General features: G+C 40.9%; 1 protein-coding gene across 1 annotated transcript; it reads right to left on the bottom strand.

Moving 5' to 3' along the window:
* Positions 1–60,116: 60,116 nt before the first annotated feature.
* SI (sucrase-isomaltase) lies at positions 60,117–210,328 on the bottom strand. The gene is made up of 71 exons (XM_069975257.1): positions 210,223–210,328; positions 191,377–191,503; positions 190,883–190,971; positions 190,624–190,744; positions 189,664–189,773; positions 188,378–188,532; positions 188,036–188,207; positions 185,857–185,956; positions 185,118–185,230; positions 181,565–181,690; positions 181,083–181,214; positions 180,437–180,556; positions 179,471–179,584; positions 176,468–176,552; positions 174,802–174,919; positions 173,664–173,835; positions 172,761–172,877; positions 170,988–171,142; positions 169,876–169,960; positions 168,104–168,160; positions 165,619–165,743; positions 162,106–162,194; positions 157,622–157,671; positions 157,178–157,345; positions 148,095–148,256; positions 145,575–145,778; positions 143,703–143,860; positions 138,637–138,805; positions 137,728–137,824; positions 135,203–135,315; positions 133,878–134,003; positions 133,036–133,164; positions 132,744–132,854; positions 132,014–132,076; positions 130,814–130,930; positions 129,868–129,952; positions 120,710–120,848; positions 119,870–120,003; positions 118,534–118,568; positions 116,695–116,811; positions 113,935–114,083; positions 113,078–113,162; positions 111,367–111,423; positions 110,839–110,963; positions 108,939–109,027; positions 108,000–108,049; positions 104,949–105,119; positions 104,617–104,757; positions 99,716–99,916; positions 98,340–98,494; positions 96,824–96,992; positions 88,834–88,930; positions 87,745–87,857; positions 87,535–87,660; positions 85,543–85,671; positions 83,237–83,347; positions 83,009–83,071; positions 81,542–81,658; positions 79,964–80,048; positions 78,760–78,898; positions 73,686–73,819; positions 72,990–73,024; positions 72,774–72,890; positions 71,916–72,064; positions 71,454–71,538; positions 69,715–69,771; positions 68,997–69,121; positions 63,954–64,042; positions 63,697–63,737; positions 63,419–63,583; positions 60,117–60,326 (listed from the first exon to the last, which is right to left on the bottom strand). Exons 2-71 carry the CDS (start codon positions 191,501–191,503, stop codon positions 60,258–60,260), a joined length of 8,097 nt encoding a protein of 2,698 aa, XP_069831358.1. The 5' UTR covers positions 210,223–210,328; the 3' UTR covers positions 60,117–60,257.
* Positions 210,329–288,358: the final 78,030 nt, after the last annotated feature.

The raw sequence follows: 288,358 nt of genomic DNA, 5'->3' as shown, positions 1-288,358 counted from the left end.
GGTATATAGTTACATAGTTACATAGTTAATACGGTTGAAAAAAGACACATGTCCATCAAGTTCAACCAAGAAGGGGATGGATACAGGGAAGGGGGAGGGGTGATAGGTTCTATACATATGCATCTATATTATTTTGGTCTAAGAACTTGTCTAGCCCTGTTTTGAAGCCCTCTACTGTTTTTGCTGTGACCAGATCCTGTGGTAGACTGTTCCACAGATTCACAGTTCTCATGGTAAAGAAGGCTTGTCACCTCCGGAGGTTGAACCTTTTTTTCTCCAGGCGGAGGCAGTGCCCTCTTGTCCTTTGAGGGGGTTTTACCTGGAACATCTTTTCCCCATATCTCTTGTAGGGGCCATTTATATATTTAAATAAGTTAATCATATCTCCCCTTAAACGTCTCTTCTCCAGACTAAACAAATGTAATTCTTTTAATCTCTCCTCATAACTAAGATGCTCCATTCCCCTTATTAGTTTAGTTGCCCGTCTTTGTACCCTCTCCAGCTCTAGAACATCCTTTTTATGAATCTGGTTCCAAAACTGGACGGCATACTCCAGATGAGGCCGCACCAAAGCTTTATAAAGCGGTAATATTATATCCCTGTCCCGAGAGTCCATGCCTGTTTTAATGCATGACAATATCCTGCTGGCCTTAGAAGCCACTGACTGACATTGTGTACTGTTCTGTAGTCTATTATCTACAAGTACACCCAGATCCTTCTCCATCAGTGACTCTCCCAGAGTAACTCCCCCCAGGACATATGATGCATGCGGGTTATTAGTACCCAGGTGCATAACTTTACATTTATCCACATTGAACCTCATTTGCCAAGTGGAGACCCAAACACTCAGTGTGTCTAAGTCATCCTGTAATATCTGCACATCCTCCATAGACTGTACTGTACTACAAAGCTTGGTGTCATCTGCACAGATAGAAACATTGCTGTTAATTCCATTCTCAATATCATTAATAAACGAGTTAAACAGAAGGGCCCAGTACTGACCCTTGGGGTACACCACTTATTACCGGGGACCATTCGGAGTAGGAATCATTGACCACCACTCTCTGGGTACGAATATTAAGCCAGTTTTCAATCCAGTTACACATTAAAATTTCCAAACCGATAGACTTTAACTTACCCATCAGACGTCCATGAGGAACTGTGTCAAACGCTTTTGCAAAATCCAGGTACACGATATCCACAGCCGCGCCGCCATCCAGGCTTCTACTTACCTCTTCATAGAAACATATTAGGTTGGTTTGACAGCTTCTGTCCTTAGTAAAACCATGCTGGTTATCACTTATAATACTATTGGCCACTATATATTCCTTGATGTAGTCCCTTATAAGCCCCTCAAATAGTTTCCCCACAATGGACGTTAAGCTTACGGGTCTATAGTTACCTGGGGAAGTTCGAGAGCCCTTTTTGAAGATTGGCACTACATTTGCCTTACGCCAGTCCCTCGGCACAATACCAGTAAGCAAAGAATCACGGAATATTTCATACAAGGGTAGTGAAATTACAGAACTGAGTTCCCTAAGAACTCTGTGGTGCAATCCATCAGGCCCTGGAGCTTTGGTTACATTGAGTTTGTTTAATTTATCTTGGACCATATCTATAGTAAACCAGTTCAGTACATTACATGTACATAGGTATTATCCTACCTATCACTGATACTGCTTCTCCAAAGAGGGTGCAGTCTGGTGAGGGGGTATTATCCTACCTATCACTGATATTGCTTCTCCAAAGGGGGTGCAGCCTGGTGAGGGGGTATTATCCTACCTATCACTGATACTACTGCTCCGGAGGAGGTGCAGTCAGATGAGGGGTGCATAATTTTACCTATCACTGATACTGCTGCTGCTCCGGAGGGGGTGCAGTCAGATGAGGGGTGCATAATCCTACCTATCACTGATACTGCTGCTGCTCCGGAGGGGGTGCAGTCTGGTGAGGGGGTGTTATCCTACCTATCACTGATACTGCTTCTCTGGAGGGGGTGCAGTCTGGTGAGGGGGTATTATCCTACCTATCACTGATACTACTGCTCCGGAGGAGGTGCAGTCAGATGAGGGGTGCATAATCCTACCTATCACTGATACGGCTTCTCTGGAGGGGGTGCAGTCTGGTGAGGGGGCATAATCCTACCTATCACTGATACTACTGCTCCGGAGGAGGTGCAGTCAGATGAGGGGTGCATAATCCTACCTAACACTGATACTGCTGCTCCGGAGGGGGTGCAGTCTGGTGAGGGGGTATTATCCTACCTATCACTGATACTACTGCTCCAGAGGAGGTGCAGTCAGATGAGGGGTGCATAATCCTACCTATCACTGATACTGCTGCTGCTCCGGAGGGGGTGCAGTCAGATGAGGGGTGCATAATCCTACCTATCACTGATACTGCTGCTGCTCCGGAGGGGATGCAGTCTGGTGAGGGGGTATTATCCTACTTATCACTGATACTGCTTCTCTGGAGGGGGTGCAGTCTGGTGAGGGGGTATTATCCTACCTATCACTGATACTACTGCTGCTCCGGAGGAGGTGCAGTCAGATGAGGGGTGCATAATCCTACCTATCACTGATACGGCTTCTCTGGAGGGGGTGCAGTCTGGTGAGGGGGCATAATCCTACCTATCACTGATACTACTGCTCCGGAGGAGGTGCAGTCAGATGACGGGTGCATAATCCTACCTATCACTGATACTGCTGCTCCGGAGGGGGTGCAGTCTGGTGAGGGGGTATTATCCTACCTATCACTGATACTACTGCTCCGGAGGAGGTGCAGTCAGATGAGGGGTGCATAATCCTACCTATCACTGATACTGCTGCTCCAGAGGGGGTGCAGTCTGGTGAGGGGGTATTATCCTACCTATCACTGATACTCTTGCTCCGGAGGAGGTGCAGTCAGATGAGGGGTGCATAATCCTACCTATCACTGATACTGCTGCTCCAGAGGGGGTGCAGTCTGGTGAGGGGGTATTATCCTACCTATCACTGATACTGCTGCTGCTCCGGAGGGGGTGCAGTCAGATGAGGGGTGCATAATCCTACCTATCACTGATACTGCTGCTGCTCTGGAGGGGGTGCAGTCTGGTGAGGGGGTATTATCCTACCTCTCACTTATACTGCTGCTCTGGAGGGGGTGCAGTCTGGTGAGGGGGTATTATCCTACCTATCACTGATACTACTGCTCCAGAGGAGGTGCAGTCAGATGAGGGGTGCATAATCCTACCTATCACTGATACTGCTGCTCCTGAGGGGGTGCAGTCTGGTGAGGGGGTATTATCCTGCCTATCACTGATACTACTGCTCCGGAGGAGGTGCAGTCAGATGAGGGGTGCATAATCCTACCTATCACTGATACTGCTGCTCCAGAGGGGGTGCAGTCTGGTGAGGGGGTATTATCCTACCTATCACTGATACTGCTGCTCCGGAGGGGGTGCAGGCAGATGAGGAGGGGGCATAATCCTACCTATCACTGATACCACTGCTGCTCCGGAGGGGGTGCAGCCTGGTGAGGAGGTCATAATCCTACCTGTCACTGATACTGCTGCTGCTCCGGAGGGGGTGCAGTCTGGTGAGAGGGTATTATCCTACCTATTACTGATACTACTGCTCCGGAGGAGGTGCAGTCAGATAAGGGGTGCATAATCCTACCTATCACTGATACTGCTGCTCCAGAGGGGGTGCAATCTGGTGAGGGGGTATTATCCTACCTATCACTGATACTGCTGCTCCGGAGGGGGTGCAGTCTGGTGAGGGGATATTTTCCTACCTATCACTGATACTGCTGCTCCGGAGGGGGTGCAGGCAGATGAGGAGGGGGCATAATCCTACCTATCACTGATACTACAGCTGCTCCGGAGGGGGTGCAGGCAGATGAGGAGGGGGCATAATCCTACCTATCACTGATACTACTGCTGTTCCGGAGGGGATGCAGTCAGATGAGGGGGGGCATAATCCTACCTATCACTGATACTACTGCTGCTCCGGAGGGGGTGAAGGCCGATGAGAAGGGGGCATAATCCTACCTATCACTGATACTACTGCTGCTCTGGAGGGGGTGAAGGCTGATGAGGAGGGGGCATAATCCTACCTATCACTGATACTGCTGCTGCTTCGGAGGGGGTGCAGTCTGGTGAGGGGGGCATAATCCTACCTATCACTGATACTGCTGCTCCGGAGGGGGTGCAGGCAGATGAGGAGGGGGCATAATCCTACCTATCACTGATACTACTGCTGCTCCGGAGGGGGGGAAGGCCGATGAGGAGGGGGCATAATCCTACCTATCATTGATACTAATGCTGCTCCGGAGGGGGTGCAGTCTGGTGAGGGGGCATAATCCTACCTATCACTGGTACTACAACTGCTCCGGAGGGGGTGCAGTCTGGTGAGGGGGGCATAATCCTACCTATCACTGATACTACTGCTGCTCCAGAGGGGGTGCAGTCTGGTGAGGGGGACATAATCCTACCTATCACTGATACTACTGCTGCTCCGGTGGGGGTGCAGTCTGGTGAGGGGGGCATTATCCTACTGCTGCTGCTTCAGAGGGGGTGCAGTCTGGTGAGGGGGGCATTATCCCACTTGTGTCTGTGTCTGCTTCTTATATCTTTATTTTTGAGTCGGTACAATAGTTGAGAAGAAGTTTGCACTCTGGAGGTCCCAGTTGTACAGGAGATCCGTGAGGCTTGGGCGCTGATCAGCTGAGTCAGGATTCTTACATCAAAGATGATAGGTGTCGTATTAGACGTAGGAGTAAGATTTAAATCAATGGATGAGGCATTTCTAAGGGAATCCTCAATAGATCTGATGATCTCATCTGATGAAACACGTCATCCATTGATTCAAGTCTTACTGTTATATCTACTACAACACCTATCATCTTTGATGTGAGAATCCTCAGCTGATCAGAGCCTAAGCCTCACGGATCTCCGGCACAACTGGGACCTCCAAAGTGTGAACTTCTCATCACATACATACAGTATACATATATAAACAAACAGACATACTGCAGACATACACACTGTATACATATATACTCAAATAGACATACTGCAGACATACATACTGTATACATATATCCTCAAATAGACATACTGCAGACATACATACTGTATACATATATCCTCAAATAGACATACTGCCAGACATACATACTGTATACATATATCCTCAAATAGACATACTGCAGACATACACACTGTATACATATATACGCAAATAGACATACTGCAGACATACACACTGTATACATATATACGCAAATAGACATACTGCAGACATACATACTGTATACATACACTCACCGGCCACTTTATTAGGTACACCATGCTAGTAACGGGTTGGACCCCCTTTTGCCTTCAGAACTGCCTCAATTCTTTGTGGCATAGATTCAACAAGGTGCTGGAAGCATTCCTCAGAGATTTTGGTCCATATTGACATGATGGCATCACACAGTTGCCACAGATTTGTCGGCTGCACATCCATGATGCGAATCTCCCGTTCCACCACATCCCAAAGATGCTCTATTGGATTGAGATCTGGTGACTGTGGAGGCCATTTGAGTACAGTGAACTCATTGTCATGTTCAAGAAACCAGTCTGAGATGATTCTAGCTTTATGACATGGCGCATTATCCTGCTGAAGTAGCCATCAGATGTTGGGTACATTGTGGTCATAAAGGGATGGACATGGTCAGCAACAATACTCAGGTAGGCTGTGGCGTTGCAACGATGCTCAATTGGTACCAAGGGGCCCAAAGAGTGCCAAGAAAATATTCCCCACACCATGACACCACCACCACCAGCCTGAACCGTTAATACAAGGCAGGATGGATCCATGCTTTCATGTTGTTGACGCCAAATTCTGACCCTACCATCCGAATGTCGCAGCAGAAATCGAGACTCATCAGACCAGGCAACGTTTTTCCAATCTTCTACTGTCCAATTTCGATGAGCTTGTGCAAATTGTAGCCTCAGTTTCCTGTTCTTAGCTGAAAGGAGTGGCACCCGGTGTGGTCTTCTGCTGCTGTAGCCCATCTGCCTCAAAGTTGGACGTACTGTGCGTTCAGAGATGCTCTTCTGCCTACCTTGGTTGTAACGGTTGGCTATTTGAGTCACTGTTGCCTTTCTATCAGCTGGAACCAGTCTGCCCATTCTCCTCTGACCTCTGGCATCAACAAGGCATTTCCGCCCACAGAACTGCCGCTCACTGGATGTTTTTTCTTTTTCGGACCATTCTCTGTAAATCCTAGAGATGGTTGAGCGTGAAAATCCCAGTAGATCAGCAGTTTCTGAAATACTCAGACCAGCCCTTCTGGCACCAACAACCATGCCACGTTCAAAGGCACTCAAATCACCTTTCTTCCCCATACTGATGCTAGGTTTGAACTGCAGGAGATTGTCTTGACCATGTCTACATGCCTAAATGCACTGAGTTGCCACCATGTGATTGGCTGATTAGAAATTAAGTGATAACGTGCAGTTGGACAGGTGTACCTAATAAAGTGGCCAGTGAGTGTATATACTCAAATAGACATACTGCAGACATACATACTGTATACATATATACTCAAATAGACATACTGCAGACATACATACTGTCAGGGCCAGATTAAGGTTGGTGGGGTCCCTGGGCGAAAAACCCATACAGTGCTCTATTTAGGTGGCTTCTTACTGTAGCACCTACCCCTCCTCACTCCTGTCTGTGTGGCTCAGCATCCTCCTCTGTTCTGCATATGATGGTCACTAGAGGCTGCAGTCTATAGGAAGATGCCAGGCCCTAGAGACAGGATGGGGAGGGGTGTATTCCCACTCGGGGTGTGTCCCACTTTGTGTTTATGTTAATAATGCATAATGCGAGAACACAGCACTTTAGTACTTTCTGTGCGCTCTTGCCCACAGTGTCAGCCCCCACAGCAGCATATGGAGTTGTGAATCACAGGCAGAACCTGGACTTGCAAGTTTAAGTCCCATCTGCAGTTCCCAACCATATAAACTACCTGAAGCAGTAAAGAGCAACCAGAAAGTACTTAAAGGCTATGTAGAATATATAGCGGATATGGTACATGTGAACGTACCCTAAGGATTAAAATACATAGCTGTGTGCAGCCCATGATATGGAATATACAGTATAGCCTGTGTGCAGCATATGACATATATAGGCTATATACCATACACTGCACACAGGCTATATACCATACACTGCTCTCAGGCTATATACCATATGCTGCACACAGACTATATACAGTATATACCATATGCTGCACACTGACTATATACAGTACATACCATATGCTGCACACAGGCTATATACAGTATATACCATATACTGCACACAGACTATATACAGTATGTACCATATGCTGCACACAGACTATATACAGTACATACCATATGCTGCACATAGACTATATACACTACATACCATATGCTGCACACAGAATATATACAGTATATACCATATGCTGCACACAGGCTATATACAGTATATACCATATGCTGCACACAGACTATATACAGTATATACCATATGCTGCACACAGACTATATACAGTACATACCATATGCTGCACACAGACTATATACAGTACATACCATATGCTGCACACAGGCTATATACAGTATATACCATATGCTGCACACAGGCTATATACCATATGCTGCACACAGACTATATACAGTACATACCATATGCTGCACACAGACTATATACAGTATATACCAAATGCTGCACACAGGCTATACACCATATGCTGCACACAGACTATATACAGTACTAGAAAATGTACCCGGCGCTGCCCGGGTATAATGTGTCAGTGTGTTAATTAGATTTGTTCTAAGGTGCCCAGGAGGCCAAGCTAAAGGTATTGTTTCATCTAAGTTAATCAGTGGAATTAGGATATACCTGTAGTGCATAGTTGGAGGGGTTCTGTATACCCACAATGTATAGTTTTTAGGGGTCTCGCATATCTGTAGTGCATAGTTGGGGGGGGGGCTGTATACCTGTAGTGTATAGTTGAGGGAGGTCCTGTATACCTGCAGTGTACAGTTGGTGAAGGTCCTGTATCCCTTTACTGTATAGTTCGGGGGTCCTGTATACCTGTAGTATATAGTTGGTGTTGTATACCTGTATTGTATAGTTGGTGGAGGTCTTGTATACCTGTAGTTTATAGTTTAAGGGTCCTGGATACCTGTAGTGTATGATTGGTGGAGGTCTTGTATACCTGTAGTATATAGTGCGGGGATCCTGTATACCTGTAGTGCATAGTTTGAGGGTCCTGTATAACTGTAGTATAGAGTTGGTGGAGGTCCTGTATACCTGTAGTGTATAGTTTGGTGCCCTATATACCTGTAGTATATAGTTGGGGGAGTTCATGTATACCTGTAGTATATAGCTTTGGGGTACTGTATACCTGTAGTGTATAGTTTGGGGTCCTGTATACCTGTAGTATATAGTTGGTGGAGTTCCTGTATACCTGTAGTATATAGCTTTGGGGTCCTGTATACCTGTAGTAAAGAGTTGGCGAAAGTGCTGTATACCTGTAGTATAAAGTTGGTGTAGGTCCTGTATACCTGTAGTGTATAGTTTTGAGGTCTTGTATACCTGTAGTGTATAGTTTGGGGTCCTATATACCTGTAGTATACAGTTGGTGGAGTTCCTGTATACCTGTAGTGTATAGTTTTCGGGTCCTGTATACCTGTAGTGTAAAGTTTGGGGTCCTGTATACCTGTAGTATATAGTTGGTGGAGGTCCCATGCACTTGTAGTGTATAGTTTTTGGGGTCCTGTATACCTGGAGTGTCCTGTATACCTGCAGGGTCGTATTTACCATTAGGCACCCATGGTCTGGTGCGTAGGGTAGCACCTTGCAGAGGGGCAGTACCCTCCCGTTCAGACTTGCCAGAAAATCTTTGGTCAGGTCTTGTATAGCGGTGTTATCCAGTCACAGTATGGCGGTATTGGTCAGGTCTGGTATGGCAGTGTTATTCAGTCACAGTGTGTGTCGGTATTGGTCATGTCTGGTATGGCAGTGTTATCCAGTCACAGTATGGCGGTATTGGTCAGGTCTGGTGGGGCAGTGTTCTCCAGTCACAGTGTGGTGGCATTGGTCAGGTCTGGTATAGTGGTTTTATCCAGTCACAGCATGGCGGTATTGGTCAGGTGTGGTATGGCAGTGTTATCCAGTCACAGTATTGCGGTATTGGTCAGGTCTGGTATGGCAGTGTTATCCAGTTACAGTATGGCGGTATTGGTCAGGTGTGGTATGACAGTGTTATCCAGTTACAGTATGGCGGTATTGGTCAGGTCTGGTATAGCAGTTTTTTGCAGTCATAGTATGGTGGTATTGGTCAGGTCTGATATGATGGTGTTATCCAGTCACAGTATGGCGGTATTGGTCAGGTCTGGTGTGGCGGTGTTACCCAGTCACAGTTTGGTGGTATTGGTCAGGTCTGGTATGGCAGTGTTATCCAGTCACAGTATGGTGGTATTGGTCAGGTCTGGTGTGGCAGTGTTATCCAGTCAGTATATGGCAGTATTGATCAGGTCTGGTATGGCAGTGTTATCCAGTCACAGTATGGCGGTATTGGTCAAGTCTGGTGTGGCAGTGTTATCCAGTCACAGTATGGTGGTATTCGTCAGGTCTGGTATGACAGTGTTATCCAGTCATAGTATGGCGGTATTGGTCAGGTCTGGTGTGGCAGTGTTATCCAGTCACAGTATATGGCAGTATTGATCAGGTCTGGTATGACAGTGTTATCCAGTCACAGTATGGCGGTATTGGTCAGGTTTGGTATGGCAGTGTCATCCAGTCACAGTATGGTGGTATTGGTCAGGTCTGGTATGACAGTGTTATCCAGCACAGTATGGCGGTATTGGTCAGGTCTGGTGTGGCAGTGTTATCCAGTCACAGTTTGCTATACCTGTAGTGCCCTGTATATACATGTACTGTATAGATGGAGTAGGGGGTCCTGTATATACATGTACTGTATAGATGGAGTAGGGGGTCCTGTATATACATGTACTGTATAGATGGAGTAGGGGGCCCTGTATATACATGTACTGTATAGATGGAGTAGGGGGTCCTGTATATACATGTACTGTATAGATGGAGTAAGGGGTCCTGTATATACATGTACTGTATAGATGGAGTAGGGGGTCTACCAGTTATTACTGTGGATGTTGTGAGTCAGCTTCCCTAGCAACCACAACTCCCTGTGAAAATGAAAGCAGTAATCCTATTGGTTGCTAAGGCTCCAACTGCCATGTCTGCTGCAGCTAATTATATCACCTGTGTTTGCAGTGAGGAGATTTTTCCATTCATCTCTATGGGGAGCCTCTCTTTCCCCTCCCCTCCTGTACATCTGGCGGGGACGGGACCTTCGCAATAACCTTCCCGGGCACCCAATGTATCTGTGTGCCAAATTTGGGGTCAAACGGTTTAGTCGTTTGGAAATCTATAGAGGACAGACAGACAGACAGAAGGACAGACAGACAGACAGACTTTGATTTTTATGATATAGATATACCATATGCTGCACACAGGCTATATACAGTATATACCATATGCTGCACACAGGCTATATACAGTATATACCATATGCTGCACACAGGCTATATACAGTATATACCATATGCTGCACACAGACTATATACAGTGTATACCATATGCTGCACACAGATTATATACAGTATTTACCATATGCTGCACATAGGCTATATACAGTATATACCATATGCTGCACACAGATTATATACAATATATACCATATGCGGCACACAGACTATGTACAGTATATACCATATGCGGCACACCGACTATATACAGTATATACCATATGCTGCACACAGACTATTTACAGTATAAAGCATATGCGGCACACAGGCTATATACTGTATATACCTCTGCTGTATTGTCCATCATAGTATATACCCCTGCTGTAATGTCCTCCATAGTATATATACCCCTGCTGTAATGCCCTCCATAGTATATACCCCTGCTGTAATGTCCTCCATAGTATATACCGCTGCTGTAATGTCCTCCATAGTATATATACACCTGCTGTAATGTCTCCCATAGTATATACCCCTGCTGTAATGTCCTCCATAGTATATACCCCTGCTGTAATGTCTTCCATAGTAAATACCCCTGCTCTGATGTGCCCCAACACAAAACAACACCTCCTACTCACCTGATCTGGGCGGGGGATGGCTCTTCTCTCTTCTGGCTCTTCTCCCTCCTGGCTCTTCTCTCTTCTGGCTCTGTACTGTATCTTCAGCCAGGCAGTCGCTGTGACAGATCCTCCAGCAGGCTCCATGATGTCACCTCCCTGCTGCTGCTGGAGAGATCAGGTTTCACTGTTCACTGCTCACTGGGGGGGAGGGGGAGTGAGGTCAGCGGCAGGAGACAGACATCCTGACAGGAAGAATCCACTCAGGGCCTGCCAGGGGGAAGTCTGAGTTTGCTGGGCAGAAGATATTTACACAAGATTAACCCTACACCTCCCTCCTTCCCTGGACAGCATGTAGTTTGTCCAGTGCTGTGTCCAGGTAATGTTTTCACTCCCCAGGTACTGTTTTCACTCACTTCCGGATTCCTGCTGGTGGGCCCCCCCCTTGTGGTGGAGGCCCAAGGGCAGGTGTCCTTGTTGCCCCCTCTTTAATCCGGCCCTGCATACTGTATACATATATACACAAATAGAATTACTACATATATATATAATATAATATATATAATATAATTATACTAACACACACAGACTCACCAACATGGATACACAGATACAAAAGCATGCAGATTACACATATAAACCATCTATAGAACTACATTACATAATATACACTATACACATGATAGAAAACACACACACATATATATATATATATCACTCACATGTATAAACACATGACACTTGTATAGACACACACTGATGACAGATAGACAAGTATATACACACACACTCACATGTTCAGCAGGGCAGGAGGCTTCAGTCTTCTTGTCTCCATCTTCTCTTCTCCCAGCCAGGCCGGGCAGCTTGCAGCCTCTCCCCATCTCCTGTGCACCGACTGCACACATAGCAACAGGAGACAGTCACATGATTGCAGAGGGGAGGGGGATGGAGGAGGTCCTGCTGCTGCTGCTCTCATGACAGGCAGGAAGAGGGCAGTGCTGAGGCCGAGCTGATGTAAGGGAGCCAGGTGAGCAGGGGGGAGGGGAGGGCCAATGATTATACAAAGAACGGGCCCTGATGCCGTGCTTAACTCACCCCAGCAGTGTGGGAGCCAGCAGGGGGCCCCTTGAGCTCCCGATACTAGGCAGCTTCCAAACGGGAGGCCCCTCTCTGGCTTAGGGGAAGGGCCCTGCAAGATTGAGGAGGGGGTGGGGCCCACCGGGGGATCCCCCGACTCCCCGGTGGCCCAGTCCAACGCTGCTACAGACTCTGAGAGAGACAGGTTGAGCTTGCTATATCCCATAAAAAGCCAGAATATTAGAGTAAGTACTTATCATCTGATGATATCTGTCCTTGAGGTGGCCATGGGATAAGTAGTGAGAGAGAAATACCGCTTACTTGTTGTTCTTCTGCCATGTTGATGTAACAGACAGTGAAAATGGACCCATGGTGCTACTCAACCAGTTTGGTTTTTGGCCACACCAGTATGTAGAGTCTATGTACCCTCTACATCTTAACTCTTTCACCCTCCAGGATGTTGAAGCTTGAAGTCTACAGCTAGAGGACACCAAGTTGCTCACAATTGTTGTTCTGGTGTCAGCAGCTTCTGATCCCCAGGAAAAAGATGCGTATCCTAGTCAGGCAAAGGGCTTCAGAGGCAGGTCAGACAATCCAAGTCAGAAACAGGAAAGGCAAAGGCTACAAACATGGGTCAGGTGGGTTAGGATACAATTACAGGAATTAAGCAGGAATAACAGTTGGCCATGTGTGTACCCTAGTGGTTAGCCTTGGTATTGTAAAAGGGGTTAAGAAGGAGGAAGGAGACTCTGGGAGACATGTGGATGCCAGCTCACATGAGCACTCTCAGGACCAGCATAAGAGTACAGCAAAGGAACAGACAGGGCACAAGTAGATAGCAGGGGTGGAACCCAGACAGTGTCGTTGCAAGCAAATATCGTTCAGCGATGTTACAGTTGACCTTTAAGAATAGGGGATTGTGTTCTGATCTGAGTATTGCCTTATTATAGTTGTTTATGTTATGTTCTCCTGACAAGCTTATACTACTGATACTCAGAAGAGACAGTCCTCAAAGACAATGCAGAATACCTGATGTAAACAGGTTGTCCATAAACTGTAAATTAGGGATGAGCGAACCAAACCGTTACGAATCAGATTCGTTACGAACTTTGCAAAAAATTCGGTTCGGTACCGAACCGAACTTTCAAAAAGTTTGTGACGAAGTTCGTTAAAATCGCAACGGCGTCGCAAAACTGTACTTTAATCAGAGAATAGAACAGGCTACAAGGGATTATTACTCCTATAATCCTTTGTATCCTGTTATTATGTGAATATCAAGGTGTGTGACATCACTCCAGAAACAGGAAGTGCCTGAGTGTCCATGTTCTTTCTCATTGTGTGTCTAGACTGCAGAGAGAGAGGAGGTGTACGTTAGGCAGAGAGGGAAAACACATAGATTACATATCAAAACAACTGGATAAGTACAGGGAGAGATAGAGAAGGAGTATATATTGTTTGTGACAGAAGCCGGAGAGAGGAACATTAAAAAAAAAAAAAAAAAAAAAAAATCGCAAGATACAGGGAAAGCTTGATAAGCTCATACATAGTGAAAGAGGCTGAGAAATCAAGAGTTAGGTAAAGAGAGGGAGAGATAGCCATCTAACTCAAAAATCGTGATATCTAGGGAGAGATAGGGAGATAAAAAAAAGAAATAGGGAGAGAAAAGTGAGAAGAGTCACTCAGGAGTCAGGACGCGTAGCATTGAACCAGCTACTGTTCCGCGACAGAGAGGAGACGCTAGACGTTTGTTTGTGATCAGCTGTTATAGGTGACGCTAAGTCAGCGCCTCACAAAAGCTGTCCGTTTGTGCTCTGCTGGTTGCCGTTAACCCCGGCTAGCTGCCTGCAACCAAAAAAGTTTAAAAAAACCTAAAAAAAAAAAGAAAATTGTTTTGTTTGTTATCAGCTGTTCTAGGTGACGCTGAGTCAGCGCCTCACAAAAGCTGTCCGTTTGTGCTCTACTGGTTGCCGTCAAACCCCTCTAGCCACCCGCAACCAAAAAAGTTAAAAAAAAAAAAACTTAAATTTTTTTAAAAAAAGTTGGTTTTGTTTGCTTGTTTGAGATTTTTTGGGAGTGACAAAAGCGAGGGTGGGAGGTCACTCCCATACCCCTACCCACTTTGAAAGATAAGTCCAGGCAGTCAATAACTTTCTGTACCCTTACTTGACCCAGAAACTTATTAATTGACCGGACTTATCCTTTAAGCCAGCTGGTAACAGCACTTAAAAAACACAAAAGCATACATCCATTGTATTGGACGCTACACCCGGTTAGGACATCAAACTGGTGTTAAGAAAAAAAAATATATATATGTGTATCGCCAACAGCCATAGGCCCAGATTCAATAGGTTTGACACCAGAGTAGTTGCGTCAATTTGTAAAGCAAGTGCCAGTGAGGTGTCAATTTAATGAAAATTGGACACGTATTTTTGGATAATGGAACTGGGGTAAAGCCTTCTTGAATCTGTACCTTTTTAAATGTCCTTTCTTCACCTCATGAATTCTTAGGGTGAGGTTCTCTGTCTATTTTACCGTATCCGTATCCTGCTAGAATAGGTATAATGTTAGAGGGGGTGTTTTTTAACATTGACTGTCCTGTGCTGAACTCTACATTAACATGTTGTCATGTTTACAGAATGATTTTTACACACACGCATATCCTTAGCTTCAAACTTTAGTTGTCTGTACTAGGTCCTTCTGGGTCCAAAAGAATACTACTCCTACTAATGCCCCCTCAGTCAATTGTCTATTTGGAAACATACTGGGTGGAAACTGCCTTCTCAACTTGTCTGTTTGTAACAATACTAGCCTGAGAGCCATCAACTGCTGCCTTCTGCTGGTCCTCAACTGGTCTGTTTTAAATAATACTGACATGGAATCAATCAAATGCTGCCTCCTTCTCCTCAAGTAGCCGCTCCTCAATAATACTGGCCTGGAATTGATCAACTGCTGCCTCCTCCAGCTGCTCAAGTAGTCTTTTTTTAATTATACTGGGCTGGAATAGATCAACTGCTGCCTCCTCGTCCTCAATTAGCCTCTCCTCCATAATCCTGGCCTGGAATCGATAAACTGCTGCCTCATCCTCCTCAAGTAGCCTCTCCTCGATTATACTGGCCTGGAATCAATCAACTGCTGCCTCCTCCTGCTCTTCTAGTAGTCTCTTTTTAATTATACTGGCCTGTAATCGATCAACTGCTGCCTCATCCTCCTCAAGTAGCCTCTCCTCAATAATACTGACCTGGAATCAATCAACTGCGGCCTCCTCCTGCTCTTCTAGTAGTCTCTTTTTAATTATACTGGCCTGTAATCGATAAACTGCTGCTAAATCCTCCTCAAGTAGCCTCTCCTCGATTATATAAAATAAAAAGAAAAGGAGATACAGCTCACCAGTGAATGGCTTCGGCAGCAGCAAGCAGTGATTAGGAAGGGTGCTCGATCTTCAAGGCACTGGCCAGACGCCTCATGCAAAACTTAGCTGGGAGGAAGGGGTGTGGAAGTCGGCACTCCTGGACGTAGAAATATAAAATTTAACTTTTATTCGTGCATTTAAAATCTGTTGGTGGGCATAGCAGGACCACTATGCCCACCAACAGATTTTAAATGCACGAATAAAAGTTAAATTTTATATTTCTACGTCCAGGAGTGCCGACTTCCACACCCCTTTCTCCTCGATTATACTGGTCTGGAATCAATCAACTGCTACCTCCTCCTGCTCTTCTAGTAGTCTCTTTTTAATTATACTGGCCTGTAATCGATCAACTGCTGCCTCATCCTCCTCAAGTAGCCTCTCATCGATAATACTGGCCTGGAATCAATCAACTGCTGCCTCCTCCTCATATAGCCTCTCCTCCATAACACTGGCCTGGAATCGATCAACTGCTGCCTACTCCTCAAGTAGCCTCTCCTCAATAATACTGGACTGGAATCAATCAACTGCTTCCTCCTCCTGCTGCTCAACTTGTCTCTTCTCAACAATACTGGACTGAGAGGCGAGCAATCTACTGCTGCCTCCTCCTGGTTCTCAACTTGTCTCTTCTCAACAATACTGGCCTGGGTGCAATCAACTGCTGCCTCCTCCTCCTTAATTAGCCTTTCCTCCATAATACTGGCCTTGGAATCAATCAACTGCTGCCTCATCTTCCTCAAGTAGCCTCTCCTCCATAATACTGGCCTGGAATCGATCAACTGCTGCCTCATCCTCCTCAAGTAGCCTCTCCTCAATAATACTGGCCTGGAATCGATCTACTGCTGCCTCATCCTCCTCAAGTAGCCTCTTCTCAATAAAACTGGCCTCGAATCGATCAACTGCTGCCTCCTCCTGCTCTTCTAGTAGTCTCTTTTTAATTATACTGGCCTGTAATCGATCAACTGCTGCCTCATCCTCCTCAAGTAGCCTCTCCTCAATAATACTGGCCTGGAATCGATCAACTGCTGCCTCATCCTCCTCAAGTAGCCTCTCCTCGATTATACTGGCCTGGAATCAATCAACTGCTGCCTCCTCCTCATATAGCCTCTCCTCGATAATACTAGCCAGGAATCGATCAACTGCTGCCTGCTCCTTATCAAGTAACCTCTGCTTGGTAATCCTGGCCTGGAATCGATCAACTGCTGCCTCCTGCTCCTGAAGTAGTCTGGTTTTAATAATACTGGCCTGAAATCGATCAACTGCTACCTCCTCCTCATATAGCCTCTCCTCAATAATACTGGCCTGGAATCAATCAACTGCTGCTTCATCTTCTTTAAGTAGCCTCTGCTCCATAATACTGGCCTGGAATCGATCAACTGCTGCCTCCTCCTCAAGTAGCCTCTCCTCAATAATACTGGACTGGAATCAATCAACTGCTGCCTCCTCCTGCTGCTCAACTTGTCTCTTCTCAACAATACTGGACTGAGAGGCGAGCAATCTACTGCTGCCTCCTCCTGGTTCTCGACTTGTCTTTTCAACAATACTGGCCTGGGTGCAATCAAGTGCTGCCGCATCCTCCTTGTAAACTTTTTTTTCCAATATATTTTTTTCACTATTTTGGCACTTTAAATCACTATATTTTATTAATTTTATTCCTATTATTATTTATTTTTTTTTATTTATTTTTTTTCTCATTATTTTTGGAAATTTTTTTCCCCACTTTTTTCATTGTAATATCAACTGCAATTAAACTAAACTATACCCTATCACACTCCCACTATTGTAGCTGCAATTATTCAGCCGTTAGAGCAAGGTTCGTTTTTGGTTCGGTTCGGACCGATCCAAAATTTACGAAAGTTCGCCGGATCGAACCGAACCGAACCAAACTTTTCAAAAGTTCGCTCATCCCTACTGTAAATACATTTTCCTTTATAAGGTCTGAGGGCAATGTGTGGGGAGGCCTTTTTACAATAAAAAAAGTAGAAATCCAGTTTACAATCTGTAGATACTAGTGATGAGCAAATATTCTCGTCCGAGCTTGGTACTCGTTCGAGTATTAGGGCACTCGATGGTACTCGGACAATCGGTTTGGGCGCTATTTCTCAAGCAATAAACATGCAGAAGACTCTTTGGTACATACTACGATCACGTGGGACCCATACATGTCGATAGCAGCGATTAGTTGGCCAGATCAGATGACCCTGCCATATAAAAATTGAGGCCGGTAGTGCTCGCTTCAGACGTATGCTGGAAGAGATTAGGGACAGAGCTGCTGCTGGTCAGGGAGAGCTTTAGGGAGGGAATTAGCGTTCCAGTAGGCAGGAAATACTAGCAAAACAACCAAACAGCCCTTGTAAGGGCTTTAAATTTTTAAATCGTATTTAATCGTTTTTAAATTGTATTACTACAGACTGCTGTCTGGGACTTGCAGTGCAGCTACCACCATTTTAGCAGCACACTGTGGTGATCGGCTGCTTGCAGAAAGGGGACATTAGGTGTCGCACACAGACCCCTAACAAGTGCTCAGTACTATTTTATTGGGCCGTCTACTATATTTTCTGATTTCTGTATTTCTTACACAAGGTATATCTAAGTTCACTACTGCTTGCTCAGTGTAAAGGATGTGTCACAGAGTGTATATAGGTGCAGCCACCAACAGATTGTATCCCACAGCCCCCTAAAACTAGTGGGACCTTTCGTATATTTACAGATTTCTGTCTTTCTTACTTAATCCATATTTAAGTTCACTACTGCTTGCAGAGTGTAAAGGGGGTGTCACAGAGTGTATTGCTGCAGCCACCACTAGATTGTATCTCACAGCCCCCCAAAAACTATTGGGATCACTAGTATATTTCCAAATTTCTGTCTTTCTTACTCAAGCCATATTTAAGTTCACTACTACTTGCAGAATGTAAAGGGGGTGTCACAGAGTGTATTGGTGCAGCCACCAACAGATTATATTTCACAGCCCCCCAAAAACTATTGGGACAACTAGTATATTTCCAGATTTCTGTCTTTCTTATGCAAGGCATATTTAAGTTCACTACTGCTTGCAAAGTGTAAAGGGGGTGTCACAGAGTGTATTGCTGCAGCCACCACTAGATTGTATCTCACAGCCCCCCAAAAACTATTGGGATCACTAGTATATTTCCAAATTTCTGTCTTTCTTACTCAAGCCATATTTAAGTTCACTACTACTTGCAGAATGTAAAGGGGGTGTCACAGAGTGTATTGGTGCAGCCACCAACAGATTATATTTCACAGCCCCCCAAAAACTATTGGGACAACTAGTATATTTCCAGATTTCTGTCTTTCTTATGCAAGGCATATTTAAGTTCACTACTGCTTGCAAAGTGTAAAGGGGATGTCACAGAGTGTATTGGTGCAGCCAGCCACCACCACCACCGTAGTGGGACCACTATTACATTTCCAGATTTCTGTCTTTCTTACTTTCTGACCTGAAGGTGCTGGGCTGCCCTGGTGTGTTGTCAGAGCAGGTCTTCAGTGCATCTGGTGGCATCATCAGTCACTAATAAGCGCACCCGCCTATCAACTGACAGCGCTGACAGGCTAATAATTTTTTTTATTTATTTATGTCTTATTGAAGCCATATCCAAGCTCACTGCTAATTACCCTATGTAATTAGCAGTGAGCTTGGATGTGTGTGACAAGGGGCGGAACCTGGTGGCGGCTCTGCAACTTGGCAGCCTCACACATGCACCATGCCTGACCCACTTCTTCAACCTAGTGTCGCTGCCGTTCCTTAAAACCTACCCCAATTTGGCTGACTTGCTCACTAAGGTGCACCGCATCTGTGCGCATTTTCGCAAGTCAACCAGGGAAAGTTACCCCAATTGCCACAGTCAAATTCAAAGTCGAAAAAGCAGTGGGGGGAGAAGTGGGAAGTCACATAATGCAGGGAATGTTACCCCAACATCTACAGTCAAATTCAAAGTTGAAACAGTGTGTGTGGGGGGGGAGTGGGGAGTCACATTATACAGAGAATGTTACCCCAACTGCTATAGTCAAATTCATAGTCAAATTCAATTTAGCATCCTTGTTTTGTCCATTTCGAACCATATTATCTGTGGATGTCATATTACTGGTGTCCCCTGCCGTCCTTTCACCAGTACCTTCTACCTTTTTTTGATGTTGTAGCCATTTGAAGGCAGGATTGACCAGATCTTTTTAATAGACAGGCTACCGCACTTGCCCTCTCTTAGAGACTCTTTAAAGGATTGAAATTGTATTCATTCGATCAAATGAAATTTCGGGGCCTCTTAAGAAGACTGTATTGTTATTCTTGGTCCCTACCTCCAAAGATATGCCTCTCACGCACAACTGCATGAGGGGGTGAGGCTTAATCTAGCCATAATACGGCTATTTTAGTTTTAGGCGCAGCAGCAGTGCCGTTGGTAAGCGCCTTGGATGTTTTTGCCGTTTTGAAGGCAGGATTGACCAGGCCTTTTACCAGTAGCTTCTTTCCTTCCTTGGATGTTGTAGTAGCCTTTTTGAAGGCAGGATTGACCAGGCCTTTTAACAGAAGCTTCTATTCTTTCTTGGATGTTGTATTAGCCGTTTTTAAGGGAGGATTGACCATGTCTTTTACCAGTAGCTTCTATCCTACCTTGGATGTTGTAGTAGTGTTTTTGAAGGCAGGATTGACCAGGTCTTTTTAATAGAGAGGCTACTCCACTTTCCCTCTCTTAGAGACTCTTTAAAGGCCTCTTAAGAAGACTGTATTGTTATTCTTCATCACTACCTACAAAGATATGCCTCACACACAACTGCATGAGGGGGTGAGGCTAAATCTAGCCATAATCAGGGTATTTTTATTGGATGATTGTTTTGTTCATTTTGGTCTGGGTCTGTGGTGTCAGACTAAGTTTTTGGGTGGTTCATATGCTAGCTTTGTTTTTAATGGTTCTCTGCTGTGTCTGGCCTAATTTGTGGGAGGCTCATTTGCTACCTCACTCACTTTTAATGGTTCTCTGTGTCCTCACTGCCATGCTCTGACATCACTACGTCTGCTGAAGAGCGGGACTGGTTGCTGGGGGCAACCAGCCGATCGCAAGCCTGGCAACCAGCCAGCTGTGTTATCTTTTTTTTTTTTTTTGCAGCCAGGGCTTCATCACCCCCCATCGATTGGCATCAGGTGTACCCTTGATGGTGACTGACAGCTGGCCTAGCCAGTTAGCTGTCAGCACCTAGGTTCGTGTCCAGTATAAATCCCAGCCCCTGGCCTCACTCCAATTTTTTGGGAGGCTCACTTGCTTCCTCACTCACTTTTAACGGTTTTCTGTGTTCTCACTGCCATGCTGTGTCTAGCCTAATTTTTGGGAGGGTCACTGGCTACCGCTTCTACCTTGGTCACTCTTTCCTCACCACCATGGGTCAGGCTAAATTTTTGGGTTGTTTATATGCTACCCCTGTTTTTAATGGTTCTCTCTGTATTCACAGCGATCCTGTGTCAGGCAAAGTTTTTGGGTGGTTCATGATATGCTACCTCTGTTTTAAAGTGACTCTGTACCCACAATCTGACCCCCCCAAACCACTTGTACCTTCGGATAGCTGATTTTAATCCAAGACCTGTCCTGGGGTCCGTTCGGCAGGTGATGCAGTTATTCTCCGAAAAACAACTTTTAATCAAACAGCGCTGTATCTAACGGCCGGGGCTTACATTTGTTAATGAATTAGGCTGGCATCACCTCTCCGTCCTTCCTCCCCACCCTCCTCATCATTAGGAATGATCGAGGAACATTTACTGCTGTTTGAGCTTTGCACAGGTGTCTTAACGATCCATCCCATGTTCATTATGCACACAGGTGGGGAATAGGAAGCAATCTGCCTGAAGCATTCCTAATGATGAGGAGGGTGGGGAGGAGGGACAAAGGGGTTGTGCCAGCCTAATGCATATACAAATGTAAGGCCTGGCCATTAGACACAGCGCTGTAGGATTTAAAGTAAATTTTTAGCACAATAACTGCATCACCTGCCGAATGGACCCCAGGACAGATCTTGGATTAAAAGCAGGTATCTGAAGGTACAAGTGGTTTGGGGGGTCAGATTGTGGGTACAGAGTCGCTTTAATGGTTCCCTGTGTTCTCATTGCCATGCTGTGTCAGCCTGAATTTTCGGGTGGTTCATATGCCTACCTCTCTTTTAACCAGGCTGCTGACCAGAATTTGGCATAGTGGTGCGATAAGGCAGCCTCAGAGGCATCCATACATGCTGCCCCTGCTGTTTCCTGTGCATTTCCGTTGTGTTTCCATCATTTTCTGAAGTTGAGAGGTTTTCACACGACCTTCCCTCTACCAAACTTGGGTCCCCTGCAAAAATGCTCGAGTTTCCCATTGACTTCAATGGGGTTCCTTAGTTGAAACGAGCACTCGAGTATCTGGAAATATTCGTCTTGAGTAATGAGCACCCAAGCATTTTAGTACTCGCTCATCACTAGTAGATACAAAGGAGGCAAGATATCTATCTATTAGAGATGAGCGAACTGGCTTCAGGTTCGAGTCCATCCGAACCCGAAGGTTCTGCATTTTATTAGCGGTGGCTGCTGAACTTGGATAAAGCCCTAAGGCTATGTGGAAAACATGGATATAGTCATTGGCTGTATCCATGTTTTCCAGACAACTTCAGGAGCCACTGCTAATCAAATGCCGAACGATTGGGTTCGTGTGGACTCGAACCCGAACCCGGTTCGCTCATCTCTACTATCTCTCTCTCTTTATATATATATATATATATATATATATATATATATATATATATATATATATATATTTTGTCATTTAATATCAGTTTATTTATTTACTAACTTTTAACAGTATTCTCAATACTAATCTCATATCTATTTAATATTTATAAATATTATAAATATCACTTCATGTTCCTGTGAAATATTATGTATTTTTAAATTTCTATCACTTCTAGACAATGATTGCTTCACAACTTGATGATTTACTAAAAATATTGCCTTCAATTGTAAGGGAAGGCAGATGGAAATAAATGCCACACAAATTATTCACTGCAACACATTGTGATAAATTTCTATTTCCCATCTTTTTTTTATTTCAAGTTTTAAACATGTTTCAATTTCAACATAAAGAGTTAACACTGTAAATGAGGCTAGGAATTCCTTTGAAGTTACCGATCCACTAGAGTCCCTTTGGGTCAATGTAGTATTAACATAAATATTATTCTTACTCTATTTTTCACATTACACTGTACTGTATATACACTGGTAAAAGTCAGACAAATCTTTGTTAGGCAAGTATGATTTTTTTTTTCTAATACGTTTATATCGTTTAAGTGGAGAAGTTTAATAAAGCTTGTATGGAAGATTTATTTTATTGCTAACCGCCAGTCCCTACTATTAAGTCAGTGACCTTGAGTAAATGTTTTATTCAAACATAGATGTAAAAAAGTCTAAAAATAACCTTTTTTTCCCCAATAATTGCCTCTTTTCTTGCAATTCCCTGAAGCATGACAAATACACTTGAGGATTTTGTACATCCAGAAACATTAATGATGTCATCAGCAACTGTCTGGACCTAATGTATATAATATATGCTGCATACTATTATTCCATGCTGTCATTTACCTATAGTCTTTGCTTTTAAATATGTTGATGGTTCAGTAAGTAACCCTATGTTATGCAGCCATGATGTCTTTTTGAATACTGAAATCCCCATGATGTATAGCCTAAAACAGGAGTAAAGCTGTAGCCCAAGGCTTTAACATTCCTTATTCTTGCATTTACCTTTAGTATACTGTGCTGCAGGTATCTTCATAAAACCATAAAGGAGAAAAAAACGTTATACACAAGACTAGTGGAGATTTAACGGAGTTTACTAAAACCTGACTTGGAAGTGTATACAGGTGTGCGTGTGTGTGTGTGTGTGTGTGTGAGTCTGGGGGGGCTACTACAGGGAAGGTGACAGAGATAACCAAACATCTAATGTTGTACATACTATGATATATAATTTTTATTTATTTTTTTGTAACAATCTACGGTATGAATACTTAAAGGGGTAGTGCGGCGGTAAACAATTATTCACAGAATAACACACATTACAAAGTTATACAACTTTGTAATGTATGTTATGTCTGTGAATGGCCCCCTTCCCCGTGTCCCACCACCCCCACCCGTGTACCCGGAAGTGTGGTGCGCTATACATACCTGTCACGTGCCGACTCGTCTCCAATCTTCAGTCAGCGATGTCGTCTTCGGACGAATCCCTCCGTCCGTCCTGAGTGCCGGCCCTCTGCCGCGTCATCGGCTGCTCAGCCGCGATTGGCTGAGCATAACTGTGCTCAGCCAATCGCGGCTGAGCAGCCGATGACGCGGCCGCGTCATCAGCTGATCAGCCGCGACCGGCTGAGCCAAACTGTGTTTAGCCAATCGCGGCTGAGCATCTGATGACGCTGAAGAGGGCGGCCGGCACACAGGGCGCTCGGAGGGATTCGGCCCGGCCGTCCGAAGACGGCATCGCTGACTGAAGATCGGAGACGAGTCGGCACGTTAAAGGTATGTATAGCGCACCACACTTCCGGTTACACGGGTGGGGGTTGTGGCACACGGGGAAGGGGGCCATTCACAGACATAACATACATTACAAAGTTGTATAACTTTGTAATGTGTGTTATTCTGTGAATAATTGTTTACCGCCGCACTACCCCTTTAACTGTATGGACATGTCTCTTCTTTAGTGAGACTATTTCAAAGGGTCTTACAGAATGCACGCACTAGATATGAATACCGTGTTTACTCCTCACACAGGTCATTGGTCCACTGGTGGATCATGTAGAATCAGTTGTGTCTATTTTTTTTTTTTTTTTTTGTGACCAGTTATCAAGATGATTAAGATGCCTGACTTCTCTAGGTCCATCAGTTTCCTCTTTGGTAGGTCTTTAGTAAAATGTTGCTTTTGAGTTTATATTATTATTATTATTATTATTATTATTATTATTATTATTATTATTATTATTTTTTTTTTTTTTTTTTTTTTTTTTATACTTTTATGATTCTCTGCTGCAGACTGCAGTTTGTGAGCCCTACACTTTTCCTTCTAACCTTGTGAGCTGTCCTTCAAGGTTTCTGTCCCCCTGTCCACTGTTTGAGCTTGAGTGTCATTTATTATACCTCTCTGTTGCTAACTCAGACACTGAGAGAGCAAAATGTCCATTTGACAGCAGCTAACTGGTAGCAACTGAATGAAAATTATTATCTTTAATTAAAAGTGTTTTCCAGTTAGGTAAAATATATTTTGAATAAACCCCCCTTCTGGAAACTTTTTCTGTCTCTTTCTCTCAGTTTTGAGCTGCTGTTTTCTGCTAAAGACATCAAAAATTGTATCTAAGCTGCTCAGTCCATCTTTTCTCTCAACCCCATCCTCCCCCATCCTTTCTGGCTGATGTAAACAAAAACAAGTCCCTATATGCAACTTTGTAGCAACTTTGTAATGCTAAAAGAATTAACCCCTTCAAGACTAAGCCTATTTGGGCCTTAATGACCAGGCTCATTTTTCAAAATCTGACCTGTCTCACTTTATGCGCTCATAGCTCAGTGATGCTTTAACATATGCTAGCGATTCTGAGATTATTTTTTTGTCACATATGGCACTTTATATTAGTGGCAAAATTTGGTCACTACTTTGTGTGTTTTTTGTGAAAAACATCAAAATATTGCATTTTATGAACTTTGAAAATTGCATTTTATGAACTTTGAAATTCTCTGCTTCTAAAAAAAGAAAGTCGTAGCACATAAATTAGTTACTAATTAACATTACCGATATGTCCTCTTTATTCTGGCTTCATTTCATAAACATATTTTATTTTTTTAGGGTGTTACGGGGCTTAGAAATTTATCAGCAAATTACTACATTTTCGTGAAAGTTCCCAAAGCTGATTTTTTTAGGGACCAGTTCTTTTCTTAAGTTGATTTAGGAGGCTTGTATACTGGAAACCCCAATAAGTGACCCCATTTTGAAAACTTCACACCTTAAAGAATTAATCTAGGGGTATAATGAGCATTTTAACCCTACAGGGGCTGGAGCAAAGTATTCACTATTAGGCCGTAAAAAAATGGAAAATTAAAATTTTCCAATAATATATACGTTTAGAGTAAAGTTTCTAATTTTCAAAAGGAACATGAGAGAAAAAGCACCCCAAAATTTGTAACACAGGTTCTCATGAGTACAACGGTACCCCATATGTGGGCGTAAACTTCAAAATTAGACCGTAAAAATGAAAAACTTGAATTTTTCCAATAATATGTTCGTTTAGTTTGAAATTTCTCAATTTCACGAGGAACAAGAGAAAAAAATTACCCCAAAATTTATAAAGCAGATTCTCTTGAGTACAACGGTACCCCATATGTGGGCGTAAACCACTGTATGGGCACACAGCGAGGATCAGAAGGAAGGGAGCGCCAATTAGCTTTTTCAATGCAGATTTTGCTGTAGAAATTTCTGAGCGCCAGGTGCGTTTGCAGTGCCCCTGTAGTGCCAGTGGAGTAAAATCCCGCCATAAGTCACCCCATTTTGGAAAGTGCACCCCTCAGAGAATTCATCTTGAGGTAAGATGAGCATTTTGACCCCACAGGTATTAGAGGAAAGTATTCAAAATTAGACCGTAAAAATGAAAAACTCAAATTTTTCCAATAATATGTTCGTTTAGTTTGAAATTTCTCAATTTCACGAGGAACAAGAGAAAAAAATTACCCCAAAATTTATAAAGCAGATTCTCTTGAGTACAACGGTACCCCATATGTGGGCGTAAACCACTGTATGGGCACACAGCGAGGATCAGAAGGAAGGGAGCGCCAATTAGCTTTTTCAATGCAGATTTTGCTGTAGAAGTTTCTGAGCGTCAGGTGCGTTTGCAGTGCCCCTGTAGTGCCAGCGGAGTAAAATCCCGCCATAAGTCACCCCATTTTGGAAAGTGCACCCCTCAGAGAATTCATCTTGGGGTAAGATGAGCATTTTGACCCCACAGGTATTAGAGGAAAGTATTCAAAATTAGACCGTAAAAATGAAAAACTAAAATTTTTCCAATAATATGTTCGTTTAGTTTGAAATTTCTCAATTTCATGAGGAACAAGAGAAAAAATTACCCCAAAATTTATAAGGCAGATTCTCTTGAGTACAACGGTACCCCATATGTGGGCGTAAACCACTGTATGGGCACACAGCGGGGCTCAGAAGAAAGGGAGCGCCAATTAGCATTTTCAATGCAGATTTTGCTGAAGAAGTTTCTGAGCGCCAGGTGCATTTGCAGTTCCCCTGTAGTGCCAGCGAAGTAAAAGCTCCCCATAAGTCACCCCATTTTAGAAAGTGCACCCCTTAGAGAATTCATCTTGGGGTGTGGTGACCATTTTGACCCCACAGGTATTAGAGGAAAGTATTCAAAAGTAGACAGTAAAAATGAAAAACGCGAATTTTTCCAATAATGTGTTCCTTTAGTTTGAAATTTCTAAATTTCTTGAGGAACAGTAGAGAAAGTTCACCGCAAAATCTGTAACGCAGGTTCTCCTGAGTAGAACGGTACCCCATATGTGGGTATAAACCACTGTATGGGCACACAGCAGGGCTCAGAACGGAAGGAGCGCCAATTAGCATTTTCAGTGCAGATTTTTCTGAAGAAGTTTCTGAGCACCAGGTGCGTTTGCAGAGCCCCTGTAGTGCCAGTGGAGTGAACCCACCCCATAAGTCACCCCATTTTGGAAAGTGCACCCCTTAAAGAATTCATCTTGGTGTGTGGTGAGCATTTTCACCCAACAGGTATTGGAGGAAAGTATTCAAAATTGGCTAGTAAAAATGAAAAACTCGAATTTTTCCAATAATATGTTCATTTAGTTTAAAATTTCTAAATTTCACAAGAAACAGGAGAAAAAACGTACCACAAAATCTGTAAAGCAGGTTCTCCTGAGTACAACGATACCCCATATGTTGGCGTAAACCACTGTATGGGCACACAGCAGGGCTCAGAAGGGAAGGAGCGCCAATTTGCTGGAGCAAAACCGCAGCTAGTATCGGTTATTAGAATAGCGCAGTTACTAAAATACAATAAAAAAAATAAGATTACAGGTAACGTGGGGTGGTTACGGACAGTCTGGGGTGGTTCCAGGTAATCTGGGGGTGGTTACGGGCAACCTGGGGTGCTTATGGGTAATCTGGGGTGGATACGGACAACCTGGGGTGGTTACTGGTAGTCTGGGGTGGATACGGACAACATGGGGTGGATACGGGCAACCTGCTGTGGTTACAGGCAACCTGGGGTGGTTACAGGCAACCTGGGGTGGTTACGGCAACCTGGGGTGGTTACGGGCAACGTGACATGGATATGGACAACCTGCTGTGGTTACAGGCAACCTGGGGTGGTTACAGGCAACCTGGGGTGGTTACGGGCAACCTGGGGTGGTTACGGCAACCTGGGGTGGTTACGGGCAACGTGACATGGATACGGAAAACCTGCTGTGGTTACAGGCAACCTGGGGTGGTTACGGGCAACCTGGGGTGGTTACGGCAACCTGGGGTGGTTACGGGCAACGTGACATGGATACGGACAACCTGCTGTGGTTACAGGCAACCTGGGGTGGTTACAGGCAACCTGGGGTGGTTACAGGCAACCTGCTGTGGTTACGGGCAACGTGGGGTGGTTACGGGCAACGTGGGGTGGTTACGGACAATCTGGGGTGGTTACGGGCAATCTGGGGTGGTTACGGATAAACTGAAGTGCTCATAGGTAATCTGAGGTGGGTACCTGTAATCTGGCGTGGTTACGGGCAATCTGGAGGCGGTCATTGGCAATTTGGGGTGGTTAGAGGCAAGGTGAAGTGGTCAGTGGCAACGTGCGGTGGTCAGTGGCAACGTGCGGTGGTCAGAGGCAATGTACGGTGGTCAGAGGCAATGTGCGGTGGTCAGAGGCATCCTGCGGTGTTCAGAGGCAACCTGCTGTAGTTGCGTGCAATCTGGGGGGGTTACATGTAATCTGGCATGATTACGGCAACCTGGGGTGGTCACGGGAAACCTGGGGGGGGGGGGGTTACAGACAATCTGGCATTGTTATGGATAAACTGAAGTGTTTATAGGTAATCTGGGGTGGGTACATGTAATTTGGGGTGATTATGGACAATCTGGAGGGGGTCACTGGCAACGTGCGGTAGTTACGGGCAACGTGCGGTGGTTACGGGCAACATGCGGTGGTTACGTGTAATCTGGGGGGTTACGTGCAATCTGGCGTGATTACGGACAACCTGGGGCGGTTCCGGGTAATCAGGGGGGGTTAAGGGTAATTTGGGAGTAAACTGCAATTATTACTATAATAAAAAGTGTGTGTTTTATTTTTTTGTATGTTTGTCACTTTTGTATTTTATACATTCATTTTCACTGTATTTCTATAATTACTGTGATATTTTCTATCACAGTAATCATAGTTCAGTGACAGAGACCAAATTGGTCTCTGTCACTTTAAATTTTCAGAGTTGGCTGGTTATGGAGCGCATGCGCACTTCATAACCAGCCTGGACGTCGAGGAGGAAGGAGCTCCAGGAGCAGGTGAGTATATGGGGAGGGGGGGGGGGTGACTGGGGGACGAGGGTGACAGGGGGGGTGGGGGGGCGACTTGGGGGGGGGGGGCACGGTGACACTTTTTATCCCCTGTCACCAATCATTGATGGTGACAGGGGATAAAAAGTGTCGGATTCTACATGGCACAAGCGATAAGCGGTATATAGTATATACCGCTGATCGCTTGTACCGGGACCCCACAGGGGGGGGTCCCGATGACTGCCCCATGCTCTCCGCTACCTCCGGTGGCGGAGAGCATGGGGCTTTCATTCATTTTTATTTTCTGATCACTGTGAACAGACATTAGTCTGTTCACAGTGATTGCGGCGGCCATCTTGGATCTGATGGCCGCCGCGGGGAGGGAGAGGGTTAGTGACCAGCCCACTAGGGGGGCTGATCTGGGGTCTGATTGACTTATTTCATCTCCCCCCGCCGTGGATTCACGGTGGGGGGAGATGAAATGCAGTACAGCACCGGCCCGTTAGTGACCGCCGTATCGGCGGCCACTAAGGGGTTAACTGCCAGGATCCGGGCACGGCACGGATCTCGGCAGTTGCGGCGGGTGCCCGGCTATCACTGACAGCCGGGCCCCGCCGAGGATGACAGCGGTGCAGCTCCTGCGCCCCTATCATCCCGTGGACGTACCGGCACGTCCATCTGCAGGAACTGTATGCAGATTTGGACGTGGCGGTACGTCCATATGCGGGAAAGGGTTAATCAGAAATTATTTATTATCAACTTGACCTCAGTTTAAACCTTCCAGAATCACAAAATAGCTAAGATGTTGCATTTTAAGCCTGCCATGGACCTGTTTACATCAGACATCTCGGAAGGGAGTGGGGGGCGGGGAGAGGGGCTGCTCACATACGTTTCTGTGTGTCTTCAGCAGATAGCGGCAGCTCAGGACTGGGAGGAGATTGAAATGTTAATGACATGTATGGAATGAATTGTTCGTCCCCGGGATGATTAAGCAAGTATTTTACCTAACCGGACAACCCCTTTAAGTCTGTTTAAAGTTGATTCCTCTTGCATTCAAGAGACAAATTAACAATTAAAAAAAGTCTTCATAGCCTTTAAGTGATGTAATACTATATAGATAGAACTTCATTCTTAAACCTATATTTTTATAGATATAGGTAGGTTTATACATAATAACAACAATATTATTGTTAGAATTTTTTACAAAAGTTATCTCATATACATATATATATATATATATATATATATATATATATATATATACTAGAAAATGTATCCGGGGCTGCCCGGGTATAAAGTGTCAGTGTGTTAATTAGATTTGTTCTAAGGTGCCCAGGAGGCCAAGCTAAAGGTATTATTTCATCTGAGTTAATCAGTGGAATTAGTGTATACCTGTAGTGCTTAGTTGGAGGAGTTCTGTATACCCACAGTGTATAGTTTTTAGGGGTCTCGCATATCTTTAGTGCATAGTTGGGGGGGGCTGTATACCTATAGTGTATAGTTAGGGGGTCCTGTATACCTGTAGTGTGTAGTTGGGGGTCCTGTATACCTGTAGTGTGTAGTTGGGGGGGGGGCTTTATACCTGTAGTGTATAGTTGAGGGAGGTCCTGTATACCTGCAGTGTATTGTTGGTGAAGGTCCTGTATACCTGTACTGTATAGTTCAGGGGTCCTGTATACCTGTAGTATATAGTTGGTGCTGTATACCTGTAATGTATAGTTGGTGGAGGTCTTGTATACCTGCAGTTTATAGTTTGAGGGTCCTGGATACCTGTAGTGTATAATTGGTGGAGGTCTTGTATACCTGTAGTATATAGTTCAGGGGTCCTGTATACCTGTAGTGCATAGTTTGAGGTTTCTGTATAACTGTAGTATAGAGTTGGTGGAGGTCCTGTATACCTGTAGTGTATAGTTTTGGGGTCCTATATACCTGTAGTGTATAGTTTGGGGTCATATATACCTGTAGTATATAGTTGGGGGAGTTCCTGTATAAAGGTAGTGTATAGCTTTGGGGTCCTGTATACCTGTAGTATAGAGTTGGTGGGGGTGCTGCATACCTGTATTATATAGTTGGTGGAGGTCCTGTATACCTGTAGTGTATAGTTTGGGGTTCCTGTAAACCTGTAGTGTATAGTTTGTGGTCCTGTATACCTGTAGTATATAGTTGGTGGAGGTCCTGTATACCTGTAGTGTAAAGTTTGGGGGTCCTGTATACCTGTAGTATAGAGTTGGTGAAGGTACTGTAAACCTGTAGTATAGAGTTGGTGGAGGTCCTGTATACTTGTAATGTATAGTTTTGAGGTCCTGTATACCTGTAGTGTATAGTTTGGGGTCCTATATACCTGTAATATATAGTTGGTGGAGTTCCTGTATACCTGTAGTGTATAGTTTTGGGGTCCTGTATACCTGTAGTGTATAGTTTGGGGTCCTGTATACCTGTAGTATATAGTTGGTGAAGGTCCTGTATACCTGTAGCGCATAGTTTTGGGGTCCTGTATACCTGTAGTGTAAAGTTTGGGGTCCTGTATACCTGTAGTATATAGTTGGTGGATGTCCCTTGCACCTGTAGTGTATAGTTTGGGGGTCCTCTATACCTGTAGTGTCCTGTATACCTGCAGGGTGGTATTTACCATAAGACACCCATGGTCTGGTGCATAGGGTAGCACCTTGCAGAGAGGCAGTACCCTCCCGTTCAGACTTGCCAGAAAATCTGGTGTCTTTTCGAGGGGGTTATGGCGGTATTCGTCAGTTCCTGTATAGCGGTGTTATCCAGTCACAGTATGGCGGTATTGGTCAGGTCGGTATGGCAGTGTTATTCAGTCACAGTGTGTCGGTATTGGTCAGATCTGGTATGGCGGTGTTATCCAGTCACAGTATGGTGGTATTGGTCAGGTCTGGTATGGCAGTGTTATTCAGTCTCAGTGTGTCGGTATTGGTCAGGTCTGGTATGCCGGTGTTATCCAGTCACAGTATGGCGGTATTGGTCAGGTGTGGTGTCGCGGTGTTCTCCAGGCACAGTGTGGCGGTATTGGTCAGGTCTGGTATAGTGGTGTTATCCAGTCACAGTATGGCGGTATTGGTCAGGTCTGGTATGGCAGTGTTACCCAGTCACAGTATGGCGGTATTGGTCAGGTCTGGTGTGGCAGTGTTATCCAGTCACAGTATGGCGGTATTGAACAGGTCTGGTATGGCAGTTTTATCCAGTCACAGTATGGCCATATTGGTCAGGTCTGGTATGGCAGTGTTATCCAGTGATAGTATGGCGGTATTGGTCAGGCCTGGTATGGCAGTGTTATCTAGTCACAGTATGGCGGTATTGGTCAGGTCTGGTATGACAGTGTTATCCAGTCACAGTATGGTGGTATTGGTCAGGTGTGTATAACAGTGTTATCCAGTCACAGTATGGCGGTATTGGTCAGGCTTGGTGTGGCAGTGTTAAATGTGACGTGTGGAGCTATTACCTACCTATCCTGATGCTAACTGGTGAGTGAGGATGAAGCACCTTCAGGTTTAGTGCTTAGCGCAGCAGCAGCTGGTAGTACTGTCCTGTATATATGTACTGTATAGATGGAGTAGGGGGCCCTGTATACATGTACTGTATAGATGGAGTAGGGGGTCCTGTATACATGTACTGTATTAATGAAGTAGGGTGCCCTGTATACATGTACTGTATTAATGGAGTAGGGGGTCCTGTATACATGTACTGTATTAATGGAGTAGGGGGCCCTGTATACATGTACTGTATAGATGGAGTAGGGGGCCATGTATACATGTACTGTATAGAAGGAGTAGGGGGCCCTGTATACATGTACTGTATAGATGGAGTAGGGGGCCCTGTACACATGTACTGTATAGATGGATTAGGGGGCCCTGTATACATGTACTGTATAGATGGAGTAGGGGGCCCTGTATACATGTTCTGTATAGATGGAGTAGGGTGCCCTGTATACATGTACTGTATAGATGGAGTGGGGGGCCCTGTGTACATGTGCTGTATAGATGGAGTAGGGGGCCCTATGTACATGTACTATATAGATTGAGTAGGGGGTCCTGTATATACCTGTACTGTATAGATGGAGTAGGAGGCCCTGTATACATGTACTGTATAGATGGAGTAGGGGGCCCTCTAAACATGTACTGTATAGATGGAGTAGAGGGTCCTGTATATACCTGTACTGTATAGATAGAGTAGGGGCCCTGTATACATTTACTGTATAAATGGAGTAGGGGCCCTGTGTACATGTGCTGTATAGGTGGAGTAGGGGGCCCTAAGTACATGTACTGTATAGATGGAGTAGGGGGTCCTGTATATACCTGTACTGTATAGATGGAGTAGGGGGCCCTGTATACATGTACTGTATAGATGGAGTAAGGGGTCCTGTATACATTTACTGTATAGATGGAGTAGGGGGTCCTATATATACCTGTACTGTATAGATAGGGTAGGGGTCCTGTATACATGTACTGTATAGATGGAGTAGGGGGCCCTGTATACATGTACTGTATAGATGGAGTAGGGGGTCCTGTATACATGTACTGTATATATGGAGTAGGGGGCCCTGTATACATGTACTGTATAGATGGAGTAGGGGGTCCTGTATATACCTGTACTGTATAGATGGAGTAGGGGCCCTGTATACATGTACTGTATAGATGGAGTAGGGGGCCGTGTATACATGTACTGTATAGATGGAGTATGGGGTCCTTTATCCACGTACTGTATAGATGGAGTAGGGATCCTGTATACATGTACTGTATAGAAGGAGTAGGGGGCCCTGTATACATGTACTGTATTAATGGAGTAGGGGGCCCTGTATACATGTACTGTATAGATGGAGTAGGGGGCCCTGTTTACATGTACTGTATAGATGGATTAGGGGGCCCTGTATACATGTACTGTATAGATGGAGTAGGGGGCCCTGTATATATGTACTGTATAGATGGAGTAGGTGGTCCTGTATACATGTAGTGTATAGATGGAGTAGGGGGCCTGTATAAATGTACTGTATAGATGGAGTAGGGGGTCCTGTATACATATACTGTATAGATGGAGTAGGGGGTCCTGTATACATATACTGTATAGATGGAGTAGGGGGCTCTGTATACATGTACTGTATAGATGGAGTAGGGGGTCCTGTATACCTGTACTGTATAGATGGAGTAGGGGGCCCAGTATACATGTACTGTATAGATGGAGTAGGGGGTCCTGTATACATGTACTGTATAGATGGAGTAGGGGGTCCTGTATACATGTACTGTATAGATGGAGTAGGGGGTCTACCAGTTATTACTGTGGATGTTGTGAGGCAGCTGCCCTAGCAACCAGTGGCGTCGCTAGGCAGTTTTATTCGGGGCTCGTGCCCCGAATAAAATGCCTGGTGCCCCTGATCTCTTTTGCCCCGCTCTTTCGAGCCAGATGCGGCTCTTTTGATGGCCGCATCTGGCTCGCAGATTGCCGCTGCTGCCCGGACACGCTCCTCCATCCAATCAGCGGAAACCGGCAGTGTGTGGCCGCTGCGGTGGTCCGTGGTGCACGCATCCAATTAACGCGTGCGCCACGGCCCACCGCAGCGGCCCCACGCTCCAGCTCTGAGCTGATTGAGTTGTAGGAGCACCTCCGACCGCTACGGTAGGTGAGGCGGACAGCAGTAGCCGCGATCTAGGAGGAGGTGAGCAGGCATGGGGGGAGAGAAATGGGCGAGAAGCACAGGGGGACAGAAGCAAGGGGGGAGAGAGACATGGGGGAGAGAAACGGGAGAGAAACAGGGGAGAAAAGCATGGGGGAGAGAAACAGGGGAGAAAAGCATGGGGGAGAGAAACAGGGGAGAAAAGCATGGGGGAGAGAAACGGGGGAGAAAAGCATGGGGGAGAGAAACGGGGGAGAAAAGCATGGGGGAGAGAAAGAGGGGAGAAAAGCATGGGGGAGAGAAACGGGGGAGAGGGAGAAAAGCATGGGGGAGAGAAACGGGGGAAAAAAGCATGGGGGAGAGAAAGAGGGGAGAAAAGCATGGGGGAGAGAAAGAGGGGAGAAAAGCATGGGGGAGAGAAACAGGGGAGAAAAGCATAGGGGAAAGAAACAGGGGAGAAAAGCATAGGGGAGAGAAAGCGGAGAAAGCATGGGGGAGAGAAAGAGAGGACAAAAGCATGAGGGAGAGAAACAGGGGAGAAAAGCATGGAGGAGAGAAACAGGGGAGAAAGCATGGGGGAGAGAAACAGGGGAGAAAGCATGGGGGAGAGAAACAGGGGAGAAAGTAACAGAGGAGAGAAATGGAGGAGAGAAACAGGAGAGATAACCATGGGGAGAGAAGCAGGGGAGAAAAGCATGGGGGAGAGAAACAGGGGAGAAAAGCATGGGGGAGAGAAACAGGGGAGAAAGTAACAGAGGAGAGAAATGGGGGAGAGAAACAGGAGAGAGAAACATGGGGGAGAGAAACAGGGGAGAAAAGCATGGGGGAGAGAAACAGGGGAGAAAGTAACAGAGGAGAGATATGGGGGAGAGAAACAGGAGAGAGAAACATGGGGGAGAGAAACGGGAGAAAAGCATGGGGGGAGAGAAACAGGGGAGATAAGCATGGGGGAGAGAAACAGGGGAGAAAGCATTAGGGAGAGAAACAGAGGAGAGTAACAGGGGAGAAAGCATGGGGGAGAGAAACTGGAGAAAGTAACAGAGGAGAGAAATGGAGGAGAGAAACAGGGGAGAGAAACAGGGGAGAAAAGCATGGGGGAGAGAAACGGGAGAAAAGCATGGGGGAGAGAAACAGGGGAGAAAGCATGGGGGAGAGAAACAGGGGAGAAAGCATGGAGGAGAGAAACAGGGGAGAAAGCATGGGGGAGAGAAACAGGGGAGAAAAGCATGGGGGAGAGAAACAGGGGAGAAAGTAACAGAGGAGAGAAAGGGGGGAGAGAAACAGGAGAGATAACCATGGAGAGAGAAACAGGGGAGAAAAGCATGGGGGAGAGAAACAGGGGAGAAAGCATGGGGGAGAGAAACAGGGGAGAAAGCATGGGGGAGAGAAACAGGGGAGAAAGCATGGGGGAGAGAAACAGGGGAGAAAGAATGGAGGAGAGAAACAGGGGAGAAAAGCATGGGGGAGAGAGAGGGGAGAAAGCATGGGGGAGAGAAACAGGGGAGAAAGCATGGAGGAGAGAAACAGGGGAGAAAGCATGGGGGAGAGAAACAGGGGAGAAAGTAACAGAGGAGAGAAATGGGGGAGAGAAACAGGAGAGATAACCATGGAGAGAGAAACAGGGGAGAAAAGCATGGGGGAGAGAAACAGGGGAGAAAGCATGGGGGAGAGAAACAGGGGAGAAAGCATGGGGGAGAGAAACAGGGGAGAAAGCATGGGGGAAAAAAAAAAAAGGGGAGAAAGCATGGGGGAGAGAAACAGGGGAGAAAAGCATGGGGGAGAGAAACAGGGGAGAAAGCATGGGGGAGAGAAACAGGGGAGAAAGCATGGGGGAGAGAAACAGGGGAGAAAGAATGGTGGAGAGAAACAGGGGAGAAAAGCATGGGGGAGAGAAAGAGGGGAGAAAGCATGGGGGAGAGAAACAGGGGAGAGAGCATGGAGGAGAGAAACAGGGGAGAAAGCATGGGGGGGAGAAAGAGGGGAGATAAGCATGGGGGAGAGAAATGGGAGAAAGCATGGGGGAGAGAAACAGGGGAGATAAGCATGGGGGAGAGAAACAGGGGAGAAAGCATGGGGGAGAGAAACAGGGGAGAAAGCATAGGGGAGAGAAACAGGGGAGAAAGCATGGGGGAGAGAAACAGGGGGGAGAGAAACAGGGGAAAAAAGCATGGGGGAGAGAAACAGGGGAGAAAGTAACAGAAGAGAGAAATGGGGGAGAGAAACAGGAGAGATAACCATGGGGAGAGAAACAGGGGAGAAATGCATGGGGGAGAGAAACAGGGGAGAAAGCATGGGGGAGAGAAACAGGGGAGAAAGCATGGGGGAGAGAAAAAGGGGAGAAAGCATGGGGGAGAGAAAAAGGGGAGAAAGCATGGGGGAGAGAAAGAGGGGAGAAAGCATGGGGGAGAGAAACAGGGGAGAAAGCATGGGGGAGAGAAAAAGGGGAGAAAGCATGGGGGAGAGAAACAGGGGAGAAAAGCATGGGGGAGAGAAACAGGGGAGAAAGCATGGGGGGGAGAAACAGGGGAGAAAGAATGGAGGAGAGAAACAGGGGAGAAAAGCATGGGGGAGAGAAAGGGGGGAGAAAGCATGGGGGACAGAAACAGGGGAGAAAGCATGGAGGAGAGAAACAGGGGAGAAAGCATGGGGGAGAGAAACAGGGGAGAAAGCATGGGGGAGAGAAACAGGGGAGATAAGCATGGGGGAGAGAAACGGGAGAAAGCATGGGGGAGAGAAACAGGGGAGAAAGCATGGGGGAGAGAAACAGGGGAGAAAATCATGGGGGAGAGAAACAGGGGAGAAAATCATGGGGGAGAAAAACAGGGGAGAAAGCATGGGGGAGAGAAACAGGGGAGAAAAGCATGGGGGAGAGAAACAGGGGAGAAAGAATGGAGGAGAGAAACAGGGGAGAAAAGCATGGGGGAGAGAGAGGGGAGAAAGCATGGGGGAGAGAAACAGGGGAGAAAGCATGGAGGAGAGAAACAGGGGAGAAAGCATGGGGGAGAGAAACAGGGGAGAAAGCATGGGGGAGAGAAACAGGGGAGATAAGCATGGGGGAGAGAAACAGGGGAGAAAGCATGGGGGAGAGAAACAGGGGAGAAAGCATGGAGGAGAGAAACAGGGGAGAAAGCATGGGGGAGAGAAACGGGGGAGAAAGTAACAGAGGAGAGAAATGGAGGAGAGAAACAGGAGAGATACCATGGGGAGAGAAACAGGGGAGAGAAACAGGGGAGAAAAGCATGGGGGAGAGAAACAGGGGAGAAAGCATGGGGGAGAGAAACAGGGGAGAAAAGCATGGGGGAGAGAAACAGGGGAGAAAAGCATGGGGGAGAGAAACAGGAGAGATACCATGGGGAGAGAAACAGGGGAGAGAAACAGGGGAGAAAAGCATGGGGGAGAGAAACGGGAGAAAGTAACAGAGGAGAGAAATGGAGGAGAGAAACAGGAGAGATAAAAATGGGGAGAGAAACAGGGGAGAAAAGCATGGAGGAGAGAAACAGGGGAAAAAACCATAGGGGAGAAAAGCATGTGGGAGAGAAACAGGGGAGAAAAGCATAGGGGAGAAAAGCATGGGGGAGAGAAACAGGGGAGAAAAGCATGGGGGAGAGAAACAGGGGAGAAAGCATGGGGGAGAGAAACAGGGGAGAAAAGCATGGGGGAGAGAAACAGGGGAGAAAAGCATGGGGGAGAGAAACAGGGGAGAAAAGCATGGGGGAGAGAAACAGGGGAGAAAGCATGGGGGAGAGAAAGAGGGGAGAAAAGCATGGAGGAGAGAAACAGGGGAGAAAAGCATGTGGAAGAGAAACAGGGGAGAAAGTAACAGAGGAGAGAAATGGGGGAGAGAAACAGGAGAGAGAAACATGGGGGAGAGAAACAGGGGAGAAAAGCATGGGGGAGAGAAACAGGGGAGATAAGCATGGGGGAGAGAAACAGGGGAGAAAGCATGGGGGAGAGAAACAGAGGAGAGTAAAAGGGGAGAAAGCATGGGGGAGGGAAACAGGAGAAAGTAACAGAGGAGAGAAATGGAGGAGAGAAACAGGGGAGAGAAACAGGGGAGAGAAACAGGGGAGAAAGCATGGGGGAGAGAAACAGGGGAGAAAGCGGGGAGATAAGCATGGGGGAGAGAAACAGGGGAGAAAGCATGAGGGAGAGAAACAGGGGAGAAAAGCATGGGGGAGAGAAACAGGGGAGAAAAGCATGGGGGGGAGAAACAGGGGAGAAAAGCATGGGGGAGAGAAACAGGGGAGAAAGCATGAGGGAGAGAAACAGGGGAGAAAGCATGGGGGAGAGAAACAGGTGAGATAAGCATGGGGGAGAGAAAAACGGGGGAGAGAAAGAGGGGAGAAAAGCATGGGGGAGAGAAACAGGGGAGAGAAATGGGGGAGAGAAACTCAGAGGGCCCGGGCCCCGGATGTTTTAGGACCCTAGCAACGCCCCTGCTAGCAACTATTGTTCCTGGGTCCTTCGGCAGCACACAATGGGTTAAGTCTAGGTTCCCTAGAACAAGGCAGAAGAGACATGCAAAGCAGTAACCAATAAGAATTGGTCACTACCCATATAAGGCAGGAAGGACCACCCACAGTCAGAGTTTTTTTCTTCTGCATGGTAAGAAGAGACAATGTGTTTATTCATGCTTTAAATAGTCATTTTATTTGTTTCAGATTGCCTTTTCAGTGCTGGGGGCACAACGATCTATACCTCATGGGTTACAAAATCACAGTGTGTGGTTTTCTATGACGGTATATTGGTATATTGAAGGATCGGGAATCTGGTCAGCGGTGGCGCATACCCCTCGATCCCTGGGAATATACTCAACATCCTTGCGGTGGCAGGAAAATGATCGCTTCTCTGGCGCGTGAAATTGCTTTTTTTCTCTGCGGGACACATAAGGGGTAAGTGTTATTCCCGGTGACCGTATTGATGCATTATTTTTAATGGGGGAATCGGCTCCAGGTAGGATTTATGTGTTTCTTTATTTATATACAATCACCCCCATCTTGCTCTGGTCGTATTACCAGAAACCTGTGTCCAGCCTGGACTCTGATGGGAGAGTAGTGCTGACGTCATCCCGCCGGAGCCTCCCGCCCGCTGTTTTTTTGAATTTGGCGCCAAAAAAAAAAAAAAAAAAAAAAAAAAAAAAAAAAAAAACGTTCCACTATCTCCGCTCCTCCACTCAGTGGCAAAGACTCCCCTGTCAGTTGGCAGTATGGGAGGAGTATGGGCGGTATGGAGGCGGTCCAGGGGCGTGCTACAGCATGGCAAGGACTCGCTCCTCTTTTTATTCCAGCGTGCTGCAATAGGTCAGTGCCCTCTGCTAGGCAGCCGCTCGCTTGTGACAAAACCGTGAGTACCGCTACCCTGTAGCTTTTTTTCTGGGACTCTTTCATGAATGTCAGTGTTGCATTTTATTTATATGTTATAGATTCAGCATGGATTCTCCTGCAAGGAAGAATACAAGCAAATCTAAGCATAGATTATGCATGTCATGTCAGCAACCTCTGCCAGAGGATAATGCCTCCGATACATGTGCGTTATGTGTTTCTGCGGTACCAGCGTCTAACACCTCACTGGCAGAGTCCATCCGGGAGATTATAAGGAATGAACTGTCTAATATGTTTGGCGAGGGACCTGCAGCTAAGCGCAGGAAAGTGTCTAAGGCGAATAATTCTCCGGCTGGCTCATCTAGGGATGAATTGTCCTCCTCAGATTCTGATGATGATATCACTAATGATTACTACTTGTTTCATAAAGATGAAGTCTCAAGGCTCGTAAAAGCGGTCAAAGGGACTTTAGAATCTGACAAGTCTGTAAAAAATAAGTCACCCAGGGATGCACTGTATTATTTCCCTACTAATGATGACAGAACCTTTCCTTCCCATCCCTTACTAACATCTTGGATGCAAAAGGACTGGGGGAAACCAGATAAACGGCTGGATGTAGGATCGAGGTTTAAATCCGTTTATAGGTTACAGGAGGCGCACACCTCCTCATGGGAAGCTCCTCCCAAGTTGGATTTGGCAGTTGCAAAACTGTCCAAAAAGTCTATATTCCCGCAAGAGGAAGCATCCATGTTGAAAGACCCCCTGGATAAGAAAGCGGATGTGCTTGCAAAAAAATCCTATACGGCAGCTGCGGCGGTTTCAAAAGTGGCTTTGGCTTCAACGCCGGTGGCAAGAGCTCTCCGCGTATGGCTCAGTGACATCACCAAGGATCTCTCTTCACAGGTACCTAGAGAGGAAATCCTAGAAAAATTACCAACTATGAAGGCGGCAGCAGAATTTCTGTGCGATGCTCCATTAGACACGCTGGCTTTGGCTTCAAAAATCATGGCATCATCCAATTCAACCAGAAGGTGTCTATGGTTGAAACAATGGCCTGGGGACGTATCCTCTAAGCAACATTTCTGCTCCCTCCCTTTTCAGCCTGAGTCCCTGTTCGGATCCCAATTAAAAGACATCCTGAAGGATTTGCATGAGGAGAAAGGCACGTCCTTTCCCTTCCCAAAAAAGCCATTCTCCAGATCCAGAAGGCAGAACAAGTCTCCCCCCAGGGGACGCAGGGATTACAGGATTAATAGATTCAAGAATTTCAGATCCAAACAATCTGGAGCAGCATCTTCTTCCTCCAAGAAACCATCAGGGAAAAAAGATGCGAATTTATGACGCCAATTTTCCAAACTTAAGCGTAGGAGGGAGAATCGGGCATTTCTTGGACGCATGGACAGAATCTACAACAGACGAGTGGGTTATATCCCTCATCAGGAACGGCTATTTTCTGGAATTGAGATCAATTCCTCAGGACCGGTACTTCCTCAACAAATCCTCAGATCCATATCTTCTCCCCTTGATAAGGGAGTTCATCTGCAAGAATGCTCTAGAACCAATCCCAAGTTCTCAGAGAGGCCGAGGTTTCTACTCGAGGATCTTCGTAGTGCCGAAAGCCAGCGGGAAATACAGACTGGTTATAGACCTGTCCCACCTAAACAAGTTTATGAAAAAAATCCCATTCAAGATGGACAACATCCGTTCAGTAATTCCACTCCTGGACGAGGGGGATCACCTGGCATCATTGGACCTTATAGATGCATACCTACATATCCCGATAGCCCCAGCCCATCGGAGGTTCCTGCGGGTAGCAATTCTGTGGAATCAGAGGATTCATCATCTTCAGTTTCGCTGTCTTCCCTTCGGGCTCTCATCAGCCCCCAGGGTCTTCACGAAGGTTTGCATAGTCCTTTCGGCAATACTAAGAATCAGAGGAATTCGTGTGGTCCCGTATCTGGACGATTGGCTGCTCATCGCCAAGTCTGCAGATCAGCTGTCAGGTCAACTCACAGAGTCTATCCATCTGCTTCAGCAACACGGGTTTCTGGTGAATTTTGCGAAGTCTCAACTGACTCCTTCTCAGTCCTTGACATTTCTGGGATTTGTAATCAACACGATACAAATGAAATTATATCTATCGGAAGATCGGATCAAGAGATTGAGAAGACAAGTATCTTTTCTTCTGAACAATTCTACGTGTACCATCAAGACTGCTATGAGAGTGCTAGGTACCCTATCATCGACCATAGATGCGGTCCCATGGGCTCGAGCCCACATTCGTCAACTACAAAAGGACATATTGACAGCCTGGGACAGGGATCATCGGACTATACAGAGGTTAATGACAATCTCAGGATCAACCCGGTTGGACCTGCGCTGGTGGCTGAAGCCTCAACATGTCTCCCGGGGGATGTCGCTCATACCTCAGGCAAAGATAATATTAACAACAGATGCCTCACAGTTTGGATGGGGAGCACACATCCAGAACTCTTGGATACAGAGAGAATGGTCGACCAGAGAAAAAGCGATGTCCTCAAACAGAAGGGAGCTCAGGGCAATAAAATTGGCCCTTTTTCATTTTCAGTACCAGCTGAAGAATCAGAACATTCTAGTGCAATCAGACAACCTCTCTGCGGTTTTTTACCTGAACAAGCAGGGGGGCACCAGATGCCAGTCCCTCCTGGAAGAAAGCCAAGCGATTTTTCGCTGGGCAGAGAAGAATGTGGCACAAATATCAGCGGTCCATATCAAAGGGACATCGAATCAATCAGCGGATATTCTCAGCAGGCACACTCTATTCCCAGGGGAATGGTCCCTCTCGCCGACGATATTTCATCAAGTGACTCGGAGATTCGGAGTCCCAAACCTAGACGCCTTTGCGTCTCGGGAAAACGCGAAACTCCCCAGATTCTGTTCGAGAGATCCAGCTCACCATCCGACATTCCTGGACGGTCTAGCGACTCCTTGGGAGGGAAATTTTGTCTATGCCTTTCCTCCTCTAGCCCTGATCCCGAGAGTCCTCTCGAAAGTGAAAACAGAACGATCCAAATGCATTCTGATTCTTCCCTACTGGCCGCGCAGAACATGGTTCTCCCTAGCAAACACGCTTGCAAAAGGAAGAATATGGAGGCTTCCAATGGTTCGGGATCTGCTCTCCCAGAAGGGGTTCCTACACCCAGATCTAGAACGTCTGAAATTAACGGCCTGGCGGATGAACTAAGCGGCATTAATACAGAGAATCTATCAGAAGATGTCCTGAATACTATAGTCAACGCTAGAAGAAAGAGCACTAGACTCAAATATGCGGGAGTCTGGAAAACATTCCAAGCCTTCTCCTCAGACCATTCAGTCGCAAGTGTTCTGAACTTCCTTCAAAAAGGATTGAACCAAGGTCTCAAGTTAAGTACGATTCGCGTACAATTCGCGGCAATCAATTCCTTCATGGCAGGGAAATACTCGGGGGACCCCCTGATTACAAGATTTCTCAAGGGTGCAAGGAACTTGAAACCACCGATAACATCCCCCGCTCCATCATGGGATCTGCATATAGTGTTGGAAGCCTTCAAGGGGGCTCCATTTGAACCATTAGATTCAACAGAACTACATTACTTGTCCTGGAAAACAGCATTTCTGGTGGCCATGGCGTCGGCCCGTAGGGTCAGCGAAATACAGGCCCTCTCCTGCCGGGAACCATATCTGAGAGATTTGGGGGACGCTTTGTTCTTGCGCACCATGCCAGGTTTTCTCCCGAAAGTCGCTTCACAATCAGCGCTGAATCAAGAAATTGTGCTTCCGAGCCTTCCAGCATCAGATGACTCAGGCAACCCTCTGGATGTCAGGAGAGCAGTCTTGGAATACCTAAGAAGAGTAAACTCATTCAGACTCGCAGAGAACTTATTTGTTCTATATGAGGGGAAGATGAAGGGCTTTAAAGCCTCCAAGAGAATCATCTCTAGCTGGATCCGTAATGCCATTACGCTATCCTACTCTCTACAAAATCTGCAGGCACCAGTAGGAATTAGAGCCCACTCAACCAGGGCAATGTCCTCGTCATGGGCGGAGTTTGTGAATGTACCACTACAAGAGATATGTAGAGCAGCGACGTGGTCAAGCACCTCTTCATTTACATCACACTACAGACTAGATGTCACAGGCGAAGCAGCCTTTGGCAGGAAGGTGCTAGAAGTATAAGTATTGGATTTGTACCCCCCCTTTAATTTCACTGCTACGTAGTCCCATTGTGTGCTGCCGAAGGACCCAGGAATGAAGGAATTTCGAATGCTTACCTACCGGGAAATTCCTGTTCCTGGCGTCCGTAGGCAGCACAACGCACCCTCCCTATTAAATTGTTTTGCTGCATACGAACTCTGACTGTGGGTGGTCCTTCCTGCCTTATATGGGTAGTGACCAATTCTTATTGGTTACTGCTTTGCATGTCTCTTCTGCCTTGTTCTAGGGAACCTAGACTTAACCCATTGTGTGCTGCCTACGGACGCCAGGAACAGGAATTTCCCGGTAGGTAAGCATTCGAAATTCCTTCATTCCCTGTGAAAATGAAAGCAGTAATCCTATTGGTTGCTAAGGCTCCCAACTGCCGTTTATTGCTGGAGACATGCAGCTAATTATATCACCTGTGTTTGCAGTGAGGAGATTTTCCCATTCATCTCCATGGGGCGCAGCTCTTCCCCCTCCCCCTCCTCTCCTGTACATCTGGCGGGGACGGGAACTTTGCAATAACCTTTCCGGGCACCCAATGTATCTGTGTGCCAAATTTTGGGTCAAACTGTTCAGGCGTTTGGAAGTCCATACGGGACAGACAGACAGATAGACTTTAATTTTTAATATATATATATATATATATATATATATATATATATATATATATATATATATATATATATTTTACCCCTCTTCCTAGAGCTGTTTAAAAACAATAGTATTTTCCACTGAAAACTGTCATTTAAAAGCCCTAATATAAATTTGGAAAGGGGGGGAAAAAAGCCTTAATATATTTTTTTTCAAACAACATTTTTTTCCAAAAAATATTGACAAAACATAAGTCTTTAAACTGTGTTAACTAAGTAATTGTTTAAAGCTCTAACTCTGTTTTTTACCATATGTAACCATTTTCATGGCTTAGATCAGGAGAGATGTGTATTTTAAACTTATCATCAGACTCCTTTTCCTGACAGACCGTATTCACTAGAGAAATATCATAATATTCTACTTTGAAGTGTTTGTTACCCTCGGTTGTCAATAAGCTAAAGAAACTGTCATTCTTTTTTTTCCATAATCTTTTTTGATCAAATGTTTTTAGGAGAAACATTTGTCAGAAATGTCACTTTTCCAGAGCTGTTTTTGTGTATCAAAAAATATCTGTTAAGTCTATTATTTCAGTATCTAATGCATATTTAGGTCAAGAACATATGTTGGTTCAGGAATCATACTGCTGACAAATAGAAAACACTGGAGGCAGAAAGACAACTTTGATTTTGCAAATCAGTTGTATTTTTCTCCTCTTAAGGTTTTTTTTTCTGAATTTGGCCTTGTAAATAAGTAATCATCTCTATGTACACCATTGATATGGTAACATGTGTCTACATGAAAGAGAAAATGTAACTTACAGTAAGATTACATTGATACAGAATCTGCCTTATGAGCAGCTAAATTATTTGTTGCGGTTTCTTAAAGGAAGAGTTTAAACATATCAATAACACGGTTTTACAAGATGATAATACCACTGATACCACTGATTAATGTGGATAGTAAAAAACTAGATAAATAATTAATTGAATTCATCAAATGTAGACTTCTGAACACCTAACCTGTTGGACCCCAAATTTGGCACGCGGACACATTGGGTACATGCTGTCTCACAAACTGCTGCCTCACAAACCTATTGTCTGTAATATTATTCAGTGGTCTGCAAGTGGTTAAGAAAATAGAACTCATAGTGAACAAAAATAAATAAGTAAATAAATAATTAACCCCTAGACGACCCTGGATGTAGGGTTACGTCATGGAAGTCTGTCCCCAGACGACCCATGTCGTAACCTTACGTCCTGGGTGTTTCTCCCGCTATGAAGCGTGCTCCGGAGCGGAGCGTGCTTCATAGCAGGTGGGGGCCGGCTGCAAACAGCAGCCGGGACCTCACCGGTAATGACACGTTGCAGCGATCGCGCTGCCGCGTGTCATTAACCCCTTAAACGCCGCGATCGCGGCGCGACCGCGCCGTTTAAGTGTAAGTGACAGGGGGAGTCCCATGTCACTTACCGATCGGGACCCCCGCAGTGTGACTACGGGGGTCCCGATCATTGAAACGGACTGCCGGAGGTCTCTTACCTGCCTCCGTGCAGTCCGATCGGCGATCTGCTACACTGAGCCTGCACAGGCAGGCTCAATGAGCAGATCGCCGATAACACTGATCTATGCTATGCCTATGGCATAGCAATGATCAGTGTATAAATCAAAGTACTGTATGAAAAAGTCCCCCAAAGGGACTTCAAATGTGTAAAAAAAAAAAAAGTTCAAAACACTATTACACTACCCCAAAACCCCTCCCCCAATAAAAGTCTAAATCACCCCCCTTTCCCATTATATAAATAAAACATATAAAAATAAATAAATGGATAAACATATAATATACCGTAGCATGCGTAATTGTCCTATCTAAAATATAACAAGCGTCATTGTGATCGGTAAACGGCGTACACGAAAAGAGGGGAAAAAGTGCGCAGATTACCGATTTTATGTTACATTATATATTAAAAAAAATCTATAAAAAGTGATCAAAACGTCCGATCTTCACAAATATGGTATTAATTAATACTAGAGATCATGGCGGAAAAAATGACACCCCATACAGCCCCGTAGGTGAAAAAATAAAACCGTTATAAGCGTCACAATAGGCCCATTTTATTAATATTTAATTGCCAAAAAAAAGGATTTCATAAACAAATACATATATAACATTAGAGAATCTGTGTAACCTGCATATGGTTGTGTTCGGGCTGACCTATAGAATAATAGTATCATGTCGCTGTTACCATATAGTGTATTACGTAGACACAGGAACCCCCCAAACGTTACCATATTGCATTCTTATTTACGATTTCACCTATTTATATCTTCATAAATAATATATTTGGAATTCCATCATACATGTTATGGTAAAATGAAAGGCGCCATTACACAGTACAACTATTCCTGTAAAAAACAAGCACTTACATGGCTTGTAGATAGAAAACTGAGAGTGCTAGAGCTCTTAGAAGGGGAGGAGGGAAAAACGAAAACACTAAGATCAAAATTTGCGCGGTCCACTGGGTAATTTTGGGCCTGGTCCTCAAAGGGTTATATAAATAAATAACAGCTTTAATAGTTAACATGGTAAGAAAGTTTTCAAGGACACAATGAAATAGAAACATACCCTAGACTTTCTTGAACCTTAAGGACAATGCTATTCAGGGCCGGCCTTAGGGGTGTGTGACCTGTCAGACTGCACAGAGTGCATCATTCCATCAATCAAAAGGGGCCCGTTCACCCAGCGGCACCGCCTTTTTAATGTCGGACAGGCCCACTGGAGGTTCAGAAGAGCTTCCAGTGGGCACCGACAGCTGCAGGGGCATCCAGGACACCTGTCCTAGATTCCCGGGTGAGCGCCGCACTCAGGCTGCGGCAGCAGGGGAGACTTCCGCCACAGGCAGCAACTCCGACAGGATGTCTGTACTGTCTGATAGGAGAAGAGAGGAGAGGAGCGCAGGATGCCGGGAGTGAGGCTGTTGTGGTGGAGCCTGCACTAGGTTACTTTATTTGTTTTTTTTGTTTGTTTTCTTTCTGTTGTTCAGTGGGGGGGATTGCTATGGGGAGCACAGGGGGGATTAATATGGGGGAGCACAGGGGGGATTACTATGGGGGAGCACAGGGGGAATTACTATGGGGTTACACAGGGGGATTACTATGGGGGAACACAGGGGGATTACTATGGGGGGCACAGGGGGATTATTACTATGAAGGAGCAAAGGGGGGATTATTACTATGGGAGAGCACAGGGGGATTACTATGGGGAGAGCACATCGGGGAATTACTATGGGGAGAGCACATGAGGAGAGGGCATTACTATGGGGAGAGCACAGGGGGATTACTATGGGGAATGGGCATTACTATGGGGACAACACAGGGGGATTACTATGGGAGGGGGCATTACTATAGGGACAGCACAGGGGGGATTACTATGGGGAGGGGACATTACCTTGAGGAGAGTACATGGGGAATCACTATAGAGAGAGCACGGGTGATTACTATGGGGACAGCACAGGGGGCATTACTTTGGGGAGAGCACAGGGGGGACATTACTATGGGGACAGCACAGGGGGATTACTTTGGGGACAGCACAGGGGGGCATTACTATGGGGAGAGCACATGGGGAGGAGGCATTAAAATAAGTAGAGCACAGGGGGGTCATTACTATAAGGAGAGCACATGGGGAGGGGGCATTACTATGGGGAGGGCACACAGGGTCATTACTATTAGGTAAGCACACGGGGGTCATTACTATAAGGGGAGCACATGGGGGGATTAATATAAGGAGAGCACATGGAGCCATTATGTTGGGGGCCTGCACAGAGGGGGTCACTAAATATAGGGGCCGGGGGGGGTGCAATAATATAGGGGATGGCACAGAAGGGGAGGCACCTACTATAAACAAACTGCACAGAGGGGTCAGACTATTATATAGGGGCACAGGGGATCTAACTATTATATGTGCTGGAGCAAGTAGCCTAAAATGTTTCTCTGGCAGATTCTGGAGAGAGGATTCATGGCCAGGAGAGGACTGCAAGATGGCCAACGCAGAATGGAGAGAAAAAGAAAAAGTGAACAAGACTGATCAGAGAAGATGCCTCCTGTGAGTCACTGGATGTAACTACACTCTCTTATAGGATCTGTAGAGATAGGGGTCATGGTGTGGCGGTATTATGTAATGATGTAATGGTATCATTGGTAATGTCTTTCTGTTTTGTTCAGTTGCAGGATGGAGGCATTATGTGGTCACTGTATGGTGGTAATATTTATTGTCAACAATGTTGTAAGATAGCTTTGAGGGCATTAAACTGAGTGTGGATACTTAGAGTGTGCCCTTAAAGGGGTTTATGTGGGTCATAAAAATGACTAGTAGGGCACTATTAGTATATGAGCGCACTCCCTGTGTACATTCTGGTCTCATATCCTGTGGATTCTATCCATCTACCCTAACGCCGGCCCTGATGCTATTTCAGGTGTAAGGCACAAAATGAGATTAGTCTTCATAATTTCTGAAAACATTGGCTTAACCTATATATAGAGCTGATGTTGGACATTTTTCATTTTATAATTCTACCCTCCATAAAGTAAATGTTAAATTATACCCTACTATTTGTGACTATTTTTGGTCCGGTTTGCGAACATAACCATATCATTTGTAGAATGCAAAACTGTAGGATTATGTGTTCGTCAAGGAGTCACAAAACGTGATGTGAATGGTGTGTAAGAAGTCTATCTAAAACAGGTGGATTATAACATCCTACATTTTACCCTAAACTTAAAGAAAAAAAACCTGCAGCACAGAGTTATTAATATGAAAAGCTTTGAAAGCAATTGAAAGCAGCTGATCTGCTGGCCAATTTGTTGTATAGTTGGAAGCTGCCTATTTTCACTGGAGACATAGGCTTAAATCCAATAACAACACTAAAGTTTATGATTCCAAGATGGGAAGAACTGCAGATTATACCACAATGTTTAAGGAAATGTAGTCTTAAAGATACATATCTAATAAAAACTAGAGATGAGAGAATAGTGAAATATTCGATTTGATTGGATTTGATTCGAATAGCTTCCGATATTCGACTATTCGATCGAATATCAAATCCCATTATAGTCTATGGGAGAAAAATATTTTGGACTTGGAAATCAAGATTCGACCACTAGGAGGTCACCAAGTGTCCAATGAAACCTCAGGAAATTATGCAAACACCTCTGGAATGCATATAGGACAGCAGGGGAAGCATGCCTGAGTACATGAACGTAAAGTACAAGTGTACCTTTTGGTCTAGCGGTACTTGCCTACGTATTAGGTGCTGCGTAATATTAGTGTATGTTTGTTTCTTGTTTATTCAGTACTCTTGTGAAATACAATTGTTTGCAGATTTGTATATTTCCCAGCCAGTGATGTGAATTGCACACATGAATATATTGCATATATATATATATATATATATATATATATATATATATATACACATTTTTTAGTATTACGCCACTATCACAGACTATCAACTATAGACTCCAAACACAGCAAAACAGCTTTGTATAATGGAAAAAATACTTAGACAACTTATTTCTTCTACATTAGCGTGGACAGAAAGCCAAATATTGAGCAAAATAAAATTTATCATGCAGCCATCTAAATCACAAAAAGCAAAGTTGGTGTGGGGATTACTTTAAAAAGCAATAGAGTCTCTCTCCCCATGCTGTTTATCCAAACAGCAGTCCTTTTAATTTTTGAGGCAATGGAAAAGCCTGAAATACGTGGGAGCAGTCGTCCCACCCGTCACTTTGACTGGTCCAGTAAAGCCGGACCCGGAGCAGCTGTGGAAACAGCTGATGCATTTAACAAAAGTGACAATAACCTACAGTTACTGTCTAAAGCTACCGATTCATTTCACCAAGGCCAGGCACCTCGGTGACAGGGACACGGAAAGAGTTGGAAGTGGTGAACAAACGCACTGTGGGTGTGAATGAGATCTAAACATGGGACATTGTTAACACATGCAAATCCATAAGTTTAAAAAAAAAATAAGAACGCTGAGTGTGAACTGTGCATTATACTCTATACCAGGGGTGGGGAACCTTTTCCATGTCGAGGGCCGGTCGGGCATTAATAAAATCATTCGAGGGCCGCATACCGTGTGCGGCAGTTAGTAGCGTGGGTTTGCAGCACCCGGGGCAAGGCAAAGTATTGTTCCCCTAGTGCCCCTGCTATTGTAGTTAACCCCCAGTGATGCCCCTGCTATTGTAGTTGACCCCCCAGTGATGCCCCTTGTAGTCTAGTTAACCCCCAAATCATGTCCCTGGTAGCCTAGTTAACCCCCCCAGTGCTGCCTCTGGTAGGCCTAGTTAACCCCCATCAGTCATGTCCCTGGTAGCCTAGTTAACCCCCATCAGGCATGTCCCTGGTGGCCTAGTTAACCCCCATCAGGCATGTCCCTGGTGGCCTAGTTAACCCCCATCAGGCATGTCCCTGGTGGCCTAGTTAACCCCCATCAGGCATGTCCCTGGTGGCCTAGTTAACCCCCATCAGGCATGTCCCTGGTGGCCTAGTTAACCCCCAAATAAAAAAAATAAACATCCCACTCACCTTACCTCCGCTCTCACGCTGCCCATGTCCTCTTCTGTCTCAGGTCCTCTGTGCCGGTCTTCTCCTGCAGGCGGCGCGCGATGAAATGACGTCATCGCGCGCGGCCCGCAGGAGACTGAAGACACGCGCCGCTCTGCTGGGGAAGAAGCCGGCATAGACAGCATCCTCCTGTGTCTGGCAGCTGTCACAGACACCGGAGGATGCTGTGTATGCCGGCTCCTTCCTCCTCCAGAGCGGCGCGCATCACAGGGGAGCTGCGGGCCGCATCGGGAGGTCTCAGGGGCCGGTTCCCCACCCCTGCTCTATACTAATAGTATACAGCCATATACCGGATCTAGAATTGTTTTTACAACAAAAGAAATAAAGGGACGGTCAACGCCTTCATTGGATGCGCACTGCGCAAATCTGTAGTAGCAAGATAGCAGCTATTATACCGCACACACTGTATACAGCCGTATACCAGATAAAGAATTTTTTTACAATAGAAATAAAAGCCTGTTCAATGCCTTCCCTGGACGCAGACTGCACAAATCAGTAGAAGCGAGATAACAGCTATATTATCCCACACACTGTATACAGCCGTATACTGGATATAGAATTGTTTTTACAACAATACAAATAAAGGGCTGGTCAGCGCCTTCACTGGACGCAGACTGTGCAAATTTGTGGTATCAAGATAAAAGGTATTATCCCACAATTACAGTATACAGCCGTATACACTATCAGTGAGTATACACACTGTGTATACCCACTGCCTGTCTCACAACAGCTTATACAGTGTGTGTATACACTGCCTGTCTCACAACAGCTTATACAGTGTGTGTATACACTGCCTGTCTCACAACTGCTTCTACAGTGTGTGTATACACTGCCTGTCTCACAACAGCTTATACAGTGTAGACACACTGCCTGTCTCACAACTGCTTCTAAAGTGTGTGTATACACTGCCTGTGTCACAACAGCTTCTACAGTGTGTGTATACACTGCCTGTGTCACAACAGCTTATACAGTGGAGACACACTGCCTGTCTCACAACAGCTTGTAAATGTCTGTTTTATATAGTTTCAGCCCTAACAAGGGCTTTTGAGGGTCCCTTCCTGCCTAACTTCACCTAAAACCTTCCTCTCCCTGCTTTACAGACTGTCCTACTCTAACTCCAACTAGCAAGTGACACGAATCTCAAATCACTATTCTCCTATTCAGTAGGTTGTTTAGCCATCCAATCACAGTAGAGATTAGTAGTCCTGCCTACTCCTAGTGCCTGTCCCTACCCCCTGCATGTTTATTGGGTGGAAAAAAGTGATCCAGTAGGCTACTGTCAGACTCCCCCCCCCCCCCCCCCCCCCCCTAGCCCTGGGCCATGCAACTGACCCAGACACAGCACCAGTGGTTGCTGGTGTAAACAGATCACAAAGTCAAATGGGAGGAGTGCTGAACACAAGGCACAAAAAAATAAAAAATAATGAAATTGGAAAGAAAGACACATCCGCGCATCTTGTCAAACTTTCAGGGCATTTGCTTTACAAAATACATCAAGCCATCTACATACAGATGTAGCTATATTTAAAAGCTTATGTATAGGGACAGAAAGCCACTATGTCAACAAACACTAAACTATAGCTACACAAATAACTGCAGAGTTGCAACGTTTTAATGCATTGTTATCTGTTAACTTTGTCATCTACAGCAGAACCACCATAGCCAAACCTTTGTTTTTCTCATAAAACGTCAAACAGTGTGTTCTTTGGTACAAAGATCACACAAAAAAAGGTTTATCTAAAGATGACTGGATAAAACCTACAACATTAACTGCCTTAAAGGGGTTGTTCACCATTTTTTTTTTCTTTCAAATCAACTGGTTCCATAAAGTGCCAGAGATTTGTAATTCACTTCTATTAAAAAATCTTAAGTCTTCCAGTACTTAGCTGCTGTGTGTCCTATAGGAAGTGGTGTTTTCTTTCCTGTCTGACACAGTGCTCTCTGTTGCCTCCTCTGTCCATGTCAGGAACTGTCCAGAGCAGCAGCAAATCCCCATAGAAAACCTCTCCTGCTCCCCAGACTGGAAATAGTACAACTTCCTGCTGGGCATACAGCAGCTTATAAATAGTGGAAGGCTTGAGATTTTTTAATAGAAGTAAATTACAGATCTCTGGCACTTTATGGCAGCAGTTGATTTGAAAGAAAAAAAAAATTGGTGTACAACCCATTTAAACACACTGGTAAGCATGATGTAAGTTCCTAGATGGATTGTGGTGAAATATCATGGCACCTGTAGGGTCTGATAAAACAATAACCCAGAGTTATCTGCATATTCTAATTGACCACCTCCATCCCATGATCTAGACTTTTAAGACTGTGATGCATTCTTGGAGTTGACAATGCTCATATGCACATTGCATGAAGCATTGTATCTTAGTTCTAGGAGCATGAAAATAAAGTAATAGGGTCACTACTAGGATAGCAGGATGCCATCTCACCTGCTATCCACAGTGTGGCATGGAGAGATGCAGCATACACCATGACTGTGCTTGAACCCTTTATATTAGAACTTGCCAGGCATTGAACAGTTGTCTTGGCAACTTGATCCCCAATTACATGCAGTTTTCCATGCCAAACTGTGGAGATCATGTGGGACCCTTCACCTATCTACCCTGGCCTGGGCAACAGGCGTAGTGTTATTGCAACTCATTGCAACTTAATACCTGCCCCCTCTTGTCTCAGAACTATGCTGAAGGGGAAAGTAGAGTGTTGGGAGAACACATAATACCTTTTCTGCTTCCTCAACAACCCCTTTAATTACCGTCCTACCTCCATAATTATAAGGAGGCAAGTCAGTAAAAAAATAAATGCAGGCATCTTGTCAGGACTGGCAGGTGTAAACAAGACAAGAGACAGTGGGCCCTAGATCTGAACCCACCCACTGTCACCTGCCTACTTGCCTCAGTCGACCCTAGGCGGTCGCGGACAACCACGAAGACATTCCCTACACTACGTAAGTGAACACACAGAACAGTACAGACAGACAAACAATAAAGCGTAATGGAACAAGCCAGGTCAAACCACACGGACAACGAAGTACAAAATCAGCAACACAACGGGATAGTCAAAAGTCAGGCGGAGGTCAGAACACGGGTACGTCAGGCAGAAAAGGAATAGGACGGGGTTCGCAGGAGTAGGACAAGGGGAGCTGGGACCAGGAGTGAACCTAATTAACCAGCACTGGAACTCTGTCTTTGCTTTGCTTTATACTGAGCAAGAGCCCGGTCCGAATCCTCATTGGACCGGCGCTCTGATTCTCCAGGCTGCAGACAGGCAGAGAAACCAGTCAATCACAGAGACCAGACAGGTGTAAAATCAAGCACAGAAGCTTCTCAGCTTAACTCCTGCATGTCCGGAAGCTGAGAAGCAATCGGGTGTGGTACACAAAAGCCAAACACCAGGCCCAGTTCAGACAAGGCTACTGCAGATTCCTGACAGTACCCCCCCTCTTATGAGGGGCCTCAGGACCCTTATTGAACGGACCTGGCTTAGACGGATTCTGGGCATGGTATCGTCGGACCAAGTGAGGAGCATGCATGTCCCTAACTGCCACCCATGTACGCTCCTCTGGTCCAAAGCCCTTCCAGTGGACTAGGTATTGCAACGAGCCCTGTACCCAACGAGAGTTTAGGATTCTCTCCACCTCATACTCTAACTCCCCCTGAACGACCAATGGGGCAGGGGGAAGTGACGGGGACACCGGCTGCACATATTTTTTCAGTAGAGCCTTATGAAATACGGGATGAATCCTTAGAGACGTCGGTAGTTTAAGTCTGAAAGACACAGGGTTAATAACCTCTACAATAGTATATGGCCCAATGTATTTGGGCGCTAGCTTCCCTGATTGTACTCTCAATTTCAGATTTCTAGTAGAGAGCCAGACCTTATCACCTACTACATATTGATGGCCAGATATGCGTCTTTTGTTAGCTTGTTTTTGGTAAGACTCTTGGGCTTTAACCAAGCTCTGATGAGCTTGGGCCCAAACTGTGCACAGTTTTGAAAAAATAGCCTCAGCAGAAGGATTAATAGATTCAGCGGAGTGAACGGACGAGTACCTGGGATTAAAACCATAGTTACAAAAAAAAGGCGACATCTTAAGAGAACGTTGCTCATGGTTATTAATAGCAAACTCAGCTAGAGGAATGAAATCTCGCCATTTGTCCTGGGTATCAGCCACAAAACACCTCAGGAATTGCTCCAACGACTGGTTGACCCTCTCAGTCTGCCCATTCGTCTGGGGGTGGAAGGCAGATGAGAAGGACAAAGAGGTCCCCAATTTACCACAAAACTCCCTCCAGAATTTAGCCACAAACTGGACACCTCGATCGGAAACAATGTTTTCCGGGACACCATGTAAGCGCAAAATATGATTGATAAACAGCGTGGCCAGAAGACGAGCACTAGGAAGTTTACGCAGTGGGATGAGGTGACACATTTTCGAAAACCGATCTACCACTACCCAAATGACAGTTTTACCCCTAGACACAGGCAAGTCAGTAATGAAGTCCATAGATAGGTGCGTCCAGGGCCTCGTGGGAACCGGCAGAGGATGTAACAGTCCCTCCGGTGGTCTACGGGGAACCTTGGACCTAGCACAGACCTCACATGCATCAACAAACGCTTTAACATCTCGGGCCCAGGTTGGCCACCAGAAATGACGCGAAAGCAGATATTTGGTACCTGCTATGCCTGGATGTCCTGCCAAGACGGAACTATGGATTTCCTCCAAAACCCGGAGGCGAAGGTTCGGCGGCACAAACAGGAGGGACTCAGGAGTGTTATGGGGGGCCAAATCCTGAGACTCCGACACCAGAGTCACCAGATCCGGCTGCAGGACAGACACAACCACACCAGGTTTTAGGATCGTATCGATCGGTTTCTCGGGAGCATCTTTGAGGTCAAAGCTGCGAGAGAGGGCATCAGCCTTGATATTACGAGACCCAGGGCGATACGTGATCTCAAAGTTGAACCTCGTAAAAAATAACGCCCATCTGGCCTGCCGTGAAGAAAGACGTTTAGCCGTATCAAGATAAACCAGGTTTTTATGGTCTGTTAGCACAGTGACTTTATGTTTGGCCCCTTCCAAAAAATGCCTCCACTCATCAAATGCCATCTTAATAGCCAGAAGTTCTCTATTCCCAATATCGTAATTGCGCTCTGCTTGAGAGAACTTCCTCGAGAAGTACGCAATAGGCCGAAGATGGGTAAGAGTGTCTGATCCCTGGGACAAGACTGCTCCCACCCCCACCTCGGATGCATCAACTTCGACAATAAACGGGCGCTCGAATTCTGGCTGAGCCAGTACTGGAGCCTCTGAGAAACAGTGCCGAAGTGTGTCGAATGCCTTGATAGCCTCAGTGGACCAGTGGACCAGATCCGCCCCCTTTCTGGTCAAATCTGTGAGAGGTTTGGCGATGATTGAGAACCCTTTAATGAATTTTCTATAATAATTCGCAAAACCCAAAAACCTTTGTAAGGCCTTTAGGTTGTTAGGTCGTTCCCACTTTTTAATAGCTGCTACTTTAAGTGGATCCATACCAAATGAATTGGGAGTAATGTTATAGCCCAGAAATGAGACCTCCTGGATACCGAATTGGCATTTTGACAACTTGGCACATAGGTTATTTTGTCTCAGAAGCTCCATCACAGTACGAACATGCCTCACGTGAGATGACCAATCTGAGGAGAAAATCAAAATATCATCAAGATAGACCACAAGAAAGCGTCCAAGATGCTCACGGAAGATGTCATTGACAAAGTGTTGGAAGACTGCCGGGGCATTGCATAACCCAAAGGGCATCACTAGATACTCGAAGTGGCCCTCTGGGGTATTAAAGGCAGTCTTCCACTCGTCACCTTCTCTGATTCTAATTAAATTATAAGCCCCCCGCAAATCAACCTTGGAAAACCACTTAGCACCCACGATTTGGTTAAAGAGATCAGGAATTAACGGCAATGGATGTTGATTTTTAACAGTAATCTTGTTAAGTTCCCGGTAGTCAATACAGGGCCGGAGACCCCCGTCTTTTTTGCCCACAAAAAAGAACCCTGCCCCCAGAGGAGAAGAGGACGGACGTATGTGGCCCTTGCGTAGGCTGTCCTTTATGTACTCTCGCATAGCTTCTCTCTCAGGGCAAGACAAATTAAAAATTCGACCTCGAGGGTATTTGGCACCGGGAACTAAATCAATAGCACAATCATACGGTCTATGGGGTGGCAACCCGTCCACCGCTTTTTCGTCGAACACATCAAAATAATCAGACAAGAATTCCGGAATCTCCCCCTCCCCCGGGGAGCATTCCGCAAGAGACACAGCAATACAGTGAGAAGCGCACCCAGGTCCCCACCGAACAAGTTCCCTGCTGGACCAATCAAAGATCGGGTTATGTGTTTCCAGCCAGGGCAATCCCAAAATAACATCAGAGGACAAGTTATGCATAAGAAGGAACTCGAGGTTCTCAATATGGACAGACCCCACCTTGACCTTTAGACATGGGGTCATATACCGTACGTCACCTTGAGAAAAGGGGGCAGAATCTGCTCCAGTGACGTTAATTGGATGCTGAAGTAGTAGAGGACATACCTCCAAGCCTGAAAAAAACATGGGGTTAATAAAATTCGCAGAAGCGCCAGAGTCGATCTGGGCATACCCATTAATATTTTTATTTCCCAATACCAGAGAAATAGGTAACAGCAATTTATCTTTGAAGGTTACCTTTGCGCCTGAGAGACCCCCTCGATAGTCTCTCAGGCGCTGGAGTTTTTCCGCTGGTGGTCCTGGCCTGGACGAACACTGACGAACCCGATGACCTGTCTTCCCACAGTACAGACAGAGATTGTTCTGTAGCCGATGCGTGCGTCTGACCTTGGAGTCAGTGGAATCCACCTGCATTGGTTCTTCTGGCGTGGGTGTAACAGGAGGGGATGGTTTAGGGTAGGTGACTAGAGGCAATGAGGTTCTTGGGAGGTCAGGAGTACCCCTTTCTCGCTGTCTGTCCCTCAAACGTCGGTCAACTCTGATGGCCAATGTCATACTCTCCTCGAGTGAGTCAGGGGTGGGGTAAGCCACCAGCATGTCCTTAAGTCGGTCACTCAACCCCGCACGAAACTGGAATCTGAGGGCTGAGTCATTCCAAGTGGAGAGACCGCTCCACTGTCTAAACTCAGAACAGTACTCCTCTACAGGTCGTCTGCCCTGCCTCAACCCCGTCAACAGACGCTCAGCATTGGCAGCACTGTCCGGGTCATCATATAATAACCCCAAAGCCGCAAAAAACTGGTCTACGGTAAGCAGCTCAGGTGCGGCAGGTGGTAAGGAAAAAGCCCATTCTTGTGGTGGCCCTTGGAGTAGGGACATGACTATGCCCACCTTCTGGGCCTCATCTCCGGAGGAGCGGGGGCGTAACCTAAAAAACAGCTTACATCCCTCCCGAAAGGCCAGGAACTTTCTCCTGTCCCCTGAGAATTTATCGGGAAGCTGGACGGGCGGTTCAGGAGGTACTGGGGAGGTCACCGTAAGTTGTTGTGGGGCTGTCTCCTGCTCCTGGACCCTTACAGCTAGCTCCTGCACCATAGTATTGAGCCGCTGCAATTGGTCCACAATATTAGACATGGCGGTCCGGTTCTCCATGAGGCAAAAACAACAGTTTGGGCTGGTTAATCTGTCAGGACTGGCAGGTGTAAACAAGACAAGAGACAGTGGGCCCTAGATCTGAACCCACCCACTGTCACCTGCCTACTTGCCTCAGTCGACCCTAGGCGGTCGCGGACAACCACGAAGACATTCCCTACACTACGTAAGTGAACACACAGAACAGTACAGACAGACAAACAATAAAGCGTAATGGAACAAGCCAGGTCAAACCACACGGACAACGAAGTACAAAATCAGCAACACAACGGGATAGTCAAAAGTCAGGCGGAGGTCAGAACACGGGTACGTCAGGCAGAAAAGGAATAGGACGGGGTTCGCAGGAGTAGGACAAGGGGAGCTGGGACCAGGAGTGAACCTAATTAACCAGCACTGGAACTCTGTCTTTGCTTTGCTTTATACTGAGCAAGAGCCCGGTCCGAATCCTCATTGGACCGGCGCTCTGATTCTCCAGGCTGCAGACAGGCAGAGAAACCAGTCAATCACAGAGACCAGACAGGTGTAAAATCAAGCACAGAAGCTTCTCAGCTTAACTCCTGCATGTCCGGAAGCTGAGAAGCAATCGGGTGTGGTACACAAAAGCCAAACACCAGGCCCAGTTCAGACAAGGCTACTGCAGATTCCTGACACATCTTAGATCTTCTGATGTATACATGGAGTTTGTCTTCCATAGAAGCCCTGATGAACATAGAGCACACAATGAAGCCTGTACTCCAGTCTACGTTTTCTTTAAAAAGGTCTAGGATTAGAAAAATAGGAGTAATGCAATTTTTGAAAGAAAGCAGCTATGTTTTTCTAAGTCAAGAAAACCGCTTTACTTTACATAGAAGATACCATGTGTACATTACATAACAAATATAAAAGACAGATATCTTAGTCAAGAACAAAATATTTATTTTATTGATGTTAGGCAATATATACTTTGTTAAAGAAAATATTAGATATTGATGTACAAAACTCTGAGGGGAAAAAAAGGAGATTAATCCTCTTCAAATGCAGGTGTTCAGATCTCAGTTATGTCCATGTAATGGTAATAGAATTGGCTAAATTGTATTGTTTGTTTACTAAATGGATCTCTAGAACCTATAATAAAAAAAAAATCTACAGTTACTAAATGTTTTTATACACAATGGCTCCCTTTTGAAAGAAATGTTATGTATCCTATACATTTTCAATGCCAGTGCACATACAATCACTGTCACGATTAGGAAACCCACCAATAGCATCTATGCAAAAGAAAAAAATGGGCATAAATCACCAAAAATATTCCAATCTTTAGTAATAAAAAATCCAGACATATAAATCATGGACCCTATCATCAGGAGGATGCTAGTCAAACACCATACATGTGGGGAGTATATATGGAACAAAACAGTTATAACCTATTAATGATTATAGGGTTCTTTTATTTACAGCTTGAAATAATGTTTATTTAAGTCTGCAATTTTTTTAATAGTAAAGATTGGAATATGTTTGGTGATGTATGCCTATTTTTTATACAAGTTATTAAATGTTGCTGTTTTCATTCCTGTAAGGTTCTTTTCACGTTATGTTCTCAGTACCTGTTTGCCATATACATCAGAAACATGCTCGTCATTTAGTAAACAGGTGGCACTGTAGCAATAACTGTATTTTATTTTTCATAAATTGATTCATTCCCAGAAACACTGGTGATCGAATTACTAGAACTGCTGTAACCTATACCAGTGTCATATGTAAGGGATATCATTGTGCAGTGCTGGAAAAGTTGTTTTTGCAAATGAAAACCAAAAGGATCATAATAAACATTTGGGCTGCGTTCACACTACGTATATTTCAGTCAGTATTGCAACCAAAACCAGGAATGGATTAAAAACACAGAAAGGATCTGTTCACACAATGTTGAAATTGAGTGGATGGCTGCCATATAACAGTAAATAACTGCCATTATTTCAATATAACGGCCGTTGTTCTAAAATAACAGCAAATATTTTCCATTAAATGGCGGCCATCCACTCAATTTCAACATTGTGTGAATAGATCCTTTCTGTGTTTTTAATCCACTCCTGGTTTTGGTTACAATACAGACTGAAATATACTGACTGAAATATACATATACTGACTGAAATATACGTAGTGTGAACGCAGATTTGCGCTGGGTTCACACTACGTATATTTCAGTCACTATTGTGATCCTCATATTGCAACCAAAACCAGGAGTGGATTAAAAACACAGAAAGGATCTGTTCACACAATGTTGAAATTGAGTGGATGGCCACCATATAACAGTAAATAACTGCCATTATTTCAATATAACAGCTGTTGTTTTAAAATAACAGCCAATATTTGCCATTAAATGGCATCCATCCACTCAATTTCAACATTATGTTAACAGATCCTTTCTGTGTTTTTAATCCACTCCTGGTTTTGGTTGCAATATGAGGACCACAATACTGACTGAAATATACGTAGTGTGAACCCAGCCTTGAAGTGTAATACGAATACGAAGAAGTTTTTGTACTAGTGATGTGTATTAACTGTTAAAAATGTGTGTGAGAACACTGTGAACCATAGATCCCCCTAGAGAGGAGTCTATCATACCAATATAACAACCAACTACCAACAACAACTCCAGATAACTCACATTTTGGTATAAATTTTAATATTATGTTACTGCTTTTCATATCATTCATTGCCTTTTTGGTATTATATACTAAGTATAGAATGTAGTGTGTACCAAGCAGATATTTCACAGACTTTCTAAAATAGAACTATATTTCTGCAATACTCCAACACATCAGACTCTAACCCTCCTTTAAATTCTTAATGACTACTCACTGTCTTTTGACAGCAGGAGTATATAAAGTCCAGCCCTGCCATGGCTTCCTTATTGGAGCCTCAGAGTGCTTTCCCTAGTTCTGTGGTTCCCAGCTCCCTGACCCATAAACTGATTCCCGCCCATGACTCCTGCTGTGTTTCTGCCTATGTGTCTCCAGCTGCACCTCGCCCGCCATACCAAGCAAGCCAGGCCAGGGGCAGCAACCTGGGAGGTCATCAGACGCATCAAGTCCATCCCTCCTTGCGGTGGGCTCTGGAGAAGACCAGCAGCCCCTTAGACTCAGCTCCCTGGTGTGACTCACACCATCATTAGTGGCGGTTCAGTGGATCAACGACTCCAGTCTTTACAGTTTTAGTTTTAAAGCACTTATTCACCAGCATTTAAATTAAGTTATGACATGTCCTACAGATATTGAAAACAATCCTTCTGGTTGAAATGTTGCATTTTCTGTACATGATGTTAATGAAAACATGAAGCTGCTCATACTATATGGATGCTGTTGGACTTCTCCCTTCTAGGATTGTGAACTTTCCAGTGTGCATCCACACTCTACAGGTTGGCCAGTGTTCTTTGGTGCTGTTGGACTTTATGGTGTTTGGTTGTTTCCTAGAGGTATTTCAAGGTTAACATCAGTTGGGGTCTCAGTGCTCAGTTATAGACAGGACAAGTGCACAGCAGCCTGCTGTCCTCCCCAGCTAATCGCTTGATCTGACTTATTGCAGGAGACAAGCTCAATTATAAGTCTATAGAGCCTGTCTCCTACAGTGAGTTACTGTGAGTGTGAAGTCGGGAAGTCCAACACACTGTTGTGCACTTCTCTCAGCTAAAATTAACAATTGTGTGGGGTCTTAGCACTGAGATCCTGACTGATCTTTACTTCTTACTACTTTACTTTAGGTTTCTACCCCTGGCTTGACTTTCTAGCAGTGGTGGGCAAGATGCAGCTTGAGACAAGTAGGCAGGTTCGCAGCAGGACTCATGAGCAGGAACAGCAGACAGGAATCATGGACAAAGCTGCGACCACACACTAAGGAAAGCATGCAAAGGTTCCATCAGGAAAGCATAGGAGAAGCTGCATTTTATTATCCAGGGCTGCTGTGCAGCAGCTTATAAGGGGCACACTGGCCTTTTGAATTTAAGCAGAGCCAGCACGCATGCGCCCTAAAAGATGGGGATGCACACCAGGCTTACTGCGATCAGGGGGAAGTGGCACCACACCAGACAGAAAGAGGAAGAGCAGTCTGGGACCAAGTGCCTTGGCCACAGCTGTAACAATGTCAAAAGATAATTTAAATGACAGTGACAGTAATATTAAGCAGCTGTACACATTTTTTCCTGTCTTGCATAAATTACTTACCTCATCCATTTTTGTAAAAGATGTAATGGTTTCAGTGTTACCATCATAAGTAACTGAAACACTAGTTGCATTTGTTCCAGGGCCCCAAACATAGACATGTCCAAGTAGCAGAGGATTTGCTGCTGACAGATAATTATCTGATTGTTTTTCACATTTTACAGTTTTCTGTGAAAACATCAAACATTGATGAGACTATGTTTACAAAAAAGTAATTCCTTAAAAAAAAAAAAAAAAAAAAAGAAAACATGTATGTATATATGCAGAAGATGGTGGCATACCTTATCAGCTGTGAATGTTCCCAGATAATAAGTTGTCATTTCTATTAAATGTAGAAAGGAAAATACCATGAATATTATTCAGTTCATTATACACTAGATTTTGCCTTTGTTTTACCATGCTAACATTCACCATTTTCAGTTTTTCTATAAGCTCTCACAATAGTCTATAAATCTTACTAAATGTATGAGAAAAGTTTACTTTCTATGAACTTCATTTTCTGTATGTTTACTGTTAGGTATCACTTTGCATCTCTTACCTATACTTTCTCCATCATCCCAGAAAAGCTTGCCTCTAGCTTGTTCATTATCATCCAAGGCTACCAGAAGTCCTATAAAGTTTCTACGGCTGAAGGTTAAAGAAAGTAGTAATTAAGTACAAACATTAAAAAAATTAAATACAATTTTTCCATTGCAGTCTATTATTATACGACAGCGATCCAAATAAAGTAAAAAAATCAACACAACACATTCCTTCCAAATAAGTCGAAATGAATCACTTGGTCAGTCACTCATATCAAGTAATTATTGACCTTTTTCAAGACATGCGTCTGAATCACTTTAAATCCTTTTGCTGCCAATGGTTTTAGGACAATTTTCACACTTCTGTCATACATAAAATTTTGCATCAAATCAGAATATTTAGAAAAAATGCATAACAATTGATGTTTGTGGTGAAAGGTTTCACTCAAGCAGAGCCTCAGGTGCACGACTCCTTCGAAAAATAGAAGTTCAAGATGCGTCAAGTTCATTTATGACCATAAAACGACCAGAAACGAGGAAGTAAAAATCAAGTTCTGTCATCTAGATGCCATTAAACATTTGAGTCACAGACTTGGCAAGTGGCCTGATGAGACAGATATGAGTGTTGACATTTGCTATATTTTCTACATGTTAGTAAGGCAATTACGTCAGGGGTCATCTTTCCTTCAAATAAAATAACTAATATTAATTATGTTTCTACGGTCCATTTTTACCTTACACATTTTTCATACATTGCTTATTTCTGAACTTTCTACGTTTAATTAGTAAATTGTGTTTTGTCATGTACACTGCCCAATGTATTACATTCCAATATGTTACTTAACTCAGCAGTCATTGCCTGCCACTGATAGCTTATCTCCCACTTATATCCAACATTGCTACACTGCCAATCTTTTATTTACAATTTATTGATACAGATTCATCTTTCCTTCCTCATGGCTCAACATTTTCCAAAATGTATGTCATGAGAAGACTTGCTTAGAATAAACCCCCAGTGTACATAGTATGTGTGTCTACTGTATGTGTGGGGTTGTGGTGGGTGTTCTAATGTAATAATAATATTAATAATAATAATAATAATAATAATAATAATAATAATAATAATAATAATAATAATAATAATAATTATTATTATTATTATTATTATTATTATTATTATTATTATTATTTATTTGTAATGCGCCAAAGATTCCACAGCGGGTTTTTTTTAATACACAGTAAAGAGGTTTCAATTACATATGATAAAATTAAATTAGAATAAACAAAAATACATCATAAATAGGAGACCTGCTCGCGAGAGTGTAAAGACTACAAATTATTTCACCTCATGCAAGTTCTAACACAGAATGGAAAAAGTTTGCAACATGGTTGTTCATTGTTGGCAATATTGATTTCACACAGACCTAGAGAAAGCGGCTGCACATCACACCCAGGGTTTATACCATGGATCTCCAAACTGCGGCCCTCCAGCTCTTGCAAAACTACATTTCCCATCATGCCTGGACAGCCAAATCCAAAGCTTTAGCTGTCCAGGCATGATGGGAGGTGTTGTTTTGCAACAGCTGGAGGGACGCAGTTTGGAGGCCCATGGTTTATACTAATGCCTCATGTACTGCGTGCAGGTCTTCTGGCACTACTCTAGTCCCTACTCTAAAAAAACATGAGGCAATATGGTTTAAACAAATTATATACCAACATTCTGGCGGTGGTTTTTAAATGTAGCTGAGAGGCATTCGTATAAACCATGGGTGTGATGTGCAGCCACTCCCCTTTCTCTAGGTTAATATTGATTTCATACTTTATGTGAATATGAAAAACGGAACAATAAAAAGTATAACCCGACGTTATCCAGCACCATGTTCTATATTCCCCTCAATAAAATTACACAACCCATGGTTTGTAAGCTATTTGTGGCTTGTGAGGCTCTACTGTGTGGTTCTTGTTAACCACAAAAATTTGAGATAGGCTTCTTCACTCATTTCCTCAGTCTAGTATAACACAAACGAATAGGAGCTTGAACACATAAAAGCTGTCCTGGCATTGCAACTGCCCCCTACTTCTTCATAGTGGGACATCAACCCCAGGTCATCTTTGTCACTAGGCATGGATATGATCATCTATGGAGCTGACTTCTTGGGGGCTATGCAAGCATTTTTATTGCTCAAAGCAACAGTGATTACTAGTGAGAACTCTGGGTCCTAACTTTTTTTTATGTCTGATTCATATTTATTAGAGATGAGGAAATCTTAAGCATGCCCAGGTTTGTGTGAACCTGAGAGTGTGACATTTGAATATTGGTGGAGAAGTTGGAAGCTGCCCTACTGGCACAGCAACTGCAATGTTGTCTCTTTTAGGTTTTTGCAGGCAGTTAAAAATATCATAGCCAATGTTAGTCATTAATGGAACATTGTTCAGCATGATTGGTTGGGGCTGCAATATGCAACATGCTTGCCTGTGAGGCTTGCCTGTACGTACTGAAAGCCGAAAAAGTGGCAAGAGAAAATCTTAGTAGGTTAAGTGACTATGAGCAGAACTCTATTTGGATAGGTAAAGTAAAATGGTGCCTTTTAAGCATTTCTTTGTATTCCACCATTTTATTTATTAAGGCCTCACAGTCCCTGTACTTTCTTCCTCACTTAATGTTTCATTTTCCTATTGTCTCACCATCTCTGCTGCCCCCCTTTCCACCAGTGCATAACTATTCTTGATACCATCCTACCTGGTGATTCGCTGTCCATACTTTCTCTGTTTCAACTATCAATACTGAAATAAATATACAAGTAAATATAGAACCAATCTGAAAGATAAGAATCTAGGTGACTGAATGCATATGGCTGTCACCGTCTACAACTCTGATTTTCAAAGAATGTCTTCACACTGAACTGTCACATTCAATGCTTTCAGCATTTCACAGCATTATTTGCAACAGTTTTAGTTGTTTCCTGCTTTATATTGGTTATATGACTTCTATGATTTCTGACAACTGACTCGTCCCTAAGGTAAGAAAGACTGGGACCAGTGCCATTTAGGCATGTATCTATTAGATAAAATACCACCCCCTATTTTAAGAACAGAGGCACTTTAGTAAAGATCATAGTGGAATGATGGCCATAGGTGGGTAGAATAATGCAAAGGCTCCTGTTAGGGCATACCACAGGATATCTCTACAGAGATGACAGCCATAATAACCAAGAGAGAGTTCTTAAAGTGTCACTGTCATTTAACTTTTTTTTTTTTTTTTGTACATTTTACGAAACTTTGTAATTGGGTTTATTAGCCGAAAAATGCATTTTTATTATAAAAAAGCTGTTTGATGAGGCACCAAAACAGGATAAAAAAGAGTTAATTTAAAGCTACATAAACGGGCTATCTCCTCTGAAGTCAGCACTGACCCCTCTGACCTCTGAATACGGATTTCACACAGATCCCGCTGTGTAATCCTTTGCTCTCTGCACTCTGCTCCCGACTAATCTCCATCCTCCCCCCTCCCCTCTCCATAGGTTACACAGGGCACAACTAATGTAAATGAGTCAAGATTTCCTGATAATGAGCAGTGAATGAGAGAAAGGAGGGAGGGTGGGACCTGGGGAAAGTCTTTTTGAACGCAGATAATGGCATATTTGCCTAATAAACTCAAGTACAAAGTTTCTTAAAATCGCCTGTACTATTGAAAACAAAAACAAAAAAACAACAACAGTGACACTTTAAGCCAATAAATAGGGTTCTTTTTTTACAGTACCATGATCAGACTTGCATTTGATGAGTTTGATGGTAGTGCAGCCGTGTATTACAACTTTCTTCATAACTATGGATTTAGTCACTGACCACTGTCCTGACCACTGGTTCCAGAAGTGTTAAAGAAGAGGGATCTTCTCCCTTCATGCACTGATCTCCCTATAATGACATTCTCCCCGGCCATGCCATCCAGTCAGAGCTGTCAATCATAGCCGGTAGCTATGGATAAGAGGCTCTCAATACAGGCAGCTCATGACAATGCAAATGTATGGATCATCTTCCTTTCCTAATGACCATTTGGGGCTTTCAGCAGTTTTGATATCTCCAAAATGCTGACTGGTTCCTTTTGGCTATGTTCACATGACTTTTTTTCCTTTCTATTTTTTTTTTTTTTTTTTTTATGACGTCCATCATCTTGAGTTTAAAATTATGCCAGTAATTTCGCGTTTTGGTCACCCATCATTACAATCATGGCTGTTGGTACATTATTATTCTAGTTCAGGTGGACTGATTGCCCTTTGGGTGTGTCTTTAATTTAAAAATCCATTGAATTTTATAGTAAAGACAAAAAGGACACAATGTCAAAAATAGAGAAAAGGCGTCCAATTTTGCTATTTCTCAGTTTTTACTATAAAATTCAATTAACTTTTCAATTCAGCTACACCCAAAGGCCAATTAGTAACCCAAACTAGAATAATGTTCAAACACCAGTCATTAATGGGGAGGCAAGGCTGCTAAATAACATTGGTTATTTTAGACTCAAAATGACGGCCGTCATTTTAAACAGAGCTGAAAAAATGTGTGAACATAGCCAAAGGAAGATGAAAAAAAAATAAAAAATAAAGAACTATGTGTGAACAACTAAACAACAACATGCATTGTTTGCAAAAGAAGTCCACAAATAAATAACATGATCATTACTTTGACGTCTGTGCAAACAACGTCCGTTATTTAATATACTGTGTACATTGGGCGGCCATCATTCCATTGACTTTAATGCATTCCATTGAGGTCAATTAAAATGTGGTAACAACAGACATCATTTTAAAAAGAAATAGCAGGCACCTTTTTTTTTCTTTTTTTTTTTTACTTAGTGTGAACATAGCCTACAAGTGCAGGAGTCAGTTAATGTACATAAAAACGATGATATTATTATTATTATTATTATTATTATTATTATTATTATTATTATTATTAATAATAATAATAATAATAATAATAATAATAACTGCTCTGAAATTAAAACATTTTGCACACAGGCAACACAAAGAAAAGGAAGTTATATAATAATGCTTTCTACCCACCTGTAGTGAGTGTTATTAGCAGGGTCTTGCCATGGTATGATATATCCACCTCTAACATGAAGGTTAATGACTTCAAGAGGTGTAGGTAATTTCACCGTCCTACCTGTTTCACTAACCACTTTACCCTATAATGGAAACAGATTTTTTTTACATTTTGCGGGAGTTTTTTTTTTTATTTCTTTACAGATCTTTCCAATTACATCCACTTTTCACATAAGCAACTCCCTCACTTACTGCTTTCCCACAGTTCCCCATTGTACTCAGCCTATCTTAAAATCATTGTTGCATACTTTGTTGCTATATTTAATATCATCTATTTGAATTGATTCAACTCTTTGCAGGAAGGTGCTTCCAAAAAACACTGTGCTCCTGTTTTAGTTCTCATTTTTCCAAATTTTTGTCTTAGTAAAAGTCAAGAAGGAAATAAATCCATGTAGTCAAATAAAAATTCCACACCAGAGAACAACTTCTATGCAGAAAATTTCTGCATCCTGCTGTGAATTGTACCTCGCTAATCTACAGGTACAATTCACTGCATTTCCTTTCCTAGTGAATTTACTTGAACAAAGAGCAGAAATTACATTTTGTTAAATATTTTCTTTGATTTAGCTAAAGCTTTAACAGGTTATGAATATAATGGATTGAAGCGCTAATCCCTATTCCCCTCAATGTCCCCACATAGTCAGCGAGGTGATTGTTAAGGAACCAAAATTCTTACCGTGTGATAATCATACCAACGACCGTTCGGTATATAGGCATCTACTTCTACTTGGTTCTAAAACAAAAAAAAAACATATTATTATTATTATATACTTTACCACTTACCTTTACCATTAGTTGCAGTGTATAATTAAAAATAGGTGTTAGTAGCAAGTAATAGTTAAAATTCTGCAGCATTGCAAACAGTCGAGGTCTGGCCCTATTACCTGAAATGGGGAGAATGAGAAATGGTGGTGCACCATGGAGGGTGCTCTCAGGGGCATAATACAGTAACAGAGAGGGTGGGAAAAAGTTACCTAGTCAGCACTCTGAGGGTTAACCTAACAAAAGCATGCACATTTTTAACAATCTTTTAAAATGACAGATACACTTTAAGCATTGTGTCTGTTGTATTCACCTGTCTTGTAGTTTTTGGGAACTTTAAACTTTATTAGCAGTTCCCTTCATATCAAACATTTTCTAATATTGACAATAAGTGATACCACACTTTACCATCTATCCCCCTGCACAATGGCCACTAAACAGGGTATGCATATTACACTTTGCAGTAGTCCTCGCAATGTTACGTACAGCAAGTCCTCAGTATTCATGGGATGAAATCATTCCTCGTCCTCTGTAGCTGAAGGACACAGGGAGGCCAAAGCAGTACATGACCACTAGCACTAATAAAGTCTAGATTCTCAAAAACTAAACAAGAGGCACATATACCAGACACAGTGCTGAAAGCAAATGGTTTGTCACTATTCTTTTTCACCTTCTTTGAGTTGGTGGGACAGATATAGTACAGTTATAGTACTATAGTATAGGTGCCTATAGTACTAATTGTAGGTACTGTAGCTCAATGTCATTTTTTACATTTATGTCTATACAGTTTGGTACCAGAAAAGCAAAGCTCTGATCATGATGAAACCATAATAAGAAAATCTAAACCTATTTAGATTGAAAAAACAATGGAAAAAATTTTAATTTAATAGTAAAGATTCACTTTAAGGCTATGTACACAACGTACAGATAAGCACAAAGCCCATTCTTGATTAGTTTTACATAGTCTTCAACAACTGCCGTGGTCAAGCATTAAACTATTGTTCACTAAAGAATGGCCTTGTTAGTACATAGTGGAAACATAGCCTAAAGATTTTATCAGTGAATATAGTTGTCAAACTTTGGTTAGCTTTGGAGCTAGAGGATATATTACAAGAGACAAAGCTAACAGCCAGCTCAAATGCCTAAGCCTAGTTTCACACTGTTAACGTATGTGTTTTATGGAAAAAATGGATGCAAAAACAAATGCAATTGTGTGTCATCCATTTGGATCTTTTTTTTTCCATTGACTTCCATTATTAAAAAAAAAGGATCGAAAAGGATGTGTTGACACACAAGTAGTGTTGACTACGTTTTCCTGTCCGTTAAAAGTAACCAATTAAAAATGGATACACTGAACGGATTTCAAAACCGCAGTGTGAACCCAGCCTTTCAAACATTTAACTTGTTAGAGTGTGTTCACATGTACAGGATCGGTAGCAGATTTGAAGTTGCAGATTCAAAGCAAATCTGCTGCGATTCCTGTACATGTGAACCCACCCTTAGGTTTATTTAAACAAAATTTTAAAGTAAATCTATCCTTTATTCAATAATTACAAAATAATCCACTGATCATCATAATTTCTAAACAGAAAACTCTGACCAATGTGTGATATAATGGACTTTGTCATTTACTGTGAAATTACAAATCCTCACCTGTCTAAGAGCTGGACTGATCATAAATGCTGGTCCCCATAAGAACTGCTCATAGACATCCCATGTTGCCTTGTCATTTGTAAACCTTTTAAGAAGAAAAGAAACATGATGTTTGTTTGTAGCACTTCAATGAAGATGATGCTAGTCCTGCCAATCATCTGAACAGAGTTAGGGAACGTGGAGGCTGGTTAGCACTTTTACTGTATAGAATAAGTTCTTGGGACTCCTTTTGAACAAGGTCATTGCCCAAGGACAAGATCTTTGCTCTTAAGTGGATGCATTTTCTGTTACAGTCGCCCATCCTGGGTTGGGCTGTCTACCAATATAACCTCATTGACCCAACAGATGTTACTGTGTTGCTGCCCAACATATAAATAAAAAATAAAATATTTGTTCCAATGGAATATATGTTGTGGCATTATTACTAACTAAACTAGGACAATAAACCGTTGGAAAACTTACTCGTGTAATAAAGGCCGGACAACGGTAGAGCCTTCTGTATGTGCTTCATACATTAATGTGTACAGATATGGAAGAAGCTTGTATCTGATGTTAAGAACATTTCTGGATAAGTTTTTAAAGTTCTCATCAAAACTAACAGGGTCTTGCCTCTGAAAGAAACCAAAATATCAGAAAAATCCTTTTACATGCCTCAGAAAAGATAAAATAGACTTACATTATATATACAAATACATTTATAAAATTTTCCCCTTATGGATAATGTTCCCATATCATATCAGCATATAACCTCAAAAATGAGCACAGGCAAACCCACACAAAACATGTGGATTTCATTGAAGGATTGTGCATTTGGGAATGAATTACATACTTAATAGGGGCTTTATAAAGACTGGCCTATCTGTATGCTGGTCTTAACCAAATCCCCACCCGTGTCTTACACCAGATTTATTGAGAGGCACAAGCCTATCAGTCTGGCAGCTGACATGAATCTGTGCCATTACTGTTTCATACTGTCTGTAGGGTGGGTTGCATGAAAGTAATGACAGGTTTCCTTAACTTGTTTTAAATGTTGAGTGGGCACTTAAATACTCGAGTACTCATTTTTAAATGCTCAAGTTTTTTTAAATACTCGAGTTACTCATTTTTCAATGCTCGAGTGCATTACTTGATCATTCAGCTGTCAGTTATTGAAGGTGTATGGCCATCTTTACCTGAGCAGCCAAGTCCCACAAAGTTGAGCTTGATTGAGTACCCTGACCAGCCTGCTCACTCTACACTACTGGTTTTGTCTAAATTATACTTAAATAACAGTTCTTGATATTGATATTTTGTTACCCATGGTCATATCAAGTTACCTACCACGTAATCTTTTCCATTATGGTTCCTAGAATAAGGATAGAATGCACCCAGTTCCATCCATCGAGCACACAGCTCATATGTAGTGTCACCAAAGAATCCACAAATATCTGCACCAGTCTATAAAATTAACAAGAAATAACATTGATAAATGGGATAAACTGGGTCACATTCAAGAACATAAAACGTATACTAGAAGAAAAGAGAAAGATTTCTTACATAAGATATTCCAAAAAGACTAAACTCCATCATACCTGAAAAATAAGGGGAAATATATAAGACCTGTTAAGGGTTGTGAAACTTAAACAATCAGGCAGCAGCCACTAGTATTATTGGAATTAAAATTTAAAAAAAAATGTAAAAGGGAGCTAAATTAACACTACTAAAATAAAAAGGATTAAAAGTTATATTGAAAAAAGCAAGCTATTTGTATTTTAAGAAAATAAATGACTCCATTTTCGCAACGGATTTTCATTGCACTTCGAGAATAAAGTGCCATAGTGTTGTAAGGCTATGTTCACACTATGTAAAAACAACTGCCATATTTCATAACAACCGCTGTTGTTGTGCAAGCAATGGCCACTGATTCAAAAATAAAGCACCTTGTTTGCACAACAACGACCGTTGTGATGAAATAGGACATTATTTTTTACAAAGTGTGAACCTAACCTAAAACTTAAGATACTGCACTGCCATTATGTAAAAAATATAATAAAGAAACCTTTATTACCTGTCCACACTCCCCAACACCCAATCCCCCCCTCTAAGTGACAACACACTCAGCCAATCTCTGCGCTGTCCAGTCTCAGTCAGTAAATCTGACAGCAGTATGTAGGTTTCCATGTTGTATAATTCAATATTTCATTTTGTATTGTTGTTTGAGAAAGTCACCAGCCTTACATTATTGTTACTTACCAATAATAGATTTATCAATTTGATTCCAGGCAGCAGTGTTATCTCCAAGCCAATGTCCTATCCACTGTCCGACTGTTGGGAAGGTAGAACGGCTGACAATAATGCTTCTCTTTCCAGTTATATTGCGCACAATTCTTAGTAAGTAAAAAAGTTATACAGTTAGTTGGTTAAGAAGATATTATCATATAACATTGTCATTTTAATTCACATGGCCATAATTTATAGGCACTTTAAAAAGATATAGATATATGCATAGCATAAATAAAACTCTTTCATTATCGTACAAAATAATAAAACTCCTTTAATATGGCATCAGTGTAAGACAAACTATAAAATGTTTTGGATTATGGAACAGTCATAAAAAAAGGTATTTTAAACTAATTTGGAAACTTAGGAAATTTTGAGAAAAAAGCCTCAAAATAATATTTTCTAATTACTGCAGTCTTCTCTACTCAGTCTTCTATTATTCTGAAATATAAAATTAGATTTTTACATGAAGTTTTCCTTTGCTCTCTAATAGCGCACATATTTCAGAATTTCCATCTAGCTCAAACAATATTCAAACCCTCACCCCTCCTTTAACCATTGGACGGGAGAATCAAAATAAAAAAAATATATATACACCTCTGTATCGGCTGCAGGAACATCCTTTTTTTTTTGTTTACTATTGATTTGCGGGCACCGTCAGGTGTACCCACAAATCAATTAGCCTTTCACTTCATTGTAATGTGCAGCTGCCACCGCACATCACATTATGTGACCAGCTATTATTTCTGGATGCTGTTCATTGAACAGCATCCAGAAATAATAGTCAGGTACATTATTTTAACACTCGTTCTAAAGAACAGGCATTAACATAACGATGTGTGACTTCAATGCAATGCCGCCCCTGCAGTAAAGAACGGATGCTGATTCCATTGCAATCAGCATCTGTTCTTTACAGAAAAAAAAGTATTGTGTGAACATAGCTTAAAGTTGATTTTTACTTAAATTCTTCATGAGAAATTTTGATCACATGGTCAAAATGTGCATTTTTTTCTGCCGTAAAATAATTCAGTCCGAAAAAATGTCTGAAGAAGGCCTTATGATTTTATTGAGAAAACAATGTCAAAGTTGAATATTAAAATACAGCCATGACCTAGGTGAGTATTAGTTCCCAAATTGGAGGCTCAGTTAGTATTTTAAGCTAAACCCAGAAATGGGAAAACAGAACAAAACGGAAAAAAAGATACTAAAAATATTTGACTAAGGTTCTGCTTAAAAATTTTAACCAAAATTAAATCCAAAATGAAAAACAAATTACAAAGGAAATCCAACCTAATACTTACTATAATTTATCATCTACAATTTCTTCTTACCCCTTTTTGCAATCATTTATCCTCTCCTTTTTTACACTTAAGTTACACAAGATACATCATAATGTCGAGTAATGTATGCATTCCACAATTGTATCTGCGAAAAATTGTTTACCTAATCAAACCCCCATAATCCCCCCTTTTTTTATTTATTAGCAGATATTAAATTTTTCACTATTACTGGTGATGCTACATATTAAAAACACTTGTTTTAACATGTATTAAATCAGGGACAAATCACTCTCTATAACTTAATTTTCTCTTGCAATACTTTCCAACTTAATATTCATCTATGGGTGAAATAATGAGGTTAGTTATTGCACTCTCATCATTTCTAAATCTTGGTTGAAAATGAAACATTGGTTCCCTGCCAGGTATAACCTACTTTCAATCAAAAAGGGAAGTGACCTTGATATTTTCTTTCATTACAGTTATATTTAAATTAGCAAGGATTTTCAGGTCATGGATACCCATAAAATGCTCTTTCTTCATTTTTCCCTTTCTTGCTCAATGAAGTGAAAATTAAACATCCCTAATGTATTGTCATTAAAGCTTTCATTAACTGCCAAAATACTGTTTTTAGAAAGAAAATTACACTAGAGTCAAGATTGTTTTAGAATTATGAAGTTGTATTAATCATCATATGACCCTATGCTTATTTTCCTATGGTGGATAAAGATATATCACATCTTTCCTTTTTCTAATGTTCATTTGTTATTGACTACAGTAAAATTTGGCCGATAAGCCAGTAGGTAATTTCACAGTATTTGGTAGAAATTCTGCTATAATATTAATGTTTCCAATTATCACACTACCTGAGGCAAAATGATTAAGAGATGGATTGTTTTGATTACTTGAAGTAATGAGACGGTAATCAAGAAGCAATTGTACCAGAAAAAAAAAAAAGCGCTGTAAGTACACCAATATTTGGACGCTAGCTATAACTATAAAATATGATGGGACATGATGACCAAGTAGATTGGTTATAATATAATTGTCTCATTAAGGAAGGCTGAGCAGTGTTACTGAATGATCAAATTAGGTTTGCATGCATTGAAAGCAATCAAGTACATTTCTACATATTTATCTGTAATATGAATATGCTGTATGCACAGACACCATTGAAGAAGTGTAAAAATGACAATGTTATTATATATCATCATGTTCCCAAATCTTCCTTGACTATTAGGTTTCAAAAAGTAGATATATGGTTTTTTTTTTATATATATATTTTCTGGATCTAAAAAAAAATGATTTGAACATTTTGATTCAATCAAAAGCCTCAAATTCTTTACACGCGCACACACACACACACACACACACACACACACACACACACACACACACACACACACACACAGGTTATGCCCTGATTTAACTTAAAATCAGTGATGACCCTGGTCCAGGTGAAACCTATAGGGGCCATTCATGCATTCCTATTATATGGCCTGTGGGCAGACTGTATACTGCGGAGTGGACCTGAGAACTTCCAGCATCATTCATTATGATGCAGGGAACTTTGAAGGTGTTTATGTCTTCAGGCTACTCTACTGACACAGCATGTCAATACAGTAGCACAAATATTTAAACAGTTTGGGAGTTCCTGCATCATTATGAACGATCATGACGGAAGTTTTAAAGTCCAGACCGTATAATGTGGACGTATGAATGCCCCTCTACTCATATGTTTTAACCCTTTCACGTCATCTATATGGCTATATATGTCTAATTTAAAATGGTCCATAGATAGTGGAGGTTGGCTGCTGTGTGTAGCACACCCACAGAGATAATGGATAACACATGCTGGTGGCAATCATTTATCTATTTCAGTGCCACGATGTAACACAATCATAGCATTAAATGGGTTGAATGACAGATGCCGTAACTGTCTGGTGTCCGATCGGCACCCCTGTAATGTGACTGTGAGGTGCAAATGGGTCTCTGCTAATAGAGTCTGGCTCAGGTAGACACTATTAACAGAGCACCGATCTCATTGAGTAATGCAATGCATTGCTCAGATCACTATTGAAAATCTGACCACTTAAAAAGTGTAAAAAATATATATATAATCAAAAATTAAAAAAAAAAACTTTCATAATACCTTTTTCCTATAAAAAAAAATGTAAACCAAAATAAAAATAAATATATTTGGTATTGCTGCATGTAAAATGTAAAAATGTCCACTCTGTTAAAATATAATGTTATTAATCCTGCATGGTACATGGCATAAACCAAAAAATACCTAAAGGCCAAAAAAATTTTGTAATATCATACGAAAAAAAAAAAAGATCAAAAGTCCTATCTAAACCAAAATGATACCAACAAAACTATAGATTATGGCGCCAAAAAAAAAAAAAACTAATACAGCCCTATAGATTGTAAAAAAAAATATAGGGGTTAGAAGAAAGCAATTTTGAGCACATTAATTTAACAACAAAAAAATTACATTTTTTAAAAAGTAGTAAAATAAAACAAAAGCTACATAAATTAGCCAGTGCTGTTATCATGCTGTTATCTGACACACAGAACCTGTACAGCTAACTAACCTGTCACTCTAAAGAACAGGCATTACTATAACATTGTGTGGACTTCAATGCAATGCCGCCCCTGCAGTAAAGAATGGAAACTGATTCCATTGCAATCAGCATCCGTTCTTTACTGAAATATGACGACGTGTAGTCTATACCTGTATAAAACCTGTCTGTGTCTTCCTTCTGCTCTGAAATCGTTTCATTTCATTGGTGGAACATGTTGATTAGGCAGGGCTTCATAACAGTTGGGCTTTCTTCCCAGCCGGGAGATGGGCCCAACTGCTATGAAGCTCCATCTATATGTTAAACTGTTTATCGATTAAATGAAGCGAGAGTTATGGGAGTGATAGTATCACTTTAAAGTGTTTTTATTTTTGCACATTTTAAATATACACACAAATGATTAATGTTAAACATTAAAAAATGTTAAAAGTTGTTGTTGGTTTCTACCATTTGGAAGCTTTTATGCGGATCATGCTTTAAATTTTCTTCATGTTTGCTAACCAAAAACCTTTCCACTTGTATTATTACAGGTTGTCTAGGATTAAAGAAGAGTTTAAAGAACAAGTTCGGCCTTGGCTGAGATCTGAAAGGTGGCAGGGACAGGGATGAACATAACAACCAATCCTAACTTACCACCCCACATGCCCATGATCCGCTGCGTGACCCCTCTGGGACCCCCGCAGGAAGGCACTTTTTCCCGAGTTGTGATGACATTACAACTCGGAGGACAAAGCCCTATCCTGACTGAAGGACTGGCCGCTCAGCAAATCAGTGACTTCCTGGTGCAGATTCTGGAGCCTGGCGGAGGCCCCGGAGCAGTGAACCTGCTCTGTAGAGGTACGGAAGAGGTGAGTTTTTCATGTTCCTCCCGCCCGTGCATTTAAAAAATATATATACATGGCCGGACTTCTCCATTAATAGAATCTGCTAGTTTAGTATGATATTTAGATCACTGAAAAAAACTTAAGTGGTGCATGTACTGTGGTTGCTTCACTACATTTAGCTATCCAACTTAGGCCCGTTGTACATAAGTTTTATATCTGGACCTTTCTGGATTTTTGGCTAAGGTCTAATCCAAGACATTGCAGAATTAAGAATAACAGTTTACCCAATATACTGTCATTGTAGCAATGTACCAGGAGGCCTTGTTTAACTAATATTACAATATAAACTTTTTCTACTTACTCAAATGAAGGCTTAGCATGGGACCATCCATACAGATTGTGAACATCATAGTGTCGTACTGGGGTGCCATCTGGAAGGAACTGTTGACTGTCCATACATAAAGTCTTATGCTCCAATCCTTCTGTTTTTGATTCCAAAGCTAAAAGGAAATGTTACATATTGTTTTTTCACATATTTAACAAACAATAAAAATAATAAAACAGAGTAGTGGAGGTTTCATGACCGTAAGTGTTATAATACAAAAAAGATTTATTTCATGTTTGGTTATTTTAACTGGAAGTTAATCTATTTATTTAACTGATATCTGTTTTTGTGAGACTAAGCTAGGTTCATACTGCATTTTTGCTGTCCAAATATCTGTTTTATGGGAAAAAACGAATGGAGAAACAGATGCAGTTTTACGCCATCCATTAGAATCAGTTTTCCAAAAAACAAGAAAAAGGCTCAAGACGGATGTTTTTTCATAAAAACTGTTGGCCAATTCTTTCTGTATATTAAAACTAAACATTTTGGAACTCATTTGTTAAACAAAAACGCTGTATCAATCTAACATAAAAAACCTGAGTCACTGATGGCGAATCATCATACCAGTTCCCATGAGAATGTTCCCAAAACGTCAAAAATAGAGAAAAGGAGGCAGATTTTGAAATTTAAAATAATGTCCGTTTTTGCCGCAATTTAACTGACTGCAATGGCAATGCATTGAAGTTAATGGGAAGTCAGACATCCAATGCACACAATGTATTGAATAACTGACGTTTTACCAGCGGACATCAAAATAATAATCATGATCATTATTTTCGGATGTCTTTTGCCAACAGCGGACATTTTTGATTAGTTGTTCACACGCAGTTTTCCACTGTTCTTTCTCCGTTTTTACTATTAAATTCAATGGACTTTTCAATTAAGTCACACCCAAACCTGAAACTAGAATAAAGTACAAACACCAGTCATTGCACTAAGGGGAGGTCAGGCTGCTAAATAACGTATGTTATTTTAGCCTTAAAATAACGGACTTAATTTTAAACAGAGCTGAAAAAACGTTGTGGGAACATAGCCATATGGTGTTCTGTGCAGTGCCATATGTCAGGAAAATATCTCTGTGATACAGCATTCAAAGGAACATGGCGGTTATACAGGTTATACAGAGCTGTGATTATGCTATACAGAAAAAAGTTTTCAAATAAGATATAAAATCTCATACCGGGCATGTAAGGTGGTCTGTTCAGAATTTGATTTTTGCAGCCAATGACAGATCCATGTACAAAACTTGCAGGTTCATTCATATCCTAAAAAAATAAAGCAGTCTGGATATAGATTTATATGTTTCATTTCAAAGGATGTACTGTATATTACCAGTGCATTATTTGCCAAAAAAAAACAAACAAATATAACAAATGAAGTAGGAAAAGAAATACTAACAGGACATGAATGTTTTCCATAAACATAAACAGCCTCCCCACAAAGGAAATGGCACCGATTTGCTAAAAATTGCAATCTTGAGAATTTACTTTTAATCATCATGCTGTTTAGGGCTATGTTCACACTACGTAAGTTTTGTAATAATCACGGCGTTGTTGCCAATTTGCAACAACGGCCGCGATTACTACGAAACTTACGTACTGCTGCCCTCTATGGAATCCTGGGCGGAATCGCTGGCGGTGACATGTCAGTTTTCCGCGGCTGCTGTTAAGTGAATAGAGGCCGCAGAAAACCTGTCAGTGCAATATCTGCTGTTAAATAAAAGAAAAAGAGGCGGAGTGGATTAGGTAAACAAATTTTCTCAGATTCAATTTAAGGCTATGATAACACAATGTAAGTAAAGTATTAATCATGGCCGTTGTTGCCGGTTTGCAACACGGCCATGTTTAATAATTTACATTCTGCTGCAGCTGAGGGAATCCCAGCCAGAGTGTATACACATAGGGGAAGATTTATCAAAGGGTGTAAATTTAGAATGGTGCAAACTGGCCACAGCAACCAATCACAGCTCAGCCTCCAGCTCTGGTGAAAGGAAAGAGGAGCTGTGATTGGTTACAGTGGGCAGTTTGCACCAGTCTAAATTTTACACCCTTTGATAAATCTCCCCCATAGTACATAGTATACACTCCGGCCGGGATCGCTAGCTTCACCGCAAAAAACTGACATGTCAGTTTTCTGAGGCTGCTATCCATTGAATAGCGGCGCAGAGAACTTGTCAGTTCACACAATGGAGCGTGCAACTCCGGCCGCATGCTTCCTTGTGTGCAGCGGCGAATAGGGATGCGGGTGCGCATTGTTCATCACAAATAAAGATCACTGCAGTACCGGCCAGGTCACAGAACGGCCAGTGTCTCACGCAGTGGGAACATGGCCTTAGATAAATAGTAATAATATATATATAAAATAAAAATCATAATATACATTTATATTGGTCAGAACCCTGCTTTTAGGATCTAGAGCATTAAATCCACTGCAGGATTTGATTTAATGCATAAAAAGCTTGATGCCTGTTTCTGTCTCTATAGGGAGCTCCGTTTAGTTTATACCATCTTACAATTTAAATTGATGTATAACTGTCTACAGTTAACGCATAGGCTGAACCTACTGGAGGTGCAGTTTTGTATGGTAAAACAGAGCTCCAATTGCTATAGAAGTACCAAGAAATCAACTGCCTCAGAAATTAGAACCTATTCAGCCTTAGATCAAGGGCAGGGCACTATGGAAATTGATTTGAAGTTTATGCATTATCAAACTATTTCAGTATAAATGTAAAGTAGAGTAAAGTAAAGGCCATACTTACAATCCACAGACCATCAAATTTTATGACATTTTCTCTAAACTCTTTTACTTCCTGTTTCCACCATTCTACTGTGACATTCTTGAAGAAATCTGGGAATGCTATATAAGCTCTGTAAAGCTGGATAAACATATGCATACAGGTATATTACATTAACATTTCGGCAAAGGCCCTCATTACAATGACACATATGTTCATGATTTACTAGTCTAATCTGCTTATGCCACTTACAGCTCTTTGCTTAGATAATTATCAACTGATTATATTATAGATTTTTTTTTTTCATTTACATTATATAACACATATGCCTTAATCATGATTATTCATGAAGTATGTATATGATTAAAGGGACTGTCCCATTAAAAACATTGTTTGCATTTCAACAGAATGTGGGGAAAAAAAGAAAGAGAGAGAGAGAGAGAATGGGTTTATGTGGAGCACCATTTTTCTATGTCATAACATACTGTACAGTATACATTGTATGAAGGAAAAATATGAAACATAGCTAAGAAAAAAGAAAGATAATTTGGTGGGATTAGCAATATTAGATCCCATAGCACTGTGTATTATTGAGATCTCTGGGGCTGTGTGTTGAACTACTTTCAGTGGAGAGAAGCAGGAAGTTACCAAGATGCACTCCTGAGAACTACAGCTGCTCCCTAGCCACATGATCACTAGTGATCAGCGAGCATGGTTGTACATGTTTGTATGTTTGTACGAACATGACGCTAATTGTTTGTGTTTGCCAATGAATTTGTACAATGATCGGAATGGTTATAACGACCATTTTCGAACATATTCGAACTGGCAAATGTATGCAACTGCTTAACTTACGCTTTGCACCTGATAATCTGTACGCATTTGCATAGCTCTAGACCGAAATGTACGCTATCTGTACGCAACTGTGTATGCAAATGAAATGCATACGCAACTGTGTCATTTACAGTTCGAACCGAACATCGAGATGTTCACTCATTACTAATGATCACAGGGGACCTGCCCATAAAAAATGAAGAGACTAGAGCTGCAGAGAGGTGACTAGTTTAAAAAAAAAAAAAAAAAAAGAACTATAATGACACTAGAGAGCAGCTGTCTTCCCATGAAGAGATTTAGAATACGGGTGTGTATTAAGTTTTTATTTATTTTTAATTTTGATATTACCCTATAAAAGTGGTTATACAGGATAAGAAAGCTTGGCCACGTCTGTCAAAAGCATTGCTTACATGTTGTATTGCATCTCAACTCCATTAAAGCAAATAAAGCTGAGCTACAATACCACACACACAGCCTGCTATTATAAACATAATAATGATTTATATTATCACTGTTAGAATCTAAAATCTAGCCTCATTTTAGCAGCTAAAAATCAGCATTTTCGAAAGGGAACCACACTAAACTATTGGCTAATGGAAAGTACTAACTAGAAATCCATTTCCACCATGTGGTGCAATTCTGGGTAACAGTACTCACCTGAACTTGCTCATCCCAACCAAGTGACTCATTGACCACTACATTCGGTAAATCCGGCCAGACCTGTAAAAGGAAAAAGCACAGTATGAAATAACAGGATCAATGCATAGTGTGCCAAAGTGTAACACTTACACAGTTTATGCAATAGAAATTGCATACCTGTGTATAAATATATAATAAATATAATAAACTTTTAGTTTTTCTTCAGTGTAAAAACAACATACATACCTTGCCCCATACGATGTCACTTTTGTCATCCCATTTTATAAACACATCCTGGTCCCTTCCTCGTTCGAAAGATCGGTATGGATCAGTCTCATTTCCTGCAATACCTGGATCCTACAAAAGCAACATATTACATGTCCATATTCAATCTGAGGCGGGTAAAAGTTTGAGTTAAATAAATAATTACACTCAAAATTAACAAATATTTATAATTGAAGGTTTTGTGCGTGCAATCAGACTTTATCAGGAAAAACATTATTTTGATAGAATTTGGCACATCTTATTTAGAAACAATTTTGTGTTGTTGACACTAATCACAGTGTGGCCTAAAGCACATATGTCTTTGGAGAAACCTAGGGACATATCAATTTTTTTTTTTAAATCAATGGGATCTGAGTGTTCAGACCCTGTCTGATCAGGAGAATTAGCTTGGAAAAGTACATGCTTAGGGGGAAATTTATCAAACATGGTGTAAAGTGAAACTGGCTCAGTTGCCCCTAGCAACCAATCAGATTTCTTTCATTTCTCACAGACTCTTTGGAAAATAAAAGGTGGAATCTGATTGGTTGTTAGGGGCAACTGAGCCAGTTTCACTTTACACCATGTTTGATAAATCTCCCCCTTAGTATATTATATCCCAGCCCTGTGTCATGTGACCTGATTGGGATCTTAATGGCAGCCCCATTTATTATGCTGATTGTTGAAAGCACAGACTCTGAACAATATAAAATTCTGATACTTCAATGTTTTTTGTTTTGTTTCTTTTTGAGAGGCAACCTTTTAAACTGTGCCAAAATGTTGATGTGGAATATTGGGGCAAAGTAAGCTAAAAAAAAGTTGGTATTTTATAAAATCTTTAGGTAAGTCTAAAGATGAACCAATTTGTGAAACTGCATAAGCCACTGTGTAATATCTGATACATCCTTACACCAGGGCTGATTTTAGTTTTTTTTGCTGCCTTAGACAAAACCCCTATCCCTCTGTGCCCGCCCCCAGCCTATTGAAAAGCATAAGTAAGTAAGGTGAGGGTGCAGAAAACCTACAGCAAATAATAATAAGCGCATACACAATCCAGCTCCACTATAAATTACCCTTGTCATGCACTACCTTCCATCCTTGGTGAGGGAAAGACAAAAAAGTTTAAAAGTTTCCAATTACTCAAGTGTGTATAATTCTTCAATCTATTGCATTGTGGTAACTCATGGGAATCTTATTTATGGTCATACTACCTTTACGCTCTGTGCTCTATTTAAAGGGGTAGTGATCACTTGTAGTGTAGGGATGTATGAAGCATATAACAATACCTGCAAAGTGTTTGCAGTCCTGACTTTCTTACATTATAACTCTGTGTCCAGCTATAATTTTCAGATCGTGGGGTCAATGAGGTCAATGGTGTGTAGCAGAGAGTAATATTTCTGGCCACTCCATAAAATCTGCCGCTCTTCAAAGCTGCCCCCCTGAGCAATAAACTAATTTTGCCACATGGCAGAAGCACCCCTGCCTTAGACTGTCAGTATTCCACATAATGTCTCACTAACTCTGTATACAATGGGATCACAATCTAATTTTTCCTACTGATTTTAACTGGTGTTAGCTGCCGTGAAGGAAGAGGAGGAGGTACTATAAACATCCCTGCATCTTCCCTACATTAAAAGTGAATATGCTTTTGTCTTTATATGTGCATACACAGTATGTGTATCTATCATGTATCTGTATACGTGCATATGAGTGTATCTGGCATGTATCTGTATATGTGCATGTGTGTATCTATGTCATTTTTCTGTATATGTGCATGTAGGTATTTATGTCATGGGTCTGTATATGTGCATGTGTGTATTTGTCATGTTGTCTCTATACTGTTTGTGCATATCTATGTCATGTGTCTGTAATGTATATGTACATTTATGTGTATCTATGTTATTTGCATATTTGTGTATTTGAGTGTGTGTTAGTACTGTTGATGTGTATATGTAACGTACATGTGTGTATATGTGTAAACTGTGCACCTGACACACCTTCTAGTTACCGCCCACTCTCTGCTGCTGTCAGCATTTCCACAACATCCACTGATGTGGTGTGACTATAGGAAATGACCGGTCAGCATAGACCATTTTCTGTGGGAGCAGCAGGTCAGTGGATGTGTAAAAACTGGCAACAGCAGAGAGCGGGAGGCCCAGTAACAGAAAGGTGTGGTGGAGAGGGGGCCCCAATTGAAAGTTTGCTATGGGGCCCAGTCATTTCTAGTTACGTCCCTATTTGCAACTACCATACTATATATAATAAAAATGTTGAAGTAAATGACAACATACCAACATGATGATGACTTTCATTCCCTGTGTTTGAATGCTCTCAAAAATTGCAGGAAGTCTTTGAAAGTCTTTGCCTAAAGTGAAGTCCATTTGTCTCTCCATGTAATCAATGTCTGCATACTGTACATCCTACAAGAAAAAAAAAATAGATACTGTATACTGTATAAGTTAGTGTGCAAATAATGAGATTTTTTTTTTTTTTTTGTAAGATGCCTGGTACAATATAAATGTTTAGCCCATGACCAGAATATCCCTTAAATTCATATGTAGTGTAATTTTATGTCATGAGCAAATGTGATGCAACATTTGTCTTTATTGTGGACATTGTTAATTTGCTGTGGACTTGCTATGGATTTCACCCAGTGCAAAGTCAAGTGTTGTGAGTACTTTAAAAATGTGTTTCTAAGGGTACAAACCCACTTGACGTATTTGCTGCGTGAATGAGTCTTAAAAATAAGCAGGCAAAACGCAGGTTGGCTTTATACAATTGTTCTGCGTTAAAATACGCAATTGCGTATTTTTGAAGCGTGAAGCTACATGCGTTTTTCACACAGGTTGTTTACAACTGATGCTTTGCTAACAACAAGCTTCACGCTTCAAAAATATGCCATTGCGTATTTTAACGCAGAACAATCGTATAAAGCCAACCTGCGTTTTGCCTGCTTATTTTTAAGACTGATTCACGCAGCAAATACGTCAAGTGGGTTTGTACCCTGAATCTAAATCCATATATCAGACACAGATTGTTGTGGCAGATTTGTTTGGTTTGTGAGGTTACATTTTGCCACATGTGAAGTTAAAGCTTAACTATAAAATATTTTGACCATTTAGTTTTAGTTAGCTTAGGCCATGATAAGAATTTTTGCAATATACATTAATAAGCTTAAATAAACTGTTTTTTAAATACATGAAGCTGAAAGTGCTCTGAGCCCTATGTCTGCTCCTGTGTTATTTCTGCATTCCTGCTGGACACGCCCCTCCCTGGAAATCCGTCCTGTGTAGCAGCCTTTTACGGACTCTGACAGCAGCATCAAATAACAGCCCTGACACAGACATAAACAAAACATCCTCCCCCACCTCCTTCACTCTCCCTTCCTCCCCTGACAGAGGTCACTTAGCAGAGCTGAAGTCCTGGGTGTTGTGTGTGAGGAGCAGCACGGGGGAGGAGCTGGATGGAGGGACTAGTACCCAGTGCTTCAACCAGGAGCGACATGTCAGCCATGACTCCAGTGTACTGCATGAGGGAGAGTGGGTAAGTCACTGAGGGGAGGACTACAAGTCCCAGCACAACATAGCTGTAGTCCTTCCATAGCACACAGAACGCTATCGGATATCTGCAGCAGGTGCCCCCACCTCCATGGCTGACATTATCCTACAGTCTTATGAGAGCAGATGACTGTATCTAATCCCACAGTGTGTGATACCATCTGCTGGGGCTCTGTATCTAATCTTACTGTGTCACACTATGTTGGGGCTCTATCTGATCCCACAGTGTGTGATACCATCTGCTGGGGCTCTGTATCTAATCTTACTGTGTCATACTGTATGCTGGGGCTCTATCTGATCCCACTCTGTGTGTTACTATCTGCTAAGGTGCTGGTAAGTGAATAGAGGGACCCAGCCAGGGAGATGAGGGATAGACCACGCCCACTTTCAGTCAGCCAGAAGAAAAATTCATTCATTCTTTTTAGCCAAACAACTGGGGATATCTTAGCAAACACATACACTAACAACACAGTTTAGAGCTCTTTTTAAAGGGTAACACGTGGGCTTTTTATTTGAGAAATTTCATTTTTTGGCTACTTAAATTATAGTTACGCTTTAACTTTAATGGCACAGCTACACATGACATTTTTTCCTGCGTGGAATTTCTGTCTGCAACATTTACAATACAAGCAATGAGAATGAGATCTGAAATATTGTTATCCTCAAACTGCAGAAAACAAATGTGCATTATTTATTCAATACTTATACATCTAAAGAGTAACTTACATAAGGAATCTGAGCTGCCACCATGTCATTAAATAGTTGTTCAATTTCACTGTCGTTCTTATACCCATAGCGACATAACTGGAATCCAAGAGCCCAGTAAGCTGGCATAACAGGCCTTCCTACAAGCTGAAATTTAATAAAGTAAAATGTGAACATTGCCTTTTTGTATGGCTTTTAAGAAACAAAACTGTATTAAATTATTAAACTTACTTTAGTGTATTGCTGAACAACCATCTCCGGTGTTGGACCCAGTACAACAAAAAAGTCTAAGATGCCTCCTATTGTGCGGTAAGTTATAGCTGGGGTTGGTTGCACTGTTATGTCTAAAATAACATGATAGTATTCATTAACATACTGTATTATTCCAACAAAAATATCTTTATTGTGACTGCTAGCAGTAAAAACATTTACACGAGTTTGATAATGCATATGTACGTAAGATAATTATCTTATTCATTATTATTATTATTATTATTATTATTATTATTATTATTATTATTATTATTATTATTCTTTTAGCTGTGATTAATTTACATGCATAATAATAGAGATGAGAGAACCTGGAGCATGCTCAAGTCCATCCGAACCCGAATGTTCGGCATTTAATTAGCGGTGGCTGCTGAACTTGGATAAAGACGTAAGGCTATGTGGAAATCATGGATATAGTCATTGGCTGTATCCATGTGTTCCAGACAACCTTAGAGCTTTATCCAAGTTCAGCAGCCCCCGCTAATCAAATACCGAACGTTCGTGTTCAGATGGAATCGAACCCAAACCCGGTTCGCTCATCTCTAATAATAAATAGAAGGTGGATTAATTAATTTGTGATATATTTGATGTTTTACTTGTTAGTAACTATAGATGAGCAAACCAAACTTATCAAACCAAGATTCCTTACAAATCTTGCAAAAAGTTTAGTTCATGAAAGAACCAATTTTTTTTACTTAAATCAGTACGAACCCAGTCTAAAATGGTTGCTGCGCATTGTACATTAAATCAAAAGTGTGGGTGCAAAGGGTTATTGATAATCCCTTGAAGCCAGGCAACCCCAAGCTGCCTTCATACTATATTTAAGAGACCCACACTTTTTCTGTCAAAGGTGGGAATGAAATCTGGTGCAAAGAAAGAGGTTAACGTTCTTTGCTTAGAGATTTTATTCCTCCTCTTTGTACTAGGATCAATTTTCACTTTTGATAAATAACCAACCTTTGAGTGAATATAGCATGAAAGCAGCATACAACTACATTCGAAGCCACGTCAAGTACAGACAAATACTAACTTACAAGACAGTGAACTTACCCATGGCATTGCTGTTTAGCAGAAACACTCCATGAGCATTACCGTCATTTTCCAGGCCCATATAGAATGGATGAACTCCATACGAGTTTTTTTTATACTATAGAGAAGAGACATTAAACGTGAAAATCCTGTGGCATGACATCCCTATTAGGTTGCACATATACATTGTGGTATAGATTGCAGTTTTTGAGGTTCTTGATGGCCACTTTAGATGCCATTATGCTTTTAACAGTAAGGTCCAGCTTCTATGTCATGTGAAAATAATGTATCCATTTATCTTGTACTTTCCTGTTCTGTGTATGAATCATATGCAGAAAACGATATGAAATATTTTATAAATGTCGCAATGTAAGTTATTACCCAGATTGTGGTAACAATTGCTGGGAACTGTAATGGCATTTGGTTTTAATTCCATTAGAAGCCTGATTATGATAGAGAGCAGATGCTATTAAAATGATTTGCTGCATGATTTGAAAGCTTAAATCTGACCATGGCTATCAGCTTGCAGCCATATTGATTTGTAGAAGCAAAAATAGATGTTATAGACTTATCCTGGTGTTATCAGCTCCCCTATGACAGGATAGATTTAGTAGGAAACATTCAGACATTATGCTCTGCCGTTACAGAACAAGTCAACACTGTTACAAATGTGCTGTGAATATCTCTAAATCACATTTCTACTGCACCATTAGATGCATACTTTAGTATTAATGTTATGAAATGCATGGGATATCAGAACAATAAAACTTACAGTAATGCATAGTGACATAGGCAAGTTTTTGAATTGACATTTTTACAGTCTTTGATTAAGTATGAAATGTCCTTGCAGCAGCTTCCAGTTTGATGGTGCTCGGTTTGACCACATAGTATTACATGAGTAAATGAAAAAATTCTATACGTCTTTCAAGGAAGCCCATGAGTCTAAAAATATTGCACAAACCTGGCATGAAATGTCAATACAGGGCACAGCCTGAAATACCGGTAAGAGCAGGAATAGTGCATTCAAAAAACATCTCTGTTACTGTCAGAGAGAAATGTCTGCTCTGTATCGTGAAGGTGTTGTAACCTTATGACTTGTAAAAAGGGCAAAACTTAAACTGTATCTTTTATTTATTCTTACAGTGAGGGAAATTTATTGAGACTGGTGATATGGATCTAATCTATGCCAATATACGACACAAATAAGGCTTATGCAAGAAATTGTGCTTGTACATGGTTCTATGCCAGATTGTTTGACAATGTATGTTAAACTAGCTCCAATGATCAAATGACTGGAGCGGGAGCAAGAGGCATAGTCAGTCGCCATCCTGTTTACTCTCTATGGATGTTCTGAAGATAGCTGAATTCCTTAGAGAATAAATGGAGCAGTAACTGAGAATGCACGCTGCTACTCCATTCACTCATAACACAAGGGTACCCAATTTTAATGACTGAGGGTCTAGCAGTCAGAATCCCACCAATTAAATACTTATATCTTATCCTGGGATGGGGGAATACATTTTAACCTTGGGATAACCCCTTAATAATTGGTTTATCTGTGGTACTCAATGATACATACAGTATAGCTTCATACTGTACATGCTACAAAATCTCTCCTTTTAAATAGGGCCCTTCCCCAACATGCATTAAATTAAAAATAAAACAGATCACATTTATCACCAGCTTCATCTAAATGCTGGGCATACATGGTGAAATACATGTGAGGTAGAATAGAAGGCTCAATGTAAATAGGTGATATGAAATGTTCCTTTAACCCCTTGCCTCCGCAGCCTGTTTTGTCCTTAATGACCAGGCTCATTTTTCAAAATCTGACCTGTCTCACTTTATGCGCTTATAGCTCAGTGATGCTTTAACCCCTTAAGGTCAAAGCCTATTTTCGTTTTTGCGCTTTTGCTTATTCCATTTTAAGTTTAAAAGTCCATAGCGCTTGCATTTTTTCACCTAGAGACGTATATGAGCGCTTATTTTTTGCGAAACCAATTGTACTTTGCAATGACAGGCATTATTTTTCCATAACATATGCTGCGAAACCGGAAAAAAAATCATTTGCGCTGTCAAATTGAAAAAAAAAAAACAAATTTGTTTTGATTTCGGGGAGTTTTGCATTTACGCCGTCCGTCCTATGGTAAAACTGACTTGTTATGCATGTTCCTCAAGTCGTTACGATTACTATGATATATAACATGTATAACTTATATTGTATTGGATGGCCTGTAAAAAATTCAAACCATTGTTAACAAATATACGTTCCTTAAAATCGCTCCATTCCCAGGCTTATAGCGCTTTTATCCTTTGGTCTATGGGGCTGTGTGAGGTGTCAGTTTTTGCGACATGATGTGTTCTTTCTATTGGTACCTTGATTGCGCATATACGACTTTTTGATCGTTTTTTATTACATTTTTTCTGGATTTGATGCGACCAAAAATGCACAATTTTGCACTTTGGAATTTTTTGGCGCTGACGCCGTTTACCGTGCGAGATCAGGAATGTGATTAATTAATAGTTCGGGCGATTACGCGCGCGGCGATACTAAATATGTTTATTTATTTATTTATTAATTTATATTTATAAAATGGGAAAAGGGGGTGATTTGGACTTTTATTAGGGGAGGGGATTTTTTATTAATAAAAACACTTTTTTACTTTTTTTTTTTTACTGTAACTAGAAGCCCCCCTGGGGGACTTGTATATAGACAGCACTGATCTCTCATAGAGATCAATGCTGTGTATATACACAGCAAAGATCGATTAGATCGGTCATAGATTACTATGGCCTGCTGCAGGCCATAGCAATCTATTGCCGAGCCGGGATCAGCGTCATTCCGACGCTGAGGCCCGGCACGGGCAGAAGAACGGTTCTCCCCCCCGCGATCGCATCGCGGGGGGGAGATCCGTCCCACTAGACACCAGGGACGTGCGGCGCAGTGCCTCTAAGTGCAGCTGTCAGGTTTGACAGCTGCACTTAGAGGCTTAATTAGCCGGCGCGGCAACGGGACCCGCACCGGCTAATAGAGGCACTGCCCGGCTGCACGTGTCAGCCGGGATCAGCGCCGTTCAGAGCGCGGTCCCGGCGGGACCCCGCTCTGAACACCCCGAGCGGCACAATGACGTATCAGATATGTCATGGGTCGCTAAGGGGTTAATGTATGCTAGCGATTCTGAGATTATTTTTTAGTCACATATGGCACTTTATATTAGTGGCAAAATTTGGTCACTACTTTGTGTGTTTTTTGTGAAAAACATCAAAATATCATGAAAAATTAGGAAATTTAGCATTTTATGAACTTCTGATATTCTCTGCTTCTAAAAAAGGAAGTCATAGCACATAATTTAGTTACTAAATCACATTAACAATATGTCCTCTTTATTCTGGCATATTTTGGGAAACATATTTTACTTTTTTATAAGGGTGTAATGGGGCTTAGAAATTTATTAGCAAATTATCACATTTTGTGAAAGTTTCCAATACTGATTTTTTTAGGGACCAGTTCTTTTTTTAAATGGATTTAGAAGGCTTGTATCCTGAAAACCCCCATAAGTGACCCCATTTTGGAAACTAGACACCTTAAAGAATTAATCTAGGGGTATAATGAGCATTTTAACCCTACAGGGGCTGGAGGAAAGTATTCACAATTAGGCCGTAAAAAAAAATCGAACATTTAAATTTTCAAATAATATATAAGTTTAGATTAAAGTTTCTCATTTTCAAAAGGAACATGAGGAAAAAAAGCATGCCAAAATCTGTAACGCAGGTTCTCCTGAATACAATGGTACCCCATATGTGGGCGTAAACCACTGCATGGGCACACAGCTGGACTCAGAAGGGAAGGAGCGCCAATTAGCTTTTTTAATGCAGATTTTGCTGAAGAAATTTCTGAGTGCCAGGTGCGTTTGCAGTGCTCCTGTAGTGTCCGCAAAACAGAATCCCCCAAAAAGTCCCCCCATTTTCGAAAGTACACCCCTCAAAGAATTCATTTTGGGTAGGATGAGCATTTTGACCCCACAGGTATTAGAGGAAAGTATTCAAAATTAGACAGTAAAAAGGAAAAACATGAATTTTTCCAATTATATGTTCGTTTAGTTTGAAATTTCTCAATTTCACGAGGAACAAGAGAAAAAAAGTACCTCAAAATTTGTAACGCAGGTTCTCCTGAATACAACGGTACCCTCATATGTGGGCATAAACCACTGTATGGGCACACAGCCAGGCTCAGAAGGAAAGGAGCGCCAATTAGCTTTTTTAATGCAGATTTTGCTGAAGAAGTTTCTGAGCGCCAGGTGCGTTTGCAGCGCCCCTGTAGTGTCCGCAGAAGAGAACCCCCCCAAAAGTCACCCCATTTTGGAAAGTGCACCCCTCAAAGAATTCATCTTGGGGTGTGGTAACCATTTTGACCCCATAGGTATTAGAGGAAAGTATTTAAAATTAGACAGTAAAAATGAAAAACTCAAATTTTTCCAATAATATGTTCGTTTAGTTTGAAATTTCTCAATTTCACAAGGAACATGAGAGAATCCGCACTTCAAAATTTGTAACACAGGTTCTCCTGAGTACAACGGTACCCCATATGGGGGCATAAACCACTGTATGGGCACACAGCCGGGCTCAGAAGGAAGAGAGCGCCAATTAGCATTTTCAGTTCAGATTTTGCTGAAGTAGTTTCTGAGCGCCAGGTGCGTTTGCAGTGCCCCTGTAGTTTCCGCAGAATAGAACCCCCCCTAAAGTCACCCCATTTTGGAAAGTACACCCCTCGAAGAAGTCATCTTGGAGTGTGGTGACCATTTTGACCCCACAGGTATTAGAGGAAAGTATTCAAAATAAGACAGTAAAATTGAAAAACTCGAATTTTTCCAATAATATGTTCGTTTAGTTTGAAATTTCTCAATTTCACTAGGAACAGGGGAGAAGCTGCATACCAAAATCTGTAACGCAGGTTCTCCTGAGCAGAACGATATCCCATATGTGGGCATAAACCACTGTATGGGCACCCAGCCGGGCTCAGAAGGGAAGGAGCGCCAATTAGCATTTTCAGTGCAGATTTTTCCGAAGAAGTTTCTGAGCGCCAGGTGCGTTTGCAGTGCCCCTGTAGTGTCAGCAGAATAGAACCCCCCCAAAAGTCACCCCATTTAGGAAAGTACACCCTTCAAAGAACTCATCTTGGGGTGCAGTGAGCGGTTTGACCTCACAGGTATTAGAGGAAAGTATTCAAAATAAGACAGTAAAAATGAAAAACTGGATTTTTTCCAAAAATATGTTCGTTTAGTTTAAAATTTCTCAATTTCACGAGGAATGGGAGAAAAAACGTACCCCAAAATCTGAAACGCAGCTTCTTCTGAGTAAAACAGTACCCCATACGTGGGCATAAACCACTGTATGGGCAGGGCTCAGAAGGAAGGGAGCGCCAATTTGCTGGAGCAAAACCGCAGCTAGTAATAGTTATTAGAATAGCGCAGTTACTAAAATACAATAAAAAAATGAGATTACAGGTAATGTGGGGTGGTCACGGGCAACCTGCGGTGGTTATGGGCAACCTGGGGTGGTTACGGGCAACCTGGGGTGGATACAGACCATCTGGGGTGGTTACGGGCAACGTGGGGTGGTTACGGGCCACGTGGGGTGGTTACGGATAAACTGAAGGTAATCTGGGATGGGTACCTGTAATTTGGGGGGGATACAGGCAATCTGGCATGGTTACAGGAAATCTGGAGAGGGTCACTGGCAATTTGGGGTGGTCGAGGGCAACGTGCGGTGGTCGGGGGCAACGTGCGGTGGTCAGAGGCAATCTGGGAGGAATTACGTGTGATTAGGGGCAACCTGGGGGGGTTACAGACAATCTGCGGTGGTTATGGGCAACATGGAGTGGTTACAGACAATCTGTGGTGGTTACGTGCAACATGGGGTGGTTACAGACAATCTTGGGTTGTTACGGATAAACTGAAGTGCTTATAGGTAATCAGGGGTGGGTACATGTTATTTTGGGTGGTTACGGCAATCTGGTGTGGTTATGGGCAATCTGGAGGGGGTCACTGGCAACGTGTGTGAGTTAGAGGCAACGTGCGGTGGTTAGAGGCAACGTGCGGTGGTTAGAGGCAACGTGCGGTGGTCAGCGGCAACGTGAGGTGCTCACATGCAATCTGGGGGGTTACGGGCAATTGGGGCTGATTACAGACCATCTGGAGGGGGTCATTGTCAACATGTGGTGGTTACAGTCAACATGTGGTGGTTACAGGCAACGTGCGGAGGTTACGGGCAATGTGCGGTGGTTATAGGCAACGTGCGGTGGTTATAGATAACGTGCGGTGGTTATAGGCAACGTGCGGTGGTTATGGGAAACGTGCGGTGGTTATAGGCAACGTGCGGTTGTTATGGGCAACGTGCGGAGGTTATAGGCAATGTGCGGTGGTTATGGGCAATGTGCGGTGGTTATGGGCAACGTGTGGTGGTTATGGGTAATGTGTGGTGGTTATAGGCAATGTGCGGTGGTTATGGGCAACGTGCGGTGGTTATGGGCAACGCGTGGTGATTACGTGCAATCTGGCGTGATTATGGGCAACCTGGGGCGGATACGGGCAACCTGCGGTGGTTACGGGCAACCTGGGGCGGATATGGCCAACCTGCGGTGGTTACGGGTAATCTGGGGGGGGGGGGGGTAGGAGTAATCTGGGAGTAAACTGCAATTATTACTATAATAAAAAGTGTGTTTTTTATTTTTTTGTATGTTTTTCACTTTTTGTACTTTATACATTCATTTTCACTATATTACTATGATTACTGTGATATTTTCTATCACAGTAATCATAGTTCAGTGACAGAGACCAAATTGGTCAGTGTCATTTTAAATTTTCCGAGATAACTGATTCTGGAGCGCATGCGAACTTCAGAATCAGCCTGGACACCGAGGAGGACGGACCTCCCTGGATCAGGTAATGTATATGGGGAAGGGGGGTGACTGGGGGACGGGGGTGACTGGGGGGGTGGGGGGCGACTTGGGGGGCGACACTGTATCACTTTTTATCCCCTGTCACCAATGATTTATGGTGACAGGGGATAAAAAGTGCTTTTTTGCACTGGGAACAGGCGATCAGCGGTATATAGTATATACCGCCGATTGCCTGCTCAGGGACCACACGGGAGGGTCCCTGATCACTGCCCCATGCTCTCCGCTACCTCCGGTGGCGGAGAGCATGGGGCTTTGATCATTTATTCATTTCCATCCCTGCGAACAAACATCGTTTGTTCGCAGGGATGGGGGCGGCCATCTTGGATGTGATGGCCGCCCGGGGAGGGATAGTGATCGCCCACTAGGGGGGCTGATCTGGGGTCTGGGGGATACATTTTCATCTCCCCCCACTGTGGATTCACGGTGGGGGGAGATGTAAGGCGGCGCCGGCGCCGGTAATGCCCGGTACCGGCGGATCGACGCTATAACGGTAATAGCGGCGATCCACCGGTATCGGAGGACGAGGGGAGGGGTCCGGGGGACACACTGTTAGTGGAGGTGGGGGGAGGCAACGTTCTGCAGCCATCTCCGCCGCCCGACACAAAATCTCCCCATAGACGCTGCGGTCGCATTGACCGCGGCGTTTATGGGGTTAACTGCCCGGGGGAGCGTGGCTCCCCTCCGGGCAGAGGCAGCAGGAGGAGGCTGTGTCACACAGCCTCCTCTTGCTGCTCGATCTTAGATAGGGTCAGCGGGGGGAGGCAGGGACTTCATGATGCGTTCTGCCACTGCTTTTCATGACGTCCCTGGACGTTATATTGGGGGAAGGGGTTAAAGTCTGTAAAGTGAATTAAAAAAAAACAGAACAAAACCCGTTCAGCTGTGCAAATGCAGGACGCCAGAGGAGCCAGTGATCTCCAGCTAAATGTGGTTTCTGTGGTAAGACATGCATGCCTGCATTGGACATTTATGGTATACGCTGTTGATCTGGCATAACTGTTCTGATAGGACTACTCAATTCTTTTATCTTATAATTTCAATCCTTTTACTTACAGCAGGAGGTTGATCTTTGGCAAAATATCCCCAAGTGTGCCAGTTGAGATCTATACGGTATTGAGGATGTTCAGTCTCTCCAAGTCCATAAATATAACTTGAGGGCAGTAGATTTGATATCTGAATGAACATGTCTGAGAAGGTGAACCCAGGAACCTGAGAATTCCAACTGAGGAAAGGGAAATGTATCAAATAATAATAATAATAATAATAATAATAATAATAATAATAATTTGAGAAGAAATTATAATTACTAGATGGAGTTTTCATCTACAATAGAATGCCCACTGTAATACTAAGTCTGACCACATGTTGTATAAACTGTACAACAGTTTTAGACATTCACAGACATGTATGGAAATTAATAGATTAGTTCTATTTGCTCTGTTGGTGTATCAGCATCCATCCACTGTAGGCTGTAGTATCTATAAAATTTAGGTGTCAAATCATGTGTTGTGGATCTACTGACCCACCACCAGAGATGGTGTAAGCCGTACCCGGCAGTGGAGTCTAAGGGGCCGCTGGTCTTCACCAGTGCTCACGGCAATGTGGATTAGGCTTGCTGCGGCAGGTGACCCCCAAGTTGCTACCTCTGGCTTGGCTTGCAAGCAGAGTCAGGCGAGGTGCAGCTAGGTACGTGTAGGCAGCAAGAAGGACCACAGCAGTACTCACGGCTGGCAGTGAGACTGGTACCACAAGCTAAAGTCGTGGGCCAGGACTGCAGGCGGCAGGAACCACAGGCAGAAATCACGGGCAAACTAGGACCACACACTGAAAGCATGGAGAGGCTCCAACAGGGAATGAGAGGGAAGGTGCAGCTTAACTTAGGCTGGGTTCACACTATGTATATTTGAGGCTGTATTTGGTCCTCATGTCAGGTCCTCATAGCAACCAAAACCAGGAGTGGATTGAAAACACAGCAAGGCTCTGTTCACACAATGGTGAAATTGAGTGAATGGCCGCCATATAACGGTAAATAACTGCCATTATTTCAATACAACAGCCGTTGTTTTAAAATAACAGCACATATTTGCCATTAAATGACGGCAATCCACTCAATTACAACATTATGTGAACAGAGCCTTTCTGTGTTTTCAATCCACTCCTTGTTTTGGTTGCTATACAGCCTCAAACATACAGCCTCAAATATACATAGTGTGAACATAGCTAATTATAGAGGAGGTGATGGGGAGCACAACCAATTAAGGGTGCACTGGACCTTTAAATCTAAAGACACCCAGCGTGCACCGCTGGGTCGAGACACAGGAGGAAGGAGTAGGGGCTGGTAAGGCACCCGAGAAGGATAAAGAGACGGCAGCACTGTGCCCCTGCACATAGGCTCCGGCATCTGCCAGGCAGTGCTGGCGGGGAGAGGGGTGCTGCCCGAGCTGATCAAAACTTTTGACATGTTAAAAGTCTTTTTGGTAACAGTGACACTGTAACTCATCATACTATTGTATATTAGGAACATTATTATGAAAGAACATGGTATTCCATGAAAGCAATCATTACTTACATTACTGTACCAGTGCTTTTCCTTATGATGCGAATTCCAAAAGGATTATTAACTATCTCCACATGATATAGTCTTCCTTGTGCTGTACTGGATGGTGTGAGTGGGGTATTTAGTGGCACAGGAACTTCGTATCGTTTATTATTAGGATCATATATCTTTGAATGCAAAGTTTAAATAGAAGTAAATGCAAAGTAAATAAAATTTAAACATACTGAAACAATAAAATTGGAAAATGGTTTCAAAACAAACAATATGCATGCATCTAGCGCCACTACCCTAACTCAGATATTTGTTACAATACTTAGATGAAATGGCACTTACTTACTCCAGTTGTATGTAAATATACGATACGCCGTTCCGTGTAGATACTAATGGCAGGTCTTACGATGTGTAGATATTTCTCCTTTCCGTGTAGATGATAGTGGCAGGTCTTGCAGAGAGAGTGCGCTCGGCGTACAACCTACAGATCAATTTGTTGGGTCTACATACTGCAAGATCTGCCACTATCATCTACACGGAAAGGAGAAATATCTACACATCGTAAGACCTGCCATTAGTATCTACACGGAACGGCGTATCGTATATTTACATACAACTGGAGTAAGTAAGTGCCATTTCATCTAAGTATTGTAACAAATATCAGAGTTAGGGTAGTGGCGCTAGATGCATGCATATTGTTTGTTTTGAAACCATAAAATATTTGGATAAATACAGGGACAGCCTCCATACAGCATCTTTTAGCAGCGAGCTACCATTCGCCAAAATGCTAGCGCTGTATCTTAAACCACATTTAAAATTGTAAAATGATTGACTGACAGGTGATAACCAATTAACCAGTGAAAACAGTGAAAACTAATGTGTATAGTCCCTCAAGATCTCATTAGACTTCATGGAAGGTAAGGTAAAGCAAAAGGGGAAGGTAAAGCAAAAGGGGACAACCCACTGTCCAAAGATCCTTGAGTAACACAATGGCACTTTCATTGTAATATCAATGTAGGTCACACCTCACAGGTCCCCACTGATGACATGTTCTGACGTCCTCAATACCTGACAGTATATATAAAACCTTCAAAGTATGATGGGATGATTGATTCCCTTTTGATAACATTTAATAAAGCATACACACTTCCTTATGCCTATTCCCTAAGCTAAGACACTAATGCACTAGATAACTTCATAGACAGAAGATGCACTCCTTAACTAGTTTAGAAGACGAACCCTGACTTGCTACTATAAAAATTGTTCCTGCATTAATTTTAATAATGAGCTGTAGCCTGTAACAAAATAACACGTCTGTTTTTTATCACTTATTTTGATACATACTCTACTTGCATGACTTACGTTTTGTTTTTTACTGTATACAATAGAAATCTTACCTTAAATTGAACCATTTCATTTTCATGAAATGTAACAGCTAATGCAAGATTATTTATTGGAGGAGAGACGTCATAACGTAAAAATGATTGTGCAACCTGTAGATCTGCTGTTATGCCTGTTGCAGTGGTTTGAATGTTGTTAACGTTATAACCAAAAGTACTTGGGAAGACACAGGATGGATGATTTACAGTCTTAGGTTCCTAAAAATCACAGCAAAAATAAAACAAGTATAATCACGGACATTTAGATTTGAAGGGTTATTCTGGCAATTCTTTTTTTTTTTTAAATACTTGGCTTAGGGTTCTCTATCAGTATTAGAAATGAATAATTCTGCGCATGCTTATCAAATGCTGATCGTTCGAGTTTAGACGCACCCAAGCGTGCTCGAGATTTGCTTATTTCTAATCAGTATCTACGGAAGGCCTATAAAAGTTTAATATAAATTTTTCACTTTATGGCTATGTTTACACAACGTCCCAAAAAGGAAAAAAAAATGTCCACTTTTTGTGTTTAAAAAGACGTCCGTTATTGCATCATTTTAAATACATTGAAGTCTATGGAATAATGGACATCTTTTTCACACATTGTATTGAATGCGTCCGCCTTAAAAAGACGTCCGTTATTTAATACTCTGTGTGAAAAAGACGTCCGTTATTCCATAGACTTCAATTCATTTTATTCAAATCATTTAAAATTATGCAATAACGGACGTCTTTTTCCTTTTTTGGACATTGTGTGAACATAGCCTATGTTAACACAACATCAAAAGAAGAGAAAAGGCGCACTGAAGTCAATGGGATGACGGCCGTTCAATGCACACACATCTACTTTGTGGATGGATGCCTGGCCTTGGTTTTTCCCTTGTCATTACACTTACTCATAGGGCCACTTAATATGGTGGTTTTGGTTGTTTTCCTACAGGAGCCACCCCATGGCTGGGTCCTTCCTGGAGGGATAACTGGCTAGTCCTGTGTTTCGAGACTCTTAAATGAGGCTACACGGGCTCTTCTTTTGCATATCCCTGTGATTTAATGGCTCTTTTATGGGTCTTTTTCACTTGTTTCGTGAAAAATGTTGTGTGAGCATAGCCTTTCACTGTTTTGATGTTTATAATATGGAGATCCATGTATGATATCCAGGGGCAGAACTACCGCCGTAGCATCAAGGGGCCCATGGCCTGGGCCCCTGGAGCTTACTGCCTACAACACCCGGTGACCGAGTGGGCCTTCTGGGTGTTCAGTGTTCTGATTAACAGAGCGCAAAGCCATATGCTTCCCGCCCTGTCAATCATTCTTGTGACCACAAGCAGCATTTTGCTTGCGATCACAATAGTATTGCCCAAAGACAGATCAGCAGCTCCCTGGCAAAGTCCTGGGCAGCGCCACCACTGAGGTTAGTGTTAGTCGCGGCGGCTGGGACTTCCGATACAGGAAGTGACGCGCTCCCTGTACCAGAAGTCCCAGCCACCGTGGCACACACTGAGCTCAGTGGTGGCGCTGCCCCGGACTTCGCCAGGAAGCTGCTGATCTGTCGGTGGCGGAGGAAGAGAGAAGAAGAGACCTGCGAGTGACGGGGGACAGTGTGGTTAGGTGAGTTGTGAGTTTTGTATTTTTATCAGAGGGGAACAACACTGGGGGCTATATATATGGGTGAGGCACAACACTGGGGCTATATATATGGGGGAGTCACAACACTGGGGGCTATATATATGGGGAGGCACAACACTGGGGGCTATATATATGGGGGAGGCACAACACTGGGGGCTATATATATGGTGGAGGGACAGCTCTGGGGGCTATATATATGGGGGACGGACAACACTGGGGGCTATATATATATATATATATATATATTGGGAAGACACAACACTGGAGGCTATATATATGGGGGAGGCACAAAACTGGGGGCTATATATATGGGGAGGGACAGCACTGGGGGCTATATATAAGGGGGAGGGACAGCACTGGTGGCTATTTGGGGGAGACACAACACTGGGGGCTATATATATGGGGAAGGCACAACACTTTGGGCTATATATATGGGGGAGGCACAATGCTGGGGGCTATATATATGGGGAGGCACAATGCTGGGGGCTATATATATATATATGGGGGAGGCACAACACTGGGGGCTATATATATGGTGGAGGGACAGCTCTGGGGGGCTATATATATGGAGGACGGACAACACTGGGGGCTATATATATTGGGAAGACACAACACTGGGGGCTATATATATGGGGAGGCACAACACTGGGGGCTATAAATATATGGGAGAGGCACAACGTTGTGGATTATAAATATAGGGGGCACAACACTGGGGGCTATATGGGGGAGGCACAACACTGAGGGCTACCTATAGGGGGAGGGACAACACTGGGGGCTGCCTATGGGGGAGGAACAACACTGGGGGCCATTTGTAAGGGGAACAACATAGGGGGCCATCTATAAGGGGGACAATCTATAAGGGGGACAACACAAAGGAGGCATCTATAAGGGGAACTCCACTGGGGGCTGTACATAATAGGGCATGCGCAGAGAGGGGGCATCTACTACAGTGGACTTCACAGAAGGGTCATCTATAAGGGGACTACACAGAGAGAGCCATATACTATAGGGCAGGGAATGTTGGCTCTCCAGTTGTTGAAAAACTACAGCTTTAGCTTTGACTGTCTTCACATAATGGGAGTTGTAGTTTTGCAACAGCTGGAGAGCCAAGGTTCCCTACCCCTGAGAGGGGCTCTCTACTATAGTAGATGCATATGGGGCCATCTATGTGAAGGACTGAACAAGGGACCATCTTTAATGTGTCCACACAGAGGGGGGGCATATACTATAAGGGATATATATATATATATATATATATATATATATATATATATATATATATATATATATAACAAAGAGTCAGGGCTACCCACTGAAAGGGGGCTTAAAGGAGCCAATACAGATGTGAAGTTTATAGAGAGATGAGGAGCCTAATATGTCTGGCAGATTCTGTGAATTTGTGGCTAGAAGAAGTTCTAATGACGGCTCAGGGCAAATGGAGAAGAAAAGTAAAAGGGAAGAACTCCGATCAGAGAAGATGTCCCCTTTAAGTCACTAAATATATCTGCACTGTAATGTATATGGTGTACAGAGCCTGTGTAGAGCTGGGTGTGTTGATGGCGTATCAAAAGTTTGCTATGGGGCTCAGTCATTTCTAGTTACGCCCCTGATGATATCTAATGTTATTCAAATGAGGTCTTCCACAGTATATATCTACAAAAGTATAGTCAATACTGCAATTTATTAGCATGACCAGTTTGACCAGCATGACCAGTTTGTTTACTTGTCTGTTTTCTATATTTTACTCTTTTATCCCTTCTTGCTTTCAGAACTTTAATAAAGTAATACTTTAACCCCTAGACGACCCAGGGCGTATAGTTACGCCATGGAAGTCTGTCCCCAGACGACCTAGGGCGTAACTGTACGCCCTGGGTGTTTCTCCCGCTATGAAGCGTGTTCCGGAGCGGAGCGTGCTTCATAGCAGGTGGGGGCCGGCTGCAATCAGCAGCCGGGACCTCACCGGTAATGACACGCTGCAGCGATCGCGCTGCCGCGTGTCATTAACTCCTTAAACGTCGCGATCGTGGCGCGACCGCGGCGTTTAAGTGTAAGTGACAGGGGGAGTCCCCTGTCACTTACCGATCGGGACCCCCGCAGTGTGACTGCGGGGGTCCCGATCGGTAAAACGGGCCGCTGGAGGTCTCTCACCTGCCTCCGTGCGGTCCGATCGGCGATCTGCTACACTAAGCCTGCACAGGCAGGCTCAATGAGCAGATCGCCGAGAACACTGATCAATGCTATGCCTATGGCATAGCAATGATCAGTGTAAAAATCAAAGTACTGGATGTAAAAGTCCCCCAAAGGGACTTCAAATGTGTAAAAAAAAAAAAGTTAAAAACACTAACACACAACCCCAAAACCCCTCCCCCAATAAAAGTTGAAATCACCCCCCTTTCCCATTATATAAATAAAACATATAAAAATAAACAAATAAACATATAATATACCGTAGCGTGCGTAATTGTCTATTCTATCTATTCTAATCTATTAAAATATAACAAGCGTCATTGCGAACGGTAAATGGCGTGCACGAAAAGAGGGAAAAAAGTGCGCAGATTACCGATTTTATGTTACATTATATATAAAAAATTTTTTATAAAAAGTGATCAAAACGTCCGATCTTCACAAATATGGTATTAATAAAAACTAGAGATCATGGCGGAAAAAAATGACACCCCATACAACCCCGTAGGTGAAAAAATAAAACCGTTATAAGCGTCACAATAGTCCCATTTTATTTATAATTAATTGCCAAAAAAAAGGATTTCATTTAAAAAAAATATATAACATTAGAGAATCTGTGTAACCTGCATATGGTTGTGTTCGGGCTGATCTATAGAATAATTGTATCATGTCGCTGTTACCATATAGTGCATTACGTAGACACAGGAACCCCCCAAACATTACCATATTGCATTCTTTTTTGCGATTTCACCTATATATATCTTCATAAATAATATATTTGGAATTCCATCATACATGTTATGGTAAAATGAAAGACGCCATTACAAAGTACAACTATTCCTGTAACAAATAAGCCATTACATGGCCTTGTAGATAAAAAACTGAAAGTGCTGGAGCTCTTAGAAGGGGAGGAGGGAAAAAACGGAAACACTAAGATCAAAATTTGCGCGGTCCACTGGGTCATTTTGGGCCTGGTCCTCAAAGGGTTAATTGTTGAATATGATAACAACAACAACAACAACAACAACAACAACAACAATAATAATAATAATCATAATAATAATGCAATTTCTCCAATATATGTTATAATGGTATATCTAAATACATACAGCATAAAGGCATCCACGTTTTTCACAGTTTTCTATGCTAAAACCATCTTCAGGATGACAATCAAACCTGTACAAATCATTATTGATTTCAAGGGTATATGATTCTCCAAACACCAGATTAAGGTCAGTTATTTGAGCAACCTGTAAAGAGAATATATGTAGTATTTAGAATTGTTTCTATTATGCTAGCTCTAGAAACTAAGAAGAAAATTAAATTAGGTTAAGGGACTATAGGACAGCATTTTAAGTGACCAAATCTCCTTGCTTATAGAAGAAATGCATTCAATGTATTTCCATAGATTACATTAGCATTAAGTGTTGATTATTATTACCTTAGTATTTGAGTTATAGCTTATTTTATGGGAAGACGATTGAGCAACTCCATCTTTTAACACACTGAGGCTGAAAATGGGATTTTGTTGTCCAAGAATTTTAATTTCATCAAATATTAGATTATTTGTGTCTGTGAAGTTACTGTGTGTCACTGTCAAAGTTATAGATTTCTAAAATGAGAAATAAGGACAAATATAAATGCTTAAGCAACAACATGTCAGATAAAAAAAAATATTCCTGACCTCTAAATCTTCATAAAACAAGATTGCTGACCTCCGTCCATGAAGCAGCTTCAAACCATGCATTATGTTCAATATATGTGCCAGAAAGTTATACATTTCTATAATGTGCCTATATAGTATAATAGCTAATACAGACATACAGTTGCAAACATAAGTGGCCAATGGCATACACCTACTAGCTGAACTGAACATAAGCAGGGCCGTTTCTAGAGGCGGGCAGGCCGGGCGACCGCACGGGGCGCTGACAGCTAAGGGGCGCTGGTGGCTCCACTGAGCTGCGCGCACCTCCGGCTGCCCGGCCTCCCGCTCACCCCATTACCTGGCTCTGTGCCCCCCTGCTTCTGTGCCCCATCACAGGGCAAGACTGGTGCCCGAACGCTCGCCCGAATGCAGCTCCTCCTCCACCTCCCCCTGTCCGAACGCAGCTCCTCCTCCCCCCCCGTCCGAACGCAGCTCCTCCTCCCCCCCACGTCCGAACGCAGCTCCTCCTCCCCCCCGAGTGAATGCAGCTCCGCCCCCCTCGCCCGAACGCAGCTCCGCCCCCCCCCCCCCCCCGAACGCAGCTCCGCCCCCCCATGGACCGCCCGGACCCTGCTGAGCACTCTGCACTCTGCAGGCCGCTGCAGACATCTTCTCCCTGAGCAGGCGCAATGACGTCATATCACTGCACCTGCTGAAGAGAGAAGATGTGTGCGGGGGTGACGGCGGCCTGCTCCTCGCAGGCTGGAGAAGAGGAGAGAGGGACCTGCTGTATGCTGTAACAAGGTGAGTATAATGGTTTGTTTTTTTTTGTGTGGACAAAGCATGGGGGGCTTATTACTATGGGTGGGGGAGCATAGGGGGGCTTATTACTATGGGTGGGGGAGCACAGGGGGCTTATTACCATGGGTGGGGGAGCACAGGGGGGCTTATTACTATGGGGGAGCACAGGGGGGCTTATTACTATGGGTGGGGGAGCACAGGGGGGCTTATTACTATGGGTGGGGGAGCACAGGGGGCTTATTACTATGGGTGGGGGAGCACAGGGGGCTTATTACTATGGGGACTGCACAGGTGGGTTTATTACTATATGTGAAAAATACATGGGGGGATTTTTACTATGGGGGGGTGAGCAGGGAGAATTATTACTATGGGGGGGGGAGCACAGGAGGATTATTACTATATGGGGGCACAGCAGGTGATCCTACATACAGGGGGCAACTCACATAGATACTGACTTTACTGCACAAGACACAAAAAAATTAGAAGTTGTTGTAAAAGTGCGGAACCTAAGATGTTTGTCTGGCAGGTTCACAAGAGATGAATTGTACCTGGAAGAAATCATGATAGAGGACTGGGCCAGATGGAGAGGAAAAGGGAAAGTGAAGCATGGGGGGCTTATTACTATGGGTGGGGGAGCACAGGGGGGCTTACTACTATGGGTGGGGGAGCACAGGGGGGCTTATTACTATGGGTGGGGGATCACAGGGGTGCTTACTACTATGGGTGGGGGAGCACAGGGGGGCTTACTACTATGGGTGGGGGAGCACAGGGGGGCTTATTACTATGGGTGGGGGAGCACAGGTGGGCTTATTACTATGGGTGGGGGAGCACAGGGGGGGCTTATTACTATGGGGACTGCACAGGTGGGTTTATTACTATATGTGAAAATCCATGGGGGGATTTTTACTATGGGGGGTGAACAGGGAGAATTATTACTATGGGGGGGAGCACAGGAGGATTATTACTATATGGGGGCACAGCAGGGGATCCTACATACAGGGTGCAACTCACATAGCTACTGACTTTACTGCACAAGACACACAAAAAAGTAGAAGTTGTTGTAAAAGTGCGGAACCTAAGATGTTTGTCTGGCAGGTTCACAAGAGATGAATTGTACCTGGAAGAAATCATGATAGAGGACTGGGCCAGATGGAGAGGAAAAGGGAAAGTGATGCCTCAGATAAAAGAAGACGTCACCTGTGAGTCACTGAACGGCTTTTTTTTTTTTTTTTTTTTGGGGGGGGGGGGGCGCTTTTAGCAGGATTCGCCCTGTAGTCAAAATTACCTAGAAACGGCCCTGAACATAAGTCTTAAGTCTAACCATTCTAACTAAATGTATAAGTAGTGATACTGTAGCTAGACGTAAGTCATTTCCAGATCAGAACCAAATCCACTTGTCAGTGATTTTATAGTTCATCATTGATTCATACTAATGAAACAGTTAATGCTACAGGGTCATGTACTAAACCTAAAGGTTCATATATTAACTTTATTTGGGAAATTTATGATATTAAGGCTATGTTCACACAACGGTTTTTCAGCTCCGTTTAAAATAACGTCCGTTATTTTGAGCCTAAAATAACGGACGTTATTTAGCAGCCTGGCCTTCCATTAGTGTAATGTCGGCTGTTGGTACATTATTCTAGTTTGGTATTACTAATTGAACTTTGAGTGTGTCTTAATTGAAAAGTCCATTGAATTTAATAGTAAAGACAGAGAAAGAACGGTGACAAAAGGAAAACTGTTTGTGAATTACTAATAATAAATGTCCACTGTTTGCAAAAGACTTCCGAAAATAATGATCATGTTCATTATTTTGTCGCCCATGGCAGAAACGTCCATTATTCAATACACTGTGTGCATTGGATGCCCGTCTTCTCATTGACTTCAATGCATTGCCATTGTAGTCAATTAAATTGCGGCAAAAACTGACTTTTTAAAATTAAAATCTGCCGCCTTTTCAATATTTTTGACGTTGTGTGAACATAGCCTCATGCTGTTGGCAGATAAGTTATTATTCAAATGTTTTTAGAAAACTATACTTACAAAGGTAGCATTGAATTCATACATAGTATAAACTCCATGTTCAATTGAGTCTAAAATGAAAACACAGTACAGTCAATCCCTTATTTAACGCAGGGGTAAAGAATTACAAGAAATGTTAATGATATAGGATGTGATCATATATTGTACGGCTACTTTTTAAAGAGGTATGAATAGTTTAAAGGATGCCTTATTCAAAGTGAATCTGCTGGCAGTGTGATGTAGTTATTCTTTACCCATTCTATACAAGCACGTTCTATGTATGTCTAAATTGTATGATTTTAGATATTAAACTTTGCTGCCTGGGCTTCATGTAAATGAAGTACCTTAAGTCACTGTGGCCTCACACCGGCAGATGTTTCTCCGCATTTCTCTCTCCTTTTGCTGCAAGCATGCCTCTTGATTGATGATTGGCATCAGATGCCAATCATTAGGCAGGAGGTATGCTTGCAGATGAAGAAATACTCCTTGATTCCCTGCTGCTATGTTTTGCCCCAATGACTCCATGCATTCCATCTACATGAAGCATAGACAGCTAAGTTTAAAACATATTAGACATAAAAACACACATGTATACAATGTATATTAAATGACCTACATCACACCGCCAGTAGCTTCAGTTTTAAAAAGCTATTGATAGGCACCCTTTAAAAATTTAAGGTGTGACACAGTTTTTCATTGAGTACAGCTCTGTACAGTACCTGTATATTATTTTGATTTTATATGGAAGAATGCAAAGATGTTATTCTGGGAAGTGAGGGAGTGGGAGGGAGTAGCTCTCAGTGGAGACAGTGGAACAAAACAAAATGATTCTTTCTATTAACATTACAGTCTGTACATGTCTATACTTTCCTTTCTACTTTTAGTTCCTACTCATTTTCTGTAAATAATATTGATTATTTCAAAATGTTAATGATAATACTCCAAAATGTGATTACTCACCAATGCTTTTACCGTCATCCCAGAAAAGATGTCCATGAGCATTTTCTTGGGCATCCAAAGCAATAAGAAGTTTCATTGGATTCAATCGACTAAAGACATGTAAGTAAATAAAAAAAGAGTGCTTATAATGCATATTCTAGTTAAAGGGAATGTCACTAAGTTTATGCTGCCTTAAATGAGGGCAGCATAAACTAGTCATATAAATGCTGAATAGATCGGAGCATCATTCTGTTCAGCCGTTCTCCTAATATGAAGGAGAATAGGATTCTTCCCACACCCAAGCAGCTGATTGACAGTTGACCTATTTTAAGAATTATTAGAACTTAAGAATTGATTTGTCATACATTCATCCTCATCAAAATTGTAACTGTAGAATCCATAAACTGGTGTACAATGAAAAATCCTATTGCATGTTTGCAGACGCTTATCAGCATGATAGTTAGAAATATATATTAATATAAAAGTCACTTCAAAACTGGTCATAGGCTATGTTCACACAACATCAAAATAGAGAAAAGGTGGGCGATTTTGATATATATATAAAAAAAAAAAAAAACCTCTTTGCCGCGATTTAACTGACTGCAATGGCAATGCATTGAAATCAATGGGAAGACGGATGTCCAATGCACACAATGCATCGAATTATGGACGTTTTTACTGTGGACGTCAAAATAATGAACATGATTAATATTTTCAGACGTCTTTTGATATTTTCAGACGTTATTACTATTAAATTCAATAGACTTTTCAATTAAGCCACACCCAAAGGGCAATAAGTAACCCCAAACTAAAATAATTTACAAACACCAGTCATTGCACTAAGGGAAGGCCAGACAGCCAAATGACGTCCGTTATTTAAGACTCAAAATAACAGACATCATTTTAAACAGAGCTGATAAAACGTTGTGTGAACATAGCCATATACCATAAATAACCATGCAAAACACCACTGTCAAGCCAATGCCCGATAATAGTATTTTGTGTGATATAATAAACATTTTCAAAGTCTATGCTACATATCAAGCTTTCTAATTATTTAAAATTGGAGCAGATATGAATTCATTTTGCCACTATTTTTTGTGTATTTAGGTTGCTCAGATATTGAAAAATATAGTTTTTCCTATAGTAGCAGTGGTAATGGTAATGAATAGTAAATAAAACGTACAAAGATTTTTTTTTTTTTTTAGGCTACGTTCACACTGCGTATGAGTCTGGCCATAGTTCGTACACCGCCGTACATGTGCGGCTGAAACTCCGGGCGTGGGAAAAGTAGACATGCGGCCAAATGCGTACGAACCGCAAACATACGCGATCTGAAACAGGTCATTTACTTGGAAATCTTCACCCAGCCCAATAAAACTCTCAGAACATTTTTGATCGAAAAATCAAGTTCAATTTGTCTGAAATAAGTACTTCGTACGGGACCGCACTGAAATCCACGGCCGTGAGTTTCAACATTTCCGTCCTCAAACAATGGTCTTGTTAATTTTTCACGGCGACGTACACGATCCGGCGGTAAGCTCATATGTAGTGTGCATTGTGCGGGCGTATATCGTATACTTCCCAGCGAACGCATCAACCTCAAAACTATGTGCGTATATTCGCGGTTCGCACTAGGGATGGAAACATACGCAGTGTGAACGTAGCCTAAAAGTATATCCCAGTATTGATATTATTTAAGGCTAGCAGCCTTTTTCATGTCTTATTCAAAGTAGATGCAGAAAGCATAGGGGATAGCGATAAAGAGTAAAGGAAGGAGGAGGAAAAGAGAGGAGTATATTTAAAATGGGGGGGGGATTATATGTAGAAAAGTCTTCATCATGCCTCTGAACACATCAGACCTAATTCTCATATAGTTTTACAATATACCTTTTTATAGTTATATAATGTCCATTTTTACCTGTGATGTGTATTGAGAGCAGGAGCTTGCTGTGGTAAAATGTAGCCACCTCTAACATGAAGGTTAATATGATCTATTGGTGCTGCAAGAGTGTGTGTGCTCCCGGGGTTCTCTACTTTATTACCCTAGAAGAAAAACGGTTGTCAACAAATTCATGTTTTTGTATATTACCACAATGTAAAAAAAGGGGGCAAATCGTTATTAATGATCAAGATCCTAAATGATTACTAATTAATAATATTTGCCCTTATTTTTACATTGTAGGAACCTAGTCTCATAATGAAAGAAGTAATAGAACTGAAGATTTTTCAGTATAGATGTGTTCAATATTGCTGTAAGTAGGTTAACTTGATATATTTTTTAAGTAAAACTATTTGGGGAAAGATGAGATGTATGATGATGCTGAGCTGCCCTCCGATACAGCACATGAATAGGCTACATTATTTTCTAAACAAATCAGTGAGATTTTTGGTCATGTAACTCCATAACTGATGCAATCAATGCCTATGTAAATGCAAAAACACTTACTGTGTGATAATCATACCAAACCGTGTCCGGGAAATAGACATCCACAGTTCTTGCAGTCTACAATCAAACGAAAATGCGTTATAAACATTAGGGAGTATAGAGTTTGTATTAAACTTTGCTAAGGTGTTATAATTTAATCATTCATGGTTAAAATAAATGGCAACATTTTTTATTAGATATACAGATATCGTACTAAACAGAGCTAGATGTAAATACATAGAGCTATATTAAAAGTTAGCCTCTTTGGAAAGCCCTTACTAAATTACTCCTCAAAAGCAATGGAGGATAATGCCCTCTTGGAACACCCTCTAGAGTAGAAACTTTTGCAATGAGGAGTTGTCATTCTGGAGGACCCATCACATTCCTGCTCTAGGCTATGTTCACACAACGTTATTTTTGACTGAAGAACGGAATCTGATTGCAATTGTATTAGCGTCCATTCTTGCAGGGGCGGGATTGCACTGAAGTCAATGCAATGCTGTCGTCTGTATGCACACATTGTTCCTTTAACGCCCTTTCCACCTAACAGCGTCCGGAAATTATAGACATTTACACAATGTAAAGTTATCCGATGGCCGCACTTTACATTGTAGTGAATGGTTAATTGTTTTGCGGCACACCCAACAGTGCCCGCAAGTCTATTATAATAAAAAAATAACACCCCCGCCCCCTGCAACCCGGCAGCCGGCAGTATGAACATAGCCTTACACAGGTTACCATCAGGTTTAGTACACACTGTGTAATTAATTATTTCTCTTAAGAGTACTGACCATCACCATCTGTGCTCCTTATGATCAGCACAACAGTGAGAAACCTGTCAGCACTTATGCAAAGTGGATGACCTCCTATGTTTGCAATGTGCACACATTTTAGCATCTGTATTATGATCTTAACTCCCTGACCTCTCATGGCCGTTTAACTCATTTTTCAAGAGTTCTCCTTGCCATCAATAAATTAATCCTTTCAGGATCAGGTTTACAATCGTTTACGCTTTTTTTTTTTTTTTTTTTTGCCTCACTGCTTTCTAAAAGCCTTAACTCTTAGTTTTCCATCTGCAGAGCCATGTAAGGGATTGCTTTTTGCTCAACCAATTGTACTTTCTATCATCAACACTTTTCAGTTTGCCATCAAATGTGTGGCAGAACTGAAAAAGAATAAATACATTGTGGGGAAACAGTCAAAAGTAGCTGAGGATGTTGTAAGGCTACTGGCTTCAAAGAGAGCTGTATACCTGACCAAGGTAAAAGACTTGGCTGGGGTTTATGTGTTCCGTGCAACTATTAGTTACTTGCACAAACAGTAGTTTATGACCCGCACAGAGATGGAAGGCCTTTGATATTGATACATCATGCAACAGAGGGAAAGAATCCACCATTTTGGCCATTTAGGTCCAGCCGTTATTTTATAATAACAGTCATTATTGTACATATATTATGAAAACGGCTGTTATTTGGACTGTAATGGTCAAGAAAAGACATTGAGGGAACATGGTCTAAGCCTGTACTTGGACTATAACTTTGTGTTACTGTCTCTGGCTGCTGTTCACACCAAGATCTTACACTCTACAGGGATAATCCTCCACACACAGGGAGAATTTTTTATGCTAATAATCTAAAGCTGCCATGAGATGTCAATCTAAAGTATAGATATTGAAAGGTTGGAAGGTAAAATTGTGGAACTATGATTCTTCATTGTAAAGAAGTTTACTTACATCCTTTAGAACAGGACTGATCATGAAGGCTGCTCCCCAGAGGAATTGTTCATAAATATCCCAAGTTGTCCTATCTTGAATGAATCTTGAAAATTCACAAACATATGATTATAGTACATTATAGATAGACAGTCCAAGTAGGCAGAGATGCCTCCTTCCGCAGATGTGTCTATTTTAACTTTCCTTTTTCTCTGATTTTCCTTCCAACTTCTCATGAAATCCATTCAGCAAAATATCACAAAATGCTATTAGAGCATTCAAAAGACTTCACTTACTGTACATAACAATCCCTAGGTATCCACATTTAAGCTATGTTGACACATGGTAAAACACAGCCGTTGTTTGACATGGCCATTGTTGTCAGTTTCAAACGACCAATGTTTTACATGTTCATCCAGCCGTTACTGCAGTATCAGCGAAATGCACATTTTAAAATCCTTACAATCAGTCCACTGTATGGGTGTGCCTGGAAATCAATTAACCATTGATTTCCAGGCACACTATGGCCGTAAGGGTCAATTTACACAGAAAGATTATATGACAGATTATCTACCAAATATTTGAAGCCAAAGCCAGGAATGTACTATAAACAGAGATCAGGTCATAAAGGAAAGCCTGAGATTTTTCCTCTTTTCAAATCCATTCCTGGCTTTGGCTTCAAATCTTTGGCAAATAATCTTTCTGCGTAAATGAACCCTAAGACAGCCACAATATGTTACCCCTTATTTCAAACGTTAAACAAGAGTATAAACATGAACAAACATGCTTTACCTAATAGTACTTTAATATCACTATTGAAATGCATAAAATATAAGGTTTAAGAAGGTCTATAAATGCCATCAAATTAATTTACTCACTCATGCAGTAGTGGTCTCACCACAGTGGAACCTGTTGTATGAGCATCAAATAGCAAGGTGTATAAGTATGGCAGAAGTGTGTATCTGATATTCAGAACATTCCTTGATAGTGCTTCAAAGGCTGCATCAAAGCTTACTGGATCTTGTCTCTGAAAAAAAAAGTATATTTTTAATAATGCAATTCCTGCTTTTGAGTTATTTATAATGCTACTGTTAATATCAGTGGTTTATTGCAGAATAGTAACAAATAGGGACAACATATTATTAGCCGGAAATTATTCAGGTCATCTACTAAAACTTCCCTTGAGAAGAGTTCTAGAGAGCGTACACATTTGAGCATACTATTCATTTTTGTAAATGTTCGTATGTTCTTACGAACATGACATTAATTGTTCGTGTTCGCCGATCACAAACAATTTCTTGATTGATTGGAATGGTTATAACGATCAATTTCGAAATATATTCAAACTTGCGAATGTACACCACTGCTTAATTTACGCTTTGTACGCATGTGTGTAGACCAAAACATACGCTTCTACTGTATGTTCGTTATTTGTTCATGACTGCTCGACAAACATTGTGATAATTTTTTCGTGATTTTTTTTTTTTTTCATGTTTGTGTTCGGGATACAAACCTAACATCGGGATTTTAGTTCATCACTACTTGCAAGTAATCAATACTCTAAGGAGCGGCTCATATAAAAATAAGTTGACACAAATACTATATGTGAACATAGCCACAGTTTGCATTTTGGTCAGTAGTTTGTAGCCAAACTTAGTATTGGAACTGGCAGAGAATAGAGATGATCGAACAGGGCCAAGGTTCAGGTTCGTACAAACCCGAACCATCAGCATTTGACTCCCGCTGCCTTCCCCTTCCGTGGGGAAGGTGGAGAACCTCAGCCAGTGGCTTAACTACCAGGGTCGCAGCGAACGCGTCGCGTCCTATCCCGGCAGCGCACGCATTAAAGAGATCCCTGTGGCTGTGACTTGCTACACAGGGAGCTCAGGTTAGAGACACTCCCTGTGCAGGAAGTCCCAGCCACAGGGATCTCTATGATGCGCGTGCTGCCAGGGATAGGACGCGACACCCCTGGCAGCCGCGCATCAGCCGGGGGCAGACGGAGGCTGAAGAAGGATAGAGGATCGACGGGGGAGCGCGTTAGGTGAGTTGTGTGTTTTTTTTTTATTTGCTTGCACAGGGCCATCTATAGGAGGAGGTGGGGAGAGAGGGGGCCATCTATTGGAGGAGGGTGAGAGGGAGAGGGGGGCCATCTATAGAAGGAGGGGAAGAGGGAGAGAGGGGGCCATCTATAGGAGGGAGGGGGAGAGAGGGCCATCTATAGGCGGAGGGGGAGAGGGAGCCATCTATAGGAGAAAAAGGGGGCCATCTATAAGGGGGGAAGAGAGGGGGCCATCTATAAAGGGGGGGGGGAGAGGGGGCCATCTATAAAGGGGAGGAAGAGAGGGGGCCATATATATAGGGCGGAAGAAAGGGTGCCATTTATAGGGAGGGGGAGAGAGGGCCATCTATAGGGGGTGGGAGAGAGGGCCGTCTATAGGGGGTGGGAGAGGGGGCCGTCTATAAGGGGGGGAGAAGAGGGGGCCATCTATAGGGGGGAGAGGGGGCCATCTATATGGGGGGCATCTATAAGGGGGGAGAGGGAGCCATCTATAGGAGGGGGAGAGGGGGCTATCTAAAAGGGGGCCATCTATAAGGGGGGGCAACATAGTGGGAGAGGGGTCCACCTATAAGGGGGGAAACATGGGGGGCATCTATAAGAGGGGATACACAGAGGGGGCATCTATAAGGAGGCTACACAGTGGCGGGTCTATAATAAGGGGGGGTCATATACTGTCAGCCTACCCAAGTGAGGGCACAAAAGGGCCAATACAGATGTGCAGTTTGTAGAGAGGTGAGGAGCCTAATATGTTTCTCTGGCAGATTCTGCGGATTCGTGGCTCGGAGAAGTTCTAATGGCCCAGGGCAGATGGAGAAGAAGATGAAAAGGGAAGAACTCCGATCAGAGAATACATCCCCTGCACTGTAATGTATATGGTGTACCGAGCCTGTGTAGGGATAGGTCAGCCTCTATATGACTGGATGAGGTGATTGTGATCTGTGTACAATGGATGTTATTCAGTAGCAGCGGTGGTGTTAGTCAGTATGTGGTGGTATTAGTAGCAGAGGTGGTGTTAGTATGTGGTGGTATTAGTCAGTATGTGGTAGTGTTAGTCAGTATGTGGTGGTGTTAGTCAGTAGCAGCGGTGGTGTTAGTATGTGGCGGTGTTAGTCAGTATGTGGTGGTGTTAGTCAGTATGTGGTGGTGTTATTCAGTATGTGGTAGTGTTAGTCAGTAGCAGCAGTGGTGTTAGCCAGTATGTGTTGGCATTATTTGTTACTTGTTATCTACTACTGTGTTTTTATTGGTCTTAGTATACAGGATTTGGTCAGTAACAATATGGTGGTGATGGTAGTGGTTGTGGTGTGGCGGTAATATCTCCTTCCTATATACTGGTAATATTGGTCTCAGTGTACAGGATTTGGTCAGTTACAGTATGGCGGTAATATGTATGGTGATAATTTTTTCTCTTCCTATATGCTGGTGTTATTGGTAATATCTGTCTTGGTGTGTGTGTGTGTGTGTGTGTGTATATATATATATATATATATATATATATATATATATATATATACACACACCAATAGCATCACTTGCATTGAAAGCTTGTATGAAAAAAACATAAAAAAGACTATACCCTCCATCCAATCCCATTATGATTTCTTGAGAATGGGTAAAATGCTCCAACTTCCATCCACCGAGCACATAATTCGTAAGTGGTATCTTCAAAAAATCCACAGATGTCTGCACCAGTCTAAATAAACACAGTAACACAAAGATAAAGAAAAAAAATATTCCAATGTTTAGTGTTGGATGTATTTTTTTTTACTTATCTTAAAGACAAAAAAAATACTGTTTGTATTGTATTGTGCATAATGGCAATCCTGTGTAGCAGCCTCTGATGGATCAGTGCCAGTTTATAGTTCAAGTAGAGGTACTATATCAGTTTACTATTCTCAATTTATTGCTTATAAAGTGTTATATTTCTATGGCTACAAACTCTGATGGATAAATATAGATACAGCTAAGACAATGCAAAGGAGTTTTAGAGGCAGCCCACTGCTGTTTTCCCCTCCTGGCCTGGTTTGATTGGCAAGTCATGTCCTATGTTTGGCAGGATGGTGGCTCAGTGGTGTGCCCTGTTGCCTTGCAGTCGTCGGGTCTTGGTTTCCATTTCCACCAAGGACATCTGCAAGTTTATATTTTCCCCCTATGTTTGTGTGGGATACCTTCCCCACTCCAAAACATATTCAAAAGAATTCTCTTATTGTGTTCATAGTCTAAGGCTGGGTTCACACTGTGTTTTTGCAATCCGTTTTTTTTTTTTTTTTTTTTCCCCATGCTTTTTTTTAATGGATGAAAAAAAAAAAGGGTCCCATTGTGTGCATTCATTTTGATGCGTTTTTCTATTAACTTCCGTTATAAAGAAAGGGATCAAAACAGGTCATTTTTTTTTTTTGTACACAAAAACATAGTCAACCTAATTTTTGTCTCCGTTAAAAAAACAGATCTGTATTGATCCGTTTATTTTAGTTTTTTTGTTTTTTAACAAATGCTTGCTGCTGCTGAATGCTGTAAATCCTATTATAAACTGAATGAAACCTGCTCTGTTTTCTCCTGCCTGGCTGTACTGCACTTTTGGATAGTAGCCAAAATTAATTCTACCATCACTCCATGCTTAAGGGTAGCTTTACACGTATGGGAACTGCAGCGGATTTCACGCTGCGAGTTTGCAGCAAAATCCCCTGCGAATCCTGTAGTGTGGAGCTGAATGGATACCATACACGCAGCAGATCCGCTACCTGTATGGGACCTGGCCCCTTAACCCCCCCGCCACTGGCCACCCGCATACCCGGCCTCTAGCATACATTACCTGCTCGGCGCCACGGCCATGGCGCCGAGCAAGTAATGTATGCTAGGGGGCGGGGCTGAGGGCGTCCGGGGGCAGGGGGGGGGGTTTAAAGGGGCCGGTTCTTATACAGGCAGCGGATTCACACAAGATCTGCAGCGGATTTTCGCTGCAAACTCCCAGCGTGAAATCCGCTGCAGATCGGGTACGTGTGAAGCTACCCTAAAGATAGAGTGTGCTTGTTTTGAAATGCTAAATGCTATGTACAAACTTTTAAAATCAGAACAAAGTCCATAAAGAGACCTTCAAGTGGATCTGTCTCCTGAATATGCTATCCTATGTAATGTAGGTTAGACCTATGTAAAAATGGTCAGACTTGTTTGCCTATTAGTAAAAACAGCACAAAGATATTGAGCATTACAAAGCTATAGAAGAAAATGGAGAACTCTTCCTCTTCCTACTTCCCCCCTCCTGTTATCTGTATCTTAGAATTAAATGCATTTTTTCAGTTAACGGGGATGCCAAATAACAACTGTTATTTGTATAGTGATGGCCGTAATTTGGTGTCAAAGGGCAAAAAGACAGTGTGAGAATATAGCCTTATTAACACCTTTATAATTTACTTACATATGAAATACCGAAGAGGCTGAAGTCCAGCATGCCTTTAAAAAAAAAAAAAAACAGAGAAGTAATTGAATAACTATTCTACACTATTTTGAAAGGAACGCTTCAAAGATTATTGGAAAAAAAAATTACTTGTTTTGCAATTTTTCATGCTTTTAGAAATTATTTACATGTATAAAATATTATACCTTTACAAGAGCGTAACTACCACTATAGCAGCCATAGCAGCTGCTTTAACGTCCGCCACATCAGGGGGCCCAGTGACCTGCTCCTGCAGTGCACTGGACCCCCTAAACTGTCATCATTTCCAGCACCCAGTGGCTGAGTGGGCCTCCTGGGTTCTGCAAATGTCCCTTTAATTGCAAGCCCTCCTGATGAGCGCTTGCCATTATAGGCTATTTTCACAAAATTAAATATTAAAGTCAATGCAATTGCGCCCGCTGTTTACACACAGAGTTATGTTATCTCCCGTTCTTTAGAACGGGCGTTAAAATAATGTACCTGCCTATTATTGTTCAGTGAACAGCATCCTGAAAAAATAGCTGTCCACGCAATGTAACGTGCGGCTGCACATTACATTGAAGTGAATGTCTAATTAATTTGCAGGCACAGCTGATGGTGCCCACAAATCATTTGTAAAAAAAAATGTTTTTGAAGCTGATACCTCTGTATTGGCTGCAGGAATGTGCTGAATGCAACCCTGTGACCAGCGGTTTAGCTATGCAACGGACACTGGTAAATGCAGTTTGAACATGGCAATAACTACACTTGATGGCTTAGTGGTCAATCGAGGGGAGAGGGGGCAATTAAATGTTTGCTAAAGGGCCCAGTCATTTCTAGTTACGCACCTGTAAACTTACAATATTCTTAATGCCCTACAGCAACTTATCAGGTATAACCTGTTTTATTCTTCAGACCATTCCACCATTTTTGTAGCCCATCTTTGGACTAGTTCTATTTTACAATTATTTTTTTTTGTGGGGGAACCAGGCACAGTATTCCAAATGTATCTCACAAAAACACTACAGCAGAATCACTAGACATACCCACAAATATTGTATTACAGATAGCTACATAGTTAATAAACATGAAAGTTCAACCAAAACCCCTACCATGTTGATCCAGAGGAAGGCAAAAACCCTCATGAGGCACATGCCAATTGACCCATCACAGGGAGAAAAAATATTTCCTGACTTTTAATGGCAATCAGAATAAATCCCTGAATCAACATCCTATTACATGAAATCTAGTGCCCACAACTTGTAATAATATATTTTATGCCCATAGGCTATATAATAGATAGAAGATGTCTAAAAGAACTGTTACCATTTAAACTTACCAATAACAGATTTGTCGATTTGATTCCAAGCAGCGGTGTTATCACCAAGCCAATGGCCGACCCACTTTCCAGATGATGGATATGTGGAACGAGAGATGACTATTCCACGTTCTCCTGTGATGCTACGAAGAGCACTAAGAAAGCAAAAAAATATATATATCAGCATAATGTAGTGAGTGATATGTTCCTTCCAATGGCCTTATTCCAATATGTAGAGTACTATAAGAGGACTTTCATGCTGAAGTACACAGTATATGCAGGATTTGATATACATGTGGGGCATCTGGCCTTCCTACCTGATGCTTGGTTTGTCCCTCCCTATTCACAGTAATAGAAAGAAACTTTCCAATCACCAGTGGGTGGGTGGGTGGGGTCAGCGGCCCCACAATAAAATAAAAGACTCTTCTCTTACAATGTTTGGTGCATGCTGTGTTCTTCAGCATGCACTTTTTCCTATACTATTCTATGTAGAGTAAAAAGACAAAAACGTCCCTGTATAATTTATAGTTGTCATGGCTCCATTGTAAACAGAAGCTGTGATGCTAGTGTAAAGAGATATGTTTTTATTTTTTAGCTATGTTGGTTTTAAGAAGAATTAATTATTGTAAATTGGTTGCCATGAAAAAAAAAATAAATAAATCTGTGTTCTAAAATATGATTAAAAAAAAACTCCACCTTGCCACGATTGTGTAGATGGAAACACAATAAATAAGGTTGCTTGTTTTAATATTAATTGTGAACCCCCCACTAATCCCACAATTGTCACCTATCCACCTATCCAACGTTTTTATCTGGATTACACTTTCAAATGTAAGTGTAGACATTGCAATACAGCCTTACTCAAATGTTGGTTTTGAGTGTGACCATCCATATAAATTGTGGACATCATAGTGATTCACAAGAGTTCCATCAGGTAATTGTTGTTGACTATCCATACATAAGGTCTTATGTATTAATCCTTCCTCACGGTAACTCAATGCTGTAAGAAAAATGAAGTATAAAATATGTTAAAGTGTTGTCAAGAATCAATTTACCAATTGTTTCTCCATCCCACCTCCTCTTAACTCCTTAAAAACACAATGAATTTTGGCCTTAAGGACCATGCTCATTTTAATTTTTGTATTTTAATTTTTCCTCCCTATCTTCTAGGAAACATAGCACTTTTATTTTTCAACCTACAGGGCTATCTGGTGTCTAATGTCTTGCATCACAATTTCTGATTTTTATTTGTATTGATGGGGTGTTTTGATTGCTCTTTATTATTGTATTTCTGATATATAATGTAAAGAAGATCAGCAATCCTGGCACTTTTCAGCTTTTTTCCGCTTGTGTTGTTCACTGTATGGGAACATTTTTGTTATATTTAATTAGATTGACCAAATACACTTATTTATATAATATGTATATATTTTTTTTTATTTTTGTGTTTTTTTTATATATAAAATAGGAAAGGGGTGATTTTAACTTTTTTGAGGGAGGGGCTATTTCATATTTTTAAAAACTATACAAATATAAACTATGACTATTCAATGCAAACATTAAATGCAACATTGTATAGCACTGATCAGTGTTATCTACTCTATTAGAAGATCACAGACCTGACTGCACAGATGTTAGTGTAACTCCTCTGACAGTAAGGGAAAATGATCGGGTCCCCCGCAGTCACCTTGTGGGGGTCCTGATCTGACAGATAGGAGATTCCTTAACCCCTAGATGACCCTGGGCGTACAGGTACGTCCAGGATCGTCTACGGGTGTTCAGAGCTGCACGGCCCCGCTCTGAACCGCCGGGTCCCGGGTGCCGCATGTAAGCCGGGACCACTGCTATTAGCGGGCATGGTCCGATCGCCATGCTCGCTAATCAAGTAATCAGATGCAGCTGTCAAAGTTGACAGCTGCATCTGATTGCTTGCTGTCAGCCATCCCTGGTATCTAGTGGGGTGGATCGCCCCCCCCCCCGGGACAAGGAGCGATCCACACGTCCGGCACTGGCCTGGGTCTGCGGTGTAATGGCGCTGATCCCGGCTCGGCACTCGATTGCTTTTGGCTGCAGCAGCCGAAAGCAATCCAGTGCCTATCTCATTGATCTATGCTGTATAACTATACAGCATAGATCTCAATGAGAGATCAGTGTACTTATACTAGAAGTCCCCCAGGGGAACTTCTAGTATTAGTGTAAAAAAAAAAAGTATTTTTATTAATAAAAAGCCCCCTCCCCTGATAAAAGTTTGAATCACCCACCTTTTACCATGTTATAAATAAAAATAAATAACTAAACAAACATGTTTGGTATCGCCGCATGCGTAATCGCCCGAACTATTAATTTATTTCATTCCTGATCTTGCATGGTAAACAGCATGCAAAAAAAATCTTAAAAGTGCTAAATTTTGCATTATTGGTCGCATCAAATCCAGAAAAATTGGAATAAAAAGCGATCAAAAAGCCGCATATGCGCAATCAAGGTACCGATAGAAATAACACATCATGGCAAAAAAATTACACCTCACACAGCCCCATAGACCAAAGGATAAAAGCGCTATAAGCTTAGGAATAGAGCTATTTTAAGGAACATATATTTGTTAACAATGGTTTGAATTTTTTTACAAGCCCTCAAGTAAAATAAAAGTTATTAATGTTACATATCGTTGTAATCGTAACCACTTGAGGAACATATATAACAAGTCAGTTTTACGCCAGGGCAAACAGAGTAAAAGCAAATACCCTCAAAATAAAAGAAATGTGTTTTTTTTTGTTTTTTTTTTTCAATTTCACCCCACATTAATTTTTTTTCTGGTTTCTCAGTGTACTTAGTAAAAAAATACAGCATGTCATTGCAAATTAAAATAGTGGCACAAAAAATAAGGGCTCATGTGGGTTTCTAGGTGAAAAAATGCAACTGCTATGGCCTTTTAAGCACAAGGGGGGAGAAAACGAAAACAGAAAAATTTAAAGTGGCCCGGTCCTCTAAGGGTTAAAGGAGTTATCCGGATAACAAAAACAACATTCCAAATAATCCCCCTTCCCAATACCACCCTATGTCTTTATGTTCTTTATGTCAGCTCTGAAAACACACTGCTTCCTCTTTCCCCTCCCTTTGCAGACACAGGACATGTGACCTTCTCTCTGGAGGCCAGGTTAGCTGTCTATTGACTTGGTAACCCAGCCTTCAGCAGACATCATGTGCACCTTTTCACTGCCAGTGAAAGTACTGCTTCCATAGACTTCCATGTGTCCCTGAGCCTATAGATATAGATAGAGATATAGATCAGCTTTTAGAAAAACTTGTAACTCAGGAATGGCCGCAGCTAAAAAAGACAAGAGACAGCTCAAAATACTCTGGGGGACTTGGTGAGTAAGAGAAGCTAGCATTTCATTTCTTAGCTCTTAGGTGGATAACCCTTTAAAGCAGTGTTTCTCAACTTGTCCTCAAGACTATGGATGAGCGAACCGAACCATAATGAGCCAGATTTGTTACAAACTTCGCAAAAAGTTCGTAACAAATCTGGAATATTTTATATTCGTAGGCATATCTCCTGATATTCGAATATTTGATTGAATATTCAATCCCATTAAAGTCTATGGGAACAAGTATTCGTTTATTGAAAAACATCTATTTGACCACTTGGAGGTTCAATAAGTCCACAATGACACCCCAGGAAATGATGCCAACACCACTGGAATGCAACTGGGACAGCAGGGGAAGCATCTGACACCCCAAAATCGCCGGTAATAAAGTCACAAGTCGATGTTATACAGGTGAATTACCTGGTTATTAAAGGGTGTATGAATATTTTATAGGTACAGCTGGGCGGCTGTATTAAATAGCACGTAGCTCTTGGTAAACAGAGTGCCTTATAGTAGCACAGCAGCCTGCTTATACCACCCTGTGTATTTATGTATGATGTAGCAGCACGTAGCACTAGATGAACACACGTACTACTCTTTTTTTTAGATCGAGCAGTCTAGCACGTATCAGCAGCACAAAGCACGGAACGGCCGGTCTTAGCCCGGATCATAATGGCCGGTACTTAAGTACAGGCCGGGTGATCTTTCCGTCCGCGGAGCTCTAATGCGGGCGCATCAGCGTGCGCCCGCATCAGAGCTTCCCATAGCACAGAGTGAAGCAAGCGGCCGGAGCCGCTCGCTTCACTGTGTGAACTGACAGGTCCTTCTGCGGCCGGAATTCACTGAATTTCGGCCGCAGAAAACTGACCTGTTAGTTTTTTCCAGTGCCGCACAGATCCCAGCCAGAGCGTATACGATGTGTGTACGGTCTGGCCGGGATCCCATTGAAGATAGGCTATGTTTCCACCCCGCAAAACTACGGCCGTAGTTCTGCGGCGAGAACTACGGCCGTAGTTTTACGTTGTGTAAACATAGCCTTAAATAGAAACACCCAGTAACCTTGTTTGCTGTCAATGAATAGAAACACCCAGTAGCCTTGTTTGCTGTCAATGAATGGAAACACCCAATACTCTTGTTTGCTGTCACTGAATGGAAACACCCAGTAACCTTGTTTGCTGTCAATGAATGGAAACAGCCAGAACTCTTGTTTGCTGTCAATGAATGGAAACACCCAGCGACCGTGTTTGCTGTCACTGAGTGGAAACACCCAGTGACCTTGTTTGCTGTCACTGATTGAAAACACCCAGTAGCCTTGTTTGCTGTCACTGAATGGAAACACCCAGTAACCTTGTTTGCTGTCAATGAATGGAAACACCCAGTACTTTTGTTTTCTGTCAATGAATGGAAACACCCAGTAGCCTTGTTTGCTGTCACTGAATGCCAACACCCAGTAACATTGTTTGCTTTCACTGAGTGGAAACACCCAGCGACCTTGTTTGCTGTCATTGAATGGAAACACCCAGTAACCTTGTTTGCTGTCGATGAATGGAAACACCCAGTACTCTTGTTTGCTGTCAATGAATGGAAACACCCAGTAGCCTTGTTTGCTGTCTCTGAAAGGAAACTGGAGTAACCTTGCTTGCTGTCCCCAATTTTGGGATGGTTTATATGCTACCTCTGCCATGCTGTTGCCCAGAATTTGACGTAATGGTGCAATTAGACAGCCTCAGAGGCATCCATGCATGCTTCCCCTCCTGTCCCATATGCAACCAGAGGTGTTGGCATCATTTCCTGAGGTTTCATTGTGCACTTGGTGACCTCCAATTCGTTGAATATTGATTTCCAGGTCCCATAGACTATAATGGGATTCGATATTCGTTCGAACAGTCAAATATCGAATATCCAATTTAATCGAATATTTCACTATTCACTCATCTCTAATAACCAGGTAATTCACCTGTATAACATCGACTTGTGACTTTATTACTATTGATTTTGGGGTGTCAGATGCTTCCCCTGCTGTCCCAGTTGCATTCCAGTGGTGTTGACATTATTTCCTGTGGTGTCATTGTGGACTTGGTGACCTCCAAGTGGTCGAATAGATGTCGAATACTTGTTCTCATAGACTTTAATGGGATTGAATATTCGATCGAACATTCGAATATCAGGAGATATGCATACGAATATTGAATATTCGAATATTTTACTATTCGCTCATCACTATTAGCAATGTTCGTTTAGGTTTTCAAAAGTTCGCTCATCCCTACTCAAGACCCACCAACAGGTCATGTTTTGAGGATTTCACAGGTGATATAATTATAGTCAGTGCACCAGTAACTGCCACAGCTGTTCATTGTACAGGATATCCGCAAAGCATGACCTGTTGTTGGTAGAGAAACACTGCTTTAAAAGGTTAATCACTGCCTATGTGTCCTTGTACCTAAATCTGCTTAATTTTGATTGACAACTAGGTTTTACTCTCCTTTACCCTCCTTCCTTGATTCTTGCTGTCCTAGAGAATGCCCCCTAGATGCATGAGCCTCCTTTATATATTAACAAAAAAGCCTATATCTTGAAAATACTGAAAAAAAACTATAGAGATTATTTTTTCTTACACAGAGCGGGGAGCAGAAGTGCTGCAGTGCGGTCCTCTCACTGCTCGTTCCCATGATCGGTCAGGGTCTCAGCACTCTCTATCACATGTCAATAGTTTTGCAAAATGACAGCAGCACTATAAAGGGGTAGTGCGGCGCTAAGAAATTATTCACAAAATAACACACATTACAAAGTTATACAACTTTGTAATGTATGTTATGTATGTGAATGGCCCCCTTCCCGTGTTCTCCGACCCCCGCCCGTGTACCCGGAAGTGTAGTGCAGTATACATACCTGATCCGTGTCGACCGACCCCGTCTGTAATCTTGTCAAAGACGTCATCTTCGGGAGGCCGGCCGACCCGCTCCTGCCGTCCCTCATGCCGCGCGGCCGCGTCATCAGCTGCTCAGCCGCGATTGGCTGAGCATAACTGTGCTCAGCCAATCGCGACTGAGCACAGTTATGACATGGCAGAGGGGGGCCGGCAGGAGACGGTCGGCCGGCCTCCCGAAGATGACGTCTTCGACAAGATTACAGGCGGGGTCGGTCGACACGGATCAGGTATGTATACTGCACTACACTTCCGGGTACACGGGCGGGGGTTGGGGAACACGGGGAAGGGGGCCATTCACATACATAACATACATTACAAAGCTGTATAACTTTGTAATATGTGTTATTTTGTGAATAATTTCTTAGCGCCGCACTACCCCTTTAACCCTCTAAGGACTGAGCCAGTTTTCATGCTTTTGTTGTTTCCTCCTCGTGTTTAAAAGGCCATAGCGCTTGCAATTTTTCACCTACAGATCCATAAGAGCCCTTATTTTTTTGTGCAGCTAATTGTACTTTGCAGTGACTGCTTTCATTTTTCCATAACATATGATGCGAAACCAGAAAAAAAAAGCGCAGTGAAGTTGAAAATAAAAGACAATTAAAAAAAATAAATTAAAGGAGTTTGTGTTTACACCGCATGAATGGGAGTAACGCTGTATGAGGGCCGCTGCAGGAGGTGGTCCACCACAATCCACAAGGATACAAATAATCACACAATGTCCAGAAGAAATGGACAAAGGAAAACACATCCACACTGGCCGTGGGCTTAACAGCGTAAAGTTGAAGTTTATTTACTGAAGTTTTTTGTAAGATCTAGGATCCTGGAGGTTTAAGAAAGGAAGCCCAGCGTTCCTGAAACGCATTATCTGTGGATAATTTATAAATAGAATTCAGCTTTACGCTGTTAATCCCATGGCTAGCGTGGAGGTGATTTCCTTTTTTCTTCTGGACATTGTGTGTTTTATTTCATTTGAGAGCTTTTAAAAAAATTAAAACCTTTTAAGAAAAACTAAATGTTCCTTAAAATTGCTGTATTGCCATCCTTTTTTGAGTCATGATCTTTACTTTCTATCGGTACCTTCCTTGCATATGTGCATTTTTTTAATCACTTAACCTCTTAAGGACATATGACGTACCCCTACATCATATGTCCTCACTTGCACTTCAAAGCGGGGCCGCGCGGCGGCCCCGCTTTGAAGTGCCGCGATCCCGGGTGCCGCGAGTAGCCCGGGACCGCTGCTATTAGCTAATTATCTAATCTGAGGCAGCTGTCAAAGTTGACAGCTGCCTCCGATTGCCGGAGGCAACGTTTCCCTGGGGTCTAGTGGGGGAGATCGCTCCTCCGGGACCTTGTCCCGGAGGAGCGATCTCCGTTACTGATGCCGGCCGGGGACGCGTCCAAGATGGCGCCGTCCTCGGCTCGGCACTCGTTCGTTTTCGGCTGCAGCAGCCGAAAGCAAACGAGTGCCGATCTCATGGATCTCTGCAGCATATCTATGCTGCAGAGATCTCAATGAGAGATCCAAGTGTATATACTAGAAGTCCCCCAGGGGGGCTTCTAGTATATGTGTTAAAAAAAAAAAAAAAAGTGTTGTTTATAGTAAAAAGCCCCCTCCCCTAATAAAAGTCTGAATCACCCCCCTTTTCCCAGGTTTTAAATAAAAGTAAACAAATAAATAAATAAATAAATAAACATGTTTGCTATCGCCGTGTGCGTAATCGCCCAAACTATTAATTAATCACATTCCTGATCTCGTACGGTAAACGGCGTCAGCGCAAAAAAATCCCAAAATGCAAAATTGCGCATTTTTGGTCGCATCAAATCCAGAAAAAATTTAATAAAAAGCGATCAAAAAGACGTATATGGGCAATCAAGGTACCAATAGAAAGATCACATCATGGCGCAAAAAATGACACCTCGCACAGCCCCATAGACCAAAGGATAAAAGCGCTATAAGCCTTGGAATGGAGCGATTTTAAGGAACGTATATTGGTTAACAACGGTTTGAGTTTTTTACAGGCCATCAGATACAATATAAGTTATACATGTTATATATCGTTTTAATCGTAACGACTTGAGGAACATGCATAACAAGTCAGTTTTACCCCAGGGCGAATGGCGTAAAAACACATTTCCCCCAAATAAAAGAAATGCTTTTTTTTTTTCAATTTCACCACACTTTGAATTTTTTTCTGGTTTCGCAGTGTACTTTATGCAAAAATTCAGCCTGTAATTGCAAAGTACAATTAGTGACGCAAAAAATAAGGGGTCATGTGGGTTTCTAGGTGGAAAAATGCAAGTGCTATGACTTTTTAAACACAAGGAGGAAAAACCGAAAACGTAAAAACGAAAATGGGCCCCGTCCTTAAAGGGTTAAAGGACAAGTGCCATGAAAAACTTTTTCCCAGTAATTGAAGCACATTACAAAGTTATATAACTGTATAATATGCTTCAATCACCTATCTGCCTCCCTTCCCTGTCTTTTCCCCCCTCCACCCCCCACCAGGAAGCGTCCTAACTCACACAGACCTGATTACTGTCGTCACCGTCACCAAGCTCTTCTCTCAGCTCCTTCTCCTGTTACACTAGCCTCCCCCCTCCCCTGCCTTGTCAGGTGACAGGCTTGCTCAGCTCCCATTGGCTGAACAACTGCAAGCCATCACTTGTCACATCTCACTTGCTTATCTTCCCTTAGACTGACTCCGGCACATAGGCAGCTCCCCCCTCCCCTCATACCCTCTCTCCTGCTGCCATGGACTCAGTGAAGGAGTCATGTCACTAGAGAAGATAAGCTGAGCAAGCAGAGTCACCTGACAAGGAGGGGGAGGGGGAGGCTGGTGTAACAGGACCTAGAGCAGCCCTCCTGCTGATGACTCATCCTCACAAGAAGGAGCTGCCTGGTGACGGTGACAACAGTAATCAGGTCTGTGTGAGTCAGGACACTTCCTGGTGGGGGGTGGAGGGGGTAAAAGACAGGGAAGGGAGGCAGATAGGTGATTGAAGCACATTACACAGTTATATAATGTGCTTCAATTACTGGGAAAAAGTTTTTCATGGCACTTGTCCTTTAAATTACAATTTTTCTGTATTTGGTGCAACAAAAAAATCAGCAATTTTGCACTTTTTAGCGCTTTACCGTGCAAGATCAGGAATGTGATAATTTAATATTTATTTGTTTTTATTTATAAAATGGGAAAAGGGGGTGATTCAAACGTTTTTTTAGGGGAGGGGATTTTTTTTTATTAAAAAAACTTTTATTTTTATTTTTTTACATACAGTAATTTGAAGTCCCCCTGGGGGACTTCTAATACAACTGCACTGATCTCGTATAGAGATCAGTGCAGTATACATATACAGCACTGATTCATGAGATCGGTGCTGTATTGTTCTGGGCTGCTGGAGCCCAGAGCGATGGATCGCTGAGATAAGCATCACTGCAATGCTGAGGCTCAGTCAGGATAGATGAAGGGATCGGCAGTTAGCTGGATTAGATTTTGAACCCGACTTTCTGATAAAAATCATGTAAAATTTGCCATATTATAGGAGGCCCAAAGTAGTGCAGGTTGCATATATAGGCAAAAAGCAATGTAAAACTGGCAAACAGCCTTTATAAATCCAATTTGTTACCAAACTAATGAACTGTAATTCCCCCCCCCCCCCCCCATGCTACTCTACAGAGTCACATTACACATAAACGTAAGATAAATATGTTTAGATGTTATTACCTGGCACATATGGAGGATTATTCAAGGCTTCATTTCTGCAACCATCTACAGATCCATGCACAAAGCTAGCTGGTTCATTCATATCCTAACATACAATAGGAAAAGTCACTTATGGTAATAGCATACTTGTTTGTATAGACTTCTGTCCACAGAAATGTATTGTGGTGTCTATAGTGGCACAAAGATAAATGTAATAATTTGATTTCAAGCACAATGGGATTAATATTTAGAGATTTAAAGCATTACTGTAACTTTAAAGGAAAAAAGAAACTTTTGACATCACAAAAACATGTCAAAGTTTTGATTGCTGAGGGTCTGGGTATTTTGACTCCTATTGATATTTAGATAAAGCCAGGAGAAGTGCATTGCTCAAAACATCTCTCCTAATCTAACTTCTCTCCCTGTATTGTCGCATAAAACAGGCTTTACAGACTCACATTGAAGCAATGTGCTTCTTGCAACTCTATCAATCAATGTGTCTTTGTGTGCGTTTTTTTTTTTTTTTTTGGGGGGGGGGAATCTAACCCCCCCTCCCCCCACACACAATTTTTATTATTAATGGTTTACACCTAGCACACACTGTTACATTTGCTAATGTAACAGACAGTTTATTATTTCTAGTCTTTTTAGCTTAGTTTCCCTTTTCCTAAACAATGTTCTCATGAGAGGTACAGTACATCCTTTTTTACTCCTATAGTACATCAGACTAATTAAAAGACATTATACTGTTATGCGCACATTATGATTTATAACCTAGAATTCTTAGTGTGCTGACTACTTTATTACAGAGACTCAAAAATATACAAATCTATGTGTTGCTCCTGAAATTCCAATTATACAAACTTAAAGTCTACATAAAGTATAACTGCTAATGTCTGAAACATATCTCTGGTCACATATATACCAATGCTGGTGTTTCCTGTTCAAAAAAAGGAAATGTACTTACTATCCAGAGTCCATCAAACCTAATATAATCTCTTCGATATTCTTCAATTTCTCTAAACCACCATTTTGCTGTTCTCTCAAGGAAAAAGTCTGGGAATGCGGTATAAGCTCTGAATAACTGTAAAAATAATAATATATGTTATCTGGTAACATTTTTAAGAATTTTAGTTTATTATGTCTCATTTTTATATTTCTCCTTTACTTTTTGTTGATAAATAAATGAGCATTAAATACTGCAGTTAAAACATCTTATAATGTACATTTTATTTATTTAGAAGTTTGAATGTAGTTCACACACATATATATATTCATTCATGTATTTTGGCCACAGTTTCTGTCAGGATTTGTAGCTAAAATAGGTTGGAACAAACAGAGAGTGGACCAGTAGTGGAGCAGAGAAAACTGCTAAGTGTAAATCTTGGTGGAGATATTTTTTAGGGACTGCCCTAGGCCCCATAGTTGTGGAAGTCTTATTGCTTCAGCATACCTAGACATTTTGGATAAGTGAATGCATCCAACCTTGTGGGAATATTTTGGGTCTAGTCCTTTTCTGTTGCTGCATAAGTGTGTCCCAGTGCACACATCAAGGTCCATAAAAGCATGATTGGGTGAGTGTGGTGTGGAAGAACATGACTGGCTCACACAAAGCTTCATCCTCAACTATATCAAACACCTTAGGGATTGACTAGAACAGAGATTGTAAGCCATACCTCTCGTCCAACATCAGTGTCTAACCTCACAAATGTTATTTAGAACGAACAGGCAAAAATTCTCATAGACACCTCCAAATCATGTGAAAACTTTTTTTTTGTAAAAGAGTGGGAGCTTCTTGCAAACATTAGATTAACTCATTTTTAAATGCCTATGAATTGAGAATGTCCTAGAAGCTTGTGTAGGTTTGGGTGCCACAATATATGTATATATAGTTTTTATGTATATATATATATATATATATATATATATATATATATATATATATTACATAAAAACTGTCTAACAGCTGGACTGGTTTTCCCATAGCAAGCAATCACAGGGCTTATTACGACATGAAAGCTGAGCTCTTATTGGTTACTGTGGGAAAGCCAGACAGTTTGGTCAGTTTTTATTCCTACAGCCTTTTTAAATTGTTATGCACCCATGTTGTGCCATGTCAGCTATACTCTATAAATCTTAATATTTCTTTACTTATATAAAGCATTACCTTAACTTGTGTATCCCAATCCAGAGTATTATCCACAACAACATCAGGCAGGTCTGGCCAGACCTAATAGGAAAAGAATATATTATTTACAACTACACAGAAGTAAACATTTATCAGTAAAAATATGTAATAAATGTTAGGTTGCAGAACATTCCTATAGATCATTAAATCTAACAAATCCTAGCTAAGGCCTAAATCCACTGGTCCTCCTCAGCTACCCTTTAAACTTGTTAGCGCTAAGGAAGGGTTCTATGGAACGATGCACAGTCATTCCATGAAATAAACATGGAAGTGTTCTTAAGGGTGGTATTAAACTAGAAGATTTTTCCATGATTAACGATAAAAGATCACCCTATTACACAGGATAAAGATCGTTACGGTCATTCCTGTGCTCGTCCTTTCCTGGCTGATAGACCAGGGAACTACTGAACGACATGTTATTACACCGATGTTCAAACGATTTGTGAATGATCAACAATGAAAATAGGTCCAGTTTCTAACAAACGATCAATGATATCTCATTGGTCATTTAATTCTTGCCTGCTATTACACAACTATTATCGTTGAAATCTGAACAATCTAACGATTTTTCGAACAATAATTATCTGGTGTGATACCACCCTAAGGCAAAGGGTGGCAGGGTCTAGGGTTTCAGCTACTTTACATCTCACTGTTCTGTATGCATAGTGTGTGTTAGTGATAGTTAGTGACCTAATTTAATGACACTTACCTTTCCCCAAACTATATCATTAGAATTTGGAAATTTGATAAACACATCATCTTGCATTCCTCTGGTGAAAGCCGGATAAGGTTTGGTTTCATTTCCAGCAATGGCAGGATCCTAAGCACACAAGAAAGTATTCCAGCTTACGTCAAGCAATGAAGTTGTATAAAAATTGAAAATAATATACACTATGGACACTAGGGAGTGTTTCAATGATCTGTAGTTTAAAATCCAACACTGAAGGTTTAATATGTGCCCAAGTTATTCTCCATGCGTCATCTCTTCATAAATAACTCACCAGGAGTATAATGAATTTCATTCCTTCTCCTCTAATTTTGTCAACCAGAGCTGGTAGCCCTTGAAAGGTTTCACCTAGGGTAAAGTCCATCTGTCTTTCCATGTAGTCAATATCAGCATATTGTACGTCCTGTATGGTTAAATAACAGTTTTTCACATTTATATTCAATATATCAATAAATAGTCAAGCAAGTATAATAGAAGAAAGCTGAAAGCACTCACCGCTCTGATGCAAGGTGTCTTTATTTCATGGTGGATTAAAACATGGACATAAGTCCTGCAGGACGGCAGATGCTAACTCCTACACAAACAACTTTCTCATGACGGCCATTTCGCGCGCATGCGCGCTTCGTCAGAAATGCACCCCGACGCGAGGAGTTGCTACAAGTCCTAGACCAACGATCTAAGGTCCAGATCTTGTCCGGAGTAGTGCCGGTGACTTTCCTAACATTCGCCATCAATAAATAGTCTGATACTCTAAGGTGACTTTACTTTACACCCCTTTTGTTCTTTCATTAAGGTGGTGTTCCTACTACAGGATTTTAGTGCAAAATGACGGCTGTCTATTGATAATGATGGATGCAAGTAATGACCATGATCATTATTTGTTGCTGTCATTATGGAAAGGAGACTACCCTTTGCCTTTAAATGACAGTAGCCTATTACCTATTTTTATTTATGTTAGTGGAAAGAATTCTATTTATTTATTTTAACTAATGGTAGTTTTACTTTTTAAGTTTCATAATAAGTTTAAGTTTAATATATAGGATTGCACATTTGAAACTTTTGAAGTGACTTGTCATTTTTTGAAATGCCATTTATTGCCAAAATTATGTAACTTACATAGGGAATCTGAGCACGCTTCATACTCTCATATAGGTCAGAAATTTCTGTGTCATTTTCGTATCCATAGCGACATAACTGAAATCCAAGTGACCAATAGGCTGGCATAACAGGACGTCCAATAAGCTAAAATAAATAAATTAAAAAAAAAATGTATATATATATATATATATATATATATATATATATATATATATATTTGCGATGCCAAAAGTTACATAAATCTTATCAGGAAAGACTTAAAGTGAATATGTCTGCTCCAATTTATCTTCTAAACTGTTAGCTGTTCAATGAGGTCAATAAGGCAAATTGTACCTTTCTTATACCAGTCTGTGCTTCCAGACCATAGAAAATGATTATATTGTCAAAGAGGCTTTTCTAAGCTCCTGATCTGATGCAGTCTGGAATACCTCCTACGAGTCTGTTTGGGACTTTAAATTAAGCAGATAGGAAGAGAAGAAAGAGCGAGGATGTGTCTCAGCAGATGACTACTTTGGGAAAACCTTTTTGAAAGTGATTTTCTAAGTTTTTTAAGCACAGGCAGATATATAAAAGGTAAAATGTGTATTTTTGTCCTGACAGCTATATAAAAGTGTCAACACTTTGGAATGTGAACAGTGGCCGGTAGATTCAGTCTGGAGGAAAGACAGGAAACAAAGGACATAATTGAAACCTTTAACTATATTAAAATTATGTTAAAGGAGAGGTCTGACAAAATGAATAATGACAATGCAGGCAGGGGGTGAGGGTAACACAATAAAGAACCTATAATTACCAGTTATTTTCTATCCTTTTCTTGGTACATCAGTGACAGCAGCGGTGTCCTGCCCCAGTCAATGACTGGCTGAGCGGGCATTCAGCCGGGTTGGGATGTAGCAGGGGAAGAGGTGAAGAATTGTATTACGGTCCAGGAGTGGGACCTGGCTTTTTGGGGGCACAGGAACTGGTAATGATAGGTTCTTTATTTTGTTCCCCCACCCCCTGCCCGTACAGAACATTTTTTTTTATTTCCCCAGACTTCGCTTTTAAAGGTTATATTATATTAAATATTATAAAAGGTTCAGAAGGAGGCATGTTTATTTTTTTTCTCACAAAAACTGAACACAAGAATAGCACACTCTGTGGTTAGAAAGGTCCAAAGAAAATATCTTAAAAAAAAAAAAAAAAAAACTTCAAAGTAAGTGAATTTGAATCTGCTTGGAGTAAACATAAATCTATACTAAGATTTCAAAAAACAAACTATACAAGGGCACATAAGATGGAGCAGGTGGTCTTTTTCTGCAGAAAGTATGTCTCTATGGAAGTCACAACAGATTATATCTTACTGCTGTGTATTGCTTCACAACCGTCTCTGGCTCAGGACCCATCACTACATAAAAGTCCAGAATTCCTCCCAAAGTTCGGAATGTTAATGCTGGGGTTTCTTGTAAAGCGACCTCTGAAAATACAGTATTACAAATCATAAAAGTGTGAGTAAAGCTATTAAAAATAACAACACCATGTCAACATATTTCTTTTTTTACATCATTTAAAGAATTATAACTTTTTTTCTTCTTCTACTGCCATAGCTGTATAATGCTTGTCTTTTTGTGGGATGGCTTGTATATTTAATGAGATTATTTGGCTTGTATATAATGTTGGTTGGTATAACGACAATACCAAATGTGTTTATTTCTTTCAATTTTACTACTTTTGCACTTTATCTTTCTGCATATGTATAGTACCTTTTATTGACATAGCAATATAGATGTATGTGGGTTTGTATTTTTGGGGAAAAGTTATGGTTTACCAATGTGATCTCTTCTCTTTCCAATAACCAAAAACGCCTCTTTAAAACCCTTAATTATCTCCTTAAACGCAAAGTTTAGACACCGATCACTAACCTCTGTGCTGAAGACCTAGCCTAACCTACAAAATAGATACCATCCATCAGGAGATCGTCTCCCAGTCCCCAAATAATGTTGATCCTATCCCCTCTCACTGTTCCCTCTCATCCCTCTCAGCCTTTTAACCAGTAACAGAGGAGGAAGTCTCCAGACTCTTTTCCTCCTCTCACCCCACCACCTGCCCTAGTGACCCTATTCCCTCACACCTTGTCCAGTCTCTCTCTACTGCTCTCACTACTTACCTGACGAAAATCTTCAACCTCTCCCTTTCCTCTGGCATCTTTCCCTCAACCTGCAAACACTCTGTCATTACTCCATTATTAAAAAAAACCCTCTCTAGACCCCTCCTCTATGGCCAACTACCGACCTTTCTCTAATCTCCCTTTTAACTCTAAACTCTTGGAATATCTCTATTCCCACCTAACCCGCTACCTCTCTGAAGACTCTCTTCTTGACCCCCTTCAGTCTGATTTCTGCCCTCTCCATTCTACAGAAACTGCCCTTACTAAAGTTTCTAATTATCTCCTCACTGCCAAATCTAAAGGCGACCACTCTCTGTTCATTCTCCTGCATCTCTAAAGCTATGTCCTACCTATTTCAAAAACTCAATCTTGCTAAGATTGAGCTGCTTGTATTCCCTCCCTCTGCTAACCGCCCTCCACCTGACATCTCCATTTCTGTATGTGATGCAACCATAACCCCTAGACAACAAGCCAACTGCCTTGGGGTTATGTTTCACTCTGATCTGTCCTTCCCCATATTCAATCCCTTTCACGTTCCTGTCACCTGCATTTAAAAACCATCTCTAAAATCTGTCTCCTCCTTACTGTTGAATCTACTAAAACTCTGATTGCCGCTCTGATTCATTCCCGTCTAGACTATTGCAATTCCCTACTAATCAGCCTTCCTTTCTCTAAACTCTCCCCCCTTCAGTCAATTCTTAATGCAGCGGCCATGCTCATCTCTCTGTCCAACCGCTCCCCCCATACAAGTCACTACATTGGCTGCCTATTAAACACAGGATACAATACAAACTCCTCCTTCTCACCCATAAAGCTCTCCACAGCGCTAAACCTCCCTACATCTCCTCCCTCATCTCTGTCTATCATCCTACCTTATGCTCCTCTAACGATCTATCATAATCATACCATAAGTAGGAGCATACCTTTTAAAATATTTAATATGAATACCATTACTGGAAAGAGTTTATAAGGTTTATAGGTTTCATATTTAGACAACTGTAAAGGCCCCTCTTGGCCACTTGGCACTGCACCCAATACATTACTGATTAATACAGGGTGATTACCTACATGGATTTCCTATAATTTGGAGCTTACTAACTGGGGGAATTACTATTTACTTGGGCGAGGTGCTGACTACCAAGGAAACTAGCTACAGGGTGAATGGATACATGGGCGATACTACCTACTGGAAGATTAACTACTGGGGAGAGAAACTACCTGTGAGGAAAAAAAAGAGAAGTGAGCGACTTTGATCACAGAAGATGTCACCTGTGAGTCACTGGATATAAGTTTACTGTCATCATTTGTATGGTCGGCAGAACCTATGTAGAAATGATATTTACTCATACATAGTCAAATTAGTGTTAGTATATTAGAGGAATTATGGTGTATCATGTATTGTCTACTTTATACTGGTATAAAATCCCCTTGCAAACTGGTCTCCGGCACACAAAAGGTCGAGGACCTCTGATTTGTGGATCCTGGGCTCTCATTACACTGAATTTTCTTATATTTAAAGCTGCTAACATGCAGAAGTAACAACTGCTGTGTATTGTTTTAACCTTACAATGAAAAGCAATCTCAGTGAAGCTAAATATTGAAAAAACTTTGAAAGGAGGTTTGTAAATGTTCATACATGTTCACTTTGCTTAGAACAGTCCTCTTTTTTTGATGACAAATAGAGAAAAAATGTTTGACATAATGCATGAAAAAACACTTTACCCATAGCATTGCTGTTAAGCAAAAGGACTCCATGAGCATTGCCATCGTTATCCAATCCCATGTAAAATGGATGAACTCCATATGCATTAACATGGTACTAAAAGAATAAAACAAATATTGTTAGATTGAAATGTTACTGCAAATAGAACTAAATAGATATCAGTATACTGTATACTGCATAGCAACGGACGCTGTTAAACTGCTGGCCACTGGGCTGCATTAAGTAGATTTCTGCAGCCGATACCTCTGTATCGGGTGCAGTGACGTTCTTTCTTTACAATTGACTTGCGGGCACTGTTGGTGTGCCTGCAAATCAATTAACCATTCACTTCAATGTAAAGTACAGCCGCCGGCTGACTTTACATTGTCTGAAAAGCTATTGTTTCCAGACGCTGTTCAGTGGAGAGCATCCTGAAATAATAGACTTGTACATTATTTTAACACCAGTTCTAAAGAATGGGTGTTAAAATAATGATGTGTGCATACAGCAACGGATGCTGATTCCTTTGCAATCAGCGTCCGTTCTTTACTCAAAAAAAAAAAACGTGTGAACATTTTTTCCCAGATTTCCTAGGGCTGCATCCAACTACTTCAGCCACTGGTATTAAAATAGTGAATGATCAGACTTGATCATGCTCAAGTCACACTCATCTCTACATCTAAACCATGAACCTTTTATACCAAAGTCTTGTCTTTTTGTGGGGCAAAAATGAAAACATTTTAAATTTCTGAGCAAAATGAATCTAGAGCCAAATATATATATATATATATTATTTTTTTTTTTACAACAGTAAACTTGTATACAAGCCTTGATAAATTTACCCCAAAATGTTAATGTTCATATGATCCACTTAATAAAAAGAAATTATGTAAGAGCACTCAAAAAATACATATGTACAAACTACTTACTCCAGGAGGTTGGTCTTTAGCAAATAGACCTATAACTTTTCTATTCATTTCATGGCGGTAGTATAAATGTTCAGTTTCTCCTAATCCAAAAACGTAACTAGATGGAAGTTTGGTGGAAATCTGAAGAAACATATCTTCAAACGTCATTCCAGGGACTTTAGAATCCCATCTGGAAAACAGGCAAATTTGGTAAAAATTATACATGTAAGTTACTAATATAATGCTCAATCAACATAAACATCTTTAGGCTATGTTCATACAATGGAACGGAAATCGTAAAATGGTCTCGGAAATGATCATCCCGGTTGATACTGCAGTCACTGGTCACTGGAGCCGCTTGCTCCATAGTGTGCACTGACAGGGTTTTCAGTTGTATGGGACGCCGCTAGGGATCCCGGCCTAAGCGTATACCATGGGTATACGCTCTGGCCGGGATCCCATAGACAGCAAGGCATTGTATATTTTCGTAATAATCATGGCCGATGTTGCAATGTGCAATGTGCAATGACGGCCGTAGTTTAATGAAAATATACGTAGTGTGAACATAGCCCTAAAGGGTACTTGTCACAAACCTCCCCACTTCCAGTCAGCATGTGGTCACAGCAGATGTCTAAAGATAAAGTCACTCTGCATACGTGGGACGTATAGGCTACAGTATGTATACACACATCTTTTTTTGGCCTTTTGGAATGGCAATCATTTTGAGGCCAAATAACAGGTGTTATTTCATAATGACGGCCATGAATGTACAAATAACGAGCTGTTATTATAAAATAATGGATGTTATTTAGCCTTAAAATGATGGTCTCTCTAAAAGACGACCGACAAACGGCCAAAAAAACCGGTGTGTGAAAATATCACATGGAACATGATGTTTCAGTATCAGCTGCAACTGCACACTCATTAGGAGTTAAGAGCTTTGTGACAGATAGCCTTTAAAATAATTGCATCTGCATGAAAACAACATATAAATAAATAAATACAAATAATAAAATTAAAATAAAAATTTTAAAAAAGAGGAAAAATTTAACCGATGTTCAGTGGCAATGGATACGGCATACAGCACTTGTATAATTTTGACATGAATTTTAGCCAAATGATCCAAAGTAATGAAAAGTTTTGATGTAAAAGACATCAATTGGCTAAGTTCCCACTTCGGGAATATAGCGGGGAATAGTAGTCGTCTCATGATCATTATTTGCGGTAGTGATTATAATGAGACAGCCACCTTTCCCCACCATATTCCCAAAGTTGGAACAAAGTCATAAACTGTATTCGTTGTATAACATAGATGAATTATAAGACTATTGTAAACTTGGCATCCATATTTTAAACAGATTATCAGAAGAAAAAATAAAAAGTAACTTCTCACTGCCATTATTTTATGCAACAGATGTAATTGTTGTTTTATATGTATGATTCATCTGTTCAGACTCTGCTAAAAGGACTATTTCTTAAAGTATATCAGCTGTACACATTTCTATCAACATCACTAATCCAAGTGTCTCAAACATTCGCGACTCAAAGGACAGATGATACAAGCAATAATCCCCCCGGACGGAAGTCTAATTTCTTTTTGTTGTGAATTTGATTAGAAGAGAGCCTGACATTTTACAGAGGAATCAATTGCTTTCAAAGCACAAATCAGTTTCTGGGGAAGTGCTTGAAGATATTCCCCCTGACTCACTAATGGTCCCTGAAAATAACAGACCTCTCCAAAAAAAAGTAGTTGCTTAATTCGTTTACTTATCAAACCACTCATCACAGGAAGACTCCACATACTTCTATACTATACTAAGAGACATAACAAATGGTAATTTAAAAAAATAAGTACAGTAAATAAGTAAAACTAACACACAACATACACTTTCAGGCCATGTTCACACACTGGCTATTCCGTGACCCCGGGAAAACGGCAAATGTAGGCCCTGTTTTGATTTTTACAAAACTGCCAACTCACTGCAAACCACCAAACTGCCGGGGAAAAATATTGCATACATGTTAGCTTTTAGCTAACATCCGGCCACCATGCCACATGAAACAATTTTGGAGGTTTTAGTGGTATTTATTCAGTCCAGCCTTACATAAGAGCCAGGTTATACGTTTTCAAAGTACACTCATTGGAAACAAAAGTATAGTATATTTCCTCTTAGTAACATAGTTAACAAGGTTGAAAGAAGACAAGAGTCCATCAGGTTCAACCTAAAGAAACCCTACAGTTTTGATCCAGAGGAAGGCAAAACCCCCTATGAGGCAGATGACAAGTGCCCCATCACAGGGAGAAAATTCCTTCCCGACTTCAATGGCAATCAGAATAATCCCTGGATCACCAGAAATCTAGTGCCAATAACCTGTAATATAATATTTTTTTATGAAAAACATCAAGGCCTCCCTTGAACTTATTTAATGAATCGGCCATGATAACATCATGTGGCAGAGAGTTCCACAGTCTCACTGCTCTTACAGAAACAAATCTGCGTCTCTGCTGATGGTGAAACCTTCTTTCTTCTAGAAATTGAGGATGCGCCTAGTTATGGTCACAGACCTAGGTGTAAAAAGATCACTACAAAGATCTCTGTACTGTCCATTCATATATTTGTACATTGTGATCAGATCGCCCCTAATACGTCTCATGACAGATTTTCTATTAAATGACCATTTATATAAATATATAAAGATCACATAAGATTATGTTTTTATAGCTTATTGCTGGAATATGTTACAAATAATGGGGGGGTCCCTAACACCCAGACATAAAAAAGGCACATTAACCCCTATGCCAATGATGATCATTGGCATAGCAAACGCATGATATTGAAATACCATCAAAGTCTTAGCCACTGTACAGTACTGTATGCAGAAAAAAAAAATAAGTGCCCTTTTTGGGGGAATGTATAAAGGCTTAGAGGGTGATATGGAAAGAATTGATGTTTTGTGGTATGTATGCCAAGTATTGACAGCCTGAAGTCTGTCATCACGTTTACCATCGATATACATACATGTGAAATAATGCAATGTAATGCAATGAGTGTATGGTTACTTCAGTGTCAGGAGACGTATCAGTATCTGTATGAGTTTATGTATGTATATCGATGGTAAATGTGATGATAGACTCCAGGGTGTTAGGATTCCACTCCAGCCATTATACCATACCTGACACTGTGTATAACTCCCCCTTGACACTTAATTGGTGTTGGTGTATTCCCCACACGTATTTATTTCTGTGTATCACTGTGGTTATGTATACTTGACAAAGACCCTGGATGGGGTTTAAACGCTGTATCTTTGTGAGCGGACTCCCATAATAAAGCTTTGAAGATTTCGTGTGGATGCTGTTGGATCTCTTCTATACAAGGTTGCCTATACCCACTTGAAGGATTGTGGGTTCACTAGCGTGTATCCCACCTAAAGAACGCGATTGGGTCTATTAGTGCTGCTGCCTCTACACCTCACTTCTTGATGTATTGACAGCCATCAATCTCTGCACTCTTAAACAGAGCTTGGCATGTTATAATGAAGAGATGTATTGCCATGACAAAGTTGGTGGGCACTGCATCTATATATTGTGTTATGCTTAATGCAGTGGGTGATTTGCATTATACAGGGAGTCCAAGAATGCTAAAATATTATATAGTATTGTATTATATTGTATTGAATATAGGGCTTGAGGAAGAAGTGCATAACATGGTGCATATGTTTTAGCTCTGGGGCTCATTAAATACTGAGCTTGGGTCTACTTCCCTAAGCATAAGCATAAACTTATTTTTATTTGTTAATATCAAATACTACCAAATGATCGTAACTAGGACTATTTTCTACAGATATTTTTTACTTATTTCACTATTCAGAATTACAAATATCTGGTTTATTCTATAAAGGGTTATATGCTTTAATAGCTTAAAAGAAAAATAGTTCCAATAAAAAAAAAATAAGCTTATATTTTTATGTATTTATTTTGCTAATAGTCTTTCATTTTAGTCAATTTCCACCATTAGAGACCCTGTCAGTTTTGATTAAAGTGGTGACAGGGAACAGGGATCACAATGACATTTCCATTCTCTGCCACTGCTCAGCTAAATATGAAGCAAGAGTAATAATAAGTAAGATGTCAGTGTGCTTCTCTCTAGTCTCAAAAAAGAGGAGCTGTTGTAACTTTTCAGGATTGTAGCTAAGCAACTGGACAGTTTTAGGGCTTATTCACACAAGTGTATTATGGATCTATAATCATTCCGTTTAAAAAAAAAAAAAAAAAACTTCTTTCTTTTATTTCAGCACACAGAATCTTCCAAACTTTTAAGATCATAAACGTCAATGGCTAAATGGTGTTAAGTGTATGTTCTGTGTTTGTATAGATCACCTGTCATCATGTCTGTTATGCAATATTACAAAAACGGGGGAAAAAAAGAAAAAGAATTATGCTTAGCAAATAGACAACTCGCCATACTTGTGTGAACATATAGAAGCTAAATGGTAAGGTAAATCATAAGGGGATGTGACATCATAAGATTACCTATTGTATAAATAAAGTTTTTGTGTTCTGTATGTTATGTACAGAATCTTTGGTGATTTCTTTGGTGATTTGTTTTCTGTCTTCTACTAAGTTTAAAGGAGGATTAACATCTTACCTTGTTATCATTATACAGTACACAGGACAGAAGACAACAAGCTGATCACTGATAGTCCGACCGCTGGGACCCTCACCATTTCTGAGAACAGGGATTTAATTGCTCTTGCAATAAATGAGGTGCTCAGTGTGGCCTGTGCTATACTAATTTCCCATAGCAGTGTTAAACGCTTTAAAGTTCAGTGCGCTGAAGCATTCCATGGCCCCAAAGACAATGTATGGAATGCAGGCTGTGGTGGCTGCACAGGCCTGATGAGTGCCTCATTCATTAAGATTGCACCCTGTGGATTGAGATTGGGGGTCCCGGAGGTCAGTGTAAAGTATCTCTAAATGCTGCTAATTGAAAAGAGCTAATTATTGTTGCCCCCATAGAAATGTACGCACACATTGAATAAAATTGAAAAGAGAAAATAGAAACACATTAGAAAAATAGATCACTTACACCACAGCATTATTACTTTTCCGAATGATTCGAAGTCCAAAAGGCCTGGTCTGAGGAACATCAACTTCATAAAGACGTTCATTGCTTGTACTACTTGGCTGGCTTGGCTTATTCAGAGGTATTGGAACTTCATATCTTTTGTTGTTGGGATCATAGATCTATGAAGAGGAAACATTGTCAGAAAAGTCACTTTTGCCATCTCCAACCAAAGAACCATTTCCTTTTTTGTTTGTCCATTGGACTACATGGTTTTGGACTACATAAGACCTCCTGTTTTGAGGATGTCTTACTGTCCTGTTTACTATACCTTCTACTAATAGCACTGTAACTCTAGTTTTTGGTTTACAAAGCTATAAGCATTTTTTTGTAAGACTGTGTACTTTACATTTTTACAATGGGGTATAAATGGCTTCATGGGCTTTAGGGGGAGGCTGAATGAAAGAAAATAGCTACTGATTGACTGAGTAGACCTGCAACATCTTAATCCCCAAAACAAAGGTTTATGACACCAGCAGCAGTACAGGAGCCATGGAGGTGAGTATAGTGTATTAAGTTTAAAAAAATGCAGGCTGATAATATGTTACTATGAAAACAAAAATAAAGAATTATTTTAAAGGCTAACATTTCAGAAGTAGAGGTGAGTGAACCTCAAGCACGCTGAGGTTTAGGCTCTTAGCATTTCCAGGGGCTGAAGCAGCCCTAGGGAGTCCTGAAAAACACAGATACAGCCTTTGTACTTACTGCATATGACCAACTACAATGAAACCTCATTGTATTTCCACCCTAAGGGCTCATTCACAGTGGTAGAATTTTAAGTTGAGCTTGCTCAGCGGCCGCTTGAAATTCAGCCTGTCCCATTAATTAAATAGAATGTCTCATAGGCCTCCGCTCTCCTCCAAAAGAATTGACATGTCAATTCTTTAGGCGGAGAGTAGAGGCATGCGAAAAAATTTCAAGTGGAGTCCGCGAAGGGCTCTGCTTGAGATTCTGCTACTTTTACTTTTAGTGTGAAAGGGCCCTAAGTTCTCATTCTTACATAACTAGGAACATACACGGCCGAAACCATTCCCCTATGAAATCACCCTTAGCCACACAATGTAATTGTCAACATTACACTCCTGTTAGTGAACGCATGAGAGAGTGATTTAGGCTACATCCTTTTCTTGGCATATGAGAATGAAGTCTCTGGTTATGTTCCCACAAAGTCTTTTTAGGCAAAATATTGGCCATTGTTTGTTAATGATCATGATTAGAGATGAGCGAACCTCGACCATGCTCGAGTCTATCCGAACCCGAGCATTCGGCATAGCAGGGGCTGCTGAACTTGGATAAAGCCCTAAGGCTATGTGGAAAACATATCCATGTATTAATGTTTTCCACACAGCTTAAAAGCTTTATCTAACTTCAGCAGCCCCCGCTATGCCGAATGCTCGGGTTCGGATAGACTCGAGCATGCTCGAAGTTCGCTCATCTCTAATCATGATCATTATTAGCGGCCATTATTGTAAAATAATGGCCTTTATTTTAAAAACAACTGTTATTTTTAGAGATGATCGAACAGGGCCAAAGTCATGGTTCGTGCGAACCCAAACATTGTCATTCGACCCCCTCTGCCTTCCCATTCTATGGGGAAGATGGAGACAGCCCGAGTACCGCCTGGAAAACAGGGATACAGCCTATTACCTAGGCAGTATCCCAATTTTCCAGACAGTATTCGGGCTGCCTCCGCCTTCCCCATGGAACGGGAAGGCATCAGGAGTCAAATGCCGATGGTTCGGACCTGAAAGAACCTGAACTTTGGCCCTGTTCAATCATCTCTAGTTATTTTGCATAAAAAGACATGTGAACATAGCCCTTAACAGCTTTATTTACCTTAAACTGAAGCAGGTGATTATCATGAAATATAACTTCAACAGCAAGTTGTGTGATTGCTCTTGATTTACTGTAACGTTGTGGTATTCCAGCAGGCCAGGAAATTCTGATATTGATACCATTGTCAGTGTTCTGTACTTCATCAACATTATAGCCATAATCTTGTGGATAATAGCAATATGGAATTCCCTCTATATTGGATGGCTGAAATAGAAATAATTAGCATATTAAAGAAAACCTTTTTGCCCCTTTAGGGATATATCAAACCTCAAAACTTCTGGATATTTCTAATAACAGAAAAACTGGTTATCACCCAACCCAACGAGGTTCGGGTTCGTATGAACCCGAACGCTCGGCATCAGATTCCCGCTGTCTGCCCGCTCTGTGCAGCGGGTGAATACAGCGGGAGGACCGCCTGGAAAATTGGGATACAGCCTATGGCTCCCGCTGTATCCACCCTCTCCAGGGAGAGGGCAGACAGCGGGAATCATTGCCGAGAGTTCGGGTTCGTACGAACCCGAACCGAACTCGGTTCGGACCAACCCTATAACAGACTATTGACTTATAAATTGTTGATATGTACATTTACGGCCTGCAAAGAGGGTTCTCTATTTTTAATTTTTCCTAAATGACAAAACAAGCACTAAATATATTAGGACTGTATTTATTCTGTGGATCCGGTATGTGTGTTTTTAAAATGCATACTACTATAACATGGTAATGCAGCTAGCAAATTTGTGGGAGGAGCCCCAAGGTGAACTTCTGCACCAGGACTAGCCCTTGCTCACATGCCTGACCCCTACCTCTACTATTTAATAGTGCCTGGTCCACTTTCCATCCACAACTTCAAACAAGAAGGTAGCTGGCTTAGCAGACAGCTCCAATCCTTCTGTAGGGACCATTAAAAATCAGAAAGTCAGTGGTGGGATGATATTTTTCCCCTATAATGGTAACCTAACCACTTTAAAAAAAAAAAAAAAAAAAACACTTAAATATCTTAAAAGATACTAGACTTTATAATGTGCATATACTTGGGAGTAAAAAACATTGCACTGTCCTTTCAAACAATGTGTAGAACAAGTAAATAATTGCTTGTGCAGTTCTTTGGGCTTCATGCCCTGAGCAGGAACATTTCAGGCACCAATGGACATGCTGAAATTTTTCCACAGTGTGATTTTCCTTGCACAACTGTTTATGCGATACTACTTTTATTTGCAGTTATGTGCTTATTTATAGTATGTGATGTGTTGATTCTAATGTGTCTTCATGCAGTTGATTATAAACAGAAGTGACAATGTTTCCAGGGTCTAAAATGAACTGTAAATGCAATTAGGGGTGACATGTTTCCCCTGGAGCTTCTTCTGCGCAGAACACAGCACTCTGTGTTTATTTACTAATCTCTATTATTTATTTAAAACCATCATATTTGTGTTTGAATTGTTATATAAGTTATTTTCATGCCATGTTAACAAGGACCTTGACAACTCAATTAAGGTATGTTCACATAGGGTACATAGGCGGATGGTTTTACGTTATTTGGCAGGGAAATGACGTCAGTTTAAAAAAAAAAAAAAGTCAAAGGGTCAAAAAATGTGTAGTCATGGCCTATCTGTGCAAGATTTTTTAATAAGAATTTTGCCCTGTCAGTTTCACTCCAGATTTTTGGTTGAAGAAATACTGACCAAAAGACTGTGTGTATGTGTGAGTATATCCTATCCTTAGTATATAATAGCATTCAATTAATGAAGGAATGTTGAAATATATATCGCAGTGCACTACAGTGGTCCCATTCACTTTAGGGATGGTACGAACCGAGTTCGGTTCGGGTTCGTACGAACCCGAACCCTCGGTAATGATTCCCACTGTCTGCCCGCTCCGTGCAGCGGGCGGATCCAGCGGGAGGACCGCCTGGAAAACTGGGATACAGCCATAGCCATAGGCTGTATCCCAGTTTTCCAGGCGGTCCTCCTGCTGTACCCGCCCGCTGCACGGAGCGGGCAGACAGCAGGAATCCGATGCTGAGCGTTCGGGTTCATCCGAACCCGAACCTCGGCGGGTTCGGACCATCCCTAATTCACTTCAATCCACTTACAGCACATATATGTTTACTAAGAGGGACGCAATAGTGTGACTCCTATATACATGCTGGGAGTTGACCATCTTTAGTCTCCTAATGATTACATTAACTAGATACATTGGAAATAAAGCTTCACCTACTGATTATATTAAATACATTGAATTAGCATGGCCCATTGTAGTGTGCCATGGGATGCTGACGTATATACCTAGAATGCATTGCATTAATGCAGTGGGAACCCAGCATAATATAAAAATAAAACCAACAGCATGTCAATTTATGTTGTGGATAGGCTGAAAATAGATATTATGCGTATTATGTTGTGAAATATGTGTGTTAGTGTACAATTGTCTGCAGAAATGCCTTAACGTTTGATTTGTTTGTTTTTATTACTCCCTTTGATACATCAAATAGTTTTTATTTTATTCCAACATTTCACCAACCTCCCAGATGCAGCCAAGATTTTTGCATTTATTTTCATCAGCATTGGCTTCAGGATGGCAATCAAACTTTTCCGAGTCAAGAGTTCCTCCAGAACCCATTTGGTCCCATTCCACAGTAAAAGACTGGCCAAGTGTCAGCTGTAGTCCTGTTATATGTAGGACCTAATATTGAACACAAAACATTGCAACAGGTAATTAATAGAAGCATAGATTAGAAATTATTGTGCTTTCTTGTAAGAGTTGACTACAGGCATCTGTCAGTAGTCATGGTGGATTAAACCTTTTTTAAATGAGTTCCAGTTGTGGGCTGCCATAGGTTAACAGTAGTGATGAGCGAGCATGCTCGTCAGAGCTTGGTACTCGATCGAGTATTAGGGTACTCGATGGTACTCGTTACTCGGAAGAGCATCTCGTGATACTCGAGAAAACCTCATCATGCGCTTCCTGTAAGTTTGGGCACTATTTATCAGCCAATAAACAAGCAGGAGACTCTTTGGTACATCCTGTGATCCCGTAGCACCCATACATGTCGATAGCAGCGATTGGTTGGCCAGATCAGATGACCTTGCCATATAAAACACGCAGCCGGCAGTGCTCGCTTCAGACGCATGCTGTGAGAGATTAGGGACAGAGCTGCTGCTTCTCAGGGAGAGCGTCAGTGTAGGATTTAGCGTTCCAGTAGGCAGGGAATACTAGCAATATAAACAAACAGCCCTTTTCAGGGCTTCAAATAGTTTTTTAATAGTATTACTACAGACTGCTGGCTGGGACTTGCAGCGCTGCTACCGCGATTTCAGCAGCACACTGTGGTGATCGGATGCTGGCAGAAAGGGGACAGTAGGTGTTGCATACACATCTCTAAGAAGTGCTCAGTGTACTCTTTTTTTTATTTTGGGGCTGGTGGTCCTGCTGTACTACAATGGATTGCTGGGATTTGTAGTACACCTGCATAGACCTTCACTGCTCATTGGACAGGGGTGTCAGAGAGTGTGTATCTAGGTCCAGCCACTACCAGTTTGTACTGTACAGCCCCCCCTAAACTAGAGGGTACAACACTGTATTGCTGGGATTTGTAGTACACCTGCATAAAACTTCACTGCTCATTGTAAGGGGGTATCACAGCGTGTGTCTAGGTCCAGCCACTACCACATTGTACCATACAGCCCCCCTAAACTAGTGGGTACTACACTGTATTGCTGGGATTTGTAGTACACCTGCATAAAACTTCACTGCTCATTGTAAGGGGGTATCAAAGCGTGTGTCTAGATCCAGCCACTATCAGATTGTACCGTACAGCCCCCCCCCCCCCTCTAAACTAGTGGGTACTACACGGTATTGCTGGGATTTGTAGTACACCTGCATAAAACTTCACTGCTCATTGTAAGGGGGTATCACAGAGTGTGTATCTAGGTCCAGCCACTACCAGTTTGTATCGTACAGCCCTCCCCCTAAACTAATGGGTACTACACTGCATTGCTGGGATTTGTAGTACACCTGCATAGAACTTCAATAGAATGTTAACCCAACTGCTACAGTCAAATTAAAAATCGAAAGGGTGCTGGGGGTAGAAGGCTACTTGTTGGCTACTGCTGGGCCTTAACTGGCATCCATGTTGACTACTGCTGGGCCTTTACTTGCATCCATGTTGACTACTGCTGTGCTTGCCCTTACCTTCCTTATTTTGTCCATTTCAAAGCATATTATCTGTGGATGTCATCTTATTAGAGTTGAGCGATCCGGGTTCGGGTTCGAGTCGATCCCAACCCGAACGATCGGCATTTGATTAGCTGGGGCTGCTTAACTTGGATAAGGCTCTAAGGTTGTCTGGAAAACATGGATACAGCCAATGACTATATCCTTGTTTTCCAAACAGCCTTAGGGCTTTATCCAACTTCAGCAGCCACCGCTAATGAAATGCCCAAATTTCGGGTTCGGATCGACTCGAGCATGCTCAAGGTTATCTCATCTCTACATCTTATCTTACTGGGCCTTAACTGGCATCCATGTTGACTACTGGTGTGCCTGCCCTTGCCTCTATTGTGGCTACTGCTGGGCCTTAACTGGCATCCATGTTGACTACTGGTGTGCCTGCCCTTGCCTCCTTGTTGGCTACTGCTGGGCTTTAATTGGCATCCATGTTGACTACTGCTAGGCCTTCACTGGCATCCATGTTGGCTACTGCTGATACTGCCTGTCCTCCATGTTGGTTACTGTTGCTCCTGCCTGGCCTCCATGTTGGTTACTGTTGCTCCTGCCTGGCCTCCATGTTAGTTACTGTTGCTCTTGCCTGGCCTCCATGTTGGCTATTGCTGCTCCCGGTAGTTCTCTGTGTACTCAATGCCATGCAGCGCCTGGCCTAATTTTGGGGAGGCTCACTTGCTTCCTCACTCACTTTTAATGGTTCTCTGTGTGCTCACTGTCCTCACCGCCATGCTTTGTCAGGCTGAATTTTTGGCTGGCTCATGATATGCTACCTCTGTTTTATTGGTTCCCTGTGTTCCCATTGCCATGCTGTGTCAGGCTGAGTTTTTGGGTTGTCCATATGCCTACCTCTGTTTTAACCAGGCTGCACAGAATTAGGCATAATGGTGCCATTAGGCAGCCTCAGAGGCATGCATACATGCTGCCCCTGCTGTTTCCTGTCCATTTCCGTGGTGTTTCCATCATTCTCTCTACCAAACTTGGGTCCCCTGCAAAAATGCTCGAGTCTCCCATTGACTTCAATGGGGTTCATTACTCAAAACGAGCACTCGAGTATCGGGAGATATTCTTCTCGAGTAACGAGCAGCCGAGCATTTTAGTACTCCCTCTTCACTAGTTAACAGTCTATATTGTGCGATTTGAATAGTATTTAAAAAAGTAGTCAGTGTCTTGACTTTTTTTTAATTTACACCACATCATTGTAGGTTTATTAAAAGGGTTATCTGTACACATCTTGTTGGAGGAGCAATAATAATAATAATAATAATAATAATAATAATAATAATAAAAATTTCATCCTGTTCCTTGCTCCTCACTGTGACTTCTGTGTGTTGCAGCCCACTCAGACAATCACACACTTATGGTCCTTTTACACGGAACGATTGATCGATTGATTTTGCACGATAACGATCGATTTCGAATGATAATCATACGTGTTAACACAGCGAACAATCAAACGACGAGCGAGAAATCGTTCATTTTGATCTTTCAATATGTTCTCAAATCATCGTTGATCGTTCGCAAAAATTCGCAGATCGTTCAGTGTAAACAGTCTTTCAACGATTTCACCTATGTGTGAGATAGGCTTAAACGATCGCAAAACGATCGCATAGCGAATTTTCCGTGCGATGTATAGTTCCGTCTAAACGCTGATCGTTATAAAAAAAACATTGTTCATTCAAAATCGTTAATCGTGCGATCGGGCGAATTATCGCTCCGTGTAAAAGTACCATAAGGCAGGGCACAGCTGTGGTCACTGATTGGCTCATCAGGAATCTGCTGCTGAGACAAATCCATAGTGACAGTTAGGGGCCTATACCACGGAGCAATGATTCGGCCGATTATCGCTCCGTGGAGTAGAGAGAACGATTAGCCGATGATCGTGTCATCGGCTGATCGTTCATTTAGGTTCAAACCTAAAATCATTGGTCGCCACCCGCGCATCGCATGGAATAGCAGTGCCCGGCAGGCGACAGGCGATTTTAAAACATCATACATTACTTGTCCAGGCCCAGGTCTTCTCCTCCTCCCGATCCCGCGCCACAGCAGTTTCGGAGTGGCCTGTCTGAGCTGACAGACCGCTCAGCCAATCACTGGCCAGGACCGCTGTGGCCAGTGATTGGCTGAGTGGTCTGTCAGTTCAGAAAAGCCGCTCAGAAGCTGCTGCGCGTGGGACCGGGAGGAGGAGAAGACCTGCTCCTGGACAGGTAATGTATGAAACAAGAGCTGCAAGGACATCGGTAACGATGTCCTTGCAGCCCTCGCTAAACGATTTTCGGCCGTGAAATAGGCCCAGTTAACGAGCGCCGATCTAGCAGGTCGGTGCTCATTTACATAGTTGATCGGGCCCTGCTATGCCCGTGGAATAGGACCCTTAGAAGCAGAGAGAGGAGTGGTGGAATAAAGTCATACTGGGAGCTACCCAGGTAGGTAAGTATGCCTTTTTCAAAATTTTCAGAATTACTTTGCACTTTATGAAACAATTTTCTTAAAGGATTTTAGCTATTAATCAACACTGTGTGATTGGTGTATTTTCAGGCCATTGGATGGAATCTAGAAGAGATACTATTAAAGTACCACTATCACTACAAAAATCTTACCACCAATCTGCTAACACTGTCATGCTTTCATTTATGTTGACCACACCTTTATTCCTATGAAAAATGCTTATCTTAGCTTACAGTGCCGAGCCCTGTTGAAATCACATGCATGCACTGTGGTTTCATAGCACATATGCCAGGCTCCACCAAGCTAGGCGCTAGAAGCCAAACCCTGCCTATTAAACAGGTAGTGAACCTGGAATTGGAGTAGAAAGCGGTTGCAGTCTGAAGGAACTGCCTCTTTAAAACTTAAAAAGAGCAAAAAAAGTGTTTTTTTTTCCAAGGATTAAAATGATCTGAATAAAGTATGACTGAGCACTGTAAGACAAAACAAATATAGATGGAATGGCATTGTGTAGGGAAGTTAGGGTGTTCACATCATGAACTCCCTCTTTGGTTTACATGGGTTTATTCCCTCATATGCAGGGGCAACTTTTCCATAAAATCTTTTTCACACAAACATCAAGTACAATAATATTGGTAAATATAATTAACTTTTTTTCATTACAAGCGCAAGTTCAATCAATGCCATTATAATTGCTCATTGACATAAGTCATACAAACAAAATTAAGGGCCGTATTACATGGCCCGATCTCTAATGTAAGCAAGCGCCGTTCTAACATCTTACTTACTGATCTTATAACATGTATATCACTTTATTAAATTATTCACAGAAAAAAACACATACAACATTAAAAACAAGACCTGGGGAGGCGGGGGACCTGATTGCTGGGACAAGTAATAAAAGTGACAATGCATCCACATAGGTACTGTTGTAAAGCATATGTAAACATTCCTACAGCATAAGGTGCATAAAGTAAAGTGCCAGTGCACTGGGAGTGTGAGGTGGGTGACCAGTGGACTGGGACCTGGAGTACCTATTGGTAACAGTTACCTGCATCCTGATATGTTTGTGCACATGTGCATGATTCTGAGCAGCGTACCGTAGCAGCAAGCACTGGCACTTTACTTTATGCACCTTATGCTGTAGGAATGTTTACATATGCTTTACAACAGTACCTATGTGGATGCATTGTCACTTTTATTACTTGTCCCAGCAATCTGGTCCCCCGCCTCCCCAGGTCTTGTTTTTAATGTTGTATGTGTTTTTTTCTGTGAATAATTTAATAAAGTGATATACATGTTATAAGATACCATCTAGTCCTGATATAGTTTTTTGGGGGGTTTCCCTTCGCTTTTTTTCGGTGAGATAGGATTTAGAGTAGATTAGGGGACGTGTACGTAGCACATTGTATATTCAGGTTGATCCTAATGATATAGGTGTTTTCATCTTACTTACTGAGCCTATTACATGGCTCGACAATGTCCGTTCAGCCCTTGCTTTAGAAGTGAAAAATAATAATGTTTATACATACCTATCCACGCGCCCCAGTGTCCTCACTTTTACCTGCTGCTGGAACTAAAGAGATGGTCTCTGAAGTGACAGGTCAGTCAGCCAATCACTAGCCATTGCAGTCCTGCCTTGGTGGCTTGTCATTTCAGAAATTGGCTCTGAAGTTCCCACAGTCGTTGCAGTGACCGAGCAGAAGCAAGGAGGACACTGGGAAGCATGGGGAGGTTTATATACAGTTTATTATTTTTTTATCACTATTATACATAGTAATGCACACCATTTTTAGGCTGGAATAAAACTATAGCGATCAGTCGATGATGGTTTGATCAGCTGATTGTTGTCTTTTTAACACAGAGCAATAATCTGCTGAAACGACCGAATTTGTCAGATTATCACTCCATGTAATAGTGCCCTAAGGCCCATTTATACTGTGTTTTGTGCTATGCTAAATGAATACTATTAAAAATGGAACAAAACATACATTTCAACATAGCCATTCACTAACACTGAGATGTATGCTAACACATAAGAGGAGATTTATGAAAGGATGTAAAATATTCACTAATGTAAACAGCTCACAGCAACCAATCACAGCTCAGCTTTCAGCTCTGGTAAAATGAAAGCTGAGCTGAGACTGGTTGCTGTGAGTTGTTTACACCAGTCTACATTTTACACCCTTTGATAAATCTGGGCCGTAGTGTACTATATGTTCTTATACATTGCACAGCCATATGTTTTTGAACAAATAATTGTGATAGATCCAAAAGTGTAGCATGCTGCTTTATTTTGATTCTATAAAAAAGCATAAACATTTATTGTAAAAACAGGATTTTACTTTCATAAAAAACATTGTGTGCAACATACTCACAATACAAGTGAAATGAAAGTGATTGCAAAACACTAATAGTAACCCCATATTGTGAGATGTATCATATCATACAATGAATTGCTTTATAATAAATTATTCACCTATACAAAAATGCTGAGTTACTTGTAGCCAAAAAATATCTTTATTATAAATATACACAAATACATTGAAATTAGTTGAGGTAGCATAATGACTCAGTATACACGAAGCGGTAATATATAGTCAGTTTACTGAGAGTAGTAACAATTTTGTCTGTATGACTGTGAATGCTATATTAGTTTAAGGTATAATATATTAGAAATCATATAAGACAACACATTGTAACTCACCCACATCAGAACACTGCTTGTAATGAAAATAAATACCATTTTCACAGAATACTACAGGCAAAGAGGAAAAAAACTGAGGCCGTGAGGTGACAGTGACAGGCATAAAAGCAGAATGGTAGTGGAACGTAACTTGCACTTTACTGAGTGTGCAAGCATATTTATTAGTCAGGCTGAAGACACTGCCTAGGAATCACACACAGCCAATTGGATGGCTCTCTGAAGGTACACCTACACTGCGTGAGCACTAGTCCACTTGTGACTGACGTGAATCTATAGAACTTAACAGAGAGCAATGTGCACACTGAGGAAATGATAAGGAAAATTAACTTAAATTTTGGACCCGCAGTTCTCTATTTACTCTCTGCTGAAATGAAGCAGCGGTACAGTATGTGCAAAGTCATTTGAGGCAGATTCCACACAGATTTCCACTACTTCAGATTCTGCCTTGAATTAAAGACTTGCCGATTTCCAAAGGAATGCATATTGAGAATTTAATTTCTGCTTCAAGAATAGTCATGTTCATTAATAAATCAGAAATAAAATCCTCATTAGGACTTCTCATTGAAACCAATGTGGCTGTGATTCTAGGCAGGTTATGAGACAGTATCTGCATGGAAATCTGTGTTTTGGGACCCGTTTTGAGGATTCCCTCTAGTAGTTCACAGGTGATATAATTATATATCAGTGCATCAGGTATTATCACAGGTGTTCTTTGTATGGCTATTTACCATACATTTAATATCCTCCGTTGCATAGCAATGGACGCTGTTAAACTGCCGGCCACTTGGCTAAATTTAGGACGTTCCTGCAGTCGATAACTCTGTATTGTCTGCAGAAACATTCCTTTTTTTTTTACTATTGATTTGCGGGCACCATTCTCAGTCACTTAAATGTAATGTGCGTCCGTCACCGGAGTCCGGAGTTGACAGGCAGGTACATTATTTTAACGCCGTTCTAGTGAACACAGCAGGTGGCATTGCATTTAATTCAATGCAATGTTGCCCCTGCAGTAAAAAATGGACACTGATTCCATTGCAATCAGTGTCCGTTCTTTACATAAAAATTACATAGTGTGAACATAGCCCTTGAGATGTTCCCAAAACATGACCTGTTGGTGGTCCATGCGGACTGAAATTGAGACACACTGGTCTATACAACCATCCACATAGTTTAACCTTGTAAAGTCCTCTTTTTTGCCTTTTACATGCTATAATATAATTTTAATATAAGAATTGTCTTCATTTATTTAGCAGCACCATCTTCTGATGTCCTTTTTTTAAATTTACTCTTCAACGTAAAGACCTTCAACACTTTTAAACGCCAATATAAACGTCAAAAACGTCAGAGAGACATGTCAAAAGTTTTGATCTGTCTGGGTCTGAGTGTTCAGGCCGTGACCCATAGTAAGAACAAGCTTCCTGCTCTGTGTCAGTGAGAAAAGACTTGCCCCATTGTCTTTCATTATGAGGCCTTTTTATCACATATTACAGATACGGGAAAGGACTACGCTGAGGTAGATTTATCCTGGTCGCACAAAACTTTTATTAAATGGTCTCTATGATATGTCAAATGTCTTTTTGTAATGACAGTGACACTTTAAAGGGAAACTGACATTACGTATATAAAGCCTTACCAATCAGATAGTGCTTGCTTGGTGCATAGTCAGTAAGGTTATTTACAAGCCAAATTTGACCAGTTTCTGCTTTTATGTCTGGGACTGGGATCCCATGAGTTCTCTTGTAAGTGAGTTGTGACGTTTTTACTCCATTTGTAGTGCTGAACTTCAATGATGTCCACTTACCTTCTGTTGGTTGTTTTCCAAGGGACAGATGCACTGTAATTTTTAAAACCCCATTTGCCTAAGCCATATATAGGAAATATTATCTCTACATATGCAGAATGACACCATATTAGTGAGCTGTACATACCTTGTGTGCTGAAATACGTTGGCACGTGGCTAATGCTTCATACAATCTATTATTATTATTTTTTACTGCATAATGTTACGAATAATAATAATAATAATAATAACAATGATTACTATTAGAATATAATAATAATAATAATAATAATAATAATAATAATCAGCAACAACAGTAGTAGTAGTAGTAATAATAGAAGTAGTAATAAAAGTCATAGTATTTTTTTTACCAATTTTGACATATTGTTATACTAATTATTAATACATACATTGGAAGGGGAAAGAGCAAGAACAATAATATAAACTCACCTTATTGTTATCAAATCTAAAAGAATGAACAGCAGGTTGGACAACACCATCCTTCATTACTGTGACAGATGTAGTTCCTTGGGTAAGTCCTAAGATTTTGATTTCTTCAAACTTTAGGTTGTTGGGGTCAGTATACCCTGATGTCGTTGCTTGCAAAGTCAGTTTGTTCTGTTATATGACCACAATCATAATATTGTTAAACATAGATGAAATGCTTGAGAAGGCCTACATAACCAATATGCCTTCCTTAATCTTCTATGGCCTAACACTGTAGTATTTTACTAATTTGTAAAAAATGATAGAGAGCTAACAATGCTTTGGGTTCATCTTGCTTGTAAACAATGTCTTACATTAGATTATAGATTTCTTCTAAATATTGTTCCATTTGAAATTAAAAAATTTGACTAAACCATTGTTTTCCACAATGATATGTTTGATACTTACATTTGAAACAGTGAAATCATATAAAATATATTTTCCCGATTCTATGGCATCTACAAAAAAATAAATAATTGGGAACTTTAAAATCAAACTGTAAAAAATATATTTTTTATGAAAGTGTAGACAAACCACATAGTACTCATTTCAGAGATATATAGTTTTTTATTTGATCCAACGTTTTACATAAAAACGCTGGCACAATTTGTAAAGAGTTTTGCTTCCCTTCTCCCTATTACACAGAGTGATAATCAGCATGTGATTGGCTGAGCGGTCTGTCAGCTGCTGCCACTGGGATTGAGAAGCTGCGGAGCACAGGAGAGAAGACCAGGAGTGGGGAGAGGTAAGGTGTTAGGTGTTTGGGCAAGAGCTCCATGGACATCACTAATGATGTCCATGCAGCCCTTGCTGCCCGATTATCTGTCTGTCTACTAGGTCCGGTAAACGAGCGATGATCTAGCAGATCAGCGCTCGTCTACTAAAATGATCGAGCCATTGTCGTCCCGTGTAATAGTACCCTTACTCTTATAGACAATTACTTTTCCATTACCTTTCTACATGGTAACACACAATCTCATTATAAAAAACCACACATCCTTGTATTTAGTATTTCCTCCTCTATCATACACCTCCTCTATTGGCATAGGTCTCTTGACAGATTCACTTTAAGAAAAAAAAATCCTAAGTCTTTAAGGAATTGTGTGATCACGTTTTATGCAATTTAAAATATGTTCAAACAAGTATTCAGAAAACACAGCCTTGGGGGCATTTGTAAGACCCCGGGCTTCCAATTAATAGGGAGCAAATGGATCGACTTCTGTTTGTTTTTTCTCATAGGTGCTGAGAGCATTACTGATTTTGGTAAATAGGGTTAAACAACCAGGACCAGGGATGTCTTAGACCTAACAGTGGGAGTCCAGTTGTCGATGACTGTCAATGCTTCCGAATGCCTTAACCTATTTAGCACTTGAACGTGCTGGTTCACATTTGTTAACACAGGTTTTGAAAATTTGTTTGTAAAAAGCAGGGTTAAACAACATGAATCAGAGCTTTCTCCAATGTCCCTCTGTCATCTGGGATACCAGCTGTCAATCACTGTGGCTGTCAAAGCTTCCAAATGCCTTAACCTGTTTAGCATTTGGATTTGAAGGGTACATTCACAGTTGCCAACAGATACAGATTCAAGACTAAATCTACACAAAGTTAATATTCTGGGGAAAGATGTTTCAATGCACAGCAGATTTCTTACACAGTAACCTCAGTGACAAACATCCCATTCAGACCACCGTCTTAAAATGTCTAATAGTCTAAACTCTGCTTCATTGCATACCATTCAGTGTTATTGGGTTAACCTTTTGACTGCTATAAATATCATACGGTTTGTTAATGTTCAAGTATAGTTCCTTAGCGGAATGTTAATAAGAATGTTGTGAGCTTCCTCTCTCTGAATGCGCTACCAGCAAGCAATGTGGGTTATCATTTAAGGAAATCGATTTAATTATTCTGCTCTGCAATGTGAAAAAAGCAATGCTGCCTACATACAGAAATAGGATTATACACACCAACTCACCTAAGCCAAGACCATTGACAAATAATATATGTGTGTTTAAGTTATTGCTGGGGAATTTGCTATTTGAACAAATGTGGATGTCATTTTTAACTACCTGGTAAAATGGCAATAAAAAAACATCACAATGATATGCTTTATAGCAGTGATAGATGATAGAGAACTTCTGGCTGCAGCTCACTACTAAACATACTCTCAAACCTAACATGATTAACATTAGGTAGCAAAGTTATCCAGTGTGCTCAAGTAAAACTGGGAAAATAAAATTAAAAGGATACATAAGGGTCCATTTACACAAGAAGATTATCTGACAGATTATCTGCCAAAGATTTGAAGCCAAAGCCAGGAATGGATTTAAAAAGAGGAGAAATCTCAGGCTTTCCTTTATGACCTGATCTCGGTTTATAGTCTGTTTCTGGCTTCGGTTTCAAATCTTTGGCAGATAATCTGGCAGATAATCTTTCTGTATAAATGGACCCTAAGAGCATTTAAAGGGATTTAAAGGCCTGGATATTTTTTTTACAGAGACAGTGTCACTCTTGTGCTTGGATTGCATTGCAGTTCACCAACATTTAAAAGGGTACTCTCAGCCGGAAGCTTTTTTAAATATCACAGGGAGAGGGTGGATAAAGACAATGATGTCCACTTACCTTCCCGGCTCCAGTACTGGGCCCTCATCATGTTGCTCCAGTCCTCCAATCTCCAGCCGCTCACGTCTCAGATGGGACTTGAATCATGACATTGGAAGGGCCCCTCAGCCATTCAATAGCAGAGGTGGGACACCGCTACAGCCGCTGAATGACTGAGTGGGCTGGCAACGCCACATCTCACCTACAGTTTGAGTGGCCAGAGATCGTGGGGATGAAGGAGCATGATGCGGTCCCTAGCACTGGAGCAGGGGAGGTAAGTGGATGTCATTGTCTTTATCCACCCCCTCCCCAGTGATACTGAAAAAAGGCCTGTAACCTGGAGTAACCCTTCAAAGGAGTATCTGGCTTCCAACAGTGCAGAGGAACTTCACAAAGCTCTATTCAAGTAAATAGGGGTAGCTGAATCAGAAATGAAACCATTTTCCTTCTGGGGATCAGTAGGAATCCCAAAGGTTAAACTCTAATGCTCAAACGTTGGCCATACATCTTCAATAACTGACAGCTAGTTATTAGTTTCCTCACCCACCTGGCCTCAATCCTTCCCATACACAGGAATGTTCAGTACAGGAAGGTTCCTGTGTTCTCTATTAGAAAGAAGGGTCATCCCACAGCCAGCGAGCTCTGACTGTGGCTTATCTCACCGAGAACTGTCGGTGGATGCCCTCCATGTTGACTCCCAACAGTGGGGGGTATGGCTGACAAAAGTTTATGAGGACTTAACCCTTTGAGGACCAGGCCCAAAATGACCCAGTGGACCGCGCAAATTTTGATCTTTGCGCTTTCGTTTTTCCCTCCTCCCCTTCTAAGAGCTCTAGCACTTTCAGTTTTCTATCTACAAGGCCATGTAATGGCTTATTTGTTACAGGAATAGTTGTACTGTGTAATGGCGTCATTCATTTTACCATAACATGTATGATGGAACCCCAAATATATTATTTATGAAGATATAAATAGGTGAAATCATAAAAAAGAATGCAATATGGTAACGTTTGGGGGGTTCTTGTGTCTACGTAATGCACTATATGGTAAAAGCGACATGATACTATTACTCTATAGGTCAGCCCGAACACAACCATATGCAGGTTACACAGATTCTCTAATGTTATATATTTTTTAATGAAATCCTTTTTTTTGCAATTAATTATTAATAAAATGGGCCTATTGTGATGCTTATAACGGTTTTATTTTTTTACCTATGGGGCTGTATGGGGAGTCATTTTTTCCGCCATGATCTCTAGTTTTTATTAATACCATATTTGTGAAGATCGGACGTTTTGATCACTTTTTATTATTTTTTTTTATATATAATGTAACATAAAATCGGTAATCCGCTGACTTTTTTTGCTCTTTTCGTGTACGCCGTTCACCGTTCGCAATGACGCTTGTTATATTTTAATAGATCAGACAATTATGCACGCTACGGTATATTATATGTTTATTTTATTATTTTTTTTTTTTTATATATGTTTTATTCATATAATGGGAAATGGGGGTGATTTAGACTTTTATTGGGGAAGGGGTTTTGGGGTTGTGTGTTGGTGTTTTTAACTTTTTTTAATACATTTTAAGTCCCTTTGGGGGACTTGTACATACAGTACTTAGATTTTTTCACTGATTACTGCTATGCCATAGGCATAGCATTGATCAGTATTATCGGTGCTCTGCTCATTAAGCCTGCCTGTGCAGGCTCAGTGCAGCAGATCGCCGATCAGACCGCACGGAGGCGGGTGAGAGACCTCCGTCGGTCCGTTTTACTAATCATGACCCCCTCAGTAACACTGCGGGGGTCCTGATCGGTAAGTGACAGGGGACTCCCCCTGTCACTTACACTTAAACGCCGCGACCGTTTAGGGAGTTAATGTCACACTGCAGCGTGATCACTGCAGCGTGTCATTAACAGTGAGGTGCCGGCTGCTGATTGTTGCCGGCCCCCACCTGCTATGAAGCGCGCTCCACTCCGGATCGCGCTTCATAGCTCAGGACGTACCGGTACGTCCAGGGTTATCTGGGGACAGACTTCCAGGAAGTACCGGTACGTCCTAGGTCGCCTAGGGGTTAATGAGTAATGGGAATACCCATTTAGGAAATATGCCTGGGGTGCAATGCCTGTTAAAGCCCAGGGACAAGATGGCACTGTTTCTAGATAAAAAGATCTATTTTTATTTTTTTGCAATCCTAGACAACCCCTCTAAGATACCAGATTTAAAACATTTTACAGCATCACTGCCCCACTAGGTAAATCAATTTGAGCATTAAAAGATATTTATATCTACCTCTAGATTCAAGATCATCCCAGAAGAACTCTCCGTGGGCCATGTCATTTTCATCCAATGCGACGATTAGGCCAAGAGGTTTTTTACGACTGAAAAAAATAAAAATTTTCAGACACAATAAATTAATAATATCAAAGATAACTCTCTTCTCATTTTGAGCCTTTTGAACAGATATTTGTGTTCCAATGAAAGTATTATAGATCAGTTCTGTCTAGAAATTTATGGGTCCTTACTAAGGATGGTCCGAACCTGCCGAGGTTCGGGTTTGTATGAACGCGAACTCTTGGCAATGATTCTCGCTGTCTGCCCACTCTGTGGAGAGGGTGGATACAGCGAGAGGACCTCTTGGAAAACTGGGATACAGCCTATGGCTATGGCTGTATCCCAGTTTTCCAGGCGGTCCTCCCGCTGTATCCACCCTCTCCACAGAGTGGACAGACAGCGAGAATCATTGCCGAGAGTTCGGGTTCATACAAACCCGAACCTCGGCAGGTTCAGACCATCCCTAGTCCATACTGTATTATACTCTGTGTGCTACTGATTAATGAGATATACATTGACTTTTCCTCATAGAAGCATCACTTCTAAAACAAAATGTTGTGTTACAATGATCAGCACTGATCCTGCATTAAAACCTCTGGCCAAATTAAGTAGCCTAAAGTCCCTTCGACTCTCCTTAGTAGAGTCTAAAGCTATCCCTGTGATTTCATCAGAGACTTCCAGGGGGCCTGGTAGCATTTGCAGAGGATTGAGATGCACAGCAATGATGCGTCAGTAGTCTGCACAGGGCCCCTGGGACACAACAGTGTGGCGGTTGTGTCAGTATCAGAAGGGTTACAAACTCGAGGTCAAATAGCCAGAAGGTAACATATATGCAGGCTCAATGGGCTGAGAGTCACCTGCCCTTTTTTAATAGCCCTCCTCCTATCAGCATTAGATACAAGGGCTAAGCCCTGATTGGTTTGGTATCCATTAGCTCTTATTGGCCAACCATCTTGCCTCTCAGTGAGCCTGGTAGACAGGGAGATGGAGAACAGCAGCCCACATCACTGCAGAGCTGGTCACAGCAAGGGGAAGATGCAAGGCTTTTGTGGGAGTACGACAAGGTAAGTATTTTGCAGGTGCCACACAAAGGCACCATACAGTGGCATATGGAACACTTAATACAGAACCATGGGTTCTCCATTTGCAATGTACAGGCTCTCTGCACACAATGATACCTTAATCTTGAATTTAACAGCATAAAAATGAAGAAGAAAGAAAGTAAAAAAGAAAGAGACAATCTTTTTTTTTTGCAGAAAAATATCCAACACAACCATGTTGTCATTTATAAAGGATAGTAGCAAATACCTACAGTTTCTCACAAATCTTCCTATTACTAAGGCAATGTATCAGAGAATTATACTTAATTCTTATCTTTTCATGAACTGTAGAATACTTTTCCACCAGCTCTATGATGGGATAATGAAACTGTTCACCTTTCTCAAAGTCATTTAACTCTGACCAAATGTCAGGCTTGAAGCGTAACTTTTCTTTTATTGGCATTGTGTTTTGGGATTAGGGGGGAATCAAGTTCAGTTGCACAAGCAACATCAGTATTGAGATTCTTTTCTTTCATCTCGGCAAAACTTTTTTTTTCATTTAGTATTGCTTTATATTTACAGATGCCTAACAGACCTCTAGGGATGAATAATGTCTGGTTGCTCGAAATTCAGCTTTTGCGTGGAAGGCAGTGTGTAATGCTGAGATGTTGACATAATGCATAATGTTATGTCCATTTGAATGCTTCAAGCTATATTTTATACAACTGTAAGGGAATTATCCTCTTACCATAATTACTGATAAGAAGCAATTATCATTCTGCTAACTATCAAGGAGTGAATTTATAATAAGCCTGAATCATCCTTTGTTTAAGTCCTTTATCGAGCAATCACTTGGGTCTTTTATGAACAATTACTGCATCTCTAAAGCGAAATATCTAGTAACTCCATTATTGTCATGTTAATATGTTAATAGCATGGACTATCTTATTAGCCTCTCTACATCACATTACACCCCTGCACTGCAGGTCTGAGGCTCGATAGAGACATCATAACAATAACTGACCAATATAAAAGCACAAAACATTAAAGCGACTCTGTACCCACAATCTTCCCCCCCCCCCCCAAACCGCTTGTACCTTCGGATAGCTGCTTTTAATCCAAGATCTGTTCTGGTGTCCTTTCGGCAGGTGAAGCAGTTATTGTCCTAAAAAAACAACTTTTAAACTGTCAGCCTCATGCCTAACGGCCAGGGCTTAGATGGTGTGTGCATTAGGCTGGCACAACCTCTCTGTCCATCCTCTCCGCCCTCCTGATCATTAGGAATGCTCCAGGCAGATTATCTCCTATTCCTCAGCTGTGTAAATACTAAACATAGGCTGGATCGTTAAGGCACCTGTGCAATGTTCAGACAGGAGAAAATGTTCCAGTGGCATTCCTAATGATAAAGAGGGTGGAGAGGAGGGGAGGAGGGGTGGTGCAAAGTTAGGACACAAATACTCCAAGTCACGCCCGTTGGGCACGGGGCTGCAAGTTTAAAAGTTGTTTTTTAGGACAATAACTGCATCACCTGCTGAACACACCCCAGGACAGATCTTGGATTAAAAGCAGCTATCCCTAGGTACAAGTGGTTTGGGAGTGACAGATTGTTGGTACAGAGTGGCTTTAGACAATGGAACTATTGGTACCACTGACTAAAGGGATTGCTCCTCCATAAAACAAATGCTCTCTACTTCTGACTTTCCCCATTAAAGTATATTGTTTCTACGATCAAGTGCACAGTGCAAAATACCAACCTATATATCAAAATTGTAATGATGGAAATGTCCGTACCCAGTTCATTTATAGGAAGTTTACATAAATTGTAATGTGTAAGTGAGTCTTTAGAATGCAGGATTATGGAAAAGTTAGTGATAGAGATTTATAATTTACAGCGTGTGAACATAGCCTAAAACTGACACCAATGACCCCCACAAGCCACCAAATTACCACAAATATGTTTGTGGTTCTTTTAATTTTTCACTTTGGAATTTCATGTAATGTTGGCTTTTTGGTCAGGAAAGAGAATGCCAGTGGGGAAAAAAAGGACAAAAAAAATGCTATGTGTGAAATCACCCTGAATAAATTAGTAAAATGTAAAACTAACCTATACATTATATAATGCCCAGCTAGAAGTTTTCTAAATGAACAGATTATAATGTAAACCGCATAATATAATTTCTTTTTTAAACAAACGTAATAAATGATTGAAAGCAGCATTATAACAATGATCTGTGATTACAATGTGTGAATAAGTGCAGAGAGAAGTTAGATGAGGATACATGGCAGAAAGTCTGGCATCTGCAGGTGCTCAATTACAACAAATGATGATTACATAGTATAAACACCAGAATAGGTAATAGAAATGTTGTTGCTGCCATGTGCTACTAAAATATGTCACATTTTAAATGCCAATCAAACTTGTTGTTCATACCTGGCTTCAGTAGTGACATCTGGTTGCTGAGTGGGAAATATATAACCTCCCCTGAGATGAAGTCCAAGTTTATCTGCTGGGAGAGGCATTGTCACACTCTGTTTTCTGTAAGCGTACTCTGAACCCTGCAATGAAATTTAGATACAGTAAGTATATTGGGGAGATTTATTGTTGAGTCTAAAAACTGCAATTTCTTTAAAGGGGTAGTGCGCCGGTAAACAATTATTCACAGAATAACACACATTACAAAGTTATACAACTTTGTAATGTATGTTATGTCTGTGAATGGCCCCCTTCCCCCTGTCACACCACCCCCACCAGTGTATCTGGAAGTGTGGTGCGCTATACATACCTGTCACGTGCCAACTCGTCTCCGATGCTGTCTTCGGACGGCCGGGCCGAATCCCTCTGACCGTCCTGAGTACCGGCCGCCCTCTTCAGCGTCATCAGATGCTCAGCCACGATTGGCTGAGCACAGTTTGGCTCAGCTAATCGCGGCTGAGCACCCGATGACGCGGCAGAGGGTGGCCGGCACTCAGGACGGTCGGAGGGATTCGTCCTGGCCATCCGAAGACGACATCGCTGACTGAAGATCGGAGTCGAGTCGGCACGTGACAGGAATGTATAGCGCACCACACTTCCGGGTACACGGGTGGGGGTGGTGGGACAGGGGGAAGGGGGCCATTCACAGACATAACATACATTACAAAGTTCATTTTACTTCTCTCCACCCCTTTAACTAAAGCCATTTGTACTTCTCCTTGTGCGGATTTTTCAAAAATTGTGCATGTTCTGAAAAAATTGTGCAACATATTTTTGGTCTAACAAAATGTAAGCTTGCACCAATACGTGCATTTTTTTTTGTGCATGCGATTAATTTAGGCACAAATCCCGGAATATGTGAATATTTAGGAAAATACACAAAACAAACAAACAGAAAATTGCATCTAATAAGTATTTGCATGTTAAATACTGGTTCATCAACACTACTTAGGGTGCGTTTACAAAGAGAGGCTATGTTCACACAACGTCAAGAATGGAGAAAAAACGTCCGATTTCGCTATTGCTATGTCGCTATGCCTCAATGCTGTTCAGTGATCAGCGTCTGGAAGTAAAAGTTGTTCACACAATGTAATGTGCCTCAATGGTGCCCGCAACGGTGCCCGCAAATCAATAGTAAAATATGAACGTTCCCGCAGCCGATACAGAGATATCAGCTGCAGGAACCACCTGAATGTAGCCCAGCGGCCGTGTGAACATAGCCTTTGATGTTGTGTGAACATAGCCTTTCTGTGATAAAATGCCTAAACACAGTATAAGGCTTTGTTCACACATAGTATTTCTGTCAGTCTTTTGGTCAATGTTTTTTCAACTAAAACCAGGAGTACAACTGAAAGGGCAAAATTATAATGGAAATATTTGCACAGCTTCTGTGTTTTCAACTTGCTTGTGGTTTTGAATGACAAAAATACTATGTGTGAACATAGCCTAAAACTGCAGAAGAGCAGAAAAACATAAAACAAAAATACAAAAATGCCTTTTGGGTATTGCTTTTTATATTTCTCCATTGACTCTCAGCTAACATCTAACCACAGTATTTATAAACCTAAAAACCTAATGTTGGCTTTTTTTTTTCTTTTCACGCCTAATCCATCCTTACTTTCTTAATTTTCGCTTTGTCATATTATGACACTGCCCCTTTCACTTTATGACAAGGTCAACAAGACAAGATGAAACAAAAAACTAATTTGAAAAACCGCAGAGATTTCCATAGGGAATCATAGCAATATTGTGATTACTGGCAGCATGGCCTTAGCAGGCAAAACATTTATAGTAAACATTAATGTATGAATTTTTTCGAAATTATTTTTTTGTTTACCTTCAGGCTGAGTACACACACAGTGTCACAGAACCGCCAATGTTAGTGCAGTTTACCTTGGCCGGTATACCGGCCGGAAAAACTTCATTCCTATTGAATTGGGATGCGTGACCCAGCCACATTCACCATTGCACACAATGGAAAGTGCGGCTGGAGCCGCACTCTCCATCGTGTGAACTGTCAGTTCTGTGCGTCTGCTATTCAATGAATAGCAGGTGCACAAAACTGACATGTCAGTTTTAATTGCAGCTGCTTGGAATCCCGGCCGGAGCTTATACTATGTGTATACACTCCGTCCGGAATTCCATTGTCTGCAGCAATGTAAATTATCAATTAATTAATTATTAATTGATAATTTACGTTCTGTGAACTTAGCCTCAAAATGCAACAAAATCATTAAAAAAATAATGAGGGATAAGTTTACATCTTACAAAGGGCTCAAATATGCTGTGAAAAGAATAGTAAAATAATATTTATAGATGTAACTAATCATAGAGTGCCTCTTAGTAAATCCTGAGTGGGGTGTGGGGGTGAGGCAGGGCAGTACACAATACACTTTAACATCAAATAATTTTAGAAAATTTTCACAACTAATGAATTACTTACAGTTTCATAGTCATACCAGACGGCATCAGGAATGTAGGCATTAACAGATACAGAAAACTAAGACAGGAAAAAGAAAATGTTTATAAAATATATAACAGACATTTGTTACATGTATTTATATTTCATAGTAGTAACAAAATAAAAAAATATCTTAGGATACATAGAGACACAAATCCCATGTTAAGGCTCCACTGGTATACAGTACATTAGGATGCGGTCAAAAAGTGATATTGATGCATACAGGGGCGTACCCACAGTATAGCCATAAGGTTGAATAGATCAAATATAGTCTACATTCGTTCTACTTCATGGCGGTATGTATGTTATTTTTAGGACAGTAACTCTTGCCTCTGCACAATCCTTCTTGGTGGTAAACTGCAGGGTGACTGCAAAGTTGTCCCCCAAAAAGAAAGAGCACTATGGGTGGCAAATATGATGGAGTACTTTGGGCGACAGTGTTATGGAAATGGATTTTTGGATTTCATATATTACTGTGCTGTACCAAAACCTGTAAAAATACAGAAAAAATCCCCCCTCCTTTTATGTTTCTATCTATTGCAACATTGAATAGTCTGGTGGGTCTTTGAAAAATGAACAAAACTTAAAATACACTGAAGACTTTTAAAACATTGTTGGTTGCAAAAAGGCATGCCTGTTATTTTTTTGTAATGATTAAAGCTGAGCAGTTATTTTGGTGTACATGAGGAGTAGCACTATTTCTGACCAATAGAATTGAGCAAACTTTGAGCATGCTTGGGTTCATCCAAATTTGATTAGCGGTGGCTGCTGAAGTTGAATTCCAGGCAATAAGGCTGCCTGGAAGACATGGATACAGCCTATGGGGGAGATTTTTCAAACATGGTGTAAAGTGAAACTGGCACAGATGCCCCTAGCAACCAATCAAATTTAATCTTTCATTCCTCACAGACTCTTTGGAAAATGATAGGTGGAATCTGATTGGTTGCTAAGGCCAACTGGGCCAGTTTCACTTTACACCATGTTTGATAACTCTCTCCCTATATCCATACCCATGTTTTTGGCACTCCTTAGGGTTGCATTAAACTTCACCAGCCACAGCTATAATCAAATGTCGTACACTTGGGTTTTGAAGAACCTGAGCATGCTCAAAGTTCTCTCTACTGACCAACATACAACATCTATATGTCAGTTTTACTAGATGTCTGCTTTGCACACTTCATCTCAGTTGCCCTTTAGCTAGATGGTGGTGCTTAAAGATCTGTAATGGATGCCATACACCACACACACACACACACACACACACACACTTTACAGAGCAGTACTAAGCCGTTAACTTGATAGTCTGGAACTGGGATGAGATCTAAGGCTATGTTCACACAACGTATCAGACCGGCCGTTCCGTGACTTAAGTACCGACCGGATGATCCTTTTACGTAGTGTGAACATAGCCTAATACTGCAAACTCTTAAAGTTCTTTGGTATGTCTCTGTATGTACTTATTCCTCTTCAGCTGAGTTGATGTGTTCTAAAAAAGACCTAGGCATGTTTTCAGAGTGAATAATAAATTAACCCCTAGACAACCTATGCCATAAGAGTATGACATGGACACCTGTTACCAGACGACTGATGACGTACCCATATGCCAGTAGGCAAAGCAGGGTTACAGATAAGGTGTAACAGCTTGCCTGGCAACAGAAGAGGAGTAGAGACGGAGTGGACCAGGTAGTGAGGATTTTTAGCAGCTTTAGGAAGTGAGTCTGGATGTGCTGCAGTTAAAAAGAAAAATGTCTTACCTCATCAAGAACAGGTGTTATAAGAAGGCCTGGTCCCCATAAAAATTGTCTGTCTATTGCCCATGTTTGTGGATCAGAATAGAATCTATGAAGAGAGGATAATAAAGATACCTTCAATCAGTTTATTTTTATTAAGGCTATGTTCACTGACTATGTTTGGTGCTAAAATGACGTCCATAAAAAAAAAACTGTAGTAAAATGGACAAAAAAAAGATGTTGTGTGAACATAGCCTAAAACAGTTGACTATGCAAGATCTGCCAGCTTAGAGCATCTGCTTAAATATTGGTGTAATGGAGCCAGGTAGTGATGAGCGAATAGTGAGATATTCGAATATTCGATATCCGTACGGATATCCCGCGAATATTCGAATATTCGATCGAATATTCGATCCCATTAAAGTCTATGGGAACAAGTATTCGATTAGTGAAAAACATCTATTTGACCATTTAGAGGGTGAAACCGGAAGCTGGGGGATTTGAACGCTTGAAGAATATTTATCGAATATTCGCGGGATATTCGTACGAATATTGAATATTCGAATATCTCACTATTTGGTCGAATATCTATTCAATCGAACAGTATTCGCTCATCACTAGAGCCAGGGCATTCCAAAGTTCTGCTCCATCACTTTTTTTTTTGCCAACTATTACAAAGTAAGATACTCTAAAACGAAATGTGACTCTGAATTTTTATTTTATTGAAAGAAAATCATTTAGTTGTTCCCTGTGGCCTTCAGCATGTTGCAGGAAAAAACAAGTCTGCATGCAATGTCTAATAGGTGCCTCTTGTTGCTGTAATATCGGTAGCTATGGCAGCTATTGATCAATGCCTGCAGCATGCTCCCACTTCTCTCTCTCTCCTTTGTGGATATTTTAGAATGGGCAAACAGAAGAAGTGAGAAGTGGAGTACCAGAGAGCAGAAAAGGTACAAAATTTCCTGCTCTCCGAATATTCCCTTTAAGACCTACTCTGTCAGTTGACAGATGCACACCCCTGTGATGAACTAGCCATTGTTAAAAGGTATTCAGATTTACACTGGAGAAAAACTTTGCTACAAGAGAAGGTTTTGAAATACAGCAATTGGAAAGCAGGCTTTAGTTCTTGTACTTACTCATGGAGTAAAGGCCTCACCACAGTCTCTCCTTTAGTGTGTGCTTTGTAGAATAGAGTGTAAAGGTATGGAAGCAAGGTGTATCGGATGTTTAGGTAATGTCTAGAAGATTGTACAAGAAGAGAATCTGCTCCAAAGGAGGCAGGGTCTTGTGGCTGAAGATGAATAATGCAGTATTATATTAATTTCTAGACATAAACATTATAAACAAGTGCAGATCCAGTTCTATTTTATGGGAACATAGCCTGTGTCTTACTTCATGTTAGAGTATATAGGAACCCCTATGCAATATATGTCACATCATTGTTTAATGGGAATTTATGCTGTAGTTCACACTGTGAACAGTGAAAACACATAAGGTTGCTAGGACAAATATTAACTCCGTTCAATGGGGCTAATCTGCAACCAAAACTGTGGAAAAATCTGTTAGGTTTACACTTCGTAAAAATGATGGCCATCTTTCACTTCAATGGCTGTCATTCTGCAAATAAGGGCTGTTATGTTCATTAAGGCAATGCCAGCTGTTGTTTTAAAAGACAGCCGTCATTTTTACCTAGTATGAGCCTAGCCAGAGAGTAAAATAAATGATGAAGAAATCTGATGGCATGTCTTGAATTTCTGCTGTGCACCCCCTGCCAGTACTGTCATTGAAAAAATATTCCCTGGGATGTTTTTTACCCTTAAATTGATTTTTTTTCTTGTTCTGGATTTTAAAGAAGCACTGTCATTACAAAAAAAAAAATAATAAATAAATCAACTAATCAACTTGATCAAAACTAATAAAATCAAGGGGTTGCAATTACAGTTTTGCAACATATCTGCTATTTTTTTCTCTAGTTTTCCATATTTAAATTAACCTTATACATATGGCTAAACTGTGGGCCGTGCTTTCTCAATGATGATATTTTTCTCTGTTCCAAAAAAGAGACCAAACACAAAAAGTCCCAGTCCTCTGTTTATAATTTAGGTTGTCTATCAATTGAGGGCAATTGAGTTAGGCTAATTATCATATTAACTATGCATGCTTACCAGGAGATAATGCTCTTTGTTATGCAGCAATTTGTGTTTTGTCTCTTTTTTTAACAGAGAAAAGACCCAGTGACCATATGTATAACATTGACTTAAAGATAGAAAACATCAAAATAAATAGAGTATATAGCAAAACTGCTTGTCATCATAACCCTTGTTGATTTCCTTAAAGAAAAAATTGCGACAGTGCCTCTTTAAAGTTAAAGAGGTTTGCCGAGACATTTTTACTTGTCCCCATCCACAGGGGGATGTTTTTGCCCAAAGGTCCAACTCCCCCCAGGATCTCTAGGATGACACCATAACTCCTTTGTTTTGAATAGAGACAGCGGGTCGGTGCATGACTTGCTGCTCTATTCATTTTCTATGTAGATAGCCAAGTGCTATACTCGGATATCTCCAGTGGCTCCATAGAAAATAAATGGAGCTGTGTGTCATGAGCTGACCACCAGCTCGATTCAACACTAAGGAGTTGGGCCAGCTTTCTAGAGATCCTGTGTATAGGGCACAAGTAAAAAATAACTTGGCAAACCCCTTTAAGACAAAGTCTTCCAGAGCTTTTTTGTGCCTTAAAATGTCTTATAATATAACTTTACAAGTCAAACCACTAGTTATGAATTACAGTGAGTTACATAATTACCTAATAACCAGACTAGGGTATCAGTTACATGTAATTCAAATAGTATTGTTTACATTTTAACTTTAAGATATAAATAGCTACTTGAATTTCAGATAAGAAAATGTTACCTTGTAATTCTCAGCATTGTGGTTTCTAGAAAATGGATAAAATGCCCCAACCTGCATCCACCGCCTGCATAACTCTTCAGAACAATCATCAAAGAAACCACAAATGTCTGCGCCAATCTAAAGAAAAAAAAATATTGACACATTTATTACACCTAAATTTTTCTTATAGAAAAGAGAAGTACTATATACACTATGTACAGTAAGCCACACATGCTTGATTTCAGTTTAAACATTTAAATGAGGCTCCCTGGGTATTTAACAGAATAGAATAATAAATAATTGCATACAGGTAATTAGAATTTCTTCTCTTTCAGGAGATATAACTGGTAGGGAGTATTTAAAAAAAAAATTCTTTGGAAGAAGATATGCAAAATAGCTCTCCAACAGAAGGGGGATAACTGTCTCTCTACTGCCACCTATAGGGGGACACTAAAGAGAATTTTGTATACAAAGTTTTTTTGTAAATCTACAGTATAAACAGAATATATATTCTGCCCATGGAACAACATATACTTGCTGGCATAAAACAGGGATGAAAAGAATGAAGAAGAGTCTATACATGTAGCTGTTTATTGGTAAACTGTTTATGTAGAGAATATTTAAGTATTTAATAAAAATTAATTAATTTACCTTTTATATTTAAACAGTATTTAAAATATTATAGTAACAATGCAGAACATTCAATGTTATTGTATATATTCTCGATTTATGAAGCATTGATGCCACTGTAATTTTGAGCTGTAAATGTTCCCTATTTTTCTGCTATTCTCAGTTTTGACTGACACTGAAACATCCAATTGGCAATAAAATGGATCATGATGTTCTACACAAATAAACACAATTTACTGCTAATTCCCATAGATGACCATTTGTTTTGCCGGCTTATTTATTTAATGTGCTTACATAAGGTATTCCAAAAAGACTGAACTCAAGCATTCCTGGTATAGCCCATTTAATATCATTCCAGTTGGCAGCATTATCTCCAAGCCAATGTCCTGAGTATTTGCCTGATCCAGCAAAAGTAGACCGTGAAAAAATGATGCTTCTTTTTCCAGGGAAAACAGCTTTGATGGCTCTGAAAATGAAAAGCCATTATAAATGTAGCCTGCTGCAACTGCTGTCCTGATCGCATCTTATGCTCAAATGATTCTTAGATTTTTGAACAATGTTACTGATTTTCAGATATAGTGACATCTCTAATCATTTATAGCTATACAAAAATAATAACAACATACAGAATGAGTAAAATAGAAAAATTATTTTTCATTATTGGACATTTACTGCCCTGTTAATTGTTGAGCAAGCATGTTCGGTCTAGAATAATGCTTGATCGAGCTTGGTGCTTAACCGAGCACCTTCTGGTGTTCATGTAAAGGTGGCCATGTACCTTCAATATCTGGCGTCCAAACAATGGTTTAACCATTAGTTATATTGGTTATATCACAATATTCTGTTTTGTTTAATTGTTTTGTATATTTTATTCCTTAAAGGGATGTTTAAACAAAATATACAGAAATTAAAACTAAAGAATTTAAAAGATTTCTGCAGGAAACATTATATATTTTGTTTAAACATTCCTTCAAGGGAATATACAAAATTTAGTAACAAAATTACAATAGTTTAACCAGGGACCCTCTGTTCTGCTGATCAGGGGGCACCTGGTTTAATTCTCAAATATTCCATTGATTTCAGTGGGGTTTGTTACTCGAATCAAGCACTTAAACTTTGAAAAATGTTTTACTCTAATAATGAGCAAACAACCATTTGACACTAGCAAAAACTTATTAGTTGGTATTTTACCACTGGAACTCCACTGAGACTACTGTACATCGAGGGTCCTTGTCCCCTAAATAAATAGTACAGCAGCAGGCATTACCGCCATTGCATTCAATTTACATGGGACTTCCAAACATAGCCAAATGCAGTGTGTGGCTATGTTTTAAGTCCTAAAGAGTAGAGGGAATGGTGGCTGAGCACACATATTATTTCAGGTATCAGCTTTTGAAATAAATAAACATATACAGTAATAACTCAAACTTACTCTTCGGTTGAAAGACACATTGAATATCCATACAAGCTATGTACATCATAATGGGAGCCCCAATTCTGTTTGGCATCCATACAGAGGGTCTTTGAATACATTACCCCATCCATAATTGCTTAACAAAAACGAAAAAGAAAAAAGAAAATGAAAGATTTTTTTGTTATATAGAAACCTTTAGCCAGATTTTATTCATTTAATTCCCACAAAGATCCTTTCCTTAGAAGAGTGAATTATAAATGCGCTAGTTCCTTGATACATGACCAGGCAGCTTGTAGTAAGGCTGTTTAATGAACATCATAGTTCAAAGCGATCAATAAGTCAAGCTGCAGACAAACTCTGCCATTAACCTTTACAACCACTATTAAAATATTTTGGAAGCACTTTTGAGGTGACACAGTAATTAGCATCTAGCTTATATTTTGTTTATTGGGTTTAAAAATAAATAGCAAGTAGAAATGTGTTATAGAGATCAGTTTAGGCAGCTGGCTTTTTTACTTATTTTTTCAGGCTACATATGTCCAAGATGTATACCAGTGTATGCTGATATATTAAAGGGGTTGTCCGGCGAAAAAAAATTATTCACAGAATAACACACATTACAAAGTTATACAACTTTGTAATGTATGTTATGTCTGTGAATGGCCCCCTTCCCCGTGTCCCACCACCCCCACCCGTGTACCCGGAAGTGTGGTGCGCTATACATTACCTGTCGCGTGCCGACCACGGTCTCCGATCGTCAGCAGTGACGTCTTCTTCGGGAGCTTGGCGGATCTTCCCGAGTGCCGGCCGCCCTCTGCAGCGTCATCCGAAGCTCAGCCGCGATTGGCTGAGCATAACTGTGCTCAGCCAATCGCGGCTGAGCAGCTGATGACGTGGCCGCGTCATCAGCCGCTCAGCCGCGATTGGCTGAGCACAGTTATGCTCAGCCAATCGCGGCTGAGCTTCGGATGACGCTGCAGAGGGTGGCCGGCACTCGGGAAGATCCGACAAACTCCCGAAGAAGACGTCACTGCTGACGATCGGAGACCGTGGACGACACGACATGCGGTGAGTATAATGCACCACACTTCCGGGTCTAGCGTGGGTGGGGGGAAACACGGGGAAGGGGGCCATTCACAGACATAACATACCTTACAAAGTTGTATAACTTTGTAATGTGTGTTATTCTGTGAATAATTTTTTTTCGCCGGACAACCCCTTTAAAACATGTCTGCCAAAGTAAAGTGTAAAGTGAAACTGGTTCAGATGCCCCTAGCAATAAATCAGATTCCACTTTTCATTCCTCACAGGCTCTTTGGAAAATCTGATTGGTTGCTAGGGGCAACTGAGACAGTTTCAATTTACACCAGTTTGATAAATCTCCTCCATAGTGTTTTGGTCAGGAGAACCACCAGGAGTTTGACCACTACCATGCAGTGGCAGTTGAGGACACGTCCTGTGCATTTGTACATATATTGTTTAATGGAAATGAAATGCTAAACAATAAACATTGAAGCAAGACTTCAGTGAGAGATAGGATTTACTTATGTACTGTATCCAATTTTTGTCTCAGATTGATAAATCTAGGCCCTTATCTACATGTAAAAGAAGACTAGGCCCCATAACAGTAAGCTGTATTGCCTTTACCATGATATCCTGTCATTTTTACTTTATAATATCTTACCAGGTGTGTATGGTGGATAGTTCCACTTGTTATCAGCACATCCTTTGCTAGATCCTCTCACAAAGTTAGAGACCTCATTCATATCCTATTAACAGAAAGTCAATATTATACTAGGCTTGTTTTGTGCAATTAAAATTTACTTTTCATATGTCACTATCTTATAAAACCCCAACTGTGAGAGCAGTGCAGGGTTAATTGATAAATAAATTCAACACATCTGTGACTGCCAATTTTGCCGCTTTAGAAATCAATGCCAGCCATGAGCTGATGTAGATTTCCACTATAATTTGCACTAGCTACTGACATAAATTATAGTAAATGTGGTGGACAAAACTGGCCCTACCACCTTTGCTGTGAAGCCCCTCCTACTTTATAAAAAGTGGGAGGCTTGGCATAAAGGAGCCAAAAATATCACAGATGTTTGTACAAAAGCTTGATTGCACAATGTGCTAGTTTTTACACCAAAAATCATTTATCATTTAAAACCTAGGGGGACATTTATCAAGGACTTTGGGGGACATTTGCTAAGGAGTCTAATGTGTGTGACTAGTCTAATGAGGATGGGTGTGTATTTTGTTCCAATATCTCGTGACCGATTTATTAAAATGTAGCGCTGCCATAGTAAATGTATCGAAGTAATACAGTCGAAAAAAGCAAAAATTGTGTAAGCATATTCACCTGGTACTGACCTGATGTAACTCTGGACCTCTTTGTATGACTTTTTAAAAAGTTGCAAATGATAAATTGGGTGAATATGCGTACTTTTGGGTGAATATTTAAAACAGGTTGCTGGTTGAATACTGGTTCATAAATAGAACTTAGACCAAAAATGGATGACAAATCCAGTTATTCACCTAAAAACCCTTGATACATTTTCCCCTTAGTGCCTATTTTTAGATGAATAATTGGATTTTTGGTCCAAATTCAATTTATGAACCATTACTCGACAGGCGGATATTTTTTAAGGTCCAACTTTTTTTTTTATTTATCATTTTCAACTTTTTAAACAGTTGCTCAAACTAATGCAGGCCTATATCTGGTCAGTACTAAAGTTTTAAAAAAAAATATGGGGGTGGGATGATTTACCAAAACTGGTGTAAAAAAGAATTGGCTCAGTTGCCCCTAGCAACCAATCAGAATCCACAATCTGATTGGTTGGTTTGATAAATCTCCCCCCTAAAGCTTATATAAAAAAAAAAATTCTTCATTTGACACCCCTCAATACATAAAATAAATAAATACATTTAATTTAATTAATTTAAACAGAGATAGGCTATGGTAACACAACATCAAAAATAAAGATGGCCGGTTTTGATATTTAAAAAACGTCAATGGGAAGATGGACGTCCAATGCACACAATGCATTGAATAAAGGACGTTTTACCGCGGAATTCAAAAAAATGAACATGATCATTACTTTCCGACGTCTTTTGCAAACAGCGGACATTTTTTATTAGTTGTTCACACACAGTTTTTCTTTTGTCACCATTCTTTGGCTATGTTCACACAACATCATAGTTTAGTAAAGAACGGACGCTGATTGCAATTGCCTCAGCATCCGTTCTTTACTGCAGAGGCAGCATTGCATTGAAGTCACAATGCAATGCCGCCCGCTGTGTTCAGACGTCGTTCTTTTAACGCCCAATCTTTAGAACGGGCGTTAGAATAATGTGCCTGTACATTATTTCCGGACGCTGTTCAGTGAACAGCGGCCGGAAACATCAGCTGTTAACACAACGCAATGTGCAGCGCGGCCGCACATTGCGTTGTAGTGAATGGCTAATTGATTTTCGGGCTGAGTGCAGCCCAGTGGGTGGCTGTTTAACAGCGTCCGTTGCTATGCAATGGATGCTGTTAAACGTTGTGTGAACATAGCCTTTCTCTGTTTTTACTATTAAATTCAATGAAGTTTTCAATTAAGCCACACCCAAAGTTCAATTAGTAATCTCAAACTAGAATAATGTGCAAACACCAGTTATGCACTAAGCGGAGGCCAGACAGCTATATAACAGACGTTATTTTAAACTAGCCTCAAAGTGTTTTAAATGTAAAAAAAAAAAAGAATTCATGCATGTGTGTGTTTTCCATGTTGGCAATGTCCTGGTAATGCCAGGCTGCTGCAGCTTGTTTTATTTATTATAAAAACAAATACAACAACTCAGTAAAGTCTGAAAAAACTTTACCCTTTTAACTGATCAGCAAATAAATTGGCATTTTTAGATTGGTGCCATTATTTATTTACTTTGTGGATGCATTATAATGCAGAGATTCCATCATTTTTTTCCCAACATTAAGTGATTCTATACTGTTCTCATCTACTTAATGTGGAGGAATATATCAGCATAATAAGCTGTGAAATAAACATCGTTTAGAGTTATCTGTGATTTGTGTGTTTGCTACTCAAATAAAAAAAAGCAGGCTAACCATCCTCTTATTCCTGTGATTCCATATTTTGCCAGGGTACGTAAAGGTACCATAGCCCTCAGATAGATGTTGTCCAAACACACCTTTAGCCAACATACATATGCCTGCTCAACTTAGGCAAGCACGCATGTTTTCTCAACAAAAGAAAATTACAGTCAGCATGTCTGACCCTTCTTTCCCATGATATGGTTGGTTGAACCTGAAATAGTTGTTAGGATCAGCCTAAACATGTTTCATGTGTATGGGCACCTTATTTGTACAGTTAGTGTGCATTAGTCAACTGCTTATTGCTTAGTCAGCTAAGAAACCATTATTTCATCTAATTTCTTCCTGACGGGTCCTGTCTTTGTAAGTGACTTTGATAACATTTTGCTGTTTCTATTGTTTTAGATTATATTTTGTTTCTTTTAGTAGTTTCAGGCCTTACAGTAATAAAACAACATCCCATTTCAATATTTATAAAACTTCATCTAAAATATTGTATGCAGTTGTAAATTTTGAATAGAAATAGTAATTTGGAACATATATATATATATATATATATATATATATATATATATATATATATATTTTACTTACAATCCATATTCCATCATAGTTGACCTGCTTATAAAATTCCAGGCATTCGTTTATCCACCACTTTGTACACTCAGGATTGGTATAGTCAGGGAATACAGTAACTCCAGGCCAAACCTAAGGTGCAACAAACCGTTACATGCTTCAGGTTTTAGTACATTAAAATTAAGGCCCTATTCACATCACGTTATGGAGATATGTCACTGAGAATTTCAGAAAGGTTTTATAGGGTATACCGTATAGGTGGCAGGGTCAGTAGTGACTATATTTAGTCTGTTTCCCTACATTTTGTTTGTGAGACATAGCAGACTAGGCCGTGAGTCCTGCAAATTACATGTATACATTCTGGACAAAATAGAATTACTAGTATTTAATATTTGGACTGTTAAAGTCTATGGATATACCAAATCGCATGCTGTGGTATATATCTGGATATGAGGTACTCCAGTGCATATTATTGATGTAGCCTTAAAAAGTAATGCGCATGGGGGTTGTGCTTCCATGAAATTACATGTTCCAAAAATATATAGTTTGAATTCTAATGTACATTGACATTAATGGAAGTTGTGTAAATTGAATAGCTCTTCAAGCTACGCTCTTTACATGGCTTTTGAAGTTACACATCACCAACAAAGTCCAGTGATGCATGAAAAAAAGTCTCTAATTCAGTGGCAGAATGATGGTTGAAAAGCCGTATTTGAGGTTGGTAAATTGTAATAACTTATCCCTTTCTTTATAATTCAACAACATCCTTGTCAAGGTAGCTTACACCATAACCTATTAATTCAATTGAATTGAATAGGTGCAAAAACCATGTTTCTGATTCTGCAGTAGGAACAACTAATCTGACCATCTCTTTTAAATAAACCCTTATTTTTATAGTCAATGGAAGCTTGGTGTTATCTATAATCTATTGTATTTATAGTAGTATTAAAAACTTGACAATTTAATCTTATAGATAAACTATACCTCTCCAACAAGGGGCGTTTGGCCATCAGATTCATTTACCCATACACCGAGAACTTGGCCTCTTTCATATGCGTCATATGAAATATTACCCACTAGCTTCTGATTGGAGATGGCAGGGTCCTGTATCAAGAACATTTTATATTTCATATCAAGTAGTTGTAGATAAATAAATTGCAAGACAATGGCAGCAGAATACATTATCCATTTACTATATGTCCATCGGTCCGAAATACTACAGACTGTTGTAAAAGTGTTGTTTTTCTGTAGACAGTTTATTATGAGTATGGCAGGACAATAATCTGGTTGTTCGTTAGGCGCCCATGATTTCTATCATACAGATGCAAACCACAAAGATGCAGTCGGCTCCTCATGTATAGTATAGTTTTACATGCTGTTCACGTAAATTTGATTCAGATTTTCTTCTGTTCATTCATTTTTTTTCAGTTGATAAAAATAATTTCCATATTTCCATATTTTCCCTAATAGGGTATATGGACAGGGGTTGTCCTGAGGAGGCAAAGTGGTATAGAGTGCATATATTCTGATGACTGAAATTGCTTTATCTTAAGGAAGAAAAAAGTATATCCGACACTATTTTTGTTTCCCACCCTTTTTTTCTGTTAAGTATACTCCCCCTAAAACTTACCAATATAATAATATATTTTTGACCATTGTCATGCAGATTTTTAGCAAAGTTTGGTAGATCTGCAAACTTGTCTTTGTCATAAGTGAAATCCTTTCTATTTTCCATGTAGTCAATGTCAGTAAATTGAACATCCTAAAACAAGTAAAACATGCAAAAAAAATAAATAAAGACAAGCAAAGATGAGTATGTTTATATACATGAATATACACCACACTTCCCAAGATGTCAATATCTGCCTACTCCAATTATTACAACAGATGGTATACTGGACACTCCTTTTTTATTTATGCTATGCCATGGTACTTAAGATCAGTATTTTTCCACCAAAAGATGGCACATATTGCGATTATTTAAGCCTTTTCAAATATGTAAGACCTCAACTTCAAATAAACTTTCAAAATAGTCCAGAAACTGTAGTGCAGCTAACTATGCACAATCTGAACACTATGTAATCTGTTGTTATATGGCTGCTTTCTACTTACATATGGGATATTAATGTCTCTGTTTGCTTGAACCACGCCCTTAACTTCATCAAGTGATTGGTAACCCCATCGGCTGATATGGAACCCAAGAGTCCAATATGCTGGCATGTATGGTTTTCCAATAAACTGAAAGCAATTATGATAACATGAATTAAGTATTATAACAATTATAAAGAACTAAACACGTAATACCATTACTGTTGTATCTATCAGGTCAACATTGATTTATCTACATAATATAGGGATAGGAGCAGGTGTAAATACTTACATGAAAAGTAAAGTTGTGTATAATAATAAACATGGTCAAAACAACAAAATAAATTGAAGAGATTTGTTTTCATAAATAATGCAAAATTTCTTTGTTTCATTTATTTTATAAAAGAAAAAGTGTTCCATCTCCTATAAATTCTGGACTGTCCAAAGTGGCCCTAAAAAGAGGCATAGATATCCTTTCTTGCACTTTCCAGATTTAGTTTTGCGCCCTTTCTCCCCATCTACGTCACCGTCAGTTTTGAGAGTAACTCCTGTAACTGCACACAGGACTGAAAGCCACTATACAACACTGAGTATTGTGCATGAATCTAGTTTCTATTAATGACATGCAGGCACAATAGTCAGCAGCCTCATCATGGTTATTGCCCTGCAAACAACTGCATCTCTATGCAGGGCCGTATTTACCACTAGGCAACTGTGTTACGGTGCCTAGGGCAGCACCTAGCAGGGGAGCAGCACCAGGGAGCAAAGGGGAAGGAAACAACTTTTTTTCTTTTTTCTTTAGTCTCCCTCCTCCCGTTCAGACTTGCCAGTATATCTGGTGTCTTTTCCAGGGGGGTGGAGGGAGCTATTACCTACAAATCTACCAATTTTCAGAAATTAGAAAATCATGATGCTAATTGATGAGTGAAGATGGAGCGTCTTCAGGTTTAGTACATTCCAAAGAAGATAAAAGACATGGCACTAACCCCTCTTGAAGTCTTCTTACAGGTTATTTATTTCATGTAACAGAAATACAAATAGCAGACAGACAAAACAAGACAAGCTTTGGTGTCCTCTTGTTTTGTCTGACTGCTATTTGTATTTTTGTTACATGAAATAAAGAACCTGTCAGAAGACTTCAAGAGGGGTGAGTGCCATGTCTTTTATCTTCTTTGGAATGTGTGACATTGGACTATTTTCTATTGCACATTGAGCACCACCCTGAAGTTAAGTGGAAAGTTGTTACACCTTTTGGTTAAAGAGAAGCCACAGTGCATTATTGGATTGACTGCTAGTGCCAGATTCAGTTGTCTTTACACTGCTATTATCTTCAGGTTTAGTGCCTAGGGCAGCAGCAGCTGGCAATACAGCCCTTTCTCTTTGCACCCCGATGTCAGATCAAGCAGGACAGTACTGTCACCTATATACTGCCCAGTAAGCAGCGCCAGCTTTCTGCACCTGATGTCAAATCAAGCAGGACAGTACTGTCACTTATACACTGCCCACTGAGCAGCTTCATCTTTCCAAATCCAATGTCAGGTCAGGCAGTACAGTACTATGCACCTATGTATACTGCTCAGCAAGCAGCTCTGTCTCTAGCCAACTGATGTTAGACTGGGTGGGACAGTGTTATCACTTATACAACCGTGCTCTGTTTTTTAAACGTAATAATTTCAAAAAGGGGCATGGGGGTAGGTAGTGTGTAATTATTTTACAGAGGGTAGTCAGTAGCATAGGGTGGAGGCTAAGAAGGGATGCCAGCCTGGCCCAAACTTTACATTTACACAATGATATCAGTGACTCCTCTTAGTATATAATAATATATAATATATATATTATTGCCATATGCTGCACCCAGTGAATAGGGTGATGTCACATACTGTCCCTGTGGATACTGACAAACACAGTACCTCCTAAATATAATACTGCCACATACAGGACCATCTGAATATAATACTCCCACATACTGCAACCAGTGAATATAATATTGCTACACAGGAAAATAAATTTTAAGATTAAGTAGTAGAGAGATGGAGGTTCAAGGTAGTAGTTGTTCTGTACAGGGACACATTAGGAGGGCTTATGAAATATGGTGGAAGCAGCAGGAGAAAGAAAGCGCAAGGTAGCAGGAAGGTTCTATAGAGAGGCAGAGAGGGATGTAGGCAAAGTAGTAGAACCCATACAAGAGTAAAGGCCCAATTCCATGGAATGATTATCGTCCGTATTCGGCCGTTATCGGCCGTTACGGCCAATAATCGTCCCAAAGAATAGAAGGCAACAGTGAGACCCCCTGTGATCAATAACTTTGGACGTGTCTGATGACATTATATAAGTTATTTTCAGTGACCGCTGCCCCCTTGTCCCCCCTTGCTACACCCCTGGCCCTAAATATATGCTATATTAACCCCTTAAGGTCAAAGCCAATTTTCGTTTTTGCGCTTTTGCTTTTTCCATTTTATGTTTAAAAGTCCATAGCGCTTGCATTTTTTCACCTAGAGACTTATATGAGCACTTATTTTTTGCTAAATCAATTGTACTTTGCAATGACAGGCATTATTTTTCCATTTGCACTGTCAAATTAAAAAAAAAATGATCATTGTTTTGATTTCGGGCAGTTTTGCATTTACGCCGTTCGTCCTATGGTAAAACTGACTTGTTATGCATGTTCCTCAAGTTGTTACGATTGCAACGATATGTAACATGTATAACTTTTATATTGTATCTGATGGCTTTTAAAAAAATTCAAACCATTGTTAACAAATATATGTTCCTTAAAATCGCTCTATTCCCAGGCTTATAGCGCTTTTATCCTTTAGTCTATTGGGCTGTGTGAGGTGTCATTTTTTGCGCCATGATGTGTTCTTTCTATCGGTACCTTAATTGCACATACACGACTTTTTGATCACTTTTTATTACATTTTTTCTGGATTTGATGCGTCCAAAAATGCGCAATTTTGCACTTTGGAATTTATTTGCGCTGACGCCGTTTACTGTGCAAGATCAGGAATGTGATAATTTAATAGTTCAGGTGATTACGTGCGCGGCAATACCAAATATGTTTATTTATTTGTTTGTTTATTTATTAATTTATATTTATAAAATGGGAAAAGGGGGGTGATTTGGACTTTTATTAGGGGAGGGGATTTTTTTATTAATAAAAACACTTTTTTACTTTTTTTTTTTAACATAAACTAGAAGTCCCCCTGGGGGACTTGTATATACACAGCACTGATCTCTCATAGAGATCAATGCTGTGTATATACACAGCAAAGATCGATTAGTCATAGATTTGCAGGCCACAGCAATCTATTGCCGAGCGGGGATCAGCGCCATTGTGTGGGAGGTCCGACCCACTAGACACCAGGGATGTTGTGCATAAAGCACTTCAATGCAGCTGTCAGGTTTGTCAACAGGACCCTCGCTGGCTAAAAGAGGCACTGCCCGGAGGCAGATTGCAGCCGGGATCGGTGCCGTTCAGAGCGGGGTCCCTGCGGCACCATGACGTACCAGGTACGTCATGGGTCGCTAAGGGGTTAAGCAATCATCCTTCAAGATCAAAGTAAAAATTAATACATACCTCTAGATACTCCATAACAACTTCTTCGGGATTTTTTCCAACAAATACATAAAAATCCAAGATTCCTCCAATTGTCCTATAGGTTACTGCTGGTGCGGGCTGCATTATCACTTCTATCATGTAAAATTAATTAAGAAATTTGTAATGGCAATAGTTAAATTTTTAATAATAATAATAATAATAATAATAATAATAATAATAAGAAGAAGAAGAAGAAGAAGAAGAAGAAGAAGAAGAAGATGAAGAAGTTACAACACTGAAAATATTTCATAATGTATGATATTTAAAAAATAAATTTTTGACGTTTGGCTGAATAACCTGTAAATTTGCTTATCTCTACTCATGTTCATGTAGAGGGACAGCCATTCAATGCAGTCACTCATATAATTATACAGTCAATAGAGGGGAAACACAGAAGGGTTAGAAGTCAAACCTCATAAACTCTTGTAACTTTGAAACATATAGATGGCTGTAACTTCCTTCAGTAATATCAAGAGTTTAAGAAGACATGCTGGCTTTATTTTAAAAAGGATTATTACCATGATTGTCCTTTGTTTATTTATTTAGATTTTTTTGTGAAATGTAAAGAAAAAAATACTTATTTGAGTACTAACTAAAACATTCTTGTGAGCACAGATTGTACAAATGTATTACTCATAGTAATTAGATGCAAAATATATTTTACGACATAGAAAATCACATCATAATTATAGAGTTAAAAAACAAACAAAAAACTTGCCCATTGCATTGCTGTTCATTAAAAAGACACCAAACGATGCTCCTGTTTCATCCTCTAAACATAGGAAAAATGTCTGTGCACCATATAAGTTGTATCCATCCTGAAGAATAAACGCCACAGTATTAAATCTTTACATTGGGAAAATGTTTTCAATAATATTGCAGAATTCATACATTTAGTAGTTGATAACATGGTGCACGTGGTATGATGAATTTGGTGCAATTCACAAGGGTACAAACACACAACTAGTCTTGTCATGCTAATTTTTAGATGTCTTTCATTTTGAGGCCAAATAACGGAAATTATTTTTGAAATCACATCTGATTTCAAAATAACAAATGATAATTGGCCTCAAAATGACTGACATCCCCAAAAAAAGTCAGTCGAACGGCCAAAAAAAAAAAGCAGTGTGTGAACTTAGTCTATGACAGAAAGAATCAGGGACTGACAACAAAAAATAAAAAGAAGAAAAAAGTCATAATGGTCAATACAATACAGTAAACAAATTTCCATATAGGTCAATATAACCTTTGACTTCTAAGTAGAATCCAGCTGTACTGTTTACCCCAAAAAGTTAACAGAATAAGGCTATGTTCACACAACATTTTTTCAGCTCCATTTAAAATTACGACCGTTAATTTGAGTCTAAAATAACGGACGTCATTTAGCTGCTGTGTTTGCACATTATTTTAGATTGGGATTACTAATTGGCCTTTGGGTGTGTCTTAATTGAAAAGTCCATTGAATTTAATAGTAAAAACGGAGAAAGAACAGTGACAAAAGAAAAACTGTGTGTGAACGTCCACTGTTTGCAAAAGACGTTCAAAAATAATGTTCATGTTCATTATTTTGACGTCCGCAGTAAAAATGTCTGTTATTCAATACATTGTGTGCATTGGACGTCCGTCTTCCTATGTGTCACTTTGTACTGTAATTGTGTACAAGGTTCACCCACTTCCAAAATTTAGTACTGCTAAGGCAAAACGCTTATAGCCTTATAGTTGTAAAATGTTTTAATACTGTTTTATTAGGCTGTATATCCTCACTTGCAGCCTGCACCCTGACAGTAGACCACCCTGTTCAGTATTACTGTTGTCCCTTGCCTTTTGCCTCAAAGTAGCGATGGAAATGCTGTTCCTGATATTAAAGAGACACTGCAAGAATTTATTATTATTATTACTACTTAAAAACCATACAAGATATTGTTACATGTTTGTTTTGTCACCCAAGGTGCCTCTACCACTCCATATAAAGCAATATGTTAAAGAGGAAGAGTTTCCTATTTCACTTTCCAATTAACCCCTTGCCTGTTTTTCAAATCTGACCTGTCTCTCTTTATGTAGTGATAACTCTGTGCGATGCTTTTAATTATCGCGGTTATTCTGAGATTTTTTCCTGACATATTCCTTTATGTTTGTGGTATACTTTAGTTGATACACTCATTAGTTTTTTTTTTTTTTTTGTAAAAAAACACATTTGTGATAAAACTTGAAAAATGTTCTTTATATTCAGAATTCTCCTGTTCTAAGAAAAATAGCTTGAAAACGGATTTTAGAGCGGAGTGGCAGTTGGTAACCGAGACAAGCTATCATCAATGGGAAGAAAGAACAGTACATCAGAAGAGGGAGGCAAGTTTGCTAATTTTATATATATATATATATATATATATATATATATATATATATATTTATTTATTTATTTATTTTATTTTTTTTTTAACTTGGCAAACACTACAAGTTTAATTATATTAGTTTAAATGGGAATGCCCCTTTAACGACTCCAATTTCTAATCCTGACATGTGAACAGAACACTAAAAAGGCTTCACCTCTTTTTGCTATTACTGAAATATTCAAAGTTTACCAAAAGCCTTTGGTGGAAATTTACTTTAATTTACATGTATAATTATTTCTCCATACTGGAGTATTTATTTCAATATGCAATATTTAGAAATATATAATTTATCATGGCATGGGTTTACAAGCCTTAATATACAATAAGCCTTTCTTATACCTATTTATAATTACTTATTAAAAGCTGTGCATTTGCAGAGTTGCTCAGGTACATTGCTTTGCTTATAATTAGTAAATGCTAGCTTACATGTAAAACCGAGATACTGTAAATATGAGGTGTAATGAGCTTGTAATCGCTAAATAAAGGATTATAATAATAAGCACTTACTCCATTGGGAAACCAGTCTCTGGTAAAAATAGGCCACTTTTTCCAGTTCATATCATGCTTATATTGTCTGTGAATATGTTCGCCTAAGCCATAAACATTGCTACTAGGCAGCTTAATTGACAGCTGTAAATACTGGTCAGCATAAATGAGTGGTCCTATGGTTGTATCAAACCTGTAAAACAAGAAATATGTAATTCTATTTGCATTAAGAGAATCGATTAATAGTCTAAGAATTTGAGTTGTCCAAATTGGTAAACCTTCTTCACACATCTGCTATATATTCATGTACTGTATGTATCAATCTGTTTGAGTACATAAATTATAAAATAGACTGTTGCTTACAGGACTCTGGGTGTTGGTGATGTTCGGGTTAATTTTATTCCAAAAGGGCTGTAAGACATTGTAACATTATAGTTTGGATTTTCCGCTGCGTTTCCAGTAAAACCTTTCACATGTTCATGAGGGATTTCAAATCTTTGTTTGTTTGCATCTGTGATCTATAGGAAAAGAATGGTTTAAGACATTGTATAGAGACAAAGATCAATTAAGACAATGAACAACTAAAGCATATGCTGTCCTATAGTAAAACCATCTCCAAATATCTGTTTAGTTGCTGCTTGGGACCATCTCCATAAGTTAGAAAAGAAAGCAGCTGCAAAGAGTAGAATTCCCCAAAACTCCCAAAAATTACAAAGTTGCTTTGCAGCAGGCGTTGTTGGAGAGGATGTGTGGACACCAATAGTAAGGTCTGACTGCTCATTAGTGCCACTTCGCCCCGCCCACACCGGCACCATTGGCCCCGCCCCCTTGACACCCATTGGTTGACCGATGTAAAGGGGGTGGGGTCTAGACCTTTCGGCCAGCCTGTTCCAATGGCCGGCGAGGGGGGCGGGCCAACTTTGATGTTGTGGGTGGGGCTAAGTGGTGCTAATGCCGCGAGGCCCTGCCCACTTAACACAATCTGCAGTTGATAAAAGATGACTTTTTACTTGAACAAGCACCATGACGTATGATATAAAATAAAGTATGAAAACCACTAAATTTACCCATTACACCTGTGTAGAGATGTCAGAAGGCAAAAAGCAGGTGACAGTGTCACTTTAAGGGACAGTGTCCCCACAATTGGTTTGGCCATTTTCCCTGCCCCTATTAAAGGCTGCCCCTTCCTGTTTCCTTTGCCAGATCTATAGTGCTCATAGCCTATCTGAGAAAGCTTTCGCTAAGTTACTGTGATTTCTAGTGTACCAGTCCTTTGCTTACGTTACCTGACTCCGTCCTTGTACGCCGCCTGCCCTGACCTCTCTGCCTGTCCCAGACTATGTCCCTGCCTTACGTCCTTGTACTTCGCCTCTACTTGCCACCTACACAATCAAGTCGCACCTGGGGTAGCGACCTGGGGGTCGCCTGCTGCAGCAAGCCCATCCTGCCTTGCGGCGGGCTCTGGTGAAGACCAGCGGCCCCTTAGACTCCGCTCCCTGGTGCGACTTAGTGCCATTGCTTGTTTAGGCTACACGGATCCACTGACCTAAACCGTTACAATACCTATTGTAACAATACATTGATCAAATCCTAATGCAATGAAAGTTACATATGTTTCAGGATAATCTAATTTAAGTTAATAATAGCACCTTGAACCGGAATCGATTTTGGGTTTGTATTTCAGCAGCCAGCTTTAAATCTTCTATGTCGTCCCCAAACCAAGTATTAAAATTTTCTCTTTTTAGATTAGCTGTGAATCCTGCAAACAAATCATGTATAACTGATTAATATAATATACTAATTTACTATAGATATATTAACAGCATAAAGAAAAAAAATGTAGAACAGAATCAGGCAGGAGGTTGTAGGGAAATTAGTACAGTTATATAGTCTAAAGTTTAACGGACTTCATGATCCAAACCTCTACACTTTCATCTTCAAGAGTCTTCTAATTCTTTGGAATGTGATACTTTTTAATCTGGTTTATTTTCAACATCCTCAGTTTTAAGCATGTCCTAAAATCTTTTAGACAGACTTACTATTTCAGACTTTTCCATATACTGTATCCTTCTTTTTTCTAACTCCCTCTTTCATTAAACAATCAGCCACACATATTGTACACTCATGCACAGCATATCCACAGCCATTTTTCCCTTTGTATTATTCTAGTGGAGCCCTTACTCCTCTTGGTTGAGTTGATTATTAAGCTGCATTCACGTTATATGAGAGAATTTGGTCAAGGTATACCATCAAAAAGACATACAAATGTGCACCCAAGTGTATGCATATCCATGGGAGACCTATTAATTTAATTGGAATCAACATAGCCTATTAGACCACTATGCTTGGTCCATTAAAATAAATCCTCAGTGATTTCTTGCTAGTAATCTAAAGTATACTGTACATCATACACCAAGTTAACATGCATTGTAAACTCAATCTTGGATGGTTAGTCTGTTATGTCTGATCTTGTATGTACTGTACTGTTTTGTATTGCAAAGTACTGCTGAATATGTTGGCATTATACAAATTTTCATGATGATGATGATCATGATTATTATTATTATTATTATTATTATTATTATTATTATTATTATTTAGAGTTTTACCTTGTGGGGTATTTATCTTGGAGCCAACAACTTTATAACCATAATTTTTTGAAAAGAAACACCATGGAGCACTGTTTTCCTCGAATGGGCTCCAGCAACAGCCTCGTTGTTTGCATAGAAACTATGATGGCATAGTGATGATAAAAAAAGACTGGTTACAACAATGCATATCAAGCAATATCAAGATATTGAATAGACACAAAGATCCAATATAGAATATTGCAACTGAACAATAAAATAAATCTTTTTGCATGCTCACCTCAGAAGCTACTTGATCTGGAAGACAATCTATCCTGTGGCTGTGAGGAGTATTAGCTACACATTCACCTTCAAATGGTGGGGTTTCATCTAAAAAGGCAAACAAGAAATTGAAATCATCAGGTACCATTGCATTTGGGTTTAGAACTTTTTCTTAAACCTCTTAAGGTTTCTTTAAAGAAGGTTATAGTTATCAAGCAAAGTTTATCAGGAGATAAAGGTTCTATCTGCTCAGCTACTAATTTATTAACCTAATTAAATCAAAACCAAAAGGTGATATTCACTAGCTTTTTTTAAACCACAAATATGACTTGAGTAAACAAAGATAATAGAAAATTATCATGTAAATTTCCGTTAAGATAAATGTATTCAATAAATCTACTTGTTTTTTTTTTCCTGAGGATAGACACTCATCGCACTTTTTAATTATCATTTAATGTTAAGAATTGTTCATGGACTCAATAATTCTTTTACATTTTTTTTATTTTGTTTTACCTGCTGGCTTGCGTCCTGGCTGTCCTGTTGCAAATAGTACAATAAAAACTACTGATATAATTGTCATCATAATAACCAGCGCAATGAGAATCATCTCCAGGGAACTAAATTTCCGTTTCTTCCCCATCTGCAAAGGAAAAAGTAAAACTGTTGTAAGGTAATTGTAAGGTAAACTGTACATTAAATATATAAACATACTGGTGGGAATTTATCAAGTCTTGCATAAATCCCCACCATCATGCTTCACGCTGGACTTACTAATGCTGCGTTTACACAGACAGATTTATCTGACAGATTTTGGAAGCCAAAGCCAGAAATGGATTTGAAAAGAGGATAGATCCCAGTCTTTCCTTTATGACCTAGTCCCTGTTTATAGTCTGTTCCTGGTTTGGGCTTCAAAGATCTGTCAGATAAATCTGTCTGTGTAAACGCAGCATTAGGGTCCATTTACACAGAAAGATTATCTGACAGATTATCTGCCAAAGATTTGAAGCCAAATTCAGGAATGGATTTGAAAAGAGGAGATATCTCCGGCTTTCCTTTATGACCTGATCTCTGTTTATAGTCTGTTTCTGGCTTTGGTTTTAAATCTTTGGCAGATAATCTGTCAGATAATCTTTACGTCCAGGGTCGCCTAAGGGTTAAGAAACATTAATTTTAAAAAAGTTTTAATTTTTTAAAAGCCATAAAAAAAAATAAAAGTTACACAAGTTACATATCGTTGTAATCGTAATAACTTGAGGAACATGCATAACAAGTCAGTTTTATCTTAGGGAAAATGGTGTAAACACAAAACCTCCCCAAATTAAAAAAAAAATCAAGATTAAACCTGCCATTGAAAAGAACTATTAGTGGCGCAAAAAATAAGGACCATTTGGGTCTCTAGACGACAAAATGCAACGTGAGGAGGAACAAACCAAAGCACAAAAATGAAAATAAACGTATGACTACTGCATCCAATCACACACTGTACAAGTCATATGTGTCAGCCTATCATTGCTGGAGACCTAAGAACTGATAAAGCATAAGAGAAGTCATGGCGTGAGTATGCAAGGGTGTTGGTAAGTTGTCACCTTTTTATCAGCTGTTCTTGCATCTGCAACCTTACTGTTCTGTAGTGCATTGACAGGCTATCATTTGAGAGGTACCAGCAATAATCTGCACTGCCTTATCTCATATTAACTAACAGTACAGTTTTATCTTGCCATAAAATGAACTTAAAGCTTTTATCCTGCCTACCATGAGCGTTCTAGCAGTGTCACTGTATACTTTAGCTTTACACTCTTTGCCTTTGTTTATTTTATGGACTTTTATTTTCATTGTCAGCATCGATTCACAACTCAATATAACTGAATTATAAAATGTAATTATGGATAATAAACAGCTTTAAAACCTTATACTCTTAAGAAAACCATACACATTAAGGCTATGTGCACATTACGTTTTGTGCACATTACTTTTTGGCCGCAGAGTTCTGATGCCGGCACATCCGTGTGCGCCCGCATCAAATCTCTCCACTGCACGCTATGGAACGAGCGGCCATAGCCGCTTACTCCATAGTGTGCACTGACATGTTTTTTTGCGGTCGCTATTCAGAGAAAACTGACATGTCAGTTGTTTGCGACGCTGCTAGGTATCCTATAGACGTATATACACGTATATAGTCCTATAAACATATATTTTCGTAATAATCACGGCTGTTGTACAACGGCCTTGATTTTACGAAAATATACGTTGTATAAACATAGCCTAAAGTCAGGCCAGCAGGCCAAAATAAGCTGGGCAAGCTGGTATTCAAACATATAAGAGGGTCTTGTAACAGGGTAAGGGGGTAAAGAAGACATTAGGCATGTTAGGTTGTAACATATCTGAAAATTTGTTTGTGCAATACATGACACAGGGATCTATTAACAGCTTCATCCCATCACCTTAATTAGGATATGTTCATGCAGAGGTTTTTTAGGCGAAAATACGCCCATCTTTTCATAATTTTGGCCGTAAATAATGATCATGATTATTTACTGCCATAAATATCAAAATACGGCCATTTGTTTACTCAAATTTTTAGCTGCCTGCTATTGCATAGGTGTGACTAGCTTAAAGGGGAACTATCAGCAGGTTAGATGAATCTAACCTGGTTCGTCCCTCTTGCACCGGATACATTGAGACGGAATATATGTGAAACAGTTAGGGACACTGGGGTACACTAGGAGCACTGATCCAGCTCGCCCCTGGCCCGCTCCATTTATTATAATTAGAAAGGGGTGGACCGGTCAGGGGTGGATAGGTACTATCGGAACGGGCAGTTCCCCTAAAAGATGCCCCAGGGCTCTCAGTTTCACTGGATCGCAAACCAAACGACTAACTGCACCAGAACGATGCCAAAGAAGAATGTACCTTCCTTCTGTGCAGTAGGGACATATCACCAGGTTATATTCGCATAACCTGCTGATAAATCCCCTTTAAAGCAACTCTGTACCCACAATCTGACACCCCCAAACCACTTGTACATCAGATAGCTGCTTTTATTCCAACATCTGTCCTGAGATCCGTTTGGCAGGTGATGCAGTTATTGTCCTAAAAAACAACTTTTAAACTTACAGTCCTGTGTCAAATTGGCTTGGCCTAGAGTGTGTATGCCCTAGGATTGTAACACCCTTCCATCCCTCCTTATCACTAGGAACACCCCCGGGCAGGATTGTTCCTATTCATCACTTGTCTGAACACTGCAAAGGTGCCTAAACGATCCAGCTCATGTGCAGTGTTCACACAGGTGATGAATAGGAGAAATCATTCTAGGGGCATTCCTAATGGTGAAAAGGGCAGGGAGGAGGGATGGAGGGGTGTCGCAAACCTAGGGCATGGGGACTTTAGGCCAAGCCAGTTTGACACAGGGTTTAAAAGTTTAAAAGTTGTTTTTAGGACAATAACTGCATCACTTGCCGAACGGACAGATCTTGGATTAAAAGCAGCTACTGATGGTACAAGTAATTTTTTTTTTTTTTTTTTTTTGGGGGGGGGGGGGGGGGCAGATTGTAGGTACAGAATCGCATTAAGGCGTATGATTCCATTGCACAAAACAACATTTCTCTGCTGATTTTTAGGAATCTGGCTTTTCCAGACATTATTGGTCAGTCAAAATCACTTGAAAAAGCTGCATTCCACTTAATTCTGATTTTTCTTAAATAATACTAATTTTACTAAGTCATGTCAAGTCTTTTAGAACTCTTTTTTTTTATTATTTTTCTGCCTACTAAGGTAAAAAGAAAGAAATATAGGATAATAAAGGATAACCTTCAGAGGCACAATGAAGTTATAAGTGTCATCTTTTTGGCAACTATGAGTATGCTAAAATGTAGTAAACATCAAGTTAAACCTGGCCAAAATATATTACATGTAAAGTGCAGCTTTGGAACACAATATGAAGCAAAAACAGTATGTTTCACACTTTGCTTTTACTGTTTCTCTCACTAGATGGTCCCATGCTTACGATGTGTGGTGCCTGGCAGTCAATAATACTTTTTTGTCTGCATTGCCAACTAGATTGGCAGCCATCTGCTGTTGGCAGTTATGTCAAGTCTTTACTACCAGACTTCCACTTTTAATAATTGAAAGAAAAAAAAAATTGAATTATAACATAGAATGTATATGTAATTTGAGACTAGTGTAATATTTTATACCCAGAAATAGCTTATAACTACTTTAGAAGAATAAGTAGCTGAGGGGCAATGTAATAACTATGAAAAATATATCAGGGGACAAAAGATCTCTTTTATGAACTATTTATATTCAGGACTGTAAAAATAACAAAACTAGGAATAATAATTTGTTTCCTCACCAACATAGACAGGTATTCTTTACTGTAAAAGCAGTGATACTATAAAACTCTCTGCCAGAGGAAGCGATTATGGGGAACTCACTGCAATCCCGCAGTTGACTCTCATTAACCCCTTAAACGCTGTGATCTACAGCGATCGCGGCGTTTAAGATACTCAATGACAGATCAAGCATCAGTCACTGAGTGATCAGGACCCCCGCATCCGTGTTGCGGGGGTCCCGATCGCATGTGCTGACAGGTGGGGTAAGCTCCTTACCTCCATCCTGTTGGATCGGTGATCTATGTGTAGAGTCTGCTCTCAGGCAGGCTCTATAGATAGATCGCCGATAACACTAATCTATGCTTGGCTTTGGCATAGCATAGATCAGTATATGCCATCTAATGATTTCATAATTTACAGTGAATTAAAGTGTAAAAAAAATGTAACAAAAAAGTTTTTAAGAGTATTAAAAAAACCCTTATAGACCCCCTCCTAATAAAAGTTTAAAAGACCCCCTTGTCCATTATAAAAATAAATAAATAAACATATTACATATCGTAGCGTGCAGAATTGTCTGATATATTAAAATATAACATCATTGTCCTCGCACGGTGAATGGCGTAAACGGCAGGGGGGGGGGAGACGCACCAGGATTGCTGATTTTATTAAATGATATATCACAAAAAAATTAATAAAAAGCAATCTATATTTTTTTGTTACTACAATATGATAAAAACTAGAGATTATGACGCAAAAAATTACACCCCAACCAGCCCTGTAGGTGCAAAAATAAAAGCGCTGTGACTCATAGAAAGCGGGGAGGAACATTGCATTTATCTGTCCCGGACTTTTGTGCATCAAAGGGCTCTGTCTTGAAGGGGTTTACAGTCATTCGCTTTTTGCTGTTAAATGACTGCACGTTTCCATAGTGGGAACATAGCTAATAAGGTTAAATTGAGCATGGATATAATTCTGGAGTGTAATTATTTGACAGATTCTGGAGCTTTATTGTGATTACCAGATTTGAAGTGAGATGAGGTTAAGTGGCTTCTACCTTACAATTTTTTTAGTTTATTCATTTTTCCTCTGTGTAAATACTGCAGGTAATAGGCTGCAATAGACGGACATTTACCTTTGTTCAGCCTTTTTAGCTATGTTACAATCTATTAGCATGCCAGAAAGTATGACATCAGAGGTAGTGCTTTTATGACATTGTCTATTTTAACAGTTCATATGGTACAGTACTCTGGGACTAATGTCACTTTAAAAATAAATAAATAATATTAATAATAATGATAATAGACCTTGGACAAGAGTTGGGCAGCTTGTATGTCCTGACAAAGTGCCTAAACTGAACCTGTCATTTAAAAAAAAATATATGACATGTCAGGGAGCCATTAGAGTTCAGACCCCGACCAATCAGTAAAATGAGCAATGAGACTTGCATTATGCCGGTGTCTCGTCGCGTGACGGGAGAGAAAGTGCAGAGCGTGGATTCTCCAACCGCTTTCTCCCACCCCAACTAATCAAAAAAACTAAAGAAAATTTTAAACATTTCATAGAAACGGTTTCACAACACAGATATGCATAAAAATAATGCTAACATAAATTGTTTAGTAAAATCATGTCACGGCCGCGGCGGCGTCCCGTGTTTCAGGCCGCGCCGCAACCTCCTCCTGCCCCATGCAGCCACCGGGGTCCTTGTGCAGGGACCCGGCGCTGCTGCTAGTTCGACCCCTGGGGGCGCCTCACCTTCCTCCGCTCCTGTCTCTCACTGTGCCGGCCGGCGCCTCCTAGGGCGCACACGCTGGCTGTCTCAGATTTAAAGGGCCAGTTCCACCCCTAATTGGTTGCTGCACATCACACTCTCCTATAAGTTCCAGCCCTGCCCCCTCCCAGGTGTTGGAGCCTCTACATGCTTCCCATAGCGTTTGGCCCAGCTCCCTGTTGTTCCTGACCTTAGTCCTTGTCCCTTGTTCCTGTCTTCAGTCCTTGTCCCTAGTCCTTGCCCGCTGCCTTCCCATTGTTCCTGAGTCCTGTCCGCCACCTGCGAGCACGTCTACAGTCCTCTGCCTGCACTATCTCCTGTCTACTGCTCCTGCCATGCCTCGCCTGCCGTCACTAGCAACCAAGCCAGGGGTAGCTACCTGGGGGTCGCCTGCCGCAGCAAGTCCATCCCGCCTTGCGGCGGGCTCTGGTGAAAACCAGCGGCCCCTTAGACTCCGCTCCCTGGTGAGGTTAGTGCTATCGCTAGTGACGGTCCAGTGGATCCCCTACTCCAGGCGTTACAAATCAGTAGTTATCTAAAGTCAGTTCTGCTCATTATACATGTTAAGACACCTACTGTATAGAGACCTGTATAAGTGCCAATTTTGCTCAGAAAAATATTGTTTAGGCTAGACTCATTTATGTGATGAATACAGTTGTATAAGGTAATAGTAAGTTTATTCTAGTTTCCCCCCCGAACCTCCCTATACTATAATTTTACTCACCTATTTAGTTGCTAGAGAAACCTCTAGTTCACTTTCACATTAACGCAGAGCTCACAAGTTAATCAACTATTTTAAAATGCATATTGACTATTGGTTATTTTGAGCTGCATTTCTTGACATTGCAAATTCCAGCTCAAAATATGACATTTGACTCTCAGCGTCCCATCAACTTTGATAAATGTTTATTTTTAGCATCTGTATTAATGTTCTAGCATGTAAATCTGATCTTTTTAGCATGTGATTTACAAGGATAAGTACACCAGCTGTTCATCTCTAGCTTAATCCTTAGAGACACAGGATGCTTACTAAACTTAGGAAACATGCCATGGCTGACAAACAGTGCAAGGCATTGCATAGCCAACTGCTCAATCTTGTGTAAAGTACAACATGGCACCATTACTGTCTAACTGTACACCAGCAACAAAATTCATTAAACTAATCTCCGCTTTGCAGATCAATACCTTAGTGCAGTAATTGCATTTTACATTGGTTTAAAAGCATCCTAGATGGCAAAATGAAGGCACTTGCAGAAAAAAAAAAAAAACTAATTCACTGTCTTAGCCAAAATAAACTACAAGGTCATTTACGTAATCTAATTGGTTCATTAATATACATTACCTTTTATGGCTTTTACTTTTAAATACTGAGCGAAAAATCAAAACACCAAGGTTTACCCTGTACAGAACTAATATATATAGAGCTTTCCAGTGTGAACAGCTATAAAATACACGTACTGTATATAGTAATAAAACAAGTAAATGCATTAGAAAATAGCAATAGATGATGTCTGTCTCAAGGTCATAGGAGTATAAAACTTTCTTGTGAGAGTTTATTGTTCTCATAACTTAACTTTTCAGGTATGTGGCTCATAAGGATATCTTGTGTTTTACCTTGTATAAAAATTGACATCACTAGTCTTAACAACAGTCTTATTTAGAGATGAGCGAATCACTTGGAAATTTGTTTCGTGAAGTTCGCGAATATTCGTAGGAATTTGCGAATATTAGCGAATTACATATGCCTGAATTACATTTAAAAACGATAAACTTTAAAAACTATAAACTTAAACTAAATTAGCTACAATAGTGGGATTATTAAAGAAGGGCACATTTTTCACCCCATGTTGCTGTGACAGTGTCAAAAGTTGAAAAATTACGATTAAAAAAAAAAAAAGTAAATCAGCCTGTCAATCATTCAATTTCCGCCATGGACAGCAATGAACATCAGTGGATCAACGGCGTAAACTCATTTTTGTCCCAGGACAGCGGTGGACATTGCTAAATAAGCGGCATCAAATGACGTCTGAAGAACATTGGTTGATCAGGGGCATCAAATTAAATGATCTTCATGGGCATCATTGGACGCCAGTGGACAGGATAGCATTAGACATTGTAAAGCGGAAACCCCATCAGAGGCAATGTCTTAACCCTAGAGGTGTCAGGGATGTGACTTTGCGCTCCTCGGTCCGAGCTGGGCGACCGAGGAAGTGCCGAGCCTATGGTTGTTTTTTTATTTATTTGTCTGTCTGAATGCTGTCTTAGCTTCCCAGCCACACCCGCATTGCCTGTTACACTCTGGCAGCGCTGGTGTTAATTACTGCCTGACTTTGACTACTCTTTTGGATCTTGATTTTGTACTTTTGCCGCCCAATGTTGCTGACCTGGATTGTCTACTTTGGCTTATTGTGTTTGTTTTGTCTGTCCTGTTCTGTGTTAACCCTTTGAGGACAAGGCCCAAAATGACCCAGTGAACCGCGCAAATTTTGATCTTAGTGTTTTCGTTTTTCCCTCCTCCCCTTCTAAGAGCTCTAGCACTTTCAGTTTTCTATCTACAAGCCATGTAAGTGCTTGTTTGTTACAGGAATAGTTGTACTGTGTAATGGCGTCTTTCATTTTACCATAACATGTATGATGGAACCCCAAATATATTATTTATGAAGATATAAATAGGTGAAATCGTAAAAAAGAATGCAATATGGTAACGTTTGGGGGGTTCCTGTGTCTACGTAATGCACTATATGGTAACAGCGACATGACACTATTATTCTATAGGTCAGTCTGAACACAACCATATGCAGGTTACACAGATTCTCTAATGTTATATATGTATTTTTTTAATGAAATCCTTTTTTTTGGCAATTAAATATTAATAAAATGGGCCTATTGTGACGCTTATAACGGTTTTATTTTTTCACCTACGGGGCTGTATGGGGCGTCATTTTTTCCGCCATGATCTCTAGTTTTTACTAATACCATATTTGTGAAGATCGGACGTTTTGATCACTTTTTATTGATTTTTTAAAATATATAATGTAACATAGAATCGGTAATCTGCGCACTTTTTCCCCTCTTTTCGTGTACTCCGTTTACCAATCACAATGACGCTTGTTATATTTTAATAGATCAGACAATTACGCACGCTACGGTATATTATATGTTTATCTATTTATTTATTTTTATATGTTTTATTTATATAATGGGAAAGGGGGGTGATTTAGACTTTTATTGGGGGAGGGGTTTTGGGGTAGTGTAATAGTGTTTTGAACTTTTTTTGAAGTCCCTTTGGGGGACTTGTACATACATTAGTTTGATTTTTACACTGACCATTGCTATGCCACAGGCATAGCATTGATCAGTGTTATCGGCGATCTGCTCATTGAGCCTGCCTGTGCAGGCTCAGTGTAGCAGATCGCCGATCGGACCGCACGGAGGCAGGTGAGAGACCTCCGGCGGTCCGTTTCAACGATCGGGCCCCCTGCAGTCACACTGCGGGGGTCTCGATCAGTAAGTGACAGGGGACTCCCCCTGTCACTTACACTTAAACGCTGCGATCGCGGCGTTTAAGGGGTTAATGACACGCGGCAGCACGATCGCTGCAGCGTGTCATTACCGGTGAAGTCACGGCTGCTGATTGCAGCTGGCCCCCACCTGCTATGAAGCACGCTCCGCTCCGGAGCGCGCTTCATAGTGGGAGAAACACCCAGGACGTAGGGTTACGTCATGGGTCGTCTGGGGACAGACTTCCATGACGTAACCCTACGTTCAGGGTCGTCTAGGGGTTAAACTTTATCAGTGTAGGGACTGCCATCGTGGTTGTCTGCAGCTGTTTAGGGCCATTGAGGCAAGTAGGCAGGGACAGAAGGTGGGTTCTAGTGGCTAGGGCTCACTGACTTGTCCTGTTCTTCAGAACTTTCAGTCCTGGGAAGGAGCAGAGGAACCTGTGGACAATGAGGTGAAGATAGTCTCTGGGTGAAGGTTAAACACTGAAATGGGCAGTCCATGGCAGATATTTGACTTTTTAACACACTAAACCCCAACAAAACATAACCCCCTGGGGCATGGTGTGGCTTTAAGAGGCAGTACTGTGCCTCTGGAGTGGTAATAGGGGTTCAGGTGGAGCTCCTGCTCCATATACTCCACTCCAACCTAAGAGCTGTTGAGGCTCTGAAACCCACCTGGTGAAGCTCTATTAGAGACTTCAGAGCTTTCCAGGTGATGGCTCACAGGTGAAGACTCCTAGGGTGGGAGGAAAGGCAGTGTTAGGCCTGTGGGAGCTGCATCCAAGGAGTCTTGGTGAGACCAGTGGATCTGGTAGTGTTGAGCAGTGAATCTGTGTAATACGGTCAGTGGCTAGACCGCTGAGGTTTTACTTTATTTGCAAAGTGTTACTTGTGTCTTTTGATTTTCCTTGGATTGACAAATAAAGAGACTGTGGTCAGTTCTGACTGGACTGAAGTTTGTAAAGTGCCAACAATCTTAGACCCAGGAGATGGCGATCCCAGTGAGTGAGTAACCCCCAAATTGTCATACCCCCAAACAATATCAAGTTAATGCAATATGGTGAAATAAACAAATTACATGGTTTAAGAACCAGGCACTTTTACTAAATAAAATGTTGCAATGAACATAAAACTTTTTAAAAGCAGACTTGGAAATCATGGCAGATGCCAGGCACATTTCTTGAATGTTACTGTAAACATTTTTTACACTGTAGTCCTTGAGCTACATATAACTTGGGCAGTTCTGCCACTAACTGGTTAAACAGTACCTCAACTAACTCAGCACAACTGCTTCTGGTAAAGAGCCAAGGTGCTGGGGTGGAGGATTTGGACCCCCGCAGGCGTTATGTACAGCTTTCTCCACTCTGGTGGCAGTGCCAGAACCGCTGAGCACCTTCATTCCCGGCCGAGGTGCAGATGCCAGGTGGCTTTCGCCTCCACAATGGTGGTGGTGGCGACAACTTGGACTCCCAGAGGGTTGGTGGACCAGGACACAGTGGACACTGCAGGCGCTGGCTTCTCAGCCATCAGGGTGGCCTCTGCTGGTACAGTTGGTACCTTGATGGCTGTCTCTGGAACGGCTGCGGGAACCGCTGAAACTGGTGGAGCCGCTGGGACCGGAACCTTTGGAGCTGCTTATGCAGCTGCTGCTGGAGCCAGAGGGAAGAGAGGTTGGTGGTGCTGGTTCAGCTGTGCTGGACATGGAGGCTCTCCTGTCATAGCAGGGAATGCAGAGGCTCTGGCAGATCACAATGCTTCACCGAGGCCCGAATAACAAAGTACCATTTGGGTCCATTGTTGTCCTCTATGAAGCCCAGTCATGGCTGAACTCTTGTACAGTCCCCTGCAGCCACAAGGGATGAGCGTCCTTCTCAGTGGGCTCACTTAGTTTCTGTCGGATTTCCCGCTCACGGTCCACCTGCTCTTTGTAGAACTGCTGCGGTGCTGCGGTGCAGGTCTACTGTCTGGAACAGGGCTTCTGTACCTTACAGGCTTCGTGGATCTCCTGGAGGACCTGCTGCAGACAGTCCTCCTCCCCAAAGAACCACTGTGGTAGCTCAGACTCCTCTGGGCTCGGTGGCCTGCCGTCCATCAGTCGGGGCTGTACCCCTTCCTCCTAGGGGATGACATTTGAGTCTCTAGTGCCCCTGCCACTTCTGGGTCGGGAGCCAGTGCTTCAACCCGAGGCATGCTGATGCAGACCTGCTCAGAGGAGGTAGAGACAGTTTAGCTTGGGCATGTCCTCTGGCTTGTCGGTAATGGCGGCTGCGGGAGCTAGGGACTCATGGTGCTGTCGGCGTCTGAACCAGCTTCTTTTCCGGGCGGTCCACATTCCGCCCACTTCCTGTGTGGGATAGAGGCACTGTTTCTCCTATCTCCAGCCAGAGTGCTGTCTGCTTCAACAGACGGCCACTGTGTAGAGGGGAGGGGCGGGGACTACACAGAGCTGCTGAATAGCGATTTTTACCTAATTCTCGGGGAGAAAGGGATTATTACTAATCCCTTTCTCCCATAGATTAACCAAATAACTGTATGCCAGCACGGACAGCTGCAATTGTGGCCTCCATGTTTTGTGAATTTTTTAAGTGAATCGGATGAAATTCGCTTCACAAAGCAAAGCAAATTTATCCCCAATTTCGCTTCGCTCACCCCTAGTCTTATTAATTATATATTGCTATGTAATGATGGTTCTATGTCTCCTCCAGCAAGCTTTGAGCAAGGTGAGAGAGGTGCTCAGCTGGTGGGGGCTGAGACATTTTTTTTTAATACTTTACACAGTGGACTTCACTAAAAAAATAATATTATACATAAATCTGATTCCAATCTGAATGAAATGACAAAATGCATGTACAGAGGGGGAAAAAAGTTATGTAAATTGTCATCCTGAAAAAAGATCTAATCATGACACAATCTTTCTAATATGGATACAATAAGAAAATTGTCCAAAACTCCTATTTCTCTGTGTATTGTTGATGTAATGATTGCTATCTTGCCTGGTCCTTTACCCCACACATAACCCTACATCATAAATGAATAAGGCCACTTTATTGTTTTTCTCAAGCATACATCTTTATATATGGAATACCATATAAAAGTTCACATAGCATCAAATTGACCAATGTAGATTGGTGATTCATTTATCACTGAATATCACCTTCATCCAGTCATCCACACTTCAAGTTTCCATTTTACTTGTAATTGAGGAATACAAAATGAGGCAAAGGTATGTAGCTTTTAGGCCACTGAGTGGCATTCCATGATCAAAGCCATTTCTACTCTGAGCCATAGGTTTTATGAACATGAGAAATCCTTGTACATGAACACTCAAAAGATTTACCAAAAGAAAGGCTGGTGTAGGTGGATATAATCATTGGTGGAATAATAAGGATGTATAGTGTCCAATAGTAATAATGGGGATCATTGGCACAAAAGTACCTTGATCCTATGAGGTCACTGGAAAGAGCTATCAATAGGAGCACTTTGAGGTGTCGCATTGTCATAAGCCCTCCTTCTGATGATGCCCATGAGTGGATAAACTACAGTAGTTGAGATGATATGCGGTATGTGTTTAAAACATCACTCCACCATTTGTCTAGATAGACAGTGATATATTTAGATATTCAGTAGACTGCAGCTACTCTTTACTGGACATGGGTTAATGGACTGACCATGGTGACGTTTTTTAATTGAGCAACAAATATGTTATATTTTATCGGGAAGTCACAAAAAGTTATGTCTTGTCTGGTGGAGGGCAAGTCTGGGTGTGCTTTGGGCTAACGGCCCTATCTCTATTTTTGAAAAGCCTTGTACATGGACCCTGTTCTAGTCAACAAACCTTGTGTGCAGTTGTAGTGCTCCAGTCACGGTAATAATGGCTGTGTTATCAATTGTAGCCATGATACTAGTAAGAATTGAGCCTAAATTAAACATTTCTTTTCCTATGTCTTCCAATGAACTTTGACTTTTTGGGGGACATTTATAAAGAGCGGCATACTTATATGCCAGTCTTAAAATAGGCCCTGTTCCTAATTTTCCCACCTTGCCGCTTAGTGAATTGGGCCTTACCTGCGCCTGCAATACAGTGGACGCCGAAATGTACACCAGCACCTGAGCAGATGTAGATTTCGGCCATGATTTATGCCTGAGGGCATGCGTAAATCATGGTAAATCAAGTGCGGGAGGAGACCACACCTCCTCCCCACCTTGACGCAACCCCCTCGCCTGCCAATAAGGTGAGTGGGGAATACAGCTGGCGTACACCAGGGAGAAGGGAAAAATCTGTGCCTTCTTTCTGGCCCACGCCCTGGCCGCAGCATTCATAAATCTCCCACCTTATGTCTACTAATACTATCAATTGCCAGCTGCCATGCATTGTACATTAAAGAATGAATGTTTAGAGTAATATTTCAATAGTAGAACATTTTTCAGTAAAGTAAATCAATTACTTTGGGCATCTGCTTCATGAGAGTTTTTGCCTTCCTTTGGATCAGCACAGTAGGATTATAAGTTGAAGGACTTTTTTCAACCTTATTAACTATGTAACTATTAAATAATGTATATTTTAGGGTAAAAATAGAACTGTAATCTATAAACATGGACTGTGAAATTACCAGAAACTTGCACTAAAAAAACAGTTGTATAAACAAACTGTTATCCCCCTAATAAAAAAAAAATAGAAGATAATGGGAACATTAGCAAAATTGATTGGTGCAACACATTGGAAGCTTGTGTTATAAAGCAACTAACCCTTGAAACTAGCATGTAATTACTAGCAATATTACAGATAACAGTTCCATCAGTTCCTTATATCCAAAGGTCTTGGTGGGGGATATTTATTAAGAGCGGCATACTCATAATCCAGTTTTAAAAAAGCCCTGTCCCCAATTGTCCCCCCTCGCCTCTTAGTAAATTGGGCTTGACCTGTACCTGCCACACAGTGGAAGCAGAAATCTACACCAGCTCCTGAGCAGTTGTAGATTTCTGCCATGTTTTCTGCCTGAGGGCATGCGTAACTCATGGAAATCTCCTCCCCAGCTTGCCGCAACCACCTCGCCTGCCAGTAAAGGCCCTCTAAGCCACTCCTGTTTTTTCTTGGCTGTGTGCTCTTAGGGTAATAGTGTTGTTGGAAAACGAACCTATGGCCTAGTTGGAGACCCTGAACATTATGATGATGTTTTTATTAAAGGAGAAGTCCCACAAAAGTGAAAAAATGCAGATAGGTAGGGAGTACTATAAAATAATAAACAGTTGTAAATTTACCTATCTTTAAGCCCTGTAGTGCCACTTTGAGGTCCTGTTCACATCCACCAGTGTCCTGCAGCTCTTCTAGCTGTAATATCACATACTAAGTTGAATGATTGCCCTCTTATCCAATCAAGTGACTGGGGTGGGACACTGGGGTGGGGTGTCATTACAGAAGGTAGAGCCGGGTACATATCTTACCAGTTTTCAGCTGAAGATTACAGCTGGTGGATTTCAAAGGGACTCGGGAGCGGCACAACAGAGGCATGTTGATTATTTTCTTGTACCCCCAGCCTGCCATTTTTCATTTTCTTCTCTTTAAGAACAATAACATACTTTGCTCTATTCAGCTTTTTCCTTATCTTTGACCAGTCTCCCTGTCCAAGATACTGATAAACACTCCCCTGGCCATTTAGCCAGTCAGTTACTAGGGCGGGATGCTGCTCCAGTCACTGATTGACTGAGCAAGCTGTCCATCAGCCAGGATGGGCATTTTCCCATCATCCCAACTCGGTTGAAAATGCCTTTAGGTGGGGGTCCCAGGGCATGGTGCATCGCAGGCACGGGAAGAGGTACCAATGCTTCATTGGTACTCTCTCCTTTGCCCCTGACGCTCGTCAGATCCTTGCCAGGGCTGGACTTATACTTTAATTCTCAGCCTCTAGATTCATAGTACTGTGATAAATGTGGTTTAAAGTCAGTTGTCTGACTGTCGTAGTAGTCAATAGTAATAAAAAATGCTGATATTCTTGCTGTCACTTATTAGAACTGGATTTTAGCTTCTTTTAAAGGGACTGTAAATTATTTACATACAGTACAAAGCTCCATCAAGGAACAATAGCAAATAACTTGACTTTATCTCAAGCTATATAATTGATACAGATCTGCTGCAGAATCACATTTGGAATTAATAGCTGAGAGCTTGTTGTTGGGCAAAACTCATTTTGATACTATAATGAATTACATTGCACGGTTTAAGAGCATGTTTAAATGGGCAAAAGGCAGGTTGTTTTGAAAGCAGAAAATGTGTTGTTTTCCACATTTAAACAGCACACTGTCACTGCCATAAATTCCCTTTCCATTGACTTTAGCAGCAGGGAAAATATGACACTTCTTTTTAGGGGCGATCAACATCAAAGCTTATTGTAATGGGAGATTCAGTCCACACACACGTGCACTGCCTGTGTCACAGAGAAGGCTGTGTAGAGGCACTTTCCATTGGCAAGTCTTGGCAAGCCCCCCCTCTGCGGCGTCATCAACTGCTCAGCCGTGATTGGCTGAGCACAGTTATGCTAAGCAGCTGAACAGCTGATGACGCGGAAGAGGGGGGCCAGCACGAGGGACGGTTGGAGCGGTTCGGCTGGCCTCCCAAAGATGACATCATTGGCACAAGATGGCGGACGGGGGTCAACACGAATCAAGTAAGTATTGAGCACTACACTTCCGGGTCTAGCGTGGGGGGGTGGGAACACGGGGAAGGGGGCCATTCACTAACATAACATACATTACAAAGTTGTAAAACTTTGTAATGTGTGTTATTTAGTGAATAATTGTTTAGCGCCACACTACCCCTTTAATGTAGGCCTAAAGTGTTAAATAAGCCCCAACGGTTTTTATAATATTTGAATATAGATACAAAAAAAGTATATATGGACTAAAGCCCCCATTATTGATCACAATCTACTATTTGATGCTATACAGTATGGAATATGAAAATACTTATGGACAGCTCCGGCACTTTAAATATAGTGCCATCATTTTTAGGCTCGATAACCCCTGTAATCCCAACTATATCATAAGGGATTTATTTGCAAGAATGTTTACATGGTTGTTTCTTACATACTTGGAAGAAATCACAAAAATTGTCACTGTTGGTTAATAAATAGTTATACTGTAAAGTCATGCGGCTATTGAAGCATAATCCTTTGGTACTTTAGGTCTTTTCAGAAGTGTGCACAGTTTTGGATGATTTAATAACAACAATCCCCATTTTCTAAATATTGCCTATAGTGGCTGTGTTAGATGTAATGCCACATTTCCCTTTAAGCTCGAAATTGATTAGAAATAATGGGAAATTTGGGTATGAACCTGACAATTTCCCCCCTATCATTTACATCTACTAATATGTATTCAATGCTATTGTCTTAGTGAGTATCTTCAGGCCTGTCATGGTAGTACTCATTTTTAAGTGACTCTGTACCCACAATCTGACCCCCCCCCCAGCCGCTTGTACCTTTGGATAGCTGCTTTTAAGGCAAAATATGTCCTGGGGTCCCTTTGGCAGGTGAAGCAATTATTGACCTATAAAAAACTTTTAAACTTGCAGCCCTGTGTCAAATTGGCGTGGCCTAGAGTACCCATGTCCTAGGTCATGAATAGAAAAAAAACCTGCCCGGGGGCGTTCCTAGTGATGAGGAGGGATGGAGGGGTGTTGCAAGCCTAGGGCATACACACTCTAGGCCATGCCAATTTGACACAGGGCTGCAGGTTTAAAAGTTGTTTTTAGGACAATAACTGCATCACCTGCCACACGGATCCCAGGACAGATCTTGGATTAGAAGCAGCTATCCGACAGTACAAGCGGTTGGGGGAAAGGGGACCAATTGTGTGTATAGAGTCGCTTTAAACCCTGCCAGAGGTTACTCTACTGTAACTACAGGGACTAATAATAAAAGTAAAGTAAAAAAAATATATATATATATAAAAAAAAATATTTTGCTTTTTGAACCATGTTTCTTAAAAAAAATCAAGCTTAAAAAAATAAACACATTGATAAATCCACAGATATTAAAATATGTAATTTATCCCACACAGTGAATGTCAAAAAGGAAGGAAAGAATATCCATAAAAATAAGCCTTCATATGCCACAGTTAAAAATAAAGCCATGGATATTGAAAGTTGAGAATGAAAACATGAACATGACAAAAAGAACATTGTCCTTCACAGGTTACAAAAAAAGAACACATATCTATATAAAATACATTTATACTCTTATGCACACTCAGAGAAACACTCAGAATGCAGTATAAAAGAAACATCCTCATTGACATCTAACTCTCATTGTCGGATCACAAAACATTATGGTCAGCTGCAGTTTACTAGTTACAAAAGTGTTAGTGTAAAATATGCTTGACAGACACCACATTATTATGTAAAGAAAAGGTTGTCTTTCCAAGAATATGATGGATTCACAAGTGTTGCGGTTAATCGACTCTTATGTTCCTATATGGTGTTCCATAAAGACAGATCTAGTTACTATATTACTGGAAATGATTTATAGACAGGGATTTATTCTTATTGCCATGTTTGCAGTTGAGAGGAATTTTTTTTAGTAAGATGTAAAATATCGTGAACCTAGATGGTTTTATGTCTTTATTTTTGCCCTGCAAAATTACTATTTTACAGGTTAATTCTTTCTGATATGTCTAATGATACTGCACAGGTAGAGTTTTAGCAGTACATCATAACAGAGGCAGAAAGGCAGGGGTAATTTTTTATACACATGGGGATTCTTGGCAGGATGGCAGCCTTACATCTGTAGTATACAGTATGTTTAGATACAGTATATAGTAAAAAACTATGGGATTTTTTTTATATGCAAATATTTTCACATATTTCCAATGCTAGGACCCCTTCTTTAGGACATTAGTTAAGGCATCAGCTAATGGACTGTGACCAACGCAATGTTGTTATCTGTTTGAGACAAATTATGTGGATAAGAACACTTCTGTGATACCACTGTGTTCATTTTTCCTGGACTATGGCATCACTGTGTGAATTACCCCACTGTTGTGATATTACAGGATCCATTATCCATGTGTATTAGTGAAATCAAAATGATCATGAGTTTCATGATGCTGAAGAAGGTTATGATGGTTTTTGGTTTCTTGTTACATTCTTCACTGTTCTTATTTACAATCACTGGTAATCCAATTGAATTAGACACCAGGCATTCAATATTTAGGTGCATCCAACAAATTGTCCCAGGAATAGTAAAAATTAACATATTTCATGCTAAAAACATTTCCAGATAACATGTTTGTTGTGTGTCTTTCGAAAATCGCAAATTAATGACCTCTTGCAGCATTTTTTCCCTTAGAAATGCAAACCATTCAAGAAATGAGCAGTCATAATCTGCTCTTTTTAGGATATGTTCAGATGTTGTAGATTTGTTACACCAAGTTTCTATCTATCCAAATGAAGCTGGCAGAAACCCATGCACATGTTTTAGAATCAACCCCTCTCATGTATCTGAATATTAATTTTTGAAAAATTACAAAAATGCAAAAAATCCTCTACCTGTGAACATACATAAAAACAACACACAACAACTACATAACATAGCAGGACTAATTACAGGATTGTCTCATCTACTGTTCATAAAAGTAACATCATAGATATAATGTTTTAACAGGTAAATTTAATTTTGTTTTGTTTTTTCTTATTATGTAGAAAGTAAAAATATGTTCCCCCATTCTAAGATCTCAATATATGCAACATAACCACAATCCTTACTTTGTCAAGCTGTATTCTCCCTTTCTCTTCTGTTGCTCAAACAAATGAAGAGAACTTTAAACTTGGAGCGATGAGCTTTTATACTCCCAGGGATATGAGCTGATTCTTTACAGCTTCATGTGCTAGACAATCAGTTAGTGATAATATATCTGTAAAATGAATGTGAAAATGATTAACACGGAAAATAGTTGTCATAGATAAAGCCTCTTAGTTAATAATTTAGGGGAAAGTTAAGAAGTAAACAAGTTACCTAAACAGAATTTTATAGCGAATCACAGAGAAAAGGTTTGCAGATTAGTTGATTTTTAAATCCAGGTTCATCAAGCTGCTTGAAATCCACACAGTCTGTTTTTTCCCCCACAACAACCATAAAATAAAACAAGTTGTGACTGGTTGCTGAGGAGAAAACAGACCGTGTTGGTTGTAGTTTGTACAAATTAGAGTTATGTTGCTAGAAATATTCCTCATTAAATTTCCTATTAAAAAAATCCAAAATACTACTACTACTACTACTACTACTAATAATAATAATAATAATTTCACTTCCTATATTTCTAAATATGAGTAGAATTGAAGTTCAGTAGGGAAGAAAGAAACGAAGAAAGGAAGGATTTTTTTTTTAATAACTAGCATTAAAAACATCCTGCTAAAAACTTACTTACATTTCATGGTTCTCCTTTACCCTTGTTGACTTGTTTCCTGCTCTGGTACTACTTATATGAATGTGTGAATCATAACTCAGTAAAGTATTTTCAATTTGATTATTTGATTGTCCAGATAGATATTTCTGCCTTTAGGCTAGATTAACACAGGATGGGTCTGCAGCGGATTTCACACTGCGAATTAAATTACATACTTGCAGCAGGATTGTCATCCCGCTGCGAGTACGTCAATGCCGACCCCCTTAACCTGCCGCCACCTCAAGCATACTTTACTTGATCCGCACTCCGGCTGCATCTGAGGCTAGAGTTAAGGGGGTTGGCATCTACATACTCACTGCGGGATGACAATGTATGTAATCTCATTAAAAAAGGACAGTGAAGGGATCCGCAGCGGATTTAGCTGTGAATTGGCAGCATGAAATCCACTGCCTATCTGTCCTTTGTGCATCTAGTTTTAAAAATTAAATATATGCTAAGATATTGGCCAATGAGCTTCAGTTCCATATCGATAAAGATTTCCATGTAGATCAGGTGAGATCGATTCTAGGGAAAGAGGCATGACAATACCCTAAAGACAATTGACAAAATCTAAAATGCCCAATATAAAGGTATTCCCTTTTGATAGTCTCTAAACATTCAACAGTAGTTTGGTCAACCATTTAATTTTTCCATATGACACTAAATGTTGGAGACACTTTCATTGGTAAGTTAATTGCCCTATATAAAATAAAGATCAATGTCACCCTACCATAATCCTTTACCATAACTAAGAGCCCTATTACACCAAAAAATTACAGATTATCTGACAGATTTTTTTCAGCCAAAGTCAGGAACAGACTATAAACACAGAACAGGTCGTAACGATAAGACTGAGATTTCTCCTCTTTTCAAATCCATTCCTGGCTTTGGCTGAATAAATCTGTAAAATATTCTGTCAGATATCTTTTGGTGTATTAGGGCCTTAACTGTATGAGACAGTTTGGTGCCTTATCTCCCTAGTCAACTTCCTAGGACTATGCTTGCATATGGCTTTTATCCTGTCCACTGCCTCTTCTGAGTAATTTAGAAAAACTTTAAATTGGAAAATAAAACTTAGAATGAGAAAAAATGATGACCTATCTTCTGTATAGGCCATTAAGATTAGATTAACATGAGCCAAACTCCCAAGACCCCCCTTCCTAGATACTGCAATCCAGCACCATTTTCCAGACAATAACTGTGTTCTGGTTCATTATTCAGAGATAAATATTACATTTTTGTAATACTATTGGTAAAAATGACTCACTGCTGCAAAATAAAACACTGAACTTCTAGAGCATCAGTTCAGATGAGATTATTTTGTTTTCTTTTCCGAACAATCAGAAATCATGAACTGAATGTGAGTATTTTGCATTTCTGATTGTGTATTCAAAAAACAGGTGTTGGCTTGTGATTAGTTTGGTTTCACGATGGCTCAAATAGACAATCCAGGCATGTAAACAGACAACACAAGAACTAGTTGTGGATATTCCCCTGTGCTTTCAAATTTTAAAAGCTTAGTTATCAATTTTTTTCTCCCTGTCAGAAGGTCAGCCAAGTCTGTGTTCCTAATAAACTACTGAATGTTCCAGGCTGAAATGGAAGCCACAGAAAATAAAATTACCTAATAAGAGCCTCACATTGACAGTTCCTTTCCCTTCCCGAAACAGCATTGCTGACAAAAGAAAAATGTAATACGGAATTTTAAAAGCAACTTTCTGAAAGTTTTAGAAAAAGTATAAAAGTGTAGTTTAGAGTAAAGTGTTGCTAATTAAACAGATCTAGATCGGTTTAAATTATATGCAAACCCAATTAGCTGTAGCTCTCTCCTTGATGAGTATGTTTTATTTAAGTCAGAGATGTTCCTTGCTATAATTTACAAAGGTAGAACTACTGTGAAATAGCTAGTTTCTTTGCTAAATTTGTATTGTAATAGAAAGGAAAGGGTTCAGAAATGTTATTCTTATAAAAAAAAAATTTTTACTTAACCCTTAGACGACCCAGGGCGTATAGTTACGCCATGGAAGTCTGTCCCCAGACGACCTAGGGCGTAACTGTACGCCCTGGGTGTTTTTCCCGCTATGAAGCGTGCTCCGGAACGGAGTACGCTTCATAGCAGGTGGGGGCTGGCTGCAATCAGAAGTCGGGACCTCACCGGTAATGACATGCTGCAGCGATCGCGCTGCCGCGTGTCATTAACTCCTTAAACGCCGCGATCGCAGCACAACCGCAGCGTTTAAGTGTAAGTGACAGGGGGAGTCCCCTGTCACTTACCGATCGGGACCCCCGCAGTGTGACTGCGGGGGTCCCGATCGGTAAAACGGACTGCCGGAGGTCTCTTACCTGCCTCCCTGCGGTCCGATCGGCGATCTGCTGCCCTAAGCCTGCACAGGCAGGCTCAATGAGCAGATCGCCGATGACACTGATCAATGCTAGGCCTATGGCATAGCATTCATCAGTATAGAAATCAAACTAATGTATGTAAAAGTCCCCCAAAGGGACTTCAAATGTGTAAAAAAAAAAAGTTAAAAACTCTAACACACTACCCCAAAACCCCTCCCCCAATAAAAGTTGAAATCACCCCCCTTTCCCATTATATAAATAAAACATATAAAAATAAATAAACAAATAAACATATAATATACCGTAGCGTGCATAATTGTCCTATCTATTAAAATATAACAAGCGTCATTGCGAACGGTAAACGGCGTACACGAAAAGAGGGAAAAAAGTGCGGAGATTACCGATTTTATGTTGCATTATATATAAAAAAAAATTATAAAAAGTGATAAAAACGTCCGATCTTCACAAATATGGTATTAATAAAAACTAGAGATCATGGCAGAAAAAATGACACCCCATACAGCCCCGTAGGTGAAAAAATAAAACCGTTATAAGCGTCACAATAGTCCCATTTTATTTATAATTAATTGCCAAAAAAAAAAGAATTTCATTTAAAAAATATATAACATTAGAGAATCTGTGTAAACCTGCATATGGTTGTGTTTGGACTGACCTATAGAATAATTATATCATGTCGTTTTTACCGTATAGTGCATTACGTAGACACAGGAACCCCCCAAACGTTACCATATTGCATTCTTTTTTGCGATTTCACCAATTTATATCTTCATAAATAATATATTTGGAATTCCATCATACATGTTATGGTAAAATGAATGACGCCATTACAAAGTACAACTATTCCTGTAACAAATAAGCCCTTACATGGCCTTGTAGAAGCTCTTAGAAGGGGAGGAGGGAAAAACGGAAACACTAAGATCAAAATTTGCGCGGTCCACTGGGTCATTTTGGGCCTGGTCCTCAAAGGGTTAAAGGGGTACTCGTGCAAGATAAAAAAAATTCTTTCAAATCAACTGGTGTCTGAAAGTACAAGAGATTTGTCATTTACTTCTATTAAAAATATCAAGCCTTCTAGTACTTATCAGCTGCTGTATGTCCTGCAGGAAGTGGTGTGATCTTTCCAGTTTGACACAGTGCCCTCTACTACCACCTCTGTTCCTGACAGGAACTAAAAAGAATACACAACTTCCTGCAGGACTTACAGCAACCAGCTGAAAAGTACTGGAATACTTTTCTATTTTTAATAGAAGTAAATTACAAATCGCTGGCACCAGTTGATTTGAAAGATTTTTTTTATTTTTTTTGCTGGCGTACCCCTTTAACATTTAGAAACATTTTAATTTGACCTTTGGTGGGAAATATCTATCTATCTATCTATCTATCTATCTATCTTCTACAACGGAGTGCACTCTTTGACGGTTGAATTCGGGTGCCAGCGGCTGGAGACCGAATCCATGTCTCCCCACTAGATAAACCAAGAAATCCGCAGCACAACCTTTTTGTGAAAAAACTTCCAAGTGTTTTATTCTATATCAAGCAGAAAATACATGCAACGTATCAATCTCATCGCGAGATCTTTCTCAAGCTCAAGTTTTTTCACAAGAAGGTTGTGCTGCGGATTTCTTGGTTTATCTATCTATTATTGCATTGATTGATAAATTTCATACTAGGATGGTTTGTACTGTTAGTGCAGGATAGATAGATGGATAGATAGATGGATAGATAGATAGATAGATAGATAGATAGATAGATAGATAGACTGATAAATTATGTAGATTAGTCAGGAAGCATTGAAATAAAATAACATTTAAAACAAAGGATGACTAGACTGAGCGATTCTGCACTGATGTCACATTTAGCTATGAAGCTGTAAGTATTTACAAACACCATGACTAAAAAGAGGGCCCATAGCCAAAAGAAAGGAGTCTCTTCAGGGTATCAATTCCATAGGCCCCATCACAGCCACATAGGTTTTAACTATGGTAATAATTTACCTTCGCATGCAGTTTAAAATTGATGTCCTCTTTAGGGGTCATTTCAATATAATGCAATACCTTGTGCCGTTGCAACTGGTAGTACAGAGATGGAAAGATGAGCAAGTGGTGTTCACCTTTTCAACAGCTGGACAGCTGGGTAACAGATTCCTGGAGTCTGACCTCCACCATTTTATTATTTGTGGCCTATAAAGACGATAGGTAATCAAAGTCTGGATAAACCTTTGAAATAAACCTCACAGGCATTTTTTTACTGTCTCAATTTAAAAAATTCCTAGGGTTTTGTTCAGTTGTTTTCAGAGTTTTGTGTCTCCGTGGGAACAGACAACAAGCAAGCTCTGTATAGTCTGATGCAGAAGTCACATTTCATTCTGTTTTTCCCCTATGCTACGTTAATGTATGATTGGTAGACTATATAAAAATAAAGGACTAATAGTAGTACAACATGAGACTGCACAGGGTTTGTTTGTTGTCTGTTACCATGAAGATACGTCTATCTAAAAAGGATATATAAAAACAAATGGTGGGAATATTTTAGATGAATTTGGACAATGATTAGGAGAAATAAATACACAGTGGGGCAGCTCACAGAGTCTCAGGGTCGAGGTAAGCTAAAAAAAAAAAAAGCCCTTCCTTCAAGGGCAAGGCATGTAAAAACAAGAAATAAAGAAATTTTAGTCCTCAAAAACCCTATATTCTGCTGCCTATTCTATAAGGACATATTGGGAAATACCCTGTTAAATAAATTTACCCAGATATTCCCAAACAACTTAGGGAATTGATTCTTACATTTACGCACACTTTTATGTAAATCAGGGCCCCTCACTGCAAACACCTTACTGCTGCAAACAATGGAACCAGCATGTAACTGCTACGCAATCCTATGTTTCCTCTACGGTCACCACTATGATAATTGTGGAACGATAACCCAAAACAAGGCTTTTTGAGCACAATTATTCATCCACGAGGATGCGCTGCAGCTGTCAACACCCACCGCTTTGCTGAGATATACTCCGGCTGGGACCTGCGGCCAGTTACCATCTACGTTTCAACTGTCGGGCTGATTTCAGCATTGTTGCAGTGTGACACCTTTCATTTACCAACTTTGGCGTATTATTTACTATTTTAACAACTAGAGACTGAGGACTGCATATAGACTCATCATATTGGTTATGCTGACAGGGCCCTGCGGCAATAAATAGCTTTAGGCTATGTCCACACTACGTAAGTTACATAATAATCACAGCCGTTTTTGCCGATTTTCAACAACATCCGTGATTACTATGAATGCTACGAATACGAACGTAGTGCTGTCGTTTATGGAATCCTAGCCGGAGTGTATACACATAGTATACCCTCGGTCCGGGATTTTTTTTATGTATTGGATGTACCCATTGTGTTTTCTGTCTCCTGATTAAACAAATCTGTGTTTTTATTACTTCTTATTTTTATTTCCTTATTTGACAGGGTATTTCCCAATATGTCATTATAGATTAGGCAGTAGAATACAAGGTTTTAAGGACAATAATTGGTTGCCACATAGGTTTCAGATTTTTAGTCACAAGTCTTGAATACAAAACCAGAACAGATCATAAAGGATACATATGAAGGAAAGAATAAGGCTTCTCTTTTTAAATCCATTAATGAATTTTTACGCAATAACTGTGATTAAAAACCTAAATGTGTGAACACCCCTCAGCATAACAGAGCATTGCAGCTCAGTTACTAACTAGAGCCTTTATTTTTTTCCTAGCAAATGGGATTGTCCAGAAAAGTAACAGTACTAAAAATAACTTGAAAATCATGATAGAAGAAAAGCATCATATGACAGCACCTTCGTACAATCTACATGAATCCACTCCTTACGCTAATGCCTTCTCCCCAGGTGCTCCTCCAGGCTCACATTTACAAACCGTTACCATAAGTGGTGTCTCCCAGGATTTCACCTACCATCTTGAAAAACAGGTGGCTGTTATAATTGCTGTGTGTTTTAGAATCGTATCGCTTATGTGTACGTAATTGAAGTTTTGGTTTCCCAAAGTGACACAAGATATTTTCTTAGTGCTACTTGATTTTATTAGTTAAGTGTGCCATATCAACAATTTAACTATTCAGTTTTTTTTCTCTAGGTTAATTGCTCTTTTTCTTTTGAATTGAAAGCTAAGATCAGAAATGCTTGCTAATATCAATCTGTATAATATGTTTCATTTTAGGGATGATATGTCAACACATAGCAAGCGTAGTATAATACGCTTAGGATGCTGATGAAAAAGTGTGAGCTTGACCTTATACATGCCTCAGAATCTTTCTCCTATCTACATGGCAAAACCATGAACCTGTGCAATAGTTCTGTGGAGTCGCAATCCTCCAATGTTCTGTTATACAGATTTGGTCTCCTGTAGAAGCATAGCTTTTGGGCAGAATGCTACTCATCATACAGAATCAGGTGCAACATGCAACATTTTTCTTTTCTTGTGTTCTTTTCATATGAAAACCCTCCAGAGGCCACATGATTTTCTTTGGTCCTGGTGTGGCTGTATAAAAAAAGAGCTGCAATAGGGTCATGCACCACTTGTTCTCAATATAAATGTGGTTTTGCACCTTAATTACACTGACATGAATGAAACCAAATTGTAATACCACAAATAACCTGTGCAAGAATTTAGCAATTTTTTTTTTAAATCCTGGATAACCCCTTTAGCTGATAGGAGAGAGGTAGGCCAGTTGTATGACACTTGCATGTCCATACCAAGCAATTGAAGTTTGTTAACCAGTAGCAAAAGTTGAAACCATATTTACTTCAGACCAATCCCTACTTCTATTCACTAAGCAGTCCGTGCCTCATTGATCAATGTATGTGATTGCTTGGAAAGATAATGCATGGCCACCCAGAGGTGTTGCCATTTGCACACTTGCTTATCTAGGTACATTGCACCTGGCCCAAATAAATGTTAACTGAGTAAGCTTGGTGGGTCTACAGGAGCAAGGGCTCCTGCCTTTGAGTCCCTACTTCTGTACATACTTTCTGTGTTGCCAAACTCTGCCATACACTGTGGTGAGGCATACAAATAACAGCATAGCCCAATTATTGTTTTGGACTCCCCAGAAGTAAGGGGTGATCCTAGCTGCACTTATTTCATTGGCTGGGATAAGTCAGAAAGTCTTAACTTTTCAAAAGGTGCCCCTGCTCTTATGCAAATTCAAATTCGCCCTCAAATCCAAACCAAAATTGACAGACAATTTGAGTTATCGTTCATCACTAGTAATAGATTTTAAGTTGGATAATGTAAAATGGTAAAATCAACCTTTCAGCAGCTGTTTGCTGATCAAATAAGGCTTCTTACTCTTCTTACACTTTAATATAGCCTTGTGTACTAAAAGCTTAACTTTATTTAAAACGGACTATGGGTTGGATTATTTGGTTGACTACTTGTGCAGTAGTATCATGATGAAAGTTCTGTGTTTTCTTATAAGGCAATAAACATTGTTATTGTAGCACTTTAATACTCTCCCGAAGTAAAATTTAATATGCAACTTTAATCACTAAATGATATGTCAATTGACTTAAAAAAATACACTGAGTTCTCATGGTTGAGAAATACAAGTCCTCTTCTTATATTTTCCATTCTATTTAAATCCCCTTCTGGCTGTGGCACAAAAACTGTGTGTGAAACTGCGTGTGTAAAACCAGCATTTAACAGCCCTACTCACAGAATTATTTTTTTGTATGACATCTCTATTGTAAAACTGGCCTTAACTCATTATTGGAAATTATCTACTAGACCCCAACTATACATCACTTTCATTTTTAAAAGAAATTATGCATATATAAAAAATAATAGCCCATTAAGCAATTCCATTAAAATCTTTTATAGTATATATTCCTTTTCCACATAATTACTCTTCATTTTCCATCCCCCAAGACTGTAGGGGTTGCTAATTATAATTCTCTCTTGACCAATTCCACCTACTTAGATGGTTAATTTTGATAGTATTTGTATTATCTATTCACTTTAGATTGCTTGCACTTCTAATATGTAGGAATTTAGCTAGCTTATTTCTTTATTACGACTTTATACTGAATGATTGTTATGCAATTTTGTTTGTTATGGTTTTATATTTTCTTCTTTATAATTCTTAATAAACTATTTTAAACAAAAAAGTTCTCCAGATGACCAAATCTTATATAAAGCAAAAATATTATACTCTATATTTTAAGTGAATATATTGACACAAATAATGACCATGGTCATTAGAGATGAGTAGAGATGAGAAAAGCATGCAATATTTGTACAAAATCTGAAAACTCCAATAAAAACATTGAAACAGAGATGAGCAAAGGGAATCTGACAATTTCCCATTTGCAGCAAAAAAAAAAAAAAAAAAAAAAAGCGGGCATTAAATTTAGTTCATAGTGATTTGGGAATTTGGCTAGTGATTTAGTTTTTAGTGATTTGCCTACACACGTTAGCTCACTGAACCCATCTTTTGGCGGGAGCAAGGGATTATGCATAATCCCTAGCACCTATCCAATCAGCCACAAACCCTACTATGATATCAGCAAATCCCCTCCCCCCCCCCCCCCCCCTATATGAAGCGATTCGCTGCCTGGTGAGAGCCAGTAGGCTGTGTGTAGTGGAGAGTTGGTTGCAGCAGGCAGTTAGAGCAGGCAGAGAAGTAGAGGGAGATAGGGACAGAGAGGAGAGGAGGAGAGGGTGTATTGTGGGTTGTTTTCTGTGAGAGGAATGAAGCCATTGTCCAAAATACAAGGTAACTGGAAGTGTGTTGTTCATTATACTAAGTCACTTAGTGCTGGTTGTGCATTATAAAAAAGTCACTGGGTGCTGGCTGGGCATTTTACTAAGCCACTGGGAGCTGGGTGTGCATTATAAGAAGTCATTGGGTGCTGGGTGTGCATTATAGGAAGTCATTGGGTGCTGGGTGTGCATTATAGGAAGTCACAGTGAATACAGTGTCAATCTTAATGACTCACTGGGTGCTCATTTACCAATATTCACTGGTGTCCTGGGAGAAAATTGATATTACGTTGCTGATCCACCAAAGTCCACTACTGTCCATGGCAGAAATTTAATGATTGACAGGCTGATTGACAATTGTTTTAAATTTCTCATTTTGACACTGTCACAGCAACAGCTACTCTGTAATAGTCCCACTAGTGTTGCTACAATAGTTTGACTGTTTTAATAAAAATTTGTTTGTATGCAATTCATGAATATTTGCGAACTTCGCAAAACAAATGTCCAAGTGATTCGCTCATCCCCAGAGATGAGCAAAGCAGTCGAAAATTTGTTTTGCAAGGTTTGAGAATTTTGGGTCAAACTCATTAAGATTTGTGAATTGAACTCTAACAAATTTCAATAAAACAGGCAAACTATAGTAGCTACAATACTGGGACTATCCAAAAAATAAAGTACACAGAGACAGCACTTCCAAAGTAATGTGGGTTTTAATGCACACCAGTGAGCAATGTTTCGGCTCCACTGTAGCCTTTTTCAAGCAGGTGAAAGAGTCTACAGTTTAGCCGAAACATCGCGCACTGGTGTGCATTAAAATCCATGTTACTTTGGAAGTGCTGTCTCTATGTACTTTATTTTTTGGATTGTCTCCAGGCCTGGGTCTGGTTTGGTGAGGTGTGCGCCCACCTCTATATTGTTTATGTTGTGCTGCTGTAATAGACATTTCGCTTACAATAATGGAACTATTACAGAATGACACATTTAACATGTGTTATTGTGTAAAAAATTTAAAAATCCCAATTTAAGAAAAAATTCAATCAGCAAGTCAATCAGTCAATGTCAGCATGGATTGCAAAGGACCTTGGTGGAACAGCGGCATAAAAAATATAAACTATCTAATAAATCATTTAACATGTTCTAATCCCCCTTCAAGTACTTGAGCCCGGAGAGGTGTATATGAGACACTGATGTTACATTTGCTATCATAACTTATAGGTAAAAGAGTTAACAACCTATATACACTACTATATGCAACACACTACTATATACTACCAATAAACAACATAAATAAATAAAACTCCTTCTGCATAGGTTCCTCATCTCTTTCCCCTCTTTCCCCTAAAAATGGCACACTTTTAAAGAACCACATCTTTACATTTATTACCCTTGGGCTAGACCAATTATACCATTTGCAACACAGGCAAATATTATCAATGCATCTATAAAGTGCACCATACCCAAAAAAACTGTATTATGCAGGTAAAAATAACAATGACTATGTTTCTCAAAGGGGTAAAGTGCCACTATGGGTGCCTCAATAGTTATGACAGGCACGGGTGTAACCTTATTGGGGAGAGGATAAATTAACCGACAAGTTTGAACTACCAATAGTTCTATGTCCATAAGCATCAAGAATAATGCACACCACCTATAAATGAACAATGCTGGACAGTATTCTACATATATCAAAAAGATACTTTATTGATTACATACAACAAAAATTTCATATTGTTTAAAAACATATATTAAAAAGGGAGCAGAAACCCATACAATACATACATCAGATGGTATACAGGGCAGAGAAAAAGATAATAAATAGTGTACTCGCTATATATTAAGCCATTGATGGTATATCAATTGACCCACAGAGGTAGGAAGAAGCAAAAAAAGGGGGGATGATAAATACAAATGATCCAACCAAAATAAATAAGAAACAATTAAGTAGATCTACATAACTGAAACTGCAAGTGCAGTCTAAAGTGCAAAATGCAATACCATGTGTAATATCCAAACCATACAAGTGTATGATCCAACCTCTGGGTATATGGTATATGTACCTGCCCAGTACCACCACTCACCCAACGCTGCGTTTCGCTGTGCAAGCTTTATCGAGGGTTTCTGCTCCCTTTTTAATATATGTTTTTAAACAATATGAAATTTTTGTTGTATGTAATCAATAAAGTATCTTTTTGATATATGTAGCTTATTGGGGAGAGGGGGGCAAATGGGAATGGAAGGGGTTGAATACTTTATTTCACAGAGGTTTTTTTTTAGTACAGTAAATACAGTGCAGTAAAGGTTTATTGATAAAAATTAGTAGCACAACCTCTGATTATGTAAGGCAAATGCTGAGTTCACTAATAAAAACAAATTTTCAGAACATGCTAGAAGTGGAGCATGACCACTGATAAAGTGTAGTGATGAGCGAATACTGTTTGATCGAATAGATATTCGATCGAATAGTGAGATATTCGAATATTCAATATTCGTACGAATATCCCGCGAATATTCGATAAATATGCGATAAACGTTCAAATAACCCAGCTTCCGGTTTTACCCTCCAAATGGTCAAATAGATGATTTTCACTAATCAAATACTTCTTCCCATAGACTTTAATAGGGTCGAATATTTGATCTAATATTCGAATATTCTCAGGATATTAGTACAAATATAGAATATTTGAATATCTCACTATTCGCTCATCACTAGTAAGGTGCATGCTCAATTCACTGATCCCAGTAAATTGGTATAGCTCAATAGGATTTTACAGGAGTTTACAGTGCCCAGTGAGTGAATACTATAGACAGTGTCTTCACTCGTCCCAGTGAATTCCTATAGGCACCCAGTTTCTTGGTAAACTAGACACTTGGTTGACAGCTACAATAAACAATGACCCACAATCAGCCCTCCTATCCTCTCCTCTTCTCTCTGTCCCTATATCGCTCTGCTAGTCTCTCCCTGCTCTGCTCTGTCTGCTGCCATCCTGCTCCCTCCTCCACACACAGCTGACTGTCCACCTCAGGAAACAAATCACCTTATATAGCGGGTAAGGGGAGGTGCTGACATAACAGAGGGGCCTGAAGCTGATTGGACGGGCGCAAGGGATAATAAAGGTTCCAGAATCTTTCCAGTGCTTTCCCTTAGCAGTCCTTCACCCTGCCCATTCCCCGCCCAAAGCTGTTGCAAACATCTAAGCTGTGTTCACACATAGCAGTTTCATTGTGTTACTGAATTATTTTAGGTACTTTATCATTTCATTGTGTTCCCACCCACACAGCACCCTGTATTATGTACCTGTAACGTCGATATTGGAATAAAGTAAAGAATTTTGAATTTAATTATTTTTTTTTTCATCTTCACACACATATTATGGTCAAGCATCTTTTATCTTTGAAGTTGACCCCACAATAAGGACTTTATCTGATATTTTCTTAAATGGGATATACTGTTTACGCCTCGTTTTTTTTTCTCCAGGTGGGATTGGAAGTGCCAGCTCTGACCCTCTGTGCCGTTTACCATCATTTAACCGTGTTACTGCATCATTTTTGTGAAGACGCAGCAGTACTGCAATGAAACTCCAACCTGTGCTAACATAGCCCTAATTTTACTGCAGAGTTTTACAGAATCAGTGAAGTGGTAGCAGTTGCTTCTGGCTGGTCAGAGATGGTGAATCACTCCTGTGACATAATGCCCTGCTCCCTGTCTGTATCATCAGTCTATGCTCAACAGACACAAACACACATTGTAAGACAGAGGCATGTAATCTTTTGTGGGAGAGCAGTGGGAGCAGGAGACAATGTGGATTGGCTTTCATCAGCTACCAGTGTGGCAGAACTGCACAGATATAGTAATACATTATATAGACACATCTATATGTACTTTTAATAGGAAACAAGTTTTCCTTATGTGGAGTTCCCCTTTAACCCTTAGAGGATCGGGCCAATTAGCATTTTTGCACTTGCATTTTTTTCACCTAGAAACCCACATGAGCCCTTATTTTTTGTGCCCCTAATTGTACTGTGCAATGATGAGCTGAATGTTTTTCATAAAGTACACTGCATAACAAGGAAAAAATTCTATGTGTGTTGAAATAAAAAAAACAAACTAATTTTCTTTTTATTTCTGGGGTATTTGTTATTACGCCGTTCACCCTGGATTAAAACTGACTTGTTATTTATGTTACTCAAGTCGTTACGATTACAACGATATGTAACATGTATAACTTTTATATTATGTGATGGCTTGTAAAAAATTCAAACCATTGTTAACAAATATAAGCTCTTTAAAATTGCTCTATTCTTATTTATGCTTATAGCGCTTTTATCCCATGGTCTATGGAGCTGTGTGAGGTGTAATTTTTTTGTGCCATGATGTGTTCTTTCTATCGGTACCTTGATTGCACATATGCAACTTTTTGATCGCTTTTTATTACAATTTTTCTGGATTTGATGCGGAAAAAAAGCGCAATTTTGTATTTTGGGATTTTTTTTGCACTTACACTGTTTACCGTGCGAGATCGGGAATATAATAAATTAATAGTTCGGGAGATTACGCACGTGTCGATACCAAACATGTTTATTTATTTTTATTTATAACATGGGAAAGGGGGGTGATTCAAACTTTTATTAGGGGAGGGGGCTTTTTATTAATGATAACACTTTATTTTTATTTATTTTTTTACACTTATACTAGAAGCCCCCCTGGGGGACTTCTAGTATAGGTACACTGATCTCTCATTGAGATCTATGCAGTATAGTTATACTGCATAGATCAATGAGATAGGCACTTGATTGCTTTCGGCTGCCGCAGACGAAAGCAATCAAGTGCAGAGCCGGGATCAGCGCCTGTATGAGGCTGCAGTAAGTTTTCAGATGCAGCTGTCAACTTTCACAGCTGCATCTGAAAACTTCATTAGTGGGCACGGAGCTCGGACCGTGCCCGCTAATAGCCGCTTCGGCATGTCCCCTAGGCCACCGCTGGATGTACAGGTACACCCAGGGTCGTCTAGGGGGTTAACAAATGGGTGGGAATTCGGTTTGCCGGATTAGCTTTGCTCATTTCTAATGATCATTATATATTGCTGTATTTTCGCCTCACAAAAACAGTGTGTGAACAAAGGCTAAAACTGTAGTTCTGCCCCATTCAAATGCAAGTGATACAGCTATTGATCTTCAGTTGTTAAAACTATGTTCACACACTACAAAATAAAATTCACTTTGTTCTTCAAACCGAATTCCCGCCAATTTGTTAAAAAAATTAGTTAAAAAAGAAATGGCAGCCACATATTAATGATAAACCATAGCGCCTGTCCAATCAGCTGCAGGCCCATCTGTGATGTCAGCACCTCCCCCTCACCCTCCATATAAGGTGGTTAGTTTACAGAGGTGGCCAGTCAACTGTGTGTGAAGGAGAGAGCAGGATTGCAGCAGTCAGTTAAGGAAGAGTAAAGAGAGACTAACAGAGCAATATAGGGACAGAAAGAAGAGGATAGGAGGGCTTATTGTGGGTAGGCCGGCCCGCCCCCAGTGGGAGGGAATTCACTCCCCTGTATGACGCGGCTCCATTAGAATGAATGGAGACGCGTCATACAGGGGAGGAAATTCCCCCCCATTGGTAGAGGCCCGGCGGGCCTCCAGTGCTTGAGCACCTGCCTGTTCTGGTGCATAGAACGGCGCTGTGCACAGGAACCAGGCCGCGGTCCGAAAACGGACCGTGGCACCGGCTTCCCCGTGACGGCGCCGTACGATACTTGGGTTCAGCTTAAAGAGGATGTACCTGATGGTACATCCTCTTTAACACAGTGAAAACCTAGGTGCATTGCCCCCTGGAAAATTTGAATATTCAAAAAAGTCTGTGGAGCCTATAAAAATAAAATGAGAAGAAAATATATAATAATGGGTGTGGGGAAGGTAAGGGGAGCGACATTGGAGGGAGTAGGAAAAAGGTTAAAGTAGGGTAGAACACGAGTAAATCACGAGTAAACACCTATCATGCAGTAAATTCTTGATGTGAGGATGAAGAGTAGTAAAATTTTATTATCTCTTTTCACTTGATAAGAAATATGTATTAAGTGGGAGGTAAAGCAGAGGTGATGACAAAGATTAAATTTTACTTAGTAAAGAGACTTAGAAAGGGTGATAGTCTGATTTCAACCATTTACCATAATTATTTTTAAACCTTTGGGCTATGTTCACACATACTACTTAATTAGCATTACTTAGCACTATTTAGCAGAGAATTGTACAATTTGCTGTAAAATTGTTCTAATTAATGCTAATTAAATGCTATGTGTGAACATAGCCTTGCAGTTTGTTCATTTTGGCAGCTCTATATAGTGCGGTTGTGAGAAACCCCATTTATGATTTTAGGGACCATAGGTTCTTTAGTGCTCTTCCAGTTAGCTGCTATATTGGTAAGTGTAAGTACATTGATTTCTACAGTAACATCAAGGTGTCCAGCAATTATCAGGAATGCTGCTTTAGGACCCGAAAGAGGTAAGGAGTTTAAGATTCCTCTTAAAGCGTAACTGTCATTTTAGCGTAATTTTTTAGAAATCAATAAGTATCAATGGTACAAGCAATTTTAGGAGACTCTGTAATAGGTTTTATTAAGCAAAAGACTTTTCGTCAGTACTCAAAATGCTGTTTTCCTACCTCCCACCTCACTTCAGAAGAAGCAGAATTTCCGTGTCCATTATGCACTATGGAGAGGGGAGGGGTTGAGGGGGTGAGTGAGCAAACTGCAAAACACCACATCCTGCAATCTTCTCTCAACAAGTTCCCAAATTAGCACTGACCTTTATAACCTCTGAATCCAGCGTTTTATGTGCCTGACAGTCTAATAAAACCTATTACAGAGTTTCTCAAAATTGCATGTATTATTGATTCCTGCAAAAAAAATAAAATAAAGTGTCAGCTACACTGGTTGTCAGTGTGGTCGTGTAAAAATGGAATTTCCACCATACAGGGATTACAGTTCCAATGGTGTCAGAGCAATTGGGATATATTTTAGATAGTAACAGTAATGGACATTTTTTTTCAACTTTTCACTCATTGTTTTTTCCACCCAAAATTACAACTGTATTTTGAATTTTTTACAATGTATAAATACATCCTAATACTTACAGTATGGCAAGATTGCAAGTAATCCATTTTGTGTCATGTTCTATGCCAATAGCCGTTATACTCACAGGATATTACATGGAGTTGTTCCTTTATTAATTTATCTTTATCGCTATGTTTGTACCAGGAAGGATTTTCCCCTTCAACACTGTTTGATGCTATAAATTTGGTGCATTCATGTGCCTGTAACAATCTTTTCCATTTTTATGTTACCTCTTAGGGCCCCATTACACGGAGCGATAATCTGTCAAATCAGGCTCATATCGCTCTGTGCAATAAAGACAATAATAAGCCGAAAGGCGATCATGAGTTGATCGTTGTCTTTTGGCAAGTCTAAAAATCATCAGGCTTGAACCGTGAATTGCTAGATGTCATACATAGCGCAGTCAGCCCCTGATAATAGTGTGTAAGAAATAACAAAGCTATTACTTACCTGTCCAGGCTCCCTGGTGGCCCCAGGCCTTGTCTGTGGGATTTTCGCATCACTGCTGCTGCAGCTCTTGCTTCTGGTCCTGTCTGAAGTGACAGGCCACTCAGCCAATCACTGGCCATGGTGCTGTCCTGTCTCAGCCAGTGATTAGCTAAGCGGCCTTTCACTCCAGAGACTGTACCGTAGCCCACGTGGCTGGTGAAGGTGTTATGTGCTCTGCTTTTTGGGGGGCAACTTCTGGCCATGAGTGGTAATAAGAACCCCCGGACACACAGGGACTGGACATTTGGTAGAACTATTGTGGGGTGTGAGTGAGGATGCAGCTTAAACAGTGTTTACCTTTACTGAAAATACTTGCAATACAAAAATATAGGAACAGTCCTGGTACAAATTCTAAAGCAAAAATACTTTGGCTTTAGGAAAGTCAGAGGTAGCCTTGAGCAGATAGTGATAGGATAGAGAATAAGGAATTGTCTTGAGAGAGAGTAATGTAGGGGCCAAGTAGGAACCCTTGCCTAATTAGTACAGTACTCTGCCAGGATGTGTGTGAAGAAATATACTTGAACTTCTCGTACTCATGTTTAGATAAGTCTCTGTTATCTGACCACCTTCTGTCTCCCAATATTGCCGCCCTGAGAGGTAGTATGGGTTCTAGGAATTTGTCTTTAGGTGTAGCTCCCATTGAAACCTAACCCCAAGTGGAGGAGCATCTGTCAGTAAAGTATGTCGGTTTAACGCTGCTTTGCTTTACTGGGGATGAGTCCCTTTGATCTATTCTTACTATGAAGATGCTCAGCATAGGTAAGGGTGTCTCTCATATGATCCGATTACCCCACCTCTTGGGTTTAGCACTGCATCTTAGTTAGTTACTTGCTCCTAGAAAAAGAGGCATAGTCCCTGTTCAGGGCTCTGGCCTAAGCCAGGCCCGCTTAGTCACTGCAGCAGGAACCTGTGTTGTGTTCTACCCACTCTAAAGAGAAACTAAATCTACAGTACTTAATCTACTGCCCACCTGACAGGAAATCTTACCCTTTGTAGGGTGGTGTGACAGGAAGTGTGAGAGAGGAGAGCAAAGAAGTGTATACAGTGTCCGCTCAATAAAACTATACCCATAAACATAGCATAACCTTTTACATATACTGCAGCTGTGCACAAGAAGAGAAGGCAGCTAAAATCAATTGGTGTGACACATGAACAAATTAGTTTTACCTGAGTGTGTAAAGACAAGAGAATGACCCGTAGTGGGACACTACAACTGGACCAGAAGTGAGAGCTGAGGTGATCTGGGAATCTCACATACAAGGCTGGAGGACACCAAAAAACGTAATCAGATAAGTAATAGCTTAATTATTTTACATCAAAGCAAGGGCTGCACAGACATGATGCCAGACATGATACAACTGAGCCATATAATAGACTCTGTAAGCGAGTGCCGATCTAGTAGATAACCCATCACTTTTCTGGAACATCAGGCCGCATCATACTGCCTGAAGGTGATGTACTGTAGACCAGTTTGTTATGTAAAAACATCTTTCAGACAAAAAAACAAACAAAGAATAAACCCCGCCCCCCAAAGCACAAATGCATACAAACACATTGTTGATAATTATATAGAAAGGAGCAAAACATGTCAACAACACACAAGAGATCAACATACTGTAAAGCATCTGTCTTATCACCCTTAACCCCTTAAGGACCCATGACGTACAGGTACATCATGGGAGCCTGCCACTTAAGGACCCATTCTGTACCTGTATGTCATGAAGTCCGGCGGCGCTTTAAAGTGAGCTCAGAAGGGGACTGGCAGCCCTCCATTAATCTCTGCAGTACCGTGATTGCTGCACTTACACCAGTGACAGGAGCTGTGCTGCAGGGGTTACGATCATTATATCTGACTGCCGGAGGTTCCTTCCCTTCCTCCCAGCAGTCAGATTGGCCATTCATCTATAGAGTCTGCACAGGCAGGCTCTATGCATTCATCACAGATAACACTGATCAACGCTATGCTATGGCATAGCAATAATCAGTGTTAGAAAAGTAATGTAAAAATGTTAAAGTTCCCTAAGGGGACATAAAAAGTGTAAAAAAATAAATAAAAAAGTTTTAAAAAATACAAAAAAGCACTATTGTAATCACACCTATTTGCAAAAATAAAGTTTTGCTGTTAATAAAAATAGTGAAACTCGCTGTATTCAGACTGACCTATAGAATAACGATATTATGTCAGTTTCACTGTAAAGTGCATAACATGCACCCCCCCCCCCCCCAAAAAAAAAGTAGAATTTTATTTTTTTCCCCCAATTTCACCCCATAGATGACATTTTTGGGGTTCCATCATACATGGTATGGTAGATCGAAAGGCTCCTTACAAAGTACAACTGTTCCAGAAAAAAACAAGCCCTTACATGGCCCAGTAGCTGGAAAAATAAGAGAAATATAGCGAGGAGGAAAAAACAAAAACGCTAAAGTTAAAATGTATGACGTCCTTAAGGCCATTTTGGGCTCTGTCCTTAATGGGTTAATATAGCTGTCCACGACACTTTCTTGTGTAACAGTTATTTAAACCTGCATGCAGTAAGTAGCAATTAAATACATATAATATCTATAAGCTTTGAATTCCAAAGGTAAGTAACTCAGTAACCTTTGTATGATACTTGTAATGTACTTCAGCTACTTAATTGTCTCTGGCCAGAGTATGCATGTAATCTTGTTATGACTAATCATAATGCACAGAATTCTAATTAATTATTAACTTCAGCTTTTTACTTGAAAGATTTGCTTCCTGCTTAGCTTGTATGACACCACTATTATAGATCAGTAGCGAAATATTGCAGAATGTGACAGATCTGGGAGGGGAAAAAAATCATACTTTACCCCTCATTCACACGTTGTAAGAGTGCGGCTGTATTTGCGGCTGTAATTGTGCGGCGGTATTTTTGGTGGTTCGTGTGTATGCTGGGAAGTATAGGATATGCGGCTGCACAGTGCACACTATGTATGAATCTACGGCCCTATCGTAAACGGACCCGTAAAAAATGAACAAGACCATTGTTTGCGGCTGGAGATGCGGCCGAGGATTGACAGGCGGCCCGTACGGAGTACTTCAAAAATAGCCGGCAATGATGCCGAATGCCGATGCCTCTAATAGTTAATATATTAAATTAATCAAAGACATTTTATTTGTAATCAAGACACTTTCGTTGATCAATAATTTATTTCTAACGAATCCATCATTTTGCAATTAAATATACTGTTTAAAAAAATAGATATATAAATAAATGTATATTTATCTATATATTTATTTTTTGACAGTATATTGAATTGCACAATGATGGATTCGTTAGAATTAAATTATTGACAAACGAAACTGAATTTATTTTCCAGATAATGTGTTTTATTCATTAAATATTAATTAGTACATGAAGCTCTATAAGCCGGTAATTCATATGCCGGCAATAGAGCTTTCTGTACTAATCATCACTTTACTTTAATGAAAACATCAAATGTTTCTTCTAATTATGTTATGACAATAGCATTATTAGAAGAAACATTTAGAATTATATGTGCGCTCAGCTGATTGGCTGTTCGGCTGAGCGCACATATAATAAGCCGGTCCGCAGCACAGTGACTTCATTGTGCTGCGGACCAGCGAAGAGACAACATCGGGACATCGGATGGTGAGTATAGAGCTCTCCCCAATCCCTCCCCAGCACTGCACCCCTCCCAGCAAGGAAGGGGGGTCACTTAACCCCTTCCTTGCTGGGATGGGTGCAGTCTGACATCAGTCTGGCCCCCAGGGGGTTAAGGGGGATGCAATACATCCTCCCTTAACCCCTTGGGGGTCAGACTGTAAGCAGCGATCTGTAAAGATGCTGCATACTGTAAGGTGCACAACACCGCTCACAATGATGGGTGTTGTGCTCCTGTTTGTGTGTTTTTGTGTGTTTCTCCCTTTTTGTTTTTCAGATATCGGTATCCTGGGGATTACGTCGGATTCCATGGACTACGTCGATGACCAGCGTTTTTTTAATGTTTTTTTTTAATAAAATGGTCAATGAGGGGTGTGGGGGTGTTTTTATTTGAATAAAAAAATTTGTAAACTTGTGTCTTGTCTTTATTTCTTTACTTTATAGACTTAGTAGTGGAATCTGTCTAATAGACGGAATCCTTTACTAAGTCGGGGCCTAGTGTTAGCCGGTATAAAATGGCTAACACTAACCCCCTATTATTACCCCAGTACCCAATGCCACCAGGGGTACTGGGAAGAGCCGGGTGCCAGTGGTCCTGGAGCGTCAAAATTGGCGCTCCTGGACCGGGCGGCAGCAGGCTGGTAAGATTTAGGCTGGGGAGGGCCTAAACCAATGGCTCTTCCCACCCTGGTGTTACCAGGCTGCTGTCGTTTGGTTTTTAACCCGGCTGGTTATAAAAATAGGGGGGACCCTATGCGTTTTTTTTTAATTATTTATTTATTTAAAAAAAAAAAACGCATAGGGTCCCCCCTATTTTTATAACCAGCCGGGTTAAAAACCAAACGACAGCAGCCTGGTAACACCAGGGTGGGAAGAGCCATTGGTTTAGGCCCTCCCCAGCCTAAATCTTACCAGCCTGCTGCCGCCCGGTCCAGGAGCGCCAATTTTGACGCTCCGGGACCACTGGCACCCGGCTCTTCCCAGTACCCCTGGTGGCATTGGGTACTGGGGTAATAATAGGGGGTTAGTGTTAGCCATTTTATACCGGCTAACACTAGGCCCCGACTTAGTAATGGATTCCGTCTATTAGACGGCTTCCACTACTAAGTCTATAAAGTAAAGAAATAAAGACAAGACACAAGTTTACAAATTTTTTTATTCAAATAAAAACACCCCCACACCCCTCATTGACCATTTTATTAAAAAAAACATTAAAAAAACGCTGGTCATCGACGTAGTCCATGGAATCCGACGTAATCCACAGGATACCGATATCTGAAAAACAAAAAGGGAGAAACACACAAAAACACACAAACAGGAGCACAACACCCATCATTGTGAGCAGTGTTGTGCTCCTTACAGTATGCAGCATCTTTACAGATCGCTGCTTACAGTCTGGCCCCCAAGGGGTTAAGGGAGGATGTATTGCATCCCCCTTAACCCCTTGGGGGCCAGACTGATGTCAGACTGCACCCATCCCAGCAAGGAAGGGATTAACTGACCCCCCCTTCCTTGCTGGGAGGGATGCAGTGCCGGGGAGGGGGTGGGGAGAGCTCTATACTCACCCCGATGTGTCCTCTTCGCTGGTCCGCAGCACATTGAAGTCACTGTGCTGCGGACCGGCTCATTATATGTGCGCTGAGCCGATCAGCCAATCAGCTGAGCGCACATATAATTCTAAATGTTTCTTCTAATAATGCTATTGTGATAACATAATTAGAAGAAACATTTGATGTTTTCATTAAAGTAAAGTGATGATTAGTACAGAATGCTCTATTGCCGGCATATGAATTACCGGCTTATGGAGTTTCCTGTACTAATTAATATTTAATTAAGAAAACACATTTTCGTTTAAATAAATTCAGTTTCGTTGGTCAATAATTTAATTCTAACGAATCCATCATTGTGCAATTAAATATACTGTCAAAAAATAAATATATAGATAAATATACATTTATTTATATATATATTTATTTTAACACTATATTTAATTGCAAAATGATGGAATTGTTTACATTTAATTATTGAACAATAAAAGGGACTTTATTAGACAGAAAATGTGTTTTATTAATTCAATATATTAACCATGAGAGACATCGGCTATAGTGCAGAGGATCGCAAACCCCGGTAATAGCGATTCCTGTAAACTGTGTTCCCTGCTTTCCCAGATGCATCCAGAGGTGTTTGCATCACTTTCTTAACATTTTATTTGTTATTTTTAGTTGAACCAGATTTCCAAGTAAATGACCGTATGTTTTGAGCCGCATGTCTATTTTTTCCCACGGCCGGAGTTTCACCCGCACATTTACAGCCGCATAAAAAATACAGCCGCACAGTTACAGCGTGTGAATCCAGCCTTAAGGAGTAAAGAAGGTCAAAAATTGGTGTTTATGCTGATGTTGTACCCTCTGTGTGGATCTTGTGGTTGGGCCTTGTAAGGATGAGTGGAAAGTCCAGATGTTAGTCACAAGCAAAACAAATGTTAACTCTGTAATGACTAGTGGGAACTTAGAAGGGAAGAGATGGCAGTGGTGGAGGATCAATTACGAAAGCAAAAGGAATTGAGCTGTGTTTAGACTGGTGCAAATGAAACAAAGAATTCAAATACAAAATAATGGTGCAATATAATGATGCTCCGAACAGGCAGAGGCATGACAACCAGATTTGGTACTGCACATGCAAAGCTTGTTCCTTTTTTCCCCACCGTTTCATATCTGTAGGAGATGTGTAACATGGAACATCATGGAAGAAATGTGTCATGTACTGTACAACACTGTTTATTTGATTTTTCTCTATTAAAGCTGATGGGCATGAAGAATTGTTGAAGAGCTAATAAGGGTACCTATATGCTATCAGGAGCTTCCAAATCCCTAATAGATTTTGTAATTGTCTACACTTTTTTGTTTTGAGAATAAATTTATTAAGGCTGTATTCACAAATGGCATTTATATTGCAATTACATAGGTTTTGCACCCCCGGAATTTTGATATTATTTTGCCGCAACTTCACAAAAAAGCATCAACACAAAATGCCAAGTGTGAACATAGTCTTAAGGCCCTATTACACGGAACGATTATCGGGCGTATTTGCCCGTTACAGCCGATAATTCCCCCGTGTTATAGACATATAAGACAACGATCAGCCATGAACAATGTTGGCGGATCGCTGCTGTAATTTATCTTTCAACATGTTGAAAGACAAACAACTAATATAGCAGCAATCTTCCGCCGTCGCCCTGCGGAATAGCAGCGGTGGCAGCAGACCGCCGCTATCCTTGATGGGGTGCCCGAATGATCACCCTGATCAGCCCCCCTGATTAGCGATCACCCTGGCAGCCCCCTGCACCTCCCTTCGGCCTCCTCTGCCTTAACCCGCTCACTGCCGACGCGTGTAACAGTGGCGGCAGCGAGCAGGAAAAGAGGAGTAAAGAGCGCTGACAGTGCTCCTTTGCTCCTTACAGTCGCCCTGTGCAATCGGGGCTTTAGACCCAGAGGGAGGCAGTTTCTAATACACTTATAATACTAGTATATTCTTATGCAGCATAATGGTACAGGATGAGCCAGGCAACTAAAGATAGTTAGCACCCACCTTGTATGAAACATATAATTAAATTTTGTAAGTGGCACAGAAAAGCCGATCTAGAAAGCCCATTAAATGAATAGGAAGTAAATTAAATTATCCTTCACTTGAGGATTGCCCAGCTTAAAGGGATCATCTGGTGTACCCATATTTATTGAAATGTGTGCTTTTGCCCGTAGTGTCATTACTGTACGGAAAATAGTTAATGACTTCATTCCTAAAATGATTAAATGCATTATCAAACAACATATTAATAGCTTGTGCAAAGTCTCACAATCGAGGACATAATCCATATTATATTAATATTTAAACAGGTTTATTAGATTTCCAGTGACACCAAAGGCCACATACTTATCGTATGATATGAAACAATACTTCTTTTTCCTCTTTGTCTCTTTTTGCCTCAAGAAAAACCCAGAAAGATATATAAATGAAGTATTGTGGAGCACCTGCAGTTACAAAAATATCATGAATGCCATATTTATTAAGCCCTTATAATAGATATGCACACACTTTGCTTGTTTCTGTAAAAATGGGTATGGCCTCTTTTGTAAGTAGCATAGATGAACAAATTCAGAAGTCTGGATGACATCAAACTGGGGAATTGGGGATGACTTTTTGTTATGTTGTTTGATGTACAGTACTAGCTACTAGCAATATGTTGCACTTTCCTGTAAAAAGATGGCTGTACATGCTCCTGCAGTGGTTTGGAGTATGAAGTCTATTATAGTATTCAGTAATCTTTAATATGTACAGTACACACTTTCTCAGCATGTTATATGGGTGTGACTGTGAGGGATTAATTTATTTGCTCTCACTCAAACATGTACTTATTTTGCTCTTAGGTTGCAAATTGAGCAAAATCACACCCCAACACAGTCCACACACCCAAGACACTTACATTGCAACTATCTCAGAGTTAGATGTTGCATACACACTAAATCTCTAAGGTGGGTCAGGGGTACCCATCTATTCACAATAAATAAAAAAACCCTTGTGCCGAAGCCCAGGGCACTTAAACCCTATTATTGCAGTAACCTCACCACTAAAATATAACTTTTAATAATTGACTATTAAAAGCAGTATAGAAAAGCACAATGTCAGGTGAGTAGTATTAATCACTGGTCCTAAACTGCCCCTCAGATAACCCAGGCACTAGGAAATTTATCAGCATAACAATCGCTTTCTGAAATCTGTATATATGTCCCTTCAACATGTCTCATCCGTCAGTTTACAAGCCTCTTGCCACTGAACTTTTTATACTTTGCACTAAGCACTTTGTATTTTGCTTCATATAATCTTTCATTGGCGAAAATGTGTGTTCAGTAGTTTCTTTACTTTACCATGCGGCTACCACTCCTTGTTGTCATTGCTTGTGTTCTCTCCATATATACACATCTTCTTTGACTGTTCTATTTTATCATGTAATTATAATTTTTGAATAAATTCATGTAGGATTTTTTTGCTTAAATGTCTGTAGACTTATGTGTTTTTTGTATGGGGCTTTTACTGGCTACCTTGCAGGCTTCAGGTTCCTAAGCCCCTAATCCAAATACGTACTGCCCCCCTCCCAGATCCTGATCCATGGGCATTGTGACCCCCAAATTGCTCCCTTGGGAGCCACATTTATGCCCCTACTTACTCTTGTCTTGCAGATGTCCAAGGACCCCTAGTTTCTCAGTACAGGAAATTGCACTGTTGTGCCCTGAAAAGGGCAGTTAGTTTTCTGGTATATCTGTCCCTGTCTGCAGCAGCAACCGCTCCCTACTCTGCACAGCACTATTAATGTTTTTGAACTTATCATCTTCTCTCACAGATGTTCTGGAACTCACAGCTCCTTAGCACGGATGATCGCACTGTTGTGCCCTAAAAAAGGGCAGTTAGGTTAAGTTTTCCAGCCTATCTCTTTCAGCCTATCAGCCTTACTCTGTTTAGCAGCAGAATGGCAGAGGGACATATGACCACTGCTAATATACAGTCACAATCTTGTTTGTGAACGAATTTGTGCAGTCGAACAGGTGGATTTTGGTACAGATTTAAATATGGTGGTTCGGGTCGGCTCATCACTATTTAATATGTCTTAAGTACAGATTCAATTAAGTGTAAGTAACCACTGGATAATATCCAAGGTGGAGAAAAAACTCCACACCCAGGAACCACACTGCTGTTTTAACTCAACAAACATTATTATTATTATTAGAAACTGTCAGTTTACTTATAGAATCTATTCTTTAGATAATAGCATTTATGTTAACTGGATTGTTAGCAGGGCCGTTTCTTGCACCGTGCGGGCCGGGCCACCGCATGCGATGCCGAAAGTTAGGGGGCACAAGCAGCAGTACTAAACCCCTCCGTTCCCTCTGTCTGTCCCTTTGTTGGCAACGCGGGGTTATGATCACACCTCCCCCCGGTCTTAGCTCCTGCCCGCCTCTTCGGACTCGTTAAGGCAAACTCCCCACTCCAGACCCAAGCATGTCATCCCCCCATTCAGATCGCACTCTGCTTCCCATCGTCCCCCTGTCTCAGCTCCAGGCCACTCCTGCAGGTCAGTGACGCTCCCACCGGCCCAGGTCTCCGCACTGAGATGTCGGGAAGGGACCTCTCCAGCAGGCGCAGTGATGTGAGGATCCTTCCCGGTAGCTCATAGGCAGGGGAGAGGAAGACTCGCTCCATGCTTGGATTAGGCGAGTATAATTTTTAAATTCTTACTATTCTTACTATAGAGAAGCACAGAGGGACATTATTATTATATGGAGGCACAGAGGGACAATATTACTATATGGAGGCTCAGTAGGACAATATTACTATATGGAAGCACAGAGGGACAATATTACTATATGGAGACACAGAGGGACAATATTACAATATGGAGGCACAGAGAGAAAATATTACTATTGAGGCACAGAGGAACAATATTACTATTGAGGCACAGAGGGACAATATAACTATATAGAGGCACAGAATGATAATATTACTATTAAGACACAGAGGGACAATATTACTACATGGAGGCACAAAGGGACAATATTACTATATGGAGGCACAGAGGGACATTCTTACTATATTAAGGCACAGAGGGACAATATTACTATTGAGGCACAGGGGATCAATATTACTATTCGGGACAGGGGGACATTCTCACTATTGACATACAGGGGGACATTATTACTATTAAGACACAGAGGGACATTATAACTATTGAGGCACAGGGGGACATTATTACTATTGAGGTTCAGGGGGCATTATTACTATGGGGGCATAACACAGGGGGTATTATTATTATGGAGGCACAGCAGGGGGATATATTAATATATGGGGCAGGGAGACATTATTTCTATATGGAGGGGACATTATTACTATATGAGGGGCACAGTAGGAGGCATTATTACTATACGGGGGGAACAGCAGGAGATCCTACATGCATGAGGCAACCCATATACATGACAAAAAAAGCGGAATTATTACAGTATGTCAGCCTATGGGTTGGAAAAAGGGAAGAAAGTTCATGGAAAAGTGCGAAGCCTAAGATGTTTGTCTGGCAGGTTCTAAAAAAGGTAAATTGTAGCTGTAAGAAATCACCATGGAGGTCCCCAATGCCCGTATAGGCACAGAGGGACAACATTACAATAGGGAGGCACAGAGGGACAATATTACTATTGAGGCACAGAGGGACAATATTACTATATGGAGGCACAGAGGGAAAATATTACTATATGGAGGCACAGAGGGGCAATATTACTATATGGAGGCACAATATTGCTATATGGAGGCACAGAGGGACAATATTACTATATGGAGGCACAGAGGAATATTAATACTATTGAGGTACAGGAACATAATTACTAAATGGAGACACAGAGGGACAATATTACCATATGGAGGCACAAGGGGAAAATATTACTATATGGAGGCTCAGAGGGACAATAGTACAATATGGAGGCACAGAGGGACACTATTACAATATGGAGGCACTGAGGAACAATATTTTGATATGGAGGCACAGAGGGACAATATTACAATGTGGAAGCACAGAGGGACAATATTACTATATGGAGACACAGAGGGACAATATTACTATATGGAGGCACAGAGGGACAATATTACTATATAGAGACACAGAGGGACAATATTATTATTGAGACACAGGGGGACATTATTACAATATGGAGGCACAAAGGGACAATATTACAATATGGAGGCACAGAGGGACAATATTACAATATGGAGGCACAGAGGGACAATATTACTATTGAGGCACAGAGGAGCAATATTACTATATGGAGGCACAATATTACTATATGGAGGCACAGAGGGACAATATTACTATATGGAGGCACAGAGGAATATCAATACTATTGAGGTACAGGGGGGCATTATTACTATATGGAGACACAAGGGGACAATATTACCATATGGAGGCACAGAGGGACAATATTACTATATGGAGGCACAGAGGAATATTAATACTATTGAGGTACAGGAACATAATTACTAAATGGAGACACAGAGGGACAATATTACCATATGGAGGCACAAGGGGAAAATATTACTATATGGAGGCTCAGAGGGACAATAGTACAATATGGAGGCACAGAGGGACACTATTACAATATGGAGGCACTGAGGAACAATATTTTGATATGGAGGCACAGAGGGACAATATTACAATGTGGAAGCACAGAGGGACAATATTACTATATGGAGACACAGAGGGACAATATTACTATATGGAGGCACAGAGGGACAATATTACTATATAGAGACACAGAGGGACAATATTATTATTGAGACACAGGGGGACATTATTACAATATGGAGGCACAAAGGGACAATATTACAATATGGAGGCACAGAGGGACAATATTACAATATGGAGGCACAGAGGGACAATATTACTATTGAGGCACAGAGGAGCAATATTACTATATGGAGGCACAATATTACTATATGGAGGCACAGAGGGACAATATTACTATATGGAGGCACAGAGGAATATCAATACTATTGAGGTACAGGGGGGCATTATTACTATATGGAGACACAAGGGGACAATATTACTATATGGAGGCACAGAGGGACAATATTACTATATGGAGGCACAGAGGAATATTAATACTATTGAGGTACAGGAACATAATTACTAAATGGAGACACAGAGGGACAATATTACCATATGGAGGCACAAGGGGAAAATATTACTATATGGAGGCTCAGAGGGACAATAGTACAATATGGAGGCACAGAGGGACACTATTACAATATGGAGGCACTGAGGAACAATATTTTGATATGGAGGCACAGAGGGACAATATTACAATGTGGAAGCACAGAGGGACAATATTACTATATGGAGACACAGAGGGACAATATTACTATATGGAGGCACAGAGGGACAATATTACTATATAGAGACACAGAGGGACAATATTATTATTGAGACACAGGGGGACATTATTACAATATGGAGGCACAAAGGGACAATATTACAATATGGAGGCACAGAGGGACAATATTACAATATGGAGGCACAGAGGGACAATATTACTATTGAGGCACAGAGGAGCAATATTACTATATGGAGGCACAATATTACTATATGGAGGCACAGAGGGACAATATTACTATATGGAGGCACAGAGGAATATCAATACTATTGAGGTACAGGGGGGCATTATTACTATATGGAGACACAAGGGGACAATATTACTATATGGAGGCTCAGAGGGACAATAGTACAATATGGAGGCACAGAGAGACACTATTACAATATGGAGGCACAGAGGGACAATATTACGATATGGAGGCACAGAGAGACACTATTACAATATGAAGGCACAGAGGGACAATATTCCTATATGGAGACACAGAGGGACAATATTACAATGTGGAAGCACAGAGGGACAATATTACTATATGGAGGCACAGAGGGAGATATTACAATATGGAGGCACAGAGGGACAATATTACTATATGGAGGCACAGAGGGAGATATTACAATATGGAGGCACAGAGGGACAATATTACTATATGGAGGCACAGAGGGACATTATTACTATATGGAGGCACAGAGGAATATTCATACTATTGAGGTACAGGGGGACATTATTACTAAATGGAGGCACAGAGGGACAATATTATTATATGGAGGCACAGAGGGACAATATTAAGATATGGAGGCACAGAGGGACAATATTACAATGTGGAAGCACAGAGGGACAATATTACTATATGGAGACACAGAGGGACAATATTACTATATGGAGACACAGAAGGACAATATTACAATATGCGGTTCAGGGAAGAAACAGAGTGCTGCATCTCACACCTATGGCTGATACTAGTGCCCCTAGGCTAAATAAAAAACACATCAGAATTTTGTGTATGAATTGATCAAGCCATACTGCCCCATGTATCTTGTGCCGGTATCTGATGGGTCCCTACACTAAGTCCACACCGTGCCAGTTGGCCGGGTTCTGGTGTGGTGTTTTTGGGTCTGGTCCTGTGGCATGGGGGTCGCAGGGCCGTCTCATGGCCCCCGTTCCCTGGCTGTGCGTGCCTGCGGGGTTGGTGGCCACTGACTGGCACGGTGTGGACTTAGTGTAGGGACCCATGTGTATCAGATACCGGCACGAGGTACATGGGGCAGTATGGCTTGATCAATTCATACACAAAATTCTGATGTGTTTTTTATTTAGCCTAGCGGCACTAGTATCAGCCATAGGTGTGAGGTGCAGCACTCTGTTTCTTCCCTGAACCGAATATTACAATATGGAGGCACAGAGAGAAAATATTACTATTGAGGCACAGAGGAACAATATTACTATATGGAGGCACAAAGGGACAATATTATTATATGGAGGCACAGAGGGAAAATATTACTATATGGAGGCACAGAGGGGCAATATTACTATATGGAGGCCCAATATTACTATATGGAGGCACAGAGGGACAATATTACTATATGGAGGCACAGAGGGACAATATTACAATGTGGAGGCACAGAGGGACAATATTACTATATGGAGGCACAGAGGGACAATATTACAATGTGGAGGCACAGAGGGACAATATTACTATATGGAGGGACAGAGGGACATTCTTACTATAAGGAAGCACAGAGGGACAATATTACTACATGGAGGCACAGAGGGACAATATTACTTTATGGAGGCACAGAGAGACAATATTACTATATGGAGGCACAGAGGGACATTATTACTAATGAGGTACAGGGGATCAATATTACTATTAAGGTTCAGGCGGACATTGTTATTATTAAGGTATAGGGGGACATTATTACTATTGAGGCATATACTACTATAAAGACACAGAGGGACATTACTATATGGGGCACAGCAGGAGGCATTATTACTATATCGGGGCACAGCAGAAGATCCTACATGCATGGGGCAACCCATATACCTACAAGCTTTACTGCACATGACACAAAAAACGGAATTACTACTGTATGGAAGCCTATGGGTGGGGAAAAGCGAAGAAAGTTAATGAAAAGGTGCAGAGCCTAAGATGTTTTTCTGGCTGGTTCTGAAGAGGTAAATTTTAGCTGTAAGAAATCACCATAGAGGTCCCCAATGCCCCGGTAGGAGTGCTCTGATGTGAAAATGGTTGAAAAGCACTGCTGTGCTACAATTCACACATTGCTTCTTTCAAACATACCCCCCCGACCTCACTCGATAGCTCCCGGGACGCTTTTATCAAGATTCGCCCTGTTGCCATAATTACCTAGAAACTGCCCTGATTGTTAGCTGAACAACGGTGAGTCAAGTGGATAATCAATATGCACCGAGTTGTTTTGTTTTAAAGGCATATTAGCCCATTATTAGGTTTATACAGTATATCTATTATCAACACTCCCCCATTATTAATTAAAAAAAACTATGGGTCAAGGCGATAATCAATAAGCCTCAAAGTTGTTTTGCTTTAACCTCTTAATGAGTAAGCAAAATTTATTTTTTGCACTTATTCCTCCTCGTGTTTAAAAGGGCCATACCGCTTTCTTTTTTTTTTTCACCTACAGAAGCATATGAGATCTTATTTTTTGTGAAACCAATTGTACTTTGTAATTACATACAGAATTGAATTTTTTCATAAAATATGCTGTGAAAATTAAACTGCACAGAGACGAAGTGGTACTCCTGGTAATAGGGCAATTCCCAGATACTGTGAAATAGTAAGAAGCCCGACACTCACAAACCTTCTTCTGTAATTATTCTGTTATTCCATCATGCAGGAGAACATATCATTCAGCCAGGACACGTGACAACTGTGACAGAGATAGTGGATGGGCCAAACACGACCTGTCTGAATGATATGTACTACAGAATGACAGAATAAAATAATAATTGCCAAAGTAGATTTGCGAGTTTTGGGCTTCTTTCTATTTTGCAGCGCAGCGAGTTTTGGCAGAAAGTCTGGTGTCAGTAATCTGACTATTGGATGCTTTCCAAATTGATTTTATACACTGGATACAGAAACTATCACATGCTTAGTTAGCCTAGTATTTGTTTTCTTTATTGGTACATGAGTTATATGCTGATATATTCCTGTACAAATTGTTTCCCATTGTTTATTTTAAGCTAAATAAAGACAAGATTGGACTTTTAAACTTGTGAACCCTGTGAACTGTCATTGCCAACCACACCCATCACACACTGGTTTCAACAGTATATGATACCAAAATGTCATTAGACTGTAAGGGCCCTTTTACGAAGATTTTTCAACGATACCGATTAGAGATGAGCGAACCGGGTTCGGGTTTGAGTCCATCCGAATCCGAACGTTCGGCATTTGATTACCTGGGGCTGCTGAACTTGGATAAAGCTTTAAGGTTGTCTGAAAACATGGATACAGCCATACAGCCATGGATACAGTTTTCCACATAGCCTTAGGGCTTTATCCAACTTCAGCAGCCACCGCTAATCAAATACCAAACGTTCGGGTTCGGATCGACTCGAGCATGCTCGAGGTTCGCTCATCTCTAATAAAGATAAATGATCTTTAGCTAACTTTAGCAAGCATCTTGAAATCGTTCACACAATCACACGGAACGATGGTTGTTAATTCTAATGAATACAAAATGCATATCATGTCTATCTATGTGCACAATAGCTGGAAGTATTTACAGTCATTGTCGATCAAAGTCTTAAGCCAATAAAATTTGCGAACAAGCAATAATAACAAAAAGGTCCAGTTCTCATAAAGTGATCAACGATTTCTCGTTTGTGGTTTAATCGTTGACTGCTATTACACAGAACGATTATTGCTTCAATCCGAACGATTTAAGGATTTTTCGAACAATAATAATTTCGTGTAATAGGGCCCTAAGAAACATACATATTTACTTTATATGCAAAGTACAACTACAGTAAAAACTTTATAATGTTGAAATCAATATAAAAAACAGTTTATAACACATTGATTCTTATACCCTAAGGTAATCTTATGCTAATCGACAACAGTAGCGCTCCATAATATGGGAAATAATACGGGAAATAATATGCTTCATTAAAATATATATGAATCAAAATTATGAACCTTGTTATTAAAGCATTTTGTCATCTGTATAACTAATGAACATTTTCTTTCCAAGTTAATTTCCAATAAAAAAAAACTCCTCCAATATTTAATTATGAAATCGGAGAGAAGATTAATCATCAACACATAATAGTTGCTCAGATGTAAAACCAGTATTTCTAGAATTATTGTGCCAAAAATGGAAGCACTAGGGAGAGAAAACTCAATGCTAATGCAGAGTAAACAGTACTGGGTTGTCCTTTAGATGTAATGTGCTAACTGGGGAATTAACTTTGAAGCTATGTTCACACATCATAGGTACAATATGGCCATAATTGTTAGGTTAAAATACAGAGGTATTTTCAATGTAATAATGTCCTCCATTGAAGTCAAGGGGAAACTGGACAGCAGTGCACATATAATATAGAATAATCAACTTAATTGATTAGGACCATCCAAATAATGAACATGCTCATTATTTACAACCTGCTTTTGCAAAATATGGCCTTTTTTTTTTTTAAATCTGTTCACACATTTTTATTCAGTTTTGTTATGACTCATAATTAAATACATATTTAGCTTCTTTTCTTTTTTTTTACTGTATGTGAAATTAGCCTGAAGGTGCAGTAAAACTATTTTCTATAAAACACCTTTAACCCCTTCGCGTCAGTAATCTGTATATATACGTTCCTACTGCACGTACCCTGTGCAGTAGGAATGTATATATATGTTCCTACACTGATGGGGGCTTTCTGATGTAAGCGGGAGCGCTGCAGAGAAAGTGATCTTACTCACATCTGTGTCCGGGCCGGAGGCCCCCTAACGCCGCAACCCCCTAAACGCCGCAATCTACAGCGATCGCAGCGTTTAGGTGCTCAGTGACAGATCAAGCATGTGCCAACAGGCAGGGGTAAGATCCTTACCTTCGTCCTGTCGGTTCGGCGATCTATGTATAGAGTCTGCTCTCAGGCAGGCTCTATACATAGATCGCCGATAGCACTGATCTATGCTGTGCCATGGCATAGCATAGACCAGTATATGCAATCTAATGATTGCATATTTTACAGGGAATAAAAGTGTATTAAAAAAAAATGCAGCTACAAAAACAAAAAAAAATTGTACTAAATGCAACAAGACCTGACTGAAAGAGTAATTTTTTATAGACTGGGCTCTCAAGCAGTTACATTCCCACTATGGGGTCCATATGTTCTACTAGGACATGTTGAAGGGAGTTGCAAGATGATTGAACATTTTAAATATCAGAAGCAGTACAAAGAGTAGTTGCTACTATTCTGAATATACTAACATATTCCCACTCCATGGCATACCACTACAACTTGTCAGCAATGCAGTTAGTCTTCCAGGGAATACTGGTACGTCACAGTGATCAGGTAGACTAGCTAATGCTATTGCTGGATTCCTATAGTTGCCATCACAGGCGGAGGCCAAGTCATGGCTCCAGGCATGCCTTGTATATAAGTTTGTGAAGTTCAGCCACAGACAGGGTCTTACAGGCTTTAATTGTTAGTATAATACTAACAGTTATACCATACTGCAAAATAAAAGTACTGTAGTATAGTATAACACCGATGAGATTATCACAGTTATAAAAAGTCAAACCCTACTGATCAACTTGGTATAGATTCTTGAAATGGGCATACCACAGTAACTCCTTGATGACCCAGGACATACCTATACATTCTGGGGTGTAAAGGAGAGTTCAGAGGGAGGTTCATGCTATTAGCGAGTGAGGACCAACCACCGCGCTAATTAACCATTTAAATACAGCTTTCAAAACTGACAGCTGCATTTAAATGGCTTTTTTCCCCCAATGGTGGCGGTATAGTGGGCGGATGTGAGCTTGTTGCTGGACTGGGGCTCTGTGCCATAATGGCGCCTATTTCAGCTTGGCACTCCATTGCTATGTGCTCCAGCAGCCCTCGCAATAGATCACTGATCTCATTAATCAATGCAGTATGTATATGCTTCATTGATCTCTCTGAGAGATTAGTATGGTGAACATAGAAGTCCCCCAGGGGAACTTCAAATTAGTGTAAAAAAAAAAGCACTTAAGCTCAGGGGTGTGTAGAATTAAAAAAAAAAAAAAAAACACCTTAAAAAAAAAACTAACATACCTTGCTTCTCTTCTGTCTTCAGAATATCGGTAAAGCACTGGTCACTGGAACACTGTTAGGTTTCTAGACATGGCATCATAGGCCCACTTAACTGAGAGGATCTGTGACATCAAGTCTACAAACTAGTAAGTGCTGCACTGTTCATTCACTGTTCCCGTTGCTCTGTCTTGCTAAATAGCTTTTCTAGTTTCCATATCTGATGTCAGAGGTGAAGAGAATTGGGTACAGCCTTAACAGAAGTCAATTAGATGTAGACTGAGTGCTCTGGGAACAGCCTACTCCTTAGTGCCAACACGACTCTGGTATTCACTGCTACTGCCATTACTTGGATAAGTACCAGCAGTAGAAGGCCATCAGGTTTTTCACAGTTTAGCTCTAAATGGCAGTATTCAATGCTGTACCTGATGATCTCTGTCTCTGAAATCAGGTACAGCACCTAGTCGACCTATATAGCAAGTTCAAGTAGCAGAAACAGCAAAGAACAGTGCAGCTATGCTACTGCCTCCACTCAGCTTTCATGTCAGCTACTGTGACCATTAAAGTAGCACTACCATGTAGTAGCCACTATCCCCTTTAACTTGCCTCCTGTTTAGACAAGAGAAAAGATGTTTAATTCACCCACCTGATCAAATATGCAGGCAGTCTCTGCTTTGTTTCTCCTATGGTACCTTGTTTTATCTTCCCAAATCCTTTAGCTCTGTATTTTGCATATCTCTGCCTTTTATCTAGCTGGCATGTCATTTTCTGGTTGTTGACTCCTTCTTATTCCCTCCCCTTAGATGATCATTGTTATGCCGAGGCTCCAGTTAGGACCTGGTGATTTAAAGTAGCTGAGCCAATTTGAAGATGGTATGAAGTGGGTATTGTATATTTTACTATGAAATAATAATAATAATAATAATAATAATAATAATAATAATAATAATAGTACATTGTCTTATATTATATTGTATGCTTGATTTGGATTGAGGATTTTTGTCTGAAGATATTGTAACTTATAATTTATATGTATTCTGTACTTAGCATTTCTCATCATAATCCATATATTGTAAGATAATTTCATAAATTAATAGAATTTATGAAATGTGTCCTTGGTGTATGCCACAGAAAAGGCTCAGATGTTTGCGGAAACCACGCAGTTTGCACAAACCTTTTCTGATTGGTAGGTGGGAGAGCATGGCCTATGACCATGCCTTATTTATGGCAGATATCAGCACATGAGCTCTGGAGCTGGTGTAGAGTTCTGTGCCTTCTATGCTGCAGGTCATGCCAGATTAACCTGAGGGATGTCCCTCACAGTAAATCTATCGGTGAATGGTGCTGGGGCCTAATTTAAAACCTATGTATGAGCATGACAGTCCTAATAAATGTCCTCCAAAGTGTAAATATAGGGGGACATGTATTAAAAGGCGAAAATTCCTTTTTTTTTTCTTTTTTTTTTAGTGCAGATTGGTTGATCGGCGGAAAAATATTTGCAAAAGGTCTTTTTGCGAATATTTTATTCACATTGGGCCTATCTGCGCAACCTTCGCCAGTGCGGTGGAGAGGGGGCGTTAGTGGGGGGGTGGGTGCTGCAGCACACAGAGAGGGCGCGGCCCCTGCATGCGCCGCATTTATCATTTTTCCGGGGGAAAAATGATACTGAAACCTACGCCAGCCCTGAGCTGGCGTAGGTTTCAGATTATTCGCACGGACGGACTCCGTGCAATCGGGTTTTATGTAGATGGAATGCGCCTCTACATAAATCCTCTGAGCTTTGGAGCTACAAGGACATTTGTTAGCCCGGCGTAAAAAAAAAAAAGCCAGGCTTGATAAATGTCCCCAATACTGTATATTATATATAAATATGTATACTATGGGGACATTTATGAAGTCTGGCGTTTTTACGCCGGGCTTACAAATGTCCCCACAGCTCCGGAGCTCAGAGGATTTATGTAGAGGCGCATTGCCTCTACATAAATCCCGATCGCACAGAGCCTGACTGTGCAAATAATATGAAACCTACGCCAGCTATGAGCTGGGTTTCAGTATAATTTTTCCCCTGGAAAAATGATAAATGCGGTGCACGCAGACCAGTGTTGGACTGGGGTACCTGGGACCCACCAATGGAAATGATCCTTGGGGCCCACCAAAGAAGAATTGGTAAAAAGGACATACTGACCCGGCCCTATCCTGGATTCATCTGGATCTGCAACAACTCCCTTGTGAATGACATGTTTTCAGTCGAACTATAACTCTTAGAATACCCTACACTTTAATGAAGCTTTAATGAAGGGTATGTTGGGAGTTGTAAGTTCAGACAGAACAAACCTTTAAAAAATTGATTGTTGTGCAGAAGCTTTTGGTGGCCGTAATCTGTTACAACCATCAGCCCTGAAGGTCCAGCACTATATGTCTCTACAGTGGCAGCTCATATGTACTACAACTCTCAGCATATCCTGAGGGATGCAAACTGTAAATGCTGGGAGTTGTAGTGCTTGCAGTTGTTGTACCTGGAGGATTCTTGGTGTATTGTACACTGAATGCTTTGTGGGAGATAAGAATACATAATTATGTGGGGGCTCAGTGTGTGGAATTGACCCCTGAACAGCAAGAATATATATATTATCACCATACTGTACCTCTCAACATTACTCAACACTACTACGCCTTCATCCTCCTGCTCCTGCATCATCATACTCTTACCCCCTTCATCCTCCTGCTCCTCCATCATCATACTACTACCTCCATCATCCTCCTGCTCCTCCATCATCATACTACTACCTCCTTCATCATCCTCCTGCACCTCCATCATCATACTACTACCTCCTTCATACCCCTGCACCTCCAAGATCATACTACTACCCCTTCATCATCATCATCATACTACTACCCATTCATCTTTCTGCCCCTCCATCATCATAATACTATGCCCTTTATCATCATACTACTACCCCCTTCATCCTCCTGCCCCTCCATCATATTACTACCCCTCCATCATCATCCTACCCCATCATACTACTACCCCCTTCATCCTCCTGCCCCTCCATCATATTACTACCCCTCCATCATCCTCCTTCCCCCTTCATCCTCCTGCCCTTCCATCATCATAGTAGTACCCCTCTCATCCTTTTGCCCCTCATCAGCATACCAGTACCTCCCTTATCATTCTACTGCCCCTCCATCTGTATTTGAAACAAAAAAAAATACCTCATTTACTTACCATATACTTACCTCACCTGTAAGGTTCCTCTAGTCCCCCAGCGACTCTTCTCCCTGCTCTGCTTTAGTGAGATCGCAAACCCCAGAAGGGGCGGGGCTTCCCGCGGCAGGGGGCAGAGCTTCCCAGGACATACCCGGGACATGGTTTTGCTGGGGCTGTCCTTAAAATCGTGCAGACCAGGAAAAATCATCTATTTATCCTGATGTAGCATCCAATGCTGGGGCCCACTGAGGACAGGCAGCATCACTTTATGGCTGTCTGGGGGCCCCAGCTGCTGGACAGTCAGTGGGAGTGGGGGAGGGGCCCACCGGAGGATCCAACACTGACACAGAGGCCACACCCCCTCTGCATGCTGCCGCACCCCCCGTAATTCCCCCTATCCGCCCCACTGGCAAAGGTGGCGCAAATCAGCCCAATGCAAATAAAATATTCCCAAAAAGACCTTTTTGCGAATATTTTTTCTGACGATCATGCCGATCTGCGCCAAAAAAAGGCATTTTCGCCTTTTAATACACGTCCCCCTATATCTATATATACACCATCCAGACCGACACAGCTGTAAAATTTTAGTCTATGCTTAAAAAGACACAGAGTGAGGTGAGAGGCACACATCTCTCTACACTCATTCTCCTAATCAGTCACAGTTTGAACACTCAAATTCCTACCATTAGAAACTTTCACGTATCTCTGTTGCATGCAGAGTTTAACCCCTTAAGGTCAAAGCCAATTTTCATTTTAGCGCTTTTGCTTTTTCCATTTTATGTTTAAAATTTCATAGGGCTTGCATTTTTTCACCTAAAGACTTATATGAGCACTTATTTTTTGCGAAACCAATTGTACTTTGCAATGACTGGCATTATTTTTCCATAAAATATGCTGCGAAACCGGAAAAAAATCATTTGCGCTGTCAAATTGAAAAAAACAAAAAAAACTATTTGTTTTGATTTCGGGGAGTTTTGCATTTACGCTGTTTGCCCTATGGTAAAACTGACTCGTTATGCATGTTCCTAAAGTTGTTAAGATTACAACGATATGTAACATGTATAACTTTTATATTATGTGATGGCTTTTAAAAAATTCAAACCATTGTTAACAAATATATGTTCCTTAAAATCGCTCTATTCCCAGGCTTATAGCGCTTTTATCCTTTAGTCTATGGGGCTATGTGAGGTGTCATTTTTTGCGCCAAGATGTGTTCTTTCTATCGGTATCTTGATTGCGATTCTGGATTTGATGCGACCAAAAATGCGCAATTTTGCACTTTGGAATTTCTTTGCGCTGACGCCGTTTACCGTGCGATATCAGGAATGTGATAATCTAATAGTTCGGGCGATTACGTATGCGGAGATACCAAATATGTTTATTTATTTGTTTATTTATTAATTTATATTTATAAAATGGGAAAAGGGGGTGATTTGGACTTTTATTAGGGGAGGGGATTTTTTATTAATAAAAACACTTTTTTACTTTTTTTTTTTTACATAAACTAGAAGTCCCCCTGGGGACTTGTATATACACAGCACTGATCTCTCATAGGGAGCCGGGATCAGCGTCATTGCAAAGCTGAGGCCTGGCACGGGCAAAAGAACGGATCTCCCCCCCGCGATCACATCGCGGGGGGGGGGGGAGATCCGTCCCACTAGACACCAGGGTTGTGAAGTCTGAAGCCCTTCAATGCAGCTGTCAGGTTTGACAGCTGCATTGAAGTGCTTAATTAGCCGGCGTGGCAACAGGACCCACGCCGGCTAATAGAGGCACTGCCCAGCTGCAGATTGCAGCTGGGAGCGGTGCCGTTCAGAGCGGGGTCATGGGTCGCTAAGGGGTTAAAGAGTCCAACAGTATCCAATAGTGTAACAATCTTTAAATTTTATTTAGATTCCCAAATACATGTGAGCAGTTTTTCACCACCTAAGGGTCTTTTTCATGCCTGGCACAAGACATTAATCCTGAGAATAAGCCATCTATTTCTAAAGGGTGAATAACCCCTTTTAAAGAATGTTCTAATATTCTGTTGTGATCAGTGATATTGTTGTACAGGATTGGAAAGGTTAAGTGACTTTATTCAAAAACTAACATGACAGATGCCATAGACATGTCACTCTAGTCACTCACTTTAACAAAGTTTCCTAAGTCATTATTAGAGCAGCCTAGCAATTATTGGTGACATCAAAACCCTTCTATCAATTTATTTAATTTTAGACTTTAAGTGAAACTGTATGGTATGCCAATAAATGGTGGCTGGAGAAAAAACATCCGGAAAATAGAGAACATGTTTATTTGCACTCTATAGTGCATAGCATGATTTCATAGATTAGTTCACTGAATTGGTGATCTGTTTGTTTGCATTATATTAATGGAGTGAACACAATTAGTTTACAACACGATATTCTAGCACTTTGACCTTTCTCTTTTTTTTCTAATGTTTCCACAGTAATAAATTTCTCTGCTACTTAGGCCAGTGATACACTGTGCTTTTTTTGTTATGCTACAAGATTTAATTTAACTTTATGGCTATGAAGCTATGGCTACAGTCCAAAATCCACATTGAGCTCAATGCAATTTTGTAGACTGCAGCTGTCACTTCGTATTTAATGTCAAACTTGTGCCACTACAAAGGTTGCTGTGTGTCCCTGGCCTCATATGGATAAATACATCAAACTGATTTCACTTATTTCTATGGGACAAGCTGTTTCCAAAGTCCACCACTGATTACTAAGCAAAATGCATTGCAAAATAAGAAACACAAAGATGTGCCAAAATAACATTGATGCATGGCAGATTTTTGTTAGTGGAAGCCATACTGGAAAAAGGTACAACACATGGAAATATGGTTTTCAAAAACTCCTCCTCTGATAGTGGAAATAATCTACTACAAGATTTGCAAGATTGTACTCTTTGCAATACTACCAATCAAAATCAAAATTTGCAATGTCTGACCTGATGCAGAAACTAGTCTTCTTCATTTAGGGAGAACATTTCTTTTGGACTCCAAAACAGACTAAACTCCTGGATCAGTGACCCATCTCTGCCATCTAGTACACATAATAATTTACATCACTCTTTCAATAATTAAATCCAGCCCTTTTAAAAAAACTTTAGCTGATTACCCAGACACTTCTATACTAATGCTGTAATAATAATTCAATGTCTTCAAATGAAAAACTAATTTAGAATAAACACATCTATGAAGAATATTAATGGGAATAAAAAAAAAACTAATTAAAGTAATTAACTTATTTCTCTTAGAATGTACTGATCATTCCTAGATAAAAAAAAAAAAAAAATTAATGAAGCTATTATAAAACTTTCACTTTACAAACTTCATTTTCATAGAAGTTGTTGAACAGTATCTACAGATGCTAAAATAAATGCTGTAAATGATTCAACTATAGCTAGACTATGCATGTCACTATTAAGGAAGGTGGCAAGAGAATAGCACAGCTGAGAGGTGTATTAAGCTGAGAGAGAGTCTCAATCGGGTACTTACTGTTTTGTTACAGAAGAAATTCAGTTGCCAGTTCACAGTCAGCACATCTGCTGGAGTGATTATTGTACAAGGCAATAAATTACACCAGCTGAAATCAAAGGAAGTGATGTAACCAGTAGAACATACACTGGGCATCCAGCAAGCACATGCATTGTGATTAAGAAATTGGGCTGGTATAACCTTATAACCTAAGCAAAGTCATAATGAGATGTTACAAATAAATAAATAATTTAGGTTTCCATTGGCTATTCTTGAACATTTCTATAAAAAAATAAAAATTACAAGCAACCTAAAGTAATAAAATCCTATGCTTGATTTTATATATACACGTTTTCAATGGTCATGATGCAGCAACAGATGTTGTTTCTCAAATTTTCCCTTACAATGATCTTTTATGGCATGCACAGCTGGTTTCTCTACAAAAATCAGGGACAACATTACTTTTTTATAGCTGCCTTTATCACTCGGGGACAATACACTTAACTGCAAAGATCTGTCACTGACATAATGGTTTTAATGCTACCTCGTTTCTATTCCATCTAACAAGGGTTCGACCATGTGTAAGGTTATTACCAACAGGCTACGATTTACTCGCCTTTCATAAACTACTTTGGTGATGACCTGTGACTTTAACACTAAAAGAATCTAAGGCTTTTTATAACATACTTATGGATAGCTTACAAGCTTTATAATTAGCCCTTTACCTGTACCATTTACCTGTACCTTTTATACTGCTAGTAATGTTATATACTTGGACTTTGTTCATACAAGCTAAGAAAGTGTGTAACTGAAAGGCTTGTTTTCTACATGCTTTTTGCTCTGACTGTTCTGTTTGAATTATCAGTAAAATCTATCCGGATATCCTATCATGAAGTCCAGATCCCTGAACCATAAGGTTTTATTGGGCACAAAAACTATTGCTATTTTCATCCAGAATTCCATCATAGAAGTCTACGGGAGCATCCACAATTATGGAGGTTTTTCTGATGTGCATCCACAAAGTGTCCAGAATTATGTTACACCAGACCATAGAGTGTGATATGGAATATTATAAGTACTTTGACCTTGCAGCTTTACTCAATTCCAGATGGTGTCTCCGATGTAAGAGAGCACAAATACAGCATTAACAATGCCAACGCAGTTTATTACTGTGGTACATGGTACGATAATACACTCACGTGGCTGAACAATTTTTCCACCTGTAGTCCAAGACGAACAGACACTCCCCCGTCTCATGCACTTAGTATGAAAAGTCCCAAGTCTTAAAGAGTCACTGTCGGTTTTTTTTTTGTTTTTTTTTTTTGCTTTTTTGAAGAAATCAATAGTCCAGGGGATTTTAAGAAACGTTGTAATTGGGTTTATTAGCCAAATATGCCATTATCTGCATTACAAAAGCCTTTTCCCAGGTCCCCCCCTCCCTCCTCTTTTCCATCCACTGCAAAAAATCAGGAAATTTTGACTTGTTACATCAGACATACCTAGTCTGGTCTGTAGAGAGGGGAGGGGGGAGGAGGAAGGAGGGAGTTAGCCAACAGCAGAAAGCAGATAACAGAGGATAACAGGCACAGAGCTAGAACACAGCTGTAATCAGAGCTCAGAGAGGTCAGTGCTGACTGTCAGAGGAGGTAATGGGTGAGGTATTTGTAGATTAACTCTTTTTTTGTCCTGTTTTGGTCTTTTATTTAGCTCTCTCCATAGGAGAACGATGAAGACAGGGGGGAGAGCTTCAAACTGCTTTTTCATGATAAAAATGCATTTTTCCGCTAATAAACCCAATTACAAAGTTTCTTAAAATCGCCTGGACTATTGATTTCTGCAAAAAAAAATAAAAAATTCACGACACTAAGAAAACACAGACAGAATAAAAATACATATCATAGAGGCAGACAATGGGGCTTCTATAAGGCTCTAAGACAAAAAGTGTAAAGTGAATGTATTATTAAAACTTTGGGCTTGGGTAATTTTTGGCAGAGTGCTGGGGAGGGGAGGATGAAAAAAGTAACATGCTTTCACCTCCCCCGCTGATGCTTCTTGGTTTGAGAGGGCACCTGGGACATGACGTGTTAAGCCTGCTAAGCCAATCAGTGGCCAAAGCAGGACCTGCTATGGCCACAGACTTGCTGAATGGGCCTAGAAAATCCCATCCCAGGTCCCCAGAGTTGGCCACTGCGGGATACCAGCACCTGTGCTGAAGCCAGCAATTACCCCAGCTTGGAGTTCTCCTTTAACCCTCAAACACCAAACTGAACATGGGCATTTTGAGACTGGTTTTAAATGTGTTGAAGGATAAGATCTCTCTGATTGATCCAGTTAATGGGCTCCTTAGAGTAAGGGCTGTATAGCATAAGGATCTGTCTCTAATGTTTAGTAGTCTCCATTGCTGTGAAGAATACCTTTTTATGTTGGAGTAGAAACTTCTCCTCAAAGGTAGAAATGCCATCTTGTTATACTTACTGTCTTGGATAGCTAGTGAGAGGTCTATTGACGTGGGTCAAAGGAGTAATGACTCTCCTTAAGGAGAGCCCGTCTCAAGGACGTGTGGAGACTTACAGACCATTGCTGCTCCACTAGGAATTCTGGGAAGAAAGAATATGCAAAGTAGCTCTCACACCTCTTAAGCAAAGTGATATCCCTTCAAATTAAGTCTCGCTCAGTCAAGGAGCCTTAGAACATTGACTGGAGATTTTATGCCAAGCCAAACTATCTCTCCAAAAGGAAAGATTTCCCATCTGCAGATAGCTATTTCGGGTTTTTGACCCTCATCAGTACAGAGCAGGGTGTTGGCTGGCTAGTGAGAGGTCTATTGACGTGGGTCAAAGGGGTAATGACTCTCCTTAAGGAGAGCCCGTCTCAAGGACGTGTGGAGACTTACAGACCATTGCTGCTCCACTAGGAATTCTGGGAAGAAAGATGCTCTGCACTGTTGAGGGTCAAAAACCCGAAATAGCTATCTGCAGATGGGAAATCTTTCCTTTTGGAGAGATAGTTTGGCTTGGCATAAAATCTCCAGTCAATGTTCTAAGGCTCCTTGACTGAGCGAGACTTGACTTGAAGGGATATCTCTTTTCTTAAGAGGTGTGAGAGCTACTTTGCATATTCTGTCTTGGATATCCATTCATCATGGTTAAAGATCTATACAATGTTATATTGTCCATTCAGCATTGTTTTTTCATCCAAACTAAATAATCTTCTAAACTAAATATGTGTGGCCGGGGTTGCTAATGTAGATGTTGTGTGCAGCTGATGGGCTCTGGTGTTTTGGGGCTACTTGTCAAGGTGGCCAGGAGTGGTAATACCCACTCCCAGAAACACAGGCACCGGATCTTTGGTATAACTATTGTGAGGGGCAAGTGCAGCTGAGAGATGACAGAGTCATGACTTAAACAGTGCTTAACTTCAAGGACTTCAGTTAGACTTGAGCAGACAGTGAGAAGAGAAAGAGTAAAGACTTTGCTTGAGAGAGTAGGGGCTGGGTAGGAGCCCTTGCCTAATTAGTACAGTACTCTGCTGGGATGTGTAAAGAAATACTTGACTGTAGTGAACTCCTTATACTCATGTTTAGATTATTCTCTGTTATCTGGCCGTCTTCTGTTTTTCAGTATCTGTGACCCTCCGGCGAGTTAGCATGAGTCCTAGGCCTTTTTCTCTAGGTGTAGCTCCCCCTGAAGCCTAACCCCAAGTGGATGAGCAAATGTCAGTAATTTGCCTAGGATCTTAGCTTCCTTGACTTACTGGGGATCAGTCCCTCTCCCTTGTTCTGACTGAAGAATATCCATGTAGTAGGCAAGGTGTTCCTCCTATAATATGGTTACCCAACCTTTTGGATTTAGTATGGCATCTTAGCTAGTTATTTGCTCCTAGCTAAGAAAAGAGGTGTAGTCCCTGTTCAGGCCTAAGCCAGGCACTGCATAGTCACTGCATAAGGAACCTGTATTTTGTGTCCTACCTACTCTAGAGAGAAACTCAAACTCTACTGCCTCCAACTGCCAAACTAACAGGAAAACCCTACCTTATATAGAGTGGTGTGACAGGAAGTCTGTCTGAGAGGAAAAAAGTGTACAGAGTGTCTGCTTCATAAAACATCACATAAGAACATAGGTTAACCTTTTACATAGACTGCAGCTGTGCATAGGGGGAGTGAGAAACATAGTGGCTGCAGTGAAGATTGCAGTTAAAATAATTTAGTGTGACACCTGAAAAAACTAGTTTTACCTCGGTGTGTAAAGACAAGAAGAACCACCTGTATTGGGACACTACAAATAATCTTTCTTGGTAGAGTGGTCCGCCAATTCCATGTATTTCTTTGTCCACCTTTGAGCGGTCTCAAGATGTACTATGCCTTTCTTGTACACTGGTGCCCTGAACTTTAAATTTTATTTCACATATGGTCTGACTAGTGATTTGTAAATTGGAAGTACTTTGGATGATTTTATCAAGACCCGTCTACAAGTATGCATGTCTTCAAGCCCTGCCCACATGCCCAACACTGGATATACAGTACTAAGAGGAGGATGTAATTGTGGCGGATCTCAGGCTGCCCAAGGGCAATCTACAATAGCTCTTGAACTGGTAAAGATTTTTACCATGATTTATGCCTGCTAGCAGGTGTAAATCATGATAAATCAGACATGGGAGGAGGCACTGCCTTCAATGTCCCCTATGCCCATCTATGAGGCCAGCTAGGCATACATTGGGAAAAAGGTACAGATTTTTGTAAAAATCTGCCCCTTATTCCTGACCTATACCAGTCACATCTTTAATAACCCCCCCCTCCCTTGTCTTTTATCTCTTTTGATGCAACCCATGTCTTTGTCCAGACAGTCCTTGATGCTAGATGCTGCTGGTCGTATTCTTTATACCATATACATACAGTAGATTGCAAATACATAATAAATTGAGGGGCAGGGGGGTGATTGCTTTTACCATCGGCTGTAAAATCTTAGCGCATGGTCATTCAAGTGTAGACGCTGGGTGAAAAAGATAAAGCAAAGAAACAAAAATAAATAAGGGCAGACCATTCTCATATGGGAGTCTATGAGTTCATTGGGTGCACACCCAATATTTATTCTATAACAACTAAAAAGAGAAAAACAGGAGCGCACTCACCCCGTACTGTAAAATTATTCTTTATTCTTTCATCAAAAGTTAAAAGCCATCCATGGATTCATCGGGTGGTAGAACGCCAAACACTGGAAATCACAAAGACGTGACAGCTGCTTCGCGCCTAGCTGGCGCTTCTATCAGACGTCGCTACCTCATTCACGTACACAGGTGGGATATACCGCTGATGACGTGGATGAGAGGGCGTTACAAAGGTAATTAAAAACATGTGATAGTACCTGTGTTACAGAAACATACTGAGATCTATTCTATCATTCAAGCCGCTAGCTCCTTGAGCATTAGTGGCTAATATCCAGCGTGCTTCTCTTTGTAGGAGCAATTTATTTGTATCTTGTCCAGATCTGCCTTGAACTTTTTCTAGACCCATAAATTTTATTTGTTTTATGTCATTATTATGTGTATCTTTTATATGTTTAATAAAGCGAGTGGCTCCTATACCTGTACGGAGTGAACGTATATGTTCACTGAATCTGCGGTTGAGGCATCTAATAGTTTTGCCTATATAATGCAAACCGCAGGAACAAATCATGGCATACACTACATTCTTACTGCGGCAGCATATTAAGTCTTTTATTTTTTGGGTTACACCACCTAGGGTAATTATTTTATTTTCCCCAAAATATGGACACCATGAACATGATCCGCATTTAAAATTTCCTTTGGGGAAATTCTTGGTGAGCCAGTTTTTATTTTTCTCTTCGATTAATTTACTGTGCACCAAGAAATCGTTTAAATTTTTACATCGTTTAAATGTTACCATAGGAACAGCGGGTACCTGTGTAGCCAGAATAGGGTCTTCTTTTATTAAATACCAGTTTTCGTTGATGGATTTTTTTATTACATTAGCCAGTGGAGAGTATTTGAATGAAAATGCAAAATGGGAATTTTCATTATTTTTATCTATTGTTTTATTCTTAGAGTTATTACTTTTTTTATATAGTAGTTTTTTTCTATCTTGATGAAAGGCTTTATCTTTACTTTTTTGTAATTCATTAATGGGATATCCTCTACGAGAGAGTCTAATCGTAAGTTCATCAGCTTTATTTTGAAAAGTGTTGTCCTCACTATTGATACGGCGTAGCCGTAGGAATTGTCCATACGGAACCGCTTGTTTGGTATGAACAGGGTGATAGCTGTCATAGTGTAGTAGTGCATTTGTGGCAGTGGGCTTACGATAACTAGATGTTGTGATATGATTGTTTTTGATTGAAACCATTACGTCTAGAAATTCTATTTCTTCTTTGTGAATTTTCATAGTGAAGTTCATGTTAAATTTATTGTTATTTAGATAGGTGACAAAGTTAGAAAAATCCTCTGGAGTGCCTTTCCATAGGACGAATATATCGTCTACGAAACGATGATAGCAAATTAATTTATTCAAAAAAACATTATGTTCAGAAAAAATCATCTCTTTTTCCAACACAGCTAGGTAGAGGTTTGCGAGGGTACAAGCTACGGGCGTGCCCATCGCTGTACCCTCGCATTGAACATACCATTTGTCCTGAAATTGGAAAGAATTGTTCTGTAAAATAAATTCCAACGATTCGCAAATAAAATCTATGAAATCTGGGCTTCTATCAGTGAACTGAAGCAATGTCCTGATAGCTTGTACAGCTAGATGATGTGGAATCTTAGTATATAAGCTTTCGACATCTATCGTGCCCAGAATGGCGCCCTCCACCGAATCCACTGTATCCAAAGTTTTTAAAAATTCATTTGTATCTTTAACAAGAGTTGGCGCCCCTTTTAAAAGGGGTCTTAAAAGCCAGTCAATATATTTGGACAGTGGTTCGGTGAGGGAGCCAATTCCGGACACGATAGGTCGTCCAGGTGGAGGATTTTTATTTTTATGAATTTTTGGTATATGATACCATATCGGTGGTCTAGGATAAGTGGGTATGAGTTTTTCTGCTTTAGATTTTGAAATAATTCCTTTTTCTATATATTTTCTCAGATGTGTTTGAAGGCGAGCTTTTATTCTGGCAGTGGGGTTCTCTTTTAAAAGGTGGTAAGTATTTGGATCCTGTAACTGCCTATTCGCTTCATTTATATAGTCTTTTTTCCACATTAATACTATATTCCCCCCTTTATCTGCCCTTTTCACGACTATGTCATCCCTTTGGCATAACCATTTCAGGGCTTTTTTCTCATCCATTGTTAAATTGCTAGGATCTTTGGGATATACCAAGGCTTTAGTTTGTTCCAAGACTTTCATTTGAAAAAGGTCCAGATTACTTCCTGCTGGAATAGGGGGGGAAAAAGTAGATTTTATGCCACCAGTAAATTCATCAAAGTTACTGTCATTATTAATGATAGGGTTCTCATCCATAAGTTCAACTAAGGTTGACAAACAAGCTATATCTTCTGGATCTGTTGCTCCTGCTAATACAAAACCTATATTATCACTTATTACAGGGATATCTCCTTCTTTGACATTTTCTGTGGAAGTAAAACGTGCATTAGTTGAAAAAAACCTTTTCAAATTTAACTTTCTGAGCGATTTAAACAAGTCTATCTCAAAGTCAATTCTATCAAACTCCTCTACAATGCAGTAATTTAGCCCTTTATTTAATAGTGACACAACCGATTTCCCCAACTGAATGTCCGTTAAGTTAACTATTAATGGTGGATCTACGGGTTCGGATTGCGCCATGACACTTGCTTGCGTTTCACGCTCTCTGTTTTTCCGATGACTTTTCCTCTTACTTCTCCGTGTTTTTCTTCTTCTAAAGGGACAGATTTAGCACAATCTTCATTTTTATCTGAGACAATGTTATTGGTATTTTGTTGTTTAGATGTAGGAGTTTTTATTATTCCTTTTTTCGCTGAAAAGTTTTTTTGAGTATCTTTCTCTATCATTTCTTCTGCAGATGAGGATTCTGATTCTGTGGTCCAAAAGTCGGATGATTTTTTATTATTTTTATGGTAATTACTGTTGTTATTACCAGGTTTTCTTTGTTGGTTTTTTCTGTACTTATTAAATTTATTGAAGGTTTTTTTGCCTGAAAAAGCTCTTCCGAGTTCATAATCGGTTTTGTCTCGCAAAAATTTATCTTTCTTTTGTTCTTTTATTTCTTCTTGCATTTTTATTAATTTTTTCTCTATTTTCTTTGAAAAATCCAAAAATTGTTCATCACTTATTCTGGTACTTAGTTCTTTTTTGCTTTTACAAAGGTCGTTTGTGATCATCTCATATTCCTTTTCATTTTGTTTTAATACTAGTTTTGTTAAGTTCATAGCGTGGATTTGATGGGCCATGTTCCATTCATCTATGAATTCCTTTTTGTCATGGAATTGAGAGATCTCTTTAAAGTTCCGCAGGCCTCTAGGAGCTCGTTCACATTCAATGTATGACCGCAATGATTTTGTGGTCCAAAAAAGTCTAAGTTCTTTTTCGGCAAGGTTTGAGATTTTGTATTCCAAACTTTTGTTACTCAGTCCTTGTATTGTTTCTTTCTTATCACACAGGGTGAAAAAAGTGTTGGCGTCTACTCGACCTGCATGGTAAGTTTGTTCCACTTCTATGTCGTCCATATTTTGTGCCAAGTATTCATTCATGCTATCCTGTACCTCCATAATAACAACACTAGTGTCGTGTTGATTCTTATTAATAGTTTATTTATTTATTTTGTATCGTGCTAGGCAAAAAAATAGGAATGTATAAATCAAACGGAAAAACAGTCACAGTGCCTGCACAGATACATACTTGTGGGGGAGGAGGAGGATAGTAGGCTGGACTCATATGGTGGATAGGGGGTCGTGGTGCTGCTCACAAAATAGCCAAAGTTCATGCTATAACAACTAAAAAGAGAAAAACAGGAGCGCACTCACCCCGTACTGTAAAATTATTCTTTATTCTTTCATCAAAAGTTAAAAGCCATCCATGGATTCATCGGGTGGTAGAACGCCAAACACTGGAAATCACAAAGACGTGACAGCTGCTTCGCGCCTAGCTGGCGCTTCTATCAGACGTCGCTACCTCATTCACGTACACAGGTGGGATATACCGCTGATGACGTGGATGAGAGGGCGTTACAAAGGTAATTAAAAACATGTGATAGTACCTGTGTTACAGAAACATACTGAGATCTATTCTATCATTCAAGATGTCGAAAGCTTATATACTAAGATTCCACATCATCTAGCTGTACAAGCTATCAGGACATTGCTTCAGTTCACTGATAGAAGCCCAGATTTCATAGATTTTATTTGCGAATCGTTGGAATTTATTTTACAGAACAATTCTTTCCAATTTCAGGACAAATGGTATGTTCAATGCGAGGGTACAGCGATGGGCACGCCCGTAGCTTGTACCCTCGCAAACCTCTACCTAGCTGTGTTGGAAAAAGAGATGATTTTTTCTGAACATAATGTTTTTTTGAATAAATTAATTTGCTATCATCGTTTCGTAGACGATATATTCGTCCTATGGAAAGGCACTCCAGAGGATTTTTCTAACTTTGTCACCTATCTAAATAACAATAAATTTAACATGAACTTCACTATGAAAATTCACAAAGAAGAAATAGAATTTCTAGACGTAATGGTTTCAATCAAAAACAATCATATCACAACATCTAGTTATCGTAAGCCCACTGCCACAAATGCACTACTACACTATGACAGCTATCACCCTGTTCATACCAAACAAGCGGTTCCGTATGGACAATTCCTACGGCTACGCCGTATCAATAGTGAGGACAACACTTTTCAAAATAAAGCTGATGAACTTACGATTAGACTCTCTCGTAGAGGATATCCCATTAATGAATTACAAAAAAGTAAAGATAAAGCCTTTCATCAAGATAGAAAAAAACTACTATATAAAAAAAGTAATAACTCTAAGAATAAAACAATAGATAAAAATAATGAAAATTCCCATTTTGCATTTTCATTCAAATACTCTCCACTGGCTAATGTAATAAAAAAATCCATCAACGAAAACTGGTATTTAATAAAAGAAGACCCTATTCTGGCTACACAGGTACCCGCTGTTCCTATGGTAACATTTAAACGATGTAAAAATTTAAACGATTTCTTGGTGCACAGTAAATTAATCGAAGAGAAAAATAAAAACTGGCTCACCAAGAATTTCCCCAAAGGAAATTTTAAATGCGGATCATGTTCATGGTGTCCATATTTTGGGGAAAATAAAATAATTACCCTAGGTGGTGTAACCCAAAAAATAAAAGACTTAATATGCTGCCGCAGTAAGAATGTAGTGTATGCCATGATTTGTTCCTGCGGTTTGCATTATATAGGCAAAACTATTAGATGCCTCAACCGCAGATTCAGTGAACATATACGTTCACTCCGTACAGGTATAGGAGCCACTCGCTTTATTAAACATATAAAAGATACACATAATAATGACATAAAACAAATAAAATTTATGGGTCTAGAAAAAGTTCAAGGCAGATCTGGACAAGATACAAATAAATTGCTCCTACAAAGAGAAGCACGCTGGATATTAGCCACTAATGCTCAAGGAGCTAGCGGCTTGAATGATAGAATAGATCTCAGTATGTTTCTGTAACACAGGTACTATCACATGTTTTTAATTACCTTTGTAACGCCCTCTCATCCACGTCATCAGCGGTATATCCCACCTGTGTACGTGAATGAGGTAGCGACGTCTGATAGAAGCGCCAGCTAGGCGCGAAGCAGCTGTCACGTCTTTGTGATTTCCAGTGTTTGGCGTTCTACCACCCGATGAATCCATGGATGGCTTTTAACTTTTGATGAAAGAATAAAGAATAATTTTACAGTACGGGGTGAGTGCGCTCCTGTTTTTCTCTTTTTAGTTGTTATAGCATGAACTTTGGCTATTTTGTGAGCAGCACCACGACCCCCTATCCACCATATGAGTCCAGCCTACTATCCTCCTCCTCCCCCACAAGTATGTATCTGTGCAGGCACTGTGACTGTTTTCCGTTTGATTTATACAATATTTATTCTATTTACTCAATATTTAAAATCTATTTACTCAATAAGATTGCACAAAATTGATTCATTCCTGGTATGTAGATGGATGCAATGCTCTATATTACTAATTTCCTGCCAGCTCAAGTAGTAGACTGTAAATGATAATTTACATCAAATATTGAGACTTTTTCTTCTGCATATTTTCACAGAATAATTACATTAATGAAACAATTACAGGAAGATATTCAATCTGTAGAATGTTGCTTTAGGCACTGATGAATGATATGACTATTGCTTAGCATACTTGTATTATAAGTAAAAAGGGCCTATTGTGACTCTAATAAAGTACATAGATTACTTAATTTTTAGGCAGTGGAATGTTATACAATAATTTTTGTTCATTCCTCAAGCCACCATACCACCACATTCTGGGACAAAAGAGAACAATACTTTTTTATTCACAGTGTTGAGAGTCCACATTACCCAGTGTAAAAGGATGAGACTAAACTCAGCTTGAATGACTGGACTAGTCCTCACCAATAAAACCTAAATCAACCAGACTAGGGCTATGTTCACACATTGTCTCTTTTAGGAGAAAAAAAACAGCCATTGTTTCATAATGTCGGTTGTTAATAATGATCATGATAATTTTTTACGGTGGCCATTATAAAATAAAGGCCATTGTTTAAAAAGTCATATGGGAACATAACCTAAGGCCTCATTCACACTTCAGTATTTTTCATTAATAATTGTAGATTTGCAGTTACAAATTACAGTCCCATAGTTTTCTATGGCTCATGCACACTTGCATAATTTTAGAGATCCTTGATTTGGCAGTGAAAAACCTATGGGATCATCCTAAATAACCGCAAAATACGGATCCATAATTCTAAATAGTGACTTTTTTGACGATTCCTCCTTTTTTTCAGTACTTCCACTTCTGGATCCACACCAAAAAAAATTCACGCCGCCTTTAATTTTTACAAAAATGCCAAGAAAAACACCATGGCAATTTTTTCCTTTCAAAAAGCCTGCAGCCAGATGTTAGCTGGAGGTCAATAGAATTTTACAATATGCCTTACACATGGCTCTTTTTTTACCTTTTTTCTCCTTTCTGGCATTTTTGAGGCTCTGTGGCAGTTTTGTCAAAATGCAGCTATCTGAGGGTGTGGCTTTTTTTTTTTTATGCAAACGATGCCATTTTTTTCTCCCGTAGACTTCAATAGAATCATTCTGGTTGTCTCAAAAACGCCATTACTGTGCATATGATGTTTTTTTTGTCTGGCATTTTTTTCACCTTTGTGTGATGGCAGAGGAAAAAAAAATTTCAGCACACAAAAATGCCTCAACCACAAAAAAGATCATTCACATGCAACAAAGTAGTATGGTGGTGCCATTGGCCGGGGAAGCTTGGGTGGTGTTGTGGCTGCTGGGTGGGTGTGGGTCACTTGGGCACTTTTCACTGTAGCCTGGAGTGGCATTAGTACCAAACCCCCTGTCAGACAGGCACGGCTTCTGCAGGTATGGGTAACCCCTAGTGGGGAAAACACAGAGTACACCGAGCCTTGTCCCACTGTGGGAACCTAGAGTAAGTTACTTTGCCCAGGTTCAATAAATACTTAGTGGCACAGCTGTGCTGGGACACACATAAAGTCAAAAACACAAGAAAAAAATGCCAGAAAAAATGCAAATGCAATGACTTTTTTTTTTTTTTTTTGCATAAAAAAAACAAACAAAAAGGAAGTGTGAGGGCACCCTTAAGAAGTAGATAGCATTTACTGGTAAAACTTCCAACCCACCAGTGCCTCATGAGCACTATGGGGGATATTTACTAACAAATGTAAAAACACGATTTTGTCAAAGATGTTTTGGCATAATTTCCAATCTAATGTGTTTAGTCAAATTTATGTAAATTGTCTAATAGCATAGTAAATGAGTCTTAAAAATGATGGTCTTTTAATTAGTCTAATAAATTCACCTGGTTCGGAGCAGACGTAGCGATGCGCCAATATATGCGACTTTTTAAAAAAATGTGCAGTTAATAAATTTAGCTGAAAAAGAATTCTGGCGCACTTTCGATCTAATTATCAACAAAAAATCTCATTCAAAAAGTCGCATCTAATTTGGATAGTCTTCTCTAAAAAAGCTTCATAAATTCATATTAGATTTATTTTGAGCGCAAACTAGATATATTAGACTAAAAACAAGCGCAATTAGTTTGATAATTGTCCCCCTATATGCCTATACCTTCATTATGGCTTACAATGTGCTCTACAGTGGCTTGTTCTTGCCTTGTTGGCATTCATTTTTCTGATGCAACAAAGATAAATAGTATTTACCAAAATACTATTTAGCTGGGATGCAGTATGGTGAGGAATACTCATCTCTATAGCTATTCAAAACAGGAGGGGGAAACGGTACAAAATCTAGATCACTGTGAAGCTATACTGAGCAGGTACAGTCGGTCAGAAAATGCAGACCTGGAAAATAACAGAAGAAATACAGCAATAAGCTAACAGCATAGGGCAATTGACGGTATGTTCACACAATGTTTTTGAGGTCATATTTTTAGATGGATTTCATTCTTATGGCTGTTATGCACTGACGGAGGATTTCCTATTAATTTCAATGTGGCATGTTATATATTTTTTTAATTATGGCCGCAATTTTTCCTCAAATTGCGGCCGAATTTTGTTCTTATTATTACATTGTGTGAACATCGCCATGAGGCATGTAAAGTGGAGGCATGTGTTAGGCAAAAAAATAGCCATTGTTTGATAATGACAGCTGTTAATAATAATCACAATCCTTATTTAAGCTTGCCATTATAAAATAAGGCATGTTATTAAAAAAAAAAACAATGGAAGTAATTTTACCTAAAACAAAGTGTAAATATAGCCTTAAAGTGCTTTAATTGGACAAAAAGATTCTGTGAGGTTTTTGTCTTTTTAACTTTTTTTTGTCATTTTGTCTTTTTAACCATTTAAATACTTTGAATTGAGAAATTTACAATACTTGTAAATATTTCAAAATATACATTTTATTTTAACCTGCGTTTGACTTTTGCCTGAACTGCAATATGTGATATGTAGCCCAGTACTATGCAATTAGCTGACAGTAATATTGATTGAGTAACCACTATCCTCTTGGGAATGGTGATGACATAAATATTGGATTGGTGTTCTTTATCACTGATAAATCTATTTTGTATTTTTTATTGACAGAAGTAAATTACAAATGGAGGTATAATGAGGTTTTATTTATTTCTTCCAGTCCTTATAACGGTAATAAACTTTGAAAGATTTAATTATTTTCATTTTCTAACCTAAAACAACAATAAAAGACTCTCCTCTTTCGACTTTTTTTTTTTAAAAACAGCGTTTTATATTTGATCTGTTATATCCACCGTGGCCATATAGTAGATTGTGGATCAGCAGCGATCAGTGGTTCATATAAAATAAAAAAAAGGCCCCTTGCCCATTTTCTTGCTAGTTTTAACACGAGAAAACTGACTTCAGGTGATTTGGGACTCCAGAACATCCTACAGATGCTCGAGTGGATTGAGATTTGAGGAGTTTGAAAGAAAAGTCACCTCCCTAAAACAATTATTGAACATTGGAGCAGCTTGCTAGCTGAATTATTCTAAAAGATGCCACTCTGATAAGAAAATACCATTGCCATTAAGGATTGTGCACAACAGGCACAAAGGTTTTCCTTCCACCCATAGTGCACCCCCCCCACACACACACACACAACCACACCCACACCCATAAGTGAAACTTTTATGGATGCACCTCAGGAGTGCTGTCATATTGACTACTCCAAATTATAAGTTGTAGTTTGTAGTGCACACTGAGAATCAAACACCCTGTAATAGTAATGACATACACATGATAGACTAGGCCACATTGTTCCACTGTTCCATGGGTCAGATCCCATATTTCAGTATCCAATTTTGGTGCTTTTACCCAAAATAATTCTAAGAGTATACTCTGATTTGACTCTGACAGTACCTATACATAGAAAGCTGAGATACACTGTGTGTGTCTTATACCTTGCCATAACCAGCATTAAAGGGACTCTTCCAAACTGCTGGCACTGTTAGATAGTTGTTAGGTCAAGGAGACACATGGTAATTTTCATATATCTAGCTGTGTTTCCAGAATGTAAAATACTGATATTATTCTCTGTTACTGAGAAATTGCCACCTGGAATGCTTTCTCTCTTCTTTCCCTGCTTGAGTGATACATGAAAGCTGAGTCCAAAGCAACTTCCAGTATGGGAGTGTCTAAGGAAGTTTTACACCTTGCTTCAGGAGCACAGGAAGGCCTCTCTGACTCTTTGTACTATGAATAAAATCATTCTGGAAGCACAAACAAATAAATGAAACGTACAATGGGGGAGATTTATCAAACTGGTGTAAAGTAGACGTCAGCAACTTACCTGCCAGGGCTCCAGTGTCGTCCTCGTCCTCTCCTCCGGGCGACAGTGCTAGGACACAGTGCCGCCAGAGTCGGGTAACGTCGGAGTCGGTGAGACCTGACAGCGCCCCAAGCAACCAAGGGAGCCGCGAGTCTCGCGTTGCTGACAGTCGGCCGGCCGTGCACCTGAAGTGCACTGCACTCGGCCTGCAGTGCCTCAGCTGCAGTGTGGCTGGATTCAGGAGGCCGGACCAATCAGCTTTGGTCCAAGCTCCTGATCCAGTATAAAGTAAAGGTACAGCCAGTAGGTAATCGCTGGCTATTAGGTTAATCCCCTGGTCCCAGATTCCCCGTCTATACCTACGTTCCCCGTTTCTAATCCCTCTGTTTTGCTCGTCTTGTTATCTGACCTCCAATCTGACATTTTGACTATCCGATTGCTGATTTTGTACCGTGTTGTCCGTTTGGTTTTGACTTGGCTTGTTTACCATTCTCTATCGTGTTCGTTTGTCTGTCTTGTTGAGTGTTCCACTTATTCAGCGTAGGGAACGCTTTTGTGGTTGTCCACGGCCGCCTAGGGCCGACTGAGGCAAGTAGGTAGGGACAGTGGGTGGGTTCGGCCTTACTTAGCTGTAAGGGTCCAGGGTCAGGAAACGGCCCCCCGGCAGCTTACTGTGACATCCCCAGTACCTCCTGAGCCGCCCGTCCAGCTCCCAGATAAATTAACGGGGGACAGGAGAAAATTTTGTGTCTTCCGGGAGGGATGTAGATTATCTTTTAGGTTACGTCCCCGCTCCTCTGGAGAGGAGACCCAAATGGTAGGCTTAGTCATGTCCCTTCTCCAAGGGTCACCACAGGAATGGGCCTTCTCCTTACCATTTGACTCTCCTGAGTTACTGACAGTGGACCAGTTTTTTTGGCATTGGGGTTGACCCTGACAGTGCTGCCAATGCTGAGCGTCAGCAGACAGGGTTGAAACAGGGCAGACGACAAGTAGAGGAGTACTGTTCACAGTTTAGGCAGTGGAGCAGCCTCTCCACTTGGGATGAATCTGCCCTCCGCTTCCAGTTCCGTGCGGGGCTGTGTGACCGGTTAAATGACATGTTGGTGGCTTATTCCCGTCCTGACTTCCTTGAGAAGAGTATGACATTAGCCATCCGAGTCGATCAACGTTTCAGGGACAGACAGCGGGAGAGGGGTACCCCAGACCATCCCAGAACCTCATTGTCTCCTGTCTCCTACCCTAAACCTTCCCCTCCTGCCATATCCACACCAGAGGAGCCTATGCAGGTAGACTCTACTGATGCCAAGGTCAGACGAGCGCACTGTCTGCAGCACAACCTGTGTTTGTACTGTGGAAAAGCAGGACAACGAGTTAGGCAATGTCCTTCCAAGCAAGGACCACTGCCGAAAACTTCAGCGCCTGAGAGACTATAGAGGGGTTCTCTCAGGCGCACAGGTTACCTTCCAAAAATAAGTTATTGTTGCCAATTTCTCTTGTGTTGGAGGAGAAAAGTATTTCAGGGTATGCCCAGATCGATTAGTTTTTCTCAGGTTTAGGGGTATGTCCCTTGTTGCTCAAGTGCCCAGTTAATGTCACTGAAGCAGACTCCGCCCCCTATGCCCAAAAGGATGTTCGGTACATGACTCTCTGCCTAAAGGTTAAGGTGGGGTACATTAATATTGAAAACATGGATTTCTCATGCCTTCTCATGCACAATTTGTCATTTGATGTGATTCTAGGATTACCCTGGTTGAAGATTCATAATTCTGTCTTCAATTGGTCCAGTAGGGAACTTGTACAATGGGGGCCTGAATGTGTCTCCCCTGTGTTGCTGTGTCTGTTGCTGAATGCTCCTCTAGGAAGGGGGAGATCCCCAAATTTCTTAATGATTACACTGACGTATTTGATGAAAAAACTGTGGACGGTTTGCAGCCCCACAGGCCATATGACTGTGCTATTGAATTAACTGGAGGTGCCAAGTATCCCAGGGGTCGAATATTTAACTTGTCTTGTCCTGAAAGGGAAGCCATGCGAGAGAATGTAAAAGATAGTCTGCGTAAAGGACATATTCGGCCCTCATCCTCCCCATTGGCAGCCGGGTTTTTTTTTTGTAGGCAAAAAATACGGTGGGCTTCGGCCCTGTATCGACTACCGGGAGTTGAACAAAATTACTATTAGGGTACAAACACACACAGCGTATACGCAGCAGATACAAAGCAGATACGCAGCAGATTTGATGGTGCAGATTTGATTCTGCGTTGTTATTTAGATCTAATCTGCTGCGTATCTGCTGCATATTTGCTGCGTATCGCAGCAGTAAATACGCAGCGTATATGCCGTGTGTTTGTACCCTTAAGAATCAGCATCCGTTACCCGATTCCAGATTTATTTAACCAGATAGTGGGAGCTAAATGGTTTTCTCAAGTGGACCTACAGGGAGCATATAACCTTATCAGAATCAGGGAAGTTTATGAGTTGAAGATCACCTTTAATACCCCAGAGGGCCATTTTGGATACCTTGTCGTGCCCTTTGGGTTATCTAATGCCCCGGCAGTCTTCCAACACTTTGTGAATGACATTTTCAGTAAACATTTAGGTCGATTTCTAGTTGTTTATTTGGATGACATTTTGGGCTTCTCACATATCGCATGTCCGTACAGTAAGGGAGCTTCTGAGACAAAATAGTCTGCGTGCCAAGTTATCGAAATGCCAGTTCGGTATCCAGAAGGTCTCGTTTCTGGGTTACAATATAACCCCTAACTCATTTGGTATGGATCCCCTTAAGGTGATAGCCATTAAAAAATGGGAGCGACCCAATAACCTGAATGTCCTACAGAGGTTTTTGGGGTTGACTACTACTATAGGAAGTTTATCAAAAACTTCTCATTTATAGCCAAACCCCTTACGGATCTGACTAGAAAGGGGGCAGATCTGGTGAATTGGACCGCAGAAGCTATCAAGGCATTCGATAAACTTCGGCAATGTTTCTCAGAGGCTCCAGTGCTGACACAGCCCGATTTTGAATGACCCTTCGTTGTGGAAGTGGACGCGTCCGAGGTTACGGTAGGAGCAGTGTTGTCTCAGTGATCTTAAACCCTTACCAATCTTTGTCCTGTTGCCTACTTTCAAGGAAGTTCACCCACGCTGAATGTACTGTTCGATTGAATAGATATTCAAATACTTTTTCCCATTGACTTTAATGGGATCGAATATTCGATCGAATATTCAGGAGATATTCATACAAATATCAAATATTAGAATATTTCACTATTCGCTCATCACTAAATTACGATATCGGCAACAGAGAATTGCACATCATTACTGGTAGCCAATTTGGGCCCAGGATGTCAAGTCCTTTGTTAAGGCTTGTAAAACTTGTTCTCGATCCAAGGTTCCTCGTAGGCCACCTGAGGGTCTCTTATGTCGGTCCTATGTCCTCTGCCAGTTCCTACGAGACCTTGGATGCACATTTCAATGGATTTTGTTACTGACCTGCCGCTGTCTAAGGGTAAGACTGTCATTTGGGTGGATGTGGATAGATTTTCAAAAATGTGCCACCTCATTCCACTATGTAAACTACCTAATGCCCAAACTTTAGCCACACTGTTCATCAATCACATTCTGCGCCTGCATGGGATCCCTGAAAACATTGTTACTGACAGAGGTGTTCAGTTTGTGGCTAAGTTCTGGAGAGAGTTCTGTGCTAGGCTGGGGACCTCTTTGTCCTTCTCAACTGCCTTCCATCTTTAGACAAATGGGCAGACTGAGAGGATCAATCAATCTCTAGAACAATTTTTTGAGGTGTTTAGTGGCTGATGCTCAAGATAGATGGAGAGATTTAACTCACTTGCAGAATTTGCTCTTAACAATCACAATTAACGTTCCATTAATATGTCGCTGTTCTTTTGTAATTATGGTTTTAACCACAGATATTCATCCACTCACTCCGCCAAATCTGTGAACCCTTCAGCCGAAGCCATATATTCTAAACTGTGCACAGTTTTGGCCCAAGCTCATCAGACCTTGGTTAAAACTAGTGAGCATGCGCGAGCTTGGTACTCGATCGAGCATTAGGGTACTCGATGGTACTCGTTACTCGGACGAGCATCTCGTGATACTCAAGAAAGTCTCATCATCCATTTTCTGTAAGTTTGGGCGCTATTTCTCAGCCAATAAACATGCAGGAGACTCTTTGGTACATCCTGCGATGACATGGGACCCATACATGTCGATAGCAGAGGTTGGTTGGCCAGATCAGATGACCCTGCCATATAAAAAGTGCAGCCGGCAGTGCTCGGCTCACATGTACACTACCGTTCAAAAGTTTGGGGTCACCCAAACAATTTTGTGTTTTCCATGAAAAGTCACACTTCTTCACCACCATACGTTGTGAAATTAATAGAAAATAGAGTCAAGACATTGACAAGGTTAGAAATAATGATTTGTATTTGAAATAACATTGTTTTTACATCAAACTTTGCTTTCTTCAAAGAATCCACCTTTTGCAGCAATTGCAGCATTGCACACCTTTGGCATTCTAGCTATTAATCTGTTGAGGTAAGCTGGAGAAATTGCACCCCACGCTTCTAGAAGCAGCTCCCACAAGTTGGATTGGTTGGATGGGCACTTCTGGCGTACCATACGGTCAAGCTGCTCCCACAACAGCTCAATGGGGTTCAGATCTGGTGACTGCGCTGGCCACTCCATTACTGATAGAATACCAGCTGCCTGCTTCTGCTGTAAATAGTTCTTGCACAATTTGGAGGTGTGTTTAGGGTCATTGTCCTGTTGTAGGATGAAATTGGCTCCAATCAAGCGCTGTCCACTGGGTATGGCATGGCGTTGCAAAATTGAGTGATAGCCTTCCTTATTCAGAATCCCTTTTACCCTGTACAAATCTCCCACCTTACCAGAACCAAAGCAACCCCAGACCATAACATTACCTCCACCATGCTTAACAGATGGCGTCAGGCATTCTTCCAGCATCTTTTTATTTGTTCTGCGTCTCACAAACGTTCTTCTTTGTGATCCAAACACCTCAAACTTGGATTCATCCGTCCACAACACTTTTTTCCTTCTTCTTCCTCTGTCCAATGTCTGTGTTCTTTTACCCATCTTAATCTTTTTCTTTTATTGCCCAGTCTCAGATATGGCTTTTTCTTTGCCACTCTGCCCTGAAGCCTAAAATCCCGCAGCCGCCTCTTCATTGTAGATGTTGACACTGGTGTTTTGCGGGTACTATTTAATGAAGATGCCAGTTGGGGACCTGTGAGGCGTCTGTTTCTCAAACTAGAGGCTCTAATGTGCTTATCTTCTTGCTTAGTTGTGCAACGCGGCCTCCCACTTCTTTTTCTACTCTGGTTAGAGCCTGTTTGTGCTGTCCTCTGAAGGGAGTAGTACACACCGTTGTAGGAAATCTTTAATTTCTTAGCAATTTCTCGCATGGAATAGCCTTCATTTCTAAGAACTAGAATAGACTGTCGAGTTTCAGATGAAAGTTCTCTTTTTCTGGCCATTTTGAGCGTTTAATTGACCCCACAAATGTGATGCTCCAGAAACACAATCTGCTCAAAGGAAGGTCAGTTTTGTAGCTTCTGTAACGAGCTAGACTGTTTTCAGATGTGTGAACATGATTGCACAAGGGTTTTCTAGTTATCAATTAGCCTTCTGAGCCAATGAGCAAACACATTGTACCATTAGAACACTGGAGTCATAGTTGCTTGAAATGGGCCTCTATACACCCATGTAGATATTGCACCAAAAACCAGACATTTGCAACTAGAATAGTCATTTACCACATTAGCAATGTATAGAGTGTATTTGTTTAAAGTTAGGACTAGTTTAAAGTTATCTTCGTTGAAAAGTACAGTGCTATTCCTTCAAAAATAAGGACATTTCAATGTGACCCCAAACTTTTGAACAGTAGTGTATGCTGAAAGAGTTTAGGGACAGAGCTGCTGCTGGTCAGGGAGAGCGTCGGTGTAGGATTTAGCGTTCCAGTAGGCAGGGAATGCTAGCAATACAAACAAACAGCCCTTTTAAGGGCTTCAAATCATTTTTTAATATTATTACTACAGACTGCTGGCTGGGGCCTGCAGTGCTGCTACCACGATTTCACCAGTGGTGATCGGCTGCTGGCAGAAAGGGGACATTAGGTGTTGCATACCGACCCTAAGAAGTGCTCAGTGTACTACTTTTTGATTTTGTGGCCGGTGGTGCTGCTGTACTACATTGTATTGTTGGGATTTGTAGTACACCTGCATAGAACTTCACTGCTCATTGTAAGGGGGTGTCACAGAGTGTGTATAGGTGCAGCTACTACTGGATTGTATCCCACAGACCCCCAAAACTAGTGGGACCACAAGTATTTTTTCCTGATTTCTGTATTTCATATGCAAGGTCTATCTAAGTTCACAACTGCTTGCACAGAGTAAAGGGGGTGTCACAGAGTGTGTATAGGTGCAGCCACTACTGGATTGTATCCCACAGACCCCCAAAACTAGTGGGTACCACAAGTATTTTTCCTGATTTCTGTATTTAATACGCAAGGTCTATCTAAGTTCACAAATGCTTGCACAGAGTAAAGGTGTTGTCACAGAGTGTGTATAGGTACAGCTACCGGATTGTATCCCACAGCTACCAAGATTTTAGCAGCACACTGTGGTGATCGGCTGCTGGCAGAAAGGAGACAGCAGGTGTTGCATACAGACCCCTAAGAAGTCCTCAGTACCATTATATTATTATTACTATATACCATATATATTATATACCACCATCTTTCACAGGGCAATTAGCAGTGAGCTTTGATGTGACTGCAGTCATAAATGAAGAAATATACAGGACAGGTAACACTAGTTTCTGGAGGTTGTCGTATACAATCTGTGGGTAACTGCAGCTATATACTATATAGTATATGCCACCATCTTTCACAGGGCAATTAGCAGTGAGCTTGGATGTGACTCACCACTTCTCCCAAAAGCTGATTGGATTTCAAGTTTGAGTTTGACTTGGAGGTGCTGGGCTGCCCTGCCCCTAGCGTGTTGTCAGAGCGGGTCTTCAGTGCAGCTAGTGGCATCATCAGTCACTAATAAACGCACCCACCTGTCAACTGACAGGCTGATGTTTATTAATTTTATTTTTTCTTTATTTCTTATTGAAGCTGACACTTGGCCTAGCCAGTTAGCTGTCAGCACCCGGGTTCGTGTCCACAATAAATCCCAGCCCCTGGACTCACTAAATTTTTAGTCCATGCTCATTAGCATAGGGGAGAGATGTTAAAGGAGAAATCCAGACAATATTGTGATATTGGTGTTAAAATAGAGGTACAGTGCACGGCGGCACCTCTCACCCGTCCCTCGGCTTGGAGATGTCGTCAGGCTGGTTCAGTTCAGGTTAGGCTTAGTTTAAGTTCATGGGGAGCACTCTCACCAGCTGATCAGTAGCATGGCCTTGTTCTCAGATAGATGCAGGGAGCTGAGGTGCTAAGTCGCTGGGTCCTAATGCCAGTGGGTTCTCAATCTGATCGTTGGTAGCAGGGCCCCTGGCTACATGCGGTGGATGTATAGATGAACAAAATGTATGCCAGTGCTGAGTATATGCCACTCCTGGGTTCATTCCTGAGTGGCTGAATTATGAAATGGTTAGTGCAATCTGTGTCTTGCCTCCTTTTATGGGCCAGATGTAAGTCTCAAGAACCGACATCTCTTCCGGATAAGGAGTTAGTCCATGTAAAATTAAGTGTTCCAGTCCATAGTTTGTAGAGGGGCAATAAAGTTATACACACACATACATACATACATACATACATAACTATATATATATATATATATATATATATATATATATATATATATATATATATACATACATACATATAAATACACACATGCACATATACACATATAGACTCTGATTTATAGAAAGGTAATAATAGCATACTATAGTGTTCATAACCTCAGATAAACAATGGATGTCGTCATGTAAATGGCGGTATCATCGATAGACTGTATATACAATGTATATAAACCATACAATGCAAGTGGACGCACGATGTATTGTCATTTTTACGGACTCTGATTTGTATATACAATATGTTGATCACACTAAAAATAAGAATGTATTGATAGGCATAATGAGAACTATAGGATTAGATGGGTTGTACTGGTAGAGAAAGTGGATAACATCAGGTGAATATCGGTGTCTTAGGGTAGATGTCAGAGTGAACTGTATATAAGAGATATATGAAGAAACAGACAGGTGTACAGTACATAATGCCATATAGGTAGCCTCTCTAACAACCTGGTTGGCTTGTATTGTCAAGAGATAAAAAGGATATAATTAAAAGGTGAACATTCTAGCAGGGGCGCTTGGTCTGTTGTGCTGACCTAGGTATGATGAGAGGTCTGTTGGTGGTAGGATCACACACTGCGCTGATATGCAGCCTGGCGAGGACGCTTGCGCTATATGTGACCGTCCACCAGTCTCAAATGAATGCGTAAAGTTCCAGGTCAGAGTTCAGACCCCGGGGTTCTAGGGAATCGAACTCATATATTTTTTGTGTTTCTGCACGGGACATCTTTCTTATATAGTCTCCCCCCCTCCAGTCTTTGAACACTTTCAATAATGCAGTATATGTCAAGGAACTTGGGTCATTTTGATGGTACATGGTGAAGTGGGTGTGTCTTGATTCCTTTTTTGATGTTGTATATATGTTCAGCCACCCTCACCTTAAAGGGTCTTTTAGTTCTCTCAACATATTGTTTACCACACCCACACTGGATGATGTATATGACACCTTTCGAATTGCATGACAAACAGTCTTTAATCTCCCAACTAAAGTCATTAGAGTTTGATTTCACAGACAGGGTTTTTCTAGCAAATGAGGTTGCTTTGTAGTTGGAACATACTCCACATCTATGGAAACCCGCTGCTTCCAGCCATGTATTGGTTTTGGGTCTCGGTTTAGGATTGCAAATAGAAGGTGCCACCTTGATGCCCAAATTTGAGGCTTTGGTGTACACCACAGGTGGCTGGGAGGGTATGCTGTCCCCTATGATTTTGTCTCCCTTGAGTATGTGCCAGTTCCTCTTTAGGATACCCTCCACCTTTTTATGGTCTTGATTGAAGGGTAAAATGATTTTCGGCCCTGTGGGGTCCACAGCAGTTTCAGTTTTGGTCTCAAAGAATGAAGTTCTGTCTAACTCACTTCCTCACTCACTTTTAATGGTTCTCGGTGTGCTCAATGCCATGCTGTGTCTGGCCTAATTTTTGGAAGGGCTTTGGCCTGGAAGAACGTACGAGGATTGACCAGGCCTTTCACCAGTACAGTCTACCTTCCTTGGATGTTGTAGCCTTTTTGAAGGCAGGATTGACCAGGTCTTTTTAATAGACAGGCTACCACACTTGCCCTCTCTTAGAGACTCTTTAAAGGATTGAAAGTGTAGTCGTTCAAATTCCGGGGCCTCTTAAGAAGACTGTGTTGTTATTCTTCGTCCCTACCTCAAAATAGATGCCTCTTACTCACAATTGCATGAGGGTGTTAGGCTAAATCTAGTCATAATCCGTCTCTTTTAGTTTTAGCCGCAGCAGCACTGCCGTGAGTAAGTGCCAACAGGCGGTGCTCATACTGCTGAACAGCACCTTCTACCTTCCTTGGATGTTTTAGATGTTTTGAAGGCGAATTGACCAGGCCTTTTACCTGTAGCTTCTTTCCTACTTTGGATGTTTTAGTAGCCTTTTTGAAGGCAGGATTGACCAGGCCTTTCACCAGTACCATCTACCTTCCTTGGATGATGTCTGCGGAGGAGCGGGATCGGTTGCCGGGGGCCTGCCGATCGCGCCACCGCCAACCAGACAGCTGTTTTTTTTTTTTTTTTTGTCTAGCCGTGGCCGGTGCCTCACCATCCTCGGTCGAGAGGCATCAGGTGTACCCTTGATGGTGACTGACAGGTGGCCTAGCCAGTTAGCTGTCAGCACCTAGGTTCGTGTCCACTAAAAATCCCAGCCCCTGGACTCACTTCAATTTTTGAGTGGGCTCACTTGCTTCCTCTTGCTGTGTCTGGTATTATTTTTGGAAGGCTAACTTGCTTCCTCATTCACTTTTAATGGTTCTCTGTGTGCTCAATGCAATGCCGTGTCTGACCTAATTTTTGGGAGGCTCACTTGCTTCCTCACTCACTTTTAATTTTTCTCTGTGTGCTCAATGGCAAAGCTGTGTCTGGTATAATTTTTGGAAGGCTCACTGGCTACCGCTTCTACCTTGTTCAGTCTGTCCTCACTGCCATGCTGTGTCAGGCTAAATTTTGTTGTGGTTCATCATCAGCTACCTCTGTTTTAATGTTCCCTGTGTTCTCACTGCCATGCTGTATCAGGCTTGGGTGGTCCATATGCCTACTTCTGTTTTAACCAGGCTGTTGCACAGAATTAGGCATAATGGTGCCATTAGGCAGCCTCAGAGGTATGCATACATGCTGCCCCTGCTGTTTCCTGTCCATTTCCGTTGTGTTTCCATCAATTTCTGAGGTTGACAGGTTTTCACACGACCTTCCCTCTACCGAACTTGAGTCTCCTGCAAAAATGCTCGAGTCTCCCATTGACTTCAATGGGGTTCGTTACTTGAAACGAGCACTTGAGTATCAGGAAACGATCACCCGAGCATTTTAGTACTCATTTATCGCTAGTTAAAACCCAAGAATCATACAAAGAGCATGCTAATAAAAGACGCATATCTGTCCATCAGCATGTACTGGGTGATAAGTTCTGGCTCTCGACCAGAAATCTGAGGTTGAGAGTGCAATCAGGTAAACTGGCGCCCAAATACATTGGGCCATATACTATTGTGGAGGTTATTAATTCTGTCACTTTCAGATTGAAACTACCTGTATCTCTACGTATTCACAATGTATTTCATAAGTCCCTGTTAAAGAAGTATGTTCCTCCTGTGTCCCCGTCGCCTCCACCTGTGCCGCTAATCATTCAAGGTGAACTGGAGTATGAGGTAGAAAAGATTTTAAACTCTTGTTGGGTACAGGGCTCATTACAGTATCTGGTCCATTGGAAGGGCTTGCCAGGGATATGCATGCTCCTCGCCTGATCCGGTGATTCCATGCACGGAATCCCTCTAGGCCGGGTCCAGTGGATAACTTTGACCCAATTGCCTAACCATTATAACTTGTCTAGTTGTTCACATTCTTACACTTTCCCACATTTCCAGCTTCCAACAACTGACCTCTATTATGTTTTTTTTTTTTTTATAAACATTTTATTGCAGTATAGCAACAGCATTTAAACAGGAATCACAGGCTGATTACATATCAACTGCATTTATCTAAACAGTGGCATGAAAAGGGGTACAGCGTCATGCTCCAGTCATAGAAATAGGTTGTCCTGAAGTACCCTAAACAAATCATCAAAACTAGAAAAACGTTCCCATATAAGTATAAAGCATAAAGTATAAAGTATAAAGTTCTGCTATGAGCGACTCGTAATAAATGAGTCTGGTGAGGTAATGACCATGTACCAACATACAGTGCACACTTCGTCCAACGTCTTAGGCAATCAAAAGGGAGAGATTGTGCAAACACATTCTTTAGAAATAATCAGACATCATGGAAATACAATGTGACCCAGAAACATTGAAAAGGTAAGAACAGGTGGGATGTCCCATGTGGAAAAAAACCCCACAGAAAATAGAACCTGAGACGGACTGAGACAAAATGAGATGAGATGAGACCGATCGACCTCTTACTATGACTAGGTAAGTGTTTCATCAGAGTTTCAGGACTCTCAGGGTACCTTTAATATCTTCCGTACAATACCAGACGGTGAGCCTGAAGTGATGCATAAGTTGTACTCTTTCTGTTTCTTTTCCACAAATCTTCTCCACTTCCTGAAAAAATGTTTCATAGAAGATTCTTTTGTTTTCAAAGTGTGGATTAGCTCCCAGTGTAGCGTTTCTTTGAGAGCCCTAATAAGCTCTTCTATTGGGGGGAGAGTTGATTGCAGCCACTGTCGCAAAATACTCCGCAGAGCCAATAGAAGGGTTAAGTGGACCCCTTTGTGTGCTACTAGGCTGTCCGTAGATTCTCCATCAGGGGAGTAAGGAATGTAGTGGAATAATATACCTAACGGGTCCATACGTAGGTTATAATGCCATATATGGGCTATGAGGTCTCGTACCCGTCTCCAATGTGACTGAGTATCCGGGCAGGACCATATAGCATGGAACAGGTCCGCTGCCGGTAGTTTACATTTAGGACAGTGGGGCGTATAAGGCATGGAGAGGGTGTGATTTCGAAAGTTAAAAGCATATATAGCTTTGTGGATCAACTTCAGGTGTGATTCACGTAAGCGTTCATTTGGGGTAGCTGATTTTACATAAGATAATCCTTGAAGGATTTTTTTATCTATATCCTCCCCCGACAAACTAGTTGTCCAGCGTCCCATAATTTTATCTACAAGGCCCTGGGATGTTTGTTCGATGAGGAGGGAGTATATGTACGAAAGGGAGAGGTGGACATCAGAAGGGGCTAATAATTGGTCAAATTGGCCTGTTTTTTCTGCCTGAGGGAGGGTTTTAACTCTAGCTGTACTATAGCTGCAGACTTGTAGGTATTGCCACTGCTGTGTGGCGGGGAGACTATGTCTGTTTGAGAGGGTTTTTCCAGGGCACGTATGTTCCCGCTAAAGGGTCTAATAGGTGTTCTGACCTCTATTATGTTATTCAATTATGAAAAAAGTACAAAAATGCCTGGGCTTTACCGCAATAGGAACATATGTAACAATTACATTACGCTTCATCCAAGTCTTCTTCTGACATCACTAGAGATGTTACGTGCAATGTTTTAAATTGTTTATAATGTCTTAGAAAAACATTAGATGCAGACATGCCTGAATCACTGGTCATGTGGTCCTCTTGTTAATAGGGCATGTTATTACACTGTCTGACACTGTTGGCTCTGATTGAGCCTCTTCAATCTCTACATAGACATTCCATATTAACATGAGGAAGGGTGTAACTCTACTGTCAATTTCATTATATGATCTCAGGAGGGATACCACTATGCAGAACTGGACAAAAAGATGCTCCAGACTTATGTTTATGGGTGTAATGTAAGTAGCTAGTAAAGTTTCCGCATCACTGATAGGTCCTCTTTAGCAAAACCTTCTCTAAATAGGATATGTGCACATTTCTTATCGATGGTTGGCCAAATAGCTTTACCAACTCTTCCTTAGCACAGGCAGGAAGAACAAGGTACTACTTTTGTCTATTGTTCTGACTTTGGAAACAAGATAAATATCTGATCTTTATATCACAGTATCATTTATTCTCAATGAATTTGTGTGAGCCAAGTATTGGTTTCACCCTAGTTAACATAAACCATGTTTTACTAATATGTATGTGAAATGGCTCTTGTAAAAGGACCTGGCAATGCCAGATTATCATATTTATTCCCAGAAAAAAGTTTATTGCTCCTTAACAGATACAATCTTTGTCGCCCAGAATAAGTATAATATATGTATAGTATGTTTGTGTGTGTGTGTGTGTATATATATATATATATATATATATATATATATATATATATATAGTGTAATACTTTGTACACAAAGTAAAATTAAAGCAAGCTGTGGAATAGATAGAAAGCATGGCCGTATTTTGAAACTAATAATGCGCTACATTAAAATCTATTCATAAACAGATGTCAGTGCACACATTGTAAGAAAATAAGGACCCCTGCCCAACACCTATGGGCTATGTTCCCACAACATCTAATTATGGGCATTTCATGGCCATCTTTTTGGAAAGCTGTTATTTTGAGACAAAAATACAGCAGTATTATGCAAATTACAGCCATCATTTTGAGAATAAATATGACCGTAATTTGCATAATACGTGCATATTTTGTCTGTGTTTAAACGTCCAAAACACTCTGGGAACATACCCTTATTGAACAGGGTTTTTTCATGAACCTTGAATGTTCAGCCATTAAACAAATATTCTCTTATGTCATACCTGTCATTTGCTTATTTGTTAATAAACATCATTTATGTGGGGTGATTTTATCATTTTTGTCAGTTGTTATAAATAGCACAATATTTCAACGTTTTAAAACGTATTATTATGTCTGACATCAAGTATCACTTGTCTACATAGCAGATCATAGCAAGGAAACCTATTGGGGAGATTTATCATACATGGTGTAAAGTGAAACTAGCAAACAATCAGATTCCACTTTTTATTACTCACAGACTCTATGGAAAATAAAAGGTGGAATCTTATTAGTTGCTAGGGGCAACTGAGCTAGTTTCACTTTACACCATGTTTGATTAATCTCCCCCTATGTTTTAAAATTTTGGATTTTGCTATCTTTCTTAAAAAATAATTTCTGTCATGACGTTCCTCTATCAATGTTTATTACAAGAAACAAATTGGTGCCAGCCATTACCAGTACCATTAACTGGCTTAATATTGTAGCTAAAGATGAAGGTGATTATGAGCGGAAGACAATAAAAAATCTGCAAGATAAACACATTGCTCTTTTGTTTAATAGCCTTATTTGGTGTTGTGCATCTACCAGCAATTACTAATGCAGGTGCTTAATTCCCTACATGATCCCTAACAATTAACATTATTGCTTAGCATTTCATAATCAGAAAAGTGATAACATCACCTATTTCATTCATGCTGTGTATATAATAAAACTATACGGCTGGTAACTGCACAGAATAAGGATCATAGACTAAAATTAAATTTAATAAATAAATACATAAATAAATAAAATACAACTCTTTCAGCATTCAAAATAAAAGGTAAGAAAATTGTAAATAAGAGGTTTATAGCAAAATCCTCTATGTTCTTAAGAAGTTAGTAGCTAACACAAACCTTAATAATCATGCAAATATTTGTTTGTCTTATTAACCTGTTTATTCTACATATCCATTGGAGCAGAACAGGTATCACCTCTGCCCAGAGTAAACAAACACTCTGCATATTAAGTGTGCTTTAGTGCACAGTGCTCAGTATTGTAGATGACTGGAAAAGGGTTACTCAATAAAATAACTATACCTATTTGGAGTGGACTGTAAAATATTGCTAAAATTTCATTATTTGGGGCGCCACTACCACATAGAACTTTGTAAGATCTTCTTTGCAAAGCAACAACTAAATTGTTAGTTTCGAATCACATGGAAATGCTCATAGTTTTTCCTGGAATGCAGTTTTCATGGGTCAGTACGCAAAGAGTTGCACCAGATATAGAATTATTCATACAAACATGCCAGAGGCATACTAGTGCCAAAGGGTCTCTACAGAGTAGTGCCCGTAAGCAATTTTAGCTATAGTGCCTATTACTGTACACAATTCTAAGGGCTAATAAGGTAGTTTGGGCAACCTCTTTAATTCCTGCCCCTGGTGCATTGGGGGCATTTGTCCTCCTAAGCCCTCTTCTCAGATCTAAAGCATATGTATTTTTTCTGACTGAACAGGTTTGAGATTCACAGTGAATCTTCATTGATGGGGAATAAAACGTGTAAGATTTGCAGGATTTTTATAATATCTTTCATCTTTAGCAAGGATATGTAATTTTAGGAGAGGATACTTTGCATAAAATTATAATTCAGAACTTTGGCTGTCTTTCTTATGTTCAGGTAATGTATATTACATTCAATGTTATTTACACCTTAAAGTTACTCTGTACTCACAATCTGTCCCCTCCTCCCCCCCCCCAAACCACTTGTACCTTTGGAAAGCTTTTAATGCAAGATCTGTCCTGGGGTCCGTTCGGCAAGGGATGCAGTTATTGCCCAAAAAAAACAACTTTTAAACTGGCTGCCCCGTGCCCAACGACATGCATTAGGCTGACAAAACCTCTCTGTTCCTCTTCCCCACCCTCCTTATCATTAGGAATACTCCAGGCAGATTGTCTCCTATTCATCAGCTGTGTGAAAACCGAACATGGGCAGGATCGTTAAGGCACCTGTTCAATGTTCAGACAGGAGAAAATGTTTCAGTGGCATTTCTAATGATGAAGAGGGTGGGGAGGAGGGACGGAGGGGTGGTGCAAAGTTAGGGCACAGAAACTCTAAGCCCGGCCGTTGGGCACGGGGCAGCAAGTTTAAAAGTAGTTTTTTAGGACAATAGCGAATGTACCACTGGTACATTGCTTATTTGTTTTTTACATGAATAGACTGGCACCAGCATCCCCGCGCTGTTTTCTTTCTTTTTTCTCTTTTTTTTTTTTTAAGCCGCTCGGTTCCCGTGCATGGCGCTAGTCTATTCCTGAGCACCAGCCAGGCATGAAGCACTGGAAGCGGGCCAGTCAGCCCCCAATGTGACGATCTGAACTCCCCTCTGTGATGCACCTCTATTGATTCTAATGGAGCCGCATCACAGAGCGGAAGGGGGTTTCCTACAAAGTTTGGATATCAGTATCAGTGGACTCTCTTGATACACTTTACTCTTTGTCAGCTTAAAGTGACTCTTTACCCACAATCTCCCCACCCCAAACCGCTTGTACCTTCGAATAGCTGCTTTTAATCCAAGATCTGTCCTGGGGTCTGTTCGGCAGGTGATGCAGTTATTGTCCTATAAAACAACTTTTAAACTTGCAGCCCTCTGTCAAACTGGCGTGGCCTAGAGTGTCTGTGCATTAGACTGGCACAACCTCTCTGTCCCTCCTGCCCACCCTCTTCATCATTAGGAATGCCACGGGCAGGTATTCTCTTATTCATCACTGCACATGGGCTGGATCATTAAGGCACCTGTGCAGTGTTCACTGCAGAGGAATAGGAAAAATCCTGCCAATGGCATTCCTCATGATGAGGAGGGTAGGGAGGAGGAACGTAAGGGTGGTGCAAGGTTAGGGCACAGATACTCTAGGCCACGGCAGTTTGACACAGGGCTTCAAGTTTAAAAGTTGTTTTTTAGGACAATAACTGCATCACCTGCTGAACGGACCCCAGAACAGATCTTGGATTAAAAGCAGCTATCCGAAGGTACAAGTGGTTTGGGGCGGACAGATTGTGGGTAAAGAGTCGCTTTAAGTAGGAGTTAGTGATTAGTGGCTACAACTTGTGTTACAATGTGTGCCACTAGTTAACGATGTGTAAAATACTTTTTTAAAACACTAAACTGCCAAACAACACTAAGCTACATATTCACTACCAGCAACACTCAAGTACTACACAGCATTCAGAGACTGTACTTCAGTAAAACTGCTTAAAGACCAGCTGCTAAAGGGAACTGTGACCAAATCTTTACAGTTTAAGGCTGGGTTCACACTATGTATATTTCAGTCAATATTGTGGTCCTCATATTGCAACCAAAACCAGGAGTGGATTAAAAACACAGAAAGGATCTGTTCACACAATGTTGAAATTGAGTGGATGGCCGTCATATAATGGTAAATAACTTCCATTATTTCAATATAACAGCCGTTGTTTTAAAATAACAGCACATATTTGCCATTAAATGACGGCCATCCACTCAATTTCAACATTATGTGAACAGAGCCTTTCTGTGTTTTCAATCCACTCCTTGTTTTGGTTGCTATACAGCCTCAAACATACAGCCTCAAATATACGTAGTGTGAACATAGTCTTAAAGAGGAACTATCAATCAGGAGGTTAGATAAATCTAAGATGGCTGACATGAAGTAGCATGTGACCTTGACCCCCCCCTCCCCTGTGTCTACCACTGAGCCTATTCAGGAACACTGGGGTTGGAATGGTCACATGCTCCTCTCGGTCAGCCATCTTATGGACAAAATCACCACAGAGTAGGGCAGCACAGCCTTGAGGAGGGGAGTCTGATTTTAGCTTTTTGAGGTACATAGGGAGCTGCTGTTAGTAACTGCAGTGAGCACACTAATGCTATGTTAACATAACATCAAAAAAGAGAAAAGGTGTCCGCTTTTTCTATTTAAAAGGACGTCCGTTTTTGCTTTGATTTAATTGCAATGCATTGAAGTCAATGGGAAGACGGACTTCCAATGCACACAATGTATGCAGACGTGTGTGCGAACCTCAAAATAATGATCATGTCAATTATTTTCAGACGTCTAATGCAAAATACTATTAATTTTGATGGACTTTTCAATTAAAGACACACCCAAAGGCCAATTAGTCTGCCGAAACTAGAATAATGTACCAACACCACTCATTGCAAACAGTGGGCATTATTTTTTGTTGTTTGCACACAGTTGTTCCTTATTCACCGTCATTTTACCATTTTTACTATTAATTCCAATGGACTTTTCAATTAAAGACACACCCAAAGGCGAATTAGTCCACCTAAACTAAAATAGTATACCAACACTAATCATTGCACTGACGGGCGGCCAGACAGACAGCTAAATGACGTCCGTCATTTTAAATTCAAAATTTTAAATTGAGCTGAAAAAACGTTGTGTGAACATAGCCTAATACTGTACTCTGAACAATTGTACATGACCAATCTCATTTCCATACTGTACTTTACACTAAAGCTGTTTCTTTAAATCCTAGCGTGCCAAGGTTACATTCCTGCAGTTTGCACCACCCTGACACATGACTACAATATCACAAGAAGGGTACATGATAGGTGCTCAAAGGCCTCAACTTCATTTGTTAGTTTTGTTTCTCCAGAGAAATATTGGTAATCACAAAAGGGTTAACCTGTTAATGTTTTCCAAGCATATCATTTACAGCTAACTTACCTTCTATCTTATCTGTTATCTGCATGACCTAACCTTGTTCTTCTATCTATTACAGCAACTGTTAAAGGGGTATTCCAGGGAAAATCCATAAATTAGCAATGGAAAGGGTTAACCAAGGTTAACCCTTTCCTAATATACTTACCTGTCCGTTTTTGGCCCCCCAAGGAGATCTCCGGTCCGGTCACGTGATGGTCCGGGCTGCAACTCGCGGATCCTCTTCTTCCGGTTCGGTGACGTCACCATAGCGGGCCGGCGTCGGCTCTCCTATTAGCAACAGAGCACTAAACCCTGACTGGCTTGGTAGCGTGTAGCCAATCAGGGTTCAGTGCTCTGTGTCCCTGCTGTACCAAGTTAGCCGGGTGCTGATGTCCCCGGCCCCCCTCCTTCATGTATTATCACCCCGATCTCTCCCCCGGCCCTCTGTATAATTACCCCGATCTCTCCCCCGGCCCTCTGTATAATTACCCCGATCTCTCCCCCGGCCCTCTGTATAATTACCCCGATCTCTCCCCCGGCCCTCTGTATTATCACCCCGATCTCTCCCCCGGCCCTCTGTATAATTACCCCGATCTCTCCCCCGGCCCCCCTCCTTCATGTATTATCACCCCGATCTCTCCCCCGGCCCTCTGTATAATTACCCCGATCTCTCCCCCGGCCCTCTGTATTATCACCCCGATCTCTCCCCCGGCCCTCTGTATAATTACCCCGATCTCTCCCCCGGCCCTCTGTATAATTACCCCGATCTCTCCCCCGGCCCTCTGTATTATCACCCCGATCTCTCCCCCGGCCCTCTGTATAATTACCCCGATCTCTCCCCCGGCCCTCTGTATAATTACCCCGATCTCTCCCCCGGCCCTCTGTATAATTACCCCGATCTCTCCCCCGGCCCCCCTCCTTCCTGTGTATACAGTCCTATTCAAAGATCGCTCAGCCCCCGGTGTAACTGCTGCCTGCGCTGGCCCCAATCTCCGCACCTGTACTCAGCTGACAGGCGCTG

The sequence above is a fragment of the Dendropsophus ebraccatus genome, chromosome 6 (genome assembly GCF_027789765.1).
Source record: "Dendropsophus ebraccatus isolate aDenEbr1 chromosome 6, aDenEbr1.pat, whole genome shotgun sequence".
Lineage (NCBI taxonomy): Eukaryota > Metazoa > Chordata > Amphibia > Anura > Hylidae > Dendropsophus > Dendropsophus ebraccatus.
Note: the sequence above shows the minus strand (reverse complement) of the source record. Positions and strands in the feature narration are given on the sequence as shown.

Bases quoted from the DNA above. Each gene is read 5' to 3' on its own strand.
- SI (XM_069975257.1), bottom strand. From the start codon at position 191,503: ATGGGGAAGAAACGGAAATTTAGTTCCCTGGAGATGATTCTCATTGCG. The intron at 109,028-110,838 runs GTAAAAATGGAC...ACATGTCTTTAG, and splicing joins GCTCTCAATACACATCACAG to TCGATTGAATCCAATGAAAC. The intron at 81,659-83,008 runs GTGAGTACTGTT...ATGTTTATCCAG, and splicing joins GTTGGGATGAGCAAGTTCAG to CTTTACAGAGCTTATATAGC.